Source organism: Canis lupus, chromosome 9 (genome assembly GCF_011100685.1).
Source record: "Canis lupus familiaris isolate Mischka breed German Shepherd chromosome 9, alternate assembly UU_Cfam_GSD_1.0, whole genome shotgun sequence".
Taxonomy (NCBI): Eukaryota; Metazoa; Chordata; class Mammalia; order Carnivora; family Canidae; genus Canis; species Canis lupus.
Window position 1 is genome coordinate 8,297,929 of NC_049230.1, and position 282,422 is coordinate 8,580,350.

The following is a 282,422-nucleotide window of genomic DNA, read 5'->3' on the forward strand; positions in this document are numbered from 1 at the left end:
CTTTGCTTCCGATGAAGAATCTGAGGAGCTGCCATGCTCTTGATCAGACTTCAGTTTCTGCAGCCTCGCAGGTCACACGCTTCCTTGAAGGTCACACGGGCGGCTCATGGCAGGCTGGGACTGCAACCTAGCTCGGTTTGTCTGACTCCAGGCTTGTCATCGCGGGAGGCGTTTAGGGGGCTTGAGGTCCCCCACCTTGTGCATCAAGGACCAGCCTAGATCTAACGGAGTTGACAGCGAGGCGGGAATCCCAGCCTTCCCTGCGAAGGGAGGGCGCAAGGGGGCACCGCTGTTGAGGGCGAGCGGCAACCATGCCGACAGCTGTTGTGCATTAGCTGGGATGGGGTGGAGGGAACTACAGTTCCCAGGAAGCAGTGCGGCTCCCTGGCTGCCCCGCTCAGGCCACGCCCAGACCACGCCCCCACCCGCCTCGGCCACGCCCCGGCCACGCCCCCGGGCCGGCTGGTATATAAGGGCCGAATGGCCCGGCGGCGGGCAGAGCGCGGAGGCGGCGCGGGCGCGCGCGGGGCTGCCGGGGCCGGAGGAGGCTGCTGCTCGCCCGCTCGCCCGCTCGCCCGCCCGCCGCTCCGCGCTTCTCCCTCCGCCTCCCCGGCCCCGCGCACCTACGAGCTCCGGGCCGCGGGCCGAGCTGCCCCGGGCGCTGTCCGGGCCTGCAGAGGGGATGCCGGCGGGGACCTCGGGCTCGCGCCGGCGTTGCGCAGCAAAGAAAGGCGAGGCGCGGCGTCGGGGCTGCGCGCCCTGGAGCTCCGGGACGCGGCACTTGGGAACCCCCGCGGCGAGCTCCCGCCATCTCCGCGCGGCCGGAGCGCGCAGCCCGGGGCTGGCCTCGGGTGGAAAGTGCGGGGAATGGGGCGAGGGGCTCCGGACCCCCCACCGTGGATTACTTGGTGTGCATCAGCCGGGCTCAGACGACCCCCACCCCCGCGACCTCGTCTGCGTCCTGGGCTTGCTTCCTTCCACCTGGCAGTCGGGGCGCATACCTGGCAGGTAAGTGTTCCCTGCGTTTCGAGGGAGGGGGTTTGGTGCGCTCCTCTCTCCCCGCCCCCCCCCTCCCCCCCGCGCCGCTTTCTGGAGCTCTTGGGGTTTGCACGGAAATTTCTGCTCTCGCACTGACATCTCCGCAGAGACATCCCCTCGGCCCCCCTCCGGGCGGCCCCCCGCGGGACAGACCCTCCGCCGGGGTGGGGGTGGGGGTGGGGGGCCCGTCGCCCTAACCTCCGCCCTCGTGGCCGCCCCGGGGCCCGTTACCCCGGGAGGGAGCGCTGCCGCCTCGCCGACCCAGACTGCGGCGGGCTGCGTGGGGGCTGCGGCGTCTCCCCAGGTCCCTGTGGCCGGGCCTTGGGTGAGCGGCTTAACTGCAGGGCCACCCACCCAGGGTGCTGTGGGCAAGGCTTCCCGAAGGATGGGAGACGGCAGGATCCCGGGGCACCGCGTCCACCGTCCGCCGTGCATGCACCGGGTTCCAGGTCAGCGTGGGGAGGGGGCTTAGTCTTGAACCCTGAGCTAAAAGCAAACCAGTTTTAATCTATAGCCGCATCCTCTCCTTGTCCTTTTGTGTCGGCCGCCCAGGCCACGGTTTGGGGCAGCTCCCGTGCCTGTCACTGAGTGGGCGACCCAATAGATGTTTGTTGAATGAATGACTGAGCTAGTCCGTCTTGATGTGCAGAGAAGCGGGGGTCTCCTTTACCTTCTCCCTCCTTGCCACTAGGGCTCAACTCCAGGACACCCCCCCCCCCAACCCGGAAGATGGGCTTCCTGGTGATGCTTTCCCAGATGTGGGATTCACTCCCCCCCCCCCCCCACCTTGGCAGCCTGTCCCTGATGATCCATTTCCAGCCCAGAAGTCCCTCCTGCAAAGACAACTTCTGGAAGCTGTCAAGGGGGCCTCCCTGGGGGTGTTCTCAGGTGCTGTGCCTCCAGTGAGCACCTGCTGGGGGTGGGGGGAAGGAGGGAGGGCCAGGCACCGCAGGAGGAGAAGAGGTGGTCTGTGTTAGTACTGTCCCCTCCCCCCTGGAGCCTGTGCCTCTGGCTGCACCCAGGTCCCTGGAAATGCTCAGGTTGACGCAGCACCTTTTCCTGTGGCCTTTATACCCACCCTCTCCCCCTGGCAGCCTCCTGCCGCCCCCAGAGAGGAAATATTAAACTGTCCCACCATTCACGCACAGCTCCACCTCTGCACCTCACTCGATTTTAAAAGTATTCCGTGTTCTCTCTCTTCTTTGGAGGGCTTGGGTGGCTCCGTCGCTGAAGGGTCTGCCTTCAGCTCAGGTCATGATCTCGGGGTCCTGGGATCGAGCCCCACATCGGGCTCCCTGCTCAGTGTGGGGTCTGCTTCTCCCTATTCCTCTGCCTCTCCCCCTGCTGGGGCTCTGTCTGCCTTTCTCTCTCTCTCTCTCTCAAGTGAATAAATTAAAAAAAGTCTTTAAAATGTAAAAGAAAACCACAAAAAAAGTGTAAAAAGCAGGAAAAAAATACTCAGTTCCAGTAGTGCTGGCAGTTTGATGCATTTCCTCATTGCTGAAGCCCTGCAATGTATACACTTTGTTTACTGCTTTTTTCCTCTCGATTTTGCTTGAACAGTTCCCCAGGTAATGGCTGTATTCCTCTGCCGGCATCAAATCCTAATCTGACAATTCCCCTCTTGTTGGACACGAAGGTATTTCTAGATGTTTACCCTTAGAAGTAGAGCCTCGGTGAGCATCTTTTCTACACAAAGCTTTGTCCACCCTTTGGATTATTTCCTTTGGAAAATTACCAGAAATCACTGTCTTTGCTTTAAGTCAGAGTCATGTCTGAAGCTGGAGAAATGCCCCTCTGGGTGGACATTTCGGAGCTGGGCTTGGAGGAAGAGATCCCCACTTAATCCGTCACACACCTTCTGGCACCTGGGAGCCAGAAGACAGTGGGCGCTGGGAAGACACTTGCTGAGTAAATGCAGTGTTTCGTTCATTTCGGTTTTCCTGAGGCCAGCATTGGCATGAGAGTAACTTATGCTTTGCGTCCACGACTACCTTGTAAATTATTTTAGCAAGGCCACAGGTGAAGATTTAGTAGGCGGCTGGATTAAAACTGCTGTCCTTTTTTTTTTTTTTTTTAAAGAATTCACTTTTGATTTTGATAGAGATCTAGATTTACAGGAAAGTCACAAAAATAGTACACGGAGTTCCCCTATACTCTTTACCCAGCTTCCCTGAATGTTAACATTTTTCATACCCACAGCGAGGTGGTCAGAGCCAGGGGATTAACATTCACAGACTACTTTGAACTCCTCTTTGGGCCTTATTCCGATTTCTCCTAAGGTCCTGCTGATGTCCTTTACCGGGCTCAGGAGCCAATTCAGAATCTTGCATTGCAGAAAATTCTGACGTAACAAAAAAAAGCGGGAGTTGAGAGGGATTCAGGAGATGCTCTTCTTCCTCTTTGTTTTTTTTTCCTAAACCATTTTATTGAGGTGTGATTGACATACACAAAGCTGTGCGAATTTAACGTATACAACTTGATGAGCTCGGTAATGAGTGTACACCGTGAGACCCTGACCACAGCCTAGGCCATAAACCTGCGTGGCCTCCAAAAGTTCCCTCCCACCCTCTTTATTATCATTATTATTTTGTTGATAAGAGCACTTACCAGAAGATCTTCCCTCTTAGCAAATGTTTAAGTGTACAATGCAGTATTGTTAACTGTGGACGCTGCGCTGTACAGGAGAACACTAGGCCTTATTCAGCTCAGCAGAGCGTCTTTATTCTGGAGAAGGTTTTTGAGTCGAGACTTCTTCCACTTTCTTGCCCAGGTTGACTTGCCCCTCGTCCCTCCCTATTTATGGCCAGCGGAGCCGCTGAGACCCGACGGGGCCCAGAGGAAAGGGGAGCCCCCGCCGGGAATGGCAGGAAACTTCTCTGTGTACCCCTCCTTCCTTCCCCCGACACCTCCACTGGGAGTGAGTCGTTGAGTAAAAATTGGGTTATAGCCTGATCTGTCCGGACACGTCTTCCAAGGGGTAGGTGGATGGATGACATCCGGTGTGCGTGAGAGCGAGCCGCCAAGCACCGAATCCGCTGCTGACAAGTCCGGCGTGCAATGCCTGTGTGGGTGACTCACGCCGGCCCGAGTAGCAGGTGTGCCGGGCTGCTAAGTGTGCAGACCCAGCAGAGGCCGTGTTTCCTGGTTATCTTGGCAGGTTTGAAGGAACAATGGGTTCTACTCTTACCTCGGACTGGATTTTGGGGATTGCCCAGCCCCAAGGGCCAGGGAGTGATCCCCCTTTTCTTTAGGGGGCTTCTTTCACCCAAGAGGGCTGCGGAGAGCCAGCCCGAAGGGGTTTTGGAAGTGGTTGATGTGGATGGAGGCCCGAGTGTCCTTGCATGAGAGAAGGAAGACCTGCGTTCAGTGAGGAAGCCCACGGCAGAGGCCCTTCTGCGCCTCCAGCAGAGACCACGTTAGCCTCAGTGTCGTCAACAGCCTACGTATGCTCGAGTTAGGGCCGTCCCCTCCTGCTGGGGGCGGCTGCCCAGAGCGAGTGGAGGTGATGTTTGTTCGGGATCAGGAAGTTTTGAGTTACTTGAGTCTCCACACAACAGACTTCAGTTGTCCAGAGAGAGTTTTGGGGGTGTTGTTGGGGGTCTGGTCGCCTAGCGTGGATGTTTCTCCTCCTCTTTGAAGCCCTTCCCGCCTTCCTATTAGACCTCCTGAGCTCTGGAGGATACTCATCCTCTCCTTCCCCGTCCCCCCCACCCCCACCATCCCCGGTGCGCACACACGGGCCCAGACGGTTTCCGTAACCCGGCAGCTCGGCGAGGAGCATAACAGGAAGTCTTGGTGGGAGACGGGCTGGGGATGTTGCCTCTACTTCTGGAACAGCTTCTTCTGTCTACACCTGCCTTGTCCCTCACCTCAGTGACTCCTTGTGGGCCCTCCCTTCTCAGGAGCCTCTGCTGTCCCCTAGCTGGACGTGGGCCCGGTCCAGACTGTTCGCTGGGCCGCTCCCCCAGTCTCCCCAAGTTGTGGTTTGCACGAGGACGGATTGCCTGGGGAACTTGAGAAGAAGGAGTACTCTTCATGAGCACTCAGCAGCCATCCTGCCCTCCCCTGCCTTAGAGGCTCTGTTTGGGTATGTGTGGGGGCTGGGGGTCTGCATTTTTGACAGGCTCCCCAGGCCATTCCAGTACAGATGGACACTTTAAGGATCAGGGTGTTGACTGATTTCTTGGCCAGCAAAACCCTGCATTGAGACTTTCCCCCCCGCTGAAGCTTACCCAGCCACAAAACGATCTTTTCTCTCTTCCAGGAAGCCTTCCAGGCCTACCTCCACCAGGCCGGGGCCCCCACGTGCACTTATTTGGTTTGTAGGTACATCTTTTGAAATCTGAGTCTTGGCAATCAGGTATCCTTTGTGCTTGGTTAGGACAGGAATGGCTGTGTTTGGATGATAAAGGTTGGGCAGTTGTGGGTTTTGGGGACGACTTAGATCTGCAGGCTCTACCCCTGGGTTTGCGAGTTCCCGGGGAGCTTGGAAGAAGAGGCCCCGCGATAGGCAGCTTCCCGCTGCTTCTGTTAGTCGGGCCCACGCAGACCACTGCTCCTCCTGTTTCTGGACGTTGTCGTCTTAGGCAATGTCCACCGTCCCCACGGAGCTGGTCGGGGTCCTCCGCGGCCAGGTAGCCCCCGTTCTTCATGTGGCACATGCTCCCAGCTCACTTTCCACGAGCAAGACAAAGGTCCTGGACGAATGTGCTCACTTTGATCCATGTCGTTGGCTAGAGACGCCCTGTTCAGAATCGCGTGCTTTGCGGACTAGGTTTGCACCTGGAGAAAGGTCTGTACGGAACCAATCATGGTCGGTCACGTGACGTGCGAAAGGCCTGGAGGAAGCATCCAAGCGCAGGAATGCTGAAAAGGCTGGTTTCTGTCTAAGCATTCTGTTTGTGATGTGAATCATCGCCTCCTCCCGCATTTGGTTTGTTGGTACAGGTTTTCACATAGAAATCTTGAAACCAGGTGTTTTTTTTGCAGTTGGTTGAGACAGAAGTGGCTGCGTTGGGACGGATGATAACGTTCTGGGTCCGTAGAGATGAGTCAGACCTTCAGTCTCCCCCTGGGGTCTGTGAGCTTCCCCCCCCCCCAACCCTCCTGGCCCACCGCCTCGCCAGGCCCCACCGTCGTTTGGGAAATGGCCCTTACGGGGAGCTGGTGGTGTGGTCTCCAGCCCCCTTGCATGTCCTGCAGGGTGACCTTGTCCCACTTTAGAGTGGTCTGTGCTTTCCTTGGGCTGGCCGGGAAGCCTGAGAGGAACGGGGCAGGACGGAGCGTCTCCGCCGGCCCGAGATCCCCCGTGTCAGCCCGCGCCCGGCTGGAGCCACCGAGGGACCGTCCTGTCCCGTTACCCTCACCGTCGGCGCGTGGCCCGTCATTCGCCAGCACACGCCCTGCCTCCCTCCCAACTTCTGCAGGTGCTGAGTGCCTGCTGGACGCCTCCTTGGACACTGCCGCAGCCCCTTGCCGCCTTCTCCCGTGGCCTTCGGGTTGGCGGGAAGCGTTTGATTTCGCTGACTTTGCGGAGGAAGGTTCTGCGGCGCTTTGGGCGTGGAAGGGAGGGTCTCCGAGAGCCTGGCCTTCGGGGGCCCAACCTTCAGCGTGTGGGTGAAGGCCTCGGGAGCTCCCGGGACCATGACTGTTTCGGCTGTCCTCCCTTCCTGTCTTAGCTCATTTTTTTTTTTTTAAAGATTTTATGTATTTATTCATGAGAGAGGCAGAGACAGAGGCAGAGGGAGAAGCAGGATCCCTGCAAGGAGCCCGATGCGGGACTCGATCCCGCGACCCCGGGATCACGCCCTGGGCCGAAGGCAGACACTCAACCACTGAGCCACCCAGGCGTCCCCCTCCCTTAGCTAATTTAAACATTTTTCACCTTTTGTTTGTTATGGTGGCAGATTTTACCAGGGTAACCATTTCTTACGGGTGCGATTAACGGCGCTCACGCTGCCTCTCCGTCCTGCCACCATCCATCCGTCTCCAGAGCTTGGTGAGCAGCCCCGACCCCGACCGAGACTCTCTGCCCTCCCAACACCAACTCCCTGTCCCCCTGTCTCACACCCCAGCGGCCACCATTCTGGTGTCTCCATCGATAGGGACCTTGCGGAAGTGCGGGGACCGAGCATTTGTCCTTCCCGTGTCTGCCTTACGTCACTGAGCATCACGTCCCCCAGGTTGGCCCATGTTGTAACAGGTGTCCCAATTCTTTCCCATTTTAAAGCTTAAAACCTTCCCACCGTGCGGAGACCGCATTTTGTTTATCCACCCGTCCATCGATGGGCACTTGGATTTGCTTCCGCCTCGTGGCCACTGTGACCACTGCCGCCCTGACCATGGGTGTGCAAATAACCTGTTGGTGTCCCCGCTTTCAGGTCTTCTGTGCCTATGCCCAGAAGTGGGGTTGCTGGACTCTAGGGTCATTTCATGTGTGATTTTTTTCTTTTACTTTTTTTTTCTTTTTTTTTTTTTTTGAGAAACCATCGGATTGTTTTCCAAAGCAGCTGCAGAATTTCACATTCCACCAGCAGTGAGGCAGAAAAGTTTGGATTTCCCCACTCACTCCCTGGCTTTTGTTTTTGATCACAGCCATCCCACCGAGTGTGAAGTGGCACTTTAATTATAAAGGCAGGTCGACCCCCACGGTGAGAATGTTTCCCACCCTGGTTTTACACTCGGGGATGCCTGTGGATCTCCTTTTCTCTCCCAGGGAGAATCTTCCCTGGGAGCTAAGCACCCCGGGGAAATGAGGAGCAGTGGGGTTTACGTGGGCAGCGCTCGGCCCAAGTCGGCTTTGTGCATTAAAAGGATTGATGATCTAGTGAGTTCTTTCCATCCTGATTATTTGCCATGGGAGTTTTTACAAGTGGTTTTGTGTCCCTATCGCGTCTGGTACCACCCCCAACCCGGCGAAACAGCCAGGTGTCCTCCCCATTTTACGGAAGAGGTTATCAAGGCACAGGTGAGGGAAGGATGTGCCGGAGGTGGACACTGACCCAGAGGAGCCAGCTCCTGACTCCTCACCTGGCACACACCGTGCACAGGGAGGATTTTGGAAGTGTTGGTACAATGGGGGTGGGGGTGGGTGCTGGGAAGATGGAGATTGGTGTCTCCATTGGAGGGAACTCCAGGGGGAGCCTTCTTTAGGTGGCCAGATTTCATATATGAAGTTTGCTGGCCGTGGTTTTTTGTTTTGTTTTGTTTTTGGGAAAAAAAAATTAACTTTTCTATGAAACTCTTCTGCACAGCCACATGGGTTAAGAAACATCTTTTGGAGCACCGTGGTGCCGTGATAGATCTCCGTCTCGGCTCCCGTGGAGAGCCCTGGTTCGAGGCTGGGTCAGAATGCCCAGCTGCCCAGCTCCCTCTTCAGGTTTTTTTTTCCTGAAACTGTGTGTGATCCCCCAAAGCTCACTCTTTTCCGGCTGGTTATTGGACATCCCCAGCGTGCATCCAGCCTCAGCGGGGGTTAGGTGTTTGCAGGAAGTGGTCTTAGTGGCCTGGGGACCGATTGTGTCTGCAGACAGAAAGCGACCTCGTGTCCCTGGAAGCATCATGAATGTGGTTCTAGTTCATTTCAATTTTTTTTTTCCATTCTGATGTTTCTTTTTATTTTTTAAAACGAAGCAACAAGAACCAAAGTTCTTACTCCTGTGGATGGGGTGAAAGAACAGGGTGCTCCCAAGCTCGAGGAGGAGGCTTTCTTCTCTCTCGGAGGGGAAGGGAGGAGGTGCCTGCCTATGGCATCGCCCCACCCCGGCCCCGGCCTGTGACCCCTTCCTCCTCTGACTTCACACAGGACACGTCTAGTGGCCCCAGGGTCACCCTGGCGGAGGCTTCTCTGAATCTGAGGGCATCCGTGGCCCCTGGCAAGCCAGCTGGGAAATTTAGATGTTTGGGTTTTTAATTAAATTTCTTAAGTAGAAACCAGGAATGTGGTTAACCAAAGAGCTGAGATGGTCCCAGTTTCTAATTCCACCCTGGCCACTGGGCTTTTCCGCCTTTCCCGGAATTGTTTTCTGGTCACTTTCCACTGACCTGTTTGTATCCTGTCCTCCTCCTCCACCCGCCTCATGTTGTACTTGAATTAAAGCCTTTCCTCGTTTCCAGATTCTTTCTCTCTGTCCTGGTCATCCTGGCATCTGTCTGTAGGGGAAGATGACTTGGGGAAGATGCCTGTGTGGCTGCCTTCATGGGTGGTGGTCAGAATGGCCATTTGATATCACCTGTGCCCTAAAGCAGGCCCTTGCCCTGTTCCTTCTGCCTCCCTGGATGAGGGTTCAACAAATACAGCCGCCAACCCGTGCCGGCTGCCAGAGCAGCAGTGTTACGTCGGGAAGGAGAGAGAAGCCCGCCTTCTGCAGGCTGGGAGCAGATGGCTCCAGCGTCTCTTTCTTCATCCTCATAGGCCTGCTTGTGGGTGGGCATCATCATCTCTGACATCAGAGGTTTAAAAGGTTTAGAGACTTGAAGCAATGTCCTTAAGACGCCAGAGCTTTGCAGGATGGAGCCGTGGTTCAGACTCGGGTCTTAACACGTGCCCAACCCTGGGGTCCCATCCTGGCCCGGTCACCAACATCTTTGTGACATTGTATGAGTCACCGGGCCCCTCTGGGCTCTATTCCTCATTCATTAAAAAACGAATCTATTTTTAGGTTGAGTGATTTTGGTTGCAAATTGCAGAGAAACCAATTCTAATGGGCTTAAATAATCAAGTTTTGGGTTGTTAATTTGACTGGAGAGTCTATGCATTATGCTTTTGGGTGATTTGGGGGGTGATTGGGCTCTCTGGTTTTTTTTTTTTCCAATTCTTTTTTTTTCCTTTTTTATCTGTTTTCAAGATTTTATGTATTTATTCATGAGAGACACACAGAGAGAGGCAGAGACACAGGCAGAGGGAGAAGCAGGATCCCTGCAAGGAGCCTGATGCAGGACTCGATCCCAGGACCCTGGGATCACGACCTGAGCCAAAGGCAGACGCTCAGCCACTGGGCCACCTAGGTGCTCTTCTCCAATTCGTTTCATTCTTGTGTTTTACTTTCCCAGTAGAAGCAGAACGGCAGGAGTATTTGCAGACCCCTGCCTCCACAGACCCAGAGTAAGAGAATGCCTTGATCGCAGCTTTCCAGAGGGCTGACCCTGTGGGAGCTCACCCCTGGGAGGTGATCCATCCGTGTGCCAAGAGGTGGGATGCCCTGATTAGCTGTCCTTGGTCACATGCCTCACAGCTGATCTGTGGGTCGAGGCAGCTTCCCTCCCCAGAGCCACTGGGATGTGCAGACGGAAATTAGGGCCTTAGGAGCAGGGCGGGATACAGAGAAATATCAGATTTGCTACGAATGAATTGGACCAGTGGATAATCCACCAGAATGAATGGTGGGCAGGGAATTGATTGTGTTTCCCACTGTCTAGCTAGGGACCTAGGAGGGTGGAAAGGTATGGTAATGCTCAGTGACAGGTGGCAAATGGATGAACCTTACCAGTTCTTCCCTCCTCTGAGTCTCTGAACCCGAGAGTCTGTTTTTTTTCAGGGGACATCATCTTGCTCCATCAGGGAGCTAGGGCTTTGGCTCTGGGATCTCCAAGACCAGCCTTGCAGGGGATCACTCACGGCTGGGTTTTCATTTACCTGCATGAAAGGGCTGTTACCTGCATAGCCAGTTGATGCTTGGAATGGCAGCTCTTGCCTGAGATTCCTTTAAAACGAAGGAAAACACCTTCCCCCATTCTGAGCACCTCCAGACTAGGGATGTTGCTCCTGGCCTACCTGGCAGAGGCAAATCCTGTCCTATTCCTGGTGTGAAAAGCCCAGTGATGGGAACAGGGGCTAGTGGGTTTGTACAGGCTTCTCGCTGAGCTCCTGGGGAGGAGACTGAGCACCCAGTCAGACCAGACAGAGGGCTCGACCTGGAGCAGCCACACACGTGGACTGATGTAGATGGCTCCAATGTGTTCACAGGTACAGGTGCCAGCTTGTGGCCCAGCTTCTGGGGGCTCCGTGTTAGAGGGATGGCTTTGCTCTCCAGGCTGTTGAGCTCCAGGTGGGGGCCCTCCTTGCTTGCTTTGTCCGCACATTACACAGGTAGGCTTTGTCTGGGGAGCAGTGACTCATGCTCATGGGTCGTGTGAGCCTCCTTAAAGGCAGCCATGCTGTCCTGGCAGGTGCTCCCAGCTGGCCTCATTTGTTATTGCGAGGAAAAAGGTTCATTATCATGGCGATAAATTATTTCTGCTCTGAAGCTGGAATGTGAATAGCCTCTTTAGGAAGGGTGGTGCAGTGGAGGAGAGGGGTGATTGTCGTGTCTTCAAGTGATGCATGTCCTAGGACGTGTGCTAGCTGCTTCGTTCAGTATTGCCCCCATTTAATCGATGGGCAAGCTGAGACTCCCAAGAGTTAAGTCACTTGTCCGAAGTCACCCTGCCCTCCTGGAGCCCAACCTTGATCTGCTTCCAGGTTGGCACATGACGGCATCCACCTGGCTTCTGGCTGCCAGCTTGCGTCCCAGCTTCTTTTGGAAAATGCCAAAAGTCACACATGGACTTGATAACATCTCGATAGCGATGATTCATCCTTCCCCTCTTCCTCCTTACCACGGACAAGTTTAAAACAGCGTTTCCTTCTCCCTTCTCAGTGAAGTCAAGAGTTAAAACAAATTTACACCAAATTAATGGAAAGGTTCATCTAGAGTTACCCCGAGGAAAACACGATCACTAACTGCTCCCCGGGTTCCAGGTCTTTCCTCGCCTTCCCCCTCCTGTCTTGCCGTCCTCCCGTTGCTCCCTGCAGGTGTAAAATCCCGCTGGAAGAGCTACAAGTCATTGCGCACCAGCTCCCAACTAGCAAGGGTGGAGTCGGGATCCGGACGCAGGTCTATTTCGTTTTTAAACCACTGCATTTCCTTCCAGTATTGTCCTGAGTCTGTGCACTTAGGAGATGCCCGTGTCCCGGGCGTGCGTCGACGTCATCAGTCCCCGTGTTGTTGAAATCCCGGGAGGGATGCTCAGGCCTCGGCCCGCCCAGGTGGAGTCCTGTCGCATTTTCCATCTCCTGCGATCGTTGGCATTTAGAGCGGTGATTCAGGGGTGGTCTAGCATCCTCGCTAGAGGAACCTTATGAGGTTGGGTGCACACGTGTGAGCGGGACAGGGAGGCAGACTGGCCCACGATGGAGGCCTCCGATGGAAATGCTGTGTTGAAGGGTTGTGACGCTTCATCCCCCGGATGGTGTTCTGTGCGCTTTACTCCTTGAGCTCAAAGCTGAGCTGAGCTTTCACACCACACCTGCGGCTCGGCCTGCCCTTCTGATGTTGTGCTTGGAAACTGGACAGAGTCGTCCAGGGCTGGGCCAGCATCACCTCCGCCCGGGTTTAAGGGCAGGTGAGAGATCCTTGCCCATCTGGGCCGCGCTCCCGTTAGCCACCACGTGCTCTGTCCTTTGCTCACAGGATGTCATTGGGAAAGTGGAGAATGGAGCCTGTGTGGCCTTGGGGTTGGGGAGGGGTGGCAGTCGAGGTGTGTCTAGTTTGCGGATCGCGTGGACTGAATCTTGGATTCTTCCTCCCACTTCTTTGCTTGCCTCTTCTTGGCTTAAAACCTGTGTGAAAAAAAAAACAAAAAACAAAACAAAACCTGTGTAAACAGGGGCAGCCAGGGTGGCTCAGCGGTTTAGCACTGCCTTCGGCCCGGGGCCTGATCCTGGAGACCCTGAATCGAGTCCCATGTCGGGCTCCCTGCATGGAGCCTGCTCCTCCCTCTGCCTGTGTCTCTGCCTCTCTCTCTCTCTCTCTCTGTCTCTCATGAATAAATAAATAAATTCTTAAAAAAAAATAAAACTGTGCAAGCATTACAGAAATGGAGAGCATGTTCATGGCTCTATGTGCTTCGGCTGCCATTGTCTCTCTGCTCCAATGTCGCTGGATATAACTTGGGAGAAAAAAAATTCCACTTTCTAGTCCAGAGCTCCAGTCCACTTTGGGTTTTCTTCTCGGAAGCCCAGAGCTTGGGCTGCAGAGGGTAGGATTTGGGAAGCGCAAGATTGGGCTTCCATTGGCTTAAGTGCGGTGACTATGTGAAGGTGGCCTGTGTCCTCGGACGTGCAGGCAAGTGTAACCAGCCCCCCGAGCTCTGTTGGCCTGAGTGGACAGACAGCACTGGGGTGCAGTGAGGTGCCCCCGATGGTCCTCCTTCCTGGGGTCTGCAGTGGGCTCGTCTCACTCAGCCCTCACTCTTCCCTGCAACCTGCTAGTCACTACCTTCCCGAGGGGCTGTGTCCCTCTCCCTGTACTTAGTGACACTCACGGGGAGGGGGGGCAAGAACCCTAGAATCCAATATTGCTGTCCAGTCATTCCTCGGGTTAAACTCACTCTCTGTTTTTGCTTTTACCCAATCTTTCCCTTCCCCTCATGTCTGCATGACTGACAATGTAACATGTACCGGTGATTGGTTCACATACGTGGATTTTTCTCCTTCGGCACAGTCAGAAGCGTCCATTCACGGCACCTGGCCTGAGGCCGACTCTGGTATAAGCAGTTTATATCTTGGGGAGGTGACAGGTCAGAGGCCCACGCCACTCTGCCCTTTGTGTGTGGCCCTGGGTGCTGCACCCATGGACTGGCAAGGCCCCCCAGACACGTTGCGTTGGGAAGATGGGTACGCATCTTGGTTTGGGGAGGGGTTACAGGTCTCTGCTCCAAGTGGCCCTGGCCGTTGCACGCTTCCGTCCCTTGTGCCTAGAATTGGTGGCTTCGGCAAGGGGGCTGGTTTTACTAATTTGCCTTGTGGCTTTGGACGGGTTTTACCACATCTTGGGGCCTCAGCCTCCTGCCTGTGTACCTTCGAGTGTACACTCGGTTCCTTGATTAATCCCGGCATAGAAGGCGTCTCCTTGTCTCCCCTGCTGCCTTCGGCAGATGCGCGGGAGCAAGGTGGGCAAGAAGAAACGCCCGATTGTTCTTGGCGGACGCGTCGCTCCAGCTCTTTCTGCCGTACGGACCGCACAGCTTCCTGGACAAGGGCTCCGTGAAACTATAAGCGAAATAACACGCAGCCGTCTCGTGGGCCCTTCTTTATAAAACATCACTTGTGATGATAGTTTGGGATGTCTTCAGACGTAAGCTAGGGTGACCTTGGGCCATAATAAACAACGAGGGATGAGCACTGGGTGTTATTCTGTATGTTGGCAAATTGAATACCAATAAAAAATAAATTTATTATTAAAAAAAAAACCAACAACAACGGGGGGAGTAAATTACCCCCCTCGCCCTGGGGCCGGAGAGAATTTTATTTATTGAAGGGCCTGGGGGTGTCCTGCCTCCCCGCTTTCCACAGCCAACATTTGGACTCAAACTGCCTTCGAGGGATTGATCCTCTTAGTATGACGACGGAATGGAGGCCCTTCGTTTCGGTAAAAGTAAGATTTCTGGGACGCTGGGGTGGCCTAGTGGTTGAGCATCTGCTTGCAGCTCTGGGTGTGATCCTGGGGTCCTGAGATCGAGTCCTGCATTGGGCTCCCTGCATGGAGCCTGCTTCTCCCTCTGCCTGTGTCTCTGCCTCTCTCTCTGTGTCTCTCATGAGTAAATATAATCTTAAGAAAAAACATGAGATTCCTGTTTGCTGGGGGTTCCCGACCTGGCTTTGGGAGGCCGACCCCGCTGCAGGGCTCACAGCCCCCCCGCCACCAGAATCCTGCTCTGCAGCGGTTGCTCCCCCTGCTTGCATTTCTGTTGTCCTGGAGGCAGAGCTGCCTGGTAATAACCTGAATTGCTCTGGGAGGGAGAAGTCCTCGCCACACCCCCTCTTCCTTCCCGCCCTCCTCACCCTCCCCTCCTCCTAGGAGGGGAGGAAAAAAAAATAAAAAAAATCATTCTTCCTTTCTGCATCTGTGTCTTTAAGAATTCCCTGCATTGTAGCCCCGGGACAGAGACCCTTCTGTGAGAGTCTGCTGGAGGCCTGTCCTCCGTGACACCCCGCCCCCCATATTAAAAGACCATCGGAACAAGCTCCCCATTCTCCTCTGGAGAGGGTCCCTCTGTCCCAAGCCAAGCAACTCTTAAGGGAGCGTTTATCCTGGGACACTCAGCTTACAAAGCCCGCTGCAGCGTCAGATAAACTCACTCAGACCCGCGGGGAGAAGGACAAAACCCCCTTTATTTTCACCCCTGCGGGGAGACCAATAAGGACTTTGTGCTGAGAGCAGGGGTCTGAGCAAACAGAGGAGGGGTCTGTGGTGGGGCTGGGCTGGGGGGAGTGGAGAGCCTCCAGGGCCATTATCTTATCAGCTTATCTTTAGGGGGACTCTCAGCAGGGGACAGTGGGCTGTGACTCTGCTGGAACCACCTTGGCTGTCCCCTGCAGCGCCCCGAGAAACCCTTGGGCGGATTCGCCTTGGTTGTGCCAAGAGGAATCCCTGGTTTCTTTCTTCAGCCTATTTGGATAGGGCAACGCTTGTGCACTTGGTGGGCCAGGCCCCAGTTGTGTGCATGCGCCTGCACATCTGGGCGAGGTTGCGTGCATGCACCCCATCTGGGGGTCTGCGGGCACCCCCGGCCCCTCACGTGTGGCCGTTGCCATAACTCGGGCATAGCCTTTGTTGTGCGTGGCGAGATGTTTTCACTCAGTCATGTAAGCCAGACGTTTCCGTGATTGGTTGTTGGAATTGGAGTCTTGTTAGTTGAACAGCTACTGAGTGCTCTGCAGACCTGGGACGTAGGCCGAGAGGACAGCGCCGGGCCTCCCATCACCAAGGGAGTGTCTGCGCCTCGAGCCTCTGCCCGCTGCCCAGCAGGAGGACCCCGCACAGCTCAAGGGGGTGCAGGGGAGGAGCTGAGGGCGCCGGGGTCACAGCAGCATGAGGGTGCTGGTGCTGCCGGGCCCTCGCCTCCTGGCCTGGCTTTGGTTTGGGTTTTGCTGTTCCTCGCTCCCTTTACGTGGCTCCGGCTGGAAAGCTGCTCCTGAAGCGCTGCAAAGCGAAGCTGTGCGTTAGAGCCTCTCGCACCCCTTGTACCCCGTGCCCTCGGAGTGCTTGTCTCGCACGGGTGCCCCCTCCTAGCGGGGAGACAGCAGAGAGGCTGGAGCCTCTGCTGCCCACCTGGCTGCTGCAGCAAACAAGCTGAGTTAAGGGCCCTTGCTGGAGGGAGCTGTGGTCGAGAAGGAACCTTCCCCACGAATGTCTTGAGAGAGAGGATCCCTGACCCCGTTCCCAGCGCCCCCCTGAACCCTAAATCTGTGACTGTCTCCCCATTTTCTTTCCTCGGGGTGGTGGACCCTGGTGGTGGGGGTTGGCGGGGTGAGAGGAGGGGAGGGCAGGAGGGTCGGCTCCTGAAATTCCCAGGTGGCCTGTGTCTCATGTCTGCCCGCCCCAGGAGTGGGTGCCTGCGGGAGGCCGGGTGGGGGTGCAGCGGCAGCCGGAGAGGCCTTTCCAGCAGGGCTTCGTGGCCCAGGTGAGGTCCCTGTTCACAAATCACGGCTGCCAGGGCAATCAGGGGACCCGCATCCCAGGGCCGGAGGCTCCTGGGCCTTCCCCTCGTGGCAGAGCCTGCCTTGCCCACGGGCCATTGGTTCCCCGCTGAGGCTGCCTACAGTGTGAACCAGGAGGGCAACAGTTGCCCCGGATCGCTGGGACTAAAGTGATGGAGGGGCCACCTTGGTGAGAACCTGACCTTCTGCGGACAGACAGCAGGAGCTCCGGGCTCTGCAGGTGGACTTCCTGCAAGAGGAGGCTGGGTGGGTCTCAGAAGCAGGCGCTGGGCACGGGTGGGGTGGGGAAGAAGGGGAAGCAACAGCCCCATCTCGGACAGTCGGAGGGTGGGCCTCTGCATCCCTGGTGTGTTCCTGGACCAGGCTCCCAGGACTGGATGGAGAAAATGAGCATCACCGGCCTGAAGTCGCCACCAGCCATGGGATCCAGAATAATCTCCAGGGAACATTCACACCACAGTGACAACTAGCACCGATGGGGCTGGGGGATCGGGGTCACTCCGGGCAGGGCAGCGGCGCTGGTGGGTGTGCCCTGGTTATTTCTTTACCTTTGCCTCAACGCGAGCCCTCATCTCCTACAGGTGAGTGTTTTGGAACTACTTACTGCAGGACGTAGAGCACAGAGGTTTCGGTGCCACCGTCTACGGATGGGCCATCTAAAGGAGGGCGCACGTTGTCTTGGGTCCAGGGTCTCTGTATCAGCTTGCCGCCTCCCAGGAGGGAGATCTTGGAGAGCTTGCCGTGCCTCTCTAAGCCTTGGCTTGTGTTGTAGGCAGAGAACCAGGACGTGTCCCAGAGTCCATCCTGCTCTAGAAATAACGCAACCACGTGTTTTACGATGGGCATACCCGCGGCCCTGTGTGCCTGGGTGTGCACACGGACTCTCCTGTCTCTTGGTTCTTTGTGCACATTTCCCCATGACCCAGGTCACCCTTGCCCTGGTAGGATGTCATCCCACCTCTCGACCCCTGCCCAGAGGAGGGTGGGACCTTTGCCACCAGTGGAAATGCGAGAACCCATTGGCCCCAGGCAGCCAGGCCAACGGCAGGGAAGGGTAGGGAGTCAGAAGTCAAGATGCCGGTCTCCTGGGTGGCTGAGCTCTTGTGTCGGCCCTGCTGGGTGCTTGGTCAACGAGGCAGCACCGAGCATGAGGTCCGGGCTCAGAGCACGTGGTTGAGGGCATAGGGTGGTGGGGCTGCTGTCCCCTTCCGGCTTCTTTCACACCCAAGGAAGGCTGGAGGCTCTGGGGATTGTTTTGGAGGCTTGGAACAACGCACGTGCGGGTCTATGTTCAAGCAGGATGATGTGTGTCTGTCACTGGCTCATTGCTCTTGCACACTTGACGCAGCCCACACTCAAGCAGCTCAGAAGCCTTTTTTTTTTTTTTTTTTTTTAACCGGTGATCAACCTTCCTTGGGCGCCCACATAGCCTCCCAGAGCATGCCTGGTCGACCTCAACAATTTGACCAGGAAAAAAGTCGGCCTGTGCTCGGTTTAATCCCTCCTGGCATTGACTTTTTCAGCGGGCGAGGGAGCCTTCTGGGTGACGAGAGGTGCATTTTGGAAAATGGACCGCGCATCCTCCTGTTTTATCATCCGCACCGTTAAGGGCCATGTCTGTGTGTTCCCGTTGGTTCTCGGCCTGAACCGGAGGACGGGGGGCTGAGTTTTGGAGCTGCCCGCCCCCGTGGCCTCTCCCTGGACTGCACCTTTCACGGCACGACACGCGGCTGGGGAGGTGCCCTTAGTCCGGGCAGGTTTCGCTCTCCCCTGGACATAAGCCTCCTGTTCTTGCATCGGGGTGGGAGGGGGGGCGGCGGGGAGGGCCACACGTAGTACAAGGCAGGCTTCACCGGGCAAAGGGGGAGCTGGGCGGGCTGGTGGGGTAAGTGGCAGGGGGTGGGGGAGTGTTGTCATTTATTAGGTCCCTGAAAACAATACGGGGTTTGTCTCCAGGGGACGGTGGTGCCTGGGGAGGCAAGCCAAGATGGGCCCAAGCAGAAAGAAAACAAGCACAGGTCTGACGAAAATGTGGTGACCCCGAGGAGCAGGGGAAAAAAGCACCTTTGTTTAGGAAGGTCAGGGCGAGCGAGGGACGGGGAGGCAGGGAGAGGGCGTGCGAGGAGGACTCCCGCGCCGGACGGATTGCAGCCTCTGTGTCGGGGTCCTGGGCCCCTGCGAGGACGGCCAGCTGCGTGGGAGTTGGCGGGGTGGCTGGCCTGATGGTTTGCATTCTGGGCCAGATTTGGGGGAATCGGTCCCTCATCTGCTCTGCTCCGTGAGGGTGGCCCGAGAGAAGATCCCGCATGAGAGTCTCCCTGGGGTTTGGGAGGGAGGATGGAGAGAGGGCTCTGTCTTCCTTTGGGGGCTCCTGGTGGGCTGCGGTTCTGCTTCCTTCACTGAGCCTAATGGGGGGGGGTCTGACCGAGCAGAGAAGCCCTCCCAGTGGAGGCAGGCCCTGGGGGACGTGGGGACAAGGGGTGGGGCGCCCTTCACCTGTCCTCACTATAGTGCCGGAGACCTCGGGTGTCTGGGGGCGGCAGGGGGCCGTGCAGAGACCTTCCTGCTCCAGTGCTTTCCGCCTCGGACCCTCCACGGCCAGCCCTGTGCACTTGCCCAGCTGCGTCTTTTCTGCAGACGCCCTGCTGTCCTCTGTGGACGGGTCTTCCCAAACCCAGTGACTCACTTTGGTTTCTAACTAATGCCTTCTTGCTTTTGGGGGTTGTTTTTTTTTTCTTTTTGATTTATTTATTCATGAGAGACACAGAGACACACAGAGAGAGGCAGAGACACAGGCAGAGGGAGAAGCAGGCTCCATGCAGGGAGCCTGATGTGGGACTCGATCCCTAGACCCCAGGATCACGCCCTGAGCCAAAGGCAGATGCTCAAGCACTGAGCCACCCAGGCACCCCGACCTCTTGGTTTTTAGCCACAGGGGCTTGTAGACCCCCAACTGGTTGTAGACCTCAGCTCGTGGGGCCCACAGGTGCAGCAGTCCCGGGGAGAGGGAGAGTGGCACAGCCCCTTCTCTGCTGAGGGGTCTTGTTCCCAGGACGGCAGCCCTCACAGCCCCCCAGGAGCCCGGAGCTGGGTCACCTGGACTGCCAGCCACCTGCCCGCGGGAGCCGTGATGGAGAATCCTGGTGGCAGGTGTGGACACTCGGCTCTGAGCCACTCCTCGCAGGGGGCACGTCGGGGGGCAGGCAGGGGGTCAGCATCGCACCAGGGCCCGTTCACCCCGTTCTGAGAGAGGAGTTTCTGCGCCGTCGGTTCTCTGTGCTGACACTCTTGGGTGGTCGGGGCACTTGCTAACACACTAGCTCGTTCCGTGTTCAGGCGCCTCTCGCGGTGAGGTGCGCGGGCACCCATGCCCAGATCGGCCCCCGTGGAAGCTTGCTCAGACACGTGGCTGCACAGACATGCACGCTCACGGTCCTCACGGTGGCCCTTGGGAAGGCATAGCCATCATCTGGGTTTTACCAAGGAGCAAGGTCAGATGCAGAGAGGGGCCCCAGACGAGCTCTTGGGCTCAGCCGTCGTGCTCCAAGCACCAGGCTGCGTAGCCTTGCAAGGGCTTTGTTTGTCCTCAGTTTGCAGCAGCAGAGCCCAAGGCTCAGCAAGGTCTAGTGACTTGCTCAGGGTCACCCGGTGGCCCGTGGGGCCCCGTTGACCCTACAGGCGGGTGCTCCCTCGCAGACACTCGGTGTGGTTCCCGCCACCTGTCAGCAGATCACCTTGCGGGAGAGTTTGCATCATTAAATCAGTATGTTTTGTGTTTGACAGAGGGCCTGGAGAAGCCAGCGTGTCCCTGCCCGTGTCACCGAGAGGCCGGCGTGGTGCGAGGAGGACGGGGTTCGCTCGGGGGGGCTCTCCCCTGCTCTTCTCCCGGCCCAGCCCCCACGGGCCCCGCAGGCCCCAAGCCCTGGGCCTGGCACGCTGCCCCCACCCTGGGGGGCCGCCCTCAGTTTTCATCATTGCTGACGACGCATCCGCCTCATGAAGCGGCTGAGACGGTGCCGAGGGGGACCCGTTGTGCCTTGAAGGAAATTGTCTTGTCTTCCCTATCTTTTGGAGTCTGCCCCACTTAGGGGGGGCCTCCTTCACTGTTTTAAGGGGGGGGTATCCGAAGAACGAGGAAGAAAGAAAAAAGTGAGCAGACAGCCGAGAGGAAAGCCAACGAAGAGAAAAATAAACGAAAAACCAAGACAGAAGCCTCCCTTCCCTCCCTCCCCCTCCTCCTCCCTCCCTCCTCCCCCTCATCCTCCCTCCTTCTTCTCCCTCCCCTTTCTTGTCCTCCCTCTCCCTCCTTCCTCCTCCTCCCCCCTGCCTCCTTGACCCTCGCATGCTGCCTCTCCTTAAAGGCACAGATGCCAGATGGTAACTGCGCACCTACTGCGTGTCGGGCTCTGCCCGTGCAGCGTCACTGCTCCTGACATCAACGTTGGGAGGGATTCCACTCTGCAGCTGGTTTTACTGATGTGGCTTGAGATGTTCAGTGTTGTCCTGCCCACCGTCACGGCTGGTGAGGGGCAGAGCGGGGATTTTAAACCAGGACTGGAAGGCCGTGTGCTTCCCTGAGGCTCCGGCCTCTGTTCAGAGCCGGCTCGGCCCCCAGCTCCCCTGAGAGCCTCTCCTGGGGACCCGTCTCCTCCAGGCCGTGGCTCGACCTTTGGATTTTTCAGCCCTGACTCCTTAGACCTTGGTTACGAGGTTTTATTCTCAGCTACCTTGAGTTGCCTTTTGAGTGCATCTACAAGGCGGCAAACTTGAAAATCCAGAGCACGTTCTCTAACAGGACTGTCGCCCGGAGCATCAGACACAGGGCCAGGCACACCGCAGAGATCTCTTTAAGTACCTGCTAACTTGGAAGGAAAAGCACTGAAGTGGCACTTGCGTGTGTATGACATGCCACCTTCTGGTGACATTACACCTGCAGGTGACTATTATTAGCCTCACTTTACAGCTGAGAAAACCCAGAAGCGCACCCAAGGTCAGACAGCTGACCTGGGAGCCTGCGGTCTGTGCAGCCCACGACCGTCAGCGGGGGACTTGGGCACCTGGGGGGCAGGTGGTGGCTCCGAACATGAAGCTTCATTCTTTCCTATGAGCCGCCTACGTGGACACCAACCTTTAAACAAAAGAACAGCTTTATTGAGAAATAACTTAAATCCAGTAAAATTCATCCTCTGTAAAGGTCTGACTCCGTGAACTTCAGTCGATAGGTAGAGTCGTGTGACCATCACCACAGTGCAGTTTCGAGACATTTCTGTCTCCCTCCTCACACGGGCCCAGATTTCCTGCTGCCTGGCCAGCCCTGGGTCATCTGCTCTGCAAATTTGCCCTATGGGGGCATCTTGTGTCCACGCAGTCATAGGACATCTGGCTTCCTTCACTCGGGGGTTCTGAGAAGTGGCCAAGGGGCCACCACTGACTTTTCGTTGAGTCGTGTGTGTGTGTGTGTGTGTGTGTGTGTGTGTGTGTGTCCCCAGACTTAACTGCGGGCCCCAATACGGGTTGATCAGAAGCATGCACCTGGTTGGGGGGTGTGCTGGGAGGGACGGGGGCCCCACCTGGGGGTCTGAGCCCTGTCTTCTGTGCCTCCCGCCGGGGGCTCCCAAGCTGTACACCCCACCTTGCCAGCCAGCTTTAATGGACCTGGCTTCCTCCTTCCGGGCGGTTTCGGCTTAATTAAGTCATAATGACAGACGGAGAAGCTCTGTTTCCTGGCAATTAAAGCAAGTGGAAGATTGGAACTTGTGCCAACCCTCCTCCCAGCCAGGAAGGACTTGACCCTCCCATGGCCTCGCTCCTGCTCCCCAGAGAGCATCTGGGAGGATGTTGGCAAATTCCCTCCTCTCTCCGACGCTCCCCATGGCTGCAGCTGATTTTTCTCTTCCCTGGCTGATTCTCAGGGCTGTTCTATGCAAAGGTAAAAAAATAAAAAATAAAAAATAAAAAATAAAAATAAAATAAAATAAAGAAATAATACAATAATAAAATAAAATAAAATAATAAAATAATAGGGATCCCTGGGTGGCGCAGCGGTTCGGCGCCTGCCTTTGGCCCAGGGCGCGATCCTGGAGACCCGGGATCGAATCCCACATCGGGCTCCCGGCGCATGGAGCCTGCTTCTCCCTCTGCCTGTGTCTCTGCCTCTCTCTCTCTCTCTGTAACTATCATAAATAAAAAATAAAAATTAAAAAAAAAATAATAAAATAATAAAATAAAATAAATAAAATAAAATAATAAAATAAATTTTTTTAATTTTAGATGTATTTTCTAAATTTCCCATTTAGATGTATTTTCAGGGTTTTCCCTCCCTCCCTCCCTCCCCAGCCCCAATCCAAGGAGGCAGGGAGACAGAGAGGAGCCATTTATTCATTCAGCCAGCACATTCTGGGGTGTCTGGTTCTCGGAGGCTCCCCAAGGGGCAGGGAAGGGAATATACAAGGTGGACAGCTTGAGGCTGGGTGGACGGTAGCACCCGCTCCAGATAGGGGAGCAACCGGGGTGCTGCTGCTCGGAACGGCCAGGAGGAAGTGGATGCAGAAGCCAGGGCATGGGGGTGCGGGCTGGCCGGAGGGGGAGAGGGGGCAAAGCCACAGTGTGGCCAGAGCAGGTGACCAAGCCCTTGCTCCGAGGCCGGTGGCCCACAGATGTGCCACAGGGAGGCCGCAGGGCTGTGGCTGCTGCCATCGGGGGGAGAAGGCAGGGGGGTAGATGCCTGGTGGCAACCTCGAGGTGGGTGTGGGCTGTTGGGGAAGCCCCCCACCTCCACCCCAAGCACCCCTGGCCACACAGTCCATGCTTTTCCCAGCTGCCATCCCTCGGGGGTGCTCCGGTGGGTTTCCTTCTGTTCTCCAGCACCGTTCCAAGCACTCGCTGCTCCGAATCCCCTGGCACTTGGCAGCCCTCTCTGCAGCATCCTGCCTCCTTGCCATCAGCTTGCACTTTCCGGCCCCTGTTCCAGGCCCACGTTACATCCTGGAGAGTCCTGATCTCACAGCAGGTGGTTTGATCCTCCTTCCAGCGTAGCCTCTCGTGTTCCTTTTCTCTCTCCTGTTCCGACATCTCTCGTCTTGTTCTGTTTCCTCGCCCGAATAATACCTGCAAAAAAACCCCAGGATCACGGTTTGCTGAATGGCAGTACCCAGCAGACGACCACCGGCTTTGGCTTCGTCTCATATAGACGAGGCCTGTAAACCGCCTTTTCTCCATTTTACCTTTCGGTCAGACTGGGCATTTCAGTCGTAAGATGCAAAGTGCAGGTGCATTCCTGGCCTCCGCTTTCCACTTTTTTTTTTTCTCCTCTCGAGCTGCACATCCTGGAGATACCTGGAGACTCTTCAGTTATGTTCTTGGGCCTGCCTGGCACCCAGCTGCCACCGAAGGACCATTGGTCCCCATAAGTGGATTTCCAGGTTCAAGGTGGGGTGTGGAAATCTTCACAGTTGGAGGAGAAACTGGAGTCTCAGCCTTGCTCCGCGTCGCCGGGGGGATCCCTCTGTCCATGTTCCCATGTTGGCTGCACCCCTCTCTCCCCCTCTCCTCCTGCCTTCCCATCCTCCAAGGACCACTGGGCACGTGTGGGAGGGGATGGAAAACAGGGATTCCTTCTGGGCATCGAAGAGTCTTCCTCTGTTTGTAGCCCTGCCCTGCCCTGCAGCTCTGAGCCTTGAGCAAACAGCCCTTGAAAGGGGAGAGCTGCTGTGTGCTCCCAGCACTGATGGCCTGGCCCCAAGTGCCACCAACTGCCCTGACTTGAGAGTTGCTAAGTGGCCCTGCAGGATGCAAGTGCGTGTGCGCACGTGTGTGCATGTGCGTGTGTGTGTGTATGTGCACGTGGATACACACGAACACGTTTGTGGTAGGGGTGGCCGAGCTTCTCTTCCAGGAAAGCTCTTCCAAATCCTGTCCCGAAAGGAGGGGAGGTGATGGGAAACGTCACGGAGGTAAATGTGACAGCGAGGAGCACGGAGGCTGTTACTGTTCATTTTCACGCAAGGGACACGTTGAAACGGTGTCAGAAAATTCGAGCCCTTGGCAGTGGCCTGGGGATGAAATATGTCTGAGGTCCCCTTGCCGCGCTCGACCGGATATCCGTATCACAGCAATGTGACAGAGCCACAGTAGCGGGTCCCTTCCATTCTTCCGTCACTTTTACACGACAGGAGACGTACCCACGTCACAGTGTACCTTGTTCACGATCCTTCGTGGCACGAGGACCACTGACTCAGTGGACCATTGTTGCCTCAGCATGTCCCCAGTGCTGGGTCTTTGGGTTTCCATTTCTCACCCCAAGGCTGTCATGAACATCTTTGTACTTTTGTGCATTTTTTTTTTTTTAAATAACGAGCATCTGCAGTGACTTGAGTCTCCTGACTTGACAATTCGAGATCCCTTGTCCCCGTTGCTTTGAAACTGTGGTGAGTTTGGGAAGAGGAGCAGAGCTGTGGCCCCTGCTCCCTCGCCGTTGGGAGGTGGGGCGGCGGTGGGACCTGGTCAACGGGAAGCGGCCTTCGCGGTGGCCGGAGAGGCCTGGGGGGCTGTCCGTCGCGGGGCCGTGCCCTCTCCCTCTCTTCACCCTCCTTCACTTGCGGGGAAAGCTCTCGCAGTGTTCAAAGCGTGGAGCCTCGTTGCTGCCCTTGCTCCCCCAGCACTGCACACTGAGCCCCAGGAGGGCCGGGTCCTCCGCTTGCCCATCCCCTGGTCTCCCTCAGCTCCTGGGGAGGCCGTCCCCTTCCTTCGGCTCCCTCCTGCCTCCCCCTTCCTGAGTCTGCCTCTCCCAGGACCCAAGGCTGGTCCTCCCTGGCCTCATGGAGGAGGGGGAACAGGAAGCCCAGGCCCCAGCGTTTGCCAGAGGGTCAGTAAGATGGGTTGATGGCCAAGACCCTGGAGACCCCGCTTGCCATGCTGCTTCTAGAATCCTCTGATGTCAGTGCTGAATCAGCCCTGGACTCCTGGGCCCCGGAGAATGGAGCAGAGGGGAGGATCCTGCGGTGCATGTACGTGCGTCTGATTTTGTGCATGCCGCCGTCCTGGGGCTGACAGGACCTGTGTCCCTGTCCCTATGTCCCAAGCTGAGGGCTTGCCAGTGGGCTTGGACGGTGTCCGTCACGGAGGGTTTCGCTTTCCCATCTGAGTGCTCTCCTGCCTACAAAGGGGAGGGAAAAAAATAAAATAAAAGGAAGGGAACAGTAGAATGTTCCTCAGCCCTACAAAGAGTGAAGTCCTGACATGCTACAGGGTAGTTGAGTCTTGAAAACATTATGCCCGTGAAAGGAGCTGGAAACAAAAGGATCACGTATTGTATGATTCTGCGGCTATGAAGGGGACAGGAAACGGGGTAAGGATCGCCAGGGCCTGGAATAGGGTGGGGGTGAGGGCGCCACTGCTTCATGGGGGCGGGGTTTCCTTTCAGTGGGGTGAGAATGTTCTAGAACAGAGAGTGGGGAGGGCAGCACCACAGTGTGGCCAGGCTCGGTGCCGCTGAATCCTAGAGAGTTTTGTTAGGTGAATATTATCATAAGAAAGACGGAAAGGAGGGTACGCCTGGAGCTTGGCCATAGGATTTGTCTCAGGGAAAGGCTCAGAGTTTCATCTACCCGGCTTTCTGCACCTGGCCGGCCCTCTGTGCCTCGTAGGAAAGCGTTTGGGACCCAGAATTGGAGGAGGAGGCCCTTTGCAAAGTTCCCCCAATTTTTCAAGAGTCTCTTGGCAAAGGGAAACTACGTGAGCTATGTAGAACCCACGTCCTGGGGTGGTGGGTGCAGAAGCTCGACCCTCAGGGCGGAGAAGGGGCTCCCACGGAGAGGGGGGCTTCCTGGGGCCCACTTGCAGGGGTGCCTAAGGGATCCTGCTCGGGGACACAGGTCCCTTCCTCCGGGGCTGCTCCCGGCCTCATGCAGACTGTCCGAGGTGCTTTGGCCTTCATGGGCCTCTTCCTTCCTAAAAAAAACAAAACAAAGCAAGCAAGCAAACAAACAAACAAACAAACAAAAAACTGTATAACAGAACCAAAAGCTGTGTTGGTTTCCATACAACCACATTGACATTATATAGTAAGACATTTCCTTCAGCCTAGAAATTCGTGTTCTTTTTTATCTCTTCTGATTTTAAAATAAATTAAAACATTTTCATGGCCCTTAAAAATACCATGGGGCCTGCCTCTGTGCCCCCGGCCTCAGTTACCATGACCAGGCCTCTTGCCCCGAGATGAAGGTCCCCCAAGGAGTGGTTACAGCTCCCCCCGGGGGCTCAGCCACGGAGCCTGCCCCCCCTCCAGTTCTCGTCCTCGGGGAGGGACAACCGAGGGGGGAAAACCGAGGGTGGTGGCTGGGAAGGGATGCTCATACGGCTCCACGCACGAGCCCTGCTGAGCCATGGCTCACTCACTGGGTGGATGTTCTCCTGGGGCAGAGAATATAGTTATGTACGCAAAGCAAAGCTTATTTCCAGATCCCTTTCTCCCAGCATTTGGATTCACACACCACGGGGGACACAGGGAGAGGCAGGGCTGCCGCCTTGCAGGGACGATGGTGTGTCCTCGCCGACGGAGCTGGAATCTGAAGGCAGCGTGCGCTGCGGGCCGCCCGTGTGGACCAGGCAGGAATTCACAGACACCCGGGGCTGGAACGGAGGCAGCTTTCGTGATGAAGGGGGGACGTATCCTTGGGGTCGTACATAGGTTTCAACAGACTCCCCCTTCTTGTGGATGTAGGAAAGGCTCACATTGTCATTGTCTGCCCAGAAACCCTGTTGGGGATTGCTTTTGACATAAAATATTTATTAGGACAGGACAGAAAGGGGGTAAGTACAGAGAAAAATTGGGGCTGGTGTATTTAGCCCATGTTTTTGATCCTGATGCGAAGTGGCTGTGCAAGTTGGCGGCTGTTCCTTGTTGGGCCATTTGTGTGAGGGCAGTTCTGGCCTGGAGGGACCGCTGTCAGGGGTGCCGGGGGTGTCGGGCTGGGTGGCAGGGAGGCCACGCTCTACCGTCGGCCTTGGGGCAGGAACACCACCCGGAGGGGCCGCTTGTCCTCTGGGCGGGGAGGCCTCTGGGGATTTGGGGCAGGTGCCTTGTCTCTTTCTTGTATTTTCCAAACTCCTCTGGGGCAGGACCCTGCTGGGTGATGCCGGGATGGGAGGGGGGTGCAGGCAGGTCCCTCGGGGCCCACCGGCAACATGCTCTGAGGCCCACACCCATTCCTACCTCACTTGGTAATAGGGTGAGATACAGCAGCAGTTGTAACATAATGTGGAGCATAACCTGATGAGGTTCTTAACAGCGGAGGGAAGTCTCAAGGCAGAGAAAGGGGCTGCAGACCTCCCAGCCGTGACTCCCCCCACCGCTGTGTGCAATGGGCCAGGGCTCCTGGGGATGCGCCCTGGGCTCCGTCAGCCACACTCACCCCAGGTTTATCCCAGCTCCGGGTCACTGAGGCCGGCGCTCCTGAGAACAGGCTCATGTTTGCCTTTGGGGAGGTGCTGTGCTAACATGAAAACCACCCTGGCCGGGTGACACCTCCCCAGGCTCGGCCAGCAATGGGCCCAGACATCAGGTCGTGCAAGTCACTTTGCACTTTGGGGATTTACACTCCTCATCTGCAAGTGGGGTGATGGAACTAGCCATCCAGGGGGCTGGGGCTGCTGTCACGAGGTGGTGAGCACCTGTGCATGTCTGCGTGTGGGGGGAGAATGTTCTGTAAAGTGATGTGATCTCAGATGTTCAGCGGTACCGTCTTTTTTTATCCTCATAGCACTCGGCAAGCGTGGGCATCTCTACAAATGCAGAGCGAGTGGCCCGGGTTTGCAGCTCCTGGTGTCCCCAGGTCCCTGCTTACTGAGCCAGGCTGAGAGGGGCCTGCATCTCGCAGCATCTTGCAGCTCAGATGGTTCTGGGGTCTGGAGTGGGTCTTTTTCTTACCGCTTTTTCGGCCCCTGGAGCCTGCCCAGGGCCTGGTGACGGCCAGCCCGACTCTAGGGCAAGGGTGCCCTCTAGTGCGTAGACGAGGGTATCGAGAGTATCGCAGGCGCTTCTCCACATTGTACCAACTGGAGGCTGGGGCTGAAGACCTGAAAATCCAAACTGCGTTTTCTCCCCCGGCTTGGACGGTGCTTTAAAGACGTTGTGGGTCTTTGCAGAATGTTCAACAGGCTTAGTACGCTTGGCCTTGTCGCCAAATGAACGTAAGGCAGTTTGCTTGCAACCTTATTTTTATAAGTAAGGCAAATAAAGGTAGAAAAAAATAAGATGAAACCACGAACAAAGCTAGGATAAAACGGTCTGCTATAATCCTTAAATGTGGCATGGATATGGTCTAGGGTGGTCTAGAGCTTTCTAGATCAGTCAATTCTCGGTAGATGACATTGTCTACGTGCTTTGGTAGAGATGCCCCAGCCCTCTGGGCTCCCCCCACCCCCCAAAACACCATATTCTTACAGAGACTTTGGAACTTCAAGGTACGTCTGGGTTCATCTCCTGTCACATCTCTCCACGGAGGTGTAAGCATCAGAGAGCAGGTCTGTGACTCGGAGGAAGGCGGGACGGTGCAGGGCCAACCCGGTGTAACCAAGGATGCTCTTGAATATCCAGAGTGGTGGTTCTCCAGCCTAAGTGCATCTGGGCCACGTGAGCGCTGTTAGAACACAGATCCCTCTTCTGCCCCCAGAGTTTCTGATGCGGTAGTTCTTGGGTGGGGCCCGGGGATCTGCATTTCTAATAAGCTCCTGCGATGCTCATGCTGCCCGTCTAGGGATCCCACTGGGAACAGGTCAATCCACATCTTTCCATGAATGCTTGCAGGCAGCAGAGCTTTTTGGTGACTATTCGCTGGCACAAGCTTTTAAAGCTCTGTGCTGTCAGGCCCAGGAGGGTGGCTCTTCCATGCGGGTGTTAAAGCGGAGGGCCCTGCTGAGATGGGGCTGCCACCTTCATGTGAAGATGGAGGGACTCACGAGAATGGGAGGCCTTGTCTCTGCTGTGCTGCAGCTTGACGGTCACCAGAAAGCTGTTGTACACACGAGTAACAGGAGTTACAAGCTCGAGGGCCAAGGTTTGGCTACAGGCTGTCGTATTTTAGCCTAGAAAAAAAAATTTTATTTCATTTAATTAATTTATTTTTTAAAAAGCCTTATTTATTTGAGAAAGAGCAAGGGGAGGGGGAGAGGGAGAGGGAGAAGCAGACTCCCCACTGAGCAGGGAGCCCGATGCAGGGCTCGATCCCAGGCCCTGGGATCGTGACCCGAGCTGAAGGCGGATGCCCAACCTACTGAGCCACCCCAGTGCCCCCAGAGCCTAGAAAAAGCTTTAAAGCTGTTGTTCCTAAACATTCACCTTGACCTTTTCAGAAACGGAAATGAAACCCCACATCTCAGTAAAGCAAGTTTGCCATGCAGACTCCTGGTGTCTTCCTCACGATGCAGGCTGCCCAATGACCTCCCTGCATAAGGGGATGGTCCGCCATGTGAGTTCTTTGAAACTGGTTAGAGGTCAAGATAATCTCCCACAAACAGAGTCCTCAGTTCTTGGAACTGGATACACACCAGGGCAGGTGTCCATTAGGGCTCCTTCCATGGTTACCACAGTAAGATCATATCCTCTCCATATAACGGAATAGGGGTTGGGGGTTCAGGGGGGTGGGTAGGCATACCCCGTCGAGAGGGAGAAACCACCACCAAAAATTGGCAGACATTTCTGAAGCACTGGTTTAAATGACTTTCACCTGTTAACTTATTTTTTTAAAAGATTTATTTATCTGGGAGAGAGAGACAGCACACAAGCAGGAGGGGCAGAGTGAGAGGGAGAGAAATCCCAAACAGACTCTCCACTGAGCACAGAACCCAACATGGGGCTCGATCTCACGACCCTGAGGTCATGACCTGAGCCGAAGCCAAGAGTCAGATGCTTCCCCGACTGCACCACCCAGGCTCCCCACACCTGTTAACTTACTTAATAGTTGCTGTGCATCACTAGATCCAGGAGCTGGATGAGGAAGGCCAGGCCCTCTGCTAAGCCAGGGACCCCGGGGTCATGCATATAGGGAGTGGCCGAGCTGAGGTTCAAGCCCAGGCTGTCGGGTTGTCTGTCTGGAGCTCTGAGGTTTTTTTGTTTGGTTGTTTTTTGTTTTTTTTGTTTGTTTGTTTGCTTTTGGAGCTCTGAGGTTTAAAAGATGGGGGCCAGGAGCTCTGCTCCCCACAGTGGGGATGGTTAGCACGCTTGTCGAGATGAGCTCTGCTAGCCCTGGCTCTGAAGGGTGAGTACAGGTCATCTCAGGGGTGAGGGGGGTGCACTGAGTGGCCTATAAGAAGCTTGGCTCTTGGGAAGTCTCAGGCAAAGAAGAGAGTCCGAGCTAGGGGTGGCCTCTGTCCTCACCTGTGCACCTCTCCTTGACATGGGTGGGGTCTGTCGCCACCTAGTGGTCCTGCGCTGTATCGGCTCTTGAAATAACCGGGATGTTTGGGACAGGGAGGAACTTGTCTGACTGGGACCCCTTGTGGGGGGGGGGGGGCTCATCTCTTACAAGAGGACCCCGAGGGCTCTGATAGGGCAAGGGGGCGGTCTTCTATGGTTCCGGTCTTGAAAGGGGCCAGGAGGCTCATGGAAGACAGCCGGTGCTTCAGGGCCAGCCCTGGATCCGAGGCACCCCTGAGCGCCCTGTGACCTGGAGGTCAGGTTCCTTAACTTTCCCCCACCGCCTGGTTCCCATTTATAGGCAAACTGGTGCTCGACGTGGTTTGGGAATTAGAGGAAATAAACTGCCTGGCACACAGTAGCTGTTCAACTGCCTTTCGTGATGGCCCGTGGACCTGGGGCCAGTGAAGCTGTGCGTATACAGCTTGCTGACCCCATCCTACTGTATCATTCCTGGGGTGGGGAGTAGGGTGGATAATGGTTTGGGCCAGTTATCCACCTGTCGGATCAAGTAGAGTGTTTAAAATAAAGTTTTTAATCGTCCTGTAATGATTCTGGGTTTCCCGGGGAATTTGAAAAGTTAGTACAGAGAGTTCTCGTAACATCTTCCGTAACCCTGGGGTAGTCCTCAAACTAAGAGACTAACATCCGTGCAGTGCCAGCACCTGAACTACAGACTTGATCTGCATTTCCTTCGTTTCTTCACCGATAATCCTTTTCTTTTCTTTCTTTCTTTTTTTTTTTTAAAGATTTTATTTATTTATTCATGAGAGACACAGACAGAGGGAGAAGCAGGCTCCATGCAGGGAGCCCGACGTGGGACTCGATCCCGGGTCTCCAGGATCAGGCCCTGGGCTACAGGCAACACCAAACCGCTGAGCACCCAGGCTGCCCCAATAACCCTTTTCTGGGGGAGGATCCAGTCTGGAATCCCACACTGCATTTAGCCTTCTCCGGTCTGGGCAGTTTCGAATGACCTTGACGATTCTGGACAGTGCCGGTCATGCGTTTTGAAGAATCTCCTTCAATTTTGGCTCAACCGTTTTTTTTTTCTTTTTTTTTTTTTAAACAATAGACTGGTCTGGGACAGAGTAGCACAGAGGTGCAGTGTTCTCCTTGCCTCCCATCAGGGGTACGTGATATCAGTGTGATTTCTCCCTGGAGACACTGACGTTCATCACTCGATAAGGCGGCTCGGCCAGGTGCCTCCACTGCACTTTTGCTCTTTTTCCCTCCCACACTCTGTCCATGAGAGGAGAGTCCCCACATTCAGCCCACGCTCCGCAGGAGGGGAAGCCAGCTCGTTTCCTGGAGGGGGAAGTACCTGCATATATTGTTTGGAAATCTTCTCTAAGAGAATTTTGTCCTCCCCCTCCCATTATTATATCTGTTGGGTTGTTTATTTTTAGACCAGTATGGGCTCATGAATGCCTCTTGAAACGCATTTTTCCTTGTCTTGATCATGGATTAACTCTTTCCAAGCTTAGAGAGTAACCCCAGCTCTGGTTTTAGGATTTTGGGTGAATACGCTTTAGCATTTCTTTTAGTGCCGTATTTTTAAAAAACTCACGATAATGTATATGGATAATTGCCACCTGGATTTGGACTTGTGGGGTTGTTTGGTAAAATGAGAAATAGGTTTTGTATGGGGGTCTGTTGGTGGCAGGCGACGCGGGGCCCCTGCAGTGGTTGAGGGCTTTGGCCATGTCATTTGGGGGAGGCTGCAGGGCATGGGCCCTGCTCCTGCACAGAAATCCTGGTGCTGCTCCGACCGAGTGTACCTCTAGGTGGGTGACCGCCCTGCTGCAGCTCTGTCACCCGCAAAGGCAGAGGGCCAATAGGTCAGACTGCTCGGGGGCCCCTGCACCGTCACAGTCGAACCGCGGTAGGACTGGATCTGGACCGTCACTCATTTATCACATTTCAGCCTGAACAGTTTCCATGGTACCCACAGTGGCAACTTGCGGGGGCTGCTGACCTCGGATAAGTGTGGGCCACCTCTCCCCCTTCCCCTTGTCCTTCTCCCTGACCCTCTGTCCAGGAGTCCGCCTCATTGTTATTGGGTGGAGCTGGCCAGGCACTGCCTCAGTCAACTCTTTGAACCAGGGGTGAGTGTGCGTAAGGGTGGGGATGTGTGCACAGAGCAGCTGTGTGTGTGTGTGTGTGTGTGTGTGTATGTAGAGCACGAGTACACGTGTGCACAGGTGTGTTTTTGTGATTGCATGTGTGCAGGGGATGTACAGGCATACGCATTGAAGTGTGTACATGGGTGTGTCCCTGTATATGTGGCATGAGTATATGTGCATGAGTGCAGGTATAGGAGTGTGTGCGTGCACATGTGCGAATGTGTAGGCATGTGCTTTGAGTATGAGTGCTTGAGCGTGCAGGTGTGCACACGTGCGCCAGCCTGCATGCATGTGGGGCGTGTTCACAAGTATGGGGACGGGTGCATGCATGTGTGAGTTTGTATGGGTGCAGGTATATGTGTGTGCATACTTGCGGCTGTGTAGACGTGTGCATGTGTGGGCTGTGTGCATATATGTGTGATTGCGTGTGTCTGATTTGTGGTCTGAAGGCCACCGCTTCCACGTGGTGCCTTCTTTAGATGCATCCGTGTGACCCCCCCAGGTGTCGTAATCCCACTCATCGAGAGGACTGTCTTTTCTCTTCATCTGCTGATTTAATGAGTTTGACTTCACCAGAAACATTTCTTCTTGATTGTTTTCAAGGTTCTTGGGAGGTACCTCCTGTGACCATCCCTTGGGTCACTTACACAGAGGTGTTTCCCCCTGCCCCGAGCCCTGTTATTTTCCTGTAGCTAAAATCTCCCTTCTACTAAACACACATGGGCATATGCTAATGTCCTTCTTGATTGGCTCATAAGTTGTGGGAAAGAGACAGCATGGGGCCTGTGTGCATAGGTGTGCATGTGTGTGCGTGTGCACCCCCACATGTGCAGGTGAGTGTGAAAGGAGGAAATGCTGTTAGGTGGATCTGAGGGGGTGAGGGAAGAACTGGATGAGGCAGGGGCTTTAGGAGTTGGAAAGGGATTCCAAGCTCCCCAGGAGCTTATGGGATGGTTGGTCTAAAGCCGACATAGTCACAGACATGTCATGTAAAACGCACTAGGAATTTGCTGGAGAGAAGGGGCTGACCTCTCTCAGTGGGGAGATGAAGGAGGAGCCAATAGGTATGGAGCTTCTATGGGGTTGATGGGAGGGGAAATCAAGTCACAGCCTGCTGGTGTATTTCAACGGGGACCTTTGCGTGTGCAGTGGGGTTAGGGACATGGATGTTAGGGATGGTCCTCTAGGCATCCCCCAAGACTACTTATCTAGGGGCGACACTGGAGGCCTAGGGTTGAGGTGATCGGGAAGGTGTTTAGGGCAAGCAGTGTAAGGGAAGGTCCTGCTAGGGTTTGGCTAACAGTGGAAGGGCCAGTACTGACCAAGGTGATGTGGTGTTGCCTCTCAGGCCTCACCAAGAAATTTGTTCTTCCAGCAGGAAAGACTTAAATGAGGAGGTGGAGAGCAGTTTAGAGGGTGTCCTGGCTAGGGGCCCATAAAAATATGTTCATTTAGGCCATTCTGAGCAAGGGAGCCAGATTGCAAAGAGCAGAGGGACGATCACTAGCTGGGGGGAGTGTCAGGCGCAGCTGCCCTGCTTAACTTTATGGACCGAAAGGTGAGGGTCAGTGTGGGAGTGGGGGTGGGAGTGAGCTTGCCAGCCCAAGGAAAAGAGTCAGATTTCCATGGTTAAGTGGGCTCCGTGAGTATATAGTAGACTTATAACTTATTCAATTGTATACAGTAGGTTGTGGCAGAAGAATTGGTGCACAATGTAGAATTTTACGCTTTAGACACTGCTGGGCAGTGCGGGGAGGAGGGCGGTGAGGGCAGCATTGGGAGGGGCTTCCTTGCTGAGTGACAGTTTTGCCTTGATGATGCTGGTATTGGGAGGCACCGGGAAGGCTTTGGACAAGAGGTTTTGGGGAAGATAAACCAGCACCCGGTCTGTGAGGGTGGGTTGGGGATGAGGAGAGGTGAGGGAATTGGGCAGATGCTGCTGTCGCCACACAGCAGTGTGAAACCGTAACCAGGACAGTAGCAACCGGGCAGGCTGGCCGTCATGTTGGGGGTTGTCCAGATCTGGTGCAGAGTTCCGTATTTCTACAATTGTTAACCACCTTCCTCTAAAAGAGAGTCGAGGTCATAAGTCATCACCTTCGCATCTAATTTTCTTTCTCTTTACTCACTCAGCAAATATCCAAGTGGCTCATATGTGCCAGGCACTGTTCACAGTACTTACTTATATTCGTAACCTCACGGCTGAGTAACAAGTCACCCCAGACTTTGCAGCTCGAAACAACACGTGTCCTCTCAGGTGTCTATGGGGCAGGAATCTGGGTGTGGTGCAGCTGTGTCCTCTGACCCAGGGTGACTCCGGAGGTTGCAGTCAGGGTAGTGACCGGGGCTGCAGCCATCCGAAGGCTCAAGTGGGGCGGGATCTACTCCCCAGCTCACTCGAAGGTTGTCGGCCAGATTTGGTTCATTATGAGCTGTTAGAGGGAGGGCCCTGGGTCCTTGTCACACGGGCCTCTGAATAGGTCTGGTCACACTGTGGCAGCTGGCTAAGGGAGCAGGAGAGAGCGTGAGAGAAGGAGCAGCACCATGGAAGCCACAGCCTCGGGGCTGCGTTCTTGGCACCTGCGTTCACGGAATCCCGCACAGCTAGTAGACAGTAAATGCTCTCCTTTTGCATGCTTTAAAATAAGAGTAATTAGCGTTTGCCACGTAATAAACGTATTTTGGACAGGATGTACTGAGAGACCTCGGGTGTAAAATAGACTGCCGTGTGTGTCTTGGAGAGAAATGATAGGCATTTTGGCTGATGGCACCGTAATGCTAAAAACTTTTCTGTTCACTTATCACATCTTCACGTAGAAAGGTAATTAGAGAGCATTTATAATCAATACGTAGTAAATATTTCATTTCCTTCCTGAATGGTGGGCTGGGCCTTGGGAAGCAGAGATGAATAAAAGTGGAATCGTGTCTCATGCTCAGCTCGTGCTGGTGGGGGAGGCAGATATTTAATTGGATTATTGCACCCGATGGTGTGCGTTGCGGTTCCGCTCTGCATCAGCCCTGGGGAGCGCACAGAGGCAGGAGGGACCGACTGGTTTTGCAGACCGGCACGGAAACGCCATCCTCGTGAAAAACCCAAATGTGAGGAGTCCACCTGCAGGCTTCAGGGATGGGGGGATGTGACCCCCCGCTGCCTCACCTGAGTGTATTGGCCTGAAGGACTGGGTCGTGGCCTCACGGGGCTCCTGTATGACTCACAGGACGTCGGTAGGATTGTGACTTCCCGTGTGGTGGGAAAGCAAGAGGACGCAGGTTGAAATACGTACATTTTTCCATCTGTAAAAACCTGACTCACAGATGACAACCTGAGGGTCCCCCACCCGGGAAGGGCCTTACCTGGGCAGGCCAGTGCATCCCGTAGGTGCAGGAGGCCTGGTGCTCAGGGCTCATGATACTTTACAAGGGCCACAAAAATATTTCAGTTTCTTTCAAAATCAGAGGAAAAGTGAATATAGCACATTATATGTAGTAATGCAGCCAACCTGGATTACCTTTATGTAACCAACACAGTGATAAGATACAATTAAAATGTTTTTTTAAAATAATTTTTTTAAATGACAGAGATGGCCCTGAGAGCCAGAAGTGTGTGTACCAGCGTCAGAATGCAGCCCCGTAAGTGCATGCTAGCCTTTGAGGTGGCCCCGGCCCTGAAAGTCTAGAACTGTCAAATTCGAGAATACCCAGAGAAGGTACACATGGCCTTAGGGTTGGTCCTCGCGGAGGAACTCGTGGAAGGTCCCTATGACGCAGCAACTCTATTACTACATCGTAGAAGATAAGGCAATTTTAAGAGCTGAACACCGTATCAGCCAGTTGTCTGTTTTTTGATGAAGGAAGGGACTCGTGTGCTTGGCGTTTAGGAGGTACTGAGTGAGTGAGTGTTGCAAGTGACTTTGCCACGACCGTTGAATTATGCTCTGTGTTTCACGTTGCACACACTTGTAGGCTGCTTGGACTCTGGACACGCAAGGAAAACTATCTAAATCTGCAGTGACCAAGGAAGAGAGAAGGATTCTTGCCTATTCACTTAAAAGGGGGAGACTCCCTTGTACAGATTCTCCCCCAAAGTCAGGGTCCCTGGGACGCTGCACTGGGGGTTGGATGGTTGCCTGGTGAACATGGTACCCGGACATTGGCAGGGGAGCTGAGTCCAGGACCCCTAGACCACCTCTGGTTTCCCCTTCCCTTCCCCCTTCCCTTCCCCCTTCCCTTCCCTTCCCCCTTCCCTTCCCCCTTCCCTTCCCCTTCCCTTCTCCCTTCCCTTCCCCTTCCCTTCTCCCTTCCCTTCTCCCTTCCCTTCTTCCCTTCTCCCTTCCCTTCTCCCTTCCCTTCCCTTCCTTTCTCCCTTCCCTTCCCCTTCCCTTCTCCCTTCCCTTCTCCCTTCCCTTCCCTTCTCCCTTCCCTTCCCTCTTCCCTTCCCCCTTCCCTTCCTTTCCCCCTTCCCTTCCCTTCTCCCTTCCCTTCTCCCTTCCCTTCCCTTCCCTCTCCCTCTCCCTCTCCCTCTCCCTCTCCCTCTCCCTCTCCCTTTCCCTTCCCTTTCCCTTGTCTGTCTTTCTTTCTTTCTTTCTTTCTTTCTTTCTTTCTTTCTTTCTTTCTTTTCCTTCCTTCCTTCCTTCCTTCCTTCCTTCCTTCCTTCCTTCCTTCCTTCCTTCCTTCTTTTTTTTTTTAAGATTTTATTTGAGAGACAGAGACAGAGCAAGCAGGAACATGAGTTGAGGGAGAGGGAGAAGCAGGCTCCCCACTGAGCAGGAAGCCCAATGCAGGGCTCGATTCCAGGACCCTGGGATCATGCCCTGAGCTGCAGGCAGCCGCTTAACCGACTGAGCCACCCGGGCACCCCTCACCCCCTTCCCAGTGGTTCACTGGAACTCGCAGGACTCACCATAGAGCTGCACTCACAGCTACGCATGATTTCAGTGAAAGGAGAAAAAGCAAAACCAGCCAAGGGAAACGGGTGTGTGTGCAGTCTGGGGGAGACCAGGCACAGGCTACCAGCATCCTTTCCCAGGGTAGCCACCCGGAGCACGCAGCCCAGGGCAGCAGGCAGGAGCTGCACATGCAAATCGAGAGGTGGTCTCAGTGCAAAAATGCACGCTGGATTTCAGAGTCACATGAAAAAAAGAGCATCGTAGCCCATGAATATTTTTTAAAATACTGATTTCATATTGAGGTGATAAGATGTGAGATACCATTATATCTGGGTTAAATGAACATTATTAAAATTAACCTTGGCTGCTGCTTTTGAGCTTTTTCTTTTTTATTTTGAGGCTTTATTTATTTATTTGAGAGAGAGGGAGTGGGCGAGAGAGAGTGAGCGAGCACGAATTGGGGGGAAAGGAGCAGAGAGAGATGGAGAAACAGGCTCCCCGCCGAGCAGGGAGCCCTACACCGGGTCCATCCCAGGACGTGGTCATGACCTGAGCCAAAGGCAGACACTCAACTGACTGAGCCACCCAGGCCGTCCCTCTTTTGAGCCCTTTAAAGTGGCTGCTAGAACATTTTAAATGACGTGTGGGGCTCATGGTCTGCTGTTCCTGTTCACTGCTGGCCTATGTGAGGTCTTCCTACGCCAGTTTATCCCCCACCCCTACTCTGAGGGGGACCCACCCTTATCCCATGATACAGATGACAGAGCGGAGGCACTGAGAGGTGCTGTAATTTGTCCCCAGGGTGTCTGGTTCCAGAACTCACCCTTCTGACCACTGCATTCTCTTGCCTTTCAAGATCTCACTGCTCTCAGCTCACCGTGTAGCCCGGGAAGCAGGAAATAAATACTAATGTTGTAGGTTTCGAATAGTGCTGTGATTGGGGCATGCGCAGGATACAGAGGGAGTTGGTCTAGTTTTTTGAGGAGGCATCCTGGAGGGCTTCCAGGAGGCAGTGACATTTGCACCGGGCTCCGACGGTAGTTGGCAGAGAAAAGGGGTGAGCCTTCCAGGCGGTGGAATCGAGTGTGCACAGGCACAGAGCGGAGAGGCACATGGTGCCATGTTTGGGAAATGCAGACAGTTTGGGATGTCTGAGGGAATCGTCGCCGTGCAGGGGGCCTTGGGGGGCAATGAGGCAGGCACAGGGACGACAGGAGTCCGATAATCCTGGGCTTTGTGGCTGGGTTGGCCCTTACCCTGGTGGAGGAGGGAAGACAGTGCATCTCACTCAAGTAGAGAAACAGCATGATCTGAAATGTGTTTGAGGAAGCTCGCCCTCCTGGGGAGGCAGGTGGGTTGGGGGCGGCGCAGAGGGGGGTGCCGCGGGAATGCGGATCACGTAGGAGGCTGTGCAGAGGTCTGGGCAAGACCAGGAGGACCTGGGCACCCACCAGAGAGGAGGGCGCGACTGATGGGGGACATCTTCGGACGGTTGGTGAATGCCAGGGACATTGTGGGTGCAGTGGAAGGTGGGTCCAGGATGGAGCCTGGACTTCTTGTCTCCACGCAGTGACACCTGTGCCATTCAGAAATCTGCAGGGGGAGGCCACAGGCTTGAGGGCGGTGGCGCGAGCACTCGCAGCAAGACGAGGTGCTCAGGGGGAGCATGGACGAGGCGACTCTGCAGGCCCTGGAACTGGTCATCTAGCTCCTTGGACAGAGAGAGGGACTGGCCCTCGGGGTGACACTGGCTCTCAGTGACCATGGAGCCCGGCCATCCTACTAAGCACTCTGCATATATGATGTCATCTGATCTTTTAAATAACTTACGGTGTTTCATCCCAATTATACAGAACAGAAAATGGGCTCAGAGAGGGTGACCGACTTGCTGATGGCCACACAGCTCCTACGTGGGGACGAGGGGGTCAAAGCCTCCTGGGTCTGGCTCTCTCAGAGCTTGTGCTCTTTCCTCTGTCAGGCTCACCTGGTGTGGAAGGAGCAGGTGACAGGAGCTCCACCAGGGAGGAACGTAGAGAAACAGTGGGCGACGTTGAGAGGGAAACCAGAATGTAGTGTCCAGGATGCTGGAGGAGAAGGGGGTGTGTAGGAGGGGAAAGGCCAGGGGTACAGTTCTTCCAGGGGGAGGGGCGGCAGAGCACTCCTCGACTTGGCAGTTGGGGTGTCATTGGCCACCTCCAGTCAAAGTGCTTTGAGGGACAGGTGGGGCGTGGCGGTGGATCGCAGAAGCCAGAGCAGTGGCCGGGAGGCGGGGATGCAGAGTTGCAGGGGAGGTGGGGGGAGCAGAGGGGGACCTACCCTGGAGGTGGTGAAGCAGCAGCCCCTCACCTGCTTGGGCCCTCTACGCCCTGCACCGAACTATGTGTCTCTCGTCTCATGTGTATTTTAAACCTCATTATTTCTCTTAAAGGCACTGCCCCGCCCTCCAGAACACGGTACAAGCTTCAGGTCCCACAAAACCTGAATCCACCCCTGGGAGACGGGGGCTGGGTGGAAAGAGGGGGTTCAGGAGGCAATAAGCAAGGGAGTGGGGGGCTCCGGCCTTTGAGATCCAGGCGAGCGAGGCTTTGCCACTCACCCGCCGCAGACCTTGGGCAAGTCATTGAACCTCTGCGTGCTTCCTTTTCTGTAAAACAAAAATCACGAACGTGCTCATCCCCTCGGGTGGTTTGCAAGGTTTAATAAGATAATGTGTATAACGGAATTAGCGCCATCATTCGCACATAGCAAACACTCCGTGCCTTTGCTCTGATTTCCTGTTATAGAATATTCTTGTTAAAATGTATTTCCTGGGGGATCCCTGGGTGGCTCAGCGGTTTAGCGACTGCCTTTGGCCCAGGGTGTGATCCTGGAGTCCCGGGATCGAGTCCTGAGTCGGGCTCCCAGCATACAGCTTACTTCTCCCTCCGCCTGTGTCTCTGCCTCTTTCTCTCTCTCTCTCTCTCTCATCAATCAATCAATCAATCTTTTTTTTTAAAAAAAAAATGTGTTTCCCTGGTTGGTGTTCTCAGGATTTGTAATTTTCCTGTGTTGGGGTCCTGCTGTGGTCCGTGGATGGAGGGCCTCTTGTGTTCCCCCATGATTTGTTTGGGAGCGTCAGATCCTGTCCTGGGAGGCACACACTGTTTCGCAGGAGACATGTGGCCCTTGCAGGGTGGTGGGCGACCACCCAAGCCCACTTCTGGGATCACATGTACCAAGTGGCCCGTCGCACAGGCCCGAGGCCACGTCCCTCCTCACTGCGGTTGTGTGCCTCTGCGCCACCCCCAGGGGTGTGACCGGCAGCCCTGCTGCCCATCAGATCTCCCCCTTTCCTCTGGCCCCGCCGCTCTGGGGGAAACAATCCTTTGTCACTTGGAGCCAGTTTCTGGAGGAGAGGGTAGGTCTGCGATTGCAGACGCAGCCCCCGAGCATCCTCAGGGCAGCCGGTTCCTGGCCGGCCCCGGGTGTGGAGCGCACCCCGACAGCTGGTGTCCGTCTGCGGGCTCCTGCCTGCGGGGCCTGGAGTGACAGCTTGGCAGGCCCGGGCCACCGCGCTCCAGACCCTCCCCCAGGGCCCGTCGGGGACCTCTTTCCGGGCCCCCGTGTGGCCATTCCCCGGGAGGCCGCTTGATGGAGCTGTGGCTCCACCGGGCGGCGGGCGGCGGGGCCGGTGGCTCTGCGGGCTCCCGGCGTGGACCCGGGCCTGGCCCAGCACCACCCGCTCCCGCCCCGCGAGGCAAGAAGCCCCGGCCTCGGTGCCCTGGCCCAGGCCCCGGCCTGGCAGAGACGATCCAGCTCACCCCGGACTTTTTATTCTCCTTAAACCATGTTTCATTTTTTTTCTTGTTTTGTTTACCTGCCTCCTTGCACCACGTTTCTGCGGTCTCACTAATAGCTCTTCACCGGGTCCCTTGCCCCAAGCCCCGGGGCCTGCTCAAGAACTATAATTTCATTTAATCTCTGCTCTGATTTGGGGTGGAGGAATGGAAGGAAGAAATGGCCGGGCTGGCCTATTTCCTCTTTTCAAGCTTTTCTGTGGCTCTGATTTTGCTCCAAGGAAGGAGAAAAAAAAAAAAAAAAAGTCCTTCTTAGGGCTGGTGCTTGGGAGAGAAAGGTGTTTGAATATAAAGTTCAAGCGAGCTGTCTAGCGTGGAATGCAAAGCGAAAAAATTAAGAAGAAAGGAAGCTTTTTAAAAGAGGACTTTTTATCTGACTCCAAACATGCTGCAGTGGCGCTTTTATAAAATCGTGAAAAACACGGAGGAAGAAATAGAAAGCTTTCATGATTTTTCACCCCGAACGGACTTCTATTTCAGTATCTTATTCTCAGCTATATTGTCAATCGCACGGATCTGCCTTCCCTAATCCCCCAAATTGGATCCATTGATTCCCGGGTTTGGTTGTCTGCTTTTTAATGTAATACATCAAGTACATTTTTTAATTTTTTTTAATTATTTTTTTTTATTTCCCCCCTTGGCAAGCTGGCTTTTTTTGAAAGCTGAACTCAAGCAGGTCGACTTTTGAAGCTTTTCTGTGCAGACGGCTCTCAGCTAGGTGTCTGTGCGAGAAGATCTCCCTGAAGCCGTGATTCAGACGGTTGGAAGAGGGTGATGGAAGTGTGGCTTCCGGGGGGCAGAGCTGGGGAGATGTGGCACGTGGTGAAGGCCCGACTTGCCCCGTTTCGACTTGCAAAGCGAGCTGCCCCCACTTAACTCAGCAGCTCTTAGAGCCCCCGGAGCGGGGTGACCAGGCCTCCGGGCTTTGAGCTTGCCTCGCAGAACCTCCGGGGTCTGGTGTGTAGCCACAGCTTCTCCAGGCTGCCCGGGTCTGGGGACTGAGGGGCGGGGCTCAGGGGTCACGGATTCAGGCCCTTGTCCCTTTGGAAGATCCTGGGCAGAGGCAGGAGGCCCATGTGTGCGTGCCTGTGCATGCATGCGTGCGTGTGTGTGTGTGTGTGTGTGTGTGTCGCAGGGGGTGTCGGGCTGCTTGTCCCAGGTCGGGCTTCCTCTCCCAGGCGGGGGCAGCAGCAAGGCTGCCCGAGCTGACCGGCCTGTGTGCCCCACCTAGAGCAGCAGCAAAGCGCAGGGGCAGGAAAAGGCTGGAGCTGGCACCCCTTGGTTCCCTGCTTTGAGGGCAGCGGGGCACTTAGCTCCAGGAGAAGTGAAATTTCATTTTGTCTTCTCTCTCTCTCTTTTCTTTTTCTTTCTTTCTTTTTGTTTTCCCCCTGCTCCTACTCCTCTATGCCACCCTGCCTGGCTGCCCCTGGAGGCACGATGGGTCCTGTGGTTTCTCAGGACGCAGGGAAGAAACCGCAGGGGACAGGGATAGAGGAAACAGAGCACTGTGGTCATCAGAGCTGTGATAGCCCGGATGACACTGAGGTCCTCTGTGCCTGCAGTGGCCCTGGAGCAGGACAGGGTGATGGGGGTGGTGGGGGCACAGCATCCCGTAGCCACACTGACCAGAACTCACACCCCAGCTTGGCCCATCTCTAGCTTTGTGTTCCGGGGGCAGGGAGAAATCCCACAACCCTCTTGGCTTTGGTTTTCTTATCTAGAAAGTCCAGAAACATCGACCAATCCATAGGTTTGATGTGAGGACAGCTGAAGTAATGGAGAGCGCTTTCTTTTTTTTTTTTTCAAAGATTTTATTTATTTATGCATGAGAGACCCAGAGAGAGAGGCAGAGACACAGGCAGAGGGAGATGCAGGCTCCATGCAGGGAGCCCGATGCAGGACTCGATCCCAGGACCCTGGGATCATATCCTGAGCTGAAGGCAGACGCTCAACCACTGAGCCACCTGGGCGCCCCTGGAGAATCCCTTCTTAAAAGCTGGTAGTTAAAAAAAAAAAAAAAAAAAAAAAGCTGGTAGTTACCAGATGCTTCCCATGAGCCACATGCTATGTTAATCCTCACAAGACCCCAACAACGTACATGTTATCATGGTCCCTGTGGTGGGGACCTGACACCCAGACAGGCCATTGTCGCTGTGCCCACAGTCCCCCAGATGCCAGGCCCTGGAGCCTCCGAGCTCGACCCTGACACCTTTTGCCTGGTGGCTGTGCCCCCCCTCCTGCCGCCTCCCCAACACCACTCTCCTCTAATGCCCCTTCCCCGTGTGCTCCGGCGTGGCAGGCAGCCAGTCAGATGGCGGCTCATCCCACCCCTTGCCAAGGACCTCGGGTTTGGAGCTTTGCGGGTTTCTTCCTCCAGAAGTCATGGGATCCACTTCCTGTTTCTGAAACTCCACAAGAAACCACCCTGGAGCTTTGAATAAAGAAAGGAGCAGCGTATTCGGTAGTGGATATGCACGTTTGTGGTCATAAGACATGAAAAACGTCTCCGCCGTATCTCGTTTCCACTAAGGAAGAGCAAACCTTTGAGGATGCGTGTGTGTGTGTGTGTGTGTGTGTGTGTGAACATGCACTTGAGTAGGTGGGGAATCCTCAGCCCTGCAGGTGGAAAGAGCACCGGAGCCAGATGGTGTGACCCAAGGCATCAGGTAGGGGCGATGCTGGGAGACGGAGCATCACTCCAGAAGGCAGGCAGGGGTGGGGTGGGGGAGCGCAGGGGGCAGGTGGGGAGAAGCAGGGCGGCAGAGCAAGCCTTCCAGGGCAGGATGAAAGGCCTGGGGTGCCTTCTGGGGCTCCCCTGCCTACGTGCCTCTTGTGTCCTTGCTGCTGTGGTTTTCTTATCCAGTAAGTCCAGAAACATCGACCCTTCAGACCCTTCAAAGAAGAAAAGGTCCTTTCATTTGACTCTCAGGGGCTGGCCCCCCAGGGCAGTGCCTGCGGTGACACCTGAGTGCCAGTGGGTATCACTTGAAGCAGTGTCTCTGGTGGAGGGAGCATGCGTGCCTTCAGGCCCAGCCGTGGCAAGGATGACGGTGGCGATGAAGGGCTGCTGCCCGCTGGAAGGCAAGAGAGAAGGCAGGCACATGGCAAACGTGGGGACCCGACTCGGCCAGGGTGACGTTATTTACTTTCTGCTGGGCCAGGTGTCTTTGGGGAGGGACTTTCTGATAGACCCGGTGAGAGAGCTGTTTCCTTTCTAGAGCTGGCCACCGGACTGTGCTTTTCTCCCTAGGACTTGCTGTCTGAGGGGTCTCTCCATCCTGTGTGACAAAGCGTGGGAGAGAGCTCAGTTTTAGGGCACACGCACGTGTGCACACACACACCCACACGGGTTGTTAACACAATTCATCTCCAGTTGAGATGGGAGGCGGCCACAGCCTGTGAGAGCCACAGGTGGCAGATGGAGATGGCCCCTTGCATACCCCCAGGTCCCACCCTGAAAACCCACGTCGGGGTTGGAGGGGGTCCCCACATTCCCCTGATGTTCCCACAGGTGACTCTGCTCAGTGGGGACCATCACCTCTTTCATCCTTACGATGCTGGTGGCTGGCCTGAGGACTTACCGCCAGGTTGGAGTTCCTGGCCTTTCTTTTAGCTCTAAAAATGACCCCCCCACCGGTGCTAATTTGGGGAGGCATGAGGGAAGTGGTCCTGGGGGGATGTTGGCATTTCCTATCGCTCTTGGGTGGTGAGGCTGAGGCTGCTGTTGTGTCAGCAGGAGCCTCTCGCGGGCCTTTCCCGGAGACCCCTGGGCACCCCTGACACACACATCAGCAGGTGTGTGTCAGTGATGCAGGGTATTCCAGTAATGCTGCGTGTGATGCCCAGAACGGTACTTCATAGAAACAGTGAGAGGCTGCCCTCCTGGGGCTTAGAGTCAAACACTCATGTAAATCCCATAAGCAATAGCTTGTGTTTATTGCCCGTGTGCTGTGCCCAGATGGTGTTTTGCATGGGTTCTCCTGAGACCTTTCACAATTCCGGGCGGATGGCTAGGTATCATTGACATGGTGGGAATGCAGAAGCATATTCAGAGAAGTTAAGCAACTGGCCTGAGGTCACACAGCTTGTTTCGGGCAGAACTGAGAACCTGATTCTCATCTATCTGTCTGCCTCTCCAGAGAGAAAGTGCCCTTCCTGCTCAGCGCCAGGTGACACTGGGGGCCAGAGCCAGGGGTCTACCCCCCCCCCCCACCGGAAGGGCTCATATGCTCAACTTGACCCCCTTGAGAGCCTGCTGCAGCTAGAAATGCCCCGTGGGACTGACACCGCAGCCCACTGCCCTGCTCCCCGGGGATGCTGAGGTAGGGGGAAGTGTCAGCTAGCCCTCTGGGCAATGATGACAGAGGAGCATGTGGTTGTCTTCTGAGATCTGATCTTTGCTGTCTGGCAGTTGTTCAGAAACCAGCCGGACAGCTACGTGCTGTGGTCAGACCCCTCTGGGGTTTCTGCTTCCCCATGGGATCTGCAAGCCGGAAGGTGTCTAAGACACAACCCACTGACCTGCCTCGTGGTGACAGCCATGTGCACATACCTGAGTCCATTCATCCCTGGATGTCGCAAGCAGGAAGAGTTCGCTGCCTTCCTCCCCGCCTGCTGCCTCGGGTCCCGGGGGCTGACTTCACCTGCCCGGGGTTCTCCTGCTTGTGGAGCCTCTCTTCTCCTCGGAGCGAGGGACGGAGAAGCCAAGATGACCTTGCTTGGGCTTCGGACTCAAGCCTCGGGTGAATACACGTGGGCCTGCACCCCGGCCTGCCTCTCCCCGAGCTCCTTCAGCCTTCACGTAGTAGAGGTCACCTTCTGCAGACTGCAAGTAAGCGCGAGTGGAAGGCAGAGCAGTTGTTTGCGGGGCGAGCTAGCTTGTCAGCGGAGCCTCTGCTTGAGCAACTCGTGGCCCAGCACCACCCCGCAGACTGCCCCGGGGCGGGGGTGCAGGTCTGACACTTGTAAACATCCGCACCTGGAATGAGTTTGGATACCTGTTTTGTGTTTGAGAAAGAAAACCTCTTATCCGCAGATCTCCACGAGAGGAATTTATTCATTTGTTAATTTATTCAACAAATATTTGTTGGGCCTGCACTATCGGCCTGGCAGGTGCTGTGTGCCCGGGCTACAAAGATGCATGCAGATACGTGCCCTCCAGGGCAGGGCTCAGATAGTCGGTAGGCAGACCTGTGGGCCAGAAAGTGGTGTGTGGTCAGTGGCTGGGGAGGGAAGTGTGGGGCTCCTGGGGGTCCGCCCGGCCATGTGGGACGCGGTCAGCGGGAAGACGCGGCCAGGGAGTTTCGTTCAATGGGCTCTAAAGGACGAGAGTGTTCCACGAGTGTTGGATGGAGGAACTGAGTAGGGGAAGGGCATTCCAGGCAGAGGGAACAGCGTGTGCAGAGGCCCCGGGGCTTAGAAGAGAGGTTAAGGGATAGTGAGTGGAATAATAGGAACGCCCGAGCTTCAGCTTTGGGGACGAGAACACGCAATAGTGCAGGTAAAGTGCAGAGCGCAGTCCTAGGAAGTAATGCTCTAAAGAAAGGTCTGCTTTTACCATCTTTCTGCTATTAAAATAACATCATCCCTTCCCTCTTCACCACTTGTCTGAGGTTTTTTTTTTTTTTTTTTTGAAGATTTTTAATTTATTTATTCATGAGAGGCACACAGAGAGAGGCAGAGACATAGGCAGAGGGAGAAGCAGGCTCCTCGAAGGGAACCCAACGCGGGACTCGATCCCAGGACCCTGGGATCATGACCTGAGCCAAAGGCAGACGCTCAGCCACTGAGCCATCCCGTCAGAGTTTTTCTTCCTTCGTTTTGGACCCCTAACGTACTTTTTTGTGATAACACGAGAAACGTTATGATGACCGTTGTCAAAGGAGAACCTGACATCAGTACTGTTTTCGTGACACTTCGGATGTATTTTGAACATGTTCACGGAGTGTGTTGTTTTGGACGGACGTGACAGGTCCCCTTTCGAGAGCGATGGTGATAAAGTGTGGCTGGGATCCGAGTTTTGGAGACGTGGCATTATTACGGATGACCGGCGGGCTTGGACGCAAGAAAGAAATGTGTTTTTAAATTGCTTCTCACGCCTTCTGTGCTCTCACGCACACTGAGTTAGGCTAATAACCTCTCAGAAAGCGTTCCTACGTATCTCAGGGTTGGGAGGGCGGTGGGGGGGGCTTTATCTGGGGGGTGCTGAGGTCGAGGGACAGGCCAGAGTGGGTGGATCCGACGGGAGCTTGAAATTGAGACACACAGCCAAGGTACAGAAGACCATCTCTTCCTTTAAATGATTTTCAATTTTTTTTTTTTTTTGATTTTCAAATTTTAACATCGAAAGCCTCCTGGGAGATTTTTAGACACGGACAGGCAGGGATCGTCTCAGGATGTCTAGCGACTTGGCCCGGACATTTCTTTGCAGCCTTGGCTGTTTCTTTGCAGCCTTGGCTATTTCTTGGAAGTCACCTTTATTGATTCTCAGAATTCCTGGGAATTCTGCAACCTATTCCCCCGTGAAATGTCACATTTCACAGTATACCCATTGTGTGTTTCCAGTGCCCTCTTGTCCCAAACCCCAGCCCCGCCTGAGAAGTTGCAAAGGGCGCTTCCTTCCTGACCTCCCCTCTCTATTAAATTAATTAATTAAAAGGCAGGGACCCTCGTAGCCAGAGAACATTCTCCTTTTCTTTCAGCTGACTCCTGCCACTCAACAAAAATCTTCCCACCGTTTGGGTGACTTATGGGCCGCAACCGGCAACATTGTTTCGGGCTTCGTTCTTAACATCTTGGGGCTCCAGATTAGCTCCAGCAAAGAGACTTTGTCTGTCTGTCTGTCTGTCTGTTTGTTCATAAAGTGCCTGCGTGGGTGGAAGGGAGAGGACCTCCCTTTTCTCTTGAAAGGAGCGAGATGGAAATGCAAGGAACAGGATGGCCAGGGAGTCCACCTCCTGCAAGATAATCAAAATGAAAGAAAGAAACAAATGCATTGACAGAGAATTACTTTGAAGCATCAGGATTTGGGCCAATGGGGGAGTCGTGTTTTCCAGTACAAAGAATAACCTCATGTGCGTCCTCCCTCCGCTTGGTGTATCTCTTCTGCTGCCTCTTGGTCCACAGCAGAAAAAAAAATATTAGGGAATATTTTCTCTGTCCCCCAGCCCCCCTGTGAGATGATCTAAACACCGAGTCTCACTGGGTCCCTCGGTGGGCCGTGCAGACCCAGCATTTCCCAAATAGCAGAGGGACAAGAGACGAGGGGCGGGAGGTTCGTCCTGCCAGGGTCGGGCAGCTTCGGGCATGTTTCAGAGGCCACCTGTTACTCTCTTCACTGTCCTTCCATTTTCCAAATTATCAGGTTAAGTAAGAGCAAAGCGAAAGATGCCTGGGTGGCTCAGCGGTTGAGCATCTGCCTTTGGCCCAGGGTGTGATCCCGGAGTCCCGGGATCAAGTCCCGCATCGGGATCCTCGCAGGGAGCCTGCATCTCCCTCTGCCCGAGTCTCTGCCTCTCTCTCTCTCTGTGTCTCTCATGAATAAATAAATAAAATCTTAATAATAAAAAAGAGCAAAGGAGGAAGCACGCTGGAGTGTGTGCACATCCACTACCGTGGGTGGCTCTGAGAGTTGATGAAGTTGACTCGGTATTTATTTTAAGATTGTTTCTAGAATGGAAAGTGCGCGGGTTGATAGCTTCTTGTTTTGCAGAAACCATGAATGGACTTATCTTTAACGGTGCCTATCTACACACGAATCTTGCTGCTCCTGGTGTGTGTGTGTGTACACCTGAGCCCATGCTTCCTGGCTGGCATATCTGTGTGCAAACATGTGTGAGACTATAAATAAAAGCCAAATGAATGCCTTTGACTAAAACGTGAGGGCTACTCTTTCTATTTTATGCAGTAAATGAGGCTCGCAAATCCCCTTAGGAGACCAAGCCTGGGGGGAACAGCAGCTCTGGGAAGGGGCTGGCAGAGGGTGCGGGGGGTCCCAGGGCCTCTGTTTACCTGTGGGTGTCTTTTCCTTGTATGGACTTGAAGGATGACTCCTCCTTTGATGCTCCAAGGTAACAGGGTATGAGCCTCAAACACAGACTGGTCGTTCTGCCATGCATCTTCCTAGGGATGACACCTGTAGGTTTCTTTCTTTCTTTCTTTTTTTTTTTTTATTCATTCGTGTGTGTGTGTGTGAGAGAGAGAGAGAGAGAGAGAGAAAGAGAGAGAGAGAGAGGCAGAGACACAGGCAGAGGGAGAAGCAGGCTCCACGCAGGGAACCCGACGTGGGACTCAATCCCGGGTCTTCAGGATCAGACTCTGGGCCGAAGGTGGTGCTAAACCACTCAGCCAACTGGACTGCCCCACCTGTAGGTTTCTGAGGCCACCAGAAGGGTTGGAGGGGCTGCGCTGTTGGAGGGGCTGCGCTGGGGACTGGCCTTTGTGAGCAGCTGTAGTAATTAGAGTGAGCATTGTTTGAGCACCTATGGTGTACTGAGCCCTGGGCTCAGAAGCGTTATCTCACTGAGCACCCAGAGGACCCTGGGAGGTAGGTCAGATTGTCCCCAGTTTACAAGCAGAGACAGGCCCTCCAGGAGGGCCACCACGTGGAAGCAGCATCCCCCAGATGGAAGCAAGGCCGGGATAATAGTCCGGGGTGGCACAGTGCAAAGCCTGCATGCATCTGGAGTCTTTTCCCTTCCTTCAGAAACGTCAATGCCCATTGAATGAATGAAATATTACGTAAGTCAGAGAAGTCGAAACACTCTCTCCAAGTGTACAATCTAGACATTAGCTGTGCACCTTTAGGCAAGGTATTTAGCTTCTCTGTCTCTGTCTCTTCACTTGTACGATGGGCAGATTATAGTTAGCACACACACTTATGAGGATTAATGGGGTAATGATCACGAAGCACTTGGGACAGGGGTGCTGGGTGGGGTGCTGTTAGGGGGATGATGGCCACGGTTACCAGGAGGTGCGGTGGGTGACGAGCTGAGGATGGCATGCGGGAGGTGAGAGCAGACAGGAGCACCAGCTGATGGGTGGCTGGTGTGCACCAGGTCGGGCTTCCAAGAAGGGAGGATGACACAGGTGAGCCACAGGGGCAGGGACAACACGTGGGGGGTGACAGGACGGAGATGGGCCCTGCCAGAGAGATCCAGGCCGCGCATGACCTCTAAGAGAGTTGTTACACCAGAGATGGGATGAACCCAAGAGGGACGCTGCTTCCCTAGCTGTCTGGGAGAATGCCAGGCAAAGAGAGTGCATGATACTTTGCTGGGGCGGGAGGGCTGTGGGGTGGGGGTGGGGAGGCAGGGGTGGGGTGGGAGGGGGAAGAGGCTCCAGATCAGTGGCTCTGAGCTGAAGACACATCAAATAAATGGAAGCTATTGGGTTTGTGAGGGAGCGGCCTGGGAGTTGAGACCGCGGAGGGAAAGGTGAGGCGAGCTCTGCAGGATCTCAGATCCAGGACCCCTGGGCAGCGCAGTACTGTGTTTCCTTTCTGTGGGTGCAGGTGTGTTCTATAGGTGGGTATGGAGTTGAGGGGGACAAGGAGTGGGGGACACTTCCCAGGTTAGGTAGATGGACTGCAAGGGCTACTTAGAAGCAAGATGACATCGGGAAAGTGGGCAAAGGTAGTTGGTGGAGTGCCGGGCGTGAGAGGGGGGCCTGTGAGTTCAGGCAAGATGAAAGGTGATCACAGAGGGAGCTGGGCATGAGATGGATCCGTCTCAGGGAGACCTCTGTGTCTACACCCCAGAGCCAGCCTTCTGGCTTCCTTTGACTCAAGTCGTGGTCCTGGGGTCCTGGGATCGAGTCCCGCATCGGGCTCCCCATCTTCCCAGGGCCCATCCCTTTCTGCGGAGATGCTTATGGAGCCAACTCTGAACCCCAGCCCTGGAGCCGGACTCTGGGTCTGAATCAGACACGTGCTTGTACTGAGCCAAGCGCTGAGCGTGACCCACACCAGGATGGTCACTACATAAAATGAAAGCATTCCATTTCCCGGAAGGAACGTTAGCAAGACCACCGGGCACACAGAAGAGGAACGTACATGAGACCAAGACAACAGTTTCCTGGTTGTGTGGCGGGGGGATGAGTGGTGGTGATGGAGGTGGAGAAAGGGAGTCTGGAACCTTGCTCACACTTCCGACGGTTGTACGGGGCTGAGAAATGCGGCAGGCAGCCAAGTGTCCTGATTTCAGGAAATACGATGGTTCTTTTTGGTGTGCTTCTGGATGGTAAGAAGCCTCAGGTGCATTTGCATCCCCAGTTGTGCAGATGGGTGAACTAGTTTTCCACCATGTGGGCATCTGCAGTAGCTGCTGGCGTGTTGCTTGGGTGAAGGCTGGAGCTTTCCTTTTTTTGGGGGAGGGGTTGGTAAGGCTGGAGCTTTCATAGACAAAGATGGCCCCAGGCTAAGAGTACAGCTGTCACACCAGAGTTTGGGTTCAAAAATGGCCCACAAAGGGTAGAAACCATGGGCTGAAACCAACAAAGACGCAACTCCGCAATGTTAGGTCCTACACAATTGTATAAGGGAGAAGGAGTGATTCTTTGGAAGTCAGTCATATGATTAATATATCAAGCTGATATTTTTATCAAGCATCAAGAGAGTCAACAGTGTCCAGATAATGAAAAGTGTAGTCAAACAATTCTGGGCCACACAGAGCTCTAAGGGTAGTTGGTTATTTCGGGGTCCTATAAATTGGAGTGTGTATTAGGAGGAGGGTGGCCAGCTCAGGGAGGGGGGGGCGTGATAAATCATACTGCGAAAGAAAGAGTTGTCATATCGCGGTCATCTGATATATCTTATGTGTTGAATGAGTGAATCATCTAAATGAGACAATACGTATGGATTTTGCTACCTGAAAGGTTGCCATGTTGGGAAGAGAATGTGTATGCCACGTCCTCCTATGACGCAAGAAGAGAACCACCTTTGTTACAGTTCTTGAGTGACAGATTTCAGCACGAATTAGGGGAGAGTTTGGTGAGAATCTCTAGTTCCTTTTGTCATGTGCTTCCATCTACTGCCTTGCAAAACCCATCCAAACAGGAAATAAGCTGCTTGACTACGGTCTCGATTAACTTTCCTTCGTCCAGGTGACCTGTTGGTAGAGCCAGCTTGGATAACAGGAGTGTGGGGCTCAGGGGAGGGGAGGTAGGAGCTTGGGAGAATGCATTAACTGTTGATTGGAACCTTTTCTAACAAACGGCTTGGCTCTCGTTGGGCGTGAAATAAACCTGTGGGGCTTACAAAAAAAATCTGTGTATGTGGAAAAAAAAAAGAAATAAAAAATCTCTGTGCGTAGACCTTTTATTAAAGAATACCGCGTATAAAATAAACAAATATGAAATGTAGAGCTTAATGAGTTTTTACATACGCATGCCTCCGCGTAACGACCATCCAAATCAAGATACAGACTATTTCCAGCAATCTGGAAGGTGCTGTCTTGCCAATCCCTCCCCACTTCCCACAGATAAACATTTCGTGGTTAATTGTAGTGTTCTGTTGTGGAAAGGAAGGCTCTCACGCTCACAGCTAGATGGTCAGCAGATGAGCCCGGCCAACAAAGAGAGAAGCATTGGCTTCTTGTGGAGATGTGTCTAAAAGGAAATTAAAATGGAGCTACATTTTGAGGTCGCATGAATCTTGGTGGATCCCAGGACCTTTCTTTGGCTGAGATATTTAGACACTGTTTTAAGAAAACTGTTTTGCTCGTGTGTAGACTTTTATCTGGCTGGGTTTCTATCCGGATGGTTTTCCTTTCTACTTATCTGACAAACTATAAATTTTATTTCCTTTAAGGGCAAAACCAACCCTTGCGTGCGTTCATGGCCCAGGTTTTAAGAGCCGGCCGCCCTTCCGATCCTGTATCTCTGGTTAAACACATTTTTCTTTTGCTTGGATCCACTTGGCAGACCATGGGGGCCGACGATCTGTAGTCCTCTGTGGAGAACTCCTGCCCACCCTGTGGGACAAGAGGAAGCCCCATTCCAGCTCATTCCACTCTGGTTGCCACGTCTCTCCGGCTGGAAGCCTTCCTCCTGGACACCGGAGTGCTTTACCTGACCTCTGTCGCTTGTCCTCGCTTGTTTTGTTCTCCTTTCTTGGTTTTTAATTGATTTTCCTCTGGCTCCTTTAAAGAGCGGCAGGTAGTTGGACTTGGGACCATTCATGTGCCACCATCGCTGTTGAGCTTCATGGGTCCGTTTGTGTCCAGCTCTGCAGCCTGCTTTCTGGTGAGCTGCAGGTGATCGGTTGACGAAATGAGAGAAGTGTCAGGATGCCGGGAGGGGGTTAGTGCCCCGCGTGTTATCTCCTTGTCTCGTGTTTGTGATGTTAGAGACGCGGGGGGTATAAGCACCAAGACTTGGAATTGGCGTCTTTTGAAGGACTTTCCTGCTTCTTGCCCTATCGGGAATAAGGTGGTTGAAAAATGTAGCTTTCTCTTTGAGCTTAGAGGATTCTTTCTTTCACTATTTATTTACCTAGAGTTGTGGTAACATACTTAATATAAAATGAACCATTTTAACCCTTTTTATGTGTACCATTTGGTGTCATTAAGGACGTTCACGTTGTTGTGCAAACATCACCACCATCCCCCCACAAAACTTTTACCATCTTGCAAAACTGAAACTCTGTCCCTGTTAAAGAGTAGCTCTCCATTCCCAGTGCCCCGTCAACCACCATTCCACTGTGTTTTCTCTATGATTTGACTATTCTAAGTGCCTCATTTAAATGGAATCAGACAATATTTGCCCTTTTGTGACTAACTTATTTCCCCGAGCGTAACGTCCTCAGGGTTTACCCACATTGCAGCATGTGTTAGAATTCCCTTCCTTTTCAGGGCTGAATAATGTTCCCTTATGGACATTTATGTATTTATTTATTTAAGATTTATTTATTTATTCATGAGAAACACAGAGAGGAGAGAGAGGCAGAGACACAGGCAGAGGGAGAAGCAGGCTCCATGCAGGGAGCCCGACCTGGGACTCGACCCCGGGTCTCCAGGATCACATCCTGGGCCGAAGGCGGCGCTAAACTGCTGAGCCACCCAGGCTGCCCGCGACAGACCATATTTAGAACCTAGTTTTTAATGCAAGGACATCACAGACCCAGTCTTCTTATTCTCACATGTCTGGAGCACCTACTGCATTCTTGACTACACGCCTGTTACCTTGTTGGGGGGCTTCCAGGTGTGGCTTCTGTGTTTCAGATGGAGAAGCAGAAGCATGTATGGGTGAAGCTGAGCTCTTTGGGGGGAAACAACCCCTCAAACTCCTCATTTCCCACGTTTGTTGCACAGAATGCTTTGAGGTATGGTCTAATACTTCTCTTCTTTTGGCAAGCCACCTTTCCTAGATTTATAGAAATATGACTAGGATTGTTTTCGTGGGCTTCAAAGCACAAACAATGATGTGTCTTAGGTGTAGGCTATTGGCAAGGCTGGTGGCATGTGGGGTCATTGTCCCCTAAATAAATATTGTCTGGAGACTTTTAATGTGATGTTTAAGATATATATCCATATATAGATATAGATAGATTTTTTTTTTTTAGAGAGAGACTAAAGCACTATTTTAAGGGAATTGAAAATACAAAAGAAAGAAAGTGAACAAGCCAAAAGCCAGGCCCAGTTCTTCTGTTAATTCATTTTAAGACTCTAGAGAGGCTCTTCATTGTACTCCCTAGTTTTCTCCTTGGTCACATGGGAAGAATATTCCTACCCTCCTCCCACGTCATAGAGGTCTTCATAGGGAAGGATGGTTCAAAGCCCGTAAACCCTTTTTTTCCCCCAAAGATTTTATTTACTTACTTGAGAGAGAGTGAGAGAGCAAGCAGGAGCCCGACATGTGGCTTGATCCCAGGACCCTGAGATCATGACTTGAGCCCAGGGCAGATGCTTAACGGACTGAGCCACCCAGTTGTCCCTGAGCCCAGAAACCTTTTAAACAGGATTTCCTGTCAGTTCAAATGGAACTCCCAGCCCATCTTCAGCCCCTTGATCTGTACAAGGAAATGCGTGCTCGGGTCACGTGCACTAATCCACCTCCTGGTCTTCCCTGAAAGGCTTACCTTCCAAATCCATTCCTCTCTTCATCAAATAATCATCAATGGGTTCCTTTTTCTAGGCAATGCATTAGCATCCCAGTGAGAGAGAGGTGAACAAAATTTCAGATTAAGTGTATGTTGATCAAACTTTTCTGGGGAAAAAAGAGGATTCTGTGAAATCATACCTCCAGATTATTTTCATGCTCAGAGGCCAATTTGCACTATGCAGCCTCCCCTTCTCTCCCTTTCCCTCCACCAAAAAGCAAGAAAGAAAGAAGCTGTTTTGACTCTTAGCACCTCTTTGTCCTCTCCCTTTTTGAGAAAAAATATATTTTGAAGATTTTGTTTATTTATTCATGAGAGACACAGGCAGAGGGAGAAGCAGGCTCCCTGCAGGGAGCCTGATGTGGGATTTGATCCCGGGACTTCAGGATCACACCCTGGGCTGAAGGCAGGCTCCAAACTGCTGAGCCCCCCGGGGATCCCTAAAAAAAAAAAAAATTATTGATTGATGCGTGAGAGACAGAGAGAGAGAGAGAGGTGGAGACATAGGCAGAGGGAGAAGCAGGGTCCCCGTGGGGACCCTGATGTGGGACTCGATCCCAGGACCTCGGCATCATGACCTGAGCTGAAAGCAGACACTCAACCACTGAGCCACCAGGTGTCCCTCTTTGTCTCTTTTGGATGAGTGTCCAGTGCAATCTTGATGCTCACAGATATTATCACTTCAAGACCTGGATGCAAACAATCTTTCTGTGCTTCTGTAGTTTTCTCTATCAAAGGAGAATATCAACAGGTTATAGATACTCAGGGCTTGGTGGTTGATCAACAGGTTATAGATACTTGGGTGGGGGCAGGGGGGACACCGGTGACATGGGGCAGATGGCTTTTGGTAGATCTTTGGTGCAGGGGTCCCTGCTCTCTGACAAAAAGAGACTATCTGAACCCAGACATTCCAAGTTCTTTTGGCAAATGGCACCTTCCCCTTGGGACTAAAGCGGTGACAGCCACAGCTAGTTCCCAGACCACCCGTCCCAGACTAGGTAAAGCTCACATGATCAATAGGTAGAGGGAGTCTTAAAGGTGCACTTTTCTGAATAGGGATACTGATTGCACCCTGAAAATAAGAGTTGGGGCAGAGATTCATGTGAAGGAACCCTTTTGTGGGACGATTTCTTGGCCCATAAGAGACAAACCGCATTGAGGTGCTGCTCAAAGTCATGCAACAAGGCAAAATGAGTGACGGATAACCTGGAAAGTGCTGGATGCACCTTGGGAAGACCTGCCTCTCCATCCTGGGGCCTCTGTTTCCCCATTGATGAAATGCAAGAGGTTGACCAGATGCCCCTATGGTTCTTTGGTGTCTGATCCCCGCACCATGGTTCTGGCAGTGTTTTCCAGCTCAACTCTTGGCCATACCACCTCCAGCCTGTAGCACGGTCTCTGGTACACGCCTTTGGGACCTGTTTGAAAGAGAGTGTTGAATACACAACCCTGAAGACTCTAACGAACCCTTCTAGGTAACACTTACTTCATTGCACTTTTAAAAATGAAAAAGAAAGAACACACTGCTTAGCAGACTCATGGTAATCAGGGCTGACAGATGTCACTCCGAATTTTATTATTTAAAGCCACAATGATTTTCCAAATAACCTGAAAATATATAATCCAACCTCAAAATAGTGTCCTGTAACACAGGCCAGGGAACCCTGTAGGAAATGAAGTCAGAATTTTGGCACCCATGATGTGGTGGTTCAGTGGCTTTGAACACTTTCACGTCCTCCCAGGAACAGAGCACATGGAGTCCTATCAAGTTGCTCGGCGTGGATGCCAAGCGCTCAGAGCGCGGAGAGTGTCTTAGGTGTCTCACTCTGGTACCTAAGCCAAGGTGACACCTCTTCTAGTGCCCATGAGGAGCTTTCTCCCCATTCTATGAGAATAGGGGTGAATATAGAACAACCTTAACATGTTTAAAAAAAAAATAAGCACCTTTTAGCCTGTTAGTTATTCTACTGTATTTGGCATCTGGGCAGGTGGGTGGTACCGGCAGTTGTAACAGGGAACTAAAATGTATGGAGTAGGGGCCCCTGGGTGGCTCAGTGGCTGAGTGTCTGCCTTTGGATCAGGGCGTGATCCTGGAGACCTGGGATCGAGTCCCACGTCGGGCTCCCTGCAGGGAGCCTGCTTCTCCCTCTGCCTCTGTCTCTGCCTCTCTCTCTACGTCTCTTACGAATCAATAAATAAAATCTTTAAAAAAAAATGTATCAAGTACCTACTGTGATCTCGGCAGTGTGCTTCATGTAACCCTTGTGTTGTTTATTGATTCCTCGTAGTTATTTAATGATGTATTAAACATTACTAATATTTGCATTAACTACATTAACACAGGATTGATGATAAAGTAATGCATTCGTTACATGGCTTTGTGGGAAACTACTGTCCCATTCGACAGATGAGGAAATCGAGGCCCAGGGAGGTTAGGGAACTTACCCCATGGATTACAGCGAGGAGATAAGGAGGCGCAGGGGCCTTTGAAGGCTGGGGGGGGGAGGGCGGGCGGTATTTGGGGTTTGGGAGCCGGCCTGAGTTTCAGTGCTGGCTGGGGCCCTGGGACAGTGGGTGGGACCAGGGAGCTGTCTTTCGAGGACCAGGAGACTGCAGAACTGGTCTGGTTTGAAGTGGGAGGGAGGACAGGCATCTGGGCCCCGTCGCCTGCGCCCCGCCCTTCCCACGGAGGCGTCAGAAGCCGGGCCCTCTGCCCCCGGTGGCAGCCCCTGCAGCACATCCCGCTGGATGCTATCTCTCCAGATTGATCTCCAGGAAGCATCTCCCGTGGCTTCCGAGCTGGGGCGGGGGGAGGCCCAGCATCTGACTGGCCGTTATTTGGTTTTCTCTGACTAGATCTTTGTTTCACTGAAGCCCTTGGTTGCTGAGGCTCCCGTGCCTCGGCTTAATCGCTGCCGCATGGAGCGCTAGCCTGGTTAAGTAAACACCGTTGGAATATTACCTGTCTGTTAACCTGTCAAAATTGCTTTACAGCCCCCTTTTATCTCCCCCCCCTGGAATTTCCCCTGGAGTGGCCTGCTTGCTCTCTGGCTCCTTTGCTCGCTGCCCCTCCACCCTGCAAAGCCTCCCCACCCCCCCGAAGTCATTAAATATTGTCGGAGTTCCGCCACTTACCGCTGCCCGGTTTGCCCGGTGCGGGTAGATTGCTGTTGACTCTGTGATGCAGACCGAGGACACCGGGCCCCCAGCCCCGAGCAGGGAGCCAGGATGCCCGCCGGGTGGGCCCCAGCCTGGGGGAGACTGCCTGGTCCCCCACGTTGCCTCCCAGCCGAGCCAGCCCTCTGCTTGGCGGCCTGACACCCCTCCTCCTCCGCTCTCCGTCCGCCCCAGCCTCTCCTTGAGCCCCGAGTTTATACCTTTGAGGGGCTTCGGGGAACATCCAGGTCTGAGTCTCCTCCAGGCCAATCCCTGGCCCCCATGGTTTGGTCTCCCGCTGTGGTGAATAAATTCAAGGATCCTTTGGAGTCACTTGTTGTTGATGATGATGTTACGGGAAAATACGTAGAACGTGAAATGTATCGTTGTAGTCATTTTGAAGCGCACAGCTCAGTGGCATCAGGTGCATTTGCTCACAGAGTTGTGCAACCCTCACCACCATCTAGTTCCAGAACTTGTGGAACCCACCCCACCCCTTTCCCCAGAAGGAAACCCCGTACCCGTTAGGTAGTCATTCTCCACGCCTCCCTCCCACCAGGAGCCCCTGGCTACTGCTCATCTCCTTTCCCGTTGCTGTTGCAGGTTTCGTGGAAAGAGGGTCACACAATCCGTGGCCTTTTGTGGTTGGCTCTTTCCCCTAGCCTGAGGTTCTCGAGGTCCTGGAGATTGACTTTTGTCTTCTGCTCAGGGTGGGAGGACTGCCTCAAGGGACAGTGGGACAGTTGCTGGGAAACCTCTGGGTCCTGTTCGTGGCCGCCTCGAGCCTCTGATCTCTCCATTCCGGGGCCTTCCCACCAGAGCTGTTCGCTGTCTACTTGGGGGGGCCGTTGGGACTTTTAGTGAGGCCACGGGGCCTTCCCTCCCTGTGTGGCTGGGCCGAGGCGAGTCCGGAGCTCACCCAGGGCATGGAGAAGACCGTGCAAACGGGGACCTCTCTCGAGCAGCCTCCATCCTCGCGATCCCAGCCAAGTGCTACTCTCTTTTCATCCTTTGGATCAGGAATCTGATGGGTCCTGGGACCAGTTCCCTCTCGGGGCAGTGAGCGCAGGACGTTGCACGGAAGAGCCCCAGCTTTTTCATCAGTCAGGGGAACGACGTTAGGGGTGTGGGCTTCAGCGTCAGCCGGGCATGTGCGTCTTCCCTATGTCATCTCTTAGCCGCATGAGCTCAGTTTTTCCACCTGTAAAATAGGGATGACAATGCCTTTCCTTTGGGGCTATGATGATTACATGGTGATTGCATGCGGCACTGGCCATAAATCACTTTACACCGAGTGTAGTGCTTGACATTTAGGACATGTACAGTAATTGGTTATTGTTAATAAAATCCAGGATAAATTAATCAGTACCCCACCCCACATCAACCTCTGCCATTCTAGACTTCTGGCGGCTTCTAGAAAGTGCACAGGGCTTTGGGGCAGCACTTAATTGGGTGCGTTTGTCGGTTTTCAGGATTCTGAAAAGCTCTAAACCCGGGTCATGGCTTGGCCTGTGACAAGGAGAAAACCTTGCTCCTATTCAAGTCAGCAACAAAACAAAATGTCCCCATTTTTTTTTTCTCTCGCTTCACCGTTTTTGGAATTCCTCCATTCTAAGGCCATTCCCGACTCATTCGTGTTTCCATTCCAGTAGGCTGACCCCTGGGACGTTGGTGACATGGCGCTCATTAATCACACGTGACACGGAGGGCCTGCGGAAAGTGTGGGAGAGTCGAGATGCTGCCCGAGCGCCCGGTCCCTCACATGGCAGCCTGACACGGGGCCAGTGGAATCCTGTGAAGTTTCTTGAACACCTACTAGGTGACTGTGCGAGGCAGGCTGCGGGGATGTCGGCGGGCGCATTGGTGGTTCTGTTTCTTGGCTGTTGTGAAACCTCTTGGTTTGGTCCCACGTCTGTGAATCATTTGCCCTCAGCCTGTGTGTGTGTCTTGTGATAGGAGCAGAGGGCGTGGATGCTCCTTGCACGGCACCTGATTCTTGGCTGGCGCTCCGTGGGCCTTTCAGGAGACCTGAGCAGAAATAGGTCAGGGTTCTAGCTGCAGGCTCCTCAGAAGGCCTTCTTGGGAGCTTTTGATTTTTCATTCACATTTCAATCAAGCAAAGAGGTGCTTGATTTCCTTCTTATTTTCTCCCTAATTGTATGTGTATGTGTGTTCATTTTTTTCTCTGGGAAGGATGAACCTGTAGACCTTTTGTTTTCTTTTTTTTTATTTTATTATTTAGTTAGTTATTATTTATTTATTTATTCTGTAGACCTTTTCTAAACTCAGGTTTATATCAATAAACTCAGATTTATTGAGATCTAATTGACGTCACCTCTCTTTGCTGTTCAGTGGATTTTCTATTTTTTTTTAATCTTTTACTTTATTTATTCATGAGAGACACAAAGAGAGCCAGAAACATAGGCAGAAGGAGAAGCAGGTACCATGCAAGGAGCCCAATGCGGGACTCGATCCCAGGACCCTGGGATCACACCTTGAGCCAAAGGCAGACGCTCAACTACTGAGCCACCCAGGTGCCCCTGGATTTTCATTTTTTAAAAATTTTTATTTATTTATGATAGTCACACAGAGAGAGAGAGAGAGAGAGAGAAGCAGAGACACAGGCAGAGGGAGAAGCAGGCTCCATGCACCGGGAGCCCGACCTGGGATTCGATCCCGGGTCTCCAGGATCGCGCCCTGGGCCAAAGGCAGGCGCTAAACCGCTGTGCCACCCAGGGATCCCTGGATTTTCATTTTTAATGCAAATCGCCTTTCCTAAAATATCCCTGAGATCTGGTTGGGAGCACCGTGACTCGTGTACGCATGCAGATTTGCACAACTGGGAGGGTAGTGCTTGATGCCCAGCCCGTGGGATGAAATTATTTCAGATCTAATTAGAGAGTGGTCCTGGGGAGACCGATAAAGACCGGCGAAGGGAATTTCTGTCTTGGGGGAGAAATGAGCTACAATTGCTGGGCGTTTGCCCTGGCATCTTAAGGAAGATAGTAAGCGGAGAGCTGAGCTGGAGGACGTAACGTGTATGTCAGCAGGTTGGGTCCAGGTAGACTTGCCACGGCTTCCTGAGGCTGACCCTGGCTGTGAGTGCTTACCTGGAGGCCCCGAAACTACTCACATCAGGGATCCATGAAATGGGAAGGACAGGCCTGGGGCTCAGGCCATCACAACATCTTGCCTTCGAGAGACTGGACCTCATTTTCTTCATTAGCTCTAAAAGGAGCTTCCTGGGCCGTTGGGTTCTGGGCAGAGGCTGTGTCTTCTTCTCCCCGTGTCTGAGCCCTCTAGGCGCTGTGCTGTGGGGGTGTGAGCCCCAGTGACCCCCAGTGCCTTCCAGTTCACCGGCTCGGTGATAACGTTCCAGTGGATTTCGTGTTGTGTTGCTTGGAAACGGGTGGAAAGAGGCCAGTCGCCATCTGAGCGGGGCTCCTGAACTTTCTGGGGCCACCTTTGTGCTAGGCTCCCTACCCTCGCTTTGCTGGTTCCTTCCCCGGCCCTGCCTCTTGAGGAGAAAACAAGCAGAACTCCATCCACGCTCAGATGAGCTGCCTTAAACAAGAGGGGCCCAGAAGCGGAGACCCCCGTCTGCCTTTCCCAGCGGCTGCCTGCCTTCCCTTCTGGGGCCGAGGCAGGCGATTGTCTTGCCTTCAAGCCATCAAGAGACCACAGCCAGCCTTTGAATGTCCACTTGGGGAGCGTGGCTGGGGCTGCAATATGCCTGTCAAACTGAAGGGAGGGTGCTTTAGAAGGCTCCAGAGAATGGCTTTGTCTCCTCGCAGCAGCTCGTGGGCTTGCAGCCATATCCTGGCTGAGCGATAGTGGCTCCAGCTTCTCCGGGGCCAGGGCTGAGTCACCATGAATCCCCCACAGCGTTGGCAGTGGCTGCTTAAAGAGACCCCGCCTAGAGTAGCAGCAGCACTCTGGGGTTTCTCTGGAATCAAGCAGGATGAGGGAAGGGAGAGGGTCCGAGTGTATCAGAATCTTCCAGCATAAATGAATGATCCCGGAGCCCCCGCAGTCAGCCTTTCTGCCATGTGGTGGACCCCAGCTCCTGCCTAGGCTGGGCACAGGTGGAGTCAGGCCCTCTGAGCATGGGTGGCCCAGTTCACCTCTGTCTTGAGACAGGCGTGGGGGGCTTAGCTGTGATCTTCGCACCAGCTCTTTGCTGTAGCCCAGAGGCTCGGGTGGCCAATCCAGGGGTGCCGTGCCTTTCCCTTCTGTCTCCCTCACTGCCCACCTCTGGGTAGGCCCAGTGAGGAGGGCTGATGAGAGGGACCCCAGAGTTAGATCACTCCTCTTGTCTTCTGGAAGGGTCGAGAGGCAGGGACAGACTGAGAGTCAGCCTTGGGATTAGGACCCCTGCCCCCAACTTCACTTTCTTCCTTGTTCCCCTCCGCCTGGATGCGGGGAGCACTGAACACTGCTGCCACTTGATGGCTTCTGGCTGCCCCTGTATTTCCTCTCCTGAAGGGGCCTGTGTTCCACATTGCCATCTGATCTTTCTGCGCTGGCATATGGGAAGTGGCGCATCTTCCTCGAGGCCAGGCAGGGCGAGGGTGGTGGGGAGCAGTGGAACCTGAGAGTAGGTGAAGGGAGACAGGGGTGGGTGTTCTGGAAGCCCGTGTCCATATATATAACTCCACACATTCCTGTGATTGATCTGGCTTGGAAAGTCAACCGTACACTGGATGGAACAACCAGACCAAGTTCTGAGGTCCTGAAGACGTTCTAGAGTCCCTACAGACGTTTGCTTTAAAGGCAAGGGCATACAGACTTGGAGGGATTATAGGTGATATGAAAGCAACTTTAAAGCATCTTTAAAGGAGGAAGGGCCCTGCTGACCTTGGATTACACCCCCCCCCCCCCCCCCCAGCCGGCTTCTCTGACCTGGTGACTTGGGGCAGGAGGGGACCTCTGAGGTCCTCCACCCCCTTCCTTCCAGCCGGCACTCCCTGGCCAACTCTGTGGGCTTCAGCATGCCACCTACTGAGGCTGGAATCAAAACCCTGAGAGAAGGAGTCATGTGGTTTTGTTTATCCTGTGACACAGCCCCCGGGGTGGCATTCTGAATCCAGGCTGCCCGAGCTGGAGTCCTGGCTAAAGCCTCTGTAATCCAGTCTCTAGAGGGACTTAGAGTGAGTTCTCTGCTCTCCCCCATTCCCTCCCGCTCCCGCCCTCCGCAACCCCCGCTCCCCCCAATGCCACACCAGAGCTGACTTTGAGTCACCTCTGTAGGAGGTTTGTCTTTTATGCTGGAGTTGTATGTAGCACAGTAACACCCTGGTTATTCCTAAATGTCAGGCCTAATTTGCTGCAAGTTTTATTTGATTCCAGCAGCATGTTTTATTTACAGTACGAAGGTCTGTCCATGGATCCTCCCTCTTTACAGTTTGTGCTTGCAGAGCATGCATAACTCTTTACAATTAAAAGAAAACAAACACACACAACACTGAGGGGTATTGCTTACAGCTCAGGGCCCTGGTTAATGTGCGGTCACTTCACAAACTCCAGCTCCGTGATAAGGCACACGTACGTACACCCAGGCAGTTAGAAATCCAAGGTCTGATCTTGTCGTGGCTTGGGTTTTAATGTAAGGTTGATAGGTTGAGTCACCTAATGTCAGAGATTTCCAAATTGGCCGGACAAGTCTCCCTTAGCAGTAACGTGCTGGCTTCATTTGCCCTGGAAGACACACTCTGGATAATGGGGCCTTGGCTTTGAAGGCTTAGGTCTCTGTGCGCTTCCCTGCTCCTATTGAATTACTATAGTATTTTATCAGCTAACAAGGGAAAGTGTCCTCTTCATCTTAAAGCCGGTTTTTTTTTTTTTTTTTTTCTCCTTCCTTGCAACCAGATCCCACCTCACCTCCCTAACAGCCAGGGGACCCTGTACAGAAAGGGTGGGTGGGAGGGGGTGGTTTCTTCTGGGCAGCTCCTACATCCCTTTAACCAATTAGATTTTTTTCTTCCCTGGGAAGATCCTTCTGTAGTTTCTGGGCAGAATTCAAAAGCGAAATGGGTTTTAGCAGCCACACAACCAGACCACAGAGGCCCCAGGGAGCTGACAAGCGGGAGACCTTGGGCATTGTTCTCGGGGAAATGAACTGGCATCCTTTGCCGCAAAGACTTGATCCCTCCTGACCTGAAGGTGTGGCCTTGAGCAGAGCGACAAGATTGCAAACATTGGGGGGAAGAAAGTATCTCATGTTGCAGCCCCTTTTCCTCCCAGAATATTCTGAACTTCCTGTCGTTTAGAATCAGTTGCGTTGAGGCGAAGAAGCTCTGAGTTGAAAGCAGCGTTTCCCCCTTTAAGAGGTTGTGTTGTGTATTAATTCAAGCTGAGCTTGGCATGGAAGAGCATTCCCTCTGACCAGTAGCTTGTTTTTTCTTTTTCTTTCTTTCTTTTTTTTTTTTCTTTTTTTGCAGGCCAGGATGGCACTTAAGAATTCCCCAGCATGGGGTCTGGCTCCGTTTCTCTAAACCTTCCCTGCCACCCTCTTTTCCAGGCTTCTCAAATATATAACATTTTACAGTGCAAAGCATGAGGACAAAGTGTTTTTGCATCAAAGAACAGGAGTCTCAAAATAAAATATGGGCTTCTTTTGGAAAGGGAGACGATGGCTCCAGTTAGCATGCTGGGCAGGTTCCTGGTCCGGCTCACTGAGAGCCCAGCCAGCGCTAGATATGCAGGCCATTTTGCAATCTCCACCCCTCCCCCTATTTCTTGCACCATTAAAAAAATAAAAATAAAAATAAAATACAAGGCATACAGCTTTGCTGACTACCAAATCCTTTTGTCCTTCCTGTTGCATGCATTACTACCCAGGCCTGCTCAGGCTTTGCTTCAGGAGCTCCTGTAGACACTACAGAGAGATGAGAAGGAAATTAAACCCAGTGGGGGTTGCTCCTGCACCCCAAAAGCAATTCCATGATTGAAATGCCAAAGATCCCAAGATCCCTCTCTCTGTCAGACCCGGAGAGGGGAGAGTGGGAGTAGCTTGAGCCAAAGGGAATGAAGGTTTAATTTCTGAGTGGCTCTTTGAAATGATGAGTCTGGTTTTCGGTGTGAGGGGGGAATGCCTATCCCGAGGGTCCATTAACTCTTTCCAGTCCCATGGTTTTCTCTGTAAGGTGTAGAAGAATCTTTTATTGTCCAAATGAATTTAAAGTGACAAGGTGATAAGGCATATGGGCTCAGGCTTTCTGCAGGAGAGTGTGGCGACATGGATGAAACACCTTGAAGGACACACTCCTTGACACCCTCTCTGTGCACCTCTAGAAATTTATTCTGAGGCCATCATCAGACATGCCCAGCATGGGTTTGCGCTTTCGCATTTATGGAACAGCAGGAAACCAAAAGCAAATGGGAGTAGCCTTTGAGGGGAGGGGGGATCGGCCCTCCGTTGAGTGGAATATGTGCTAGGAAGCTACTGAAAATAATGCTATAGATTTCTCTTTGTTGACTTCGAAATACGTCATGATGCGTGCTGTTCAGTGAAAAAAATCTGTTTGCAAACTCTGAGCTCTATAGCATGGTACACCAGACTAGGTCCTGAAACAGAACAAAGACAGTTGAAAAACTGGGATAACCGACATGAAAGCCATAGTTCACAGTATTATGTCCATGTGAATTTCTTAGTTTTTTTTTTTAATTTCTTAGTTTTGACATAAGTGCCGTAGTTACATAAAATACCCATGACGTTTGCTCTTCCCTGCGTGAAGGGCCTACAGGTACTCTGTACTATCTTTGCAACTTGTCTGTGAATCTAGTATTACTCCAAATGAAAGGTTGTTTTTGTTTGTTTTTTAAAGCGTAAGAGCACACTTAAAATTTTTGGAAGGATTTTTAACACAAGATGAACAGATTACCTCTGAGTGCTGTGATTATAGGTGATTTTAATTTTCTACTTTGTGATGAGAATTATTTTATGTCAAAAAAAATCAGGGAAGCCTATTCCCTTTGGGGAAAGAAAGTAGAACACAATATAATTTTGTTGTTATTGTTTTGGCATTATTGCCTCTCTCTCTCTCTCTCTCTCTCCATTAGACTTTGGGGTAAGGGTTTTAGTTCACTCTTTTTTTTTAAGATTTATTTATTATTTTAGAGAGAGAAAGAGGGAGAGAGAGAGAGAGAGAGAGAGCGCACGCACATGCACTCATGTGGGGCCAGGGAGGGACAGAGGGAGAGGGAGTGAATCTCAAGCAGACTCCCCGCCCGATGCTGGACTCCATCTCATGACTTTGAGATCACGACCTGAGCCAAAACCGAGACTCAGACGCCCAACCAACTAAGGCCACCCAGGTGCCCCTAGTTCACTCTTCTGGGCACAGCCAGGCAGGCAAGATATGTCATGACCCGGAGCACAGCCTTTGCTCTTTTTTGAAAAAATGTTTTCTTAAATCTAGAAAATGGGGTTAATAACTCTGTTCTCTTAAGGCCATGGGCAAAAGCTAACCAAGTCCATACAGTGTTACTAACAGTGGAGGCCACAGTCCCCTAGGGGACCCTGCCCCTGACGGCTGATGGTGTTGGCTGTTTTTTACTCTAATCTATCCCTTCTGAAAGATTATATGCTAATCGTTACCACTTCTGTGATAGACGAGTGTGCGTTATATTTATTTGTTAATTCGCTTAGTAAGAATTTATGGGCTGTTACTCAAACATTAAGTATTTGAGGACCATGATTATGCTTCCCATCCCACTGTCCCGTGCTCTGTGCCCAAATAATCTTTGTGGGTTGTGTTTGTATATGTTGTGTCTAAATTAGGCCAGTTGAGAAAAATCCTTCAGAGGTGTGATTTTGTTTTCCTGAGCCCCGACTCTCTCATAAAGGTTCATTGACTTCCCATGTCCTCACCCTACCTTACCTCTAAGCACTAGTGGAGTGTCTGCGTGTCTCCGGGGAGATGGCCATTGCCATCATTCCTAGCGGAGACCGATTCCTATAAACTCACATGTCCAGGAAGGGTGGCCCCAGGATCGTCAGCTCAGAGCCAGAGCTGGCGATTCCCTGCGGAGACTAGAACGCTCTGCACATGGCCCCAGAAGCCAGGCCACCACCGGCGTCCACCACGCCGGGTCACTGCTTACCTCTCGAGCCGGGTCCCCAGAGCCCGTCGGAGCTGCGGTCTCCTCCGCAATAGCATCCTGGCCACTCAGGCTTCCTGGGTCTAATGTTCCATGATTCTAGAACATTTGGCAAGAGAGCAGCACCATCCTCCCTCGGCCCCCACAACACAAAACAAAAAACATCCCAAACCAACATCAGAGGCTTGAGCGCTTTGAACATACCATTTCAAAAATGTTTATTTAATACTGGATAAAAATATACCGCCTTACCTTTGAAAAAAATAACTAAATAACCAGGAGGGCTTCAAAGCATTTCCTTTCCCCTCTGCTTTCCAGGAGGAGAAATATTTTTCACAGTCGTTTGCATATTAAAGGGGGGGAGGCCCCCAGAAGCCCTTGGTGTACCGGACTGCGATCAGCCAATCAATCAAGTATTTCTCCTGAACGGTGGTTTTGTGCACGGGTGGAAACAGAGACCCCGCTCCCTTTCTATTTTGTTCTTGAAGCCCCTATGTGTGCTGAGAAACTTAATCCACTTGTTTCTGATTCATTTTACACGTAACTCACCCTAACGCTATTTAGGGTGAGGAATTCCAAGTCCAAGAGGTGCTTCATCCCGAGGAACAGGAAATTGCACCTTGCACGGGGTGACTGCAGACCCAGGCCGCCGTGACTGGTCCTGACCCGGACTGTGTAGAGTGAAGCTCTGCCTTGGGAGGCCCTGGGTCCAGCCCTGAGCCCTCAGAAGCTTTCTGCTCCCCTCCTCTCTCTCCGGAGCCTCCTGAATCTGTAAGGGTCTGTGCCCGCAGCTCTGAAAACCCACCAGGTCCGCTTGCTGGTCACATGGAGCAGTTTCGGGGTGGCCTTCCAGTTTTACCCCCCCACACGCCCCCTATTTTATTGTGGAAATTTATAGACGTACATAAAAATCGAAAGCATTTTGCAGCGAGCGCCCACACACCCGCCACCCCGATTCCGTGATTGACCTCTGCCGGACTCAGTTTATCACACAGCCAGCCTGATGTCCACGCGTTTCTCTGTCCCCTTTGCTTTGATCCATTCAGAGTAAGCTGCAGACGTCAGTTCCCTCCCAGAGCACAGCTTGCGTATCTTGAACTAGAAGCCAGTAATTGGTTGCGGGCCTTCTGCTTCCTCGAAGGCACCATCGGCGTGTACGGTGCTGCACACACCTCGAGGGTCCCCAGGGTGTGGATGCTCCCGGCGCCCAGCGCGTTCCCACGTGGCCTTTGCCAAAGTCCGTCCCCACCCCCATAGATAGAGCCATAATAGTGGCACTAATCAGTTCTTCTGATTTTATTTTTCTGTCTGGATTAGTTTTGCCAGAGTCAGGCCCTATATAGGTATTCCATCGTGTGACGACTCTTGGACTCCGCATGACGTCTCTGAGATTCGTCCCATTGTTGCGCACCTAGGCTTGGTGGCTCTGCTGCTGCACATGGCTCTGCTGACTGACTAACCCATGGTTTATCCACTGTCCTATCCATGGGCACCTGCCTCGATTCCAGTTTCCGGCTGCACTGAATTAAGTTGCTGTGGACTTTCTTGAACACGGCTTCTCGTGGACACACGTCTTCCTCTTGGGGAAGTCACTAGGAGTAGAATTGAGGGGTCATAGCATAGCTACCAGTTTGGTTCTGTAAGAAACCATCAGCCCTCTTCCCTACGCACCCGCACGCTTTTGCACTCCCAGCGACTGCCTACAAATGTTCCAGTGGCTTCTCCCCTCTTTTGCATGCAGAGCGGTCACTCTTGAGCGGGTTAGCCATATTGGTGGGTGGGAGGGTGGACCTTGTGTCCTCACTGTGTGTTAGGGGTGTCACCTCTGCTTGGACACAGAGCAGGTTGTCATGGTGGGAAGAGGGAGCTTTCCGCGAAGAAGCACGACGAGCCAGCTTACCTCTGGTTTGACCTCTGGGGACCTCAGGAGCCTTCCTTTCTCTTAGCAAATTAGAGCTTTCTGATTATATCCTGTCTCTCTCGTAGATCCGTTCTCTCCCCTACCCTCACGGTAGGGCATGTGTCCCTACCAGATTCCCAGTGCTGGGAAGCCCAGTAGGCCCCCCTTGGGGATTTGTGCAGGCACAGCTTGTTCCTGAGGCTCTAGCAGCACCCTTGTCACCGGACCGAGCCCAAGACCTGAGCATTCTCAGCTCAGCTGGATCCCCATGTACAGCCAAGGGAGAGACACATAGTAGATGCTCAATAAATATCTGAATAAAGGGATAGAGTAGCTTTTCCCTCTTACAAGTTTTTCTTTTTTTTTAAGATTTTATTTATTCATGAGAGAGACAGAGAGAGAAGCACAGACATAAGCTCCTGTGGGGAGCCTGATGTGGGACTCGATCCCAGGACCCTGGGATCACGACCTGAGGCAAAGGTAGATGCTCAACCACTGAGCCACCCAGGTGCCACCCCCGCCTTGCAAGTTTTTATCCATGTATTCAGCAAACACGGTCTCAGGATCTCCTGTTCCCGGTGCTAACCTAGAGGCCGAGGGTGGTGTGGAGGCATGTAAGGCCTGCTGCCTATTCCTCTGGAGCTCTGTCTGGGAGCGCCTTGACTTCCGGTGCTGTGAGAGGTCACGGGAAGGAAGCGCCTTCAGCCGCACACTGTCACCTGCCACCCCTGTGACCCTGCATGTGGGCTGAGCCTCAGAGCCTCCATGTGCTCCCCTGTGCAATGGGATAGTAGGGGTTTCCACCTCACAAGGCGGTTGTGGGGCCCAGAACCCCTGCCTAGAAGGCCCTCAGCATGTGCCCGGTGCAGAATGCCACGCCGGGAGGGCCTGCTCGTAGTCTCCTTATGTTCACAGGTGCACCTCGGAAGCGACAAGAGCCACCGCGCTCTGGTGGGTCACTGGGCTCTCCCCCTAGCAAAAGGCAGACACACCTTAAAAGCTGGGATCGCCCTGTCTGATTTTTCTGGGCTCTCCTCTGTGTTCGGCATAGAGTCTACGAGTGCAGACCAAACGAACACGCCAAATGAACACATGGTAAATGGAGATTCATGTGTAAGGGATTTTTTTTTCCCCTTTTTTCATTTTGAAAAGGCAGCCTGGATCCCACAATGGGAGTGGCGTTGGCTCTGCCCGCAGACCTGGGTCGTGTCAGACGGGCTCCTCAAACCAGGGCTTTTTCAATTGCGTTACAACAACGGATGCTTCATGAGGATTTGCTGATATTCTTGGACGTGGGACCTAGACTTCTCTTCCTGCCGAGCCGCAGGCTATTGGGCTCACCCGGCTGAGTCTCGTCTCTTCTGAGTAGCGACGATTGTAAATAATCGCAGTGAAATGCCTACAGGCGATTAGCCTGTGCACAGGCTACAGTCCCAGCCCTGATTCTAAGAACACGAGTGAGGAGGGACATGGTGAGTGGCTGTGACCCGGAGAGGTCACCCCGGAGGCCGCCCCTTCCCCCAGGACGGGACCGTCCCCGCTGGCTCCCCCAGATCTGGGTCGCCCTCTGCAGTGTTCTTCACCCACTTTGCCAAGCCGGTCCCGGCTCCCCTTCTGGGTCACATATCCACAGCGCGCTTCCAACAGCTGGGCCTGATGTCAGAGGCACAGAACTGTCTGGATTCCCGTTCCCGGCCTCCCTCCCCACCGCCCTTTTGATCCAAGATTGAGTAAGAGACGTTGGCAAGAACCAGGAGAGACAACTCAATTGTTTCAACTTGCAGAGAGGGGGAGATGGGTTCTCATCTGCAAGATGACTCATGCCCCCCCCTCCGGCCCCCCTCCCGCTCCTCCCGCCCCGCCCTGCCATTAGAAAGTTCAAAACCGAATACAAAACCAGCAACAAACCACAAGCAAGTTGCCCCCTTGTCTGTGCACACACTTGGGAGTTCAGAGAGCCCTTGGGGAGGGAGAGGCTGGCCTGGATGAGCTCCTCAAGGGCTTTGTATTGCCAGCTCCGTTCTGTGGGGTCCGTTCCCTGCTTTGGGGGTCTGCAGTTTGGAGGCAGGGCCACCCTGGTCAAAGCCAGGTTAATGGGACTGGCTCTCATGCAGCTCGCTCCCCCTGCTGACTTGCACACCCCCACCCTCCTGACCCCCCTCCCCTCCAGGTCCCTTCCCAGCGGAGCTCCGAGAACAGCTTTTTCTCTGTTTCCTGGACTCTGAATGCGGTAGCTGTAGTCCTTGGGCCTGCAGCGCGGGCATATCATGTAACTCCTCCAGGCTTCATTCCTATGCAGGACAGGTAGGCTGCAGGCTCTAACACGCCGCCAGCCAGGCTCCACTGAGGCCTCGGCACCAGTGGAAATTTAAAAAATAAAAAAAATAAAAATAAAAAAAAAGAGGGAGCAGGAGGGAGTGAGAGGGATTATTTTGTTTCAACGTGTTTGAAAGCGGGATCTGTGGCCAGTTGGGGTTTTTTTTTCCCCTCCCTCCCCACCCCCCCCTTATTTACACAGTCTGTTCGGAGGCACACTAGGGCCTGTTTGGATTGGGAGTTTGCTTCGGAGCCAGGCCAAGGATTTCAGCAGTGCGCGTTGGCACTGCCACCTCGGCGGCACCAGGAGGCCCAGTCGGTCACAAGACCTCACGGGGCCTCCTCGCTCTCTGCTTATCCTCCTTTTACCTCCTCTTCCTTCCCTGCAGCGGGACCCCAGCAGCCCTGGGGGCAGCGGGGGAGTGAGCTCCCTGACAAGTGGACCTCACCTGCAGAAGGAGGGCTCTCCGCGAGGCCTGGGCAGGGGTGTGATGTGTGTGGACAGACAGGGAGGAGGGCTGCTGGGGTGCAGACCCTGGGGCAGATGCCTCTCTAGAAAGTCTGGATCCCCCCCCCCCCCTTAACCCCAGGGGCTGTGGTGAAACTTGCAGGGGGTGGACCAGTTCCACGTGTGGGATTTGGGGAGACACACGGTGGCCGGGCCCTCTCGAAATCTGCCATCAGGAGTGTCCTCATGGGGCGGACGAGCTGGATGGAGTAAGGCTTGTCTGTGGAGGCAGCGCAGAGCAGAGCCAGCCAGCGTCCTGTTCCAGGTCTTGTTCGGGGCAAGTGTGATTCAGCCTCAGCATCAGCTGGGAGCTTGCTGGAAATGCAGACTCTCGGGCCCCACCCAGACCTGGTGAATGAGAACCTGCCTTTTATCAGGGTCTCCAGGTGCTTCCCCTGCATGCTACACTCTGAAAAGCACCGTTCTGGGCCCACGGTCCCCAAAGGGGGGGAGGCGGTGTCCCTGGCATCCTCATCCTACCTCGAGATGCTCTTGGACAAAGGGATTCTGTGGTCGATGCGTCTGGAGAGTGTCGCAACAGGCGCCTTCCACCCTTGGATATTAATGTGCTCACGGTTGCCGGGGAAGCTCTACAGGAAGAAATCTCTTTAGTTTGCTTTTAACTCAGGATTTACCACATTGGATTCAGATCATCTCCTACCATTCCTCTCGCGAGGAACACGTGTTGATATTCTTGAGCGCTAGTGGTGTGTGACTTCTCCTTGGAGGAGACATAGCTCCCAGTTGATCAAACATTTTTTTACCCTTGGTTTTTTTTTTTTTTTTTTTTTTCAAGGAGCTTACTTTTGCTGTAGATCAGAGGACTGGAGCATGGTGGTTACGATGTAGACTTGAGTTAAGGACTTGGGTTCTAATCCTGGCTCAGCCCCTTTGCTAAGAGAGTGGCTTTTGCCGTGTTACACAGCTGCTCCAAGCCTTCGTTTTACCTTCTGTAAAATGGGAAGAATGATAGTACTTCCTAGATAGACTTGTGGTGGGGTTTGGATCATTTGGTGTCAACTTAAATCAGAACAGTCCCTGGGGTGGGGGGACACCTGGGTGGCTCAGCGGCTGGGTGTCGGCCTTTGGCTCAGGTCATGATCCTCAGGGGATTGAGTCCCACATCAGGCTCCCCACAGGGAGCCTGCTTCTTCTTTTTTTATTTTTTTATTTTTTTTATTTTATTTTTTTTTAAGGGAGCCTGCTTCTGCCTCTGCCTGCGTCTCTGCCTCTCTCTCTGTGTCTCTCATGAATAAATAAAAATCTTAAAAAAAAAAAGGAAAAAAAGAACAGTGCCTGGAACATAGAAGCCCCCTAATAAGTATTGGCTAGCAAATCATTTTGTGTCTTACTTTCTGGGGGTCGCCGCCTCACAAGTAGTCTGGATGAATAATCCCCAACTCAGTTTGGCATCAGAATCTCCCATGGAGTTTCCGGAGCCCCGTGCCAGAGTCCCTTAGTCAGTCTCTAGCGGGAAAGCCTGGGGATCTGCATTTCATAAGCTCTGGGTCTGATTCCAATGCATCAGGGTTTTCCTTAGGTGGCCAGGAAGTACCTGCTTCCAGACCAGTGTTCTGTGGCGAGGAAAGGCCTGCCCTGATGGCTCACACTGGTTTCCAGCTAACACTTCCCTGGGGAACGTGCAGTCTGGACTGGGGGCCTCAAGTTGCTGATAGAAATAGAACCTTCTCTCTGTACTTCATTCTCCTCCTCTACCACACGAGAGGGCCATGCAAAGTGTGGCCCTTGGATTGCCAGCGGTGGTATCTAGTTGGGACTTGCTAAAAATGCAGACTCTCAGGCCCCAGCCCAGACCTCCTGAAGCAGAAACTGCACTTCCACAAGATCCCCAGGATCTTTCTTGTTAAACAGTGCCGCCCCAGAAAGGGTTCAGAAAATCAGTTTGCGGAAGTCAAAATGCAGTTAGCCTTCTTTCCTGATGAAAAGAGAACTCGGTTAAGCCGAGGACGGGGCCACGTCGGTGGACGTGGGGACAGTGACCAGCTGTTATCCATCCAAATGGGTAAGAGGAAACAGGCTTCAGGAGCCTCGGGGATGACAGGCGGATGGATTGGCGAGAACATTTCCTGATGTTGCAGGCTACAAGTTCCTAGGAAGGTTTGCAGGAATAAGTAAGCTTTGGACCCGCTTCTCTAGCATCTATTAAAATCGGACTGATTGCTATGCATCCATTTTACAAATGCGTACACAGGTGCCAAGTATATGCAAAGCCTGGGCACCAGTAGTTTGTAGATGGCTGTGATTCCGTGTCGCTGTTTAGGTTCACGCTTCGCATCACTCACGGTAAGCATGCACCTTAAGCATGCACCACGGAGCTTCGCGTGCACCAGCGGGGCACTCTGGTGTGGCTATCTATTGCCGCATAACAAACCACCCCAAACCTTAGTGACTTAAAGCAGCAACAGCGACTCTTTTATTTGTTAATGATTCTGGAATCTGAGCTGGGCTTGGCCCGGCAGTTCTTCGGCTTGTCTGGTCGGTGGTGGTTACTCAGGAAGCTTCATTCAGCTGGAGAGTGGGCCGGGGCTGAGCTCAGGTGGGGACCCCGGGATCCTGGGACACTGGGCCTTTCTCTGTTTCTTTATCATTTCAGGGCTTCTCTTTCTCCGCGTGGTCTCTCCACATAATCCCTCCAGTAGGGTAACGGATCTTCTTAAGACTTCGGCCTGGAACCAGCACAACATTACTTCTGACACATTATGTTGGTTAAAGCAAGTCTCAGGGCCAGCCTAAATTCAGGGCTAGGGGCCTCAACAGGAGCATAGTGTTAAGGTTCAAGCCCCCAACCTCACGGTTAGCATGGAAGTCGCGGACGCTGGTCTCCCGAAAGCCATCTGATGGGAAAGCTCTCATTTTGTATCTGAGAATGACAATCAGAGGTTCAGCGGTGACTCTCCAATTAGCTTTTACTGTTCCCTTGACATTTCTTTTATTTTTTTAATTTTTATTTATTTATGATAGTCACACAGAGAGAAAGAGAGAGGCAGAGACACAGGCAGAGGGAGAAGCAGGCTCCATGCACCAGGAGCCGGACGTGGGATTCGATCCTGGGTCTCCAGGATCGCACCCTGGGCCAAAGGCAGGCGCTAAACCGCTGCGCCACCCAGGGATCCTGTCCCTTGACATTTCTACCTGGAAGATACGATAGCTAAACTCCCCTTCCTCAATGTGTTTTTTGTTGGTTTTTGTTTTTAATTAGCAGTCGTGCCATCATTCTTCTGGTTATGGGATTATAAAATAAGAAGTGGGGGGCGCCTGGGTGGCTCAGTCCGTTAAATGTCTGCCTTTGGCTGGGGTCACGATCTCAGGGTCCTGGGGTCGAGCCCTACATCTGCCCAGCATGGAGTCTGCTGCTCCCTCTCCCTCTGTCTACTTGTGCTCTCTCTCTCTCTCTCTGTCAAGTAAATAAAATCTTTTTAAAAAATAAAATAAAAAGTGAAATTCAACCCTTTCTTTTCTCTCAGCCTCCCGACATGGTTTCCTGTCCAACTGAGCACAGAAAGGGTACCCAGGAGGAGTTGGTAGGGCTCGTCGGCTGATTTCTGTTGGTACCACCTACAGAGGCTCTTGGTCCTGGTGGGTTTATTGGGAGGACTTCTAACTGACCCCTCGCCTCACCTGCTCTTGTCCAGTGTGTCCTCTACTGAAATGACCACTTTCATCTCTCCTGCACTCGGCCTCTGGTGGCTCCTATGTCCTACAAGACTGATTTGGAATTCCTTGGGTATAGTTGAAATCTTCCCCCAATCCCATGCAAACCTACCTTTTTCGGTCCCCTGCCCCTTTCTGCTCTGAATAAATGAATCCTACGATTCATCCAGCGTGCTCTCCTGTGTGCCCGTCATCCTGGCACGCTGATTCTCACTTCTGCACCCTTGCCTTTGTTCTGCTCTTTCTCTTTCCTCCTTTTGTGCTGATTGGAATCAGTTCCACCTCTGAAGCCTGATTGAAGTCCTGCTTTCTTTGTGACGCCTTCTCCGAACGCTTGAGTCACAAAGAGTCTCTCAGGGCATTCCGATCTCGGAACATATGTGATCGCTAACCGTTGTTTGGTGTTACTCATGGTCTGCTTCATATTCTCTTACTCCTCTCTCTTCTATGACACTGCAGCCTTTGCAGCAATGCCTTGATCTTAAAAAAAAAAAAAATAATAATAATAGTAAAATAAAGCACTTCCCCATAGCACTACCTTCTGAGCTATAGCCCCCGTACGGAATACGTCTTGAATATCTTTTCTCTGTTGGAGAGATGCACTTTTCCTCCTAGATCAAGATCTGTTCTCTACATGCTGAAGTTACCATAACATGTTGGCCACGGGGCCACCAGTCATTGCAGGGGGAAGTAGGCCACGTGGCTTAAAGAACGTCTTTGAAGCTGCAGAATGAAGTAGTGAGATCAGCAGGGGCTCTCGAGGTCGACTTGCCCCAGTTCAGATACTGGCTCTGCCTTTGCTAAAAAACAAAACAAAACAAAAAAACCCAACAGTGTTTCTCGCCTGAGAAGTGCTGTTAGCATTCAGGTGGGGAAGTCCTGCTGGATGCAGAAATTCAGCATCCCTGCCACCTGCCTACCATGAATTGTGACAACCCGAGATGTCCCCACACCGTGTTTCACCAGATTTCCCTGCTTAAGAACCTCTGAGACTAACTCAATTGATTTCCTTGGGCAAGCTCTTCACCTTCCTAGGGCTCTTCAGTCGAGCCTTATAGGGCTGCTGGAGGAATTCCCTTACCTCATGATGTAAAGGGTCTGGTACATCGTTAATGTTTATTGAGCACTTAGGTTATTAGCTTATTGGATAATCATCAGAGCCACTCGGGAAGTAGGGTTTTGGAGGCTTACGATCTGGAACAGGCCCTGCCTCTCGCCTCTCCACCTGCCTGCTGCCCAGGTACCTCTGTTCCCTTGTCTGGGGACACCTGTCTCAGCCTGCCTATGGGGTGTGGTGAGATTATGCATCCTTGGAAGGTGCTCGTGTCATTCCACAGCAGCTGTTTGCACACGTGAGACTCTGCCACTTATACGGGACGTTCGACGGGTATATATTGAGCACCGACAGTGTGCCTGCCTGACGAAGATCTAGAAGGTGGGTGCTGAGGCCAGGAGAGAGTAAACAGGCAGATTTATTCCCACGTTTGTTGCTAGATCGTTTCCACCTGTTCACTCTTAGAATTGGTGAACGGATGTGTGTGCAAGAGATGCATTTAATGAGGGCCGTCAGGGAAAGGGAAGGAGGGCAGAGGCAGGGAGATGGTGTCGGTGCTCAGGTGCTCCACGGTCAGGAGGGGTAGGGGAGAGATAGAAAAGAAGAGGTCAGTGACCTGCTTCCTAAACACTGTCGTTGGCAGCTTGGGGCTTGGGGGAACTCACCCAAGTGTTGAGGTTGAGGTTGTGCTAAGGAGCAAGTAGGTCTGATATGCAGAAAGTGCGCATGTCTTCTCATCAGTGACTCCTGGCGTGGATGAACTGTTTGTCGGGTTGTGCTTAACTTCACCAGATGTAGTCAATTCAGATGGATCCTGCCAAGTGCAATGAGGCCCGGGGGCAGAGCCGGCGACCTGCAGTAATTACACGACACCTCGCTGCCAGATGTAGAGGGGAGAGCACAGAGAGCTCACGGCCTTCAGGTGGGAGGCACCTTGTGCGAGGTGTTCATGACGGTCGGGGTTTTAGGTTTAATGTGGCCTTAATCAGGGCAACAGAAAGGGTCGTGGATAAGGGGGGAGCCCGTCCACAGAAGAGAGAAGGAATTTGGTGCTTCTCTGTGCCTCTCTGGAGAGCCGTTATGGTCCGTTATTTCCATTCGGGTCACTCTGTGCTGCCCCTTGAAGGTCACTCCTTGTGAACGTGCTGTGCTGAGTCCACCTAAGTCAGAGATGGTCCCATCCAGAGCTGGTTCTCGGCCCAGATCGGATTGTTAGATGTGTCTTGTTGGGCTGATGGTGTTCAGGGCTGCTTTGTGTGTACGTGTGTGTTTTTAAAGTTAGTTACCAACATTACAAATTGCAGTGTCTCCTAAAAAAAAAAAAAAAAAAAATCCAGTTTTCCAGCTTCCCTTGAAAATCTGGCAGCAGTGGGGTCTTCTTTCCCATATGGCAGAAATCAGCACGCTGAGTAATAAATGTTCCTTTAAGACTGGACATTCGCTCTCAATTTATTCAAATCCCTGCCACTCCTGACCCGATCCCACCATGCCTGGCCCTCGTGGCCTGATTGAAGTTCCTGCTGGCCCCGTAGGCGTTGAGGCCCGGAATCGCAGGCCAAATGCAAGCCATCTCCTCTCAGATGCAGGGGGAAGTGGTGATACCAGTCGGCTGCAGGTTTCCTGGGGCCAGTGGTGCTGGCAGGAATGCGAGTCTGCGCTGCTGGGTCAAAAGGCCGTGAGTTCAGAAGTCTTGTTCCAGCTGTGCCCTTGACTTTCACGATGACCTGTCAGCGGTCACTTAACCCAGGTCAAGCCGAGTGGCAGCGTGCTAAATACCAAGACTTTACTCCTACGTCTGCAGAGGAATCATTCAGGAAGAGGGAAATGTTACTGTACGATTTTTTTTTTCCTACATCATTCTTACTCATCTCATTCTTCCCCAGTGTCTTATATCTTGGGGGCAAAAATTGTTCTGGAAGTTTAATTAAAAATCATTCTAGGGGCGCCCAGGTGGCTCAGTTGGTTAAGCAGCTGCCTTTGGCTCAGGCCATGATTCTGGGGTCCTGGAATCGAGTCCCGAATTGGGCTCCATGCTCAGTGGGGAGCCTGCTTCTACCTCTCCCTCTGCCACTTTAGAAAACTACTTGACAGCGTTCACCAAAGTGGAACACACTCACACACACACACGTATATGTGTGTATACACACTTTATATACATTGATCTTTAATTCAGTAAAAATATGTTCACATTTTCTGTGAAAAGATATGTACTAGAATGTTCATAGCAGCCTTGTCTGAAATAGCCCCAAATTACAAAGCACCCAAATGTCTGTCAGGAGTAGAATGCATAGGGATGCCTGGGTGGCTCAGCGGTTGAGCGCCTTCCTTCGGCCCAGGGCGTGATCCTGGGGTCCTGGGATCCAGTCCCACATCAGGCTTCCTGCATGGAGCCTGCTTCTCCCTCTGCCTGTGTCTCTGCCTTTCTCTCTCTCTCCCTGTGTGTCTCTCATGAATAAATAAATAAAATCTTAAGAAAAAAAGTAGAATAGGTAAATAGACTGCGGTATAGTCGTTCAGTGGAATAGTATACAGCAGTGAAAATGAATGAGCTGCAGCTACACACGACAGGAAAGATGCATCTCCTAAGTGAAATGCTGAGTGAGAGGTTAAGACTACACACACCGTATTACTTCATTGGCATAAAGTTCAAACAAGGGCAATCTGCGGTGGCAGCAGTCAGGGTAGTGATTGTCCTTGTTTGGTTGTGATGACAACAGGAAGGCGGGCCCCCGGGGAGTGCTGGTGGCGATCGTGGTTTCTCCGCGTGAGTACTGGTTACATGGGTGTGTTTACTTTGCGAAAATTCAGTGAGCTGTACTCTCAGGAAATGTACATTTTTTTCTATTGCATTTTTTTATTGCAATGAAAAGTTAAAATTAATAAAAGCAAGACACAAAAAGAGGAAAAAGCCCAGTTTAAGAGACACGGTGTTGTCGCTTCCAAGTACCAATGCTAGGATGCTTGCACAGAACCCTGTCTCCATCACAGTTCTTGCTTGCAAGCAACAGAGATGACCTCTGGCTAAGTTAAGCCGAAACGAGCATTTATGAAAAGCAGATTGCATTAGCTCAGCACCTCCGTGAAGGGAGAGAACCCAGGTTTGGAGGCTCTGTATCCAGGAACAGGTCTCAGATGCTGCACGGCTGGTCTGATGAGTGTCCCTTCTACCACTGGGCATGTCCATCACAGGCTACGACACTGACGCCAGGCACAGGAGGCTGACCCTCCGCACTGGACTGGGTCTCTCAGGACTTCCACTGCTTTGTGTTACTGATTCATGCTCAAGGTCAGGCCGTGGGTGTGAGTGATGAGGGGAGCCTACACCTGTTGCTCTTGCCCTGGATGCAAGAGAGACCGGGAAGAGAAGGACCCACGTCCTCGGCTCAGTAGCAGCATCGAGCTCTCTGCTTCATGAAGTGGGGCATCCCCCAAACCCGGGAGGTTGATGCATGTCCACCAGCATGACGATCTGCCTGCTAATGTCCAGCTGGATCTCTTGACACCTGCTTCATGAAGCCTTCCGCCCACTGCAGGAATTTTCTGTGTTTATCTGATCACATTTCATGGTGCCCAAGCCTTTCTATTGTTTTAAAAATAAATCAATGTATCCCCAAACTTATCCGCAGAGGAAACAGTATTTTTTCAGCGGTCATAGCTGAGCTCCTCTATATTTAAAATACGTGTGCTGGGGAGGGGGGGGCAGTGGGTGCCTGGGTGGCATGTTCCAACTCTTGCTTTGAGCTCAGGTCGTGATCTCAAGGTCGTGAGATCGAGCCCCGCGTTGGGCTCCACACTCAGCACGGAGTCTGCTTGAGATTCTCTCCTACCCCCTCTGTTTCTCCTGCTTGTGGTCTCTCTCTCTCTCTCAAAATAAATCCTTAAAAAGGAATGCTCAGGATTGTTAAAGGTTAATGTGGTTTCTTCTTTGTACTTGTGTTTTTTGTTACGGATTCACTGGAAGGGGGGGAAAACCTGGTCTTCCTCACAAGCATGAGGATGATAAGATCGTGGAGAGGAGGAGCAGTGAGGAAGCTGTTCAGATCGGCGGTAATAATGAATGAGTTAGTGATCCAGACCCTGGAGGGTTCGGAGATAAAATGAGATAATGCATTAGAGCACTTAGTGGGGGTATGGTTTGTAGTAAACACTCAATAAATTATAGTAACAATAGCGATGACTTACAGATGCAGAAGGCCTGCTCTGAGCTCAGCCACCAGGTTAGAGGCGGGATGGAGGGCCTGAGGAACTGGGAGAGGCCTCCATCCTGCGCACCCTCTCACCCGACAGTTCTGTTATACAGATGAGGAAACTGCGCGGTTCCTCTTTAGCTCCCTAGGAACTGTCCTAAAAGCCCTGGCGGGGAGCAAAGTAGCTCAAAGATGGGACGCAGGACCGATGAGCCCGCTGAGCCACGTGGCACGGGCCGGCCAAGCCCAACCCAGACCTCTGGTCATGGCAAAGTGTGGGTTCCTGGGACGGTCACTCCATCCGTCCCATCTAAGCAGAGCAACAGAAGTGTCATTTCAGGAAATCCCTTTCGCCATATGCTAATTTTAAGTGGCGCTTCCATAAGTTAGGGTTCCAGAGTATGGAAACTGCCCCGGTTTCCTCATTAGCTCTCTAGTAACTGTCCTGACTCTTGCATTTTGGGCAAAGCTGGGAGATGCAGATGCAGAGCCAGGGCTGCTGGCCGGAGGGGGATGTGCAGCGGGCACCGGAGGATCACTGACCAGCCTGCTGTGCAGCGGCCCGGGGATCTTAGGGCCACAGGATAAACAGGATGGAAAGGACGCAGGGTGTAGGGGAGCACCACATGTTGCCAGTCTTCCTCTCCGTCCCCTCCCTCGGTCGCCTCCCGTCCCTCTGCTCCCGCCACACCCCGAGCAGCCTGTCTCCGGGGACAGGACGGGCTCCGGGGCAGGAAGATGCCTCGCTGGAAGCCAGGCCTCTGCCAGCAAGTCCTGTACACCTGAGCCGGGCCCAGCAGGGAAAGCTCTGTGACTACAAGAGGTTAAAACTTGCCCCTGTGTTTACTTTTGTTGGCTGCCACACGGCATAATAATCTGTCAGCACGTCAGGTGCGGATTTATTTGTGCATTAAAAATTGCCTCGAGCGGACGGATGCAGACGCTCTACAGCACGCTGGAAAATGTGCCTCCAGCACAAAAACAGCCTCTCCAAATATTTCACCCTTTTAATAAGTGCATTTAATTAAAGTCATATAACTTTTTTTTTTATTATATTAAAAAAAATCCTTTCGCTTGCTGAAGCTGAAAGTAAACTTTCGAACACAAAGAACGGGTGTGCTTCTCGGGTCCCTATTCTTTACAATGGAAAACTCATCAACCGGTGTGTTCACTCTTGCCTTTTCCAGGCTCATGGGAAGAGGGTTTCGCGCTGGCTTGGGGGGGGGGGGGGGTGGCCGTGGTGGCCCAGGGGACTGTCCCCAGTTGGCCTGGAGACAGTTACAGTGTTTTGCTGTGTGTTTCGTGTTGCTTGTCAAGCGCAGGGGTATGAGCTTGACTCCGCATTCATGCCCCAAGTACGTGTATAAAAGGGGGTTGGCCGTGGCCTCAGCCTTTTAGAGACAGACGGCGATTTTGCACGTTTCTTTTGAGGACGGCCCTGCCCCAAGGCAGGAGGGAGAAATAAAGGACCTCTTAAGACCTTCCCTTCTCCCGTGATGGGGTCGTGATTTTTGCAGGGGCTGGGGGTGGGAGCAGAAAGAGGGAATGAGCTGGAGAGGACGGAATCCAGATGAGAGATCGGCAGGAGGTGCCGCACTCGCCTTCTCCTTATTCCCACCGTCGCTTTGAAAAGTCTCTAAATGGGTTGAGACTAAGTTTGGCTCCGAGGTGGTGACAGCAGGGCTTTGTAGACTCGCTCTGCGTTTGCCAGCGGATTAGGGAACGTGTCGGTGTGAGGGTGGCGGTGGCGGCTCTGGGGCTGCCGTGCGGGGACCCACAGTTGGCGAGGTGGGGCCCCCCCGGGGGGGGGGCGACACGAAGGGTGGGGATGTGTGCGGCGTGGCGACAGGAGTGGCGCCGGTAGGAGGGGGCTCCGGGGCTGCAGTTTGGGGTGGCGGCCCAAGGCCCGCTAATTATGCAGCCCGAGGAGCCACGTGGACCTGCCCGAGGAGCCCGGAGAGGTGTCATCCAGGACCGCAGAAGGGGTCTGTGTGCCTTGGGTCTGGACCAGGGATGAGCCCCGGGGGCAGGGGGGGGGGTGGGAGGGCGCTGGGCCTGCGGGAAGCGGGGCTGGATGCCCTGGCTGCTTGCAAGTCCACAGCAGCGCTTTCCCAAAAGGGGCTTCTGGAGGTTCTCCACGGAGGAGACTCGGTAGCTGGAGAGGCCCCTGGAGCTTCGGAATTCCAGGATGCCCGTTCCAGAAATTCTTCAGAACCAACCACCTTGGCCTTTCGCATGCTGCTTCTCACTGCTCCCCTGGGAATGCTCATTAGCTTCTTGCCGCGGCCACAGAAACACCAATGTCCCCGAGCTGGTTGCTCAAAAAAGGCCACCCAGGGAGAGCCAGGTGACCAAAGACCAGGCAGGTCTCTTTTTAAAGTTATTCTCCCAGCGTCTTCTAATGATACGGGAGCGGTGGCTATTTGGGATTATTTTCCCTGTCGGCAGAGGGTAAACAAATTCAGCCTTTGGCTCTCCACCTTCTTTTTGAAGTAGAAACCCCCACGCCCAGCCTGGGTTCACGGTGTTAGGACTTTGCTACTTTTTTCCTGTGGCTCTAAAACAACAACAACAAAAAAACCCCATTTTCGTCGAAACGATCTGATATTGCTATTACCGGTTTTTGTGAACTGGGTCGCTCCCCCCTCGTCCCAGAAGAAAATAAATTTTGTTTTAGGAACCGTTACTCTGGACCTAAGCCCGAGGTAGGCTCCAGATATTGTTCTTTGCATTTTGGAGACAGTATCGCACACACGAGCTGGAGTAAAGCTCCGTGTGATATGCACTGCGTAGTCACAGAAAATTAGAAGTAGAGGAAGAACCGAGAGAAGAAAATAAAATCGCTGGTATTTGCCATTGTCTTTGGTAATCTATTTTATTTTTCCCTCCTCCTCATTGCAATCATGCAATCATATTCATCGACAGCTGCGGTCCTCCCATTTTTAGTCTCCGGACTCCCTGTTTGCTAGACTTTTGAGAGCCCAAAGAACTTTCCTATGTTGGTTTGTGCTTGTTGGTATTTACTGTATTTGAAATGAAAGCTGAGGCACTTTTAAAAGTTGTTTATTCATTGAAAAATGACAGTACAGGCATTGCATTCCAAACTTAAAATATTTTTATGAAAGATAACTGCGTTTTCCAAAGCAAAAAATGGGAAGAGTGGCATTTTTTCCTGCATCTGCTAAGCTCTGCCTTGCCTGGCTGGATTGTTAGCTTTTTCTGCAGTCAGCCTGGAGGCACACGTGTTGCTGTGGCGTTCGTGTAGAAAATCCAGCTGCACTCAGATATATTCATAGCCTTTTTAGATAATTGTAGATATTCTTCTTTGATACTTCACCAAAACTTGACAAGTGGTTGGTTTTCTTCCTTTTCTTTTCTTTCTTTTTTCTTTTCTTTTTTAAATTTAGTTGCAGTGTAAATCTGCAACCATTTTAATCAGCTTTCTTATTCTGTCACATTGAGGTCTTCTCTGTCCTTTGATGGTAGAGTTCCTTTCCTAACATGGTCCTTGGGCCAGAGGAACAAAATAGGGGATGGGCCATTTTTGACGGAAAGCTTAAGTGAAAGAGCCCCATCTTTTTTTTTTTTTTTTTTAAGATTTTGTTTATTTATTCATAAGAGACTCAGAGAGAGAGGCAGGGACGTAGGCAGAGGGAGAAGCAGGCTCCCAGCAGGGACCCTGATGTGGGACTTGATCCCGGGACTCCAGGATCGCGCCCTGAGCCAAGGCAGACGCTCAACCGCTGAGCCACCCAGGTGTCCCAAGAGCCACTATCCTAACTGGTCTTGCAAGCATCCCACAGGAATGCAGATGAATGTACTAATAATATTTTTGGCTTTGTTTGGAAGGACAATTTTTTTTTAAATTTTCAAATTCCCCTGTTGTTCCAGTTTTTATTTTTTCCTTCCTGTTAATACCCCCCTGCATCAAAACCCTGATGACTTCTGTTTACTTACTATCCTGCCCTGAAAAAAACTCCATGATGTTACTAGCAGAACGAATGTCTCGAAAAAAAGTGAATAGGGAGGGCCTCATTGATACCTTACAGAGAGACCAGAGCTTTCCAGTTATTAAAGATCCTCTTCACTCATCTGGGCTAAATTAGAACTACAGCTACCTGTTGAGCAATGCTGTAGTTTGTTTACACGGAGGATCCTTGGATCTTAGAGTTCCTAAAGCAGAGGTCCAGCTGGATCTTCTCTGTGTGATTTCAGTGTCATGAATGTCCTCAGGTGTGCCAGGCACATGGCAAGCCTTGGTGGCAACCACCTACTTGGAGCCACTGACTACCCAGGGGAGCACTGGCCTTCCAGTCAGCATGACCTCTGTGTATTGAGGCATCCCACATCATCACTCCCTGTGCATCGCAACTTGTATGTCTTGAAGAAAATGCTAGCAGTGGGGGATGCAAAAAACAAAGCATGGTCACTCATTAAAAATTTAGGGGCATTTTAGGCGATGTGCTTTAGCCAACAGGAGCATAGGAATTTCCCTTCGGAGAAAAATCCCATTTTTTTCCAAAGCCAAATCATGATGGATTTCTAACTCATGGAACCAGTGTGATATGTGTAAAAGTCCACAGTAGCCCGAAGGGAGGGTACAGGAGGCCTTTCTGTTTGCCAACAGTGCTCTGGAATTAAAATATTGTAGAACATTCTAAACTTTCTCTGCTTTTGAAGATAAGGACTATGGCATTATTCATCCCACCCACAAGTTTTAAGAACCTACGTGCTAGGGATCCCTGGGTGGCACAGCGGTTTAGCGCCTGCCTTTGTCCCAGGGCGCGATCCTGGAGACCCGGGATCGAATCCCACGTTGGGCTCCCGGTGCATGGAGCCTGCTTCTCCCTCTGCCTATGTCTCTGCTTCTCTCTCTCTCTCTCTCTCTCTCTGTGACTCTCATAAATAAATAAAAATTGAAAAAAAAATTAAAAAAAAAAAGAACCTACGTGCTAGGCATTCTCCTTGCTGGAGTCTTAATGGTAAATAAGTAGAACGATCATCTGCCCTTAGGAAGCATATATTCAAATGGGGCAGACAGATGATATCCAAGTAGATAAATGAATCTATAAGGATATCAGTTGGATGATATCCAAGTAGATAAATGAATCGATAATGAAAAGTAAGGGATGTAGAGAAAAAGAAAGCAGGGCAAGAAGTGAGAGAGGGATACGTGGAAGGTTCAGGAAGGACCATTTTCGTGGCGTTGTTCTGGAAACCCCCAGGAGGTGGCATTGGGGCAGAGTGCATGTCTAATAAAAGTGCGAATGACTGAACTCACAACTCAACCCAGAGTGCCACGTTTTGTGCTAAATAAGCCATATGCGTGGGCAACGTGGTTGACGAGAGGTGGGGTTGGTTATATGATCATTTCCTAGGGCTGCTAGGACAAATTGCCACCAACTGGACAAAACAGCAGGAATTTATTCTTCCACGGTTCTGAGGCCAGAAGTCCAAAAGCAGGGTGTCAGCAAGGCCATGCCCCGCCTGAAGGCTCTAGGGAAGCATCTTCCGTTGCCTCTTGCAGCATTAGCTGGCCACAGGCTTTCCTTGGCTTGGGACAGCACTGCTCCAATCTCTGCCTCCATCTCCACATGTTCTTCTCTTCAGCATGTCTCTTTTCCTCTTCTTTTCTCTTGTAAGGACACCTGTCATTGCATTTAATGCCTACCGGGATAATCCAATGAAGAGGTCTGTAACATAATTCCATCTGTGAAGACCTTTTCCCCACATAAGGACATACACATAGATTCTGAGGGTGAAGATGTGGGCAGATCTTTTGGGGGCCATCATTCAACCCAGTAAAGTGTGCAATCTGGGAAAATCCCTCCAACAGAAGCTTTTAAATCAAAATCAAACATAGCCCCTGACTGGAGTCCTGGTGCTTCTTGCCAGCAAGCTGCGTGGTTGCAATGCAGCTGCGTTTCAGTGGTGATGGGGAGGAAGCAGCTCGGGGCACTGGAGACACGCACAATGCAACAGTGTCTGGCTACTACAATTGCCGTGATGTGGAGCCTCCGGGAGGCCTAGTGAGTCTACCATGCTCAGTGGGCATCTAGTTAGATTTTACTATCCAGGGGGCAATCGCAGCACGCAGCAGTAAGACACGGGGCTGTGGGTCTTCATGGGAGTACCTTGTAGAACAAATAACAGTTCTTCCAGGATGGAGATACTACTGTCAGGCCCAGAGGAACAGAGCAGAGTAGTAGTTAGAGCAGAGGCTGGGAGGGAGGCAGTAGCATTCTGTGCAGACATTTCTCAAGCATAGAGGTGAACAATACTCATGGAGGCAGGAGACTGGGTAAGTTGCAGCAGTCAGCAGCTTGGGAAGCTGGGACCTCAGCCTAGGAGGAGATTTTACTGCATTGAGCAACCGACTCTTCCGGGAATGTCCATGCTGAGGTGTGCAGGTGTGCCAGAGGCGGCTGTGGCATCGAACCCACCTCCAGAGGGCGGCCACTCTGCTCGAAGACTATCGCTTGGTCTTTTCTCAGTCCCATCTTTTGCCAGAGGAAGGCAGGGAGGAGCAAGTCGATAATGCCCAGAGTCTGCCTGAGTTGGGGATGAGGTTTGCTCAATTCTCTGCAAGCCCAGCTGTTGCTCCAGGTGCTAAGTTAGAACCTCGGTAATTAGCGGAGCTAATTTATTTAATCATGTTTGTACTGTTTTTCTTCTCCCAGTTGTTCTTCTTGCCCTGATCCTTCAGGTTTTCCTGGATCTACTCCCAGGTGTGTTTGTTGGAAGGTGGTGTTGAGGGAGGATGGATGCTCGCTGATGCCAGAGATCAGAGCAAGCTCTGGCTTGGCGATGGTAGTGGGGAATGCTGGCCTCCTCCATATTCTAGATCAGTGTCTCAGCCTCAACACGGTTGACATTTTGGGCCAGATAATTCTCTTCTGTGTCCTAGGATGGTTAGCAGCATCCCTTGGCCTGTGCCCACCAGGCACCGGCAGTGTCCCCCTCCCCAGTTATGACAATCAAGGGTGACTCCAGACAGTGCCACATGCCTCCTCGAGGGGTCAGAATTGCTCCCGGTGAGAACCCCTGTATGAGTGATGGTACTGATCACTGGTCTATTTCACTTAGACTTTCTTGGTGAAAGTTAGCCTCCAGAGTCCATGCAATAGGTTGGGATGCCGAATGCCCTCCCTCAGCCAGGGAAAGGGGACAGCCCAATGCCCTCAAACACAGCTTCTTTTCTCCAAGATGCACAATCTCTGTGTCAGAATGAGGAAGGGAAAAAGAAGGCTGTGGTATAGAGAGAGAGACGACTGGTGGCAGGGTTGGTGTCAGCAGGGAGAGAAAAGAACCAGAAAAGCCACTTGTGTGTTGAAGGTGAAAACTAAGCTTCACCAGCTGCCCACATGGAACCGATCCAGCATGGCGGCCAAGCCTAGAAGGGAAGGGCGTTTGCAGTTTCTGTCTTGGTGGGTTCCCAGAGCTGGCTGTCTCGACCTCACTTCTTAAAGGGCTAAGCCAGGCCCTTCAGAGCCTTGGCCTCCTCTCCAAGAGTCTGATTCATTTTGGGGTCCCCCACACATCCCAACTTAGTGCTTTACATGCAGAAGACATCTTGAATGTCTTTGGCAAATGAATTAAGATTGATAGACTCTTTAAAAGGATCCAGATAATCTGAGGCAGCTCTGCGAGGAAGGGAAGGGGGTAGGGTAGGAGTGAGAGAGACGGGAAACTGAGAACCATTAGCCTAGAGCAGCATTGTCCTGTAGAAGTAAAACCCAAGCTGCGTATGTAATCTTAAACTTTCTAGTAACCACTTTTAAAAGAGGACAAGGAAACAGAAGAAGTTGATTTTGATCATCTATTTTCTATAACCCAGTATATCCCCAGTTTTATCATTTCAGTATGCAATTGATATACAAGAAATCTATTAGTGAGATATTCTACTGTATTTTATTTTGGGTTGTGTTTTGGCTTTTTTTTTTTTTTTTTTTGGTTTTTACTACCTTCTTTATTTCTTTCATGCAAAGTCTAGGAAATCTGGTGTGTATTTTACCCTGCGGCACATTTCAGTCTGGACTTGTCACGTTTCCAGTGCCCATCGACTGGTGGCGCCTGTCCTGGACAATGCAGGTCTGGAGAGGAAGTTTAAGTGGTTAAATTTGGGAAATAAACCATTCTCCGTAAACAGGAATAAAAAAAAAAAATGAATTTAAAGACATGTGTGGACAGATTTTATCCACAGACCCTCCTGCCTGCCTTGGTAAGCGCCGGTCCCTGTAGCGCCTCCGTCTCCTGCAAACAAGGTCCGCTCACAGGAATCCACTGGTTGTCACTCTCCCCCTGACCTCTTTGTAGCCAACTCTGTTCCCTTTTGTTTCAAACGAACGAGCACACAAAAAAGGGCCCCGCATTGTGCAGGGCCGTCTAATTCACGCATGGCACGACTGGGTCTTCTCAGTGAGCCGGGAGCCTGCCCACCCACCCCCACCCCCCTCCCCGCCCAGCCCTTCCCTTTCTTCTCCTGTCTTCTCTGAATATTTATCAGGATCCTAGCTGGGCTCCAGCTTCCAGGATCATTTCAGGGGCCAAACAGACACCTGCCCAGGTAAATAAAAGCCAGCCTAGGCCTTTCTAGATGTCTCTTCTCTCCTATACAAATGGGAAAAGGGGAGGGAATGATGGTGGACAAGTCATCTCCTTTATGAGGTGAGGATTTTATAAGGGGCCCTTGGCTTCTTGGAAAGGTCTCCTCTCAGCCCTCAGTCCAGTGTCTCATCCCTCTGCCCCAGACGAAGATGGAGCGCTCTGGGAAGTCCATTTTGCCCTAGCTTTTTCTTCTGATGTGGATGTGGAAGGCCATTTCATCCTCTTTGCTGGTACCACCTTGAGGTTTCTAAAATGCCCTTTAGTCAGATTTTTATAGGTAAGCCTGATTGGGCAGCTGCCCAGGTGGTATGATCTAATGGGGCCCCTGGTCCCCCTTGCCACCACCATTATGTCAGTGGTCTCAATCAGAGGCCATCTGCCCCCCCCCCGGGATTTTTTAAAAGATTTTATTTATTTATTCATGAGAGACACACACAGAGAGAGAGAGGCAGAGACCTAGGTAGAGGGAGAAGCAGGCTCCCTGTGGGGAGTCCCATATGGGACTCGATCCCAGGACCCCAGGATCATGACCTGACCCAAAGGCAGATGCTCAACCACTGAGCTACCCAGGTGCCCCTCCCACAGGGGATCTTGGCAACGTTCGGAGACATTAGAGGCGAGGGGGTACTCCCTGGCATCTAGTGGGTCGGGGCCAGGGATGTTGCTCAACACCCCACAGTGTACAATGAAGAATTATCCAACCTAAAATGGCAGTCAGTAGTGCCGAGGTTGGGAGACCCTATGTCAAAATATCTTTCCTTAAATTGTAAAGACTGCTGTCCTCAAAATAACCTTTTAACCTGCAAAAGCCCCTGGGAGGAGCTGGCTACACTTAGGCATATAAGTGACTGAATTACTACCTTGCTGATCAGCTGACACCTTCTAGGACGTCGAGGGCAGCCAGCTGACAATAAGATCTGGGTCCAGACAATAAGACCTGGATGCCTGAGGGAAGGGTGGATGGCCCTGATAGACAGAGGAGGTGGGGAATGGGAGCTGTCACCCCAACCAAGTGTCACAACTTTAAGGGAGGGGATTATGCTTTCTCAGTAAGGGTCTCTTTCATTCTGCCCCAGGCCTTTCTCTGCATGTGAGCAAAGCCCTCGTGAAATCCAGCTCAGAACCCGTCTCTACTGCCAGGATCATGACCCAGACTCCCCTGATGTTACAGGGAAGGTGCCTATGTGGATCAGGCAAGGCAAGCACTCCGTTCTTCCCACTGCTCTTAGCAGGGTCAGAGCCAGCCAGCAACATAGACTTGGAGGTCCCTGTGGAGAAAGGGGAAAAGCAAGAAAGAAAAAAAAGAACAAAGATCAACCTCCTGGTCTACCAAGCCTGAGGTGTGGGCCGGCCAGCCGTGCTGTGTTCTCAGGGTGGGTGGAGCCTTTGTGTCAGGCACCTGGTCTGGAATTCATCTTCCTCCAAACCATCACTGGTTCCGTGAGATTGTCACAGCTGCCGTAGGCGTGGGCCCTTCAGAAACATGCATTCCATTTCCGGGCCACTTGGTCAAGTGTCTTCCGTGTCTGTCACCAGGGTATGTCCTGGGTCCAGGTGTGGAAACACCAGGACTCTGTCCGTGGAGACACATCTTGCTGAGCATCTGGGGGGATCTGGACCCTGAAGACCACTGTGCCACCGGGACTTCATGTTGGCCCCACCCGGAGAAAACCCCTCCCACAGGAGCCATTTGGTCAACCTGGCCGCTGGGGAGTTTATGCAGAGGGTTACCCACCGAGTCCCGGGAAATCTGGAGTTTGTCACGCCTGACATTCTCCTGCCCACCTCTCCCCTCCTTGTGTGGCTGTTGGGAAGATGGAAAAGTGTTCAGGGCCTGCAGGGAAGGGAAAGGATGTAAATCTGTGATGCTGGGATCCTGTTGTTGAAAAGAAAAAATATGACTTAGCCAGATACCTGGCTTCTGTCCCAGTGGTCATCAGAGTTGGGCTTTGCAAAAATCGATTTGACCTGTAGATTTTTAATTTTAATTGTGAATATTTGCTTTTTTTTTTCCTTCCCCCCCCCCCCCCCCGCCCCCAGACAACTTTTGGTGGGTGTACTTATGGAGGAAAACTTCCAGACTTGGGCTGAGAGGATCTGATACTAGCTAGCTGTGTGATCTGGGGCAAGGCATCTGGCCTCTCTGGGCCTCAGTTCCTGCTTCAGCAAGTGGAGTCCTGCAAGGATCAAATGAACCAATGTCAGTGAAGGAACTTTGTGACGTATAACAGACAAGGGTCTAATTACCTGGACTGGGAGATTTTTTTGCTCTCCCCCAGTGGAGACCTTCTCAGGGTCTCAGGCAGGGGCCTTTATTGGCAGATGTGTAACTCCTAAGACCTCCCTTCCCTTTGTCACCTCTGGCCTCCTGGGTTCAGGGCAGTCGCTTTATTTATTTATTTATTTATTTATTTATTTATTTATTTATTGAATTTAATTTTTATTTTTTTTTATTGGAGTTCGATTTGCCAACATATAGCATAACACCCAGTGCTCATCCCGTCAAGTGCCCCCCTCGGTGCCGGTCACCCAGTCACCCCCACCCCCCGCCCACCTCCCCTTCCACCACCCCTTGTTCATTTCCCAGAGTTAGGAGTCTCTCATGTTCTGTCTCCCTCACTGGTATTTTCACTCGTTTTCTCTCCTTTCCCCTTTATTCCCTTTCACTATTTTTTAATATTCCCCAAATGAATGAGACCATATAATGTTTGTCCTTCTCCGATTGACTTACTTCACTCAGCATAACACCCTCCAGTTCCATCCACGTCGAAGCAAATGGTGGGTATTTGTCATTTCTAATGGCTGAGGAATATTCCGTTGTATACATAGACCACAGCTTCTTCATCCATTCATCTTTCGATGGACACCGAGGCTCCTTCCACAGTTTGGCTACTGTGGACATTGCTGCTATAAACATTGGGATGCAGGTGTCCTGCCGTTTCACTGCATCTATATCTTTGGGGTAAATCCCCAGCAGTGCAATTGCTGGGTCCTAGGGCAGGTCTGTTTTTAACTCTTTGAGGAACCTCCACACAGTTTTCCAGAGTGGCTGCACCAGTTCCCATTCCCACCAACAGTGCAGGAGGGTTCCCTTTTCTCCACATCCTCTCCAACATTTGTAGTTTCCTGTCTTGTTAATTTTCCCCATTCTCACTGGCATGAGGTGGGATCTCATTGTGGTTTTGATTTGTATTTCCCTGAGGCAAGTGATGCGGAGCATTTTCTCATGTGCGTGTTGGCCATGTCTGTGTCTTCCTCTGTGAGATTTCTGTTCATGCCTTTTGCCCATTTCATGATTGGATTGTTTCTTTGCTGTTGAGTTTAATAAGTTCTTTATAGATCTTGGGATACTGGACCTTTATCTGATATGTCATTTGCAAATAAATTCTCCCATTCTGTAGGTTGTCTTTTAGTTTTGTTGACTGTTTCTTTTGCTGTGCAGAAGCTTTTTATCTCAAGTCCCAATAATTCATTTTTGCTTTTGTTTACCTTGCCTTCATGGATGTATCTTACAAGAGGTTGCTGTGGCTGAGTTCAAAAAGGGTGTTGCCTGTGTTCTCCTCTAGGATTTTGATGGAATCTTGTCTCACATTTAGATCTTTCATCCATTTTGAGTTTATCTTTGTGTCTGGTGTAAGAGAGTGGTCTAGTTTCATTCTTCTGCATGTGGATGTCCAATTTTCCCAGCACCATTTACTGAAGAGACTGTCTTTTTTCCAGTGGATAGTGTTTCCTGCTTTGTCGAATATTAGTTGACCATAGAGTTGAGGGGCCATTTCTGGGTTCTCTGTTCTGTTCCATTGATCTATGTGTCTGTTTTTGTGCCAGTACCACACTGTCTTGATGACCACAGCTTTGTAGTACAACCTGAAATATGGCATTGTGATGCCCCCAGCTCTGGTTTTCTTTTTTAATATTCCCCTGGCTATTCGGGGTCTTTTCTGATTCCACACAAATCTTAAGATTATTTGTTCCAACTCTCTTTTTAGAAAAGATGAGGATCGGGCAGCAGCAAGCCAGGGGAGGAATTTGAAGTCATCACAATGGTAGTGTGATTACAGATCCTGGTCCCCATCAGTCCTGGAGCTGTGTGTGCAAGGAGCAGAAATATTTGTGTCTCCCTTAACGGGGATCAATGCACCCCCTCCCCCATTCCCCCCCTCCCCACTGTCTGCTACATGCCAATTTTTCACTAAATGCAGGATTATTCACTTTAATAAGTTCTTTCCCCCATAAAAGCCAGGTGGGAGCCTAGGAAAACCCACATCTGCAAGGCCAGCCTCTTTCAGGCTGCGGCCGCCTCCTTTCCTGCCCACTCAGCCTGTCCCTTTTGTTCTTTTTATTTTATTTTTTTAAAGATTTTATTTATTTATTCATTAATTCATGAGAGACACAGAGAGGGGCAGAGACATAGGCAGAGGGAGAAGCAGGCTTCCTGCGGGGAGCCTGATACGGGACTCGATCCCAGGACCCTGGGATCACAACCTGAGTGGAAGGCAGACGCTCAACCACGGAGCCACCCAGACATCCCCCTTTTGTTCTTGGACCGTTTTGTTGGGCCAGTAGCACTTGGCCACCCTGACACCCCGACTGTCCCCTGGAGGAGGAGAGAGCAGAGGCGGGAGAGGGTGAGCGCACACGGAGGGGAAGAGATTAGAAGGCAGGGGAGGCATGACAAGCCATTAAAGAGAAATAAATTCTGCAGAGGGGAAGTGAAGGTCCCTCTCTGTGTCTCTGTAAATCACCTTGTTTTATGGACGGGATGCAGAGGAAAGTGGGGGATGCCCTGGCTCTGATAGCCAGGGGTCGTCTCTCCCGCTTATGTCTGTCAGAATTTTAGGATGTTCCATCCGAGAACCACCTCGAGCTGCAAGCCACTGGGGCTCCTCTCCTTAATTTATTGCTGCATTATTACTCCAAAATCAGAACTGCAGTTACTTTAGGGGAACATTTTAAGAGCTTTATTAGAAAAACATGGCTGGTTTGTTTCTACTGTCTGTTTTCTCCAGAAGCCTGATATCCCCAGCCGCTGTGCGGGCATCATGGACACAAGAATGGGATTTTGAAATTTCTTCACTTTTCGAAGTTATATTTCATACTAAATGTTTTACTTTCAGACCCAAAGTTTGTTATGACCTCAGGGTCTCAGACCTTGCTTCCCTTCATCATGCTAACGAGTCTTTCCACCTGGAGGGTGTTCTTAAGAGTCAGAATGCACCAACCTCGATCTATGGCCCCAGAAACCCGGGTATGGGTGTGGTTGTTTTTTATTTTTTTCTACCTTGTTGCTACAAAGGTTTGAGGTAGTTGCCGATACTTAAGTTGTGGGTATTATTCCATGTGACATTTTGGATCTCTGGCTTTCCTAGGATAAGTGAGGCATTTGAGGACGGAGCCAGTATTCTCCTTTGGCTGCAGACTCTGGGAGCTGCAAAGTGCCACCACCTACCTGGGGCCATCACAGCTCCTCCAACCTCCTATTCATTCGTGATGCTCAGCCAGCTTGACTCATTTCTGTGTTGCACCTGCTCCTGAGTTTGAGATTCCCTCTTACTGGAAGCCTTGAGTTACCCACTGGAGGAAATGAAGTGGATGATGGAAACCGTGGATGCAGTTGGGGTGGCCGTTGGCATGCTGCAAGGACCCTCTCAAATGTGGACTTAACTTGGCAGCAGTTGGAGGTGTGTTGGCCAATGTGGAGGCAGATCTACCCTCCCCTCACCAGCAGCTGTGTATCCTTGGGCAAGTCAACTCCCTTCTCTAGGCCTCACTCTTCTCTTATGTAAGGTGAACTGTCTGAAGTATAGTAGTAGTTCTTTTGGGGAAAAAAGAATGTAGCCACTTATCCCTTTGTGCAAACAAAATCTTGCATAAAAGTCAAATATATGGAATTGTCGACTGTGGCAGCTGAAGGGGACCAGGGGCTTGGGAAAGACAGATATGGGTTTTCCGTCCTTCCCCAGGCTCTTATGGCAGATCGTTCAGAGGTGTGATATCTACTTGCCATAAGCATATGTGAAACTCACTGCCTGCCAGGTGGTCACCTGTAAGGTGCTCAGAGCCTAGTCTAGCGGTTGCCACATGAGAAAAAGAAAAACATATTTATATATCCTCATAAACATTTATGCTCACAATATATGAGTGGCTGCTGTGGTCCAAGTGTTTCTTCTAGGCCCAGATATGTAAGATCTGGTTCCCATCTTCACGGGGCCAGCAGACCAGTATAAACGCATGGCGGACCATGTGCACAGTAGATTAGTAATAGCAATCCAAGTGACCTCAGTGGAAGACCAAGGTAGGCAGGAGGGTCTAAGAGAGGTCTAGAAAGTTGTCAGAGAAGAATAAAAGCTCTGAGGAGGCTGCGGAGGATCGCTGGCTTGTACAGCAGAGCTGGAGTGGGGATGGCAGAGATGACTGTTTCAGGTGGAAATGGGGCCAGGTGGGTCTGGCCAGGGCTTCCCAGTAGTTGGGTGAGGCTGGAGGAATTGAGTAGAGGAGATGGGGTCAAAACGTAGGAGGATCTCAACAGCAAGGGCTGGAGGTTTGCAGAACCAGGAGGGCTTTTGAGCTGGAGATTGACCTAACCTGCCCCCTGGCAGCAGGATGAGGGGAGGGATGATCGTTGAGCAAAGAGCTGTCCACTGGACTGTGGAACTAGGCACAGAGCGTCAGCAGCGGTGGAGAAAGGAGGCCATGGAGCAGGCGACCTTGGCGATGGGTGGTATCGACAACGTGGGGACTGAAGGGTTGTGGGGGAGACAGGGATGCATCCAAGACGATGTCAAAAATATAAGCCCAACCCTAATCTAATGGGTTTATTTCCCAAGTTATTGAATTTGCATTTATTGGGTGTCTCCCGTGTGCTCAGATCTGGGTGTAACAAGGAAGCCGAGATAGAGAACACAGGAGGGGTTACAATGAGTTTCTGGAACTGCCTGCATGTTGTACGTGGGAAGGTGTCTACTTGGCCAGTGGAGATGGGAATTCAGAGTTAGGAAGAGAGGCCCTAGGTAGCACTTTATTTATTTAAACATTTGCTGGGTTCCTTCTCTGTATCAGATAATGGCAGGAATAAATGCACGTGTGGAGTGTCATTACTTTTGGAGCCTAGCAAATGACCCATGGCAGCAGCTAAGCGCATGGACAGAGAAATTTTGAAGGGAGTAGAGCAGAGGGTGCAGTGGGGCCCAGGGATACTGGGGAGACTGGTGGCACGCATCTCCGCCCAGGAAAGATGTTGTCTGGGGCAGGCCCATGGTGGGAGCACAGGGAGATGATTGAGAGGACAGGTGAGGGTGGGATCCTGGAGGACCTGCTGGCCATAGAGGTGGATGGAGGCTGGGGACACAGGAGAAAGCCAAGAGCGTGCAGGGTGGCCGAGGAAGAACAGGGCTTCCTAGTCGGGATGAGGACCGGTAATAATAACACATACTTGCAATCCTTGGTGGTGTGTGAACTCTGGGCCACCTGCGCTTCCAAATGCATTACGTGCATTTAGTTCATGAAACCACGCAGGGCCCCGTTTCTACCCCATTTTACAGATTGAGGCCCAAAGAGCAAGTAGAAGTAGCCAACGCCCGAGATGACCGTTGCTTGTATTTTGGGTGCTCATAGCCCTGAGAGTCACTTTCGGATCTGAGCAGGGGCCCTCAGTGCTCCCCGAAAAAGAGCTAACCCCAGCTGATGCCTCTTCTTGAACTCAGCTGCACCTCGCCCGTTCCCACCTGGCCTGCCCTGACCTTGCCACACAAAAGCTAATGTGCCAGCGTAGGCCTGGGGAGGGGGGGTGGGGAGTGCTCTGTTAAAAATGTCCCGTCTGTTTGGCCAGAGGACTCTGGCTGTTCAAACAAGCCCTCTGAGCCCTGGTGTTTCTCTCCACGGGGAAAGGGGACTTAGTGTCACCGCGTCGGGCCTGGGCGGGACGAGGCAGGGAGGTAGGGCCCGCAGGTGTGGTTGCTGGCCCGGGGTTTGATATGTTTCCCTGCACAGTTCACGGCTAATGACAGGGCACCGGCAGGTAGGAACATGATTGAGCCCTTCGGCTTGCACATGTGTGGTTGAGCAAAAGACAATCGCAGATGTTCCTGGAATTCCCAAACCGGATACAAAATTGCTAGCAGGATGCAGAGAAAGAGGAAGGAGCCAAGCGTTTTACATAATGAGCCGCCTGCCTCCCGCCCCGCTGGCCTGTTGGAGCGCCCGGGCGGGTCGGGCCTCCTTTCTCCCGGAGTCCTGGGGATTAGCGAACCCGGGTGCGTGTCTACAGGGCCGAGCTCTGCTCCAGCAGCCCGCTGGTCTCTGGCTTTGGGTCGGTTTCTATGCAGGATCCGCGGCTTCCCACCGGGTGTGGTGGGATCGCAGGCAGCCAGGGAGGGAGTGTGCTCTTGCACCCAGATGTGCCTCTGTGCCTGGGGTTGGAGAAGTCGGGCAATGGCCCTGAGAGGACCCGAGAGCCGCCACCCAGCTCTCTTCCCTGCTCCCACCCCCTTTGGAAGGGAACTCTGTCTGGGTGGCAGCAGGGGGGAGGCTCAGCGCGGAGGCTGTGCTGCAGCCAGTTTAGAAGGTGGAGGCTGGCACGAACAGGGAATGCTTGGGAGCCCGGAGTGTGTGCAAGGCGGAGGCCTCTTGTGGGGAATTGCGTGTGGGCAAAGCCTACTTCTGGGGATCCCGGGGTAGGAGCGCAGGAGCCAGTGAGCCAGTGCAGCCCGCGGAGCTGAACGTGATGAGCTGAGATCGGCTCCTGTCCTTGCAGTTTGCCCTTCACTGTACTCCTTTCTATGGCCCAGCGGACAAGGGGGCACTAAGTTCGTAAAATGCACCACCCATATCCCTCGCCTCGGTGCTGGCTGATTCTCAGAGTCCCTTCCAGCTCTGTTTCCCTTGGGAGAATGTTTGAGAGGGAACTGGTGCAGGAAGGAGATGGTTGTCTCCCCCCACCAGTGGTGGCTTTGATGGGAGGCTTTTCTGAACTAGCCCTACAAAGCCCCAGGCAGCTGGCATCTCACCACGTCCTCCTTAATATATTCTGTCGTTTAAGGACACCGAACGAGCACCTCCTCATCTCTGTCTGGAGTCAGATTTCATAGGTGAACATCCTTGCTACATGAACTTGGCCTGCTCCTTGTCTTCTTGTAAGACTTAGGTTCCCAATCCACCCAACCCTACCTACTTGGGGTGCTAATACCAGCCAGAATAAAAAGCACCTTTCTTTGTTGGGTCCTTCTGTTTAATCAGCACTTAATAAATGTTCACAGTTACTATCATTATTATTATATTTGTTTTCCAAAGAAAGAATTCACGGAGGGTTTCCTCTTGCATGGGCCCAGACCAACCTGCCACCTGTTTATGTGCACGTCATGAGCTAAGACTCAAACACGTAAAAATGACACAAATATAAATCTCAGTGTGGAGAGCATATAGCCCACAATGGGAAATATTTACTGTCTGTCCCTTTGCAGAAAATTTGCCAACCCTTGTTCTAGATTCCTGATTATTTAAACAGGGCGGGTAGGTGTAGGCACTCAGAGCAACAATTAGAGGGCTGCATGCACTTTGGAGGAAAGCCCACTAATAATCAGAAAAGTTGATAAATGCTTTGCTACGTTATACTTAAGGGAAGAGGAAACGGGGTTGGTGTTTTGGAAATCCTACAGTGATGTTTAGGACATAGTTTCAGAAATAACCTCTGAGTTGCAGGATCGTGGGCTGCCAGTGTTTGCAGAGCCATGTGTTCTAAAGTCCCCTTAAAGGTAGAAAATCCCAGGTTGTTGAGTGGGACGGTTCCAGTGGGGGAGGGATGGGACAGAGAGCACCACCCTTTCTTACAAGTGGGGTCCACTTGTGAAAACAGAACGTGGCTTGGGGGAGCTCGTTTTATTCTACGTGTCGTGCATATCTGTGTGTTTATCGTCTGCTTCCTCCTACCTTGTTCCTGAGAGGATTTATGGCAGCTGGGACCCTCCAATGTACAAAATGACAAATCCCAGAAGAGGCAAAGCTTAGAGTCTGTGGTTGAAAAGAGTAAGCTGAGTAGAGTGTCATTGGTGATTTTAAAAAGGTGACCTTGCAGCTGAGCTTCGAATTTTTCAACTGAGGGAGCGTTGTTTTCATGCCTTTCTCTCTGTGTCCACCGTGACCCCTATCCCCACTCCTCACAGGACCAGTTATGTGTGCTTGGGTCTTGTCGGCCGAGAAAAAGAGGCAGAACTGAAATAAAACAGAAGCACTTATTTGGGTTCTTAGAATTGCAGTTTAGAGGGTACAGATTCAGGAGGGAACCCAACCCTTGAGGAGGACACAAGGGGCCAAGGGTCTTTATGGGCACATTGGGAGAAGCATCAGGAAACTCACACAAGTTGTTTCTAAACATTATGATTAAAATATACAATTACATCTTACATTTCATTGGTTTTCTGAGTGCATTATGAGAGTCCTTAGAAGAATATATTTTGCAGTTTTTATCAAGAAACCAGGTGCAAAAGCATCTGGGTGGCTCAGTGGTTCAGCATCTGCCTTTGACTCAGGTCATGGTCCCAGGTTTCTGAAATAGAGTCCCTCATAGGGCTCCCTGCGGAGAGCCTGCTTCTCCCTCTGCCTGTGTCTCTGCCTCTCTCTCTGTGTCTCTCATGAATGGATAAATAAAATCTTTTTTAAAAAAAGAAGAATGCAGGTACAGCAGCCCTCTGTTCAGTCTTACTCCTTGCCCCAATTTAATAGCTAAGCGTGGTGACTGTTAAAAAAAAAAAAAAAAAAAAAAAAAAGCCAAGATCAAGTTGTAATTCCCAAATACCAAATAGTCTGTGGTGTGGAGGAGAAGTTGCACACAGGTTCCCTGGGGGATCCCAGTCTGATAGAGGAGAGAAGGCAGGGATGGAGCAGAGGCTGCCCCAGGCGGATGGATGCCCCCCCACCCCCGCCCGGCACCATGGTTGGGCAGGAGCAGCCCCTGGCAGCCGTGACCCCGGCCACGGGGATGGGCTCCAGGGGAAGCTGAGTAATGGAAGCTGCAGATCCATGAGCGGGTGAGCGGGCTGAGAGCTCAGCTTATGAATCACCCCAGCGGTGGCTCTCTGCTCGCCTATTCCCAAGGGAGCCAGTGTCTGGGAGACGTGATGTCGTCACTGGGAGGGCAGTTTCAGCCACGTGTGGCCTCAGAGAACTTGTTCCCATGAGTAACACCCAGATCCTCAGCCTGAAGACTCCCAGGCCAAAGAGATGGGGCTCTGCACTGCCTTGTGTATGTGTGTGTGCGTGTGTGTGCGTGTTTTAAAGGACAAGTCTTGTCCGTTCTGGGACCTCGTTATTAGCTTTCAACTCTGTGGCCGTCGAGCGTGGTGAGAACCCTCATCTGCGCAATCACGGGGGAGGTGGCTCTGATGGATAGCCCGCCCGCCTGTAGCCATCCCAGCATTTTTCTCCTAGACTTTCCCTCCCCCAAACCATGCTCGAGACCCATGATTTGCACGAAACATTCCCTGTTCGACCATGATGTCTCCTGATTTGGCATGCACACTCCACTCGTGTGGTTAGAGGGATTGGCCACCTTTAATTGATTTCAGAAAGGCAAGGCCAGCCCTGTGCAGGCTGCTTATTTTCTCCCAGCCTGAGAGCTCCGCAATTTTTTCCATAGGAATTGGCTCATCAGGCCTCCTTACTGCGCTGATGGTTGATAGAGAAGGAATAGAGCTCACAGCAGCCTCACACCACTGTACTTTGTCTTGCGAACCTGATACGCACCCGGAGCAAACCAAACTATGAGATGCCATATATATAGCCTGTCCCTTTGCACTGTGACCCATCCTTGCTTATATATAAAACCATTCTTTTATATTTTTTAAAGATTTTATTTATTTATTTGAGAGACAGACAGAGGTAGAGAGAGAGAGAGCACGGGCAGGGAGGAGAGGGAGAAGCAGACTGCCCGCTGAGTGGGGATCCCGATGGGGGACCCGATCCCAGGACCCCAGGATCATGACCCGAGCCAAAGGCAGGTGCTTAACCACCTGAGCCACCCAGGTGCTCCCACTCTTTTATATTTTTGCAGAACCTTCATTCTCCTCACCTACGATGCTCTCCTACTGAAAAGCCCTTGGCTTGTTCCTGCCTTCTTGGGTAGCAAAAACATAAAAACCTTTAAAATAGAGGGTCTCATAGATAACAGAGCCATGAAGAGGACAAGTCTAGTGTATGCCTTCTTAACAAATAAATGAAAAACCAGAGGGCGTTGAGATGGGGTTCCGATGACGGTCGCTGGCGTGGCGTGTGAATCGGGGATGTGATTTGCCCGGGGAAGCCCACCGGTCCCCATACTGCATGCCGTGTAGCTGGTCTGCAGCACACCCTAGCATAGGATTCTTACTGGAAACAAAACAAAATTCCCTTAAAAATAATAAGCAGCAGTTTCCAGTCCATATTTATGGGCTCATTATTTCACGACTCTGTGTGCTGGCCCCTGCGGGTACCTATGGGGGTGCATCCTAGCACAGACAGTGACAGGTTCTAGTGAATTCCTAACTTCCTGGTGTTCTTGGTGAGTGGGTGTCGCTTGAGTGGCTTCCCAGTTCTTCAGAAGCAGAGAGGACGTTTGTGGATGCAAAGCTAATACCCAGGAACCGGGTTGGGGTTTGTTCGCCCCACCCACTGCCGGTAGGGGTGCAGATAGAATGGCCACGCCATGGGCACAGCAAATATAGACGCGACCGGCGCTGTGTGCACCTGCGGCCCACGGGCCGTGGCTCTCCTTGCATCCTGGAGCGTTGTTATCTGAATCATATTTGAAAACCACTTTCCCTTTCCTCTAATCATAGACTTTGCTTTCTCTTTCCTTCCTGCACATGACACCGTGCGTCAGGCAAACCTGGCGACGAGGTGATTTGCAGAGCCTCTGGGGATGCCGGACGGGACAGCGCTTCCTTCGTGGAGGGCTGCCTGTCGGCCCCCGCTCAGCTGTTCCCTAGTTCATTCTGTCTTGTGACAGGTACGAAACACCGGTCAGTTTTGTCATTTCCTGAGGCTGGTTGCTTCCTGACACTCGGTGCGATTAGAGTTGAACAGGTGGGTTTCTTCCCCCCTCCTGTCGCTGTCATTGTCACCTGGACATTACCATGGCGATAATCCTCCTTAAAACAAAAATAAGGGACCGAACCGGTTGGACAGAAAGTATGACCGCAGACTCTTCCCCTGAGACCCAGCAGGGAGGGACCTGGAGGCTGCCCGAGGCTCCCCCAGGTCATGTCCAGGGGACAGGGAGGTAGGAAAACGAGGGGGCCCGGTGCCCGGGGAAGCGCCACGGGCTGAAGTTCCATCAGACTACACTGCAGGTGAAAGCTTCATCTGGGTTCGTCCGTGGATTAGGTGGGATAGTTTTCCTCCTGCCACCGCAGGCCTGTCTGGTCTCCCTCTGCCCTTGGGAGAAACAGAACAGTAGATCCATAATCTGTCAGTGGAGATTAGCTGGGCCATGAGTCACAAGGCGGGGAGGGAGGCCGGGGATTATAATCTGCTCTGCAGAGTCTTCCAGGCTGTGCGATGGTGGAGGTTTTGGCTTCCTGAGAAGCCTCGAGGTTTTAGGAAGGCAGGTTTCACTATGTCAGCACCGAGAAACCGGTTTGGGGTTTAGGAAGTGAGGACCCACGGTAGGTGGGTGAAGAGAGGTGGATTTTATTCTCGGCTGAAACAAATATATTTGCTCTGTCTCCAGAAGAGCCGTGAGGCTGGCTTCTGGTGGCTGCAAGGATGAGCCATCCCAAATTGCTTTCTTTGCCCTGCTCGCTCTTAGAGCCCTCTGTGGAATGTTCTGAAGGGTTTGGCAGGTTCTAAGAGAAAATGCTGTTGGCTTACGGGATCTTCTCAGCGGTGGCACAGAGCAGTGACCTGGGATTGCTACCAACCAGCATTTCACTGTCTGGTTTCTCTGGAAATTCTTGAAAGAGCGGAAAAAAAAAAAACAACCAGAGATCTGTGCAAGGTGGTTTAGCATGCAGCCTCCCTCGGGGCAGGGAGGTGGTCTGGTAACCTGGCTGACCTCTGAGTCGTCCCCGATCCTAAAGTATGAGACACATGCAGTGTTGGGTGACCTGGGCTGACGGATGGGGCAGCTGCTCTTTCATTCATCCAACAGATAGTCACTGAGCGCCTACTATGTGCCAGGCGCCAGGCACAAAAAAAAAAAAAAGAAAAGAAAAGAAAAAAATCTTGGCATCATTGGAGGGAAAACAGGATTACTAACAGATCAGCCAATAGACCCAGAAGTGATAAATGCTATGAAAAAAAGTAAGAGAGGGATAAAGGGATAGAGCGATGGTGGGTATTGGCGAGTGTGGCCAGGAAAGCCTTAGGAGATAACCTTTGAACAGAGACCAGGCAGGTATCTGGGGGGCGGAGAATGTTCTAGGCCAGTGGTCAGCAGATGATGGCCCTCAGGCCAAAACTCACAGCCACTTGTTTTTGTAAATAGGGTTTTATTGGGACTCAGCCACTCTCATGTGTTTATGTATTATCTGTGGCTGCTTCCTCCGCTGCAGCAGGGTTAAGTAGTTGTGGCAGAGATGGCCTGGCGGGCGTCTGGCCTTTGACAGTTTGCCAACTCCTGATCTAGGCAGGGGCAAAGTGCAAGGTGCATGCACCACTCTGTGTGTCTACTCTTAGGCGATGGGCGCCTAAGCTGTCCCCAACTCTTCGGCACAAGACCCAGCTCTTCAATAGCCTCCTTCCCATGTCACTGGGTTTACCTGCATGAGATTCCAGGGATGGAGATGCTTTTCTTTCTTTCTTTCTTTTTTTTTTATTAGGATGAACAAGGGAACATAAAACTGCGGACAGGAGATTTTAATCATGTTATAAAACCTGCCTCATCCTGCCATACGTCCTGCCACCAGGGCTGTTGATTCTCTTGGGGGCAAATGTGGCTTCTTTGGGCTTTATCTGGGGAGATAATAAACCGCTGGTTCATTCGGAGGGATTTGTGGACATTATCAAAAGGGACCGTGTGCGTGCAAACACTTGGGAGAGCCAGGAAGGGCTAATGCATGTTGGGGGTGGGAGACAGTGATCTTCTTAACCTCAGACCTATGACTTATCCATGGTACAGGCTTTAAAAATCTCTTTATTTCTCACCTTCCCTCCACATCTCCCTCCCAATCCGGACCGAAAGCTTCCTGAGAGTGGGATCCATTCTTTCTATCCCCAGGGCCTTGCAAAGCACTGGCACTTAGTAGGGGCACAAGAGGTGCTTTTTGAATGAAGATATGACATTTCCTCTTACCCTCTTCTAAGCAAAGTAGAAATGCAGCGCTTAAAAAAAAAATCATTTAAATCATTTACATTCTAAAGCTGAAGAGAAACGAGTTCAGGTACCATTTTTTTTTTCTTTTCTTCTTGGAGAGGATGTATCGTGCTTAAGAGACCACGGAGAGCTTTCTGGATGCAGCTGATGGCGTCAAGCTGAGCAGCTTCATGGCGCGGTTGCAGAAAACACGGACAAAGGCCCAGAATTACGTGTTCTTACCTAGTGGCCTTTGCCGACGCCCGTCCTCCTGCCAGCAATGCTTGGCCTCGGTCCTCTCTGCAGGTCTGTGCTTTGCTTACCATTCCAGACCCAGTTCTTCCTCGGTCCCCAGAGACTCTCCTCTTGACTTCACTGCATTTAGTGACCGTGCCGTTCCTTTGGCAACAGATCCCACATCGCCCTGTGGCACCCCAGTAAGTGGATGCTGCGATGCAAGCGTCTCAGGGATCAGACCAGGCCTGTGTGTCCAGCTGGTCCTTGGAGCGCTGGCTCCTGGCTCTCAGGCTGCATGAATATTGATTTATGGATCGATAGGCTAGCCCATTGACAGTATGACCATTGCAAGTTGCCACATTAATATCTGTCACTGGCCTCCATTGATTTGGTTCTCTGAATCACCAAGTAGATAATGTGGATGCGTGGCCTTCGGGTTCCTCCCCTGAACAACGGGAAGAAGAAAAGCTGCTTCTCCAGGCTGGCCTCGGGAATGCACAGAGCATAGTCCCCAAGGGGCTCCTTCCAGTAGGCTGCAGGTGAAGCCCGGCGAGACCAGGCTCACGTGCTGGGAGAGCCTGCTGTCCACGTTTCCCTCGGGTCCTTTCCGCCGATGGTTCACAGAAGCTCCTTTTGTGAGCTGTGACTTTGTTTTCGGTGCCTGGTGCCGACAACCTCTGAGACAGAGAAGTATTTCGGGAGAGCTGACACCAGATTTTCGCCATTAGGTTTTTTTTTTTTTTTTTTTTCCTGCTCTCTGTGCAACTGACAGCCTTAACTTTGCATGAACCAGGAAGTTTGGCCATTTAACTTCCTTGTGATCTCGGGAGAAGGAGGTGAGGAATGCAAATGCCACAGAGGAGAGAGAGACATGGAAGGAAAACGTCCCGGGGAAAGCCAGGAGATGGCCACGCCAGGGAACCCAGTGGGTGCCGGGGCCATGGGTGGTGAGGCCAGCAGCTTTCCTCGTGCCTGTTGGGTGGCCGCCAGGGCAGGGTTTTTAATTATTTTATTTATATAAGCTTCACTGCTGCTGATCTTTTTCAACATTGAAAGCAGCCCATTTATTTATAAGCCCTTTGCCTCATATCGTGAGTATGAGGGCGGTGATGTTTTCTTTCGCCCTGCGTATCGCCGTGCACGGTGCGGTGCTGGGGAGAGTGAACAGTGCAGGACGCCTTGCACCTAGGCCTGTGTCATTACTCACTGAATCTGTCCTGGGACACCTCGCAGAGCCTTTCGTCCCAGGTTGCAGCTTCTCCATTGAAAGAAAGCACGAGGGGATCTCCTAAGGCCCTTCTGGGGCCTCCGAGCCTCCTGGATGGGCTCCACCCATGTTTCCCAATGACTGCCCCGATCCTGTCCTTTCTCTGGCTTCTAGGCGGTTAGGCCAGTCACGACAGGCAGGTGTCCACTGAGTTCTGGAGATCTGATAACCGGGACATGACCCCTCGGAAAGTCCTGGAATGAAGATGGTTTCTAAACATTCCTGTTTGTGACTTCCAGAAGCGGTTGAAACTCCTGCCCATCAGTCAGCTGCTTCTCTGTGACAGGGTTTCCTACACTGTGGCAACGTTAGCTCAGTCTTCGACTAATTAAATCTGTTGGGTTTGTTTTATTTTTTTATTTTTTTCAGTGAATCGAACTAAAAACTGTGATTCTCAATGGGGTGGAGTGGGCGGGGGGAGGCACATTGGATAATGTCTGGGGATAGTTTTGGTCGCCCGCACTGGGGCAGAGCGATGCTACTGGCGTCTAGTGGGTAGATGAGGCCGGGAGTGCTGGTAAGCGTCCTGTGATGTGCACAGCAGCCCCCACGGCAAAGAATTATCCAGCCCGACGGTGCCAGTGGCCGAGTTTGACAAACTCTGGGTTAAAGAAACACTATTTTAAGATGAAATGTAGTGAACCCACGACGACTTCCTGTACGGAGTAAATATAAAAATAACGAGCACCGTGAAATCAAAACCCGGTGTGTAAATTCCAGGGGGTGGCCTTGTCCACCACGCGTCTGGCCTTGAGGTTATCTTTCTCTTTAGGATGAAGGGACGTGAGCACGTGGAGAGATGTCACAGACCTGGCTGCCTGGAACTGACCCTGTCTCCTTAAGTGCCAGCAGCAGGATTCAAAGAGAAAGTAAAGGGAGTTGCTTCCTTCCTCTGCAGTCGGGTGCTGGGTTGTGCTGTCTGCCCCACACCCCCCATGGTGTTCCCCATCCCAGACTTTGGGAACTGCTGCCTCGGTGCCCCAGACCTGAGTATAAGCTGCCCAGAGTACTTGCCCACAAGGATCTGCTCCCTGCATTTCTGGCTCCATGGGTACTAGGAGCTGATCATTAGACCTAGATTCCCATTCTTTTTTCCACAGGTAGTTATAATAATAATAGCCCCCTTTAGGCACGGGCTTTTTCATCTTCAAAGCGCTTTATAAACATGAGCTAATCTCCCTGTTCCCCAGTGAGGTCAGGAGCCCCACGTTTTTACTGGATGCTGCCACCAGGGCAGGAGAGATGAAGTGAGTCACCGGCTGTCCGGGCTGGGAGTTAGGCGAGGTTAGAGCTGGGATTCAAGTTCACGGTTGCTGGCCTCCTGGACATGTCCTTCAGCGAGCCACACCTCTCTCTTGGCCAGGCCCCGTCCTCATGTTGGAGCCAAACCTCAAATTCAGGCGGGTCTGGAGAGAGAGAGAGAGAGAGAGAGAGAGAGAGAGAGAGAGATTTCTTTTCCCGACTCTCAGTAAGCTGCTCTTACAGGGGCAGCTAAATGTTTTTCTTTAATAATAATAATAATAATAATAATAATAATAATAATAATAAAATAACTCCCCTATGGCAGGTAAACCCCCTCCAAAACCAGGGAGTTACTTTAAGAAAATATTTTCCTTGCGGACCCTGTCTCCCAGGATGGTGGTAGGGGTGGAGCCGAAGCAATGCTTCTTTTCAAAGCCTGTGTTTGAAGACGGCTGTGGTCGGCGGGGCCCGAGCCGTAAGGACCGAGGGTGTCTGGCCGCGGGCCGTGACCGCTCCGACAGGGACCACCATGGTGCACGCAGCCTCTGGGTGCCTGTGGGCGCTGGGGTATTTCCTTTGCGCTCATCCCAGACACTCCTGGACCTGGCCAGGAGGGGACCCAAGGTGAGGTGTCAGGGAGAGGCAGTAAGGCCAGCTTGAGAGGCAGGCTACAGGGCAAGGGCAACCATTTCATATTATTTCCTAAGGGCTAAAAAAAAAAAAAAAAAAAAAAAAAAAGTAAAAATCTAGAGTATTCAGGAGGTATTTAAGGGCACCTGGGTGGCTCAGTGGTTGAGCATCCATCCGCTTTTGACTCAGGGCATGATCCTGGGGTCCTGGGATCGAGTCCCACATCGGGCTCCCTGCATGGGGCATGCTTCTCCCTCTGCCTGTGTCTCTGCCTCTCTCTGTCTTTCATGAAGAAATAAGTAAAATCTTAAAAAAAAAAAAAAAAAAAAGAAGTATTTAATCCTGTCCATGGATCACCAGGGATTTCCGGGTCTCCTGGGGAGATGATCCACTCGGAGGTGCCAGGGTCCCCTGCACAGGGCAAAATAAATCCAGAAAATGTATATGGAGTCAGAGCTGGAGGGTGGGATCGACCTTGTTTATGTTGGACATGCCACCAGCTTCGGGCTGAGTGTACTTTTTGTGGCACAGACGCTCTCGTGTGGCTGGCATCAGGCTTCCGACGTGATGGGCTGTGTCACATCGTGTGGGCGGAAGAGTGGATACCCCCCCAGCCCTCGGCTCACAGTTGTGTGTTCGTCTTAAAACCTTTACTTTTTGTCATAGTCAGCTCCAGCTGCTATGACAAAACCTCCATAGACTGGCGGCTTAAACGACACTCATTTCTCAGGGTTCCAGAGGCTGGGCAGTCCAAGATCAGGGCACCGGCGTCGTCAGGTTCTTGGTGAAGGCTCTCTTCATGGCTTATAGGTGGCTGCTTCGTTCTCCCATCATGAGGGGGGTTCGGGGTGAAGAAAGCAAGCTCTTTCACGTCTCCTCTCATAAGGGCTCCAATGCCATCATGGGGCCTGCACCCCGTCCTCAAATCCCATGACACTGGGGCTTCGGGTTTCAGCATACGAATATTGGGGGGGTACAATATTCAATCTGTAGCACCTTGTTCTGTGATTTTGGGGCCTCGAAGCACTGAGTAGAGGTGGGGATAAGGATGCAGAGCAGGGAGCTACTCGCTAAGACCCCAGAGCAGCAGCAGACTCTCAACCAGGTTTCTCCTACATCCTTTGATGAAGTGGATCGCTCATGACTTGTAGGATGCGAAGGAGGACCGTGCATGAGAGCAGGGCTGCGGTGACCCTGGGAGCCCGAGAGTGAGCCAGGAAAGGAGTCTCCTAGCCTCAGAGTCCCCAGAGCTGGGCTGTTACTGGGAACCTGGGCTTTGGCTGTGCCTGGTCCACCTGCTGCGATCGGCTTGTCTGTCCCGTAAAGGTCAGATCCGCTGTGGGACAGTCAGCAGCAGCCTGCTTGACATCTCACTCTTTGTTGCTAAAAGGATACAGTTCCCCCAGAAAACAGAAGTATGGCCCCACGAGGCACGATGTCCTCCTAGCATTTCAGTCATTTCTTCATGCTTCCTGTTGCCATGGTTTCTAACTAAACGGGGTAAATGATACACAGGTAGAATGGGAGGAAGACAAGGGAGGGGACTCCCAATGGGATTTAAAAAAAAATACCCCTATCAGGCAGGGCCCATCGCCTGGTCTCCTCATGTCCTCTCCACTATACACAGGCTCTTCCTGCCTCTCTCTCCCCTCCCCACTTCTCTGCTCCTTTCCCCTTGTCCTGCTTAACCCCTTCCTCCCCCAGATTGCAAATACGGACGAGAGAGCTCAGAAGCACTGCTTCTCAGGTGTGTCCAGGCCACCTCCTCACCTTGACCCTTTCCAGCCCATTCATTCTGCCTCCCACCAGCTCCGCCAACATGTCCCCTTTCTGAGCTGAAAGGTGTTCTTGGACATAGCCACTTACTTCTTCCCTCTCCTTTTTCTTTTTTTCTAATATTTTATTTATTCATGAGAGACACAGAGAGGCAGAGACATAGGCAGAGGGAGGAGCAGGCTCCCTGCGGGGAGCCCTATGCGGGACTCCATCCTGGGACCCTGGGATCATGCCCTGAGCCAAAGGCAGACAGACGCTCAACCCCTGAGCCACCCAGGTGCCCCTTTTCTCCCCCGCAGTATGCAGAGAGGTAAAGATGTCTGGGAGGCCCATATGCGATTGCAACACCTCACCCATCCCTTCCTCTTGGAAATCCCACTCCGGCTTTTCCCACTCTTTGGGTGATCCCCTCCAAACCACTTCAGACCCAGTGGCCTTTTTCTCAGTTCTTCCTGTGTGCGCTCTGGCCTGTTCCACGCTGACCACCCACAGGTTCCCCCCATCCCTCCTCTGCTCTCAGGGGTTGAGCGTCAGCCCCAGGTTTCTATTCTAGAGTCCAATCCGCTGCCAGGGTTGTGGTCACACCCCTCAAAAAAAAAAAAAAAAAAAAAAAAAAAAAAAAAAAAAAAAAAAAAAAAAAAAAAACACCAGCTCTGAAACTTGCATCTGTAGCCTGGATTTTTCTTCAAATGTCCACTCTGTGTATCTCTTTTTATACCTACCTCCTCAAGTGCGTTACTTTTGATGTCCGAGGTGTCCTTGCCCCCAGGCTGGCCTCTGCCTTGGGTTTCTTTCTCGTTGGGGTAAAATAATTTGTCTGGACCTCCACATTAAGTTTTATTATCTTTTTTGCCTTTTGGCTGGCATTCCGCTGGTCACTACCGTTTTAATATATACCTGCGACGTTGGCTCTGTAAAAACAAGGGTTTATTATGGCTTCTTCCTCTCTGCACTTCCTGGGAGTGCGTTCCACGCTGCCGTCTTTAACAAATGTGTTATAATTAAGCACAGGGTTATTGTTCCCCAAACTTGTACAGCCCTTTTGATCCACCCTTCCTCTTTTCCCTGACCCCCCCCACCACCACCCTGCCCCATCCTCCGAGGACCCGCCCTGGATGGGAGCTTGACACCTTATCCCCAGAGCTCCTCACCCTCTCCACTGTGAAGACCCGCATTACTATTAGGTATTTTCAGACTCTTGTTGGCCAAGTAATGAGTCAATATCTTATCTACTAAGTATTCGAAAAACACAGCCTGTTTGTGTGAGGCCTGATGTTGTCAATCTTTTAACAATGCGTCCTGTGCCTTCATCTTGTGGGACGCTGACCTTAATTTTATGGCCATGAGGTGACCACCAACCTCTTTGACTTTGACAGTGGCCCCCACCTGGTTTTCCTGGTGCCCGTCTCTCCAGTCTGTCCTGCTCACCAGTAGGTTATGCACCTTTTTGCATATGCCACCCCCTGCCCCCACCCTACTCTTGATCCTGAAGGTGAGCTCCTTAAGCTGCCATTTGGTCTTCCATTGGCTCACAGTCTTTCCAGCATTAGAGCCCATTTTGGGAAATATTCCTTCCCACCCCAGGCAGACACTTAGGTTCCAGTCGCTAGATCTTGGCGCCTACTGTTAACCTTTGTCTGGAAAGCCCCACCTTTTGAACTCCGAGAGCTACCTGTCTGTAAGAACCACATTAAACCTTCCCGACTTTGCCAGTTGGTGTTCACTCCTCTGCTCTGCGTGGCTTGTCCCACAGATTTGAACTTAAAGTATGCTTGCATGCTGTCTTGTTTTTATACGCATACCCATGCACGTGCTTAACATAATTCTAAACTTTGAATGTGGAAAAAATTCAAACGTTCTAAAAATAGGATGAGGCACTCCTACGCCCTTTACCCAGACTCACCTGTTTTTAACATTTTACCCTATTTGCTTTATCATTTGCTCTATCTCTCTCTGTATTTTTTTCCCCCTAAAGCACCTGATGGTAAGTTATATACATCCTGGGCCTTTACTTCTAAATACACGGATGTGCGTTTCCTAAGGAGAGGGATATCCTCGTACATAGCCATGTTTTAGAGACCACCTTCAAAAACGTATACTGTTGTGGTACTTTTGTGTACTCTCCACCCATGTCCTGGTTTTATCAATTGTTCTGATCATAGATAACCATTTCCCTCTGGTGCAGAATGCAGTCTAGAGTCAGTTACTACATGGAGGTGTCATGTGTCCTCAGCTCCCTTTATTCTGGAACATTCCCACAGCCGTTGTTTTTTATGAGATGGGCATTTTTGAAGAGTACAGCCCCCCCTTCCCCATTTCGTTAATGGAAAATTCATTTTGTACATGAAGTTTCCTTGTGGTTAGACTGAGGTTGTATGTTGTGGGACTACTGGATAGGTAGTATGGTGTCTTTCATAGCGTGACACGTCTAGAGGTACCCAATGTCCATCTGTCTGGGACTGGTGATGTTAATTTTGACCGCCCATGTAAGGTGTCGTCCTGATTTTGCCAGTGTATATCATTACTGTGTTTTTATTCTTCCTTGCAACTAATAAACAGTCTGTTGGGGAGATACTTTAAAGCCCTGCAGAGATCCTCATCTACATTTCCTCCTAAAATTAGCATCCAGTGATGATTCTTGCTTCATCCAGTCTTTACCATGATGGTTGCAAATAATTTTCCACCTCCAATGCTCCCTCAACATTTATCATTTGGTTCTTGGCATTGTACTATTAGCAAGAGTCCACCCCGCTTCCCTACTTATTTATATAATAAACAAATGAGTCTGTTCACTCTCGGCATGGACTCATGAATACCTAGCTCTGCAGTGGGTTTTTTTTTTTTCATTTTGTTTTAAAGATTTTATTTATTTATTCATGAGAGACACACACACAGAGAGGCAGAGACACAGGCAGAGGGAGAAGCAGGCTCCATGCAGGGAGCCTGATGTGGGACTCGATCCTGGGACTCCAGGATCATGCCCTGGGCCGAAGGCAGGCGCCAAACCGCCGAGCCAGCAAGGGATCCCCCTCTTGAGTGGTTTATAATTCACTACTTCACTTAATTATTTGGTGCTCAAAATGTCCCAGATTTGGCCAGTGGGAGCTCCTTCCCATTGGTTCCTGGGTCCTTATACGAACACATTTATTGTATTGTAGCCCCCTGAAGAGATTGTGCCCCCTTGAAACACATTAATACTGTGATCCACCCATGGCAAATGTCAGGGAGAGAGAGAGACAGGGGTGACTTGTGTCTGTTGGATGCTTTCTTGGGTCCTTTCATGCTGCAGTTAAGTAGCATCTATAATGCACAAAGACACACCTGCTCAAAGCACTTCATGGTTAGAGACCTTGAAGTATCATAGCACTGAAAGTTCTACTGGCTTGCACCAAGAAATCCAAGAGGGCCAGTCATTGATCTTCTCTTATCTTTGATCCCCTTTATACTACACTATGTTATTTCTACGTAGGTAGGAGGGCTGAGTGGATCAAAATCCATCCTTGACAGTGCCATGAAAGAGATCAAGAGAAGTGTCTAGTGGAGATGCTTTTTGACCAGGGATTATAAATTCAAATGCCTACAGGGACCACAGAGGTAACCCAAGTGAGTGAAAAAGGCCGGTGCTTTGGCCTAGTATAGATTACAGTATGCTGGCGGGCACACACCCAGCTGCTTCTCAGGTGGCTACTGTTCCCGTGTAGGAATACACGTATGGGGCTGCGGATCTTCTCATTTTTCGAAACTATCCAGAAATCTGGATTCTTAGGTACAACCTAAAGATCTCCCATCTTTATATCTCAACACGTAGTTCCAAAAGAATGTCAGGGCACACTTCAGGGCTGTACACTGAGCCAACTAGCTTGCTGCATGCATTGTGCCCCCCTCCCACCCCCGACATAGAAGTACAGAGGCAGAGAATTCATGGTTGACCTTTCGTGAATCTTCCTGAGGATGTAATTCAATGATTCTGTGATTTCTTATCCAAGGACTAGATTTTTCAGGTTCGTCTTCAAGAACAAAACAAGATATAAACTCCAGATAGGTACAACCCAAACCACGCAAGTGCCACGCGTGGAGCTAATGACCTCCCCCAGAGCAACCATTCTCACTGGCTTACTGGATCCAGTTTTCATGCAGATGTTGGTCCGTTACTCGATGTTTGGAGATGAATTATTAGCCTCTTCCCTGGAACTGAACAAAGGTGGATTGTAGTGACCGCTGCCCCCTCGTTAGTCCACATGCCCAGCCTGTCACCTCGCCAAGCCATTTCCAGGGGGAACATCTTCAGTATGTGCAGTTGGTCACGACTTCACAAATATTTCCACTGAATTGTTACCAAGAAAACCTTTGCCTTATGAATTTTTGTTTTATTACTTTGCTAAAACAAATACACTCCAAAAAGACATGCGGTATTCCACTTCAGCCAAATGCTCTGCCTAGCACTCTGTCTCCCCCCCTCCCTTTTTTCTCCTCTAACGAAAAAGCAGAAGAAATGCCAACTTAGAACACATTGCGTTTTTCAGAGGTGCGTGTTACTTTCTCTCTGCTTCTCACTAGGGATGGGTGAGCTGACCTTCTGATTTAAAGGCTCCCTAGCCCCACTACTATTCTTGACTCGCAAACTCAAATAAAACCTATTGGTTCATGGTTGGAATAGACAGACCTATCCGCTTACGCTTGACCCCTTTGCCTCTTTTCTGAACACCTCCGTGTGTCTTCTTTCTGGATAAATGATACCAGCAAAGTAGATCGCATGATAGGGATTTTTAGAATTCTTGCCAATCTGAAGCCTTTCCCCCACCCACCAGGTTTGCGTCCTACTTGGAGTTGGAGAACACAGCTGTGACCACCCGCCCCCCCCCCGCCCCGCCGGCCCCGGGCCAGCGGTGCAGGGGCCGGATTGTGAGTGACTCTGGATAAGGGGCCAAATCCCTGCATTCCAGTCCTTGCCCTCACATTTCCCGATGACCTTGGCATCCCCCTCCTGCCCAGAATAGCATCCCTACCTTTAGGAAAGCTACCTATCTCCTGGTGTCTCGTTGAAAAGGGCACACGAGTCTCTCCAGGCCCCGGTTCTGCAGACTCAGCCTCGCAGGGCACAAACCTGAAATGCAGTTGTTCATGCCCTGTGTTTACTTTTATTTCCAGCCACATCTGGAGGCCAAAATTCATAAACGTATCGCCAAGCCTGACAACAGTTTACTGAGTTCGTACGCTAAGAGCAGGGGGGAATAAAAGATCTCCTGACTTGTCGGGTAGGAGATGGATGGAGAAATCGATGGGCAGACCATAAACCTCAACCGTGTTTATTAGCATCTGCGGGCTGCCTGCAGACGGGGCAGGCGTGAGCGGGCCGTGTTTGTCTTAGGGGTTTAGCCCGCAGAGCTCCACGGGGCACTCCTCGTCTCCATACAGCCAGGCGTCTCTAACCCACCAGAGACCGAGGGAGGGAAACAAGGGCTGTCCAGAGGTGGGGGACCACAGATCCGATAGGGGGGGAGGCAGGCAGCGGGCAGCGGGCCCTGTTTACAGTTGGGGCAGTACAGTGGGTGGGCCAATTCTTGTGACGTACTTGAGGCTTTAAAAAATGATCATAAATCTGATGTCTGTCAAACAGGGCTGGCATTTTCGTTTCCTTTCACAACTGGGTTTTGTGTGACCAAAAAAAAAAAAATTTTTTTTCTTTTTAAAGAAGACATCCACTCAGCTCCCGTGAAGAGTGTCCCTCCATCCCACCGTTAGGGTGGAAACCCCCTTTCCCCCGCACTCCTTCGCCAGGAGCACATTGGAATGTTCTGGTGGGAGGCTCACAGGGGAGAAGGGTGTCACCGTTACTTTTTAAAAAAATTTTATTTATTTATTCATGGGAGACACACAGAGAGAGGCAGAGACACAGGCAGAGGGAGAAGCAGGCTCCATGCAGGGAGTCTGATGAGGGGCTCGACCCCAGGACCCCGGGATCACCTGAGCCAAAGGCAGACGCTCAACCCCTGAGCCACCCAGGGGCCCTGTTGCCATTACTTTTTACATTTTTTTCCAGGAACACTGGGGTGGGTGCAGCAGCACGAGTGAGCCGAGGCTTTGGCTGTCCACAGAGGTTTGCCCACTTGCTCTGGGTCAGCCTGGAGCTCCCCAGAGCTCCTTCGGGCAACTACCCTTTGGCCGTCAATAGAGCAGGAAGTGAGGGAGCCGCTCTGGGGGGGCCCGGGGTGGGGAGCCACAGGGTGGGGGACCGGGCCCAGGGTTGGGAGGGAGCATGGGCTGTCTATGGCCACCGGCCACCGACCCTCTGACTAGAAAGAAATGTGCTGGGGATGTCCTTTTAGCAGGCGGCTTGGCTCTCCAGCACCTCACGTCTGAGGTAAGGCCGCCAAAGAAAAGGGCACTTTTTGTGGTCAGAGCCTGGGGCTTGGACGAAACCCTCGGACGGAGGGAGTCTGTGCCTGGGAGGGCGGGGCCCGCCGAGGAGAAAAGCCCCCCTGTCTGTGAGGAGGGCGGCTGCCAGGCCTCTGCGCTCAGGGAACAGTGAGCGACTGTTGGAGAGCTTGGCCTGCCCCGGCGGCCAGGTGTGCCCCGGCCAGTCAGGTGTGTCATCTCATGAAAAGCAGCACGGAGGTCCTAGTGTCCACCCGTGTGTCCCCCCACAACACACCTCTGCCTTCCCATGTTCTAGAGCTTTCCATTCACTCAGAACGCGCCCCCTTCGCCATCACCGTGTGTCCCGTGGCGCTGGACCCCCTCTGCTCTCAGGCAGGCCCCCCTCCTCTCGTCACCCCACCAGATCTTCACGTTCGTTGGTTTTCCACACGGGGAGGCGTCCCAGCCAAGCTGCGGAGCCGTCGGATCTGAAGAGCTCACTGCTTTTCAAGGCATTTTTCCTGGCCCCCGGCCACACTCGACTGCTTGGTTATTTGGGCAGGGTTGTTCCAGGCCAGGGAGGGAGGCTGGGGCTCAACCCAGTGTGGTGGGATTTCCCTGTAGGGTAGGGCCTTGGGGGTGGGGAGGAGGCATAGACGTGTCTCCAGTAGGGACCCCTGGAAGAAACCCAGCCGGTGAGACGCTAGTACTTTTCCATGGGCGGGTGGGGTCGGGAAGAGGAGAACTTTGAGCCCCAGTGACCCAGCAGCCTAGGGATTTTCCAGGCTTGCCTTGGGGGTTATCCCAACGAGAGATGAGGAATCAGGAAGCTTTTCCTTTCTTTTCATTTCATTTTACCTAGCTTCCCGCAGGATGATACAAAATGTTGAGTGGCCGTGCTGGAGGCCCTCATCAATGCCTTCCCAGAACCCAGGGGACCCGAGGGGTAAGAATCTCCGGATCCTGCTCAGTTCCTTTAAAACATGTTGGTCGTGCTACTCGGTTCAGTGGTAGGTGCTAGAATGAGGCACCGCTCTCAAGGACTCTCTGAGCCTCTTACCTTACCTTGAGGTCATGTCTGCACTTTGCAAACGAGTGTTCCCCTGACCTGTAGCCTCACTTGTGTTCTCTCAAGTCTAGTTATTTTTTTTGCTTTAACTGTTCCAGAGTTTCCGCGCTCTGCAGAAACCACTGGGAGAGGGGTACAGCCACAGGCGGCGGCCCCCCGTGTTAGCTCCCATGACTAACTTAGTCTCATCTTTCAGGTGTCATGTCAGTCCCCGAGAGGGGCCTTTGGCGTCACCGTACCTTGCTTCCCACCCCCCGTCATTCTGTTCTTTTTCACAGAAGCTTCATGATTTGTAATTGAGTGCTCGTGTTTCCTGCTCGTGACCGGTGTCCCTGCCTGGGATATAGGCAGGGGACATGGGCCGAGGCTGTGTCAGCTCTTTGAGGGACGAAGCCCCAGTTCCCAGCAGAGCATCTGATGCACCGTCGAGGCCCAATCACTCTCGGGGCTGATACCTCCAGGGTGGAAGCTGGTGGAATGATGTGCACGGCTGCATCTGGGCAGTTGTGCTTTCTGGCTTCCTACGCTTCTGTTGGCTCTGCTTTATACTTGGCTACCCCCAGAAAAGGGAGAAGAAAGGATTGCTATTTTATTTTCAGAACTCCTTATCCATCTCTCAAACTACAGATGAGATCAGAGATATGGGATGATGGTATATTTATTTTAGATGGGAAAAAAATGCAAGCAGGGTCATGAGTTCTGTGTTTTTGTTGTTGCTGTTGTATGTTGCAGAGGTGAATACGTATAGGGGCATTTTTCTGAACCAAAAAGATGGAGATTTAGTCTCCTGGCCACTTGGCAGGTATCTACAAGTCCCAGGTATCTAAAGATTGAGATTTTGTGGCTTTCCCAAGTCTCTGTGCCTGAGAATTCTGGTTTGGTGTTAGTTAAAAGGTGAATCTCTAGTTCCTTCCGCTGTTGGCTCATGAGAGGTGGCCCTAGTCGCCTACAAGGCCGCTCATTATGTGAACGTGGTGGGTTGGCGCTTCCTGCAGAAGGGCTCAAGATGCTCTGTGCACTTTGTCACTCACTGGAGCATCCTTTTGAGTTGAAAGTCTGCTTTTGGTCCTGGATTCTCAAATGCCTGCATATTGAAACTTTGGAACCTGCTCTAAGCACGCAGAGGTAGCCAGAGCCTTCTGGTTGAAAGGCCCAGTTGGTATGGATGTTTGCACAGGAGGCCAGGACATATTTTTAGGGGGAACAGTGCAAATCCTACAGGTTCTGAGGTCTAGGTGATAACACCTGTGTTCAGCAACCTGCGTTGTTGGCCCTGCCTTGCCTCCACCCTGGGGCCTCCCTCTGTGCAGAAGCTGGGCACCCACATTTCACAGCTGGAGACTGACCTTGTAGACAACAGAGAAGAGTACACAATGAGAAAATAGCGAATTTAGACAGTTTGTGGAGATGTACGTGTAGAGCAGGTGTATAAAGATGTATATAAACACTGATGGTGTGTGGGGGGTTGTTTTGTTCTTATGGCTTGCCTTTGCCATCCGTGACCCTCCCTGAATGAACATAAATTCTTCAGTAAGGGTGTCTGCATCACATTTCCTACCCTGCAAGGAGATTCAGGAGTGCAAAATACAGTCACCAATAGGTATTAACTCTTCTTTAAATGTCCAGTAGACTCCTAACGCTGGGAAACGAACAAGAGGTGGTAGAAAGGGAGGTGGGCGGGGGGGGGGGTGGGGGTGACTGGGTGACGGGCACTGAGGGGGGCACTTGATGGGATGAGCACTGGGTGTTATGCTATATTTGGCAAATTGAACTCCAATAAAAAATAAATAAATTTAAAAAAATACAGTCACCAAAGTAGCAAATTAATTCATGAGGATGTGTGAGTTCACTAGGGCCAATATAACAAAAAGTGCTGCAAATAAAGTGGCTTACACATCAGGGATTTATTGTGTCATGGCTCTGGATACTAGAAGATTGGTTCTTCCTGAGGGCTTTGAATGAAATCTGTTCCATGACTCTCTCTGGCCTTCTGGGGGTTTGCTGGAATCTTGGGTGTCCCTTAGTGTGTTGAAGTGTCACCCCATCTCTGCCTTGACCTTTGCATGCTGTTCACCCTGTGTGTTTGTCTGTATTCAGATTTCCCCTTTTTATAAAGACACCAGTCATACCGTGTTGGGGACCCGCCTTACTTCAGTATGACGTCATCTTTTTTTTTTTTAAGATTTATTTATTTATGATAGACATAGAGAGAGAGAGAGAGAGAGAGAGAGAGAGGCAGAGACACAGGAGGAGGGAGAAGCAGGCTCCATGCACCAGGAGCCCGATGTGGGATTCGATCCCGGGTCTCCAGGATCGCGCCCTGGGCCAAAGGCAGGCGCCAAACCGCTGAGCCACCCAGGGATCCCCCCTTAATATTTTTCTACGTGGTTTCATAGTTTATTTAAGTAAACATGCATTAAGGGGAAAATCTGTGTCACTATCGTAAATGGAATTAGGAGGCCAACTGGACGGAAATAGAAAATACAGTGAAATCATGAAAGATTGAGATTTTGTGGCTTTCCCGAGTCTCTGTACCTGAGAGTTGCTCTCTCCTCTTATAGTCAGGGTTGCAGAGGTATATTGCTTAAAGCGCCAAATAGGGACACTTCTCCTGTTGTGTCAGTAAGGAAAGAGACCAAAAAAGGGAAGAGCACTTCTGCGTGACTCAGCGCTGTTTGATGCCATGTCTGAGTGTGGCCAATGGTTAACTCAGGTACCACGAGGAGGTGCCTCCTAGCGTGGGAAACACTGGTAGAGTCCAGTGTCCTCTTCTTGTGGATGAGAACTTGAAGGAACAGAGACCCCTGCATAGCCTTCAGATCCCTTTGCTGACTTGTAGCCAATCTGACTGGAGTCCAGTGGTTCTCCACCAGGGGCGATTCTGCATCGGCTTCCCCCGCTGGGGGGCACCGGGCAGTGGTCTGGAGACAGTTGGTTTTCACAACGGGAGGTGGCGGGTTGCTACTGGCATCTCGTGGGTGAGGTCAGGGAAGCTGCTCAACATCCCGTATCCTATAGTGCACAGGACAGTCTCCACCACCAAGAATGATCCAGCCCTAGACGTCTCTAGTGCTGAGGTTGAGAAACCTGCTCTGGGGGAAGCCTTCTTGCCTCTCCTCTTCTGTTTCCCCCTTGCTCCCTGCTGCCTCTTCCACTTGACCCCAAATGTCATCTGTTTTCAAAACTAACCAGCGGCTCTTGTACCCGATCAAAGAAGGGTTGGAAGACGTTATCTTCTCTTAACTTACGAGGCTTCTAAGCTACTTGGTGGTACAAGTTACAACCTCCGGTTCTCCAACCATCTCTTGACCACGTAGTGTTAAATTTTGCCTGTTATTCGTTGGAAATAGCCTGAACTCAGATTGTGGCAGAACTGGACTCCCCTACATCTTCCTACACGCAGAACAGTAGAGTGATCTCCATTCCGACCCTCAATGGTGGAAGTTAGGGGAAGGGGGGTGGCTTAAGGTGGAACTCTGAAGGGTTTACATTAACCCAACGGTGCAGAAAGATAAGTTGGCTTACAGACTGTGCCTTCGAGGGGCATCCGTCCTGGTAAGACAGCTCCACTAAATCCTTATAATACAGACCCAGCTAGAAATTTTCAGGAGCCATGAGAGAGTTGAGGGGCACAGCTAGGTAGGAGGAGATGAATGTCCACCAAGCAATACTAGAAGCCACTGGTGCTAAAGCCTGTATTGATGCCCGTGCAAATGTTATTCTATCTAGTTCTTTCTGAAACATCTAAGGCCGTGGACATACCCAGTCTCTCCCCAGTTATGTGCTTGACCCTTCACCTCCATAAGTTTCTCGTGTCCTGGTGTAATGCATGGTTCGACAGCCTGTATCCATATGCATTGTGTGTCCTGTAGAGTTGGCTTTTGTCGAGTTTCTGCATCAGACTCTGAGCCGTTGCCTGCAAGACGTGTTTATTCTGTGCTCCTTTGTACACATACCATCATGCGCGAATCACTGCTGCCCAGTAGGCTCTTTGGCTTTGTGCTTGCGGGTTTCTGAGCCTTTTGGCAGGAGATCGGACCTCTCCCAGTTTACCCTCCATCTCTCCCCAGCCCACCGTCCCCGCCCCTCCAGCCTTCCTCCAGGGTTAATCGTGTCTGTCGATGGGCTAGCAGGTTCAGCCGAGTCCCGACAGGTCCTGGGTCTCATTGGAAGCCTTGAATGACCTCTGCCTCTCAGTTTTAGTAACTGTCTCTGAAGATCGTACTCCAGACAGAAGCCAGTGGTGTCCACATGGTATGAGAAGCCAGGCCGGGTCCCTAGGCTGCCTCCTCCTGAGGGGGTTGGTTGCCATGGGACCGGGGAGCCAAGTTCAACAGCCTTGTGATCCATCCAGTCCCTGGTTACAGCTCAAGGCTTTAAACTCCACCAAGCTTGGAAAAGGAGGCGTCATGTTGAGGGGGTTTAGGAATTCTGTTTAGCATTTTAAAATATCTGCACATTCTTTCCTGGTCTCGGTTAAGTAACCTCTTTTCTGTTAGGATTTCCTGATAAACCCGAAGAAACCACAACCATTGCCCACACATGGCTTCCACGAGTAAAATAATCATCCTTTCAGCTCCTGGCTTGCCTTTCTTCTGAAATCACAGATCTCTTACCCCACTCTCTGCCCCAGCTTGGGTCTCATGTGTCCCCAGACATCCCCGGGAGACAGGAAGGAGGAGGAAGGATGGCCCAGATTTTGCCGATGGGGATGATAAAACGGCATAAACGCGGGGTCGGGGCTGTGCTGCCACCGGGCTCCCACGAGGGCCTCTCGCTTGCTCGTCTGACTTTGGACACAGCCAAGTACCTCCCGACGGCCTCATTCGCACACCACCTTTGCCAAGCTTTCTTGCTTTCTCTCCCTTGGCATTTAATTGATCATCTACTGCCTGCCTGCCCGCCTGCCTGCCTGCGTCAGGGTGTCTGTGCATTACGTGCTTTTTACTGATGCTCAAAAAAGTGTCACAAACCCTGGCGCCCAAGATGGTACAGGTAGAAAGTGCCAGACTTACAATTCCTACGTAAAAATGTCTACCACCCTCCTTTCCACTTAACCAAGTTAACCCTCCAGCAAATGACCCCATAGCCATTTCCCTGCTCCTCGGCCCAGATGCCCCTATCCTGCCAACCCCAGGAGGTGGGAGCCACCTTGTCCCCCAGCTCCTCGCCACTGTGTGTATACGCATGTACATACGTACGAATGACGTGCATGTTATAATATATAATAGACACACACAGAATACAGATCACACACATCCGTTGTTTTGGAAATCCTCTTTCCCACTAGCTCCTCTGCTCTGGGGAGCCTGGCATCTGCCTCCTCTGCCTCACCTTCCTGGTGCCTATAGTAGTAATGCCTGGCATGTAGTAGGTGCTCCACTGACGTGGAAATGCCTGAGTGGCGTGCAGTGATTTTAGAGAAGGTCCGCACCTGCCCGTGTCCTGTGTTTTGTTGTTCTGGGGCGGCTAGAAGGCTTTTCCTTAAGAAACCCCCCCCTTGCTTCAGGGTGACAGCTGCTGTCTGTGTCCATCAGGCGGGCAGGTCATGCTGGGGTCCCGAGGAAGGGCTGGGTGGTGAGCGTGCACCTCCACATGAACCTCATGCCTCTCACCCCAGCTTGGCCATGTGTCGCCTTCCTGCCCTTGGACATGGGGGCGCCCGAAGAGGGAGCCTGCGGTGCTCCGGACAGACTCCCGGGAAAGCTTATTTGTCTTTCCATAAGAGACTCTGGCGTGGGCAGGCTTACGGTGTCAGATGGAAAGTGGAGTGCCTCCCGTTCCCAGAAGGAGCAGCGGCTGTCACACTTGGTGCCTGGGAGCCTGCTGGGCCCTGGAGGGGCCTCGGTGGTCCCCCCAGGAACAGGAAACTGGGGTGTGTGGGGTGGGGGAATGGGCAAGCCCAGCCCTCGGTGCTCCTGTCAGCCAGGGCAACCTCAACTCTGTTGTCGGCAGAAATGCTGGGGCCCTTACCCGGGTGTGTTCGGGAGGAGGGAAGGCTTTTATTTTTTATTATTATTATTTTTTAATAAATTTATTTTTTATTGGTGTTCAATTTGTCAACATACAGAATAACACCCAGTGCTCATCCCGTCAAGTGCCCACCTCAGTGCCCACCACCCAGTCACCCGCACCCCCCGCCCACCTCCCCTTCCACCACCCCTAGTTCGTTTCCCAGAGTTAGGAGTCTCTCATGTTCTGTCTCCCTTTCTGATAGGCTTTTAAACATAGAGCATTTACCCAGATGCTGCTGTAAGTGCTTTACCTATCAATTTTGTTTTTAAAGATGTGTTTATTGTAGAGACAGAGCGAGCTCAAGTGGGGGAGGGATGCGGGGGGTGGGGGGAGAGAGAATCTCAAGCAGACTCCCCCCCCCCCCCCCCCGGTGAGCGCAGAGCCTGATGCAGGGCTCGATCCCACTTCCCTGAGATCAGGACCCGAACTAAAACCAAGAGACGGGCGCTTAACCTACTGAGCCACCCAGGCGCCCCGCTCTACTAATACTTATATAACCTTCTACACAACCTTATAGGTGGGTGTTACACTTATTACACCAGTCGCTGACGGATGAGAACCTAAGGCACAGAGGTGCCCAAGACTTAGTAAACGGTGGAGGTGGGCCTCAAAGTCATGTGGTCCAACCGGATTCTCAACCTGTCTTGAGAAAGAAGTTTGAGGTTTAAGAGCCTGGTCCCCACTGCCCCCTGACTCCTAAGTTTGCTGAAATAGGCGCCCCCCACCCCCACCAATGGATATTTGTATAGGAAGTACCCCTTCTCCGGTAGAGAGGGGGCACATGGATGGGGTGGTGTGCAGCTGGGTGCAGACTTTGGGAGGTCCCACAGTTTGGCCCAGGGGAAGCCGGTTGCCGGGTGTTGGGAGAGGGGAGGAGGATGGAAGAAGCCGTGGCAATGTCCGGGGGCGCTTCCCTCTTCACCAGCCCAGACACCAGCCCAGGGAGGTGGGAGACTCTTTCTCCCCCAGCCTCCCTGTACAGCTATTAAGTGTGTGGGGGGGGGATTTGCCAATCAATAAATCAAGGCACCTGAAAACTGAACCGGGGAACCACACCGGCTCTTTCCCTCTTCTTGATTAAAACAAACAACATTATGAAATGTCAACCTGTCAGTCGTTTGGAAAGTTTGTGGCATGGAAAGGCGATTACCCAAATGACTTTTTAAAAGTATGAGAATTTGCCTGGCTGAACGTTTTTTAATTAATGCCCCGAGTTAATGTTAATAACTATTCATAGCTCAGTGAGCTGGGCTCGGGGTGGGTTTAGGAAACATTTGGTATCTCTGGCAGAGGCTCAGTGTTGACCCGGCTGGCAAGGGGGCCGTCGGCAGCTTTCGCAAACCTAAGGGACCTGGGAGTCCACTTGGGCCTCAGAGGGGAGGAGGCTGTTTGCCATGAGGGTGACGTGGGTTCAGGTCGTATCGTGGCCTTTCAGGGCACCATGAGCGTTGCTGCTGCCCAGGTGGCCTCTAGGGTCTCCCCTAGGTAGGAACCCCCACCCCCAAATCTGCTGAACAAGCCTCTCAGGGGATTCTTTGAAAAAAAAAATGTGGCTTGGGGGTTACACCATTTAAACTTACCTCCCTGATTTTCTGTGATCTCATTTTCCCTTAAAATATCATTGGAAAAGTGTTTTTGAGTTGAGCATTTTATTTTCCATTAAACACGGTGAAACCGACGCAAATGGAGGCCAAGGCTTGGCGGGAGGGTGAGGGCCCGGGGGCCGCACACCTCTGCGGGTCAGCCCTTGGCAGGCACTTAGCCACGGGGCCGTGTGAGCCCTGCTGGCGAGGGATGCTCCACCTTGGTGCTCGGCTCGGGAGGGGGTACTGACACCTTTGGCAGAAGGTGGCCCCCGGGGGCAAGCATGTGGTTTCAAAAGAGAAAAACCTCATGGGTTTGTAAACTTTTCTTTTCTGTTTTCTTTTCTTTTCTTTTTCGTTTCTTTTCGGGAGTTAGGTGCGTGTAGCAGGGGTGGGTGGAGGGGAGGTGGGGGGAGGAGGGGGGAGAGGGGAGGGGAGATTGGGAGTGGTTATGGGTGCGGGAGGGGGGCGGTAGGGAGGGATGGAGGGTAGGGTTGTCTTTTGTGTGTGGAATGTGAATTTCCTTTTTCTTTTCTTCCTTCCCTTCCCTTTCCTTTCCCTTCCCTTCCCCTCCCCTTTTCCTTTCCTTTTCTTTCTTTCTTTTTTTTTTCTTCTTTCCTCTTCTTTCCTTCTTTCAAGCACACTGGGTTGGGCTCTGTCTTTAGGCTCCTGTTACAGAAGGGAAGACCCAGGAGAGTGGTCAGAGTAGCACCAATGTTAGCAGCTCCAGGTGGAGGTGGGTTGTTTTTTGAGAAAGACCTGAGGAGTCAGGAGCCTCCAAGAGCAGCAGCTACAACTGCTCTGGCTTGGCAGTCGGGAGAGAGCTTTGCCATTGTCACGGCCAGCTACCTACCCCTGGAGCACCGTGGGCTGGAGGGTGGCTCATGGCAGCAGGGCTCCTCTCATTAGGGTTTCGTGCGCTTTCCTGGGCTCTCGGGATCCAAACACAGGAGGCATATTGCCCATCCTAGAGGAATTGAAGATCTCAACCTCTCCCCTCCGTTGTCATGTTTGGTGCACATGCATGTGTCTGTGTGTTGGGGGAAGGTGGGCAGTAATATCATGGCTCAAGTGCCAGCCACTAGTGAGAGCTGGAAAGTCAGGTGGCTTCTCGGAGGAGGTGGTACCTGGGCTGGGCCTAAAGGGAAGGTGTTAGGGAGAGGCAGAGTGAAGGAGGCCTTGCAGGTGTGGGGAGCAAAGATTAGGTAACAGTAGGGAAGTCCTACAAACAAGGCCGGGGAGAGAGGAGGAGGATGGAGCGTAGGTGGCCTCTGATTTCAGCTGGGTGGGTTTGGTCTGTGCGGAGAAGGCAGTAGGGAGCCGCTGACGGCTGCTGAGCAGAATTTGGCAGACGTGATCGATATTTCAGAATCATAACCTGGGAGAGGGAGACAGAAGGGGCCGGATCAGGCAAGCTGAAAGGCAGGAGGCCCGGGTAGGGGGTTTGCAGCAGCAGCAGAAGGCAGGCAGCTTTACCCCTAGAGCCAGAGGAGCTTGGTACAAATGTGGACTCAACTATTTACTAGCCTTGGGACCTTGAGCTACTTTTAAATCCTTCCGTACGTCAGTGATCTCATCTTCCGCACAGGGATGCTAATGTTCACTCATTTATTTAACCGAAAGAGGGCCGCATCCTACCATGGATGCCGATCATACGGTGGAGAACCAGATACGCTCTCTGAGCACAGAGACACAAGCTGAAAATAAATAAACACATGCAATCATTTCAGATGAGGTTAAGTGCTGTGAAGAGCACAGTGGCGTGTACTGCTTGGGTGGCCCGCGTCACAGGGTCATCATGGACAGCCTCTCCAAGAAGGGTGCAGTCTGAGGCGAGGCCCTGGAAGTTAAAGTGTTCCAGGCTGAGGAAATAGTGAGTGCAAAGGCCCTGAGGCACCAAAAGAGCTTGGAGCTTTTTAGTGCGCGGAGGGGTAATAACAGGGTGAGATGTCGCACAAGGTGAAGGAATGAAGTACGGGAACACACATAAAGGGCTGGGACACAGTAAACACTTAACAAGTGACTTTTCCTTATGTCATGAGGACGTTCTGGACCTGAGGTTAACGGGACCCAGGAGGAGGAGGAGGGGAGGAGGGAGCTCCTGAGCCTGGGCACCCGAACGAGGCCCATGAGGATCCTGGTTCTCAGGCTCGGATCCACCCTCTCCATTCCATGCTGTCACGGAGCAGCAGGCCCCTGAGTGCTGGCGTGGCCTCGGCTGTCTCCATGGAGCTTGGCCTCTGTTTCCAGCCAGGGGTTATGTAACAGGCTCCAGGAAGTGCACGGGGCCGCAGGTCCTGAACCAAAACGGCTGGTGTCATCAGAGCCCTCTGTCTGTAATGGCACAGGTATTTGGACAATGCCACGGAGCAGGTCTGTGAACCGTCTGGCCTGCGGCGTGTCAGCTGGGCTAGGATTCGTGGTCAAGTGTACAGTTCAAGCCTGTGGTGACTGTACGCTTCTGTGCAAGCGCTGCTCTCCCGTCAGTGATGTCCACGGCGGAGGCCTCCGAAATCACCTGCACTTGCCACCTGGATGCAACTCACCCCGGGTCTGCGGATCACACAGAAGGCAGGAGGCCCCCCCAGCGCACCCCTGCGAGATCTCACCTCGAACCCCAACTTTGGGGCAAGCCTGCAATATCTATTTCTGATTTCACAAGCAATTCTGCAACTTGTATTTTGACTGGTTTTTAAATTGCATTTATAGGTTTACTTCTCACTTAAGATGATGAATGTCCGTTTCATTTGTATTTTTTTTTTTTAATACCAAGGGGGATTTTTTTCCCCTCATGGAACAATGCCTTTTCACGTTAGACATGTAGAAATAAAACAAATTGCCCATAAACTCACTACGCAGAAATGACAATGGTTAACCTTTTGCTGACTCCTTCCAAGTTCATTTTTGTAAACTATGCAATCCTGTAATCCATTTATTTTTACACAACTAGCAGTTAACACAGTTACTTACCACTGACCAGGAAATATGCTATGCAGTTGAACGCGTGGTTTAATTTACCACCAGTTAACCAATGTGTGAAACACAGACAAGCATAATCCTAGTTTATAACCTCCCCTAGAAATAATAGGAATGAGGGGCGCCGGGGTGGCTCAATCGGTTAAGTGTCTGCCTTCGGCTCAGGTCGTGATCCCTGGGTCCTGGGATCAAGCCCTGCGTTGGGCTCCCTGCTCAGTGGGGGAACCTGCTTCTCCCTCTTCCCCTGCTTGTGCTCGCTCTCTTTCTCTTTGTCAAATAAAAAAATAAATAAATAAAATATTTAAAAAAAGATTTTATTTTTTATTTAAAAAATAAAATCTTAAAAATCTTTAAAAAAAAGATTTATTTTTTATTTAAAAAATAAAATCTTAAAAAAAAAGAAGAAGAAGAAGAACAGGAGCGATCATGGCTATCAGATGTGGAAGGCTTTCTAGTGACACAAAATGGTCACGATTGCTGCTCCCATTTTGCTGATGAGAAAGTGGACACCCAGGAAGGGGTCCAGGATGGCACAGGGAGTTGATGTTGCGGCAAGCTAGAATTTTAGTCTTAGACTCCCTGACCCCAGGACCTGTAAGCATGTGACACAGACTCTCTGTCGTCCATCTGCAGCCCTTTGCTCGCTACTTGACATCCTCTCATCCATCCTCTGTGCTCACTGCCCACTCCCGGGATGGGCACTTCTGCAGGATGAAGCCCGGGTCAGCATAGTCACTGTTCCGGAGGAGGGACGCTTAGCCGTGTCCTCCCTTCTTCCAAGTCTCCTTAATAGAGTCGGCTCCCAATGGATGTTTAACCTTTAACAACCTTCAACCTTTTGGAAATCGGAATCTGAGACTCAGCTAGAAGTCTTTACAACGACTGTAAGCCAGCTGACGATCAATTTGCACATCCCGGGGCCCCTTCCCTCTACTCCTAACTGGGGTCACCTGGAACCCTGATGGATTCGTTGCAAGAAAGCAACATTTGTGCTGTTTGAAGTCAAAGGCTGCTGTTTAGAACTGGTTTGTTTTCCCATAAAGTCATTTTGTCCTGGAGTGTACACACACATACATACGTGGCTACGCGTGCACACACACACTCACCTGTATATATATTTTTGGGGTTGTCCATATATAGTACTTCCCCATGCCACTTTGATCAAAGAGCAAAAGGACCATAGGCTCCACATGTAAGCCTAGAAAAGCCGGGTCAGGGGCGCCCGAGTGGCTCAGTGGTTGAGCATCTATCTACCTTTGGCTCCGGTCGTGATCCTGGAGTCCTGGGATCGAGTCCCTCATCAGACCCCCACAGAGAGCCTGCTTCTCCCTCTGCCTGTGTCTCTGCCTCTCTCTCTGTGTCTCTCATGATTAAATAAATAAAATCTTTTTTAAAAAGAAGAAGATGAGAAGAAAGGAAGAGTAGGCACATTGAAACAACCTCCTGGGCAGATCACGCTGGCATGAAGTGCCTCTCAGCCTGCGTACTCATCGCGGTCTCATTTCTCAGACAGACCCGGCCTTGCAGTAACCATGAAGGTGTGAGCTCTAAATATGCCTGTACTGACCAGAGCTTCTTTTTTTGCTTGTGGGGTTGACTTAGGAGTGGATAGGGCATTTTTTCCCCTAGGGGAAACCCCCAGAAAGGTACATGAGGAAAGAGAGGGAGCGAAAAGCCCGCTGCCCTGCCACCAGTGCTTATTTTGGTTAGATGAAGGATAATCCTCACTTGGTGTCAACTTGTCCTGACATTCCAGTAACAGCTTTGGTGATCTAGCTGTTTATGAGCTAAGGAGATGGGCACCAACTCCTGTTAATAGGCATCTCATCCAAAGAGACTCCTTGGAGGAGAGGTGGGAGGAAGATGGAGAGAGAGAGTGAGTGTGTGTGTGTATTTAGGGAAATGTGCATATCTGAGCGTTCTCCAAGTACACATTTCACAGTTGGGCCAGAATAATTAGGAGGTAAATTGCCATCTGGGCATGTCAGTTCTTTTGTTTACTTGTACTGAGTTGTGCCAACTAATAAAGCCCTTGATTTGGGTTTGGGATGTCCCAACTTCTCTTTTGTGAGAAATTAACTGCCTGCCTATCTATCTATCCATCCATCCATCCATCCATCCATCCACTTCTTCTAGTTGGTGTCTTAATTTGATTTTAGCCGGAGTGAGTTCATTTGTGGGAGAGACCACTGGGCAGCTCACTTGTCTGAGAGCCAAAGTGGGATGGGGCGGGGAGGAGTCGGGGTGGGCAGCAGAGAACGCCTTTCCGCCCTTCCTCAGCAAGAAAATTAAATAAGATAAATAAACCCTAATCCTGACCTGGGGGCAAATCCCAATAAAGATCCAGGTTAATTTTTCCTGACGATACAACCCTTGAATTCATTGTACGAATTAGACGGTTCTATGGGCCTAATTTGCCAGATCAGATTGTGTAATTATCTTTTATAGGGCTGGGTGTGATGTATGCTCGGTGTTTATGCTGCAGGGGGCTGAGTGTGTGTGTTTGGACTTCAGAGGTCCTGCTCTACCTGCCAGGCTGAACTGCTTCCACACAGCGGGGGTGGGACCTGCTGGAGTGCCGGCCTGGTCAGGAGCAGGCCCGGCGCACCTGCATGGAACAGACGGACTAAGGACCGAGTCCTTGGGACAGAGCTGGGAGGGGCTTGGGGGCAAGGCCTTTGGGCTGGGGCACGGGTCTCCGGGAAAGAGCAGTGGCATTGAGCATCGCCAAGGGCATTCGACAAAGGGGGTCCGCGTAAAGGGTGGCGAGTTTGGAGATTGGAAGGAAGTCCAACTCCGACCTGGGTTAGATGCTGGTGACCTTAGGCATTTTGCCTTCACGAGCCCCTTCCAACATTAAAACCAAAACCAAAACAAAAGCTGAAAAATGACGATTCATGATGGCAGTGGTGTAAGGATGAACAACAAAGGCTGGATCCGTTGTTATGTAGGCATTAACGTTATACTTATTTTATTTCTTCTAATTTCGTAAGAAATTAGAATGTGTTTTCTGGATCGGGGTCCTGGGCACTGCCTTCTGTGGGTGTCAGCCTTGGGTGCGTTCCTGGCAAAGGGACCCAGCGGGTAGGCCTCCTGACAGCTACTTGACCTGCTTGATGGAAGTCATCCCCCACCCCGTCCCCACAACATGGGACTCATTCAGAAGGTCCAAGAATTCTCCCAAACTGCAACCCTTCCTTTGGCCAAAGACTTATAAAGTGTTAAAAGCCCACATTTGAGCTCACCTATATTTCCTGCCCTACCCTGGCCAACCCTGGCCGATCATACCCGCTGCTGTGATGCATGACCTTCTGTTGCCTGCATGAGTGACAGCGTAGGTGGTGCACTTGCTGGAGAGGCAGTGGGTGGGTTGGTGTGGGACTGGACGTGTTCCAGCCTGATGTCTTCTTGTGGCCTCACCTGCTGGGCCTTATGATCCCCAGTTGAAGGTATCCGGGAGCACCAGCCCCTTCCATCTTGGCTGGAGGTGGTTGGGCCAGGAGCCACTAGGTGGTGTTTGGCTCAAGGCGTCCGTGGAGACATCTGGAAGGACCTAGCTGGTGTGGGAGGTACAGATGGAAGGGAGGAACCTTTGGGAGCAGGCTGTGGGTAGCCCGTTGCAAGATCTGGCCTCCCTCAGAGGTTTGGTGCCAGGCATGGCATGTTGCCATTGGCCTGCTTCCGAGGGAGTGCCATCCACTCCTCGGCCTGCTGTGGTCCACACCGAGGATGGAAGGGCAGTGGGGAGGTGGGTGTGCGGCCGCGACAGGGCCCTGCATGGCAGATGTTGAGTGAGCGTTCCGTGGGCAGGGAGAGGCTGCATCCGTGGTCCCCGGACCGTCTCGGAGGCCTGCAGCTTGCCTGCCCTGGATGGGCATGTGGACACAAAAAGCAAAGGGGAAGAAGCCCCGCTCGTGTTAAGGAACAGAGCAGAAACATACCGTTTCTTAGAGTATGTTTCAGGCTGGGGGCTGGATTGCCCAGAAGTGGATTGAGGGAGGCAGCTGTCTCTTGGGATGTGAGTGATGTCTCTGACCATCTGGCATCCAGAGTCAGCTGGGCAGGTCCCCTACTGGAGAGGCAGTGGGGAGGGGAGGTGTGTGGGGCGGGGTCAGTTGGCCTGAGGTTTCTGGGGATGGGGACCTAAGGCGGGTATTTGAGGGCATCCCTGCTAAGACCTGGCTACTCAGAGTGTGTTCTGTGGACCACCAGCATTGGGCTGACCCAGGAGCTTATTAGAAATACAGAATCTCAGGCTGACACTGAATTTGAATATTAAGAGAATCTCCAGATGATCCTTAAATTTTGATGCATATTAGACTTACCGGGGATGGGGAGTGGGGGGAATTGAAAAAAAAAATTGTTTTAACCCAGACCTGAGTTTATGCAAATCAGAATTGCTAGGAGTGGGACCCAGGCTTTAGTACGGTTTTCTAGCTGCCCAGGGGTAGGGGGACAGTGATTTCAGTAGGTAGCTTGGTCTGGGCACCTAGACTGTGAGAGTCCTTGCTCCGTTTCAGATCTCGTCCCCTTAAACCATAGGGTTTAAGTCTCATACTCCCCAAGGTCTGTTACTGCATTGGTTGGATTGGAATGTCTTGAGAGCGGGGTGGGTTTAGGTTTACTTGTATTAAATTTCCTATCTCCTCCTGGAAGGGTCGGGCTGGAATCACTTCCACTCACGTAGGCCTCAGCTTGCACGGGGTTACCGGATGCGCTCCACCTAACAAACTGAACGTGGGTGGGGCATGGGGAGCGGCTTTACATAGAGCAATAACAGGAGCGGGAATCCATCCTGCTGCCCGACTTGTTGGAGGGTATGTTGTGCTTTGGCTTGCTTCTTTTTGATGAGTTTTCCAGCATGAGCGAGGCATCTAGTTAGGTCTCAAGTGTTGCATGGTTCATGGGAGCTAAAATTGTTGAGTTCCTGGCCCTGTAGTCAAGAGCCCTACGTTGCATTCGAGGTTGGTCTTGGGATCAGTTTGTGGACGTGGTAAAATAAAGCTGGCCCAACAGATGTGTGTCCTCAGGATGAGGGGACGGGGTGCTGGGGCTCAGAGGATGCTGATCTGGTGGTAGGCATCGGTTGATGGGCTTGGCCACGGAGTACCAGCCTGGACCCTGTCCTCCGTAAACTCTAGAAACCCCGGGAGCAATCCAAGCGCCGAGATGATGTATGTGCGCATCCAGCGAAAGAACAAAACGCCACCCAAACAATCCTCTCCCTTGTGAGTGAAGGTTACAAGTTTTCTGTTTCAAATCTGATGGTATTATCTTTCCCCTTTTTTTCTTTCTTCTCTCTGTTTTCGTTTGCCATGAGCTTAATGATGGGGAAGCTTCGAATGGGGCTATTATCTTAAACACCTTTTGAAATACTACTCTTCCTGGTGTCTGAATCAGGCTGGACAGAGGTCGGATTTAAAGATTAAATATCTATTTTAGCAGCAGCAGCAGCAGCAGCGACTATGTTGGTAACCGCGCACATTTGCTCGGGAATTGGACGGATGGCACGTAATAGCCTCGCTCTCTGGGAACTCATAAAGAAATAAATGTTTGTTATTAATGGTGACTTTTGACTTGTCAAAGCCTGATGAAACTGGAGTAAAAAAAAAAAAAAAAAGAAATAAATGAAACTGTAGCTAATAACGGTGGGGGCCGGGCCCAGAGCTAGATGTTCCTCATGTGCTATCCCATGTCAGGAATTCAGACATGCCACAAGGTCAGAACATAAAAAAATGCAGAAATAGAGTCATAGGAGTCTTTGAGTAAAGGGCACCCCCCCAAAAAAAAAAAGAACAGCTCAGCACCGTGGCAATAGATTATTATTTTTTGTAGCCAAAATCCACCATAAATTTAAGTTTTAACTTGCAAAAAAAAAAAAAAAATCACGATCCAATGTGATACTCACTTCATTTTATTGTTAGGTCTAGTCCATTAGGATGATAACCTGTATTTTTTTGACAATACGCTTCTAGTTTGCTATGTCTGTGACGGATTTTTGCTTCATTCAGAATGAAGGTAGTTTTATTCTATGTTAAAGAATCAACAATTATGATTGTCCTTGGGGGGCTGTCTGGCACTCAGAGACATCTCCCTCTGGATTTGAGGAGAAGTTTTACTCTCCTGTTTCCTGATGTCACTCTCCCTTCTTTTTCTAGGTGAAATCGGAGGCTTGAGGCTGGCCTGGGGATGTGCTCCCCGAACCAAGAAAGAAGGACAAGAAAAAAAGAAAGGTGAGCGGGTGGCGGGGCGGTAAGCAGAGCGGAGCCACACCCCTGCTCCTCGGCTCGCTCTGGGGCTTTTTCTTCCTTTCGGCGGCAAACCTCCTTTTCCCAGGCATCCCTAGTGCACCTGCACCCGCGTGCCAGCCCAGAGGGGTGATTGGCAGGCAGGAGCCTTGCTGTCAGCTGTCAGAGAAGGTCCAGAGACACAGGTTAATAAATGCTAACAGTCATTGCAATTAATTCCAGGCAGACTGTGTTCCCACAGCTTCTACCTGGGTGAACTCACTCTCACCTCTCGCCACGCCAGCAGGTGAGCATGTCACACATGCCCAAGCTACAGATGAGAAAGCAGAGGAATGCTTCCTCGCCCTGGGTCGCCTTCTCTCACGGCCTCCTTCCCTAGGCTGCAGACCTGCACTTCCCTAGCCCTCAGTTTTTCCTTCTGTGAAATGGGGACAATGAAGGAGCCATCCCCACCGTGTTGTGGCATGAGATGAGAAGATACGGAGTGGATTAAGCCCACAGTTAAATGTCAATGGTTGTTTTTTTGTTTTTAACCTCACCATCCCTGGATAGGATCTTGGGTGATTTATTAAGCCTCCGTTTCCTCGCCTAGAAGATGCTGGTGCTGATACCTTGTCCTCATGGGAGGTCATGAGTTAAATGAGATAATACGACTAATACCAATACAAGGCTAGACCATGACAGATGCCCTGTGTCTTCCCTTCCTTGTGTGTCTTACTCCACATGGATCAAGTAGAGGTGTTAATGCCTCCGTCCCTTAGAACACTAAACCCTGGCAATTGTGATTTTTGGATCTGATCCTTCCCCCCTCCACCCCCGCTTCTCGCAGCCACCCTGTTGATCTTGACACAAGCTGGGGGTCCTCATCAGGGTCTCCAACCTTTGGATTTCCAGTCTTTCTTTCCCGAAGTTATCTTACCTGTGTCTTCTCTAAACGTCTTTCTCACACCCAGGTTTCATCGTGCCACTTTCTGATCTAAAAAACAAAACAAAACAAAAACAAAAACAAAAACAAAAAAAAAAAACAAAGCCGGAAAGCAGCCCTGTCATGGTTCCCTGTTGGTTATCCCAGCAACTGGATCTCACTGGACCCTTAATCTAATTATTCCCACCCAAATTTGGATCCTTACAGCCAGACTTCCCTGCTTTGATCCCACCCCCAGACTTGGAATATTGTCCACACCCTGCCTCCGTGCTCGCCCCCGACTCCCCACCACGTCTCCATCTGTGTGCTTCCCTCCTCAAAACCCCAGGACCACAGGGGCCCAGGGCACTGGTTGCTCCTTCAGCTAGAACATCAGCTCACCTTCGCCTCCCCGCACTGCTGCCTTGACAGTGGTGGGGGGTGGAGTGGGGCTCGTCTTCTGTTAGTTGGGTGTTTCTTCCACATCGGCCCTCTCTCCCTGCATGTTTTCTGTCCAGATGATGGTGTGGACCAAGGGCGGGAGGGTGGGTCTGGGGAGGAGTCAGGTGTTCTGTAGCTGCTGGGGGTGCTTGGGTGACTGGAGAGCTGTGAGTTAGGGCCAGGGTGTGACCGTGTGGCTCCAGGGGAATTTCCAAGCCAGTTGTGGGCACTGCCTTTGTGAGCACAGCACCCTCCACCTCAGCCCTCCCTCCCCCCTCCATCCCCAGGTAACCTCAGCCTAAATGGCTGTTCATTCCCTAAGATACACGGCCCCCCTGTGCCCTTGGGAACGGCCTGTTATTGGGTCCCCACTATGCGCCAGGACGGTTCCAGGCAGAGAAGCCCATCCTGCCACCGTGGAACCGGCCTGCTGGTGCAGGGAGGGTAGGTGATAAATGGCAACATGGTAAATAGGTTAATTATCTAGTACGTAAGCATGTGATAGCATTGTGCAAAACCGCGGGAATGTGGGCAGGAAAGGCAGGCCGAGCGCAGGGCGGGGAGGGGAGGGCAGCTTGCAGTGTTGAAGGGGGCAGGCGCCTCACTGAGGAGGTGACGTCTGAGCGCAGGCTTGAAGGGGCAGCCCTTGAGCACGTTCCCTGCGGAGGGGACAGTGACATTAGGCTGAGGGCAGGAGCACCGGCGGGGCCGGGGTGAGGCTCGGCCCGGGGAGAGCTTTCCCACCGAGGGTACCTGGGAGCCACAGCAGGGTCTTGAGACGAGTGTGCTGTGGTCACACTTACGGGCAGCTGGTATAGAAACCGAGAGGAGCAGAGCAGCTGGGGTCCATGGAAGTGCCTGTTCTGTCCCGCTCAACCCCGTGTATGTGACAACAGAATGGCATTTACGGGGGGGGACGAGCTGAGAAGCTTCCAGGACATTTCTCAGGGGCTCTGATCGCCTAATTTGGGATAGCGTCTTGCACCGGGGCCGTGGCTTCCCACGAGGGTCTGCCCCCAGTCCCCCCCTCCTGCCTGCGGAGCCACCAGGCATCAGACGGGCCCTCTGTAGGGTCAGCAGCAAGGAAGAGGAGTGAAGAAGGAGCAAGCGGGAGCGAATGAGCGGAGAGAACGATGGGGGAGGGAGACCAGATGCCCTGGTTTTGCTGTTCCAGTTGTAGGCAGGGCCGTGGCGGGGAGCGGGCTGCCCTCAGGGACCCCCAGGAGGCTCCTAGCTCAAGGCCCTCCCTCGTGGTCTCCCCTCAGCCCTCTGGGGGGGGCTCCTCCTGCTGCCCTGCAGTCTTCCCATCATCTTCCTCCTCCCTTTGACTATAGGGAACTCCACAGTTGCAGGGGAAAGTCCTCATTCGCCGTTTGTCCTTCCCGTCCTGCGGTCACAGTGACCCTCCAGGTGGGACGGGCTCAGGGTGCTCCAGCGCTCACCCTGAAACAGCGTGTCTTTCTTAGCACGCGTCCCTGAGGACCCGGTCTTGGTGCTTGGTAGTGAACGCCCTGTGATTTTAAGTGCGCTGAAAACTTCACACCTCGCCCCCGTCTCGGGGGACTCCTCTGTCACCGGTGCCTGGGGCAGAAGAACTAGCCAAGGATCGAAGCCCGGACCTCCTTCTACCCAATAGAGCCTTAGAAATGTGCACATGCCCTGTCGTACGCGCTTGGAGGAAGGAAAAGGCAACGAGCCGGGTGACGTCTTTACCTGCATCTTTGTCCCAAACCCAAGCGCATTTCCAGTCGACTCTGCTGGGGACACTTTCCTACCCGTGGCCGTGTCTACTTGCAGACCGATGGCCTGGGGACACGCAGTAGGGTGGTGGCCTGGCGGCTGGGTCCCCGCAGCGTCCTCGTAAGCGGTACCAGTGCGGCATTGACTCGGGGTCCTTCCTTTCACGGGGCTGTCACAGCCACTGCCTTTAGGCCCCAGAGGCTCCTGTGTGAGATCATCGGGAGGAAGAACTTTTTTTTCCCCTATAGATGAGAAAGCCTGACACCCCCCTCCCCCCCGGGGAGGATGCGCTCTGTCCCCAGCTCCGTCTGTCCCCAGCTCCGTCCGTCCCGTTCTGTGCGACCGGCAGGCAGAGGGTGGCCGACCCGGGGATGTCAGCCGTAACCATAAGTGACAGCAAGGAGCCAGGGCTCTGGGAGCAAGAAGCAAGTCCTGGTGGTGAGCAGCAGCGGGGATGACCTCACCCGGGGGACAAGAGCCATCCAAAGGACTCCCAGATGGAACTTCCCCTCGGGGCCCAAATGTGAGTCACCGAGGCTAGCGTCTGTGCAGCGGGCTCCGTCCCCGGGCCTCCCACGTCACCCTGGGACATCGTGGTCACTGCCGGGGCCTGATGACTCACCCGGGCTCCCAGGCCAGCCCTGGGGGCGGGGGGAGGGGGCTGGGGGTGGAGCCTTTCTCCCCTCTGGCATCTGTCCCCTCGGCAGGCGCTGTGACCGCAGCGTGGCCGGCTGCGTCCCGGGACACGGTGTGCGAGACGTGTGGAGCCCAGAAAGCCCCCTGTGTCCTGCAAGGCTGCGCCAAAGCCCATCGCAAAGTGCGGTCTGGAAAGTCCGGGGGGCTCCGTGGAGCTCGGGGGGCCGCAGCCGTGCCCCCTGAGCCACGTGGACGAGTTGCATTCTGCGACCTGAGAGGTGGGGGGCACGCACCCGCCCGCCTGTCCCCCAAGGGGCGCCCCGTCGCCCCATCCCCAGCGAGACAAGCAGAGTTCACCCAAAAGGCCAGCGCGGGCTGGCGGGGTGTCAGGTTTCCCGCCACACCGGGCCTTTCTCCCCCTCCGCTCCCATCTTCTGAGGATAGAAATAGTGTCATCTTCCCAACCTGTCACTCTCACACCTGCCGGGAGCCCCCGGCGGTGAGACGCCTGGCGCTGTCCAACCTAATGGCATCTGTGTGTATCGTCTGTTTTAGAAACCAGGTAGCAAGAGGGACTTTCTGAGGATTTAAAAAAAAAAAAAAAGTAAATCTCCCAACTATTTCAGTGAAGTTTTTGGTTGCTTTTTTTTTTTTTTTTTGCCTCCTGTTTTTTTTTCTTTTTAATTTTTCCATATGTTTTTCCCTCCTTCTCTATTTTGAATTAAAAACATTTTTTTTTTGTAGGAAAATACCATACAAGAGAGTGGGGAAAGGGAGGGCTCCCTGAAGGTTTGTTCCCCCAGGTGAGGTTGATCTAATATGTGTCTCCAGAGCACAGAGGAAGCCGGTCCTGCCAGGCCAGGCCCGTGTCCCGTCTTGACACAGCGCGTAGAGAGCAGGTGGACGGTCATGGGACTCAGTTTACCACCCCACAGCCTCTGTCCTTCCCCGGAGCGATGGAGCTAACGTGGCTTCACAGTTTTGTCTCATTGTCTAGGACTTTCCACGTCCGGTCTTCTTTGTTTGCAAGTGGAGGAAGGGGTAGGAAGGTATGAGAGCGGTCTTTAGGGTAAAGGTCAAAGGCAACAGGGCCTAACCCAGCACCAGGCCTAGGGGACCACCTGTCAGGCACTCCTTGGGCCTGGGATCGCTGTCCCTGTTGAGGGAGTGGGCGGGGAGGGGCCGGGGCAGAGGCAGGGTCACGGGGACACTGTTTGGCCTAGGCCACGAGGGTCAGCTTCACAAGGCCCCGCTGGCTGGAGATGAGGCGGTCGGAGGTATGGGCACGAATGTTACTTGGCCCAGGTGTGAGAACTTGTGCGGAAGGCTCGGCCTCCGGGTGACTCAGTCTGCTAGCAAAACTATAAAAGGGAAGTGACTCACTGTCAGCCCTGAACAAGAACTCCTAAGGCCAGGCCGCCAGCACCTGTCTGGGACGTGGTTAGTTATTAACGCTGCCAGTAAGAGTGTCATGGGAACCAGACGCCGGCCTGGATTGCTGGAGGCAGCTGGGCTTTCCACAGCCTGCACACCATCCACTCACCTCCTCGGGGCTCCTCTCCAGCCTGAACCGAAAGGCAGAGGAGCCCACGGAGCTCCTGAGTGTACCGTGTCTCCCAAGGTGCTTTGAGGATGACACAAACTCCACCCAAGACAAGGAAGGGAACCGGGAAATGGTTTGGTAAGGAGAAGCCTTAGCTAGAAGGTGAGGTCCAAGGAGCCAGCCTGAACCTGGCCCTTCCAGGAGGTGTGGGCTGTGGATGGGGCTGGCCCGGCCTGCCCTGCCCTGCAGGTGTCACCTGCACGTTTCTGGTTCCTGGGCCTCAATCAGCTCTGCAGTGAAGGCCTCTGGGGTGGTGTGGGCTAATCATTCCAGAGGCCCCAGCAAAGGAACCCTGCCTCCTCCCCTGGAGGCCTGACCTGAGGGTCATTAGGTCCTGCCCTATTGACCTGAGGCCCCAGAACAGGGTAGTGTCCTTGCTCTGTTCTGCTCTGAAGTCACCCAAAACCACTTTGTGAGGCTGCTTGAGACAGCTAGGTGGAACAGAGGGCCGGCTTTGAGGACCTCGGTGGGGCAGGTTGGCAAAGCCGAAGCTCAAGAGCTGAGGTAGGCATTCAGGTCAGCTCTGCTTTTCCTTTCTCATTCTCTAGGCCTGAAAAAATACACATGTACACAAATACACAAAAGCTCCTCCTTCCGGATCCCAAAAGGCATGCCTCACTGCTCTTGGGAGAGGCTCAGGCTAGACACAAGCCGTGCCGGTCCCTGCCAGCCCCTGCCCTTCCACTGCCAGCTCTCAAGCAGGAGGAGGAAGATTGAACAGGAAGAGATGGGAATATTAGGAAGCCATGCTCTCTAGTGTCCCCCAAAACAAAGCCCAGCAGCCAGAGGGAAGAGCCATTCCCCGATATTTGTTTCCCCTGTAAAGCCCTAAAATACCTGTGGGCAGCAGAGGGGCTGCCCTACGGGCGATGGAGATGGAAGGAGCACTGAGCTATTGCCTGGGACACATACTCCCTGGGTGGCCCCCGGGAAAGTCATCGAATGCTCAAGCGGTTTCCCCATCTGCAAAGTGGGAATAAGAACAACACTTAGGTCCTGCTTACTTGACAGGGTCTGTGTGAGGCCAGCTGAGCTCACCGAGCAACGTGGCAAGGCTTCGGGAGTGGCAAAGGGCCACCCAGATCGAGGGCGCGGCACCGTGGTGCTTATGGTGATTAGCAGCAAAGCGGGTCCTGAGGTCTGCGCTCCCCCTGGGAGGGTGGCTTTACAGGCACCCACCTGTGGCTTAAGATCTTCTTGGGCCTCCCACGGCTGATAAATCACCGCCTGGTAGGTGTGCTTTGTCTGGGCTGCAGCAGGAACAGACAGCCTGACCTTGGTTGCTGCGGGGGAGAATGCTCCACTGCCTTCTGCGCCTCCTCTGCCTTCCTCAATGGGCCGAGAAGAAGCAAGCGCCTTATCTATTGGGCTTTCCTGAGGAACCTGCCACCTACCATATGGACACTGGTGATGCCGAGTCTCTTTCTCAGTCCACACAATCATTGGGGTGCTGATTTAGGTGTCTCCAGCCATGTGGTTTGTCACTGTCTTGCCACAAATGGAGATGCCCAGAGGAACGTCAGATTGTATCTCGTGGCGCGGTTTACCAGGAGGCGCTCAACAGTCGTTGAATATACAAACTGTCTAATTCTTTGTTTTGTTCCAAAATGTCCCACATATCCGTTGAAAGGAGGCACCTTGAGATTTGAGGGGACCTCTCTGGTGGGGTGGTACACATCTGGTGAGTGCTTTCTCCTTGGCCAGCGCTGTGCTAAGTGGATTGTGTATAGTCCTTGCTCTCGTAAAGCCAGCCTCTCCCTGGCCATCGAATTCTATCTCCTGTCTGGACCAGGATCTCCTCTGAGTCTTTCCGGATGGGTATTCTCTGCCGGGACACTCGCGGAGAATGTCGTTTCTCCTGAGGCCACCTGCCCTAGTCATTTCAGGAGACTCCATCTGCCTCCGGGTCCTTCCAGAAGGGATTGACGGCTGGAACGGGGAAGAATCCAAGAAGGCCTTGTGGAGCTGCTGTGACTCTGAGTAAAGAAGGCTGGAGGAGAGAGAGGAGAGAGCTGCAGGCCATCGGCAGTGCATCAAAGAGCGTCGTCCCCCAGAACCTCAGATGTGACCGTGTTTGCAAATAGGGTCTCTGCAGATGTGATGAGTGAAGCACCCGATGACAAGTCCTGAGAGGAGAGAGGGGGAACAGAGACACAGAGAGGATGGGGATCTCCAGAGGGGAACAGAAATCGAAGGAAAGTGTCCACAGGCCAAGGGTGGCTAGAGGCCAACAGCAGCCGGGAGACACGCCTGGAACAGGTTCCCCCTCTCAGCCTCTGGAAGGCACAACCCCTGCCCACACCCTGATTTTGGACTTCTGTCCTCCTGAACTATGAGAAGTGTCTTGCTTTTTTGCCACCAGGTTGTGGTCATTTGTTATGGCAGCCTCAGCGTAAGAGTGTGAGGCAGACGTGAACGTGCTCTGTGGCGGGTTACGGGAACAGGCTCGAAGTGAGGGGTCTAGGGGACCAGACTGCCTGTAAGGAGACAGGACTGCTTCATAAGTTTGGGAGTGGGGTCTGCAGGCCTGTTAGCCCATGGGCCTAGGGCCCTGGTGCCAGGCTGAGGTGTACGTGGAGCAGAGCCCTTCTGCCGGGAGACCGTGTTCACAGTCCAGAAAAGTACCGCCCCTGGATGCTCAGACTCAAGTCTGTCAAATCGTGACTTATGTGATGACAGAGGTAGTTATGAGGTGCTTACCGTTGGAAAAGTTTATGAAAGGCAGAGAAAATATTCGGGATCCATACTCAATTATGTATCCATTCTTTATTTTAAAAAAATAATATTTTGGTGCTTTTATGGTTGTATCGTATTTCATTGTAGGACCCATGGCATAGTTATTTTTAAACAGTTAGTTCTTTAATGTTTCCCACATTTTTTTCTCTTTTGCTGCAAAAGGCTCTGAAGACCATCCTGGTAGCAAGAACTTGATTCATATCCATCCTAGTTTCCGGGGGCTGCTGTAACAAGTCACCACCAGCTTGGTGGTTTAAAACAACACGAATGTAAGGCGCCTGGGGGGCCTCAGTCAGTTAAGCATCCGACTCTTGATTTTGGCTCAGGTCATGATCTCAGGGTCATTCAGGCTCCTTGTTGGGCTCATGTGCTGGGTGTAGACCCTGTTTAAAATTCTCTCTCTCTCCCTCTCCCTTTACCCCTCCCTCCACACCATCCTTGCACTGTCCCGCTGGCACACACATACATTCTCTCTCTTTTTTAAGATTTTAAAATTTATTTATTCATGAGAGACACAGAGAAAGAGAGAGAGAGAGACACAGGCAGAGGGAGAAGCAGGATCCCTATGGGAAGCCCGATGCGGGACTCGATCCCAGGACCCCAAGATCATGACCTGAGCCAAAGGCATTCAACCACTGAGCCACCCAGCACTCCTTGCTCACTCTCTGTCTAGAAAAAAATAACAAAAAACAAACCAAAAAACATCACCACCACAAATGTACTCTCTTACAATCCTGGCAGCCAGAAGTCTGAAATGGGTCTCATGGGACTAAAACCAAGTTGTGGGCAGGGCCGGTTCCTTCTGGAGGCTCCAGGGGAGAGTCGTTCCAGGCCTCTGGACGCTGCCACATTCCTTGGCTTGTGGCCACATCGCACCACTCTCTACCTCTGTGTTCACGTCCGTTCTTCTCTGCGCTCAGGCCTCCGTCCGCCTCCCTCTGATAAGGACCTCTGTGATGGCATTCAGGGCCCATCTGGATAATCCAGGATCCCCTCCCCGTTTTAGGACCCTTACCTTAATCCCACCTGCCAAGTCCCTACATAAGGTGACATGTACACCTTCCAGGGATTAGAACATGACTCTCATTCTTGGGAGTGGGGTGTCGTTCAATGAGCCTATCCCCATGTCCATGACTGTTGTTCCTCACAGTAAATTCCTGCCAGTGGAAACACGGGGTGCGAGGGTCGCCCTAACGTACCGTGAAGCGCCTGGAGAAGCCAGTATTGTGTCCATTGAGTGGCATGGTATTTGCTACTATGGCTTTAAGGCCCTTCTTTGGCCTCCTAGGAGGCAGATCCCGTAGGGAGGCCGGGGCGGGGAGGGGGGGTACTGAACTCCCCATTACAGGAATCGTTTAGAGTCGGCCTCTGGGAGGCTCGGGGCTAATGAGATAATTCCCATTAGGGGAGGAAGGAAGTGAAGGTGGCCTGACATCCTTTCTGTCTCTAATTTATATGATTCACTGAAACCTCCCCCTCTTCCCCCGTGGGCCCCCCGCCCCTCCTCCGGCTGCCCCTTTGAATTCTGGTTCCACTGTCCACCCTCTTTCTGCCAGCCGGGGCTCTGGTTTCCAGCAAGTCCCAGCATGCCGAGGAGCCTGGGAAGGCTGCCTTCCGCCCAGATGAGGCACTCGGGCTCTCTCCTCCGCAGCCCTGCCAGGGAATCCGTGCTTCCCCCCTTTCTTCCCTTTTCCCGGAGCCTCACCCAGCTCTCCTCCACCCCCACCCCTGCCCCTGACCGGTGACCAACCAACGGGTGTCCGTGGGGACCAAAGTAAAGAGAACAGCTTTCAGCGGAACACAGGCAGGCTCCAGGGGACCTAGGGGCTCAGGCTGCCAAGATTTTGTTTGTCCCCCATCCCCCCCCCTTGCAATCTCCCCCCTCGGCCGCCCCTGTACTTTCAGAGGCAAGGGAGAGAGAACAAGAGAGATAGTTCTCTTCCTGTTTTGCTCCGCTGCCTACACTTTTGGTCAAAGCTGTCTCTGCAAACATGAAAATCCAGTTTGGGTCTTTAATTAGAAAAGTGTGAAGTAACCCAAGGTTCAGGCTGTTTGAAGTTCAGATCCAGCCCCGGGAGCCTGTCTGGGGGCTGCAGACAGAGGAAGACCCCGTCTCCTCGTGGGCACGCTGCTGGCCTGGCGGGGTTGTCCGTGTCATGTAGTGACCCCCGCCTGCTTGCTGCTGGGGACCATGCCAGCCTCTCCTCCCCCTAGGCCAGGAAGGGTCGCTGGCGCCCAGAGGGAGGTGCGGCTCCTTCTTGCCCCTGGTTTATTCTTTTCCTCCTCTCATCCTCCCCGAGGGAGGCCATATGGTGGAGTGTTCCGAGTCAGGGCCAAAGGCCGGAGCCGCGCTGGCCCTGGGGACAGTCCGGCGGCCCTGATGTGCCGTGTGGGTGGCCTGTCCTGTGAACTTGCTGCCTGACCTCCCTCGGCCTCCGAGAGCCCAGCTGCAGCCTTGGGTAACAGCCTGGCCCCGTCGTGCCGGGCGGGTGCCGAGGCCCCGCGTCCCCCCTGCCCTGTCCCCTTGGCATCCTTGCCACCGCCGTCCAGGCGGTGCTGGGCCCGAGCCGGGCAGACCGGAAGGAGGTCCTGGAGGCCCCCTTTCCCATCAGGGTGGCCTGAGCCAGCTCTTCGGGCTGTCGTGTCTGCAGTGAGAGGGGGACGGAGCAGGTGGCCCAGAGGTTCAAGGAGGACTGGACACAGGTTAGAAGGAGGAAAGAAGCTAAGGGCAGGACCCAGGAGCCGGGGGCGGAGGACGTCCGTGCGCTCCCAAAGTTGAACAGCAGCCAAAGCCAGGGTCCCAATGCCTCTTCCGCAGTGGGGGCTTCTTAAGGAGGAGCCCCTGTCACCTGCTCCTATAAGGGGGCGCACCTTCCCACCGTGTTTTAGGGATGGAGCATGGAAGGAGTCCAGGTAACTATTAATCTAAATGCTACGGGCAACGTGATTGATCACAAAAGAAATTAAAAAGTCACGACCGATGGGTCTGGAGTTTCTGTACACCTCTTAGGTATGGTCTATACCGGGGAAATAACCAGGCAGTGGCTCATTGTCCTTCCTTTCTTCCATGTGGGTTCCCGTGTTTTTTAGTACAGACAGAGATGGATACGATGATCATGGCAGATATCCTTGCTGAGCCTTTGGTGTTTGACTCAGTCCTCACGACGACCTGACGATGGAGTAGGTATGGCTCTTAGTCCCGTGGGTCCGAGAGAATCGAGGCAACTTGCGGGAGATCTGAGACTTGATCCTTGACTTGACTCCATTTCTGAAGGCTGAGGTGTCGTCTCCAGTGACGTGTGCCACCTGCCTGGTTTCCTGTCCGTAGGAAGGAGTGTCCATGGCCCCGCGTCCCTCCCACACCCATGAGATAACTCGCCTGTGTTGTTAGTTTTCACGTGTTTGGTCATTCATTCATTCATTCATTCATTCATCGGCTTCTCCGGGGCCAGATGGTAGGCCAGGAACTCCGGATACCAGGAGGTGAAGCACGGTTGCCACAGTGAGCCTCTAGCTGCCCGGAGTCAGACCTGCGAGGTGCTGAGGAGGAGCGCTCGGGGGTCCCGGTGCCCCCCAGCACCGCAGTCCTTGACTGCTCATGCTTTCTCTCCTGTGAGGTTGACGGTCCTTGATGTTCTGGATCCAGACAAGTGAGAGTCCCACTGTGTCCTCACTGCGGGCTGGCTATGGCCCCTCAAAGTCTGGGTGGACAGTAGAGTCCAGCATGGGACTTCGGGGACCAGGTGAGGGGACCCGTCGGTGTATCCCTCCTGAGGAAAGAGGGTGGCACCTGTCGTCCTCTGGAGCCCCGTCCCTGGCGTGATTCACAGAGGACGGGGTAGCTCCTGCGTGCCCTCCAAGTAGATGTCTCTCCGTCCCCGTGGTCCCCATTGTTGCAGCAGAGCCGGACACCGTCTGGCCTAGTCCCCTCTTAGCTATGATTAAATGGGCCATCCGAAGAAAGAGAAGAGAAGGGCCTTGCTATTGGCCATTGGGTAGCCCCTGAGGGACATGCTGCATGATAAGGAGAGGACAGAGGGAGTGTGGGACTAGGGTCCCTATTATCTTTAAAGTCCCTCTTTAGAAACAATCTCCCGCGGATAAACAGGTGATCCAGGTTGGCAGGTTCGGAAGGGTCTTTGATCCACCTAGAAGTTAATGCTTTTCAGTGGAGAGCCAACCACAAAGCAGCCCCACCCAGGGCCACAGAGATAACAGGCTGGTGCAATCACAAACCACCAGCCTTTTGATAATGCCCGATTTTATTGAGGTCTGGTTTTTACCCAATGGGAACACATCCGGCCAGCATCAAAGGAAGCAGGCGTCACCTTGTACAAAGAATCCTCTGCCCTCAGGTGCGTATGTGCTGGGAAGGGTGCGTGTGGGGCCGTGTGTGCACAAGGCGGCCCACTGGCAATTTCCTTTCTATAGATCAGAGGCCACCAGCCCCAAGGGGCCTTGACCAGCCATGAACACCATTCCCCGGTTCCAGGCGGTCCAGCTCCTCAGATGTCCCTGCAGGTGGCGATTTCACCTCTTACGTGTGAGGGGCGTGTGTCATTTCGTGCTTGACCCTGTGTCAGAGGCAGTTGGTATATAACAAGGGTGTTAGGGGAGCAATGAGGTGGGTGCTCTGAGGACACAAAGCCTGAAGGCGTATTGTTCAGGATTCTCGGGCTTGGTCTCTTGGGGTCTTTTGGAGGTTTCTGCACTACACAGAACAAACAAACCCCAGGGACGTATGTCTCACCTATGAGAGCGGAAGGAACGGGACATAGTGGGCGGTGGAAGTATGCGGAGGGAAGCACAGGGTCACATCTTTGCAGGGGGAGCATCGACAGATGAAATGGTTGAGTGTGGTCCTGGGGGGACGGGGCATCCTCCCCCCTCCCCCAGGCGGTGCCTCCTGGCCGCCTCATATTTCATCTGGGCAGTCAGGATGCTGGACATCATGCGTTGGCCTCTGGAGACAGGAGCAGAGAAACAGCACCGCACAAACAGAACATCTGGAAGCTTTTTAAAGTTTATTTTTTAACACATTTGCAAGAGTCAGGACGTTTGCACACGAGGTTTACGGGCTGGAGGGAACCAGGGGTTTGGTCCAGCGGGAGATAAATTTCGACTCTGGAGAAGGGTGGGAGTACAGGGAAGGGGATGGGGGAGCGCTGGGAATGGCCGGTGTACGCAGCGAAGTCCCAAACGCTTTGGAACCTGGTCGAAAGGCCTCTCAGAACAGAGGAGGGGGGGCCCAGGTTCCCTCCTTGCCTGTCCCGGGGCCGCCGATACAGAGCAACCGGAGTTCTTGTACCTTGTTCTAATCCGACACATGACCTGGTCTCCAAGAGCAGAAGGCAGGACCTCTGAGAAAGGATGGGAACGTGCTGGTGGGCTCCGTCCCGCTGAGCCTTGGCCTCGTAGAGACGCACTGGCCGCGGGCTGGGCCTTTCCTCTGAGGGTTCCGGACTCCTACCCGTTCCTCTTCTTTGCATCTGGGCTAGCAGGGGGGGCTGACATAGGTTGGGGGGGGGCAGAGAGGCCAGCTCATCCCCGTCCCCGTACTGCCATGAAGGGCTGCCTAGGAATGTCAGAGCCATGTGAGCTTCTCTCTCCATCCTCCTCCTCCTCTTCCTCTTTCATGCCCCCCCCCCCCCCCCCCCCCCCCCCCCGCTCTCCTCTCTTCCTTCCTCCTCTTCCTCCTCCTTTTCTCCATCCCCCCCACCCCCCCCAGTGACATCCTGGACTTAATGGTTTGGGCCAAGGGAAACAAGGAAGAGCTTGGCTCAGCATTTCAGGCAGGCCAGGCAGGGAGTAAAATAATGGAGGAAAAGACAGTCCCAGCAGGGGAGACAATTTACACATGACTTCATCTTTCTTTTCAAGGAGCCAGAGCATCAACCTGTTCCCCTCTCCCTTTCTTCACCGCTGGTTTCTCATTGAATTCTTCCCTTCCTTTCTGCCCCAACCCAGTGTGGAGCCCCGGCCAAGCTGATCTTTCAGGGCTTCGTCAAATGTCAAATACGTGGGAAATCTCTCCCTGCTCCCAGCGCATCCTCGCCGGAGGAGTGTGGTTTCAGTGCCCCGGGAGTTTACCAGTTGGAAGGAGAATTATTGCTCCCCGTTTCTAAATGGGCTCCACTGCCTCGCCGCTGTCTTTATGAAGACGGTTCTTTTTGTTGAATGAGCTCATGTTTATAGCTCATGGGAGCTGGTTCATTGTGTGCTGTTTATTAGGGGAGGGACTGAGGCTCCGTGTGGTTATTCATGGGAGACACCAAAAGGTGTCCACCCTGTTCTGATGGGAAATGAGGTGATGCAGGCCTCAGGAATTCCACGCCATCTAAGTCACCCCATCTGGCGACTAGGATGCCCGTTCCCAGGTCGGCAGCAGTGATGCTTTTACAGCGTCTGCTTGGGAGCATCTTGTGTGCTTCCCATGGTCAAGGTCGTGGTGTGTCACCTTCCCCAGCTCAGAGCCGTCTCTCCTACCGGCCCGCTGGCCCCCTGCGGGGTGTCTCAGCATCGGGCTGCGCACTGGAATCACCTGGAGGGCTTTAACGGCCGCCTCGTCGTGCCCTAGTAGATACAGATTCAACCTGGCTGGGGGCGAAAATTCCAAGTGTTGCTAACATGCAGCCAAGGTCAAGAATGGACCACCACCAAGAGACAGCATTTCTTAACTGGGAGTGATTTTGTTGACCATCACCCTCCCCCCCCCCCCCACCGCCCTTACTTACTTAACGTGTCTGAGACACTTCCGATGGTCACACGGAGAGGAGGGCACTACTGGCATCTAGTGGGTAGAGGTCAAGGATGCTGCTAGTAAGCATCCTACAGCACACAGGACAGCCCCCGCCCCCCATGATGAAGAGTTTTCCAGCCCCAAACGTCATTCCTTCCAGAGTTGAGAAGCTTTGCTCTAGAATGGTGGTTCTCACGCTGGAGTGTACCAGAGTCACCTGGAGACCTGGTTAAAACAGACTCCTGGGCTCCACTCCCAGAGGTTTTGATTCAGTAAGTCTGGGGTGGGGCCCGAGAATTGGCATTTCTCACAGGTTCCCAGGTGCTTGCTCAAGCTGTCGGTCCAGGGCTACGCTTTGAGAAGCACTGCTCTAGACAGACTCGGAATCCTGTGTTTCTAGATCCGTGATAGATTGCGTCCGTTGTGGTTACTAGAAAACCCTAAAATGGCAGTAACTTAATAACTAAGAAGAACATTCTCTCCCACGTAACAGAAATTCAGAGAAAGGCCATCTGAGGCTAGTGTGCTGGTTCTGGGGTTTATCAGGGACCCAAGATCCCGTGTTCTTGTTAGATCATCTTAGTGGATGACTCCCATCTTCATGTCCCTCGTGGTCCAGAATGGCTGCTGGAGCACCTGCCATCCTGTCCCTGTTGAAAGCGGAAGGTAGTAAAGGCAGACAGGTGAAAACAGTGGCGTCCTCCCAACACCCTTGGGACATACTTCCCAGAGATCCCACAGCGCTCTTGCTTACGCCTCTTTGGCCCGATCTCAGTCACTTGGCCATAGCCAGCTACAAGAAAGGCTGAGAAACGTAATCTTTTTACTTTGGGCCACAATGTGCCAGCCAAAACTCAGAGTTATGTTACCAAGTAGAAAAGGGAGGGTACACGGTAGAGTCATCAGCTAACAGCCTCTGCCCATGTGTGCACGCCTAATCCGTCCTAACAGTTACCACTTGTACCTGCGTATTTGGCACCTGCCATGTGCTGTGTGCCTTTCTTGCAGTGTATCACTTAATCCTAAAAGCTCTGCAAGGCAGACACAATATTATCTCTGTTTTTTTGGATGAAAGAGCTGAGACTTTCGCAGATTAAGCAAGCCACCAGCCCAAGTGACGATCACAGATGGTATGATTTGAGAGCCTGCTTCAAAGCCTGGGCTGCCTCTTGCCTCAGTTGCTCTCAGGGACCTGACTTTTTGCTTCTGAGCCTGCGAGGGTGTCTGTTAGACATTTCTAAGCCAAATGTGGGGCCCCGTCCCCTCTGACCAGCAGCATTCGTGCCAGTGTCACCTGCATCCCCACCGGGACCCCCGCTTGTGCAGACCTGCCTGGAAACAGGTGTGGTATGCCCGATTGACAAGATTCGCCCGCCTCCCCCCGCCCCTGCGCCCCATGGATGCTATACAACCACCACAAACTTAGTGGCTTAAGACAACACACATTTGTTCTCAGGGGCTCTGGACGCTCATGCCACTGGGCTGAAGTCAAAGTACCCGCAGGGCTGGGTTCCCTCCGGGAGTGCTCGAGACGAATCCATTCATTTCCTTGCCTCTCCCAGCTTGCCCCTGTGTCTCCGATTCCTCCCTCCTGAATCACTCCAGACTCCTGCTTTCATTTTCACATTGCACTCCGTCCCTCTCCTGGGTCCTCTCTCCCCCGCCCCAATCCCGGCCTCCCTCTTGGAGAGACCCTCATGGTGACCCTTGGGGCCCACCTGGGTCTTCCAGGAGCAGCTCTACACATGGGATCCCTTCTGCCCCCAGAGGGGTCACAGGTTGCCCTGGGACGGGGTCAGGGTGTGGGTGTCCCTGGGGGCTCACGTTCAGCCAGCCACAGGGGCTCTCCGGCTCCCATGCTTCCCTTCCTTGTTCCCGACACGCACAGGCTCTGCATACACACATCTCACTTGGGCCCCAGGAGCTTGAAGCGAGGCCAGAAACAGGTTCTGAAGGGCAAGGCGGTGTGGTCAGAGGTTTCTCTAATCAGCCCCAGTGGCCATGACAACGGGCCCGAAAAACATCCAAGTGGACCAGGGACTGTGGGGAGGGGAGCCTGCCCTGGAAGTGACAAAGTGACTTCACCTGGGCATCATGCACACCGGACAAGCGTAAACGGCAGATCCGGTCGTCCGTCCAGTGACGAGCTGCATGTTTCTGGGTAACTTTGCAGATCTCTAGGCACCTGTGAATCTGTGAGCCCCCTCGCCTCTCTCTGGGCTCATGGGGGCGGGTCCTGGGCCAAATACATAATGCTACACCTAGCTGAGTTTACTGCAGGAGGGAGGGTGGGAGTGTTCGGCTGTGTCGGGCTGCTTCTGTCCTCACCTCATTTTCCTCCCCTGCAGTGATTCCCTGTCTCCCTCCCCAGCCATCCACCCACCCCGGTCTGAACCTCCCCACCCCGCCCCAGACCTCTGCCCCACTCCGCACCCCACCTGCCTTGGCTGGGTCTGCCTGCCAGGACCGGGATGAGTCTGGGGTGTAGTATGTTTTGCTTTTTTATTTTTATTTTATTTTGCGAATGCCTCCCAACATTCCCCTCTGTGTTTAATGTCCTGCTGCCAAGGGCATGTGGTTGCCCGGGCGACAAGAAGGAAGTCCCTGTGTGATTCACCCGCCGCTGCCAATTAATTTGCTAGCTGCGTGCGTCTCCCTGGGGAAAGGCTCCTGCTGGCCCTCTGTCTGTGCGGCTGCTGCCCCGCAGGGAAAGGCAACCAGAGGAAAGTTAGCAGAACTTCGGGGCTGCGCAGGGTGTGTGCGGGTCCAAAGGAGAGAGTGTCTGGAGAGCCCAGGTGACACCTGGGTGAGACTCGTGGTTTCCTCTTGGCCACCAATCAGAGAGCCTCTCGGGGCTCCAGAGCCCCCCTGTCTGGGCATGCTGGCTGGCTTTTTGTGGGTCGGTGGCTCTCCCACGCAGGCCCCCCTCTGGCAGCTGTCCCTGGAGCGATGTCTCCCCCCACCCTGGCTGCGACCTCCTCCCGCCTCCGACAGCGGGTGCCTCGTCTCTGGATGTCACGGCAGCCGCACACATCCCTGCTGGGGGATGTAGCCAAAGCCTGCAGGAAGGAGAACACCCCTGCACCCTCATGGGTCTGCAGAGGGGTGGGCAGGGGTTGGCCTAGAGTCTCCAGGGCAGGTCCCTCAGATACCGACCCGCTCCTGGCCCGGCCTTGGTCCGTGTGCCCTGCCTCCCACGGCCTACGAGGATGGGGCTCGGCTGTCTGCTTTAGGTCCGTGTCCACAGCATCTCGCCGGGGCTGGTCCTTGGGGATCCGTGGATTTGCAGTTGTCCACGTTACTCCTCAGGGGCTGATGGTGATCACCCCCATCCTGAGGCCTGGGGCATCCGAGCCTGCGAGCGGGCCCCTTGCTGGCCTCGCTGGGCCTCGTCGAATTCACAACGGGGCATTTGGTGGTGCTCACCATGTTTGCCGCTCAGAAATGGGGGTCCTCGGCGGTGGTGGGGGGGGGGTGGAGAGAGTATATGGAGCTAAGTCCACCTTGGTTTATTTGCCGTCAGCTTTAGGAAAGCACGTGTGTTAAGCCGCGTCTTCTCATTTCCTCCAGGAGACCCCATCCGTGCTGGGTAATCTAACTAGTCGTTAGGGGACTTGTGGGAACACACAGTAGCCCCCAGCTAACGTGAACATTAGGATAGGGAGCAGGCCCTTGCCGTCCTGAGAACCCCGGCACCCTCCCTCTGTGCCTCAGTTTCTCCAGTCTAGAAGGTGGGTGACCTAACCCTCCCCCTGCTCCCTGCACTGAATCTCATGGACTGTGTAGCGACACGCTGAAATGCAGAGGCTTCCCCTTCCATCGGGCCAGCTATATTCAGCGTTTTGGGGTTTTTTTTGTTTGTTTGTTTAAATCAGCTATGGGTATAGCAGTGAGATCTGTGCGGTGGGGGTTCCTGGTGATAACTCAGCGTGGGGGTTGGGGGGAGTTTCTTGAGTGATATAAATAGGCCTTCCTTTGTTTTTGTTTTTTGTTTTTTTTTTTTGTCTTAGGTCAAACAGTGCTTTTCGCACCGTGGGTTCTGCTCCCCGGCTAGAACGTCATGGACTGAAGACAGGAGAGTCAAGCTCACCGTTGAAGGAGCAGAAGCAGAATCTAACTCTGATGCTCTGTTTCGGTCCGGTCCGCAGACCAGAAAAGGAGGGCCCGGGGCTGCCCTTCCTCGCTCCCTCTTGCCACCAGGAAGCTGGGGGGCGGGAGGGCGACGTATGCCATCGGGACCTCGCAAAGGACCCAGCTAAGATGGGACCATCTCTTAAGAGGCGAGGGCTCTGGATCTGATTAAGAATTCTTATTTTGGAGAAGGAAGAAATGTCTGGATTTGAGAAGACACTGGAGGAGGAAGCAGAGACCCTTGCACCGAGGAACAGTCTACGTATGGACCTGCCTGAACTGAAGGCGACCCACAGCATCGTCACAGACCCCGTCCTTCCTTATGGCAAACACTTCCTCAGCTGCTGCCTGCCCTTAAGACACCCCCACCCCCAAAGCCCAGGAACCAAAGGGCTTTCTTTCTACCACACCCTCTCTTGCCCCCCAGCTCCCCCATCTGCTGTGCCTTTGGCCTCCTCAATTCTTGTTTGCTCCATTATCTTCCAGCCGGATACAGAGTGAATTGTTAACCACACTTAGGTCAAATGGGATTTTAATTTTTGTTCCTGTTCCTTCTAAAGAGGCCAGCGTTTGTGTTGCTATGTGAGCAGCATTGGAAGAGAACGTCCCCTCGCGTACTGGGGATCTGTCTGGCCCCTCAGGTCCCAGAGCGACACAGGGCGGTGCAGAAGTTCCTCGGGATCTCAGGGGTCAGGGACATAGGAGGGGGCTCCTGTAGGGGAGCTGGGGCCCTCCGTGTCAGGCTCTCTTTTGCTAGGATCACCCATAAGAGCAAAACCCGAAAGCTGCGTGGTCATCCCAGCTGTCTTCTGTTTTGGGAAAACAACAACAACAACATCTTTTTGATGCATTATTGACACAGTATTATATTCGTTTCCCAGCTGTCTTCTGCTGACACGGAGGCACAGCCAGCTGTGAGGACCCCCGTCTCTCAGGTGGCAGTGGGGGTCCCCGCCAGAAGGTGCGGACTACGTGACTACCAGAGTTGGTGTAGCCACGTTGAAGACTCTCTTGGCCTCGGTTGCTGATGACGCTCCTGACAGCAGATCGGGTCCCTCGAAACACGAGTCCTGTTGGTTCTTCCACTCTGACGCCACCGCGCACGTGGGCTGAAAACACTTGTAGTTTCGACCTTGCTCCAAATTGCGGAGCCAAAGATGTCCGTACGGTTCTGCTTCTAAAACAAATGGATGGTGTTTGCTTTTGTAGAAAGAATTAAAGCCATGCACACACACACATATATATCTTCTCCTTGTTGTAGGTGATGTTTTTCTGTGACTTCAGTGTCTGCTAATGGGGCCCTTCTGGCCTCTCAGATTCCCCACAAAATGAGTGAGGAGAACCTCTTGAGGATGTGTCGTGCTGTTGAAATGTGAGGCTTGTTTCTGGGCCTTTGCCTTCCTTCCTTGACATGCACACAGACTCGTCATGCTGGTTAGATTCCTTCAGGTTTCAAGGAACAGAGACCCACTTGTAGCACCTCCACCAACGTGAACGTATTCCAAGTTGCTCTGGAAGTAAGGTAGACAGGAAACAGCCTGCTCAGCAGCTGCCAGGCAAGGCCTTTCTAGAAGCCCAACATCATCCAAAACATCCATTCGGCTAGGTAGTTTCCAGGAACGCCAAGAATCTGACGCCATTGGTCATTTTGATCCTCTGCTCAGCACCCGGACCCACTGCTCCTGATTCTAGAATTGTACTGTGATGATGAGCTGACGGAGGTAGCTGCCCCTATTTGCCCAGGGCTGAGAGGTGTCCCAGGACACATGACGTTCAGTGATAAACCTGGGACAGTCCTGGGCAAACCAGAACAATCGGCCACCCTACTGGGTGGCTTGATGACATCGCCTCTACCGCCACCTTACCTGCTGCTCCTAATTAGCCTGGCCAGCTGCCATTCGGAATCCCTGCGTCTGACCACATCATGGACCGCTGGGCAGGCTGCGGATGGATGGCAGTGGGTTGTGGCCGGTCTTGACCACCTCAGGTGTTTCCCGGGTAGTAGGGTTGTGTGATATCGAATAAAAACCTGGGTATAACAAACCAGCTGAGACTACTGCCTTCAGAAGAAGTGCTGTGGGTAGTGGAGACGGGAGCCATACCGGGTATCAGGGACTCCTCTCCGATACAGTCCTACTTAAAAAAAAGTGAAGCCGACTTCTCTTATTAAGGACAAACTAATTCACGAGGAACCAAAAACTAACAGCCACTGGGAACCGGGAACGGCCTAGGCTGCGTGTGCATGTGCGTATGTGAGAGACACGTGTGTACCACGTAGAATAAGCCAAGAAGAAAATTCTGCGTCTTTGCCAGAGTCGGAGAGCACGAGCTAGAAATCAGTGGGATGGTGCTGTCTACAGAGCAACAGAGCTGGCTGGAGGATTTCCTGAAATTCCTTTGAACTCTAGGATTCTTTGAAATATCAAGGGCCTGTAAATTGGGCCTAAGTGTGTACTTGCCCTCCAAAGTCTCCTAGATAACCTACGAGTTCGACTCCGATCGTGTTGAATGGGACCTCCCAGCTCACTCTTACCTTTCCAGACACTGACTTTACCTGGGATAAAGGAGCGGAACGTGGTGGTGGTCGTGGGCGGCGGAGGACGGGACGGGCAGGCTGTACCTGCCCAATTCTTGGTGTTCTCGACAAGTAAGAACGATCTGAAGGCAAATTACAGGTTCTTTTCAGGTGAGTGGAAGCCAGGCTTCCAGGATTACATGCCGTCCTGAAGTTGTTGCTTCTTGTCAGGGGATCAGGTCTCCATCTTTCCTGTTGAAAGACGGGCATGAGCGTCTGCCTTCCAGTGCCGAAGGCGCTGGAACTGGAGCCTTCAGCTCATCCCACTCCTCCTGCATGCTGCGGCCACACGGTGACCTGCTGCGGTGGAGATGAGCCTGTGCACATCTAGAAACCAGCCCAGCTCCTTGGGTGCTGCTTTCCTTTTTTAAAAAAAAAAAAAAAAAAAAATGAACTCATTTCTGACGTTCCCTTCATTGTGGAGCCACGTACAGGCTTTGGTTCCAGAAGAAGTCTCACTGTTGTGCCAAAAGCAACGATCTCCTCTTTCCCTCTCTCTCTTATCATCTCATCCACACAGAATCACGGAATCCGAGCGTTCAAAGTGGTCTAATAGCATCACCTTTATCTAGATTTACCTGTGACTGAGGCAGGAATCCCCTTTCCGACATCTGATGAGGGGACGGGTCACCTAGACCGGGGAAGGCAGGCTTTTTGGCAGAGCCAGAGAAGGCGGACGGTGAGAGAGGGGTGAGCGATACTCAGCCCGGTAGGGGAAGCAGTAGGATTGTGAAGAGCAGTTCCTTGGCTGCCAAGAGACCATGGATGTCAACTTCTTAATGAGATTTTGGGCCAGATGCGCTTTGCCTCTGCCCCAGCATGTATGAGTCTCTTACTTCTGCATCCAGCGTGTCTTCTGCCGATAAAAAGCATAGAGTGGAGAGACAAGGACACCTGAGGTTTTGTCTCCAAAATCCCATCATCTTCGTTCTTTCCCTGTAAAACAGAGGCGTCGGGCCACATGATCCCAGAAGCCTCTTCTGTCTCTGACATTGCGATGCTGCCCTATTTAACCGAGTCCACGACTTGAAGATTTGTTTTTTGCTCCGTGAGGGACGAGTAAATCAGATATTGCCCAAGGTATGGTGGAAAGGCCTCTCATCCATGTGCTGAACATACTCATCTTGCTGCAATTCATTATGAACATAACCTCAAATTAGCGCCCTGCCCCAAGATTTTGTTCAGGCTTCCCTGTGAGATTTTCCCATGGCATCGAAACTTGGCCTGCAGGGACCTTTTTATCCTCTTCTAACCCTGGTGTTGATGGAGAGATGGGAGATTCCAGTGGTGAGGTACAGCCCTCTGCTCGGAGGAGTATGGTTTAAAGGGCATAGGGGTGACCTTGGGAGTGACCACTGACCTTGAACCAGACTCTCATGCCAGGCTGGTGGGAAACAGGGCTGGCTCCCCCTACCTCTGCTTCAGGGCCAGACCTTCCGTGCCCAGATTGACAAGAGCCCTGAACTGCGGCAAGTCTGCAAATCTGTACTCTAGTCCTACCTTAGCTAGAGCCCCAAGGTCCTTTTCTGTGGGTTTCAGTTTTCTCATCCACAAAGCGAGAGAGAGGGAAGGGGAAGTGGGGGGCTGTGGGTGATCCTCCAAGGTCCTCCCCAGGTGTCAAGTTCTTAGCCTTGCCCGACCCAGCGGTGATGCCCGCCTGTTCTCGGACGAGTGGCTCCTCTCCTTTTGCCTTCGGCTGCACAAGCCAAAAACAGGGCCGTCCCGGGAAGTCCATTACCAAAGAATACTTCAAAGCTGTTTGCACTCGTTGTCAGTTGCAGTGAACTTGAGTTTGTTGAGGGAGAAGGCAAATAGACATATAGATTGATGACAGGCACGGGGAAGGGGGACTGCTATTTGCCCGGGGTGACAAGGAGGGGGAGGAAAAAAAAAAAAAAACCCTGCTTCTAGTTTTGACCAATAAATAAAAACTGGGAGCTCTGCGTGGCCACAACTGGAGGGGATTTATTAGTTTGCTTAGTGAAAGACAAATATTAAGTCTTAAGTTGACCCGTCCTGGGACCTGCCTTTTGGCTTTTGTAGGCCATCCGGCCCCGATCACTGTGTACCTCGGGTTATCAAGTTCTGTCAAAGGTTTTTTTTTTTTTTTTTTTAAAATTGTTTTCCATCTCCTTCCCTTTCTTCACTCCTTTACCTGCCTTCCCCCACTGCAATCGTAACTCAGGGCTGGGTTTTAAAGAGGTGGTTGGAAGACACGTTGTCATGGTGTCCTGTTCACGAAGCTGGCTGTGTTCTAGGCTCTCGCTGGCCTAGGAACCAAACAGCTGCTGGTGCGGAGGCTCAGGGAGGGTCCTGAGCCTACCAGGTGGTCCTTGTGGGTCCCCACCCATCCCTGGTCCTGAGCGTAAGTATGGGCATCAGAAAAAAGAGGCACATCCCCTATTTCTGTATGTTGTAACCTTTCCTTCCTGTGTGATTCTTCTTGCTGAGCAGTGACCGGTGATTTCAGCCAGAGGCATTGAAAGGTGAGCTGCTGAAGGTAGCGCCGTGAATGCTAATTGGGGTCAGACCAGGGCTTGTCACCATCCAGGGAGTGAAATGTCCAGCCCAGAGGGGCTGGACAGGCCCTCCGTCTATCCAGTTTCCAAGGATGAGCTGCAATGAAGCTAAACCACATGGAACGTTCTTTACCCTTGGCCTCAAACATCCTCAGTGCAAAGCCAGTCTACTCAGGCATTGAGGTTCTCGGGTCCGCAGGCCTCATGGGTGCTGCTTGCTAGCACCCACCACTCTGGGGTGCAACCCACCAGAGCACCCTGCTCCATGTCAGCCCCTAAGTTCCCTGGCTGGCCACCCTGGCATCTCAAGGGCCAGTTCAGGATATAATGGTTACACCACCACTACTCCGGTAGCCAAGAGTTGGGAATGTTCTGGAATTGCTTAATTAAGAAAGTTCCTTTCACATTCCAGTGGTGATTTTTGATTGAACTCAGCAGGATTTTTAATCCTCTGGCAATTCTTCCTGGATGAGTCTATTTTTAAAAAAGGTCACTGTTGGGTACCCAGGCTACTGAAGTCCTACTAGTCCTTCAAGGCACAGCTCCAAGTCTCCCTTCTCTGGGATGCCTTCCTGAATTCCTTCTTCCCTCTCGACCAGGCACATGTTCTTTTAAAGCATCTGGCACTGGATAGGGCCTCAAAAAAATGCTGACCCCTCCTTCCCGGACCACAGTACTTTTTCATTTGTTATTTACTGTGCTGACACTGAACTTGTTTTAACTACCCCCCTTCTCCCCAACCCTCCCTCCCCTGGGAACTGGGTCACTCCTTATGCATTGAAATTTATCCCTGAGATGCCCACTCATGTTCACGATCACATGGCAGGCACTGTGATTTGACATTTAATCCCCAGAAAACAGAATCCCATGGATCAATCACTTGGACCCAGTCTTGTGTGTGAGGGATCAAAACCAAGGTCATTACGGGGCCTCAACTTCAGAGCTCTTCAGTTGTGGCACGGCCGTTTGAACACGGTAGATGTGCAAGAAGGATGTTGGGTTGACTTTTTCCTACTAATGACCTGTGGCTGGGTGTCCCACCAATTTTGCCGGTTTCTTGTTCGCCCACTATCCATCAGTGACATGTTTTCTGAACAGTGAAGATGTGCTTGTTGCGTGATGGGTTGATTTCTCTGCAGAAACTTTTCTTGAAATAGAACGTGTCTGGTTTTCGCTGATTATTTGAGAGCTAGGTTCATTTTTAAGATAGGAATGAGGAATGAGAAATTGAAACGCAAAAGTTTAGGTCAAAATTTCTGAAGAACTTCACGGTGTCTGATAGGAGAAACGCAGAAGGAAAAGTACTCACATGTGAGATGCTCCCTGCCTTCGGGATCTTACTTACAGACTTAATCACATTTGCCAGATGAACTCTGTGAGGATTCCTGGAGAATCTGGGTGGATAATGCAAACTTCCCCAGTAAGTCCCGGGCAGAGACGTTGGGTGATGATGGGCAGATCCCCTGCTACAGGGGATGGGCCTGGGTTCAAGGACTGACCACCTGGGGACAGAAGGCAAAGACAGAAGAGGTGTCCCTCAAAAGCAAGCAGGCTCAGGGAGAGAAGGGCCTGTTCCCATTAGCTCTCTGATTAACTACCTCTCCCAAGGGGAAGAGCAAAGGAAGGAAAAGGGAGCGGCAGAGATTTATGTGGGAGGTCCACCTTCTTTAGGAAGAGAAGAACTCAAAGTCCGCCCCCTCATCTTCTCACTTAGTACAAACCAGTAGAATTAGGGTTTGGGACAAAGGGGATGCCATCTGTAGCCTGCGGTCACCTGGCATCCGTTTCAGACATTTGAGAGATGATAGGACGTTTGGCTGAGAAAAATCAGGCAAGTCAGGAAGCAATCTGTACGTCCGGTGTTCTAGAGTGCTTTACGATTCAAACTTTCTCATCTGAATCTCACTTTGCGAGAGGTATTGAGACCTCGTTGTTACAGGGGGGGATGCAAAGCTGAGGGGGTCAGTGACTCGCCGTGGAGCACACCCCATAAGGACCCTGCCCTCCACGCCCTGTTGCACTTTCTCGGGAGGGACGGAAAATGCAAGCCGCATCGGTCCCAGTTGGCTGCTGTAACAAAACAGCCCAGATCTCCAAGTTTTTCCCATTTACACCTCGGTGGTATATGAGGAGGCAGTGGTGGGGGCAGAAGGCTCTTTTTCGTGCAGAAATTCAGGGAGTCTGGTGCCTACTTTAGGACCCAGGCACCCTAAAGAGAGGCTAGATGGAACCACCTCTGGCTCAGACCAGCTGGGCCCGAACCATCCCGCCCACTCTAGCCGTGAGACCTCCAGGGGGTAGCGTAGCCTCCCTGGGCCTCAGTTTCCTTATCTTTAAACTGCTCCATGAGGTGGTAGCAAGGCATACGTGAGTTATCACGGGCACGGCACTTCGAACAGTGCCAGGAACTCAGCGTTCAGGCAGCGAGCACTCTGTACTCCAGACATGGAGCCGAGTGCCCGCCTGCCATGACTCTTGGCCCAGACGATCTCTGTGCCTGGATGGGAAGAGAAACTTCATATAACCCCACCACCGAGTCTGCATTTTCCTGATGTGGCAGGGCGTCGCTGATTCTCCCTGGCCGTGAGCATGCTCTTTGTTTGGCCTGTTTGGTTTGGTCCTGGGGGTAATGCTGGGCTGCGGGCCAGGAGTGTTGATGTGGATGACGTCTGGACCCCGAATCTAGGAAAAGTGGTTCTCCTTCCTGGGCACGCTCAACACCACAGTCCCTTCAACCGAGTCGAATACCAGTCATGCTGTGTCTCCCAAAGGCCACGTTCTCTCCATGCTCTGCCCGTGGCCTCTACTGACCCCAGGGCCTCTACCGAATACTCCATTAGACACACACGTTGGGCACCTGAGGTCCCCCCTGTTGCCTCCCACACGAGGAGCGGAGAAAAGAGCCCCCCTCACCAGCTGGACGGGTTTCCACACCTAGACTTCAAATCACACCCTTCTTCCCTGCGGACCAGCAAGCTCCTCTCTCGGACCCCCGACTGGGCGTGGGTTCCTGCAACTGGGAGACCTCGGCGGCCCAGAATTCTGGCAGCAGCTCAGCCTGTTCCGTCCTTGGCTCCCCTGGCACCTCTGGAGAATGGAAAAGCCGGTCTGTTTACAGGACACGGGGCCAGAACAGCATTAAAAACTAAGGAGCAAATAAAATGTTGTAAACAAATTTCCTTTCCAGTAAGGATCACTTCTCTCGCCCCCGGTCCTCCAACACGAACCATTTTTCTCATGTGTTTGGATAAACTTTCATCCTGTGCAATTACCATTCCCAGGGAGGGGCCGCCTATTTCCGTTGGCTATTTATTTTTATTTTGACCCTGCCTCTGCCTCTTGAGCATCACACACCTAATAGTAAAGAAAATAAGCTCCCTATCGGGGCCCTGGGAGCAGCTCTCCCCTCGGCCCGCCGGAGTGCTCCTCTTCCCTCCCAGCACAGCCTCACCCCGCGACCTCACCTCGGCGGTGGGCGCCGGCTGGACGGCTGGACGCCCTGCTCCTCCAGGAGAGCCGGTGGCATTGGCTAAGCGCGGAGGAAGGAGGCGAGGAGGTGAAGCAGAGGAGCGGGAGGGGTCCACACGCAGGCTGGAACAGCTGCACAGCGGCTGGGTGTGGGTGACCGTCGCGCCGCAGAAGCTCTTCTGCACGAATCCCCCTCCTGAGTTTTTGTGTGAGCAGAAAGCCACTGATCTCAGGTTTCCTGACCCCAGCAGGTAGCTTATTGTAAAACGGTTCATCCGGAGGGGGAGAAAATACCTTGTCGCAGCATTTCGATTTTTTTTTTCTTGGACTGAACAAGATTTGTGACAAAGGAAATAGAGAAGAATAGCTTTTTTCTTTCTTGATATGAGGGATGGGGAGGGAGGGGAGGGTGGAGTGGAGGGTGGATGTAGGGAGGTAGGAGGAGGCGTAAGGGAGGGTGAGGGAGGGGCGGGGGAGGAGGAGGCCGGATGGAATGGGAAGGAGGGAAAAGGAAGAAAAGAAAAGACAAGGAAAGGGAGGGAAGGGGAGGGGGAGGGAAGGAAGGAAGGAAGGAGGGAAGGAAGGAGAGGAAGGAAAGGAAGGGAAAGAAGGGAAAAGGCAAGGAAAGAACAAGAAGGAAAGGAAAGGAAAGAGAAGGAAGGGAAAAGAAAGGAAAGGAAAAGGAAAGAGAAGGAAGGGAAAGGAAGGGAGAGAAAAGCAAAGAAAAGAAAAGAAAGGAAAGGAAAGGAAAGGAAAGGAAAGGAAGGAAAGGAAAGGAACGGAAAGGAAAGGAAAGGAAAGGAAAAGGAAGGAAGGAAGGAAGGAAGGGAAGGAAGGAAGGAAGGAAGGAAGGAAGGGAGAGGGAGGGAGGGAGGGAGGGAGGGAGGGAGGGAGGAGGGAAGGAAAGGAAGGGAACGAAGGGAAAAGGAAAGGAAAGAAAGGAAAGGAAAGGAAAAGGAAGGAAGGACGGAAGGAAGGAAGGAAGGAAGGAAGGAAGGAAGAGAGGGAGGGAGGGGAGGAGGGAGGGAGGGAGGGAGGGGAGGAGGAGGAGGGAGGGAAGGAAAGGAAGGGAAAGAAGGGAAAAGGAAAGGAAAGAAAAGAAAGGAAAGGAAAAGGAGGGAGAAGGAAGGAAGAAAAGGAGGAGTGGAAGGAAGGAAGGAAAGGAGGGGAAAAGAAAGAAAAGGAAAGAAAGGGGAGGGAGGGAGGGAGGGAGGGAGGGAGGGAGGGAGGGAGGGAGGGAGAGGGAGGGAGGGAGGAGGAGGGAAGAAGGAAGGAAGAGAGGGAGGGGGGGAGGGAAGGAAGGGAAGGAGGGGAAAGGAAAGAAAGAGAAAAAAAGAAGGAAGAAGGAAGGAAGGAAGGAAGGAAGGAAGGAAGGAAGGAAGGAAGGAAGGGAAGGGAGGAGGAAGGGAGGGGGGAGGGAGGGGGGAGAGGAAGGAAGGACGGAAGGAAGAAGGAAGGTAAGGAAGTAAGTCACGGCGAGGAAGGAAGGCAAGGGAAGTCCCTTCCCTTCCCTTCCCCTTTCTTCCTTCCTTCCTTCCTTCCTTCCTTCCTTCCTTCCTTCCTTCCTTCCTTCCCTTCTTCCTTTCTTCCTCTTTTTCCCCCTAGCTCTGAACTACACAAGATTGGAGAAAAAAACAAAACCAAAAAATTTCTCCCCACACAAACAGTTTTGAACAACGATGACTCTTGTTTGTAACCGTGCTGCGTTATTAAGGACCCCCGTCTGCATATTTCAAACCATCCCTCTGTTCTCCTCATTCCCCTCCGCCCTCCGCCGTCCTGTGCTGGAGCGGAGGAGATACACCCCACGCTGTCAGCGATGCGTGTTGGTAATCCCCAGTTCCTGTTCAAGTTCACTTTCTACATTCCTTGCCTCCGCCTGGTTGGATGAGTTGATGTTCTTGGAGGTGCCGAGTTCAGAGAGGCCGCGAAGAACGGAGTGGCGTGACTCACGGACAAGTCATGGCATTGATTCGACTTCAAATTCCTTAAGATCCAACTCAGTGGAGGCACCAGGAAAGGGTCTGGGGTGGAGGGCGGGGTCTGCTACACCCCCACAGCTTCCCCATGGGCCCCCCGCCCGGCCTCCTCTGTTCTTCTTGACTGCCACCACCACACCCTTCTTCCAAAGACATCCTAGAGCTGGCCCAGGGTCCCCAGACCCAGGCTTGGTACCTGGGTTATGAGTTGGTGGCATGATGTAGGGGGAAGCTGGACACTCCCCTTTGGAATATGCAGGCCTTCTTCACAGCCGTGTCTTCTGAGGGGCTGAACGGTGTGATTCTTCTTCCAGAGAGTGTGAGAATCTCATTAATAAAACCTGGTTGACATTGGAATGATGCTGGGGTGTGCGTGTGAAAGAGTGACATGCACAGAACCGTGTGCTATACCCAGATCCACAAATGTGCCCCTGCTACCATGCTGGGTCGGCAGGAGCTTTGGGTAGACTTTTCCAGAATGGAGGAGGAAATGTCTCAGGATCCACCCCCAGTCTGGTGCCCAGGCCCCCTTGAGAGCAACAGTTGACTCTTTACACAAATTGGCATTCTACAATCTAAGGTGGTAGGAGAGAGACTGTTGTCATCATTCTCAGCCCTCGGTTTGGGGGAACGCCCAGGTTCAGGTGGGTCAGTGGAGCCCCCCAACCTCACTCCGCAAGCTACCAGTGAGCATTGATGGGAACCCTCTGAACCCCTGCCTGGAAGAGGGTCCCCCAGGTGCCTCCCAAGGTAAATGCAGGGAGAGGAGGCTGAAGAAAGCATCCGAGATGCCTGGGAGGGAGGAGGGGTCCAGCCCAGCAAAGTGCTACAGAGGCAAAATCCATTTGTGGTGCTTCGCGCCTGCCGTCAGGCTTGGCCGCTCCCGGGTCAAGATTGCTTTGAATAAGAGGCACTGGGGGGCAGACCAGCCCTCTGTGGGGGGACGCCGGGCTCTCTGGGGAGGGGAAGACTTCATCCGGGCTGCGGCCCCGTTCTCAGTTCCGCTCTATTTAGAACTTTTTTTTTTTTTTTTTTTTTTTTTTTGTGGAAAGCAGATTGCTGAGGAGGGAAGCAGCAGGCCAGTGGGGAAGATGATTCTGCGGTGCTTCCAGAATAGGGGGTGAGGCGGGGGAGGCAGAGAGAAAGGCCAGGACTTAGCTCCTGTGGACTGGCTCCGTGGGCTTCTCCCCTTCCTCCATCTCGGCCCATCACCCTCTCCTCCAGCCAGCACCCCGAGTCCAGGCAGACCTCGGAGGCCAAGCAGAAGCATCCGAAACTCTTTCTACTTGTACAGGTGAGACAGGCAAGCACTGTTTTTAATTCCATGCGTACATGCAACAGAAAACCCCGCTGCAGTAGACGTCCCCTTCTGTAGTGTGTATTGTGGAGTGGGACTCATGACACAGCAGGCCAGGCTGCCCGGGTGCAGAATGACGTGTGATGCGATTCCCTTCTAGAAACGTGGGCTGCCTGGGTTCAAGGTGATCCCAGAGCAACGTGGAGGAGCTCGCCAGCCAAGATGGCAGGTGAGGTGGTTGACGTTTTGCTTACGGGCCTTAGCTAACCTCCTCTTCCCACCCCCCCACCCCCCAACAAAGGGACAGGTGCATTGACTACAGATTAGGTCATTGGAGACTCTGTAGACCAAATGTGGTGGGTGGCCAAGGGGTTCTCTGAAAACGGTGTCTTTAAAAACCATTCCCCGGGACGCCCGGGTGGCTCAGCGGTTGAGCATCTGCCTTGGGCTTAGGGCATGATCCTGGGGTCCTGGGATCGAGTCCCACATGGGGCTCCCCACAGGGAGCCTGCTTCTCCCTCTGCCTGAGTCTCTGCCTCTCTCTCTGTGTCTCTCATGAATAAATAAATAAAATCTTTAAAAATAATAATAATAAAAACCATCCCCCAATCCCCTGCCTTCTCCCTGGCCTTTGCCTTGCAAGAGAAACTTGGTGTCTCAGTAGTGACTCTCACGGGTCCTACACATGGCTCACTTTGGAGCCCAGTGAGACAGGTTGCTCGACCCCCTGGACATCCAGATGTCCCTTATCTGGAGAATTCTTCCTTGAAGTGGGTCATAGTCACTCACCTTCCCAGTCAAGGCAACTTTGAGACCAATGACAACTCTACAGAGCTTTGGGAGCAGTGTGGCTCTGTACCTGCTTGTCAACAGACTTCATTCTTAGGGCTTCCTAACCGACAAGATCCTGGTCATGTTGGCCTGGGTACCAATGGGTGGCTTCCAGCTGAGGTCCTGGTAGGGCACAGCCATTAACCACCAGCACATTCAAATGCATGGGATGCTACGTTCCTTTCCAGCTGGCCCGCTGTCTGGCCCTCTGAGGCCCTACAGCGAGCTCATATGTGACTTTCAAACTCAGCCGTGCTCCTGATTTTAACCAGCGGTCCTTGACCAGGAGTGACATTGCCCTCGATCCCCAGCCCTGGGGCCATGTGCAATGTCCAGAGACACTTTTGGTTTCATCGCCCGAGGGGAGGGTGCTATTGGCATTTAGTGGGTAGAAGCTGGCGGAGGCTACTAAAGATCTCTCAATGAACAGGACAGCCCCACCCCCTACAAAGTATTATCCAGCCCCAAATGTCAGTAGCGTTGGGCTTGAGAATCTGTGTTTTAAATCTGCTGCAGGGTTGAACCGTGCGCCAACCCCGGTCCCTTGCACCCCCACCCCACCCTCTCCGCATCGCTTTATTTACCAAAGGGGGAAAAAAACTCTGTTATTTTTTCCGAGTGCATTTCCACCTGTATCTTATCAAGAACCACCAAGTTCAGCACACCCTTGATTAGTCACTTCCATTAACAGTGTTGATTTTGGGGTTTGTGTTTATTTTTGAAACGTAGGCTCCTTCTCCCTGCCCTCTTCCTTACCCACCAGTGGTGTGCAGCCAGCTTCCCAGCACGGTCTTGTCCACACTTTCCTGGGCCATCCATAAGTGTCCTTGGCCAACTCCTGAGGATAGTGGCTCCTCCCCCTCCCTTCCTGGGGGTTAGGGGCAGTGGGGGGAAGGTTCTGCAACTCTCAGAGTTTCCCTTAAAGCGACAGTTGCCTCCCCTGCGACTTATTTCCCAGATACGCTTGAAACTCCTTTTCATTAGTGACTCCGTTGACCAACCGACCCGTGACAAAGCTGAGACTTTATTCAAACTAGCTGTCCACATTCCGTGAAACCAAAGACTCGCGGTGGTTTTTGTGCCTTGAGTCAGAGGCAAGGAGGTTTTTACTTTGCAGGGTCCATCCTGTCTCCCTGCACGCCTCCCCTCCTCTCTGCAGGCTGGTCTCTGGGCTATTATTTAAGTGTTTCTGGGTCATAGAGAACCGGTCCCTGTTCCTCCCCACTCGCCCACCCATTGACTCTTGGCACCTAGCACTCCATCCCCAGTTGGAGGGATTTCCAGGCCTATGGGCGAGTACCGAGGAGCTCAGAGATAACTCCATACAGGCTTCGGAGTGGTCCCTCTTTGACCGAGCACTGCCCAATGCCCCTCTCTCCTCTTTCCTGAGCTCCAGGAGCCAGAACCTTCCCGGAGGTGACTTACAGAACCTCTTAGCCCATGGAGACCCTCTCCATTCTGGTGGGTCTCATTGCTAGTCTTGTACAGATATTTGCAAAGAAACACTGACCCAAGGAAGCTTCGAGGCAGGCACCTGGTAGAGAAGGCCCAGAGTACCCTTCCTCCTTCCCCCACCCTCCTTCCTGGGACATTTATTTGAATACCACCACCAGGGAGAGGGCCACTTTGGGGTATTTATTTGTTTAAGCATGGGTGGTTCCTACAGAGGAGGGTGTCGGGTTTCAAGGTTGGAGGACCAATACAAACAGAGAATGGGTGGTCTGGAAAAAGAAGTGGGCAAGGGGCAGGGGGTGAGAGAACCCATTCGCCCTTTCAAGTTTGTAGGTGGAAATGCTGAATGAAGTGTGACCTTCTATGTGACCCAGTTATCTCTAAGACAGAGCAACTTGCCAGGGTGGGGGTGGGTGGGTGGGTGGGGGAGTGTGTGTTCAGACTCTGGGAGACCCTTTCCGTAGATTGTTGAAGAGTATTTGGAAATGGTCAGGCAATTACTTACATTCGCCAGGTCACTGTCAAAAACAAAACAAAATCAAAGACAAGATGAAGGAAAATCCGAAGGGGAGGTGACGTCGCAGCTCTCTGGTCCCCAATATTCTGAAACCCAGCAGCAAGGAGCAATGGCAACCTAGCATGTGGCCTACCGTTCCAAAGTTCTCGACGACAGAATTGGAAGTTTGTAATGGCAGGCTCACCGTTAGACCTCACGGGTGGGATGCTGAAGAACTGGAGGGCTTGCCAGGAGGGAGCACACCAGGGGAGGTTTTGGGGCCATGGCGTTGTCCAGTTAATGTGACTGTTAAATATAGGAGAGGCAGGAAGACAGTAGTGAGTGGCCACCATCTCCATGTCCTACCAGGGGAAAGACCAGGTACCTGGAGCAATGTGGAATGAGGTCAAACGCCAGAAATCCTCTCCTAATCCTGAGAGTGACAGCTCCAGAGAGCCCCTGGCATCACTTGTTTAAGAGTTGGACGGAGAGGACAGCTTTTTACCAAATCAAATCTTAAGGACTGTTTCCTCTGGATAAAAAAAAAAAAAAAAAAAAAAAAAAAAAAAAGACTCTCACTAGAGCTGCACCAATCGGAGACCTTGTTAAAAATTAATGATGTGAGTACTCAGGTGTTTAGGGATGAAGGGTCTGGATGTCTGCAACTTACTCTGACATGCATTTAAAAAGCGAGATGGGTTGATGGATAGATCCGTGCATAGGTACGTGATGAAGCGAAACAGAGCAAAATCTTGACAATCTAAGTGGTGGGTGCGTGGGCCCAACATTTCTATACGTTTGAACATTTTCAAATAAAATATTGGAACAAAATACCAGTCCCTGGGCCACCCATGGTGATTTTTTGCTTCAGTGAGATGGTGATGAGATCTAGGGATTTTTTTAAGCATTGCAGGGGATTCTGATGAAGAGCCAAGTCTGGTCAGGCATCTGTGGGGTAGATTGCTATTCCTCCAATTGCTTGTGCACAGGAATCCCCTCGAGATCCTGTGGAAGCAGAGTCCGATCCAGCAGGTCCGGGGTGGGACCCGAGAGTCTGCATTTCTCACAAGCTCCCAGGTGAGGCTGATGCTGCCGGTGCACAGACCCCACCTTGGGTGGAAGAAAGAAGTGAGAGGACTCTCTGTGCTGCTTCCCATCCTCCACATGGACTTCACGGAGGAATCATCCGGGGAGCCTCAAAATCAATGCATGAGAGTCTCGCCCCCAGAGAGACCCCTCTGGTTTAAGAGATCTAAAAGCTCCTCAGGTGATTCTAAGGTGCAACTGCTGACTTAATGTCATGAGATGAATCCAGGGAATATTCAATTTTAGCAAATGGATTTTTTGCACGGTAAGACACTGAGGACCCTCATCACCAGGTGCACAGAGGCTCATCCCACAGCAATGGAAGACTCCAGATCACCCCCAACCCGGGATTCTTCTTAATTCCCCTCACGATGAGAACTGTTAGTGGCTGGCATTTATTGAGTGTCAGATGCTTTACATGGTTAGCCTCCATCATCCATGTACCACGGTGAGGCAGGCATTATTACTCATTAAATGTGGGGACATTGCGCTTGATTTGAGTTGAGTGGCTGGCCCAAGGTGACCCAGCCAATAAGTCAACGTGTTGGAAAACTATAGCCTGTGGTGCAAATCTGGCCAGCTGCCTGTTTTTATAAATAAAATCTCTCTCTCTCTCTCTCTCTCTCTCTCTAAGATCTGATTTTTAAGCAATCTCTACACCCAACATGGGGCTTGAACTCCCTGCCCGGAGATCAAGAGTCGCACGCTCCACCGACAGAGCCAGTTGGGCGCCCCTATAAATAGTTTTACCGGAACGCAGCCATGCCCGTTCATTTACGTATTGTGTCAGTTTTCATGCTACAGTGACAGAGTTAAGCATTTGCAACAGAGACCCCTCCACCCCCACCCCACCCCGTAGCCCCAGAGCCGAAAATATTTACTATCTGGCCTTTTTACAGTAGAAGTTGGCCGACTCTTGATGGATGGGTGAGTTAGCCAACCGGAGCCAGGGTGCAATCCTTGGCCGTGCTTTCGAGCAAGAGTAGCCCATGGAGGGTGAACCTGAACTCATGATCACTGCAGCTCGGGTTTCTGCTCAGACTTTCCACTTCGGTCCCGTGGCCTGCGTTTCGCTCCAAGGGTTCCTTGCTTCCTCTCAACATATTTTGATGCCAAAATTTCTGATCTGTTTTCTTAAGAGCAGGAGGTCTTGATCCCCAAGCCGGGGCCATCACACAGCTCTCTGCGGACCTGGGGTGAGGGAGGCCAGCTGCTGGCCACCTTCCACTCCCACACTGTGGGGGGCCTGCGTGGAAAAGCTCTGAGCCCCGCTGCTCCTGGGAGGTGGCAGCAGCAAGAGGCTTCCGTCCCATCCCATCAACCGTCCACCGTCCACCGGGAAGCCCTACCCAGAGGTCAGGAGGGAGGAGGGAGGGGAGGAAATGCCAATCAGTCCATCAAAGCCCCACCCTCCTGCGGCTTCTAGCCCTGTGAGGGAGGGGGCCGGAGTACCCTTGGCCCACCCCCAGGGGCCGAGGGCAGGGCAAACAGGGGAAGTGCATTTGGTAATGATTCTAGATTTCCTGTTTGGTTTCTGTCCAGGGGGCTTTGGGATATGCTAACTTGTATTATGTGTGTACACATGCACATTATGTTCCTCTTCTCTCAGGGTTTTTTTTTTTTCTCTTTGCTACTTCTTTCCTCTAGGGCTTGTTTGCATTTTTTTTTCTTTTTATTATTGTTAAATGGTGTGAGGCACTGCAATGGGCCAGTCCCCAGCCTCCTTTGGAGGGAAATTTGTGGAAAAGGAGAGGGGAGAGGTCAGGAGAGGCCAGGATAACCTGCCTGGATTCCTGGGGATTTGGCTTGGGTGCCATATAGATCCTGTGCCCCTTGGGCACACATGGTAGTAAAGAATTCATTTCGGTAAACATTTATTTAGTGCTTCCTGTGTGCATGGGATACGAAGATGCTGCAGACAGCCCAGTTTTGTCTTGTAAGAGGTCAAAGGCAAGGGGGGCTGGAGAGAGAAAGAGAGACAGAAACAGAGACAGACTGACTTTAAAGTAGTATAATAGGGATCCCTGGGTGGCGCTGCGGTTTAGCTCCTGCCTTTGGCCCAGGGCGCGATCCTGGAGACCTGGGATCGAATCCCACGTCAGGCTCCCGGTGCATGGAGCCTGCTTCTCCCTCTGCCTGTGTCTCTGCCTCTCTCTCTTTCTCTGTGTGACTATCATAAATAAGTAAAAATTACAAAAAGAATAAAGTAGTATAATAAATGTAAGTAGCAGAAACAGGCAGGGGCAGAGATTGGGGTTGGGGGCAGGTGGGTATGTCAGGATCGTTTTGCTCAGCTTTCTCTTCCTAGCAGGACTGTGCCCTAGTCTTGAAGATAGTGAGGCACCACCTCTCACCAAACAACCCACAAAGAAGTAATAAGGCCCGGCATCACCAGCCAGCTCCTTGCAGCGAGGCTGTATCCCAGTGTCTCCAAGTAAGGCCGACAGGCTCAGTGGTCACCATTTGCTCCCTGGGATGTCAGCCTCTGCCCCTGCAGGGCTGGGGGGCTGGGGGGCTGGGAGCCTGGGGCTCCTGGGAGGAAGAGCCTGTACTTCCTTGGGGGCACAGAGGTGACCTGCCTCCTTTTCATTAAGTGAGGACTTTGATCCCTCCAACGGGGAGGAAAAGAGAGGGCTCCTTTTCAACACCTTCCAATATCCTCCCCCTTGCTGTGCCTGGCCCCACTGTCACCTCACCTTGAAGGAGACAGGATGTGTTTCCAGCTGGGCCCTTTCTCTTCACGATTTAGACTGGGAGCCAGTGAAGTTTATTATACTGATGTGGCTGATGCCAGGTGGCTCAGGTTGTCCCTGAAAGCAGCAGGTGGAGGGGGTGCGGGCAGAGACATTGCCTCCCAAAACCCCTCCCTGGGCCACAGTACCTGTGTCACTCAGCCACGTTTCTGGGTTTCTGAGCTGGCAGGGAGAGGGGATCATGACCTCATTGTCATCTCCCTTCCTTCCCTTCTGTCCCTTTTCACCTGTTGTCTACATGCTAAATGGTAAAAAATAAAAAGAAAATAAAAAATAAATTTAAAAAAAAATCCCGGGCAGGATGTTATGATACGTGAGTGTTTTCGATTGTGTGGGAACTCGCCACCTGAAGTCGTTTCAGAGCTGGAGAAGCCTGAGCCTGAGCTGGTCCGGGAACCCTGAGCCTAGGGAGGGCAGGAAAATACAGAGAAGAGCAACTGGGAATGCCCATCCCATCCCATAGGGCTGGAGCGCACTGGGAGCCTTTGCAAACCAGCCCCCACAGCACATCCGTAGACAACTAGCTCTGGGGTCTCCTGGGGATGCGCAGTGGGGCCAGTGTGGCTGTGCTCTGCTTCCGTTTCCCACTAGAAAGAGCTCAGCAAAACTGGTGCAAGAATCTTCTAGAAGTTCAGGGGTTTCCCCGGAAATGAGAGGATCACAGAACCACGCGGATTTCCTGGTGCTTTCCCATCTGTGAACTCAGACTCTCTGAATGTGCCTTCCACACAGAGTCCCAGTCCCTAACCCTAACCCTAACCTTGTAGAGCGGAACGTCACATTTGGTCGTTTTGCCAAGTGAGGATTCATTTTTTTTTTATTTTATTTATTTATTCATGAGAGACACACATAGAGAGAGGCAGAGACACAGGCAGAGGGAGAAGCAGGCTCCATGCAGGGAGCCCGACGTGGGACTCGATCCCGGGTCTCCAGGATCAGGCCCTGGGCTGAAGGCGGTGCTAAAGCACAGGGTAACCCGGGCCGCCCCCCCCAAATGAGGATTCTTGCTGAAATGTGAATAATTACCTCCCAATTTACCTCTTTGGAAACTTCATATGTACACACACGTGCGTATATATGTGCACATTTATATATATACACACACCTTTTGTGTACATCTATGATGTATAAAGAATTTTACAGAGGAGTGAAGCCCTCTATATACAGTAATAACTAGACCCCCAAGAAGCACAGGCTGTGCCAGGAAGGGTGACTAACTTGTCCCAACTTGCTGGGGAATGCCCCTATTTTAAAACTGGAAGTCCGGGGCACCTGGGTGACTCAGTGGGTTAAGCATCTGCCTTCGGCTCAGGTCATGATCCCAGGGTGCTGAGATAGAGCCCCACGTTGGGCTCCCTGCTCCGCGGGGAGTCTGCTTCTCCCTCTCCCTCTGCCTGCCGCTCTCCCTGCTTATGCTTGCTCTCTCTCTCTCTCTCTCTCTGTCAAGTAAATAAGTAAAATATTTAATAAATAGCTAAATAAAACTGGCAGTCTTACATCCTGAGATGATGCTGCACGTTAGATGGGTTTGTACGGAGGAGGAACCTGAGACAGACACGTGGAGCTGACCTTTGCCCAAGGCCACATGCAAAATCGGGCTGAGGCCAGGCTTACACTTAAGCCTAATTCTACAATGAGTATGTTTTTTTTTTTATAGGGACACCTCAGGCCTTGCAACTATAAACAGGGAAACTCTGTTGAAGATCCAGAATGAAGGGCAGTGGCTCTGGGGGTTGGAAATTTGGAAATGATGAGCTTTCAAAAGGGAGAGCAAAGCCAGGAAGAGGAGGAGGAGGAGGATCGAGAGGGTCAAGGATCTCCAGCCTGGGGGTGTGAGGAGGATCAAGGACTTGTCTGGGGTCCAGTTAACCTTCTGGATGGAAGGCCGCCCTCATGGACGCCCTCTTGTCCAGCCCCTGAGCCCACTAAGGTGGCAGCAGAGGAGGCCGGATTGGAGAAGGGAGAATTTGCTGAGAGCATCTTCCTCCCTCTCCTCTTCCACCCCCAGTCCCCTCCCAGCCCTTCCCCTTCTGCTCCCCGAGGGGCTTCCAAAACAGGTTCTCCTTGCCTGTTGGCCGGCTCAAGGAGGGGCATGAGGAGGGGGGGCGGTGGGGAGGCAGAGCAGAGGGATGGAGAGCTAATTACTGTTTTTTCTTTTCAGTCCCTGTAGCTCTGCCAAACGAGGATCCCCATTCTGGAGGGACCCTAATCCTCTGCTGGTGCCTGGAGGTGTCCCAGGCAGCTTTCCATCTCGCTCATTATCATGGGCCCGCTTCCAGAACACGTCCACTCCTGGTTTCTACGACTCCGCCTTGCACACCTGTACCTCCCGTCCAGGGGAAGGACGGCTGGCTCTCGGGGGCTCAGCCAGAGGGGAGCTGACCGGAGACCAGGCCAGGCCGTCCCACCTACACGCCAGTAAGAGCAGGGGACCCCGTGGGAGTTTCCTTGTTTGAACAGATTGGGATGGAAGAGGCCTGGGGTGTGAACCTCCTGGAGAACAGAGGTCCCCAGGATAAGCAATAGTTCTAGAGAATTCGAATGCCAGCAGGAGTCGGCCTGGGGAGAATTTCCTGGGGCTGCTGCATCCCCGTTCTGGGGGAAAAAGCATAGCTCTTGCCCTGCAGCTGGGTACGGTTCCCCGGCACCCCCTGTCCCAGCCCATCTGCCCCCATCCCGTTCCCATTGAAATAATCACAGGGTAGGCCCGGCCTGGCAGCGTCGTCATGACAACTGCTCTAATTTCTTTTAATCCCAGTGTTCCTTCCTAAAGGGACCTCCTCCAGCCCCCGCTCCCCCCTGCAACGTGTTTTAATTGTAATAACTCCTGGGTTTTCGGGAGGTAATGACCGTGTGTGGGGAGCCGCGTTGGCCTGGCTCCATCCCTAGAGCTGCCCGCCCAGCGGCGCCAGGCAGCCCTCCGCCGCCCAGCGGGGGTCCTGGAGGAGCCCAGGGCAGGCTGGGCAGGGTCTGCCAAGGGGGGCTGCGGCCTCGGCGCTAATGAACACAGGCCGGGGGTCGGGGAGCCTCGGCCCTGCGGGGTTGTGTCCCAAGGACATTTTATGGCCCGCCGCCCCTCATCCCCCCCTGCATGCTCTCCCCCACCCCTGCACACACCTTGCAGGGGATCCACGGGCCATTACTCTGCTCCAGGCCCCAGCCACGGTGCTGCTGCTGTTGCTGCTGCTGCTGCGGGGATGAACTCAAATCACCCCAAGGAGGGGGAGGCTTGTTAGGAAGGCATTTCCAAGTCTCGGGGAGGCCCAGGATCCTGCATTTCTCACCATGTCCCCAAGGCCTTGCATTTCTCACCACCTCCCTGGGGTGGGGGAGGGGGGTAGGAGGGGGCACGCCCAGGCTGCCTCGCCTCAGACCCCGGTTGCAATAGGAAGCATCTGGAGCGACCCTGTCCAACAGATGGAGATGGAGATGCCCCGTATTTACACTATATTGACCTGGCGTTCACCCGCATGAGCCCGTTGAGCAGTCGCGCAGTGGCCAGCTCCACGGAAGAAGGCAACCGTCCAGTGGATCGCACGTGTGCATCCGTTTGGATGTAAATAGCCGCACGGAGGCCGGTGGTTACCCTTTGGGAGAGCCCAGAAGTTCTAATGCTCAGCGCAGGTACGACCTCGCTTCGGCTGTCTCTGCAAAGGCCACCACCGGATGCAGCCACCTGGCCAGCGTGCAGCCTGCGACCGCCGCCCGGGCCCTCGCGGCCCCCCTCCCCTGCACCGAGGACACCCCGCTGCAGGCCACGCTCCCCTCCAGTCTCGCTGAGAAGGGACCGCAGAGAAGCGGGCGGAAGGTCTGATGGCCTGGCTTGGAAGCCAGACCTGAAGTCTGATCAAAGCCTGCAGGGCCCTGCCGCTTGCCCGCTCTTCTGGGAAGTGGGCTATTTCCAAAGCCGCGCTGAGGCGCCCCGGCCACCGGCCACCGTGGGCCCTCGGACTCTGCTTGTGACGCTCTTTCACTGCTAATAACCTAAGGGACAGTTGTGGGGTTGAGGCAGTAATGCGGCAGGAGCACTTGGCCCACTTCGGCTTCCACCAGAGCCTTCCCATTCGCACGCTGAAATATTAGATGTTCAGTTGGGAGTCCAAGAGCAAAATATTTCTGAAATTGTGTGTGTGTGTTTTTCTTCTAATTTAATGTGCCAGACAAGCCTCCCTGTAATTAAAACCAGAAACAAGGACCAGACTTAGACAGAGATTTGAAGGCTGTAAAATTCTAGGACAGGTTTATGTAAAGCAATTAAAAAGGGAGTTAAAAATTGTTAAAAAATTAAACACTAATTACTTTTTTTTCTCCTCTCATTTCTGCTGAGCTGTGTTGGCCGTGGAGCTCGAAGAACGATATAAAAAGGAGAAAGTTTTGCCTCGTTGCTGTAAATCATGTTCAACAAATGCTTCTCTGCATTTTGCAGCCGAACCCATCTGCTGTCAATTAGCCTAAATCATGCCTTTTCAATTAAACGGGCTTAGGGAAGTCTGGTAGCGAAACGGGTGTGTGTGCATGCGTGCATGTGTGTATGTGTGTGTGCACGTGTGTGTGAGTGTGTGTGGAGGGGGCTGGGGCGGTGGTTGCGGAGGGTGGGAGAAAGGTGAAGTCTGTGAGGTGGAAATATCCTTTAAAAGGTGTGATCCTATTTTAGCGTTTTCCATATAAAGTGGGGTATTATTTGCTGTGCTGCGGGGAGCAGTGAAGGCTGGAAACTCCGTGAAGGAGGTGAGCCTTGAGCACCGGGAGTAGATGAATTCTGGTGAGCTCTAGGGCAAGCGGCCGAGCTGCTGGTGCTCCCTGGTCCCCATGGGGCAGGGGACTTGGGGCCACTGTGTTAGGGGTGCCTAAGAGGGGCAGAAGCAACAGCTGCAAGCAGAGGGCCTTGCAGCTCAGAGACAGAGGGTCCTTGGAGGGACAGCCCTAAAGGGACACTTTAGGGCTACTAAAGTGGAGGAGCCGGTGGCCTGCAGAAACACACTGGGGCACACACCAGTGAGCAAGGAGGGAGGGGAAGGGGCCATTGTTTTACAAAATAAAGTGGGCTTCCCATCCCAGTAGATGGTCTGGACTCAGTCCTGGAAGGCCCCGTCTCTAGGGCCTTCATGGGGGTCGCTACCCCACTCTGTTCCTTCTGGAGTCCCCAGGCCACGTGGCTCTGTGTCCAGTGTCCTGGGGTGGGGGAGGTCAAGTTGGGTTGTGGCTCCCCCAGAGTTTAGGAGCAGCTGGGCCGGAGTGTGTGTGTCTTGGCACGTGGGACCCCTCGGTGTGCTCATGTACCCCCTCCCCACCCCCGCTCCAGGTTGCCAGCCCGTGATGGTCCCAAACCCTCCCAGCCCCTGGCTCCTTCCCAGCTCCAGAGCGGTCACGTGAGGCTGTACCTGAGACGAGGTGACCGACATTCGGGTGGTAGTTTGTGGCACTTGCCTTCGAATTCCTGTGGCCTCGTCTCCCTTGATGAAGAAATACATTTGCCTTGACTCAACGTGGATGGGGAAATTTGCATTCTCTCCTCCCATCCGCCGAGGGAGGGAGGGAGGGGGTGCGGGAGGTGAAGTGTGTGGTCTGCTGATGATGAGTGTTTATTTTTAGTTACCCAGCCTCCTCCTCCGGGCTGGTCTCAGCCCCCACCGAGGGACCGCCCCGAGCCATCAGCAACCTGCCCAGGGAAACCTGCGACTCATTCAGGGTTTAGAGGGGGGATTTGGTAAAGGCAGGTCTGGTGATGGGAGCTGGGTCTTTGAGACTCAGGTTGGTGTAGACATTGACAGTAGTACGGGGCGCTTACAGGGTTCAAGCACCGGCCTAAACGTTTTACCCCAAATCCCTCATTTCTTCCCCACAGTCAGGCTCCGGGGATAGACCGCCCACAGCTCTGTTTTTCGTTTAAGAGGACGCTACGCCACAGAGAAGTTAAGACATTGGCCCAAAGCCACGCAGCTTCTAAGTGCAGAGCCGGGGTTCGACCGCCCCCTGCGCGCTCCTGGCCCTGACGCTCCGCGGCCTCTTAGAATCAGGGTGCAGGGTGGCCTCTGAGACTTTCCACGAAGTCTGCTGCTGTGCTCCCCCCCCCAGGAGGGGGCGGGTGGCAGTGACCGGAGGTGGTCTTGGGGATGATGGATGGAGTTCTGACTTTGGAGTTAGGAACACCTAGATTGGCATCCTAGCTGGGCCACCTGCTGCTCCTGTAACCGCCACCAAATCACTTATTGCCTTGGCCCGCCCGTGAAATGGGGCACAGCCTGACCTCCCTGGAACGGTGAGGTTTCAGCAGCGTTGAGTGTGCCCGGCATGGAGAAGACACTCCATAAACAGTGGGCTCTTTGCCTTCCTTCCTGGTGGCCTGATTCCATGAAGCTTGACCTGGTTTCTTTCTGGCTCTTGGCCTGTGATTTCCTGTAGGATACGGTTTCAGGTCTCTTTCCAAGTGATTCACTCTAAACAAGCCCCGGGTGGGACACCGTCCATGGAGCAGCAGCCCCACACCCCTCCACTGGTAATCTGACCACGGAGAGCTTTCCTTTCCCCAGGAAAGGCCACCTCCAGACCCCAGGGGCTCTGCCCTTTGTGGCAGCTGGAAGGAAAAGGTGAGGCCACGTCACCCTCTGTTCTCTGTCCACAGCTTCTCCGGGCTGCCTGGCATCCCACTGGCTGGGCCGAGGAGGGAAGGGCCGCCTGGCCTCGCTCCAGAGCAGCCCAGCAGGCCCAGCCATGCAGGCTGCCCTCGTCCTGAGCCCCTTTAATCCGATAGCTGAGTGCAGTGATCCGTGCCTAGGGCTTCCAGGAGCCTCCCTGAGCCAGGCACCAGTGTTCCCAGCCACCTCCGAGGGTGGCGGAGAGGTTGCTGCCTGGCTCCACGGAGCTGGCAGGATGTGGGAGAAAGAACCAGGGGCCAGAGGCTTCACTTGGAGGCACAGAGGTGCCTGGTCCCCCGGGAGGGCCTCTCTGGGTCACGGGAAGGAGGGCGGGAGCTGACGGTGGGAGGACGGATGAGCCTGGGGTGCCCACTCTGCAGGTGCTGTGCTGCTTCCTTCCATGTCACGGGCTCACCATCATCATCCTCCCCCCAAGCGTGGCACATGACGTTCCCGGGGTGGAGCCGGAAGGCCTGCATCGTTGAGCTTTGCCCCAGCTCTTGGGCGCCCACTTCCTGTCCTCCTCTTCCCTGATGTCAGGACAATTTGAAAGGCGACCTCTTGAGCAGGGGCGCTGGTGTCGCAAGAACCAGGTTGTGACCTCAGTGCTGTCACTTGGGCTGGTTGACCTTAGGCGAGTTTCCTGGCCTCTATGAGCCTCCGTTAACGGAGGACAGGTCACGCTTTTCAGCATGGCTCAGATGCTCTGCAATCGTGCCTCCAAAGGCCCCAGCACAGCGCCTGGCACAGCACGAGCAGGGTTCTACGTCCTCTCTCCTCCCCCAAAGTCGCCGTGTACTTTGCACACCCAGGTGCTCCCCAGCCGTGTGGTTATGTCCGACCTTCCTCCTGTCAAAGCCTGGTGGCCAAGCTGCGTCTGCCTCTCCTTTGGGAGGAGCCAGGCGGGGCCAACGTGCTCCTGGGCCTGTAGTCAGTCACAGGATGGGGTTGAAACCAAACTCAGAGCTGCTTGTCCCACACTCCTGGTGGCCAGCTGGGAGGCGGCCCTCTTTGCTGTGTGCAGACACGGTCTCTGGGCACGGCCAGGCCTCACCGTGACTATAGGGAGAGGCTCGGCGTCTGGAATAACACCACCGGCCTTGAGGTTTATGCAGCGTCTCCTCATCTGGGAAGGTAGCCAAGCCAAATCGGCATCCCGCTCTCCAGGGGCCTGGAGAGCCAAACTGGTGGTTTCTCCGCGGGTCCCATGCCCTCGCTCCCTGGAGGCACCAGTCCCGAGGAGCCCATTGCTGAGGTTCTTCCTTCCAGCCAGCACACCGCCGTCAGGACAGCTGTCATCAGAGCCCTCCCTGCTGCCTCAGCTTCCTGGTTCTAGGGAAACCCTGATGCTATAACCCTGGGGAAAGGGCAGACCGGCTACCGGGCAGGGGCGGGGTCCCTGGAGACCCTGGTAATAATCCCAAGAGACCACACCTACTGGCATGGGCTTGAGTGTCTGCCCACTTGGGCTGGCCCACGCAGAGCCAGCAGAGAGGCCTGATAGGAAACAGAATTTGATCCGGGTGTTGAGATTCCACTCCAGCATCACCTCCTCCAGGGAGCCTTCCCTGGGCTACATGTGCTTAAATTTTTCCCCCCTGGGTTATATAGTTGGCCCTATGCTTCCCCCATCATACGAACCCATTTGAATTGGAATTGTTCCCTGGTCCATTTCACCCCCTAGGTCGTGAGCTCCTTGAAGGCACAGACTGTATCCTAGGTGCCCACCAGTCCTTGGCTGTCAGGGAGAGCTAATAAAACGCCTGCTGAATGGACTCATGGGAGGGGGAGCGAGGAGGTCATCACATCACAGTGGACATGACAAGGGTTTTAAAGATGAGCCGAGTACCCCAAATGGGCTCAAGGGCTCACCTCCTTGCAGGCGGTCTTGGGTTTGGTCACATGGGTCTCAGGCGTCTGGGAGACTTACCTGTGTGGGCATCGTGAAGTGGGCAGAGGGCACAGCAGTCACGAGAAGCTGCTAGCTGCCCTGACACGAGGAGCTGACGAAGGGCTGGATGCCACATGGCAGGACAAACACCCTGTTTTCTTTCTTTTCTTTTCTTTTCTTTTCTTTTCTTTTCTTTTCTTTTCTTTTCTTTTCTTTTCTTTTCTTTTTTTCTTTTCTTTTCTTTTCAAGATTTATTTATTAATGAGAGACACACACAGAGAGGGAGAGACACAGGTAGAGGGAGAAGCAAGCTCCCTGCGGGATCACGACCTGAACCTAAGGCAGATGCTTAACCACTGAGCCACCCGGGTGCCCGACACCCTGTTTCTAAAGTGGGGAGAGAATGGGGCTTCGTCTGGCCCAAAAGCCACTCTGCCCACTAGCTCAGGAGCCCGGCAAGGCCGTGGCGGGGAGGAGTGAAGGCTGGGTGCTGTGGTCTCACCTTCCAGCACAGCTAGCATGAGTCAGGCTCCTGGGCTCCTTTAAAGGGGAAAAATGAGAAGCATAGTTCAAGTTACCAGGTCTTAGACACACAAACACTATTTTGGAGTCAAGCGCTTGGGTAATTTGAGGCCCTCTGCCAGCAGGCCTGGGTCTCTGGGGTTTTTTGTAGCCCGGAGTGGAGGATTTGAGCTGGTGACTCTCTTGGGAGGCTCAGACCGCAGCGTGGGAGAGCCACCGGCAGCCGTCACAGAAGGGCTGTCCTTGGGTCGGAGGCCCTGGGCTAGTGCAGGCCTTGCCCCTGCATCACTGCGTGGTTTTGGGGGTAGTCCCCTAACCACCAGAGTACTCGGAGTACTCGGCCTCACGGAGGTTCCATGCTCTGCGTGACAGTTACATCAGATGATACGTGCTCACACGTATCTTCCAAAAAAACCACTCTAAAAATATCAGGTGCCATTGTTAATGGTTTCGAGAGGCAGTTTGCAGGGCTCATGTGAGCCCAGCCCTGATCCCCACCTGCACCCCATCCCCAACCCTCAATCTCCTTTAGCTGGGCTCTCTGGAACTTTCTCGAAATCAAGAAGTGGGTTTTGCCTTATTTGTTTTGGCTTCTGACAGAGACGAAAGCCTCATGAGAGGCGGAGAGCCTCCTGACAGCCAGGCCAATGCCCGGGATGCCAGGCCTGGATACCACCTCCGGGAAATCGGGGCTCTTGTGACTGGGGGCGCCACATGTGATCTCTCTGCGGAAAGTAGGTGGACGTGAGTTTGGCAAGCTTGCTGCGCCATCAACCCTTTGGCTCCTCCTGGAAAAGGCCTGGCCCGTGCCCCTAGGGAAGCAATGGTCCCTTTGAGCTAAGCCAAATCTGTGTTGAAACTGTTCCTGGGTCGTCCTGCCCTGTTCCTGCCCAGTTGTCGTGAAACACCACTTAAGCCAATGGTACTATCTCCCCAGGGCGTCTGACTTAGCCCAAGCCCTTCGTTTTAGAGTATTGGCAACTATTTATGAAGAAATAGCATTTTATACATTCAACTTGAGTGGACCCTACAAGCCAACATAGAGAAGTTGATGAGTAAATTGGTGCAAAATGTGCAAAGAACAATAAGCTTACGCTTCATCTCAAGGATGGAAAACCATGAATTTAGACACAAAATGTAGTGTAGCAGAGGGATTACAAGGCGAGACTCAAATCCACAGATGTTTTCGGATCTCAGCAGCCCCTAAGCTGCTTATTTTTGGAGGCCCCACCCCTCATCTTATCGAAAGTCCTAACATATCCCTACACCCCGCATTAAACATAGTTTTATGGTGGGGGAGAAGAATGGGACAACATTTATTTATTTATTTATTTATTTATTTATTTATTTATTTATTTATTTATTTTTGAGATTTCAGAATAAAGGTCTATTCTCGTGATTTAAACTTGATTATGTTCATTAATAACTATTTGAGAATTGAGTTAAATTACCATTGGCCAGTTAGCAAGGTTATTTTAAAGATACTTAGCTAAACATTTGGTGAAAATAGGTTTTGTAGTCCTCTATATTATGGAGCCAATATTTTTTGCTCTGTTTGTAGGGTCTGAATGTTTTGTCATGGGCGCATGAAAAGCCTGTGGGCTTAAGTCCCTGTGCCTGTATCTCCCAGAAAAAGGAAAGTCTTGCTGAAGTCGAAGGCCTGAGTTTGATTCCTGGCTTTGTAGAAATGAAGTGTTACTCACTCCGTGATCCGTCTCAGCCTCCCTGACTCCATCTGTAAATGGGACTGATTTTCTCCTGTCGTGAGGATTAACAGAATAAGTGAAAGCACACAGCCCAGTGTCTGACTCCTACATAGAAAGCTCTTCAGTTAAATATGTCAGCATTAAAAACCCTATGTTAATAAAAGAGGGGGGAGGGCACCTGGCTGGCTGGCTCAGTCAGAAGAGCATTCTACTCTTGACCTCAGGCTTGTGAGCATGGGTATGGAGATGGGCGTAGAGATGACTTAAATAAATTTTAAAAAGAACAAACCTATAAACAAAAGGCATATGGTTCGAAAAAGAATAATTTGGACAATTTCCTCCCATTTTCTAGTAAGATCCTGATTTTTTATTTATTTTTTCTCTTTTTTAAATTGGAGTTCAATTTGCCAACATATAGCATAACACCCAGTGCTCATCCCATCAAGTGCCCCCCTCAGTGCCCATCACCCAGTCACCCCCACCCACCTCTCTTTCCACCACCCCTTGTTCGTTTCCCAGAGTTAGGAGTCTCTCATGTTCTGTCTCCCTTTCTGATATTTCCCACTCATTTTTTTTCTCCTTTCCCCTTTATTCCCTTTCACTAAAAATATATATTTTTTAATCTGCGTGTGTGTGTCTACACACACACACACACACACACTGTAATTATCAGATTTCATTCATTAAGAATTCAGAATAAATTTCACCATGTTTTAGGTTCGCTTCTAGATTTTCTATGATAAACAGTGTAGCCCAGGGAGTTAATGACAGAAATAGTATTTGGTGGAGAGAGGGAGGGTTTGGGTCTACTTGAGGGAACAAGCTTCTCAAGCCCTTAGAAACATCTACTTGGAAACAATTAGTGTGTTAATTAGGGAGGATTCTTATCAGATCTCAAGGAACGTCTCCTTGGCCACACCCTCTCAGGTGAGGTATGAGGTACTTCGCCGTTGGAAGTCATACAAGCATCCGTCTTCGGCAGCTTTTGGTACCCGGGGGTTTTCATTAATTCAGATCAGCCTTCCTCCCTGAGTTTGACCTTGGGAGCCGTGTGGAGGTGGACCTTCACTGGCCGTGTCATAAGAGTCCCCAGGAGGCCTTCCCTAAACACATGATGAACACGCACGTGACATGAGTCACACCTGAAAGACTCCAGGTAGTTTACTCAACATGATATTTGGCAGGCACATTTCTTGTCTTTCTAATTGGAAGGGCAGAAAGGAGGGCTGATGGATGGGAGGCTGTAAGGTGGAAAACATGTGGGCATTTCGGAGGAGGTACTAACGGCTACGTGGCACCATTTCGATCGGGTCGGTTTCTGTGGCAAGGCCGTGTGCCTTGGTTGTCTCAGTGTATTCTTGATGGTGTGGGATTCAGGACCGAAATTCCACTGGGATTCTGTTAATAATATACCGTGTGGCTTCAGATAAGAAACTATGACCATGGATTGGTTAGAGTTTATAGCATACTGAATTCAATAGGGATGATATATTGGGGTAAATTAGATGCTCTCAAAAGCAAGCTCGAGACGAATGAGGTTGCAGTTGACTTTATCATCTGGTTAGAAGAGTAGAATGTGAGCTGGATAACAGTTCCGTTCAGCAGATCCCCAGATAGTTAAACAACCATACCCATAAAGTATCAAAGGCTCGTTTCAAACATAGTTGTGCTTTAGGCTTCCGTTGGCCTCTGAACTTGTATCAGTGACCTGAACAAAGATCAAGAAATTCTAAAGATGACCGTAGGCTAGAAGCGAAGCCCAGATGATGGATGCAAGCATTAGCATCCCTGATAATCTCCGTAGACCCCAATGCTCAGCCAAACCCAACAAGATGGAAGACTTTCAACTACTGCTGTTCGATTTCATGTGGTTTCAAATTCAGAAGCACAAGAAGTAGATTAGAGAGCCCTCCGTTGGCAGCAGTTCACATGAAAGAGATCTGGGGGTTTTAGTTGACCACAAGCCTAATATGATCCAACAGTGTGACTATTGCTAAAAAATGCTGAAATCTTTGGTAGGCAGCTTTAATGGACATATGGTGTCCAGATCCAGAGAGGTGATGCTACAGGGTCTCCTGGACTGGGCCAGGCCACGTCCAGAGGAGTATGTTTAATCCCGGGCATCACATGTGAAGAGAGACAGTGACTGTTGGAGGCACGCAGCGGAGTTATAGCTGAAGATATGAAAGTGGATTAACCGATACGGGAGAGAGCCCTAGATGCTCTCCGTCCCCATGTTCTCTTCTGGGTCACGCTGAAAGTCAACATTTACTGGCCACCCTCCTCCTGCCGTAGTTAATTTGGGCCTATAGTCAGCTCGTTTCTGGATTATAGAATATGGAATATGGTGAGCTGCGATGCAGTCCTTTGGCACCACTCCGTGGAACGATGCTACTTCTGTGCCCGCTCTTTCCCTTACTGGTCCTAAGAGTGTGATGAAACAAGATCAAAGGAGCTGGGCGCCCCAAATCCGCTGAAATCCCACGTGGAAGGCTCCCTCTCAAACACACCCGTTTGGTCTGTGACAAGAATGAAACATAAACGTTTCCAGGGTTAAGCCGCTGAGATCCGGGGAGTGTTTTGTTACAGCAGCTCGCACGAGTTGCCCTGATTACGCTACTACAGCTGTGGGAAAGAAAACCCAAGGGAGACGTGATGGCTTTGTACTGACAATGTGGGTAGCGGCGTAATCTCTTTGGATACTGCCTTGTTCTCCCAACTACAGGGCGCTTAAAAACATGAGAAGGTGATTTTATCCTCCTGGAAATATTCCTGGGAAATGGCCCGTGTGTGACCCTCCCTCCCCATGACAGATTCTTTCTAATCCTATTCCCCCCACATGCCAGTTATGTGGCCTCCAGCAATCTGTGCCTCCGTTTCTTAATCCATAAAATGGGCACAACACAGTGCCATCTCACTGGGGTTGTCAAGAAGGTTGAGTGTGTTGTTTGAAATGGTAGCTACTGTGATCTCTCAAAGTATGTGATCCTATAAAAGGCCTCAAAACACAGGTCAGACTTGGAGATTTTTAAAGCAAAAGAAGGAAGCAGAATTACAGATGCTTTAGCTCGGGCAAGTCGTCCGAAGGAGCTCCAGTTTGAAACTCTCTCTGCAGGGACCCGTAGGTCATGATCCCTGGGTTCTGGGATCGAGTCCCACGTCGGGCTCCCTGCATGGAGACTGCTTCTCCCTCTACCTATGTCTCTGCCTGTCTCTCTCTGTGTCTAAATAAACAAAATCTTAAAAAAAAATAAAAATAAAGGTTGACTGTGTTAATCCTACTACACTCAATAGTCTCTACCTGTGTTTTGTTTTTGTTTTTTTGTTTTTTTTGTTTTTTTTTAAAAAACGTTTTTTCAGGGGCTGTCCTCAAGAAACTCCTCACTCAGGTCTTTAGAAAGTTAGGCAGAGACAGGTTTCAGTTTTTTTCCATGGGTGATGGAGTGAAGGCCTGGCTGGTCCTTCAGTGCCCTGGATAGGGGAGAGAGGTGACTGCAGGGGTTCCTGCAGGAGAGGGGTGGTGGTGGGGAACCAGGGCCTGGATGCTCAAGCTCAGTGGGGGGAGTCCCTGTTCCGGGGAAGGAGGGAGGCCCCGCCAGTAGGGGAAGCAGCATCTGACAGCATCAGCCACCCCTGAACCCAGTGCTGTGCCCCTGAATGATGGAGGCCACTATTTGGAACACAGGGGCCCCCTCCTCCCCTCTGTTCCAGGAGCCACATGAGCCCTGGGGTTTGGAGAGAATGTCTGTGTGAAGGCTGCTAGCAGCCAAGGGTGGGGATTATCCACCTCTGGGATGGATCAGTGTGCAAGAGCCTCATGCCACCCCTGCCCTTGGCCCCCATGACCCTGCCTTATAATTGCTGCGTGTCCTTGGAAAAACCACCTCACCTCTGTAAGATGGGGCTCACAGTACTGCTCTGTCATCTGCAAGAGGAGGTGAAGTTGAGTAAGACCGTGGATACGGAAGACTTGCAAACTCACTCGTCAGTGACAGAGGGCTCCTCCCCAGGCAGGTGTCTGTCCTCCTGTTCCAGCTGCAAGGAGCTTCCTAACCTCCTCTGGGGACTCGAGATGTTTTCCCAGGCGATTTTGTGCACCCGGGAACTGGCAGTGAGCAGAGGCCACGGATGCAGGCGACGCTGGGGTCGGGCAGGAGCGCTGGGGGAACCAGCCATCCTCCGGGCTGTCTCTTCTTGGGGGATATTTCCAGGGCAGGAGCCCTTACGGAGGCTGCTGCCTTGGGACCGGGTCCCAGCCCTGTTTTGCCAACACCGCGCTGCACTGCACCTCTTGGGCCTTCTCAGCCCTCACCCATGCACCTCTCAACCTGCAGGGTGGGAGGGCGGTGGTGGTGGTGGTGGTGGTGGGCGGGAGGGGCTGCTGTGAGGAGGGGGAGAGCCCAGGCGCCTGAGCATCTCACGTCATAATTCAGGACTGCCTACAGCCCAGGGAGCTGTTCCGCGCTCTGCAGAGGCAGATAATGAAGCATTCTTCCAAAATCAGAGAATGCGCCTTTTCTTGCCTCCCCCCCGCACCTTGCTCAATAAAATAATTAAACAGGGATTTCTGGAGGCCTGACACCTCACTGCCCTCCTGGTTTCTGGCAGTTTCCGCGCGGAGGGAGGGGAGAGGGCCGAGCTTCAGTGGGAAGGGGCCTGCTGGTGACAAAGAAAGCAGGCCTACCAGAAGGGTGTGGGGTGTCAGAGCGCGCAGGGGAGGGGCCCGCCGATTTCTCACCACCCCAGATGACATATGACTTAGCATGTCCCCAGGTCTCCAGGGTTGCAGCCTGCTGTGTACTTTCAACATGTGTTTGGTATTATCAGTGTTTTTATAATAATAACTGTGGTCTTGAAAGGGACTAAAATTAATTAAAATGCAGCACTCTGCCACATTCTGCATTATTATCATAGGAAAGCTTGCCTGGAAAGGACCTCCCTTGGGCGGGGGGGCGGGGGGCGGTCATCCCGCCCAATCCTCTCCCTCCGGCCGGGTCTGCACCCCACTTGGCCCTACCGGCCAGCCTGGAAGACCGCCAGTGCGGGAGAGACTGCCATCTTAAAGGTTAGGCTCTCTCTTTGAAGGAAATCTTTTCTTGGTATTTTAACTACAGTAAAAAGACAGCGCAAGCGTTCAGACCTGGTGCTTTGCAATCGCAGGATTAGACGGCAGGATGCCCGCTGGTTGTGTTCATCAACCGCTGCGGCCAGCTCTCCGCCGAAGGCACCTGCCTGAGATGGTCCTGTGGTTCCCAGGTGCCCACTGGGATCACTGCATAGAAGGAAATAGTTGAGGAAGAAAATTCAGGAAATCTGGGGGTGGGCTCCCCACCGACCCAGGCTGGGGATTTGCTTTTTTTTTTTTCTTAAGATTTTATTTATTTGTTCATGAGATACAGAGAGAGAGAGAGAGGCAGAGACACAGGCAGAGGGAGAAGCAGGCTCCATGCAGGGAGCCCGATGCGGAACTCGATCCCGGGTCTCCAGGATCATGCCCTGGGCCAAAAGCAGATACTCAACCGCTGAGCCACCCAGGCGCCCCTTTCTAACGCGTTCCCCGGTAAAGGTGGAACTGCTGGGCTGGGAAGCACAGCTGGACAAGCCCTGCTCCCAGGCGGACTTCCTCCCAGACCCCGGCACTACCGACCTGGGGGGCCACCGTCCTGGGTAGCGGAGGCTGGCCTGCGCTCTGCAGGATGTTTGGCCTCGACCCATCAGATGCCGCTAGCACTCCCCCTCACTCGTAGGAACCAGCCATGTCCCCAGACGTGGCCAAATGTTCCCAGGGGCACAAAATCACCTCTCTTTGGAGATTCCCACCGATTTCAGGGAAAGGCTCTCTGCCAAGACCCAGGGGTCCCGGAGGAGGGAGGCACTGTTCGTTGTTCCAGAAAATCCTGCCCCGCGACCCCACCTCCAGGGAAGCAGCTCTAATCCAGGGAGAAGTGACATGCGAGTGTGTCACCGTCACTCATGAGGAGGGGAACGGATGAGTGGCTATGAATAACATCCTGAGGTCTGCGAGTGATTCACTTTCGAAAACAAATTAGAGCAGGTACTGACATAGCAACACGGCTTGCAGCCTCTCGAATTCCAGCATGGTTTTCCAAGTGGCCACAGTTGGCCACTGCTCCAGGCCTGTCTCACTCAGGGCGCAGCCCAGATGGCGGGGGCAGCTTTGGGTAACATGCCCCGAGTAGTGTTGCAATGACAAGTTACTGCCATGTTCCACGGTTTCATCACATTTGGGTTTGTCCAGGGGACCACGCTGCACCCAGGGCAGGGCGGCCAGCACCCAGTGCTACAGAGAAGGGAATTCTGGGCCCCTCGGTGGTGCTTGAGATGCCACGAGCCTCGCTGGCTCACGGCCTGTGGCTCTCCCGTCACCTGGCTGCTGTGCCCCAGCCACGATCGCCGCTCTCGGCCACCGAGGCGCTTCTTCCTCTCCGCACCACCTGGAACCCTCTCCCTGGTCCTCGGGGCACCGCTGACTCCCTCTCCTCCTTCCAACTCCGCTCCAATGTCACCTGCTCAGAGAAGGTGGGGGCACTTGACATCTAGCTGACGTTGTCCTCTTTGGCCAAACCAGCTGTGCTCATCATATCGCCCTCGCCTCTTTCCGGAGCAGCTGTTCGTCTCTGTGCTTTGTGGATAGGGTGCTCCGGAGATGCTGAGATGGAGTCAGGGTTTCCTGGGGAGGAACACCCATAAAAGCAAAAGGTGGGAAGAGCAGGCTTGGGCAGGAGGGGCCCTGAGAATGTGAAGACCTGAAAAGTCTCACGAGGAGCCTCCGGAGCAGAGACTGCCCCGTTGGAGAAATCCCCCGTGGGTGGAAATGGCTTGGCTCTTGGCCCGCCGCCTTGGTTAGGCATGGGCCAGGGGCTTCCCCAAGAAGAGCGTGACCTCAGCTGGGAAGCCGGAGGGGACCTTGGAGATACCAGTGGCCGGGGAGGGGGGCCGCGAGCCAGTCGAGCTCCTCGGCCAAGGCAACGCGCCCTTTCTTGAAGGGGAATCCGAGTGGCGCGTCTCCATGCCCGCCCTGCCTGGCCAGAATGTACGTTCTCCAAGAGCAGGGATCTTGTAGACCTTTCCTTATTTTTTAAAAAATATTTTATTTATTTATTCATGAGAGACAGAGAGAGAGAGAGAGAGGCAGAGACACAGGCAGAGGGAGGAGCGGGCTCCATGCAGGGAGCCCGATGCAGGACTCGATCCCGGGACCCCAGGATTAGGCCCTGAGCCGAAGGCCGGCGCTCAACCGCGGAGCCACCCAGGGATCCCCTCGTAGATCTTTCTTGTGGCTGCTCCCCACCCCCCAGAACAGAGCCTGGTGCCCGACAGGTGCTCACACGGGACTGGGGAAAGACAGATGCTCATGTCTGGGGTGGGCCGAGAACTAGCGCTCCGAGGTATGTCGGGCTCTTTCTCACCCTGCAAGGCTTCTAAGGTCTAGAAAAGCCTAAAACAACTTTCCTGATGTTGGGGCGTCCTGCCGCTTGCCTCTTGTAGGGTGGCCTCTTGCAGGGCGGGGTGACATCTCCTGAGCCTGCGTTGGAAGTCAGGGGTGAGGAGGGGCAGGGAACAGCAGCCCAGGGATCCCAGGGGAGAAGGAAAACAGAACTATGGGGTGGCCCAGAGGCACATACCAGGGGGCCCTGGGTGCCTGTCAAACCGGAACGGTTATCTGGTCTGGCAGGGGCTGGCACCTTGGGTGGCCAAACAAACCTGAGATACGGTGTTCCCGAGACTGCGGGGCACGGGGTGGGGGTGGGGGGTGGAGATTGTCCTTTTCTTGTTCAGCTTTTCTCCTTCCTCAATATTTTCCCCTGCCCGTGGATGGGGTTGGGATGGACTTGTCACCAGCATTGCTGTCCTTGGCCGGAGGCGGTGAGGGGGGGACACCTCCAAGCCCAAAGTCCAGGTCCCAGTGTGCAGCACCCTACACGAATGTGGTGCAGTGTGACACTCAGGAATCTTCCTGGGTGGCAGAGGTGCCCGTGGGGCAGGTTCTCTGGGGCCTTGGGGTAGGAAGCAGAGGGTAGAAACTCAGTTCAGGGTGAGGAGGGGTGACGAGGGGCACGGGGGTCTGTCCTGGAGAGATGCCTGGCTCGGGGAACAGATGCGAGCCTCTGTTTACACAGTCACAACTGCAAGAACTAGGGGCGCCTGGGTGGCTCAGGGGTTGAGCGTCTGCCTTCAGCTCAGGGCGTGACCCTGGAGTCCTGGGATCGAGTCCCACGTCGGGCTCCCTGCATGGAACCTGCTTCTCCCTCTGCCTGTCTCTGCCTCTCTCTCTCTCTCTCTGTGTGTGTGTCTCTCATGAATTAAATAAATAAAATCTTAAAAAAAAAAAAGGAAATGCAAGGACTACAACTTGACTCTCTTACAACTGCATTTTACCAGGACGTGTCAGCACCACCACTGCCCCGTTTTCCATGGGGCGGCATCGACTTTAGGGCATGGGGGCGTTAACAGAGCATGGTGGCATGAGGGGCGCTCGGCAACAGGCTGTGTCTGCGTCATCGTCCACACTGGCCTCCTCCGACACCTCCATCAGCTAGTCACGAGGTCCCTGGCCATCAGTCCACACCAGTCACCTCTGAGTCACCTCTTGTTCCCCACCAGAGACCCTCCAGGGCCACTTGCTTCCAGCTACTACTTCAAGAAGCCTTGGAAGCACCCCTGACCCTGTTCCCAGATTGTCCAACCCCCACCCCCACCCCCACCCCGCAACATGGGGACTCTCTCTCTTAGTTTCTATCAGTGAGCTTCTTGGCTCTTCCCCATCCTGGGTTCTCCCAAATGTGTGGTGTTTGCCATACATTTCCTTTTTTTTTTTTTTTAAGATTTTATTTATTTATTCGTGATAGACATAGAGAGAGAGAAAGAGAGAGAAAGAGAGAGAGAGAGAGGCAGAGACACAGGCAGAGGGAGAAGCAGGCTCCATGCACCGTCTATTGAAGCCAAAAGTCTGCAGGAAGGGTGGTGGGACTCGATCCCAGGTCTCCAGGATCACACCTTGGGCCAAAGGAAGGCACTAAACCGCTGAGCCACCCAGGGATCCCCATGCCATACATTTCCAAAGCCACCTTCGAAACTCAAGCTGGAATGGATTACTTTGATTTTTGCTGTGCTGTCCCTCCCCCGATGCAGCCGACTCAGTAGGGCCTCCCCCGCGGGCCCAGGAGAGGCCCAGGAGCGCGAGGCCACGCTGGATGGAGAAGTGGGAGCACGAGCGTCAGTTAAGACTTCTAGAACATTATGCCAGCTACCTGCTTTGGGGAGCTTGTCCAGCTCAGAGCCCGGTTGCTCTCCAGCCTCACCTGAAGCTCCCCGCCTCCCCATTCTGCTCAGTTCAGGCCGGCCCAGCCCGGAGAGCTGAGCATTTGGTGTCACCTCTCAGCAGCTCTCCATGCCTCCCATTAGCGAGTCTTTCCTTTGCAGTGGCCAGACCCCCTGGTGCCGGGCAGCGTGGACAATGGACAACATGGTATGGCCCATGGAGCAGAAGTAAACCACGTGACACCATCTTGGGACCTCAAAAGCCGTGAGATCCGGATTTCGTTCCCCCAAATCCACATGTAGGTAGCCTGCTGAGGTGGATGGGGCCAGGGCTCCAATGTGAGAGGGACTCAGGTTTGGATAGTGGCCTCGCCAGTTAGCGGCGATCCTGGGGAAATCGATTTCCCTTCCCAGTGAATGTCTCCACGTCCCCATCTTTAAATGGGCATAACAATTGTGAAGATAAGATGCAATGATGGGGCAGCCCGGGTGGCTCAGCGGTTGAGCATCTGCCTTCGGCCCAGGGCATGACCCTGGAGTCCCGGGATCGAGTCTCATGTCGGGCTCCCTGCATGGAGCCTGCTTCTCCTTCTGCCTCTCTCTCTCTCTCTCTCTCTCTGTGTCTATGAATAAATAAATAAAATCTTTTTAAAAAAAGATGCAATGATGTTTATGAAGCCCTTGGGCCAGTCTATTCGTGACCGATACGGCCCGTTCCCTTCTCTTTCTCCTAGGACGTCCGCAGACGAGAGGACAGCTCTCATCTCTGTGATCCTGAGCGTTGAATGCTGAGACCTCACGGGGGCACCCGGATAACCCCTGAAAACGAAAATCAACCAAATGCCGAGAAAGAATTACTCAGACCTTTCTCTCTTTTCTTTCTTAGCTCGAATACCTGGGAAGACGGGTAACTGAGTATCTCATCTTGGCACAGGCCCTGGCATGGTGTGACTCAATCCCTTGCAATGCCCTGCATTGCTGGGGACTTATTTCATAAGCTGAGAGTCTCTTGCTCGAAAGGCAAGTTTCCTCGTTCAGTATCAATCTCTTCAGCTGATGGGCACCCTCCCATCTCTCCTTGTTACGGGTGCCCATCTAACAGAAGTACAGCTATGACAGTGGAGAAGGAAATGCACAGTAAAATCCTTGCCTTTCAGTGAACTCACCGTCTATTGAAGCCAAAAGTCTGCAGGAAGGGTGGTGGGAGCGAGGTTTTTTTATTTTTTTATTTTTGTTTAAGTCATGGAGGAAGCATTTGTGATCACCGCTGCAGCTTCTTCGAGGCATGAAGCTGGGTCCTGTACACTTCTGAAGTCAGCTGACTTCTCAGCTTTTGTGTGTTCTTGGTTCAAGGTCACTGCTGAGAGCCCTTACGCTCTAGAGAGGTAAAGAAGTACCTGGATTTCAAAAGAATGGCTCCTTGCTTGAGGGAGGAGAGGGGCAGGGCCAAACCACAATGGGGTCACCTGGGTACTAGACCATCCTTCTGTTTGGGTTGTGAGGGGTCCAAATAAAAAGGTGTACCATGCATCACATTCCTCAGATGTGAGTCTTTGGTTGAGGAACGAGGGTTCTTGGCAACGTCCCTCGGGAATTGAACTATCTTTATTCTGACTCAGCGGGTGGGGGTTGAGCAGTCCATAGAGGAGAAAAGTGGCCCTGGAGTGGGTGAAAATCTGTTACCTGTTTTTAGCTTTACCCGATCACCTGCCCCTTGTCTGAGCGTGGTGAAGCCGTAAGCCTGCCCGTGGGCTCGCTAGTGTGGGCTCCACTTACTGTCCTGGAGCGCAGACAGGCCGTGGGTGTGCAAATATCCCTACAGACTCCCGGCCTGCCACAGTCCTCCAGAGCTGGCCGCTTCCCCGCTGCCAACGAGGTGACAGTTGTCACCAGTACTTACCGGCCATGGAAAGGGCTCAGGGCCCAGGCAAAACTATAGACTCACGGTCATGGAAGTTAGAGCTGGAAGGCACCTAGGAAATAATTAGATCCACTCAACACCCTCATCTTACGGATTAAGAAATGAGGGGCGCTCGGCGGGACTGGGGTAGGAGGGCGCCCAAGGGCACATCACCAGTTAGTGGCAGCGAGTCTCGCATGTCCAAGCGGTCTTGTGATGCCGGAGCTCAAAGTCCAGTGGTGACCGTGCGCATCTTCCGCATCTGAGTGGACAACTGTGCGTGTGGATTTCCCTCGTTTGTCCCTCTCCACCCGGCGTCCCCCGCTCTGGGCCCCAGGAGACTAACCCTCATGAGCTGCATCCAAAGGCTCCCGGACATCGGCTCTGGTCCACGGTGAGTTCTGGAGGAAGATGGGAGAGAGGGAGGACGGTGAAGCCGGGGTGCTCACCACCCCATTCTATCCCCCCGGGAGGTGTGTGCTCACTGGGCATCAGCTGAGCTGCTACGGATGGTACCGCCCCTCGTGATTTCTCTACACCTGCCTGCACCCTATAAAACAACCTTCCTCCTAACTCACCTCCAATGACCTCATCTGAGTGTGTCATCATTTCCTGCCGAGCCCCTGACCGATGCCATAACTGGAAGTTTGAGGGAAGAGTTTAGAAATTGCAGTGGCATTTACGGATCCCTTTTGCTTTCACATTCCTTGAGAGTAAGCTAAGCCTCAGAGAGCCTCGCCCAGGAGAGTCTGGGGAGCAGGGAGGGTGGACAACAGGGAGACAATCACAGTGATTAGCAAAAGGCTAATGACTCTCTTCTGGTTTTGCCTTTTATTAATACTGTTGTTGCTATTCTTACTGTCATTGAAATTATACAGGCCGTGTGGGACTGCATTCTGGTTGTGAACAAATAAAACGATACAAGTGCGTGTAGGGAGAATAATTCAGTACCCTCTTGTGCCATCACCCCCTTCCTCCATCCCAATGCACTTTGCCTAGTCTCTCTTTTTTTTCAATTCTTTTTAATTTATTTTTTAATAATAAATTTATTTTTTATTGGTGTTCAATTTGCCAACATACAGCATAACACCCAGTGCTCATCCCGTCAAGTGCCCCCCTCAGTGCCCGTCACCCATTCACCCCCACCCCCCGCCCTCCTCCCCTTCCACCACCCCTAGTTCGTTTCCCAGATAATTTTGTATGCACACACATACACACACACGTGCAAATACAGAGCTTGTAAAATAGAACTTTGGCTCATGCCGTAGGCATCGTGCCGCCGTTCTCCCTATCAATGTATATGGCCCCCCGTTCTTTAACTGCTGCGTAAAATTCCATCACCTGGGTATATGATAATTTATTTAGCCATTTTGTGGATGTATAAGCTTTTTGTGGTTTCTCTGGTAGCCACAATAGATTGCAGTAAGCATTCTAACACAGAGGCCCCCAAAGGTGGGTATTCCCTAGGGATAGATAATTATACATAGAATTAGGTTGAAGAATATAAGTCAGACTTGGTAGATCTGCCCAACCGACCTCCAAGAAAAAGCCGCATCGACAGTGCGAGAGGACCTCTTCCTCACAGTACTTTTTGAGGTGATCATCTCTGTGATTCCTGGGAGACAGAGCATCCTTTCCTGCGTTTTGGCATTTGGATTCCCCCTGCAGGTCTCCCGTTCCCTTCACCCCAGTCTTGTCTTTCTCCAGGGTGGCTCTTCCACTTTATTATCTTCAGATATGGAGACAAGTATATACAGTCTTCAGACTGTTCTCAGTAGCAATTGCCAAATTCAAAGCATATGGTTTTGCCAGAGGTTTTCAGCAAGTGTCCAAAGAGAACCACGATTAAGAAATGAAAGAGGAAAACCCAGATCTTAAAACACATGGATCACATATCCCCTCATGTTGGGTTATATAATTTTATATTCTATTTGATATATTTAATTACAGATTTTTATCTACCTATCACTTTCTTTTTTTCTTTCTTTTTTCTTTCTTTCTTTTTTCTTTCTTTCTTTTTCTTTCTCTTTCTTTCTTTCTTTCTTTCTTTCTTTCTTTCTTCCTTCTTCTTTCTTTCTTTCTTTTCCTTTTTCTTTCTCCTTCCTTCCTTCCTTCCTTCCTTCCTTCCTTCCTTCCTTCCCTTCCTTTCTTCTTTCTTTCTTTCTTTCTTTCTTTCTTTCTTTCTTTCTTTCTTTCTTTCTTTCTTTCTTTTCCTACTTTCTGAATTTGCTCAGATGTTCTTTGCCATGTTCTTGGGGTACAATTGCCCCTGAGAACATTAGGCATATATATGTATATAAAGACACACACACAAGCATACATATATATGTACATATCCCATTATTGCTTCTGTTTCTCTGAAGAACTCTCACTGCTCAGAGCATTACTCCCTTGCCTGCCTTTGCATTTTTTAAAAAGATTTTATTTATTTATTTATTCATGAGAGACACAGATTGAGAGGCAGAGACCTAGGCAGGGGGTGGGTGATGCAGGATCCCTGCAGAGAGCCCCATGTAGGACTCGATCCCAGGATCCCGAGATCATGACCTGAGCCAAAGGCAGACACTCAACCCCTGAACCACTCAGGTGCCCCCAGCCTTTGCATTTTAAGAACAGGAGCCTGGAAGACCCAGAGGCTTCTGAGGCTATAGAATAAAAATTCCTGAGGCCGGTCTGGACCACATCTCACCTGCGGCTTCCAGACACACGTCCCCAATCCCGTTCCTATCTATGCCCAGCCATATTCCGCCCCTGGGTTTCCTAGCTGGCTGGTCCCTGGTCCTCCTCCGTCAGCAAGAGAGCTCTTCTCCAGTCCTTTTTGGGATTGATGAAGACCATCCCTGAGACAAGTCAGTTTGGCCATTTTGCAATCCCTGTTGTCTTCAGGGAAACATGCTTCAACAGCCTGCCACCTCTGACCTCTTCCAAGTCACTAGCCCCAGGAGCATGCCTAGCTGTCTTGATGGGTCAACTGCTGGCCTTCCCCCCACCCGCCAGTGGCAGCTTCTCCCTCCAGGTGTTTATACCAGGTGGAATCTGCAGAGGTCACGAGTCAGGTAAGAGGGAAAGGGGACCAGCATCTGCCACCCACTCATGTCCCCCCGGAGCCATCAGAACAGACGTGGCTCCCTCTCGCTGCAGCAAAATGACACCAAAAAAAAAAAAAAAAAAAGTGTATCAGAAGAGATTTGCCCCATTAAACAAACAAAAAAAAAGCAATAAAAGGAAAGCCTCTTAGGCCATGTCACTTTGGGGTAAGCAAGAGGTGGGGATCTCGCCAGAGTAGGCCTCCAAAGCTTCCTGTTTGCAGGCAAGCGGGAAGCGTAGTGCAAACATCCTTCTTCATTTACAGTCTTTGTTCTTGCTCAGCCAGTGTACTGTTCAACAGGGTGGCCTATGGGATGCATGCTCCCGTCTGCGTTATCTGCTTCAGATCAAAAGAGAAAATGCATGAGAATGTGCTCAGGAGGCCTGGTTACCACACACATGCCAGTTAGAATCATAATCATAAAGGCTGGGGCTGGGACCTCTCGGGGAATCTGGGACTGTGTCTCTCCTTGAGATTGGTCTCTTCCCTGGAGCTGGGGCCAGCCAACGCCGACGGCCTGTTCATGTGCCAGGTGCTCAGCTGTGCATGGCAGGGGGGAGGGGGCAGCTGGGGGGGTGGTGGTGGAGGCATCCCTCCCGGGTGGGACTGAAACCCACTTAGAGGATGAACATTTCCATTTCTCCCAGTTCCTGCCACAGTGACAGAGGGATTGGCTCCTGCTAGCCCTTTGGGCACCCAGTTTTCAGAGCTCACCTGGCTTCTCCCTTCTCCCCCCAGGATCTAGAAAACGTGAGACCACACCTCCCAATTGGCCCAAGACAGTCCCCCAATTTACACGGGTTTTCCCAATGTGCTTATTAATAGTCCACCTCTGCTCTCAGGAGAGTTCCAGTTTGGGTGAACAGGTCCGTGGGCTCACCGTCCGCAACCCCTCTGGGAAGCCACAAGCAAGTCAAGGACTTTTCCCAGGAGCCAGCACAGGGCTTGGCACCGGGAAGGACCCTCAGCAACGCTGATTGTCAAGCCCATTTGGCTGCTGGGTTGTCTTGGTGGGTTCGAGGCCGGGGGGTTGGGGGGGAGGTCTGGGAAGGATCGTCTGGGTTTCCTGGAGTGGTTAAAGGTGCACGGAGAGGCGGTGGCCAGAGGAGGGGGTGGGGGGGGGGGGTGACGTTTGTGTGACACCCTTACACTGTGAAAAATGAGCCCCAGCTTGTAAACCCCGTCAGCGAGGTGCCTGAGACCAAGTCAAAGTCTTTGTGGAAGAGATGGGGCTTGAAGAAAACGTCAGAGTTGGTGAAAACACAGGCGGTCTCTGAGCCTGTTTGTGGCAAAGCGTCGCCACACGTCCCGCGGTCTGGATAGGTAGGAATATGTGTCATTTGTTTAGAACTTGGCACAGAAGGAAGCGTGTTTGCATATAGTCTTGCTCCAGGCTGACAACACTCAGAGGTAGGGAAGATCAGTGTTCTCATCCCCACATTTTTTTTTTTTTTTAGTTGTTTGTTTTGAGACAAGGACTCTTGTGCAATTGCGCAGCTGAAGGGTAGTAGAGTCCAGAGTCTTGATGAGCGCGCTGCTCCAAGCCCAGTGCTCGCTCCGGTCACTGTCGTCGAAGGGGCTCCCGAGAGCTGGCACTTGGCCTTCTGAGGGGCGCTTGGACGGTCTCCGCAGGGAGGACTTGCTCGTGGCGTGGGGCTGGGGTTCTGTTCTGACAGCTCAGGGGGTGGCTGGACAGATCGGGGGGTTGTGGGGGGTGGGGAGTCACGCCAGCTGATTCCCCTGCACGGCCTCCCTCCTGCCCAGCCCCGCGTGTGAGCCGGGAGCAGAGGACAGACGTCGCCGCGTGTGCCACGCTGGCGCTCCCACTACGTGATTGGGAACATGTGAGGGCAGGGCGCGTGAACTGCGGGTGACCCCGCCGAGCAGGGAGGCTAATTAAAGCTTCTCTTCCCCGCACTTCAGTCACAAGCCCCCCTGCCCTTCCTCCTGATGGTGCGGCTGATAAGGAGGGATTGAATTTATGAAAAGCGATGAAGATGTTTGGATAAGCCACAGCGCCAAGGCAAGCCGGCCCGACGAGTTAGGGCCTGACAAGGCAGCAGGGGTGCCTGAGAGCTTCCGAAGGGACAGGCGAGGGCCAGGCCCCGAGGAGGGGGGAGAGGGAAGGTGGTTGAACTGAACGTGACACCGTGGGGGCGTGGCCTTGGGGAGGGCCCACCTGGGCTCACCTGGGCAGGTCAGGTGGAGGTGGGCTTGCTGAGCGCTGGCTCTGCAGGGAGATGGTCTGGCTTGGCCCAAAGCTTCCAGACTTGCCCCTCCGCGGCCCGCGTTCCCAGGGGAGCCCCGTGTGAAGCTGATGAGTAAGGAAGGGGTGATGGAGGAGGAAAGAGCACCTCCCTGCCAGAGGTGAAGGGGTTAGACCGCCCCGGGGGAGGGAGAAGCAGGAAGATGAGAAAAGCCACGGGTTTTGAGCATCCTCCGTGTGCCAGGCACTGTGCAGCGGGCTTTACACGAAGTATCTCACTTAATCCTTCGCTACGAGTGTTTGGTTGTACTGATGTGGGAAATGTACCTCAGAGAGGGCAGGTAGCTTGCTCAAGGCCACACAGCTAGATCAGATCCAAGAATCAAAACCAACTAGTGAATGATTTAAAAAAAAAAAGAAAGAAAAAAAAAAAGAAAAAGTGAGACTCTGGAGGCTTTGTCGTGATTTAGCACGCTCCTAGCCCAGCCACCGTGCCACACGGCAGGGCCGGGACAGGTAGGTCCACCAGGATTGGAGGGTGTGCTCCATCTTCTGTCCTAGGATGCCTCCACTCACTCCCTAGCTGGGCTCCCTAACTGTCGTGCCCCCCTGGTCCCCCTAGTCTTCCTCAGGGAGTAGATGCTATCTGCCTACCCGGAACATTCCCCAAACCCTCAATCCTGGCTTGTGGCAGCACCAGCTTCGAAGGTCTTTGGAATGAAATGCCCCGATCGCTGCCCAACCCCAAAGACCCCAGCCCTCCTGTCACAGGGGAGCCTCAGGATCCCGTGGCCAGGTGGCCTCCTGGGCTGGCCCACGCATGCCCCCCTCGGGGCCGCCAGAGGACCAGGGCTGTCTGTAGCCTGTGTTTCTCCCAGATGCCGCCCACCCACGTGGAGTCTGTGGGTCGCGGGCAGATGATGCAGGCGGAGTGACTGTTTTGGGCTGTGTCCCTGAGGCCAGGGGCGGGACCAGGAGGAAGGCAAGCTGCCCGGCGGGCGTGCAGTGTTCTGTGGGATGAATGCACCACTTATTTCTAAATTAAGGGAGACCACCAAGCCCAGCATGCTTGGGAAGAGGTAAGGACAGCAGGGGGGCAGGCCTCTCATCCTTGGCAGGGTTTCTGCTGCTCGGTCCTCCTCTGGATCCTGACTTTCTCTTGCCTCTCAGAGGCCATCCTGGAGGAGGTGAGAACCGTGAGCAACCTCTGCTGAGTTGGATCCTCCCCTCCGGAGAGCCCTCCTAACACTGAGTACCCTCCTTTTTTGATTTTTAAATTTTTTAAAAAGATTTTATTTATTTATTCATGAGAGAGAGAGAGAGAGAGAGAGAGGCAGAGGGAGAAGCAGACTCCATGCAGGGAGCCTGACATGGGACTCGATCCCGGGTATCCAGGATCATGCCCTGGGCTGAAGGCGGCGCTAACCCGCTGAGCCACCCAGGCTGCCCTCCCCTTTTGTTTTTTTAACCAAAGCCAGGACATTTGAATGAGTCCACCCTATAGCGTGCTCTTCACAGCTGATTCCGAAGTCACATGTGGTACATTATTTTCGACCCCAGATTTTCCATGAAATATCCCCCTTTGCTGGCAATCCCTTTTTTACCAAGGAAGCAGAACTAGGATTCCAGCAATGAAGTCTGGGACCGTCTGCTGCGGTCTGGTCTGATCCAGTTGGCGCTGGGATATAATCAGAAAGAATAAAACCAGGGTGGAAGAAATGTCTGTGCATTTTGTTATAAAAAAACCCTCCATTCTGGTTAAATGCAAGGCACGATGTATCAATCAGCCTGGGTCACTTAAGTTAACAGTGCAGACTTGGTTTTAATATTGGTCATGGTGCCTGAGAGTCATTTCATTAGTGTCAGTTTAACAGTTGGATACATGGGCCAGGGGTAATATTAATGATTACTCGTTAGTTAAGTGGACACGGAGCTCTTGCATAAAATGCCAGCGGCGCAGATCCATTCCCAGGGGCTGTTTCCGGCAGGCGCTACCCTCTGCGAGCTGCGGTGGGCCGAGTGGGGCCGTGGGTCTGGGTGAGCTGGAGCTACCAGGAGGACGGCTTACGAAGGATCCCCTAAACCCCAGCAGGCCTGGCTGGGCCTCACCTGGAGCTCGGCCCAGAAGGCCCCTGGAAAGGTGAGCTGCCGCCCCTTTGGGGCTGAGTCATTGTCTGAGCAAGAGCTCTCTCCCCGGAGCCAGAGAACAGCTCAGGAGGCAGCTCCCTGGGGTCCAGGAGAAATGCAGGGAGTGGCCCCCGGGCCTCTCTCTTGGGGAAGAAGCCACTTTTGCAGCCTGGGATGGGTTTCCTGTGCCAAGATGGGAATGCTCAGCAGTGATTTATGCAGACATTTATAGAAAGCATACAGGTTTGTTCATTCATAAAATAGAAGAACAGCATGTTTTTGCTCTGGCAGGGCTCTGGGGCAGTTCTCGGGGTAGTGTGGTTGATTGTAATCATTTCTGGAAATGCCCTGATTAGCCGTGGTGGGAAGGCCAAGGTTGCATGTGAAAAGGCCACAAAAGGAGCCTCAGTACAGGTCACCTGCCTCCCGGAACACAGCTGATCTGAACTGGTGGTAAGAATTGCTTCCCTCCCCTGCTGCCCTGGGCCCTCCCCTTCCCTCGTGCCTCCTCCAGACACTCTTCTACCTTCCAGAGCTCCCTGGCTGGTAGGGGGCTGCGGCCAGGGCCGTGGGACAGGAGCACGAGAGGGCCGCCTTGTCGGAAGGGCATTCTCTCTGGCTTTGTCTCATCAGTCGGGCCAGGGGGTCCTAGGGAGCCTGACCTGACTGTGGACGCCGGCCCAGTGGGGCTTCAGGCCTGGGCCTCCCTGAGCAGCCAGCGTGCTCGGTTGAGCCGACTGGTGACTCACCACACCGGTGTCTTCACCACGCAGTCTCGCCCGCGGGCCTCGTGGGTGGGTGGGCAGCAGAGAACCAGTTTTGTCAGAAGTCAGAGACCAATAAATAGTGATTTTATTCCAGTGTTGCTCTGGCCTCCCAGCTCCGAATGCCAAGTACTGTGCAATGGGTTTTGGTGGTATATGTGCCACGTGACAAGCGTGGCAGGCGGCAGACCTGGATTTTTTAAGTGAAAAACAGAATCCGGGCTAAAGGCAAAGTCCTATCTTTTGTGTGTCTTTCGCCATCTACTCTTGAGCCAAAGGCTCAGAACCTGGAGGTGTGGCCCAGATGAGACCTCGGAGCCTTTTGTCCCTTGAAGGGTAGGACCAGCCATACGTCAGCCACAAGACTCTCCAGAAAGACCATGAGAGCCATGAGTAGGGCAAGGGGAACGCAGGCAAAGAGAAGGAGAAGTGAGAAGGGAAAGACAGGCAGGAGCACCATAGCCTGAGCAGCTCAAACAACACACACTCACCTGCTGGAGCTCCAGGGTCAAGGTGGCGGCAGGGCTGCTTTCCTCTGAGGCCTCTCTCCTTGGATTGCAAACGGCTGTCTTCTCTCTGTGTCCGCTCAGTGCACACATGTCCCTATCCTACCCTCCTCTTCTTACAAGGCCACTAGTCAAGATTAGACGAGGATCCACCCATATAATCTCATTTTACCTTCATTACTTTGTTAGAGGCCTTGCCTCCAAATCCAGCTCTGATTCCCGCAGACCGGGGGATTTCTCTGGGCTCGACTGAGCAAAGCACCCCTTGGGAAATACATTGTCTAATTTAACCATAACACAGCCCTGAGGTGGAGGTATCCTTAGGCCCATGTAGAGAGGAAATCAGCTTGGGGGACCTCAGGTTGCAATAAATTGTTCTCGTTGCCTGACTTCCAAGCTCCATCTCTTAAGCGAATGAAAAATAAAAGGCCATGGGAGGGAAAGAATAAAAAGAATAAATAAAGTTTACATGGGGCTGGCATCAGAAATCCCCCTGCAGGCTCCCTGTGGGTCTTCAGTGTCTTCGTTTTACTGAGGTGGGGGGAATCCGAAAGTCAGGGTAACTCGCTGGTCCCTGCAGTCCTGTGATGGGGACCAACATCCAGCCAGTGCTGCTGAGCTGATTAGGAGCTCTTAGTCTCCTAATCTGAAGGCATTGTCTTCATTCTGACCCCAGAGAGAGGGATACGTGGTGTCACCTGAATGGGTTCCCTTCAGCTGGGACACCTGGAGGCCTCACTCGCCATGCTTCGGGTATCATTCCTGGACAGCTTCCCTGGTCTCATCCTGAGGTTGCTGCATTAGGGCTCTGGCTTTATGATTATTTTTTAAAATTTGTATTTATTTGAGAGAATGAGCAGTGGGTACATCCCACTGTTTGCTTTTGGACATAGCCATATATACCCTGCCTCATACCGGGGCCTGGACTGGCCTGAGACCCTCAGAAGGCTACACTTTTGTGAGTGTGAGGTGAGTGGGGGTGAAGAAGAGCCCAGAAGTACATGCTTGTTTTGGTTTCCTTCCCATCTACAGATATCAGCCAAGTCATAGAGTGGTCAGGGAGCTGGTGTCCAAATGCCCAGTTGTGTGACCTCAGACAAATCTCTTGATGTCTTGGAACCTCAGTGCCATCATCTGTAAAATGGGAGTAAGAAACCCTTATCCAGATGTGTTCTATTAGAAGATCGTGTTGGGAGGGGAAGGGTAATAGTACAAAGAATTAGCTCCGTTGCCAAAAATGGGGGTGGTAATAGGGACTCTTGTATCCAGCCTGCTAAAAACTCACAGAACTCCACAAAAATTCCAAGAATGTGGCATTTTGAGCTATAACGGTGCAAAGAAACAGTACCTTCCCACCTCTGCCCTGTGCCTCCGAACCCTTTAGCCTCGGCTCCAAAAAGTGTCTCTGAAAGGGAACAGCAAAGGAGCATTTTCTGTAGTCATTTCTTTGACTGTTTCTTAGGCTCTTGTTACAGTTTGTGTTAAGAGGGGCTCGTCATTTCTCCACAAAGCAGATTCCTCTCCCCAGAACATTGGAAAGCCAAGAGGGGGCTTCCTCTTGCTTCCCCAAAACTCTCCTGCCATCCCCAAGTCTTCAGCCGCCTCGTGATCACAATGGAACATCCAAGCGAATGAGGTCATTTTGGTACCTATTTAAAAAATGATATATATTTTAAAAAGGATGGGGGCAGTCACGAAGACACAGAAATCAACTTAAAGGAGCACTCCCCTTGGCCACACCTGGCACAAATTTGACCCCCCACCCCCACCCCCATGATTTAGTATGGGAAGGAATGATTATCTTAGCTCCAGCTGCTCTAACAAAAACACCAGAGACTGGTGGCTTCCACAAACAACCTTGATTCCTCACAGTTCTGGAAGCTGGGAAGGCCAAAGTCCAGGCACCAGTAGATTCAGTGTCTGGTGAGGACCTGCTTCCTGGTTCAGAGATGGCCATCTCCTTGCTGCGTCCTCAGGTGTGGAAAGAAATGGAGGGCTCTCTGGAGCCTCCTTTTATAAAGACACAGATCCCATCCATGGGGCTCCACCCTCGTGACCTAATCCCCCCCTCAAAGGCCTCTCCTCCTAACACCATCTCACTGGGGGTTAGGATTTCAACATACGAATTTTGGACGCGAGGGGACACAAGGACTCAGTCCATAAAAATTATAAGCCATTAAAAAATAGGAATTTGTGAGTCCATGCTAATAATATCGATAGATGAATGACAGATAATGGATAAATTGCTAATAGCATTCTGAAGGCCAGAGGGTAAATGTGGGGGGAGGCGGTAAAGCCCGAAAACCACCATTTTGAAACCATTTGTTATTTTAACCATGGAGACTTACGGGTTATTGGTTATCTTAGCAGAACCAACCCATCCTGTCTTATCCTTATACACTATGTCTTTGCAACTGTGGTTCCCTCTACTTAGAATATTCCCCTTCCGGGGTACCTGGGTGGTTCAGTGGTTGAGCCTTTGGCTCAGGTCATGATCCCAGGGTCCTGGGCTCCCCACAGGGAGTCTACTTCTCCCTCTGCCTATGTCTCTGCTTCTCTCTGTGGGTGTCTCATAAAAATCTTAAAAAAAAATATTCCCCCTCTTTCTACCTGGCAAATTTTTATTTTTCTTCCATTGCCCTGTCGGGTATCAGCTCCTTGCTAATGTCCTCCAAAGATAGAATGATGTGTTCCAGGCCCTGCTTCCCTTTGGCCATGCAGCAAGAATTTATTGAGCACCTGCTATATACCAGACACCACACGGAGCATACACCGTCAGCACAACCGAGTCCCTGTCTTCCTGAGGTTTTCAAAGGAGGTCATTGTGCACACAGCCTCAGTGTCCTTTCCTTGGCAGAAATGCCATGAGGGTAGAACTCAGACTTAGCCTTACTTCTATTTCGACATCTGTCTACGGAGTAGGTGATCAGTAAGTATTTGCTACAATAGGGATGTTCACGCCCTCTCTCGCGGGTCTCCAGCCCTGATTCGTAATGCTCATGTGTACAATTTGCACATACTTTCATGGCCCCTGTTTTGTCTCCTTTCCTGGAGGAGGGCCCCTCGGGAGCCTGGCTGTGGCTTCTGGTTCTGTGCGCATTGGGCCTGGTGGTCAAGGGGGAGCTGGATGCGAGGTAGATGTCTGTGGGGTCACTCTCACTCACACCTCGTTGGAACGGGGCTGGAGATCATCATCTCAGTCCAGTACCTGTAATTACTTATGCAGAAGATGGTAAGCAGGTGACCCTGAAATTGAAGGCTTTCCATCTTGCAGGGCCACCATTGCGTCACGGGCTTGTCTCGAAGAATGAACAGTGGGCAGAGCTCTGGGGCCAACTCTCGATCTACTGGTGCATCTGTTCGTCATTTGGCTGGTCCCTCCCTTGTCTGGCCTTGATGCCCGGATCTACAAAATGGGGTGTTGGACATGGATCTTGGCTTCTTTGTGTCCTGAAAGGTGACATCGGTGGGTCCAGGTCGGACAACTCCAGAAAGACTTCGGAAAGACCACCGTGGGGGAACCTACACGTCTTGCACCATTCGAAGGCAAGAGGCAAGGGCCTCCCTGGCCTGATCTGAGCCCTTGGACACACCGTCCTATGGCCTGTACTCCTGGGAACATTTTTTTTAATTTTAATTTTTTTTTTTTTTTTTTGTGAAATAGCACTGCTTCCCAATCCCAAGAGAAAGATCTGGCAAAAGAGAGCCATGCACACTCACCCTCCCCTCTGCGTGGGGGTAACACATCAGTAGGCGCTCTAACGAGCCAGCACCCCTCCCTAAAGCCATGGCTTGTTTGCTTCTCCTAGGAGCCTGGCACCGAGCCCGAGATACTGTCATTGTCTTGGGGACAGACGCCCCTCCCCCAGCACCTTAAGTGGCCCCGGCTGCCAGGTTGGGCGTCTTCTCCCCCAAAGCAGGCTCCCACCCTGGGAGCACCTAGAGCCTTTCCTCCATCCCTGTGGCTGCAGAGGGCCGCATAAATGTGCTCAGCTGGCTCTGTGTGAGTGTGTGCGTCTTTCGGTTTCAGAAAGTTCTCAGGCTGGGTTGGTGGGGGATGATCTGCAGACACTTCATTCACAACTTGTTGTTGGTTGGTTTTTCTCTTGCAAGGGAGGCGGGGGTGTGGCTGCAAAATAAATCTCAGGGTTTTTTCTTCTCCCCAAAGAAATCATTGTGTTGTAATGCAGGGAGAGCCCAAGCTGATGACATTTTTATGGGGCTGCCTCCAGTGAAGACTGTAGTGTCTGCTAGGGCCATCCGGAAAGCCGGTAGATCTCTCTCTCTCTCTCTCTCCCCCCTTTGCCATCGCCCGCCCTCTTTCTCTCACAGCAATACAACTTGAGCTCAATACTTGTCTAGAATTCTCAGTGGGGCTACCTAGGCCAAAAGGGGGTGGGGGTGGGGGAGATGACATCATATCCTCACCAGCCGATTGGCTGCTCTCAGTCTTCAGGAATGATATCATCTCTGCTTCTGCCTCCCCATCCCCCTTTACTTCCAGTCCTTTCCTGGCCAGGCAAGCCCCCCTCCCCAGCACCCCACCCCAGGACACCCCGTTGCCTTGGAGACCACGAGTTTTCAACCTCGTTGTCTGAAGGAATGGTAATTCATTATATGTCTGACATGGGGGTGAAGGGTACAGGGAGGGAGACCCGGGCTGGACGGTTGTGAGGGGAGGTTGTGGACAAAAAAAAAAAAAAATAATGAACAAAAATATGTTTCACGCATGAGAAACTGTCAAAGATGGTGGAGAGGGAAAGGTCATTGCAAACAGCGTTTGTGAAATCAAAAAATGGAGACAGAAATCTAAAAAAAAACAAGTAGTGGCTGAAATATGGTTGAAAATACACCCCCCCCAGATCCCCCCACCCCAGACAGCTCATTAGGAAAGTTTTGGAGAGGGAATCACAGGCGGTCTGGGGCTGTTGTGTTATCTTTGGTGGAAAGGCCATCCCCTCGTTACCCCCTCCCTAGGTGTATAATACACTAAGACAGCGCTCTCCTCCCACAAGCTTTGCTCAGGGAGCAAGCCGTTTCTTGCAAAAAAAAAAAGAAAGAAAGAAAGAAAAGGACCAGATAAGGATCCACCCACAGCCTTACAGCCTTGGTGTTTTGGGGTATCTCCAAGAATGGAGCACCAGTGCCTTGGTTTGAATCCCCAGGAAACCAAGGCAGGAGTGAAGAATCCCCTGTTGAGATTGCTTGCTTATGTGTGTGTGAATTATCCGTAGATTCCCTGTCTACATGGGTCATATTCACTAGGGGATAATTCAATCTCTGATTTCCCTGGGGCAGTTTAAAGGCAACGTACAAATTCCCTTTGGTCCTACCCAGTCTCATCTCGTGTCTTCTTCACTCCCTTTCCTCCGCAAGGCTACTTCTTCTCTCCAGGTGCTGCTAATGTCTATTTGTGGTTTCCCCTATGTTTGTTCAGCATTTGTTTTCTTGTCCAGAACCTTCTTTCGAGCCAGGAATTCCAGATGTGCGGTTTAGAATATTGACGGGGCACCTGCTTCCTTTGATCCCTACTCTTCACTCCTAAGCCTCAACTGCTGCCCCTTCTTTGGTTTTCTCGGTCCCTTACAGGGAATTTTGAATTGATAGTGGTCTGGCTCAAAGGAATAAAGCAAATGATGAAGACAGGCATTAAAGACGTAGTTGCCGAGCAGTAAGGGGAGAGGTCTATAGGTTCGTTTTAGGAATAGACACCTCTAGATGTGCTCGCGTGCGGAGATTGATGACTTTTTTCCTCTATGCCTAGAACATACGGACAACTCGATAAAAGTTGGGTACCATTATCTTCTTAGTTTTTTCATACAGATTTTTTCAGCTAAAAAGGTATTTTAAAATACCAGGTAGAAATGGACAAAAACTATATCTATATAAATATACATACACATAGGAATGTGTACATGTGCACATACGTATGCAGGTCTGTTGCGTGTGTGCGCAGATATGTGATTGCATTTCCTTATTTCTGTTTTTGAAGTTTCCAAATGTTTTGCAGTGAGTAGGTATTACAAATATAATTGGGGGGGGAAGCTATTTAAAGAAATCAGTCATTGGGCAGGATGTTCCAAAGGGCAGATGAATATAACTCCCAAGATGAAGTAACCGGATGTCTGTCAACTTGGAGTAGCAGAGAAAACAAGGTATGCGTTTGTCCCCACTGGGGTGGTGACGTGCGCATCACTGGAGTCCTGTGGCTTCTCTTCCATTTTGCCATGGCCTAATTTCTCAGCCTCAGAGGGAAAGCAAAGTCACTGAGTACTAGGATGGAGGTGATCTTGGGCAGCCTTCTGATCCTCCCCCCTCCCATCTAAATTGGACATTTAATGGCTCGTGAAAAGTGAGTATTAATCTGAGATTTACACAAGCTGTGGCCTCGGAATCCACATGGCCAAAACCAAAGTCATAATTTCCCCAAACTGCCTCCTACCACCCCTTAAAGTTCCCTTGTCTGCCCCCAGAACCACTATTTTTGTCCAAGCTAGAGAATTTGGAGTCACTTTTGATTAATCCCTAAATGTCAGTCTCCGAGAGATCTGTCAAGAACAGTTTGTTTTTCCTTCCAAGCCTGTCATTACTTTCATCCTTTCCAACTTCCCGCTGTGCTAATCCAATCCATCCTTCAACCTCCAGCTAAAATGCCATCTCCTCCATGAAGACTTCCTTGATCATTCTCGCTTTTGCGGATAAACATCTGACCTGAATTCCAACAGGATGAACACACTTTACTTGTACCGTCCACCCTGGATCATGCAGCCTTACTTTGTGTGACGGATTTGACATGGTTTCCTACCTAGACCATATGTCTTTAGAGAGCAGAGATTTAATAAAGTTGTATTATAGGAGCTTGATACAATTTATTGATGAAACAAGAGGAAACCTCTCTTGACAAATCATGCTGATGTTTTACCTTCCTCCCTTTATAGATATTTTGCCAAACACCTGATCCGAATGGTTACCTAATTGGTTACTTTTTAACATAAGCAAACTTTTCTGTCTTGCATTTCCATTCAGTCTGATTTCTTATATATTCATTCTTACTGCAATTTCTTATATGTTCTATTGAAAATTAATTAAAATTAAATCAACCAAAATCTACCTCTAGATTTTAAGTATTCTCCTAATAAACAGTTCCAGATTCTCTCAATTGATTTAAAAAGCAGGATAGTCTAATGTTTAAGGCTGTGGATTCTGGAGCCAGACTGCTTAGATCTGGGGAGTCCAGGATGGCAGCCTCTAGCCACGTGTGACTACTTGGATTTAAATACATTAAAATTAAGTAAAATTAAGGGTTCAGTTCTTTAGTCACACTACCCTCAAGGGGCTCAATAGCCACATGTAGCTTCCATATTGGAAAGCACTGATGTGGGACATATCTACCCTTGCAGAAAGTCCCGTTGGATAGCTCAGACCGGATCCACATGCCAGCCCTGCCGCTCACCATTTGCATGAGCTTAAGCAGCACGTTTGGCTTTCTAGGCCAATTTCCTCACTGTGCCTACCTCCTTGAGTTATTTGAGCCTCCTATGAGTTAATGCATGTAGAGCACTTATGTCCAGAGCCTAATGTCCATGATGGTTAGCCATGGATCAATCATAGTTAACCATGATGGTCTGTACCAGTCTCCTTTTCCAGCTGTTGACTCATCTCCATGACTTGAACTCTAGTCCATGGGTCCATATCACATTTTTCATAACCACATTCTCACTACCTCCTGCCAAGAATTTCTCTCTGATCTTCCTTAAAAACACAGCATCATCTGTCCAGAAACTCTTCAAGAAGACCACCTTCTTACTCACTTACATTTCAATTACTCTATAAAATCACAGGCAACCCCGGGAAGTGAGAATCGCTTTATGTTGGACCCTCATGGCCTTCAGGCTAAGCTCCTGGTCTTGGTTACAACTCACCCAGCTCTCCCTCTCCCTTGGATCTAGGGCAACGAGTAGAGACGCTCGAGTGTCGCTGAACTAGGCTGAGCATTCTTCACTGGTGACTTAATGAGCCGGCATGACTAAATGACCATTAGCTGGATGTTTGTGTGAACTGCAATAGAAAAGTTCCTCTAAACTTCCTGAAAAGGAAGATAATCTATCTAAATAGCTTCCTGTCTCTCTGCTGCCAAACAGCAGCAGAAGCAAAATAGACTCTCCAGCAGTGAAATATTTAGCACGTGGGGTGCACTCGGCCCCTCCCTGTTGGAAGAGGGAACCAAGCAGTGAAACCAGTGAGCCTCCAGGTACTCCCACATGCCTGAGACGTTTGGCAAGTTGCCTCTGGACGGGATATTGGAAGACGTTGGGGGGTGTATGGAAGGTAGGGAGGGACATGGGAGAGATGGGGTGCCTTTGAGGCTCCTATTGCTCACCTTGACACGGTGTCATCAGGGCCTGGAGCGATCTTTGCTTTGGTTCTTAGAAACCTCAGTTCATGTCTTAGCAGGACGGTGAAGAACAGATTGCTTCCTGCCTCCTGGACGACAGCTTCCAAGCCTCTGTGCCTGTTGCTCTGGAAGACCTTCCCATTGCTATTGAAAACATGTTTGGGGGGCTTGACTTTAAATAGAAACTTACTTAACACAGCCAAACTACAACCCAGATGACAGAAAAGCCCCTCTTCCATTTGCCATGGTTGAGTGTGGGCACGTAGAGCTTTCTCAGAAGCCCACATCGTGTGCCCCTCCGATTCCTACTCCCTGAGATGTTTGCAGCGGGGAGAGGCAGGTGGTGGGAGAAAGACAAAGCGTGCCCTGTCCGTGCTGCCCCCCTGGCGGCATCCCTGGGGACTAGCTCGTGCCATCTGCCCAGCTCCATGGGCTCAACTCTGTTGGAAATGGCCCAGATGGGAGCTCTGGGTTCCTCTCTCAGCACCCCTCCCCAAGCACCCTCTCTCTCCTCTCTCAGCACTCCTCCCCAAGTACCCTCTCTCCCTTTCTCTGACGGTGGCTGCACCAAGCCCCATCAGTGGCTGTTCTTGAGATCTAGACCAGAGGTTCGTAAACTTTTTCTTAAAAGGCCAGAAAGTGACTATTTTAGGCCTTGCAAGTCAAGAGGCAAAGTCAGAGTTCTATTACACAGGTACTTATACAACCATTTAAAATCTAACACTTTAAACATTATGAAAAAAAAAAATCCCCCCCTCCCAAACCAAAAAATAAAAACTTTCTTAGCTTGAGGGTCAACTGAAAGCAGGTGGTGGACTGGACTTGGCCTGTGGGCTATGGTTTGCTGACCTCTGATGCAAGGGGGAAATGGTGATGGATAATTGTGGCTTCCTAGATGACTCATATTAACTGAGAATTTATTGTGTGTTAGATATCATTCTGGATATTGGGGACACCTCTGAAAAGCAAAACAAAGTCAAACACGGGCTATGTCCTCAGGGTTCACTCTGTAACAGGGATGATAGGAGACAAATGCAGAGGAGCAGACGGGCACAGAGACAAGGTTGTGGAAGGATCTCCAGCCCAGTTCTGGGGAGGGGGAGGGGTGTGGTGTATGTAAAGGTGTGTGTGTGTGTGTGAGAGAGAGAGAGAGAGAGAGAGAGACAGAGAGAGAGAGAGAGAGTAAGGGGCTCTAGAGAGGAAAAGAAACAGCATCTCAGTTTAGGGGATTCTCAAGCTGAGTCTTTCGGACTTCTTAGATTAGAGGCCGAGGCAGAAGAGCAGGGAGGCAGGGTGTTTCCGGCAGAGGGGAATGCACAGAGGTGGGAAACAGCACAGGATTCTGGGAGCAAGAAAAGCAAGAGCGACACTGCAGAGTGGGCCACGCCAGCTGTGAGCGTTGTGCTCTGGTGGAAGGGGTCACTGGGGGCCTCACCTATGTGCTGGGGACTTGTCCTCCATCATCAGGGCCTCAGACACAACCCTGAGGTGTGCTTGTGGGATTGCCTAGAGCAGTACAGAGGAGTTAAGTGATGCACAAAACCCTACAGAGGGAAGATGGGGATGCATTTGGATGGAAGCCTGTGTGATCCTTATGCTAAACCACCCTCTGTCCCCTACGACCATCACAGAGCCACCAGACTCTATGGCTGTCCCTTCAGTGGCCCTGCCAAGCACAACTCACAGGGGTTTTGTCAGGAGCCCTGGAGCTCTAACTCATGAGCCATGAGTGGCTAGCGGCTGCCATATTGGACCGTGTAGACCATTCTACAGGATGGCACTGGTCTACAGGACCTGAACTGTGTTTCTAGCTTGGCTTTGGGGAGCAGTTTGATAACAAGAGAAAGAAGAAAGAAAGAAAAAAAGAGAAAGAAAGAAGAAAGAAAGAAAGAAAGAAAGAAAGAAAGAAAGAAAGAAAGAAGGAAGGAAGGAAGGAAGGAAGGAAGGAAGGAAGGAAGGAAGGGAAAGAAATAGAAAGAAAGGAAGAAGGAAAGAAAAAGAGAAAGAAGAAAAGAAAAGCCAGCTCTTCTTTACAAAACGGGCAGTCCCTCGTGATGTGGGAATGTCAGGGCCTCTCAGTGAAGTGAGCAAGACAGAAGAGAAACAAATGGAACTGAGGTGAGGACTTGGTGTTTTCCCCAATATTACTAAGCAACCGTGTCCTAAAATCTGCAGAGCCAGCGACAGCATTTTGTTTACCAGGAAGAAAACACTTGAAAAGGAGAATATTTGGCGGAAATGCACTTGGGATTAGCAGGGTTTTTTTTTTTTTTTTCTCTTTCTTTCTTTCTTTCTTTTTTTTTCTTTTAATGCTGTTTTGTCTTTCTTCTGGGTTGTTCAAGGTACTGACCTAGTGCTTAGCCCCCTTTGCCAAGAAACTCCTTCCCGGCCTAATTAGCCTGCGGTATTGTGTGCAGGGCTGGGGAGGAGGGAGGGCCCCTCAGCCAATGGGGGCTGCAGTTGGCCCCGGGGAGGTGGGGGAGTGGGGTGCCGGGCTGGCCATTAGATGCCGAGGTCTTGAAAATCCCTCTGTAATTAATTTTCTCCTGCATTAATTAGAGAAATGTTGGAATGGGTAGGAGAGGGAGGGGTTTGTTGCCCATGGGCTTCTTTTCAGGGCGACTTTTGGGTAAGATGGTAATCTGCGGGGGAGTGGGAGATGTGGCCAGGGGTTTCAGGAGACCCCCCTGCCTGTAGGAGGGGGATCCAGTTTAAATCGGGGCTACCAGGAGACAGGTGCTGTATTTTACCTCGGGCTGGATGATGGTAGGCACCTTTTCCCAAGCCTGGAGTGTCTGTGGGCTCATGTGTGTACACACACACACACACACACACACACACACACACACACAGAGGGATCACTGCTTCTCCATCATCTGCCCACGCCCCCGGAATACACAAACATTCAGCCCAATTCTCTGCCAGGTGCCCCAGTGCCCCCTCTCCCTTGCCCCACCCCACAACTAGAGGCCCTCGGATGTAAATCAGAGCCCCACTCGCCTGTATCCCCCTGGAATGACTCCATCTGGGCCTGCACAGAAGCTGCGGGTCTTTGCCCTGTGCCCTTTTCTCCCCAATCTGTTTGAAAGAACCAACTATGATCACCCACCTGCAAGTGAGTTTCTAGCCCCATGGAGAAAGACAGCCCTGAGAAGATTCTAATAAAAGCTTCTGGAATCTTCCAGCCCACAGACTTTCTATCCCGAGTCCCAGTGTGTTGAAAATGACGTTCGGGGAGGCAGGAAGCCAGCACACTTCTAGAATTCGATGCCAACTCCCTGGTCCTGTTAGCCGCTTTTATGGAAATTTGAATTGAGCCCAGCTTTTTCTAGACTCCGGTCCCGTATGGATTTTATTAATTCCACCCATGGCTTAATAGTTGTGTTCGAGCTGGTGGGCCACGTCCAACGAGCAATAACCCTACGTCTTCAGGCCTGTCCCTGGGGCCAACACCATCGGCGACTAGGTCGATGGCATTCTCCCAGAGGGGGAGGGCCAGCTCCAGGCTGTTACTGTTTTCATAGTGGTCAAGCCAGGGCCTCCGACGGAGCCGTTCAAGCTCTGGACTCAAGGGCAGGAGGCTTCCTCATTGGTCACCACCTGAAAGGAATAGACCTTCAGTAGGGAGAGGTGTCCCAGGACGGACGGGCCCGTTGCTGGACTAGAAGGAGGTGGCGTGAGAGGAGGCGGTGGCCAGCTTACCTGGCTGAAGTCCTTTGACTCAGCTCTCTCTTCCGCTATGGGCCGGGCCCAAGCAACTGGACCGTGGCTCCCAGCCATTCCCTGTGCAATCATTATTGCCCACGGAGCGCACGGCTTCCTCAAACCCTCCAGGCTCCAGGTTTCTTTGTTTTAATCTTTTTTTATTTATTTTTATTTTATTTATTTATGATAGTCACACAGAGAGAGAGAGAGAGGCAGAGACACAGGCAGAGGGAGAAGCAGGCTCCATGCACCGGGAGCCCGACGTGGGATTCGATCCCAGGTCTCCAGGATCGCGCCCTGGGCCAAAGGCAGGCGCCAAACCGCTGCGCCACCCAGGGATCCCCTCCAGGTTTCTTTGGTAGGAGCTCAGCGTTACCTCCCCGGCTCCATTCCCGGCTCATCACCAACAGGCCACCCAGGGGTGGGAAGATCTTTGACCCTGTTCTGCTTGGCCCACGTGACCCATCCTTCCCTCCAGGGGAAGAGAGAGGGTAACAAAAGACACCAGGAGCTCGTGGGGCAAGTTCTCAGCTGGAAATGGGGCTGGGAAGTACAGGCCGATAAGAGCAAGATGGAATCTGCTGGAAGCTCTCTGCGCCTCTGGGAAGCTGTCCGTGCCCTCTCTCTCCCTGGGCCCATCCCCGCCGCATTCTTCACAGCAGCTGTTTCAACTCTTCTCCTCCGTCCTCAGGCCTCTGAATCCACCCCCATCATTCACAGCGGGTGACCTCACCTCCGGCTCCACGGAGATGATGAAGCCACCGGTCCATCCGGACTCCACATGGCCTGCGAGCCCGGCGGTGCAGTGGGGAGGACCTGGGCTTCAAGTGGGGCTCCACTGCCTTCACGTTTTGCTCGTGGGCAATTGACATCGCCTCCCTCAGCCTCAGTTTTCCTGCCTGTAAAATGGGTGGCGGCGAGGTTTCCGCTGATGCGTGCAACTTGCTCTTGCACGTAAGCGGGAAGTAGCAGTAGCTATTAAGTGTCGCCAATTGTGACAAACGGAGGCCACCTCCATCCCCACCATGCACTCCCTCAACTTAACAGCCACCTTTGAGTCACGGCCTCACTTCCTCGCACGCCCCCCCACTCTGGACCACGGGGAGTCCTGCCTCTGGTGATGGGAGGCCTCTCCCCTGAAGCAGGAGCCCTCTGCTCCCATGGTGTCCCTCCCCGTGAGCATCTCTGGCCTCCAACGCCCTTCCCCCCCCATGCCATCTGGTGGGTGCAGGCTTCACTTCACTCCCCGCAGTGCTCGCCTTCTCTTGATCATTCCCTCAAACCGCAGGCCCCTCTCTTTCCTTCCTTTCACTCACAGATCTGTCCAGAGAATCGTCTATGCTCGTTGACACCACTTCCTGGCCTCCCACTCGCCCCCACCCCGGGCCCACTGCAATCTGCCTCCTGCCCCCGCTGCTCTGGCGGCCTGGCTCTTTCCAAGGTCTCTCCGATGGCCCTCCTCCAGCCCCCTCGGTCCTCGGGGAGCAGCTGGCTCTGGCCATCCCAATGGTCATCCCCAAACTCTCTCCTCCCTGGCCGTCCCTGCGTCCACCTCTCCCTGGATCCTCATTTCTTTGGCTCGTGACTCATCAGCATCTGTCTGCGAGCCCCCCGAGTGTCATCTTGTTTGTCCTCTTCCTGGGTGGTCTCACACACTCCCTCTTCAGCCACGATTTTACCCAAGAGTCTATCAGGTCCACATCTCCAGCTCTGACCTCCCCGGCGCTCCAGATTCGCATTTCCAGCTCCTTGCTAGTTCTTCTCCATGGAGTGTGTTGCTCACCCCGTGGACCCAACTCATCTAATACTAAAATACCAGCCACGGCCCATGCTCCCTCCTTCCCTCATCTACCAACTACCAATGCACAGGAGTTGGCGAACCCGCTTCAGGCTGGGTCGTTGATCTGTTTCCTTCTGTTTCCATTGGTCCTCTGCCTTTGGAGACTCTAACTTCCTGCCCAGATACTCGAAGTGGCTTTTGAACGGATCTCTCTGGGGCTAGCCTCTTTCTGTCCTGGTTTCTTTCTCTCCGTTGACAGCAAGGTGAAAAATTAGGGTGGCTCATCATTCATTGTCCCGACACAAACACTTTGTGAGCCAAAGGGAGTTCTAGTAACAATGACACGGCCGGGCCACCCTGGGCAGGCAGCGATGTGGGTTCACCCCATTAACAGGACTTTCTGATGATGCCATTTCCTGGTTTTGAAATCTCACGCCACCCCCCCTCCGCAATAATAAGGTGTAGCCTCAGCACAGTGCTCGTGGGTCCCTTGTGAGCTGGGCTTCTCGGTGACTTTGGTCTCCCCTTCTTTCTGGGCCCTCGCTCACCTGACTGAGCAGCCCACCTGCATCATTGCCCGAAGTGCTTTGTCCCTCTCTGTCTCTAGTCTGTGTTCTGGCCATTCCCCGGACCAGAAGCCTCTCCTGCATCTCCAACCCTGTCCCTCAAGGCTCAACTGAAATGTCACATGTCCCCTCCCTCCCCTCCGCCCCAGAAGCCTTCACGAATACTACTGGCTTTATTGAATCTCTCCCTCTTCTCTGTTCTGACAGCACATGACACAACCATTTTGCGCATAAATCTTGCTCCCTAAATATCCAACGCTTGGGGATGGCTGGGGATGGGGGGGCAGGACCAGGTGCCTTTCCTCCCTGCATCTCTCGGAGGTATTAGCACCATTCCTTGCTTAAAGAACTGAAAAGGGAATAAGATGTTCCATCCTACACTGTGTTGGGCGTTCACATGTGGTCCCTTGTTCCGACTTTACAACTCTGTGTGACGGATCTCATTGTGCCTCCCACCCCCACATAGTTCTTTTTCTTCTTCCCATGGAAGAAAGATAAGGCTGGGGAGATTAAGTAATTCACACAGCTGGGAAGTCATGGAACTGCATTGCTACAGAAAACCATGTCTTCTGTAGCAAAAATGCCTAAGAAGCAGGCTGCATGAATCACTTCTAATCCTGCGGCCTTTCAATACACCATGGTACTCCCAATATTTGTTTATTGAACAAGATTTAATAAAAAAAAAAAAAGAGGGCCTGCTGTGCAACAGGGCAGGTCACAATGGGCCAATTCCATTCCCTTGTTCTGATGAAACAGTAATCAAATGCCTCTATCCAGGGCAAATCGAAATAGGACCTACATTATGGTCTTTAACAGGAAAACATGTCATAGATGGGCAGCCTAGTGGACAGGTAGGTAGAGGAGAGGGTTTGGTGTAAGTATTTTCTGTGTTAGTGATGATGTCAGAGACATTTTATGAGCAAAACAAGCTACTGGGGCTTTTAATTTTTTTTCTTTAAGATTTTATTTATTGGGCAGCCTGGGTGGCTCAGGGGTTTAGCGCCTGCCTTTGGCCTAGGGTGTGATCCTAGAGACCTAGGATTGAGTCCCACATCGGGATCCCTGCATGGAGCCTGCTTCTCCCTCTGCCCGTGTCTCTGCCTCTCTCTCTCTCTCTCTCTCTCTCTGTATCTCTCATGAATAAATAAATAAAATCTTAAAAAATAATAAAAAAATTTAAAAAAGATTTTATTTATCGATGTGACAGAGAAAGAGAGAGAGAACACAAGCAGAGAGAGCTACAGAGGGAGAGGGAGAAGCAGACTCCATGGTGAGCAGGGAGCCCAAAGTGGGGCTCAACCCCAGGACCCGGATATCATGACCTGAGCCGAAGGCAGATGCCTCACCACCTGAGCCACACACGCACCCCTAATTTTTTTAATTAGGTGCCCCCTAATTTTTTTTAAATGCAAAATCTCTTTGTTCTCTCTTCCTTTATTACTGTCTACTTGTCCGGATGGCAGAGTCTCTGTGGAAACCCGGCTGACACCAGTGCCTGTCTCCTGGACTCACAGCCTGGACTCAGAGTTAAGAGAAAATATGGCAGTCAGACTGAGCCAAGGCAGGGGAATCAAAACCAAGAGCCAGAAAGAGGACTTTGGGAGAAGCCCCAGATTATGGTTTTTTTCTTTCCACTTGGGCCGTTTTTACTTGGTGGTTCACAACTTGACATTTGATTTGGTGACATTTGATTAGGGAAACGTGACAAGGTAATAAAGAGCCCTGGAATGTCATGTTCATCTTACAACCTCCTGTCACGTCATCGGGTCTGATATGCAGGCTGCTCTGAGATGCCGTTCCTGCCTCCTGGACAAGTGTCCAGTGTCTACAATGGTTTAGATAAGGTGTCTCCATTGGAAACACACACCAGGAGTTGGGGCAAAGAAAGACAGGTGGGAGTGAGGAGAAAGACTGTTAATACCGTGATGGCCTGTGTCTCTGCCAAGGTGAGTGTGAAGGATTCCAAACCCAAAAAGGGAAATTGCAGAGCTTCGTATTATACATATGTGTACATACAGGTGCATCATGTGCTCTCATCAAGGGTTCAGTTTGTCTGTCTACAAAATCAAGCACCCCACCACCACCACCACCAAAAACATCTCTTTGCACCCCCTTTGAACATTGCTTGGGAAGCAGCTGATGTATTGTCAACCTCCCAACCCAGGGACCAAAGGAATACATAACAATAGACCTAGGACTCTGGAAGGTTCTACAGCTACATGGATGGCAGAGAGTGGAAATCTCAAACCAGCTATCAGCTGTGCCAAGTCTGCAGCCCCTCTGCTGTCAGCACTTAGACTTCTGGCTTTCTTCACTCCCCACTCCACCATCTGCATGAAGGGCTGAAGTGGGTGGTGCCGAGCAGCCTCCCTGGAAGGTGGTGCTGATGATGGGGTAGAGGGAACGTCTTGCAGTGGTGAATAGGCAAGGCCCATGAAGAGTGCCCTTCGCTGACGGCTTCTGAATCAAGGTTTCAGATTGACTGACTCATCAGGAGAATACAGAAGAACGATGCCTCAACCAGTTCTTCTAGAAGTCTCTCCAGGTATATTTGTTTGAAACTATAGATTTTTTTTCTGAGGCTGGGAGAAATTCACATCGTCTAGGCCAGGGGTCTGCAACCAAAGCTATAGGCTAGAGTGAACTCGCTGCCTAATTTTGTAAGTAAAGTTTTATTAGAACACAACCACGCCCACTTGTTGACGGATTGTCTATGGATGCTTTTTGCCATACAACAGCAGAGTCGAGTTAGGGGCAACAGAGATTGTATGATTCCCCAGAGCTTGATACATTGGCTATCTGGCTCTTTCCAGAAAAACTCCGCAACCCTTGATCGTCCATTGTTTCGGTTCTGGACAATGTGCTATGGCAGGACAGCAACCATGCTAAGCCACCTGGAAACATATATAAGGCCACATAGCTCTTTTTTTTTTTTTTTTTTTTTAAGGCCACATAGCTCTTAAACAATTTCTTTTACCTATAAAATTATGAAGAAGAAAATAAAAAGTCACCCGCAATTCTATCACTGTCTAATAAGAACTGTTACTATTTTGCTGTGTTTGCATCTAGCCTTTCCCTGTGCACATATAAAAGTATAAATCTATGTAATTATGCAATTAAAATCCTACTGCGTTGTTTTGTGTCCTGTTGTGTGTGCTTGTGTTTCCCAGTTTATGGTGACCACTCTGCAAGTCCTTGAATATGCCTTGTTAACATGACTTTTAATAACTTGTTAATATGTGCCACGGCATCCCTGAACTTCTGGGTGGTTTTACTTATTCACAAATCAAAATACCGTGTGCTAGAACAAATCCCACGGAGCAGAAATCTTTGTCCGATTCTTTGATTATTTCCTTGAGATAGATTCCCAGAAGTGAAATTACTGGGTAAAAGGGTAAGGACAATTTTCAGGGTCTTGATAACATATTGCCAAATTGCTTTCCAGAAAGACTGTACCAATTTATGTTCCCACCAGCAATGTACGAAATTGCCGCCTTACCCTACTCTCACCAGCATGGAGTACTATCATTTTAAAAAGTTACCAAATTGATAGGCAAAGATTGCATTTTGTTGTTTTGATTTGGATTTCTTTGATTACCAGTGAGGTTAAACATTTTTTTCATCTGTTAAACACTTCTTCATATGTTTATGGCCAAAGGGAATCTTAATAATGGTCTTCAAGTGTGCAAAGGGGTTATTTAGTAGATTGGGACCAGCTGTTCTGGAGGAGAAACTGGAAATGTTGAAACTTGAGCAAGAAAGCAATCGGCTGAAGGTCCTTCAGTGAAGGATGATCCCGAGAGTGGTCAAATTCTAATGGAAGTCACCATGCTGCTCAGAGCCTCTTTTCTGCAGGTACAAGGGAGAGGACAACAAGTAGCTACAAATCATAGGGTGCTTACAAGTGCTGGGAGCACTGCTAACATTTACGTATATTTGCATTTTAATGCTCACAACAGCCCTAGGAGAAGTAGGAGACTTGGGCATAATTTATTATTAAGTATCCGAAGCAGGACTGAAATCCTCACCCCAAACCCTCGTTCCATAACCTTTCCTGCACTGCCTCTGAGAGAATCGATTAAACGAACATTTCCGGCTGAAGAGTTTTGCAAATTCTTCATAAACAAAATGAAGGAAGCGTGAACCAAATGTCCCATTAAGACCTCAGCAAGAACTCTCCTCTCGCACACAAATGGCGACATAGTTGTTTGCTACCAAGAACTCATTCTCTACTCTGAGGTTTGTGCTTTTTAATTTTTGCTGAATGCCTGAGCTTGCATTGCTGGGCTTGGTTCTTTCTTTTCTCATCTTTGTCTTCTGTCCCCACCCTGCTCCAGAGGAGCCACAAATAGCAGGTGTGTGCCTCACCATGAACTGTCATCCTCAGCAGCACATTGGCCAGTCAGGCTATGCTTTTCTCCTTCTGCGTCCTCCCCTGGCCATGGGGATGGTGATCAGGGTAATGAAAACCCTCCATGGGCTCTCCTCCTCTCCACCACTCAATGGGAGCTTTGTCTTTGCAAAGAACAAACCTGAAACCCATCCGGCCATGGCAATTGTTGTCTGTGGACTCCTGTGCCATTTGGATTCTGACTCTGTTAGAGATCTTGTAATTTAAACTTCTACTTGCTTATTAGAAATTCAAGGAAATCATCTAATAATATTTTAAATCTAAGGAAAAGCAGGCAAAGCCTCTCCTCCCCCCACCCCTTCTTTTGCCCATCCCTCCCCTTTCCTTTTACAGGTGATCTGAGATCCGGATTCTATACACGGTGATGGGAAGTTACTCATCTTCAACAAATATGGTGAATTGCTCAGGTGAGCAATGTCCAGGGTCACAAGGACAGCATGGATGGCCAGAGTTCTTTTATTTCGGGGGAGGAGCTGAGGACATCAAATCTAAGCCCTTGGTTTTTCAACTGAGAATTTTAGTAGCCTCATCTTCTAGAAGCTTGGAGTTCTTTATCCTGTGTGGTCCAACATAAATTATTGCTCTGAGAAACAATGATCCTTCATCTTCCTTACTTGCCCATTTCTCAACCTCTATCTCTGGACTGCTGGCCTTCGTGAACCCGTGTGTGTGTGTGTGTGTGTGTGTGTGTGTGTGTGTAGGGCATGTATGGAGGGAGGAGCTATGTTTTATTCACTTCCTGTTGAGATGACAATTCAAGCATCGTCGTTTCAGTAATGGGCTTGCTTCTGCCCTCCTCACCTCTGAGCACAGAAGTAGCCTGTGCTGCCTTCATCAAGGAAGAGTAGCTCTACTACTATAGGAAGAGCCAGAAGATCTAGGTCACTGTGGCTCTGCCCTGGTTTGCTGTGGGAGTTGCTTCCACCCACTGGGTTCACTTGCTTCCCTTTTACAATGAAGGGGTTTTGGCCACCATAGTCCATTTCACCTCCCAATGCCTGTATTTTTGCTGTAGGGAGCCATTTCCAGAGTGGCAGGTGACTTGTGTGTCCACTGTTAAAGTGCCAGACTCCTTGGCACTCCTCCCTTAAACTCGACCTTTCCCAGCTCTTTCATCTAGCCTTGTCTTCCATCTGAATGGTGAAAGCAAGTCCTAGTGATGGCTTGGGTGCATTGGTTGCATGAAGGATAATCCTCTAGGGGGTGGCTCTTCAAGCCTTGTCCAGGACCAATAGCATCTCATCACTTGGGAACTTGTTAGAAAGTTCTACTGAACCCAGACCTACTGAATAAGACACTGTGGGGATTGGTCCTAGCAGTCTGAGTTTTAACATCTAGGGAATTTGAATGCATGCTCAAGTCCCACACCCACTGCTCTGGGCTAAATCTGCAGAGGTCAGCAGGAGAATCCAGACACATCCCAGGTCCTCTCTGTCCCACCAAACACTAGAAAAGAAGAGGGACAGGATCTTCTGTCTTCCAGTGCTTGGGAGGAGAACCAGATCCTGTTGGAGAGATCTGGTATTTTCTAAATGAGCTCAGGCTCTTTAACACTACTTCCCGCCCCCCCACCCCGCCCCGGAAAAATGGGCTTCTCCTCACTCTGGGGTGTGGCAGCAAGAGTGTTTGGATTTGGGAAAACAGCTGCCTAGGGAATGAGGATACAGTAATCAAATGGAGACAATATGGTTTTCAGTTGGCCACACAATTTAATATTAACTGATGGGTTAGCAGTTAATCATGATTAATATTCCTTTAACATGTATTATCTCAGAAACCTCAAGGCATGGCTGAGTTGAAAGGAATTGAGGTGCAGAAGTAGACACAGCGTATGACCCCATAAGCAGATTTGATGTTGAGGCATCCTGACTCCTTGTTCTGGCAATGAAGGTGGTCATGCCAGGGATGTCCTTTTCTTTTGCTGCAATTAAAGTTGCTCTCACAGGAAATGAGTCTACAAGCTGCTGACTGTTAGATCCTTAATACATAAAATGTTATTTATCAAATGTTTGTCCGTGGATGTCTCAGTACAGAGCACTGCTAAAAACAACCAACCAGACAAACCAACAAAACTTCCCAAATAAACAAAGAAGGTCTTACAAAGCTAAACATGGTTTTACCATGCAACCCAGCAATCGTGTTCCTGGATATTTACCTAGCTGATTTGGAAGCTTATACCCTGCACACACATATTTGTAACGGCTTTATTCCCAATCATCAAAAACTGGAAACAACTGTCATGTCCTCCAGTGGGTGAAATGGATCAAGAGACCTCGGTGGGTACATATAATGATCAGTGGGATACTATTCAGTGGCAAAAAGGAATGAACTATCTCAGGCTACACAAAATTATTGGTGGATCTCACATGCGAATCGCCAAGTGAAAGGAACCAGTCTGAAAAGGCTACATACATACTGTGTAATCCCATTTTTATGATATTCTGGAAAAGGCAAAAATATGGATAGCAGAAACAGAGAAAAAAAATTGGTGATTGCCAGAGGTTCAGGAGGGAAATAGAGTTAAATAGGCCAAGCACAGGGGAATTTTTAGGGCGATGGAACAATTGTGTTCGATTCAGCAATTGTGACAGTGTGCATTTGTCAAAACCCATCGAATTTTACAGCCCAGAAAGCAAACCTTAATGTATGCAATTGAAAAAAGTTATTTTGGGGGACTTTGCCTAGGTGGCTTGGTCGGTTGAATGTCTAACTTGTGATTTTGGCTCAGGTCATAGTCTCATGGGCTGTGGGATCGAGCTCTATGTCGGGCTCCATGCTCAGTGGGGAGTCTCCTTGAGGTTCTCTTCCTCTGTTCCTCCCTCATTGTACTCTCCCTAAAATAAGTAAGTAAGTAGGTGAGTAAGTAAGTAAGTAAATAAATAAATAAACAAATAAATAAATAAATAAATTTTTAAAAAATAGAAAGAGGGCAGCTCGGGTGGCTCAGTGGTTTAGCGCAAACTTCAGCCCAGGGCCTGATCCTGGAGACCCAGGATCGAGTCCCACGTCAGGCTCCCTGCATGGAGCCTGCTTCTCCCTCTGCCTGTGCCTCTGCCTCTCTCTCTCTCTATGTCTCTCATGAATAAATAAATAAAATCTTTAAAAAAAATAGAAAGAAAAATTTAGGAGGTTGGAGGATTCTAAGATGGATTGTGGTAGAAGAATCTAACCATGATGGAAACATATGCAACCATCTCATGGAAGCGTGAGGGAGGGAAAGGTATGGACCTACCTGACTTTGGAAATGTCTCTGTAAAACTAAGGGCAAAAGGAATGGCCCATTATGGTACCATGATTCACAAAATTGGTTCCCACGGAGGCATGGGTTAATAGTTCTCATACTGCTACACATGTTTGCTGGAACTGAGCATGTAGGTAAATGGACAGCAGATGGTGGGAGCCCAGGTTCTCACTGTTGGAGCGGACTTCTCATTTAAGCAAAGGGAGGAGGCTAGAATGACCCATGTGGTAAAGGATTAGAGTTGGAAATATCAGTATGAACTCATGTTTAGCTTAATAGAGATACAGATGTTTATATACGGAAACATTTATAAATGTGTGTGTGTGCAAATGTGGATTGGTACATGTTTCCTGCTCTGTCTGTTGAGAGGATTCAGAATTAACATCACCACACTACCAATGAGCACACCGAATCCCCTTTGTTTCTGGTCCTACTCTTCAGGAAGAAGAACCCGGGCTCCTTCGAGAAATGGCTGATTCCAGGGCTGAGGCAGGAAATATCCAAGATGAGCCTGGAGCATCTGTAGTGCCAGAAAGTAAGGGAATGCCTAAACTCCAAACAAATAAAACAAAACAAAAACCAAAACACACATACACACAATGATGAGGGTATGTCAAAGGAACACGGGAACCAAAATGAAAGAGCTCTCAATGGCCAAAGCTGAAACAATTTGGGCAAAAAAATAAATAATGTGGTATTGGATTATAAACCAAGGGATAAAAGAAATATCCATGAGTACACACTGATGTAAATAAATGACTGAATAAATAAATACATGGGAAAGACTGTTCTCTGTGTAGAAGAATTTCAAATAATTTATGTAGATACTGTACCATCAAGGAGATGGGACCTAGTGACATTCCCCCCGAAAGAGCACGGTCAGGAAAGGAGGGGAGGGAGGGGACTTCACAGTGGACAAACCTGATGAAGGCTACCCCAGCCAGGAGGCCCAGGTCACTACTGACAATAATAAAACATGTCAAGAGCGTAGGCTTGAGATGATAGGATGAGGATGGTACTTTACCTCCATGGTTTTCTTTCCCCAAACTTGTAACTCCAGTCTTACCATGAGGAAAACATCAGACAAATAAAACCGGAGGGAGATTCTGCAAAATATCTGACTGGTACTCCTCAGAACTGCTAAGGTCATGAAAAAAACAAAAAACAAAAAACTGAAACTTGAAAACCTTCATGGCCACGGAGCACATGAAGAGACGCGGTGACTACATGTGATGCATGTGGCAGCAAAGGGACATTGGGAAGAACTAAAGAAATCTGAAAAATGTAAGGGTTTCATTTAACAGTAATGCATCGATATTGGCGCATTAACGTACCGTAGTAACAGAAGATGCTCATAATAGGGGAGACGGGGTGGGATTGTATGGGAGCTTGCTGTACCAACCCCACAGTGCTTCTGTGGATTGAAAATGATCGGGATCCCTGGGTGGCGCAGCAGTTTGGCGCCTGCCTTTGGCCCAGGGCCTGATCCTGAAGACCCGAGATCGAATCCCACGTCGGGCTCCCGGTGCATGGAGCCTGCTTCTCTCTCTGCCTGTGTCTCTGCCTCTCTCTCTCTCTCTGTGACTATCATAAATAAATAAAAATTTATAAAAAAAAAAAGAAAAAAGAAAAAAGAAAATGATCTTGGAATTAAACTTTCACTGGAAAAGACCCGAGGAGATTCTGGTCTTTGAGATTCAAGTCAAGGTCACGGACTACTGATGGGGAGTCATCATAGAATACTGAGAACAGATTTGATATTGAACTGTGAACAAAATGAGGGAATGAAGTGAATACAGCCGATGTCCAAGTAAATATGTCAGCTCGCATAAGGTCCATGACAGCAACAGCTCATCAGTCTCTAGCTGCCGCGACCCCAGTAGGCGAGGGCATGGGTTGCTTGCGTGTGTGTCCCGGGGGAGTTGCCAGTTGAAATACGGTGGTCAGAGAAGGTGGTGCTGAGCAGATGACATTCAAGTAACCCACCTGAAGGATGGAATAAGCCAGGTACCTTTGGTGGGATGGCATGGAAGGGTCCTGAGCTTCATGCCATAGAGATAATATTTTCATTCATCTAATCATGCCAGGATTTCTTTTTCTTTTTTTTTTTTTTTAAGGCAAACTGGAATTAAACAATGAATAAGTGTTCTGCCTTCTGGAAATGATCATACCTGTAATAGAATTTAATGAAGGGAGAAGTAGTTGGAGGTTGGAGAAATTCAACAAAGCTTTGAAGACAGCTGAATCCTGGGAAGGAAGGAATGGGAAGAGAGTGGGGGAGAAAGACGCACGCTGCATGGGAGGATGTGGCAAGAATGCACAAAGCAAGAGGGCAACAGGATAGGCCCGGGGGCCTTGGGAAGGAAGGCTGCCAGTTTGGGAAGGTGAAAGATGACAAAGGGGAGTTGGAAGTCAGTGAAAGTTCTTGATTTTGGTGTATGGAGCATCAACGTGGTGTCCGGGGAAATGTTGTCTTGACAGGAGGAGATGGAAGGATTGGAGGGATATGGGAGGACCAGGGTCTTTCTCGAGAAGCTGCTAAGGTGTGTGGATGAAGGATGCAGGACGCTTCGCCTTGGGGGGTGGCGGTGAGCTTGGAGAGGGAATGGCAAGTGGGGGACTAACTACTGAACAGGGCCAGGGAGCATCAGAGAGCTGCTGGAGACCGAGGGGTCAGAGGTGAGGCCAGGGCTTCTGCAAAGGGCTCTTAGAATTGGCAAGAGGAGGAGGCATCTGGTCAGCTCAGTCGGTAGCACGTGTGACTCTTGATCTCAGGGTTGTGAGTTCAAGCCCCATGTTGAGCGTGGATCCTACCTAAAAAATAAAAGGAAAAAATTTTAAAAACCTGGCAAGAGGAAGACAATGGCAATAAATATGCTCTGTCTTTGGAATCAATAAGAAAGCCTGTGGGCTGCTCACGTAATGCAGGCGCTACCAGAGGTCAGTGGGTCAATCTTATCGTCTGATCCAATTGATTGGTTGCTGTCACTGAGTAGAATCAGAAGAAAGCTGAGTGTCTTCACCGTAAAACCTATAATTCCTTCTCTCCTTATCACAAACCTCATGCTGCTCTGAGTCTTCTATATCAGTGGTTTTCAACTGCAGGTGATTTTGCCCCCACCCCCACCCCGGGGAACATGTGGCAATGTCCCCGAGACATTTTTGATTGTCAGAACTGGGGGGAGGGGTGCTCCTGGCACGTAGTGGGTAGAAGCCACGGATGCACCTAAACACCCAGCGCGCAGGACAGACCCCATGATTAATACTCATCTAGTCCAAAAAGCCGATGGTGCCACGGTTGAGAAAACTTGCTCTCTGTATATGGAAAATCTCTAGGCTCTCATGACCTAAACAAGAGGATAGTCCCTTTCTCATTCTAGAGGCAAAGCTTAGGAGAATCAGAGTGACCCAGTGACTTTCTACTATGTAGGGCACTGTCCCCTAAGGGATATTTGGAATGTGTGGGATGATCTGAGGGGTCCACTGGCGGGGTGTTGCTTGCAAGGAGTGGGCAGGTCCTGGGGATGCTGAACGTCCTGTGATGCATGGACATTCCTGTCAATACCCTCCTCATGGAGAGAGCTCTGGAATCCATGTGCCCAAGGTCAGATGGCTGTTTGGTAGGCGTGGTGGGGGGCAGAGCCAGGCTTGGAACTTCAGCCTCTTCCTCCTCTGGGATGTGTTTCCTTGGATCAGGAGAACTCACAGCTCCATGGGCACCATCCTCACCAACTAGGAGCAGAGCTCTTCTCAGGAGGACTCTTCTTTGGCCAAGATGCTCCGGATTCCCCAGGCGTCTGTCATGAATATCATGCACGAACTAATGTCCTTGTTTCCTCGCCTGTAAAACGGAGGAACCAGTAGCATGGAGATGAAATGAAACCATCCCAGGCCTGGGACGAAGGGAGCAGTGACAGTCTGGGAGGCGGGCGTGTTCACAGTCCTCATGGGAAAACCAGGAGCAGAGAGCCCAGCACCTTTCAAAACTGTACAGGAGTTGGCCCCAGCTTCAGTTCCATGAGCATCTTCTGCAGGGCATCGGGGTGGGGGGTGGGGGGGAGGCAGGGAAACATACTAATGGTTAGAGACCTGCTGTGGAGTGTCACCTGTTGGCGGGGAGTATATCTGTTTCTGGGGCTACCGTGACAAACCCCGGATCGGGTGGCTTAGGCAGCAGAAACGTAATGTCTCACAGCCCTGGAGGCTGTCAGCGGGGTTGGTTCCTTCTGAGGGTGATGGGAACCTTCTATCAGAAATCACTGCCCTCCTTAGACCAGGCAATTCCCCTTCTACCTTGCTGAGACACACGGCGAGGGGCCAGCGGTGAAGGAAGCCTAGAACCTGGGCCCTCCACGGCCAAGGGCAGCCCCAGAGCAAAGCCAACAGCGCTGGCTGTTGTCCTGGCAGCAGAGCTCTTCCAGAAGACGGACCCAGAGGGGAGAAACCAGAACGGTGGGAACCATTTACCGCCACCCCTGAACCTCGCCTCACACACAGGGGAGCTCGTGCATGTGGCAAGAAGCCGATCCGGCATTTTTTTTTTTGCCTTTGAATCACATGTCCCCCTGTGGTGTTGGGGGGCGGGGGGTTGCTGTACAGGGTGGCTGGATGCAAATAGTTTTGCATTGGGCGTTGCTCGCGGGGACGTGGAGAATCACATTTGGCTAAGTGCAGTCTGCACCCTGATTCATCCCAGCTCCCTTTCTGCTTTAACACGTTACCCCTAACCCTTATCATTTCCTGCTCTGGGATGCCGTCGCTCCCACGTCTCCGGGTTTCTGCTGTTCCTTGGATTGAACTGCTGACTGCCGTTATCTCATGCAAATAAGCAGGGGCAGGTGGGAGGAAAGGTGGTGGGAGGCACCTCCGGCCCACTTCCCTGTTCCCCGATCTCTGTGCTCAGCAGCTAATGTGCAGGTCGTGCAGGTCGCAAAGGGAAGAAAGAGGGGAGCCGAAGGCCAGGGCAGCGGGGGCGGTTTCGGGGCGACTGGTGGAAGTCAGGAGCTGCTGGACGGGAGAGCTGCTTCGGTGTCCAGCCGGAGCCATCCCTTTCGAGGTTCCCGGGGGTGCAGCTCCCCTGCCACTTCCCGCCTCGCAGCAGGACAGTCCCACGTCTCGGCCCTGGCTGCCTCCCGACCTCATGCCCGCCCTTCCCCTCCCTGGGCTTGAGCCATTTGCCCACATAGTCCTGCTGCCCTGAGCGCTGTTCCCTTGCGGGGCCCAGGGCCGGGTGCTGTCTGTTGGAATGTTCTCTGCCCAGGGAGGCCTTCCCCGTCGACTCTGTGCACGGTGGCATCTCACTGGCTCACCATCACTTGCCCTGGCCTGTTCTGCTTTTCCTCCTGGCCCTTTGTGCCACTCACTTTATTTCTGTCTGCGTTGTCTGCTGGCAGCACGTCCCAGACGTCTCTCTGGGCTCCACCCGGACTCCGAGCCAGTCTGGCCCCAAGGAGGCCCGCGGTGCGGATTTGAAGAAGGGAACAACCAGAGCGTGCGCTCCCATTTATGAGGCTCTTCTTTCTTCCTTTCTTTCAAGATTTTATTTATTTATTTGGGAGAAAGGGAGAGAGAGCAGGGGAGGAGCAGAGGCCAAGGGAGAGGGAGAAGCAGGCTCCCCGCTGAGCAGGGAGCCCGATGCAGGGCTCCATCCCAGGACCCCAGGATCATGACTGAGCCAAAGGCAGATGCTTAACCAACTGAGCCACCCAGGCACCCCTAAGAGACACTGTCACATGGGACATGCCATTTGTCCCTCATTTGTGCCCTGTGAGGTGTACAGGGTAGGAAGGGTCAGGGCCACTGTGTAGACAAGGAGGAGGTGGGTAGAGGGTCTCTCGGTCTGAAGGGTCCTTCGGGTTTGAATCCCAGGGCGGTGCAGTCGTAGAGTAATTATGTAACGTACCTGGAAGGCAGGGATGAGTCCACTTTTGGTCTCATAAATTGTTGGCAGGTTAGCTGAGATCTTGAATGTGAGATGCTTAGTGTCTCGCCGACCCAGGGAACCCTCCAAATGTGGTTTATTATTATTATTATTGCTGCCGTGATGGATATTTGTGCTCTCCTGACCCTTGTCCTGCAGCTGTCGAGGCGGAGCGGAGGTGAGACGTTAGTTCCCGTGACTCTGCCTCGGACACCAGGTCCACCGGCCCACAGAGGGATCTCCGCGAGGGCGGCTGGAGTGGACTGGGCTCAGAGCAAGCGGGGGACTCGGGGGTCTCACCTGACATGTCCTACCCAGCTTCCCGGCATCCCCTTTCCTATCAGAGTCAGTAAATACGCGTCTGTCTTATTCTATTCTTTCTAGGCTTTTCCACCATAAGTCTCCTTTATTTCCCCACTTCCTGCTGCATTTCGAATTCAGCACTCTTTCCTTTTCTGCTCTGATCAGAGTAAGCCGGTTACATCAACTTCGTAACAAATTTTTAAAAGCCAGCCACTGCGCCCAAGTGTCCTGAACCGAGCACCGGGCAATCCAAAAGAGATGCTCGTGCTGCAGTAGACAGCTGGGGGCGGGCTCATTCCGGGTGCTGGGGGTCACAGGCTGGTGGTGAGGCTTTCTCTAAGCTTTGCAGCTTTGGTGCCCGCAGAGAAATGTGCTCTCGTTGAGTTCATTTTGTATTTCTTAGTTCTTGGGGGTAAGTTTTGGAATTTGTATTTTAAACTGTGTCCCTCCATGGCCGGAGGCCCTATGGTCAGTCTTAGCAACTGCTTTGGGGAGTAAAGGTGGGGGGACCGTTAGAAGATCCTCCCATTCCTACTCCCACTTCCGTGGCTGATCCTCACGTTGTTTTGTCACACTGCTGGGCATTGACCTGTGAGTTCTCTGCAACCCTGTAGCTAATATTTTAGAAAAACACCATGTAGGGATGCCCGGGTGGCTCGGCGGTTGAGGGTCTGCTTTTGGCTCAGGGTGTGATCCAAGGTCCAGGGATCGAGTCCCACGTCAGGCTCCCTGCATGGGACCCGCTTCTCCCTCTGCCTGTGTCTCTACTTCTCTCTCTCTGTGTGTCTCTCATGAATAAATAAATAAAATCTTTCTAAAAATTTAAAAAAATAAATAGATTTGTTTATCTGTTACCTTTACAGACTGCACTCCTAGAGAGGAAAGAAGGGAACATGGCTTCTTTGTTCCGCATTTTTTTTTTTTAAGAAAATGTCTTTTTTTTTTTTTTTAAACCACTGAACCACCCAGGCGTCCCTTCGTTTTGTGTTTTTGGTGTCTGGGGACAGAGGGAGGGCTCAGTAGATATACGCTAAGGAGAATTTTTTGCTTCAGTGTTAGAATCCAAGTGCGGGTGACTTCTCCCCCTGGTCTGTCTCCTCTTGGCCCATGAGCTCGGAGGAGGCGAGCAGCGGCCACCGACAGCAGAATCCAGAATGTCTTGAGGGTGCGGCCTCTACGGCAGATTCTCGTATCACCGCTGCCCATTCTTCACCATCCTGTCCTCGAAATGGGCAATAAACGCAGACAGCCCCCCGAGGTTCCTAACACGCCAGGCGGACTCGGGTCGGAGAATGCTGCGGGTCTGGGGGGGGAGAATAGCAATGACAGTCCAGCAGTTTTTATTTCTTCTCTTTCAATGATTTTACTTATTTATTTGACAGAGAGAGAGAGACAGCAGGGGGACCAGAGGCAGAGGGAGAAGCAGACTCTCTGCCAAGCAGGGAGCCTGATGTGGGACTTGATCCCAGGACCCGGGATCACAACCTGAGCCGATGGCAGATGCTTCACGGACTGAGCCCCCCAGGGGCCCCTCTTTCCAGCAGTTTTTGAAGGACTTGGACTGAGGTTGTCTAATGGGATCCCAACTGCATTGGAGGTGGGAGGTGGGGGATGAATGGGGTTGAAGGAATGACCCTTGCACGAGGGCTGCTGCTTGCACGAATCCACGAGAACAACTGAGAGGTCCCAGCCAGCCCTGAGCATTTCACTTCTCGGATCCTTGGAGGACCTTCCAAAGCTGGCTCGGGTAGGGTGCGCGAGCGGTCATGTATTTCCCGGGTGGCGCAGGGCGGAGGTGGGATGCGCCAGGGGGAGCGGTGGTGGATGCATTTCTCTCCCGACTGACTCCGAGAGCCAGTCAGTCTCAGCCTCTGACCAGAAACTGAGATTTATTTCTCACTGGCCAGAAGAGAGTCATTTCAAAATCTTCTCCTTCCATTACGAAACGCCCCCTGGGAGCGTGGTGGGCTAAACACGGCCACGATCCGGGTTGCTCGGTCTTCAATGCATCTAGAGTTACAAGCTGCAAATGAGAGCTTGGGTTCCGGAGGGGCAGGCTCAGGGTCCCCAGCGGTTCCTGAAGCTGTCAGCCGGCCGCCCTAGAAACGGGGGGGAGTCCCCCCTCCTTGGCCCCCCGCTTCTGCTGCATCCTGGAGGCCCCACCTTCTTGTTGCTCCTGTGGGTAAATACTCCCTCTTGGCAGAGAAGCCAGCAAAAACAAACCTCCCGCAAAAGTATGGGGGTTTTGTGTTTGTTTTTACATCACTACTTTATTTTGTTTTGTTTTTTTGTTTTGCTTCGCATAGCTTTCTCGATGGAAGGCTCCGCTTTCAACCACACATCACTATGTTCGGGTCCCAGGAAGTCGGGGGGTGTTGGAGCGAGGATCGCTGAGCCATCCATGTTGGGGAGGCAGCCGTCCACCGCCCCCGTTTCTGAATTACCACCAGCGTTCGAACCCGTGTCAGCCTGATGTCTGGCCCTGCTGACCGTCCTTTGTAGCTTTTATAGCCAGCTGAAGGTACAGCGTATTTACTCGGTTGGTTGTGTTTGCTCCCGGACCCGTCCCATCCCCAGGAGAACGTACGTTCCACGAGGACCAGGAGTTTATTCTGTTTGATGCTTTTATTTCCAGTACCCAGATCAGAACCTGTGCAGAGCGGGGTCTCACTGAACATTTTGTGGAAGGACAAACAGATGAGTGGTTTCCTGGCAGCCAAGCCCTCAACTGAGCACTTAGAGGTCTCGTCTCACATTTTCTTTGTTTTCCCTCTTCAAACTCTATCAAGTAGGCATGGTTAGTATCCCAAGTTTGGGGATGAGGAAATAGTCTTAGGGAAGCGACAGCTCCTGCCTGGATGCAGGGGGTAGGTGAGTAGCTGGGGGGGGGGATCCTGAAGGCTGGCAGGGGACCCTGAGGGCGAGCACCTCGGGCATCTCACTCCCTCCACCCTGGTCCAGACCCTGAGCTCTTCCTCATGGACTAGAACCATCTCTCATGTAGGGGTTACTCAGACGCACTCACTCAATTATGTGCACTCACCCCCGTACCCCCGTGCTCACACAGATTCACAAGTACGCAGTTGCACACTAACATGTTTGCACTCACACCCCCACGTCGCAACCAACATGTCCACACCCACTTGCACATCATGTTCACCCTCACAAACCACTTGCACACCAACATGTTCACACCCACTTGCACACTAGCATGTTCACTCTCATGGCCCACTTGCACACTAACATGTCCACACCTATACAAACCATTTTGCACCAAACACGTTCACACTTACACACCAACATGTTTGTACTCAAACATGGGCACATGCACACACTACCGTGTTCATAGTCACACATGTCTGCCCCCACACTCTCTCACCCACAGTCTCATATTCATGCAGGCCCACACACGCACATATGTACACACACGCACACCACTGTAGAGTGATCACAGCCTTCTGCTCTGACTTCTCCTTACTGGGACCCAACAAATGGACCCGGATCAGCTACCTTCCCAATTCATATCATAAACAGGAAAAATGACTCCTTTGGACCTACTGGCTTTAGAAGAGCACCTTCAACCTAGTTGAAATGGAATTTTCTCCAGCTAAGCCTCAGACCTCTACTGAGGGTTTCCGGAGTCTGGCAGCTTCGACAACTACCTGGATGCTCATTAATCAAAACTCTTCCCAGGTCCCAGCCTCACAGAGTTGGACTCATAGTTCTGGGTGGGATCCAGAATCTGGATTCCTAATAGCTCCCCCGAGTGACTCTGAGTCTACCAGTCTGTGGGCCAGCCAGCGTTGGGAAGTCACTGGAGCAAACTGAAGATGTCTCCTTAAGGATAGAGCAGACCTCTGGCGTCCAGGGGATAAAACATGCTGAGTGTCACTGCATAACGAACCATGCACCCCTGTCACTTACTGCGTAACGAACCGTGCACCCCTAGAAGACAGGCATGGCTGAGTCGCCTTTTAGTGCTAGTATCTTACTCGTACTAGAAGATCCTCCATAAGTGTTTGTTGGAGCCATTTGCCATCAGAGGAGGGAGCACCAGCCAATTCCAAATCATTGCCAACTCCGCAACTACACAGGGTTTCTCACAACTTTGTCTAGACCTTAGCAGCATAAAAATTGATCTGTGCCCGAGGCTACTGCTACCCTCATTCTGACTTCATTGATTTGGGCCCACATCAGGAATTTTTGCAGCTTCCCAGGTGATTCTAATACATTGCTAAGGTCATCACTGTTCCAGATCAGAGGCTGGCAAACATTTCCTGGAAAGGGCCAGGTTCTGAGGGTCACAGGATCTCTGTTCTGCCCTTGTATTGCAAAAGTAGCCATGAACAATGTATAAACAAGTGGGGGTGGCTGGGTGTCAATAAAACTTTATTTATAAAAACAGACAGTGGGCCACATTCAGCCCGCAGGCTGCAGTTTGCCAATCCCTCTTCTAGGCTACCCTAGCTTCCTAAAATATGTGGTCAGAATCATCAGAAGGATGTTTTAAAACATCTGGCCCCTTTTATGGTCTTCTCCTAAGTCTGGGTGCAGGCCTAGAAATCAGTATTGATCAGAAGCATCCCAGAATTGGGAACCCTCCTGATATCGAGAGCCAGTGACCCGCATGTAGAAATACCCGACCCCACCAAGGCACTAATCTCTCTCCACGCTCTCACCCGGCCAGGTCCTCTACTCCAGGGGTGTGTCAGACGACTCGGTCTGTGTTGCCTTACTTCTCTCTTCCCTTTATATTCTTTGTGCTTTTGTGTTTCAAGCTATTCTCAGACATCAGTTACTGAGTCACACCAGTGCGAGGGGAGAAGTAGTGCCAGGCCTCTCGGCCCTAAAGGGTGGGAAGGAGGTGGAGAGGCAGACGGGCCCTCCTGCTGCCTCTGGGGACCACAGGAGGGTGGTCAGTTCGAGGCTGCCGCGGAGGACACTGTTCATACCCCGCCCCTACTACCATCCACAGGCATGACTCTGGCTCTTTCTGGGCCCAAACTCTGGGCCTCTCTGCCCTGCTGGTTAAGGCTGGCTTATTTTCACAGGTGAGGTGACAGGAGCCTCTTCCAACTTTCTGTTTCATGATAAGATACTTATCTCCCTGGCCTTCTCCAAGCTCCAGGGTGATGGCTCCGTGGAGGCCTCAGCCTCTGCTCGGTTGTTCTTAATTAAATCTGAAATGGACTTGAACAAGAGAGCTTTGGGAGCTTGGTGGGCTGTGGGCCAAGGACCCAAGAACTGCCACAGAATAGCACCACCTCCCACAGTCCTGATCCCTGGGACATGTGTACAGATTATGGAGAAATCCTCCTGCAATGAACTTATGTTAACTCTTTCGCCTGGGTGCTGGATTTCAAAAGCAACCACAGATCAAGGGTGGAGGATCTGGCTTGGCTTGCCAAATACATGGAGGGTGTTCTGGGGCCTCATGGGTCAGGATCCCCCAGATGTCCCAGTGGGATGGCCAGGGGTCCTCAAGTTCTGAGAACGATTCACCCTCCCAACTGTATCCGCCTAACCTTTACTAGAGGGTTTTTCCCTTTAAGTGATGCAAGGAATTGGTATATTCAGAACAGAATATCTGAGGCTTGGGGTACTTGGGAGGCTCAGTCACTGAAGCGTCTGCCTTCGGCTCAGGTCATGATCTCAGGGTCCTGGGATCGAGCCCCATATTGGGAATCCCTGCTCAGTGGGGAGTCTGCTTCCCCCTCTCCCTCTCCCTTTGCCTCTCCCCCTGCTCCTGCCCTCTCTCTCTCTCTTTCTCTCAAACAAATAAATACAATCTTAAAAAAAAAAAAAAAAACAGAATATTTGGGCTTAAAGGAAGAGAATGGGATGGGATGGTACCTGGCTTCTAGGGACAGGGACGAGAAGTCTGGGGCTGATTTGGGGTCAGCACTCAGGGCTGAGCATTTCCTAGCACCTCCATATGGACAGAACAACGACAGGTGATAAGGAACACCGGGCACCCATCGTACACACAGAAAAGCAGTAAGTGTCGAGCATTGCAGGCAGAGCAGCAGGTAATCCCCAGTCCTCACTCCACACACACACACACACACACACACACACACACGTTTTACATACACTCTTTATTGAATCATTACAATAACACAGAGGGTCACCATTATCTCCACCAGGAAGTGAAGAAACCAAGGCACAGAGAGGTGGAATAATTTGCTCCAGGCCAAACAGGTGGTAAGTGACGGAACTGGTATTAGACCTTGGGTTAGCCTGTCACCAAAAGAACTGAAAAATGTATTAAAGGTGACAGGATACGCCCCCTGCTCACAACTGGAGGGCATTTTTAAGGCAGCCTAGGAGCAAATGCAACGTCGCACGTTGGGCTTTGGAGGGAGCTCAGCGTGGGAGCAGGTTATTAGGGCGATTGAGGACGTGGAGAAGGAGAGTTAGCGTGGACCTCCAAACGCTGTCCCCTCCCTATAATTGCAGAGCACCAGTGTGCCTGTATCACCCGAGGGGCACATGCGGAGCGACATAGTGGCCCACGGAGCAGGTAAGGACCAGCGGGTGCTGAGACCAACCCTGGGCCGTGTTGCAAGCGTGTGTCCCTCTCTCTTCCTCCCCTGGGGCTGCCAATCCCATCTTTTAGGGTTTGTTTCTGACCATCAGCCTTTCTTTCTCCTCAAGTCTCTCTTTGTTTTGCTTCTGTCCCAAAAGAAGGGGATTAGTTAATATGGGGAGTTACTTACACTGTGTCCCCCCCTCCCTCAACATTCACATGTTGGAGTCCTAACTGCCCTCCCCATAGTCCCCCAGAAGGTGACTATATTTGGAGATGGGGTCTTGATGGAGGTGATCAAGTCAAGGTGAGATCCTTATAGGGTGGGGCCCAACCCAATATGACTGGTGTCCTTATAAAAAGGAAATCTGGACATAGGGGTGCATAGAGAAGAAAGATGACGTGAAGAGCCATGGGGACCAGACGGCCGTCTGCAAGCCGAGGAGTGAGCCCTGGATGGATCCCTCCCTCGGGGGCCCTCAGAAGGAGCCAGCCCTGTCGACCCCTCAATTTCAGACTTCCAGCTTCCAGACTATAAGATGACACGCTTGGTGAAGCCACCTAGTCCGTGATACTTTGTTATTGCGGCCTTAGCAAACTCATGCAGTGATTCCTCCCCTAGTGTTGGTCAGGGTTCCAACAATTTCAGGAGCATTTTAAGTTTCAAAGAAATGCATCGGAGAGGAGGGCATCTGGGGCCCTCTGAGCCGTGATGGGGCAAATGTTAGGGGTGGGGGCTGCAGATCTCTGCAGGCCTTGGGCCCCATTTCGCTCACTGCCTTAGTCCCTTCTGAGAACTTGGTGTCTGTTTAGCTGCTGTAGTTTTCGTATCCTGGAAACTGAGCAATGCTAGCGCCACCACCCCGAGCGAGCAGGGCTCCCTAGAGCTGTGACTTCTGGAAACAGAATGTTCCTGGTTTCCAGAAGGTTAAAAAGTTCCCTGCAGTCACTTTCTCTGAGCAGCCGAGGAGTGAGTGTCCAAGCTCCGTTTGGGCTTTATTATGCATTTCTGCAGCCTGGAGTGTTAAGCACGCGGCCTGCACGGAAAACTGCGCCTTTATTTATTTATTATTTTATGTAATTTTTTAAAAAAGATTTTATTTATTTATTCATGAGAGATACAGAGAGAGAGGCAGAGGCACAGGCAGAGGGAGAAGCAGGCTCCCTGCAGGAAACCTGATGAGGGGCTCGATCCCAGGACCCCGGGACAATGACCTGAGTTCAAGGCAGATGCTCAATCACTGAGCCACCCAGGCACCCAGAGCTGCACCTTTAAATGCAGCAGTGAATGAATAATTTGGGTGAGGTTTGGGAAATCTTTGCCAGGGTCTTTATCTGGGTCTTCTCCGGGGCAAGCCCAATTTATCTGTGTAGCCATGTACCGAGGAGAGAGCCACGAACGAGTGTGACGCTCTTGGCATCCATCTAGGGGGGAAAGGCCACAGTGAAAGCGGATTTTTCAGATCTAATGATCTTTGGGAAAGGGCAAGTGTTGATTTCCTGCCCCCTGCTTGTCACCTGATGTCTGTGGTCCTCCGTGAGTCTGTTCCCATCAATCTTAGATTGTCCATGGGGAGGGCACAGTCATGCTGCCTGCATACTTCTTCCCAGAGGCTTTTGTCCTCCTAGCGCCGAGGAGGTGGTTTTTACCAAACTTGAGCTCTCATGAGCATGTGGGGATGTTGTGAAAATGCAGATTTCCTGGCCCTGGCTCTAGAGGACCTGAATTCTTGGATTAGGGGGAGGGCCCAAGGATGTGCATTTTTCACAAGCACACCTCCCAACAGCCCCACTCCCATGGGTTGAAACGTGTGCACTGCAGTTGGGGAACATTCTCTTAGGATCAGGGGCCACTTGCTATATTTTTCTTTGCATTTTCACAAAATAAAACAGAAGACCAAGGGTTGTGAAAAAGTGAAACTGGCAAATGTCAGGGAGGAAAAAATATCTTTTGCTGAAACTAGCAAGTCAATTAAATGTTGGTTGGATTGAATTGGAAATTGGATCCCAGCCACTATAGGAATTTTTCTTTTTTATTTTTTTTTTGAGATTTTTTTTTTTTTAGAGCAGTTTTAGGTTCGCAACAAAACAGAGAGGAAGGTACAAAGATTCCCCATATACCCCTGCCCCTCGCATGTACAGCCTCCCCCACTGTCCACACCCCCCACCAGAGCAGGGCATTTATTATATAATCCATGAGCCTCCACGGACGGGTCATTATTCCCCAGAGTGCATGGCCTATGTGAGAATTTACTTGTTGTCTCGCACATTCTATGGGTTTGGACGAAGGTATGAGGACATGTATCCACCATGACAGTGTCATGCAGAATAGTCTCATTGCCTCCCCCAAACCCTCTGTGCTCCACCTCCTCATTCCTCCCTTCCCTTAACCCCTGGCAACCCCTCATCCTCTTACTTTCTCCATAATTTTTCTCCTTCTCAGAATGTCACAGAATTGGAATTTTACCATATTTGTCCTTTTCAGATTGGCTTGTTTCACTGAGTGATATGCATGGAAGGACCCTCTGCGTCTTTTCACGGCTTGATAGCTCATTTCTTTTTGGTACCGAATAATATTCTGTTGTCTGGATGGACCACAGATTATTTATTCTGTCGTTTGTTTTTTAAAAGACACCAAGGTAGATGGTACGTTTACATTGGCCATGGATCCCTTTCTTTCCTTCTTAATAATAAAGAACTGTAAGAGTCTCAAGCTTTATGATGTTTGATTGATGAACCTTCCATCATGGATACATGTTTAGTCACATGGATTCTTTTGCTTTTCTTAAGATTGGGAGGGAGCTTGTTAATCACAGATCCTGGACTCTAACCTAGACTGAGATACCAGGGTAGGTGGACGAGGTCACCTATGTGGCCATCCTGAAGCCTGCAGGTGACAAAGTGGTGGGGAGCTGTGTGGAGGTCAGTGTCCCCAAGGAGACACAGATGTGGGGTTCATGCACCAGCTCTTCTGCATTGTCCTTGCACATTGTATTGTCCCAAGGGGCCAAAAAAACAATGAAGTCTTGCCAGCCAGCTGAGTTGCTGTGTCTTAGGTAACCTCCTTGCTGTCTCTAAGCTTTGGCTTGCTTCTCTGCAAAACGGCGGTACCTGAGAACTGCTCTAAGTTGGACATTATATGGCGTGACCACATCAAAACCAGGTCAGCACTGTGACCTCACTGTTCCCATCCAACCTGCCCCGGACCATTTATCAGCCTAGGTCGAGAACAGCGTGAGACGCAGAGTAGGAGCTCAGTATATATCTATAGATGGCTCCTTGGTTCCTAGACCTGACCACTCTTGACCTGGCGTATTTCTGAAATACCGAAGTAGGTTAGAAAGGAAGGAACTGGAGACAATGATTTTTCTTCCTTAGGGGTCCCTCTCCTTTTTCGTCAGCCCCATCCAGCTGTGGGTACCCTGGACCCCCCGAACCTGGAGCCAATTTCTCTCCCACTTCTTCTGACTCATATCTTTCATCATGTCTCAGGAGAACAGTCTGTCACTCGCTCCTTCTCCTGGTGAACAGGAGGGCCTGGGGCAGAGAGAGCTGGAACTCAGTGCAGCCGGGACCGGGCCTAATCCTGGAGCAATTAGCAAAGCTGGGAGGTCGGCTTCTAGCTCGGGCCCTGTGCACACATTTGGGTGAAGGAAGTTTCCTGCTTTCCTAACCACCTTGTCCTCTTCCCCGTGAAACATTAATTAGGAAGAAGGAAACATCCTCGCCCCTCTTCCCTCTCCTCCTTGAGCTGCGACTCTGAAGGACACGACAGATGACTTGCTTTGCTGTGGAGGCTTCTGCATTTTTAACAGGCAGTGCACAGCAGCGAGGGGCACACTCAGGGCGAGTGTGGATGTTTGGACCACTGGAGTCTCACCTCCCCCCACACCTCCAAACCTCCTTTCCTTGAGATTTCCAGACCCGATCTTTGCTGAAAACCCAACGAGAACCCTTGCCAATGTGTTCAGGAGAAGAAAGCTTACTGTAGATGGGCTTTCCAGTGCATTCCTATAATTACAGCTTGATTCTAAAGCACTAAATGGTTATTATTATAAAACCAGTGTGTTTGCTGCCAAGGCGATAGGAAAGACACCCCACAAGCCACACCAACATGAGGGTCAGGGAAATCAAGCCTTTTTATTGGATTTGAGAGTAAGGCATAACAGTGAGAACAGAAGGCGGGAATCTTTAGCCATGCATGCAGACTCACAGGTTCTTAGGGGGACACAAGAGAAAGAAGGAAAGAAATGGAGGAGAAAAACACCCTGGGACTGGCTACAGAGAGGAGTGACTTGGAGCGCACAGACGCGAATCCAAATGACCATTCGCCAGGGTTCTGGAATATAGAGACAGCTGTGATGTTGAAATGTAGATTTCCCCAAACTCGTACTCATTTCAAAGTGTTTATATAGCTCACTATGTGCCAGGCATTGTCCCTAACCCTCTACATATACTAACTCATTTAATTAAATTTCCGTTGAGTTTCACAGTTTCTGGATTTATCGAATTTTCACCGGGAGACTGTTGGTGAAATCTGTGATCACTCCTCACCCAAAGAAGCTCTTGGAACGGTGACAGATCATTCTAGATTCCAGCCCACAGCTTCCCTGTTAGCACCTGCACCTCTGTTGCCTGACCTTTCTAGTTCTGAGAATGTTTAACCCTTTGTCTACAGGACAGAATAGGAGGGGGGAGGGAGGAGAGCCCGGAGGGTAGAGGAGGAGAGAGGATGGCAGTGGGTTGGGGGAAGGCTCCAGACCTGAAACAAGCTCAGAGGAATGTGGCAGCCTAATCAGTTGAGACTCTTTTTCCAAAGACCTACCATCTAAGCAGCAGGAGAGAGGTCTGTTGGAACCAACCAGGCAGCTGAGAAGCTGCTGAATTTGCCACGCCTCCTCCTTAGCTCCCTTCCTGAAAGTTCCTTTCACGGCAGCAACAAGCAAGGAAGTTCTGATGAGCTAATGCTCAGAGGAACTCAGTAGGAGGGGATCATCTTTCTTGCCAGGGCATTTTCCTACTCTTTGAAGGAAAAAGTTTTAAAGAAGGACCAAACTCAGGCTTGATGCAACATAAACAGGGCACATGGTGGCATTGCTTTGACACTTGGACAGGTCTCTATCTAGATCCAAGGCCCCTTCTGGCCTTCCCTCCGTTCCTGGCACCATCAGTGCCTTGGACCCATCCAGGGGCTGACTGCAGGGAGGTGAAATTTCTTCCAGGAGCTCTTTGCTGTGGTCCCTTTGCTTGAGTGAGGGGCTGGTTTTGAAGGACCTCAGAACAGGGTGGTAGAAACACGAATCAGAAGTCCTATTAAGAGTCAGAGGTCAAATTCTGGGAGGTCCCCCTCAGGGGGCCAGAGGTAGGATACTTTGGAAGAGTTCCGAGCCCAGTCGTGCTTGAGAGGGCACCCAGTTTGGGATGAAGCAGAAAGCACCCAAGGCAGCCTCCGGGAAATGTCGAGGAGGTGTGATCTTCCCTTCAGTGTTGGGGGGATGGGGTTCAGAGGCAGGCAGGCAGGTGTTCCTAGAGTGAAGCAAAAAAGTCTCTGGTCACTGTTAAATGACCTAGTTCGTGACAAATGCCTAACAGAGTGCCAGATATAAAGGTTCATTAGGTTGGTTTCTAGGATTCTATTTTGTTAACCAAAGTCTTTAGAGGTCATAATAAAATTCACTTCTGTTTGGCCCACTTGCCAACAAATCCACGGTGACATTTGCTTGAGGTAGCAGGAAATAGCTGGGTATGTTTTCTTCATCCTGGCCTGATGGTCTTGGAGTCCTGGACCAGTGGTGGGTCTGTGCTCGTTTGCATGGCCCAGAAGCACAGGCTGTCGAGTTTGGGGAACCATCGAAAGATCTAGTTTCGGGTTTGGTGATTCGAAAGAAGAGTCACCTAGAAGGTGGCACTTGTCTTTGGCTGTTCTCCAGGAGTAGTTTGACAATGACTTGGAGAGGGAATGGGAGACGCTTGGTTTATATATGTTTGAACTCGACGTTCCTTTGGTGTGTCTAAGGGGTGGGTTGGGGTAGCAGAGTGGGTGAAGACCCAGGAGATGGAGAGTAGGGGGCTTCTCCCTAGGAAGTCATCCAAAGCAGTATTCTCTAACTGCAAGTGCACCCCAAACTATATTAAATGGTCTAAAAAATTTTGGAATTCTTTGCTCTATAATAAGTGATGACATGATAAATTCTTTTTTTTTTTTTTTCTCTTGAAGCCATTTCTCTCATGCTACCTCCTTTGACATGGCTCTGTTCCCAGGAGACTTGCTTGTCCAGAGGTTTGAAAAAAAAAGAAAATATCTTAGAAGCTGAAACACCGGATTGGAATCGGGGTGCGCCCCTTCCTGGTCGGCTCCCCCTGCACACTCTCGTTCCCCCAGCCCAGGCTTGGGTTGTTGCTAAGTCATATAGCCAAGAATCTGCAGGCAGTGGTCACCTGGCCCCGTCTCCCATCTCTGCGGGACTGAGACAGCCGCCGATTCCTGCCATGACCAACAGGAAGAATCAGTTTCAGGAAATTTGAAGTCATGGTAGAAAGGATCTGTGGGAGCAACAGCTTAGCACATGGGGGACTGTCTGTTCTCTGGGTGCAGACCAATCTGCTTCAGGAGCCACAGTCCAATGGGTGGCCAGATGCTCAAAGGCAAGACCTTTATTTTTGAGGTGGTGAGGAAATGGAGTCAGAGGCTCAAGGAGGCTTAGCACACAGTGAATACTCCGTGGATTTGGAGGATGATTTGACTTTAAATCCCATACTTCAAATAATAGGAACTCATGCATAATCAAGGGTCTTCTTATAGTAGTCCCATGCTAGTTATATGATCCAGTTTGCAAAAATCGTATTCTAGATAAAGACCTTCATATTTGAACCTGGCTACATTTGTTGCTGTGGTCCCCTTCTCCTTCCTTCTGCTGGCATATTTCTTCTCAGTTGTATATATTTGAGATCAAAGACTGGGAGGGGTGTTTCTTCTTTTATTTCATTTATTCATGTATTCACTTCACACAGTTTTATGGGATCACTATACCTGAGTCCAAGCCTTTGGAACATAAAGGTATAAGAATGTGACTCCTCCCTTGGAAGAAAGAAAGGAGTAGATAAACAACGCCAATGCCATGTGACTGAGCACCAGAATCTTCTGGAGAGACTTCTAGGAGATACTTCTCAAGAGATGAGATCCTAGAGTAGAGACCCGCACCCCTCCACCTCCAGTGGAGATCAGAAGGAGACAGGGTTAGAGATGAGCTATCTTAGACAGATGAAAAGCCAAATGTCAAGGTACTGAGGTAGTTAGAGCATGGAGTGGTGAGGAATTACTAATGCCTGGAGTATCACATGTGGGTGGGGTAGGGGGGCCATGGTGAGACAAAGCCAGACAGGAGTGAAGAGGTCAAGCTCACAGGAAGCCTAATGCCATGAAAAGGAGAGTACCCTTCATCCTGCTGTCAGTAAGGAGCCAGTAAAGAGCTTTACGTGCATGGGGATGAGAGGCTCATGTTTGCACTCTGGAAGGATGACTCTGGCATCATGCAGGATATAGAGTATAGGGAATTAGGCTGGAGGCAGGAAGACCAGATAAGGGCATTTTCCAAATTCCAAGCAAAGGAACCTGACAGTAATGGCATGCAGATGGTGGTGCAAAGGTGGGTAGTTGAGACATTTTGGGATCAACTAGATTTAATTTTCAATTACACGTGAGTAATCAAGGAAGCATGGGTCTTGGTTTTCTTACTCGGACAAACTGTGGTGGGTGGTTCTGTTCATGGAGGGAGACAGTGAGGAGATGAGGGGAGCCAGTGGTTAAGGGGGGGGTCTCTGAGGTCCTCCGGGGAGGTCTTGGTGTAGATATCCAGTGCACTGCTGGCTCTGGGGGTATGGGGTCCAGGGAAGGAATGTGTGTGGGTGGGGACTGTCATTTAGAAGTCATTAGCATGTGGGTGGTGGGTACGGTCTCAGCGTGGGTGAATTCCCCCTGGGACAAAAGGTAGTGGCAAGAGAACTAGGTCTTGGGAAACACTCACATTGATGAGATGGGGAGAGAAAGAGAAGTCCACATAGAGCTAAGGGGGTGCAATAAGAGTAGAAAGGAGCCGGTTAGGAGATAGTGGCCAGTGTCTGAAAAGGAAGTGAGGGGACATTCAAAGGAGGATGCGTGGGCACCTGGGTGGCTCAGTGGCTGAGCATCTGCCTTTGGCTCAGGTCGTGATCCTGGGTCCTGGGATCGAGTCCCGCATCAGGCTCCCTGCAAGGAGCCTGCTTCTTCCTCTGCCTGTGTCTCTGCCTCTCTCTGTGTGTCTCTCATGAATAAATAAATAAATAAAATGTTTCAAAAAAACAAAACAAAACAAAACAAAATCAAAACCAAAGAGGATGCGTGGTTAACATGGAAAACATAGCAAAAAGGGCAAACAAGGACACTGAAAATCACTTTAGTCTGGGAGTTAGAGGCTGAGTGGGATCTTAGAGAGAGTTGTTTCAGTGCAGAGAAGGAGGGGACACATCCAGTGAGCTGAGGGGCATTGACAGGTAAGAAGGTAGCTACCCTAAATGTAGGCATCACTGTCGAAAACCTGGTAGTGTGCATGCATCGAGACAGGCCAGCGGTTGATAGACGGATAGGTAGATGATAAGTAGACAAGGAACAGTATTTAGAAGGGATGCAAAATTAAAAGACTCTTTAAGATTGAAAACTCTTGAATATGTCAACAGACCGACAGGAAGAAGTCAATGGAGAGGGAGAGAAGGAAAAAATGCAGGGAAGTTTTATTGGAGAAATGGACACTATTTGTGGGTGCTTATTGGATGGAAGGTACAGGTTCCACTAGTATTAGAGATGCAGGAAGGAGGCACAGGGGCAGGGAGGGTTGGGTACCAAGGGAGGAAGTTCATGTCCACTTGCCTCTTTTTTTCTTTCCTTTTATGTTTCAGTAAAATAGGCGAGGTCCCCTCTACTAAGAAAGAAGGGGCTTCGATTCTGGCATCGCTGTGAGGAAAACAGGGTGTGAGGTTGATGGGTAACTTGCAGGAGGAGGGCTGGGCGCTAAGGAAGTCATCAGGGCTGGCTCCTGGCACGTCGTGGTCCTGCCCGTGGTGGGGGGGGTGGTCTGTGAGCAATTCTCACTGGGTCCCTGGCCACTGGGCTGGGGTACGGGGGGCAGAGCAGATCTGTGGTTGGCCTGGTGTGCGAGTGGGGCTGGAGGTGGAAAGACACTGGCATTGTTTTAGTCGTTGGCAAGAGTGTGGCCTTGGCCGAATGGGCTTACCTGGGAAGGAAAGGACAGGGGGGAGAAAGATGACAAAGTGAGAGAAAAGGGAGGAGTCTGGAGTCCAGAGAGCATGATGAGGTGAGAGATTGAGCAAGCGAAAGAGCTGGAAAGAGGGGACGTTGTGTCAGAGATCTCAGGTTTTAAATGTCAGAGGTGGGACTGTTTGGGATGACGTTAAGTCCAAGACATGGCCATAAAAGTGGGTCCATGAAGAGCAAAGACAGGGATGGGCATTGAAACTGGAGTCAAGGAACCAGAAAGCTGCCATGTCCCCTGGACTTCAGCCACTGTCCCTGTGGGACACTTGCAGGGACGGTCATGGGAAGAGGCCACAGGGCAGCACGCGTGACACTGCAGGACCCAGAGACGTCAGAGATGAGTCTCATTTTAGTGAGAAAGACGCAACAGTTGGAATTCTTGCTACACTTGGTCTCCTGAGCAGAACAGATGAGGGGTGGGTGGGCCCGTTCCAGCTGGTTCCGTCGCCCTGACCCCTTGGACCTCGGCTCACTGTAACAGTCGAGGGGCAAAGCTGGTTGTTTCCAGCCTACAGAGTAGTGGAAACTTCAACAAAGACGATCGGCGACTTTGCCTGAAATGACACCACCCTGAAGGGCTGACCTCCAGCTCTCTCGTCTCCCCGGCCTGGCTTCCCCTCTCACGCATGACCTGCTGCACCAGCGCTGGTCCCCACAGGCCTCCTCGATGCACACTCACCAGAGATTTGGTGTTGAGATTCGACACAGGGACCTGGAGGGGAATTTCCCCAGTTGGCAGAGAGGTGTGAAAATCAGGAGGGAATGTTTTTCCTGCTCGGCAACAAGAGGTATCAGATCATTGCTTCTTGTTTCTCCCTCCAGCTCTGTTGCTATTTATGTACATGTATCGGTTCCATGACAATACCTTTTGCTTGGAAAGGGCCTTCTCTTACTAAAAGTCAAAAAAAAAAAAAAAAAAGAACCCTATATTTTTTCATTCCAGAAGTAGACATGTTTGGCTCTCTTTCCACTTCCACTATCATATAAAAAAAAAAAAATCTCTATATGCCTTTACCTCCCACCAATCTGACCCCTGCATAGATGGGAGGTCCTTGAAGGTTGGGATCTACTGTCTCATTGATTGTAGGACCTTCTAAACTCTTCCAGGCCTTAGCAGAAGGGGAGCGTGTTTGGTGAATGAATAAGCCATGTTTACTGAACAAATGATGGTTTTGCCCATCGCTCCACGCAGATGCTTTGAGGCTTAAATAACTGTGAGAGGGTCTATCCTGCCCCGCTCCCATCTCTTACCCATTGTTCTCCATGGTAAAGGCCACATAGATGGCAAAGACAAAAAAGATCACGTCTCAAGATAGCTGGGTTTAATCTTGGCTTTACCACTGGCTGTGGAGCCTAAATCTTCGAATCTCTGAATCTAAGTTTGTTCAGGTGAAAACGAAAAGAAATAGCACCTCCTTCGTTTGATTATTAGGAGGCTTAAATTTGGTGACGTGTAGCCTGGTAACCAGAATCTAGGAACAATTAGGAAAAGATTCTTTCTTGACTCCCATCCATACAGAGATCCATCTACCTGTATTTTGGTCTCAAGGCAAGTCTCTCTGGGACATTGAACTGATTAAGAAGTGGTTCCTACAGCTGTGGAGAGCTTTATGCTCTGTATAGAATTAATCCGGGACTGATTTCATAGATCAGGACCTGGGACACACCATGTTCTGAGGATAGTAAGTAGCTCAGATGCCCTTGTAGGGGAATTGAGGCTGAGGATAGAAGGTTCCCTATAAATCACTGTCTCGCCTGTCACCAGGCTGTAGTTTGATTAAGAACCCAACAAGAGGAAACTCTTTCTTAAAAGGGAGGAGGACACATGCTCATGGTGGCCAGGACCCTCAACCATCAGGAGAAGAACACTAGAACTTACTTCTTGCGGGTATTCACCATGTCTCTGGCACTGTGCTACGTGCTATTTATGGCATCTTTTAATTATTTAACAACACTCCTTCAAGGAGGTGGGAAAGCTGGAATCCTGGAGGAAAGGAATTCCGGATATGTCAAGCTTTCAGACTACCTCTGAGTTTTAAAATATGTGAGTACGGATTGCATTGTGCAAAGCCGTTTTATGCAATCGGGATTGAAAAGCATCAGAATCACGGTAGTTGGGCATGTTCCAGGACATTCTCTGGACTAACCACAGACCGTAGGACACAAGAAGTCAGGGATCTCAATTGTTTGGCTCATCCTTATATACTGCTTAGCAGATGACAGCTGCTCAGTACAGATTTGATGTTTGGAGCTGCAGGGGCCATTTTGTGACCATGAGGAAAAGTGTGGAAAATTTCAGGGACTGTGACCCAGAGCCCAGACATATTCGAGCTGCCAAATTAACTCACCCTGGAACTGCCTACCTTCAGACCTCTTATTCTATGACATAATTAAATGTATTAGTTTTTAAGTCATTTTTCTCGGGTTATTTTTTTTTTTAAATCATGGCCAGAAACATCATAATTGATTCAATCTCTAAATACGAGCGTGGGCTGGTCATTTAACATTTCTGTGCTTCAGTTGGATGAGCACAATCATGCTCTTTAATGGAGCAACACCTGATGCGAATGATGGCAGGCACCTATTGCTCAAGGCTAAATTATAAAATTTGCTGAGACCCTTGGGCAGATCTCCCCTACTTTTAAGCAAACTCTCATTTCACCCAGAGTTGGATTCCCAGCAACACGGGTGGCAGAGAATGAGCCTGGCAGTTTCGTGTTTGGTTTGTCAGGGTGCCACATGGAGCCGGGTGCCAGGGCCATGTTATGTGATCTGGGCCATCTCTCTGACCCGCCTGTTGCCATGCCTCATGGCAGGCCGGCAGTTGAGAGAAAAGCATAGTTTACATTCTTCCCTCTCCTGGAGAATTCTATGAGGAAAGACACCTGAACTGGTCTAGTGGGCATTTCCCTCACCCTTTTCCTGTTGGATCTGGAGTCTCTCAAACCTTAACTGGGGTAGGAAGGGGCATCGGTGCGCTCCAAGGCATTACCAACCATTCATTGGAGAAGACGGTGATTTGAATAAGTGTTGGGGCAGATTTTTAGGAGTATTTGCAACTGTGGTGGGTGAGCATCTGTATTTCATGCAGAGGAAGAGATCTGACTTCTTTTCCTGAAATACCCTACCCTGACATACCACCAGCTGCCCAGGAAGAACCATCCCATCCTACTGGCCTTTGTAGTAAAGATAAAGAGATGACGCAAGGCCTGGAATGTATCTCAGGAACTGCTGCTAGAAGGTTTATGAGTATTGGACCAGTGGGGGGCTGTGTTTCTAGCGCCTTCTCTTGGAAGAAAGGAGCTCTTCCTGCTGAGCCTCTGTCATGGCTCCAGTGAGCTGTAGGCCACCAGGCTCCAGGAGAGGGTCCAGGTGGGACAGACACAAGCTGCACCTCTATAGCCGCAGCCAGGTTTCCGTGAAGCAGGCTGTAGGGCAGCGAAGAAGCAAAGCCTTCCCCAGGCCCCCACTGGTAAAGTCAAGGGTGTAGGAATGGTGTCCTGGAGCAGAAGAACCAGCACCAGGACAACTGTCTTAGCCTCACTGATTATGAATTATCACAAGCTCTTTGGGGAGGAGGAGCTACATGTACACAACTGCATCCTAAGAGAGCTAAGAGACAGCCATCCCAAACCTGACATTAGCACCTGAGGCCCATTCATGTGTCACCAACTGTTCCAATAATGGATCCAGTTATTGGGGTTGACATGACTTGTTGGGGCCTGTTGAACCATCACAGTTTCTTAATCTTTCCTTGACTTCCATGAGATTGGCCATTTTTTTTTAGAAATATGTATTTATTTATTTTTAGAGAGAAAGAGTGTGAGCAGGGGGAGGGGCAAAGGGAGAGAATCTCCAACAGATTCCACGCTGAGCCCTGAGCCCCCTGTGGGGCTTGATCTCACAACTCTGAGATCATGACCTGAGCTGAAATCAAGAGTCCGACACTTAACTGACTGAGCCACTCAGGCTCCCCCATGTCATTGGCAATTTTAAAGACTACAGGCCAGTAATTCTTAGAATTCTTAGAATGTCCTTTATTTTAGTTTGTGTAATCAATGATTCTTCTTGATTGCCTTTAGGTGGTGCATATTAGGCAGACACATCACAGTAGCGATGCTGTGTTCTTTTCTTTCTTTTTTTTTTTTTTAAGGATTTTATTTATTCATGAGAGACACAGAGAGAGAGGCAGAGACACAGGCAGAGGGAGAGGCAGGCTCCCCATAGGGAGCCCAATGCGGGACTCGATCCCAGGACCCTGGGATCACAACCTGAGCTGAAGGCAGACGCTCAACCACTGAGCCACGCAGGCGCCCCTGTGTTCTTTTCATTACATCCTGACACATGATACACAACACTGAACACTTGAAGAAGGCGGATCTGCTACTAGATCCTGCCATGAGAAAGTTACGACTCTTCCCTATGTAATTAGTAAATATTTTTCCTGTGCGGAGAGGCACTCTGAGACACTGCAAATAATTCTGTTTTTCATCAAAATGTCAATTTATTTCTATAAGTGTGGACTCATGAATTCTTATTTTCCTTAGTCATAAGCCCTTGCTTGGTCGATTTTGCTATTCAAATGATCCCAGACTTGGCAAGTGGGAGCTCCTTCAACCTGACTTTCGGGGCTTTTCAATGCTGGGCAGGCCTGAGGACTCAGAGGTGTGCTGCAGAGAAGCACAGGATAGCAATGTTTCCACCTCCGTTCCTCATCACATCCCTTCCCTGCCCCGAGATTCTTGAACTGTGTAAATCCTTCCCCAGAGAACAACAGTGGCATGGTCATAACTTGTTAAATACCGTAATTAAAATAGTTCTCTTATTAACTTCGTGATAACACTTTTTCCCCCCTCCTCCTCGAAATTACATGTTAGCATTTTGTTAATTAAATTTCTAGTTCTAACAGAACTTCTTGCTGCTGCCATGAGGTTTACAGGGGGCCCTCTTCCTGGAGGGTGGGAAGGTGGCCCAGCAGGTCAGACAGGCTCTCATCTTTTCTCCTGGAAGGTTGAGGGAGGGAAACAGAAGAGATTGTCAACAGTCTGTGCCTAAGTCAGGTGGCCAGATTTAACAAATACAAAGAAAGGGCACTCAGCTAAATTTGAATTTCAGATATACAATCACCAATTTTTGGAAATAAGTATGTCCCCAAAATTGCATGAGACATGCTTATGCCAAAAACTTTACTGTTATTTCTCTGAATTTCAAACTTAGTGGCATGTCCTATACTTTCTCTGGCAATCCTACACCTAACTAAACGTTGGCTCATGGCTCCAGCGAAGAGAGAGGTTTTCTACTCTTCTTTCAATGTATGCTGTTGGCTCTATAATTACTGAATTAGCATTGGAGGCTGTTTGCATTGTTTTGATCAGCTCCTTAACGCACACAATCTCAAAAAAGATTATGTAGCTACCTATCTTACTAATACTGGTAAGATGGTAGCTAATATGGATCCATCGATGTATTGATGATTTAGACAGTGTCTGTGGGGATCCCTGGGTGGCTCAGCAGTTTGGCGCCAGCCTTTGGCCCAGGGCGTGATCCTGGAGTCCTGGGATCAAGTCCCGCGTCGGGCTCCTGGCATGGAGCCTGCTTCTTCCTCCTCCTGTGTCTCTGCCTCTCTCTCTCTCTCTGTCTATCATAAATAAATAAATCTTTAAAAAAAATTTTAAAAAAATCAACAGTGTCTGTGATGCACCAGGTGCTGTGTGAGATGCTGCAAAGACAAAAGCCAGTAAGACACAGACCTTGACCCCAAGGAGCTCACTGCTCAGAGCAGAGGTCTAGGCCTGGCCAAATCTAGCCACCATCTAGTTTTATAAATAAAGCTTTATTGGCACACGGCCTCTCCCATTTGGGTACTACAGTTTATGGATGCTTTCACCTCCAGTGGCTGAGTCGAATAGTTGTAATACAGACCACGAGGCCCCCAAACCTAAACTATTTACTTTTAGCCCCTAAGAAAAAATGTGTGCTGGCCCCTGACATTGAGGAAGAACTAGTCAATGAATGACAGGAATAATAGGCTACGAGAGATGTAAGCGAAGCACATGGAAAGCACAGAGAACAGAGTGTCTAGGCCTGTTTCGGGGGGGGGGGGGGCTGTACCAGTTTGTCGGAGTGACATTGGGACTGAGTTTTAAAGGATTTGTCAAAGGGTGAGAAGGGAGGGGATTCTAAGTAGAAGGGGGGCTAAACTAGGATTCTAAGTAGAAGCAGCAGCATGGGGCAAAGGCACCAAAGCTAGTTCTGGGCCCCACCCTGGGGACAGGAAGGTGTATGGTGAGGGTTGGGAAAACATATCTTGAGGGTCTCAACACGTCAGGTATGTATGGGCGTTCATTTGCATAATGCACACAGTAGAGCTTGGAGGTAAAATTAGAATTACTATTTTACACATGAGTCACTGAAGGCTCAAAAGTGTTCATGAAGCTGTCCAAAGGCCCACAGAGGGAAGCAGGGGAGCCAGAACACTAACTCAGGGTGAACCCATCGAAAAGCTCATGTTCTCGGCATCTCCCTTGCTGCATTGCACAACGTGTGCCCATCACTTCTAACACAAACCACAGGCAGGCTCTCGGGGGCCAGGGAGCATATGTTACTCTAGAGCCGTGGTTCCCAACTGTGGATGATTTTGTCCCTTTGAGGGACATTTGGCAGTGCCTGGTGACATTCTTGGTTGTCACAACTTTGGGGGGAGTTGCTACTGGCACCTAGTGGGTAGAAGCCAGGGATGCTGCTAAACATCCTATAATCCATGGGATAGGCCCCTGCAACAAAGAATTACCTGCATATAATTTCAATAGGGCCACAGTTGAGAAGCCTTGCCCTGCATCCTTACGTCCAATACAGGGCTTGGCAAATAAAGGGATACTTGGTAATGTGTGTTGAACTGGAAAAATATTGGTGTGTTTAGGGAATGGGGGAAAGTCCACAGACCAGACATTAGTGAATAGACGACAGGGCAAGATTATAGATGAGAATGGGGCTGTCGCATGCAAGGATGGACATCAGCGAGGGTTAATTTCTTCTGGAAGCATGGTGACATCAGCGAGGCATTTTAGTTCAGGGGAGTGACATGATCAGATGGGTTTGTTGGAGAGTCACTGACTCTAGCGTGAAGGCGAGATTCAAGTAGGGAGGCCTGACGGCAGCCTTGACGAGGCAGTACCAGCGGGAAGACAGAGGCAGAAAGAATCCTGTGAGAGGTTGGAAAGTAGACTCAGCAGGATTTGGGGCGTGCGGGGCGAGGGGAAGGATCATGAAGACACTTGTTTGAACAATAACCAGACTGGCTGAGGTAAGGAATATAAAAGGGTAGACCAGGTGTGTGTGCAGGGGTGGAGGGTGCAGGTGGGGAGACTGGAGATTCTGGATTTGCCAATTCTGAGGTGGCCACAGGATTCCTGTGTTCCCATGTGGCAACTTTCAGGAAGCCACTGGGAATCTGAATCTGGAGCTTGGAAAATGAAGCTGGAAGGAGAGTATTGACCTACGTATTCATCCATGTATGCTTTCCGGTTGATGTCATTCTTTTTTAACATTGTTTTGCCCACTGTCCCTTCAGCAGACCATAAATCCTCAAGGTCAAGGATGATGCAGGGATTACGAGCTTAGACCGGATGGAGTTTGAACTCTGGCTCCACCATGTCCTAGCGACATCCATGAGGATGCTATTTTGCTTCTGTGAGCCGTCAAGTTTCCTTATCTGTAGGATGGGGGATACCTGTAAGGTTCTGGATGTAAAGCATGTAGAATGGTAACAACCTAGTATCTTACTCTCTGGTCCCGGGGTGCAATGTGCACACGTGGGCACATGCACTGCCTAGTACATCTTAGCAATGACCATGTGGTCTTGAGATTCTTGGCGGAGGTACTCATCTTTCCCAAAGACTCTTCCAGAAAGAGTGGTTACCTTTGTGTCCCCAGTACCTAGCACGGCTCCTGGATCACAGGCATGGAATCGAGAGGGCTCTATCTGAGGCTACACCACATGCCTAAGGTTACACAGCTTGTAACAGGCAGAGCTGAGGCTTGCCTTGGCGATATCGAGAGACGGAACTGTCTCCGGTCATTCTGACCAGCACAGAACCCAGAAGAACAACATGAGTTGTTAGCGTCGGAACACATGCACTTAACTTTGCAGGTGAACTCACACTCAGGACTGTATATTTTTCTTTGGGCTGGTGTGAGCATGAGTTTGCATTCCTGAAGTTTGGGTAGCTGGATGGTGACAGGTTAAGAGGCGAGTCTGAGATAGTAAACTCCTCCCAGGGGAGGTGAGAGTTAATTGGGTCTCACCTGGGCTCGGGGTTGGCCATTTCCCAGCCTGGCCCCTTGCAACTCTGGATCCTTGGAGCTCTGCAGCTGAGTCACCCTGGAGCACACACTGCCCCACCCAAACACGTCCGCTGCCTTCTGACTGGCACCATGTCTCCCCCGTAGAACAGGAACGAGCCTGCTTTCTATGGTTTGCTCAGCTGGGGATCCCTACCTGTCCACTTCTGGATACTTCTCGTGATCATCCCCATGGGGCCTCACACACAGATCATTTTCTTTTTTCAACCTGGTTAAAAACAATGAGCGAAGTAAATCTGATGCAACAGCTTTAAAAAGCACCATATTATAGATTTCAAAGTCAGTCCGAACTTATTTTTTGACTCACCCATCACCACAATTTATTTCCTCTTTGGTACGGCAAATAGTGCAAGCCAGAAGCGGGGGGGGGGGGGGGGGCAGACGTAGGTTCTCCTGGTTTAAATCAACACGCATTTAAGGAGCTTCTGCCATGTGCCAAGCACCATACTCGCTTTTTCCCTGGGGACTCTCAGCAAGTGGCAGCAACATCTGTCTTATCCTTGGTGCTTAAGTAGGACATCTCCTGGTGCCCTGGGAATGCCAAGCCGTGGGGTGTTTAGGTGTGTTCTGCACTCGTCCCCCAGGGAGCTCCTAAAGATCCTGAGTTAAAATCTGCCCCCTTCTAGACTTTTAGTAGGATCCAGCTTAGGACGCGGAGCACTGCAGAGTTTTAGGACTTCCTACCTCGGCGCCCTGCGGTGTCTCATCAAGCAAGGAGGCTCCCCCCCCTAAGCCTGCAGGCTCCTTGCTGTCTGACCCCAGCCATCTACCCTCGCTTCAAATTACAAGTAGGACTGGAAGCCAAGAGCCAGCCAAATGCATCATGGTTCCCACTAAGGAGACAAACCAAGCTGCCAGCCAGCAGGGCTGGGCTACAAAAGCCCAAGAAGCAGCGAGCTTATCCTGAGAAGGTGATTTTGTGTGTTTGTTTCTACATGTAGCATCTCTCTCTGTAGAGGCTACGCATTTCTTCAGCTTCCTTTCTATTTGTAGAGGAGCGGTGTCGTTGGGGTGCCATGGGGAGGGGGTTAATGCGGCATGCAACTGGCTAATTTAATTGGCTTCATTTAAGGTAAGGACACCACCATTGGTTTCGCCCCCTTTACGTTCTAATTAGCCCAGCCGTCATCTGGAGCCACAAAAGGCACTGCCGATCCAAGGTGGCACTTTATTCATTCATAAATGAGTAACCTCGGTCCGAAATGGGACCTCACACAAAAGGATGTGTGGGGATTACATTCTCAATCTACTCATGGCGTATGAGAGCAGCTTTCCTCCTCACCGCCCCCAAAACACACCCTGGAACTACAATTTGGTTTGTCAATCACTTGATATTCCCGCGATGGGCAGGGGGGCGACTCACTCAGGAGAACCCTGCGGGCCTGGGAGCAGACTGGCTCTGGGTTGTGAACTGGGTAGTTAGGGATGCAAGGTGTTTCCGACCAGTTATTTTTGTAGCTGTGAGTTGGCTTCGGAATCCAGAAACCCCGGAAAGACAGAGCTGCCCGTTCTCTGATCTTGCAGTCATTCACTGATTCATTCATTCATCAAATGCCCGTTGCCGCCCTCCGAGTGTGGGACGGACACGACACTTCCTATGAGAAGAATGTCGGTTTCCCAGACAGTCCTGGGCATGCCCTTGTCGCGTATGTTGAGAAGCCCTGGGTGGGAGTCAGGAGATCAAATCTGTGTTTGGACTTCTCTGGCCATTTTATTTAATTGATTGCCTTTCTGACCTGGACTTCCAGGTTGCATGCTTAAAACATCACGCTTACCTGCATTGGTCCAGTAAATACTGATAAAGGGTTTCTGGAGCTCATCTTCTAGAAATGGGTGGGCAGTCTTTAAGGAAGCAAGTGAGCGAGTCCCTCTCCATCCCAGATGGGGGGTGGCCTGCCCCCCTGAGGCTCTGTCAAGGAGGGAGGACCAGGAGGCCAGCGCCAGGGCCAGCCTCCCTTCGCCCTCTGCTCTGGGCAGAGATGAAGGCCGGGCCTGGCGGGGCCAGCCCCACGCTCCCTTCTGGCTTGTCCTGGGGCTCCTTCCGCGCCCCATCCTCTCTTCCCGTAGAGGTGGGGAGAGGATGAAAAGAAGAAGAGGGACACGGGGACAAACATGACACACAAAATACCTCGCGACTTCCTGTAGGGAGGTAGCAATCTCAAGTTTCAACCTGAGCAAAAACATGCCTTCCTGCTCCCCGGCTATTACCTGACGTTGGAGCCCAAATGGGTGTTCTGTCAAGTCAGCGATTGTGGTTCAGGGTGAAGACCGACTTCTATACACATCACCATGGCAACATTTAGGCAAACCCGCTCGGAGGCCTGAGGATGGATATTATGGGATAGCTTCCTTCCCTTTTTTTTTTTTTTTCCTTTCCTCTCTTAACAGTAGCCTTAGGTAAAGAACGGATGAATTGGATTGATTGACTTCATTTTAGACATTTCTTACCTCTGGATACATTTGCCTCTGAAATTGTTAGTGGGAATTCAGCTAAGGTGTCAGACCGAGGTGTTCTGGGGTCCTGGAGTTTTATTGATAAGTGGAGGGTGTGATTGATGAGTCAAGTTGAACATGATTGAGGATAATACTAGAGGGAGAAGCGGCCACACGTACAGATGTGTGCACGTGTGTATGTGTGTGGACCTGCACGTCTGTGTGTCACTGTGTGTATGCGTTCATGTGCGTGTATGCACGTGGATCTGCTTGTCTGTGTGTGCGTATTTGTGTGTTTGGCTCTATATGCATGTGTGTGTGTGTAACTGCATGTGGATGTGTGGATGTGGAATGCACATGAGTATATCTTTGTGTGTGTGTGTGTGTGTGTGTGTAACTGTGTGTGTATGTGTATGTGTGGATATGGATATGCACGTGTGTGTGTGTGTATTGGAGTGGGAATGGTGGCGTGACTTTAATTCAGATGCCTACATTCTCCATTCAGATGCCATCTGCTGGTCCTAGATTCCCTCCATAATGGTCATGGCCAGTGACCCCCATGTTATCTTTTGTCTGCTTAGCTGGAATTTGAGCCACAGTCCAGTGCCCCATGATCATACACTCGCAGGATCCTGCAACACCAAAATGAGCTTCCTCCAGAGGGGCCCAGAGGACATGCAGAGATAATCTGCTGCCCCTTACCCCCTCTGGGGGTTGACACTAGAGACCTCCAAAAACTTATATTTAAAGCAATGAATCTCTTGGACTTCTCTGGCCATTTTATTTAACTGATTGCTTTTCTGACCTGGACTTTAGGTTGCATGCTTAAAACATCACGCTTACTGCATGTGAAAAGATTGGTCCAATAAATACTGATAAAGGGTTGCTGGAGCTCATCTTCTAGAGATGGGTGGGCGGTCTTTAAGGAAGAACAGAGATCTCCTTTGCCAGGGTTCCATGAGCCCTACAGAGGTGGGTTTTGAGGAGGAAATGCACAGCTATAGCTGGTAGAATTTGGTGGAATCAGTTCTCCATTTTATACTCGCTCTCAATCTCCCCTATAACTAATTATAAATTTGTGAAGGGTAATTTTAATCATCTTATCAAATGGGAGAAAGAAAAAAAAAAGAGAAAGAAAATGGGATAAAAATAGGATTTTCTATTCCAAAGACAAAACGTCTGAAAAGTTACAACTTCTACAGATGTGTGCCTCGCATTTGCAAAAGACAGGTGCCTTGACAACCTTGTGGATATGGGAAACTTGAAGTGGGTGAGTTTTACACATATTTAAGGAAATTACCAGAGGAAATCTTTGGTGGTTTCTTTGTAAAATGCATGGTTTCTTTCAATATTCATTATCCAGACCTTCCTGCCTTAATTTGGATTGGAATAGAGTGTCCCAAAGCTTTGGTCAAACAAAAAAATAGGCTTGGTCTGGGTAAAAGTCAGAGTAAGCAGAAAGGTCTTTGGCACCTTCCTATCTCTCCTTTTGATACCCATTCAGCGTTTTGGGGATGCGTGGACAATTTTTCTACCAGTCTCTACAGTTCCTTAGGTCACATTTCTTCTTTATACATCAAATGCACTGGCCAAAAACTCTTTGATTATTTATTTATTTATTTATTTATTTATTTATTTATTTATTTATTTATGGTTTGTTTGTATTTTAGAAGCTTCTATGGCATGGAGACCCCTAAGAGACTGAGAGTTTCTAGAATCACCTATAATGTATGTTCTGCGTCAATGTATAAGCTACTCTTCTGAGAAACCTGATGTTTTTTTGCCATCTCTGATAATAAACCCCTTTTTGATATCCAGATTACTTAGTCAACAACTGCAGCAGGAAGAAGTAACAGGAACTAACCAGAAGCATCCTGCAGGGAGGTACTGGGCAGAGATGGAATAAGTCCATTTTAGATGGTGGTGTGCCTTCCAGCTCCAGGTTTGAATCAACATGGAGCTCCCAGAACTCTTCCAGCTTAAAGAACTAGTGGCTTCTCTCCTTTGGTCTTTCCTGGGCTCTGATTGATTTTAGTATAACTCTGTTCTTGGCAATGTAGACTTGGAAGCCAAAAGTGGACTCTTTATACTTTGATCCTTAAGGAAACTGGAACCAATGCAAGTTGTTTATAAAAAATAAAATTAAAAAAAAAAAAAAGCCAAGGGTGAGGTCCCCGGGGGTGTGGTATGAGGATTGTGCTAGAGAAGGGAGGCCATGGTCCAAGCAAACACTGCTGAGAAAAGTCTTCCAGCTGGACTGGGTTCCTAACAATTTCTCCGGGCAAAGGGGAGATCCACTCTCAGATAAAAACGCAGCTCATCACCCTCCGAGCAGCAGCTGGGCTGGCAGCCAGGCTAGGAGAACAATGATTTCCTAGCTTTTCAATTTGATTATTAGTTCATATTTATTGGAAGCCTGTGATACACTTAGCCTTGTAGCCAACATGCAAGAGGAGGCAGCCCTAATGGGATTCATTTTTTCCTATTAAGTTTTTCCATATTTCATCAACTGAGTCAGCATCTCACTAGTTAAGAGATGTTAAGCCAAATCTCATCTGATCGCCATACAGCTACTAAAATGACTCTTGCCCTCCTTGTCATCCCAGCCGTTGGTCAGACTGGCCTGTGCATGCCCCACCCCACCCCCTACCTCTGTCAACATCTGTATCAGGGGATCCCTGGGTGGCGCAGCGGTTTAGCGCCTGCCTTTGGCCCAGGGCGCGATCCTGGAGACCCGGGGTCGAATCCCACGTCGGGCTCCCGGTGCATGCAGCCTGCTTCTCCCTCTGCCTGTGTCTCTGCCTCTCTCTCTGTGACTATCATAAATAAATAAATAAAAGTTTAAAAAAAAAAAAACATCTGTATCAATGAGGTGAAATGGCCAATGTCATTGAAAATGCCTCTTCTATCAAGGATTTCCTATTATTGCCTAGAACAAACCTCTCCAGTGTTTAATGTGGTATTTTAACTAGCTTTAGGGATAGAAGAGGAAGGAAATGGGTCAGGATGGTGAGCGTTCTTTCCTGTTTGTTTCTAATATTTACTGAGGGCCACCGTCTGTCGGACTCAATGTTTTGTGAATTCTCTCACCCCTCCTCACAAACCTCCTTAGGAGACAGGCCATGTTCTTGGCCCCATTTTACAGCTGTGGAAACAGAGGCCAGGAAAGCTATAGGACATTTCAAGGCCTGGCAGCTAATGTTTGTCTTCCCACCAACAACCTGGGCTGACCCACTCTGGATACTGCCTCCTGTGGTTTTTGGTCAGAGCCCGGTGTCCTGAAAAGTCAAAAGCCGATGGAGAAATACCAAGTAGCATCTCCACTGTTCCTCTAGGAAAATAATTGGGGAAGTGCCTATAAAACTCAGGTCTGTAGAAATGTTGATGATTAGAGGTATGACTTGCAGGGCATCTTGAAACTTGAGGCATCCATTTAAGAATGCACGCTTATGCTTGAATTTGCTCCTGAGACCAAACTGTCGCTGTCTTATTTTAAAATTGGACTTTTTTTAGTAGGGCACTGAAAACCCAAGTTGCCATGGGATAAGCTCAGCTTAGATGCATCCAGGGGGAGAGCTGCTTGCACGCTTGTCAAACAAGCTGGTGGCTGTCTGACGGTTGAGCAATCTCACCCCGTGAGTCCAAATGGAGCATATGTTGGCGACCATCCCTGGGGATTACTGGTTCTGGTGCTACCTGAGGTTGACCTAATGAGGAGTTGTTTCAACTCCTGTGTTTGCCCATTAGATGAGCTCTGGATGAAACAATTTGGGTATGAGTAAGTGCTATAGGGGTTTGCATACGAGGCCAAGATTTTTGCAATACGTTGATGTTTATTCTTCTGGGGATACAGGGATTGTGGTTTATAGCCAGATACAGAGCCATCGTAGACTGCCAGCAGTAGTGGAAGCCAAGAGCAGAGGGAGCCGATGGCAAAAACGGTGTCCTCTGGGGTATTTTAAGGCATCCCCATGGATGTCCCTGAGAAAGTCAAAGTAAAACATTTAAGTCAAGTTTTTGTAAATGACTCTGGGTCCAGAAGAAATGTTTCTCATGACAGGAGATTAATGAAACACATCGTCAGGTCCTGAGTCAGCACTGTGTATTCAGTAGGATCTTGTTGGGGGAGCTAGTTGGACAGTAGTGGGGTGATATCCTGTTTTCAGAGAGGGTAGTAGATACCTGTGTAATCTGGCAGGAGTCCTGGAGCCCATGGGTCCTTTCTAGGTGATCATCTCCAAAATAAGAATTTAGTGCAAGACTCAGGCATCATTACACTGAAATGAGGGGTTTAAGGAAGGCAGACTCCAGATTCTAGCGGGCTAGCTAAACAAGCTCTTCCTCCCTGAGCATACAGGGCTCCATAGCCTCACTCAGCATGATGCCCCCGAATGGGACAGATGCAGTTTATGCCAGCAGCCACCCACCAGTCATGTTCCAGACTGCTCTGTGGACAATGCTGGGTATGTTATCCAGGTCTACCAGTGTCGAGCTCACAGGTACATGGAAGTGTTGGTTCTTATGGACTATACTTAGCTCTACATCTGCTTAGATGATGTCAAGACAGACCTGCAATTTCCACATATTTGTTTTTGCATTCTTATGTCTGGCCCAAATCCCCTCTTTATCCCATAAATATCTTAGGTGGTGATATTTCCTGTTAACTCCATCCCCTGGACCTAATACGAGAGGCTATGAAGAGTGGGTGTGTGACCAATTTTATTGGTGGCCTGAGATCTTTCCTCTAGATGTTCCATTTACCTGCTGCGTCCCCTTGTCATTGCCCCTGTACCTGGGAGGTGACATTCTAGGACTAGTAACCAGTAATTGTTTCCGTTCCTCGTAACTCAGGGAAAGTTTAAAAACTTCTTAAATCTCACTCTCCTCACTGGTGAAAAGAAAAGAAAAGAAAAGAAAAGGGTCATTGTCGGAATTAACATTTATCTCACGCTCACATGTGTGACCTCATTTAATCCCTATGATGACCCCATGAGACTGTGCTGGGTATTTTCAGTTTGTTCTCCAGATCCACCCTATTCTGTGCCCAAGAGGCTGAGCTGTAGGGACAATATCAATAGGTTGGCTTCCTATTGATCCAAGTATCAAGCCCTTGGCTTCCAGTTGGGTTCAGCTAAGGGGCAGGAGACAAAGGTGAGCCACTCCCTACCTTTCAGAGTCACCCTGTCCAGTTGCATCCTTCCATCAGAGTTCACAACTGCTCTTTGGGCATATCACTCTTCTTCTGCATTCTTGTCCTTCAGCCCTGAGAGTTGGCCTTGAGGTAGTGCTCTATCCCCCCTAGTTCCCTACACTTTGCTCACTCCTTTATAAGTATTTCCTTCATTAACCTGTCCCTAAATTACCTAATTTGAGTGTGTCATCTGTTCCTCCCAGGACGCTGACTAATATAGAAGTCATTGCTAATGTGATTCCCATTTTACAGGCAAGAAAACTGAGGACTGAGGAGAGCAAGCCACTAAGGCTAAGGGCTCCCACCTTATAAGAGGTGTGCAGGTCCGGGTGTATCTGAGTTGAGGCCAGTGATTGATGACTGTACCTCAGGACTTCTGTGCGGTTCCTTCCTGTGTTGGCAGCCCCTGATAATGACGTCAAAAACTCACCAGCTCCGAAGCTCTGCTCTCAAGGCCTACTCATCCCTCCCACCCCGTCCCCTGAAAGGGGAATCATGCAGATCCACCTGCTTTCTCATTCCTTCATACTCAGGATAAAAGACGTGAATCTGTGTGGCAGCAGATCTAGTCTGGGATGCAGATGACATCACAGTGCCAAGAAGCCCCTTGAGGAGTGGCCGAGAAAGGCTTCGTTGGCTCTGTGCCCCTTCATCTGAGGGACACAGCATGGAGGGAGTGCTCCATGAGGTGCAGAAATCGCTGAGCTGTTCACCTTGTGCTGGAGTCATTCTTCAGAGCATATATACACTTTCAGGGGACCCGCGAAGTTGGCTCAAACCCTGTCTCGAATTTCTTCAGATCTGGGTTGATAGAAAATGCAGGTGCACATGGTTGACAGGATTCCAAGCACTCTCCTCTCCTGCTTTTGTGCATCTTTATTACACTCTTTTCCACTGATGCTTTGATACCAGTGGGTGAAGTTTTGTTAATATGCTTGATATGCTGTAAGTTCTGGATATTGTTGAAAGAAAGAATGAATGGGATGAAAGATCCTGCTTAGATCCTACATGGAGAGTATGGAGAGGCACTGGAATCACTTCCCATCACTCTTTCAGGGCACAGATTAAGGTCAGGACCAAGAGAAAAGATTTGCTGGGAATTTAATAATGGCTGGGAATACTTTCCAGACAAATAGTAAATGATAATAGTCCCATTTTTGAGAGCGTCATACTTGCCAGGCATTGTGCTGAGGTTTAATAGGCAATACCTCATTTAATCTTTACAACTCGGTGAGATTGAGAAAATTATCCCATTTTACAGACGAAGAAGGTCAGGCACAGCGAAAAAATCTGCATTGCACCCAGATATGTATTTCTAAATGGCTGCATTAGCATGAAAAGCCAAATCTGTCTTCAGACCTCAGAACTTTGGCTAATTATTCAAAACTCTGGGTTGGATGCCTGGCATTTATGGTCTGTTAATCCGATCTTGTGGGTATGGTCTAGATGCCGCCCTAACGTCCCACCACACCTATAACCTCACCACCCAAGCAATTTCTCTCCCTACATGATTCCTTCTCACCCTGTCCCCTGTTTCTTGAGGCTTCTTTCTCTCCAGTTTCCTCTTCTCATTGTGAAATGGTTTTCTCTCTGTTGCTGCCTGTCCCAGCCCTTAGGCGAGAGGCACTGAAATTGATTCGCTAGCGTTTGCCCTGACCTGTCTGTCGCATCGCACAGCACACCGGGGGATGCTTTGCCTCTCCGCCTTATTAATCATTTCAATTTGACATTGTGTGTTTTATGGTCTTTACTTCCGCCCCCACTTTGCCCCCATTCAATTATGTTTACCTTTTAAAGCAGCACTGGAAGGGAAAAATCTATTTCTCCTGCCAAATGTTAAAAAAAAAAAAAGAAAGAAAAGAAAAGAAAAAAAAAGAAAAGAAAAGAAAAGAAAAGAAAAGAAAAGAAAAGAAAAACACTCGCTACACACACACACACACACACACACACACTCATTTCTGTCTTCAGTTTTCATCTTTAATGAATAGGAGACAAATAGAAGAGGTGAGTAAGCTCCACCTCCTTGTTTTTAATAACGAGTAACAAGGATGTTGTCCAGAGTATGAAGACCTCTAAAGCAATGTGTCTCACACTTGAACGTGTGTATAAAGCACCGAGGACATGATGTGAGAATTCAGATTCTGATCCCGTGGATCTTGGGTGGAATGTGAGAGATTTCTGCATTTCATGGCAGGGACAAGCCAGGTAAAACTCTAAGGGCGGCTCTCATGTTTCCCTCCACCCTGTTCTATGGGCCCCCAAAACCTGTGCCTTATGCTTCTCTGTTCCCCACCCCGCAGGGAAGCGTGTCCTTGCCCGTGGAGGCTCTCTCGGGCTCCCCAGAGAGGCCGCATCTCCCACAAATGCTGTTCCTAACTCAGTGGCATCGCCTTTTCGGGCTGAGGGCCTTTTATGGTTTAGGCTGGAGTCTCCCTACTAAGCCCTTCCGAGGATAACAGTGAGTTGTCACTGGCTGGGAGACAAAAGAAATGCATTTTGCTGGAGCCAGTTTTCCCCCAAACGCTAATGGTACCTTTATCTCCAGGTAATTAAAGCTCTGACTGATGAATACATAATTATGCATAAGCCGAACTGAAATGATCACCTTGGTCTTTCATCTTTTCGCTTACTTCATTTAGAGGTAACAGTCTCAGGCCTGCTTCAGAGAATAGCTGTTTCGAGGTGTCTGAGTTGGGTGGGGTCACTTGGGGGCCCAGCCGCCACCACAATTACTGCGCTGTGTGAAGGCCAGGGCTGTCTCGGTGTCCATGAGGTAGTGGCTTCTGGTGGCTGAAGGGGCCTTGGGGGAGGCATAAAATGTGTCAGGATTTGCCAGACTGTGTGGAAGTTCAAGCTGGGGCGTGTGGGTCTGGTCCAGTTCTGCCTCTGGATAAATGAGGTGACAGGGCTGGGCTCTGTCTCTGTTACTGGGGCCACTGGCCTCCCCTCTGCCCCTCCCTGTTTGGGAACAGGCTCGTCCTTCATTCCGGCTGCCCTCGAACATAGCTACCATCCCACCTCTCGTGGCTGGGCCAGGGCTGACTCCGGCCTTCTCTCCCTCTGGGCCTCCTCTCCTTCATGGGGCAGAGACAGCACTGAGTAAAGTTCCAGGTCTCCAAATATCTCATCAAAAAGAAACCAATAGAGCAACCACAGCACTCATGGGTTTTAGACACAAACTGAGCTCAAAACCCTCTTCCTCCTCACAGGAGCTCTGCACCAGCTTGTGGAAATGGAGAAGATTATCGTGCCAACCTCCTAAGGTGAATTAAGTGGAATAAAGTCTGCTTGGGTTTAGCACATGGCCTGGCTACCGTATGGGAGGGCCATCATATGCTCCTTGGGTGTGGAGAGCTACAGGAATGGTTCGAGTCTCCACTTCTGAGGGGTCCCTCCCCCACCACAGGGCTCCCAAAGCTGCTGGGAAATCCGAGGCCATGTGGGATCCAGGTCACAGTGCAATTGGGCTGTTGCCTTAAATGATTGGCATGGGTTTGCAGCTTATCCGATCTCCATAAGCACACAGACATCCGTGTGGGGGGCATGTAGCTAGATCTAAAATTGCATGATGAAATGGGGGAGTGAATCTGAAGCCATTGAGGAATATGTAGATATTTGTTGGGTAACTACTACCTGACCTGCTCCGTGCTATGTATTTTCACACATGTTAATTTATCTCCGCCATGATCCCACATGGTAGATAGTAATACTTTCATGGGACACATGAAGATACCAAGACTTGGGGGGGTGGCTCCTCCCCCTAACTAATCCATGTAGGGCTCCCCCATCCCAAGTAAGACTTTGACACCACTGTCCTCTTAGCCTCACTTTCTAGCTCCTTTTTTCTATTTTCAATTCATACACAGGTTTCTTAAATGTACCTCCCTTCACCTACTAGATAATGATTCTTCAATCCTCTTCAGGTAGGCTTCCATCCTCAGCCTTCTGGTGACACTGTCACTCAAAAGTCAACGATGACTTACCTCTTCCTTTGTCAGATTCAATCACCTTTTCTTTTTTATTCTTCCTTTCTGGCACATTCGACTGCGGATGGAAGATCTTTCCTTGGGCCTTAAGACGATGAATCATACCAATTTACCTTCTCCTTCTCTCTCTATACTCACCACTGCTTTTCCCCCTCTACTGTCTCTTTTTCCCTCCTCATACTCACGATTTTGGTCTGATTCTTCTAGCACATTCCTTAACAAACCCATCTAAGGTCATGATTTCAACTCTATCCTTTATGCTTACCTTTGCTCCAGCTTGTATTTTTCGACTTGTCCTCTATTGTGCTGCATGCATGGACACCCCAGTCGTCTTTTTGCTAGTATTGCCATGATCTCTAGCTTTGTAATTCCAAAACAGAGGTCCCTGTCTCTCTTTGATTTTTCATTCCCTTGCTGACTTCTCTGTTTTGGTCAAGGTACCATGGCCGTTCAAAGAGAAATCTCAGGCACCTTGGACTACTCTGTATCCTGACCCTCAATGTCAACTTAGTATCTGAATCCTATAGCTTCAGGTCCTGACTGCTCAGTCCTGTCCCCTTGGTGAGGCCCTGAACACCTCACACCTGGCTCATTGGCATGATTTCCCAAATGCCTTCACATCTTCCCTTAGTTCTTTAAACTGGGACACTATAAAACAGAGTGTGTATTCCTCTAGAAATGCCACTTTTTCTATACTTGCCTGCCCAGAAACCCAACAAAATCACTAACAGGTGCCTTAACATGAGTTGAGAAGTTCTTCACAATCTCCATTTTTTTTTTTTCTGACCCGCTCTCCCATGGATCATCTACAGGAACTCATCTCAAGTCAACTTAGACCACGTTCTAATTAGGATTAAGTTCAATTACCAGTAACACCATAGCCTAAAATAACCGTGACTTACACTACACAGAAGCTTGTTTCTCTCTCATTTCAAAGCCCAGGATGGGAATGATAGCTGTGCTTTATCGACTGCCCAGAGACCCTGGCTCCTTCCATCACGTTGCTCTACCTTGTGTGACCTCCATCCCCAAGCGCATCCTGGATAAAGAGTGGCCATGTCAGGTCCTGCTGTCAAATTCACAGTCCACCCAGAAGGAAGTAAGAAAAAGTGAAGAAGGTTACAGCCCTTCTGTATAAGGACATTTCCTGGAAATTGTATAGACAGCTTCCACTTAAGTCTTATTGGTCAGAATTTAGTCACTTGACCACAGCTGGGCACAAAGGAGGGGGGCTAGGAAGTGTATGCTTTACTACGGCGGGGCATTGTGCATGCCTGGCCAAGACTCAGGGCTTTATTACCAAAGCAAGAAGTGGCAACGGCTGTTGGGATCAACCAATAATCCCTAGCAGAGATAGAGCCAATCCTTTCATTTCCTCACAAAACACGGTATTTTGGTGACCATGCTGTGCTGCATCATGGTCTCCCCTGCCTGACACAGTCTCCTGTTTATCTAAGTCCTGCTTGTCAGGGAAACGCTCTGACTGAGGAGGATGAGCACTACTCCTGGAGTCACATAGAATGGGGTTTGCATCCTGATTTTTACCACTTTCTCTTGCCTTGAGACCTTGAACTCACTCAATGTCTCTGAGCCTCAGTCTTCACCTCTGTCAAATAGGATAACAAAACTCACATTGGTTATTATATGAGAATCTCATGAGGACAGTTTTGATTAAGCACATAACACCGGGGCTGGCACAGCCTGTGAGGTTGAGAAATGAAGGCAACTTGTCTCATCACCGATCATGAGATTTACTCTATTTTCTCAAAAGGCTCAACTCAAGTCCTTTTTCTTTTGCAGAGACTTTCCGATCTGTTTCAGATCAGGGCAGCATCCCTGCTGTCAGCTTTCTTATAATACAAATGCCATTTAAGACGCCCATGTGAAAATGAACATGGCCTGCTTGTAACTTATTTATTTATTACCCTTAGAAAAGTTGAAAGAATAGGGCTTTGACTTTTCTGGAATTGTTACCCTAAATTATTACTTCTTCGTGCACACATGCCCAGTTTTCTCAGTGAGATGAACTATCTCTTGAAGGTAATGCCCGTTTTAAACTGGACGTTTCCTTTGTTTTCCTTTTTTTTTTTTTTTTATCCTTTTCATACCCTCCAATGCTGCTTACCAAAAAATGTGCATTTCACTTCTTCCTGTCTCCTCCTGTCTTTGATGATTTCCACAGATGTCTGAACAGCTGAAGGCAACAGGAGTGTCCAGGATAAGATTTTGAGATTTGTTGAAATTGTCCGTTATTGCTTTCCGCCGGCAGATGTGTCCCTCTGTCGCTTCCCTGTACATATCATAACACCCCGTAGCATTCTTAAAACGAACAAACATCTGCAAAGTGAGTGAGCAAATGGTTAGAGACCTGGTGTATGGTGACTGGCAATAACTCCAATGGTCAGTGAGAGAGCACAGACTTGGCCATGCATGAGCCAAGGGTGCTAAACTACATCCTGCAACAGCAAGCTCACTTAGAGGCGGCAAATGGTCCTGAAGATGCTTTGGAGGCATCTCCCCATTTTCCTTAGGGAAAGACAAGCGAATTCCTATGCCAGTTCCCTCTTTTAAAAGAATTTTATGGTTAAGGGACCCTTGGGTGGCTCAGCAGTAGGGTGCCTCCTTTCGGCTCAGGGTGTGATCCTGGGGTCCTGGGATGGAGCCTGCTTCTCCCTCTGCCTCTGTCTCTGCCTCTCTCTCTCTCTCTCTGTGTCTCTCATGAATAAATGAATAAAATCTTAATAAAAAAAAAAGAATTGTATGGTTAAGATATAAGATATTCTCCAAACTCTCTGGGAGTTGATTGGCTATAATTGATTGTCTTTCTTTCATGGACACTGCAGGGGGTTAGGATGACCTCCCAAAGGCAGTCAGATAGCAGCAACCTCCCTCAGTAATTCACCCCCTTGCCATAGTTATTCTGCAGTAGGTGGGAAGGCAACTCCCCAGTTGCGCCCCTTGTAAATGGCAGATGCTAAAGCCATGTGCCCTGTGTTGAGTGCGTACATGACAAACCTTCCAAGGTCAGAATCATTATTCCATTTTGCAAATGAGTTTAACCAAGGAGCAAGGAGGATCATACAAGAATCACACAGCTCCCGGAGGGGGTGGTGCAGAGGCAAGATTTGAACCCAGGTTTGTTTAACCCCAGAGCTTTTTTTTTTTTAAATTCTACTTTAATTCTACCTCCATGAATATTTCGTTAACAGAGAACATGTTTCAGAAAACACCCACAGAAGCCAGTTTGCTCTAGCTGGTCTGCAGATAGGACGTTTCTCTTCAGTAATATGCGGGTCAATCTCTCACCCCACCACCCCACCCGCCCTCACTGCACTCCCAGAAAACTAAACATGACACTTAATGACCAGGAGAATCTTTTGGTTTGTTCTTAGCCCAGGCCCTTGGAAGCAAGAATTAACAGTCTTTGTTTATTATCTTATGTTTTAATTATTTCTACTTTATGACACGGCCTCTTCTCAAAAATCACTGCTGGGCTAGAGATGATCATCGCAGTTAGGGTGCCCGAAGGCGGGCTTGCCCAAGAGAAGGCAAACTCTCACTGAGTCAGAAGTATTTGCATTCTGTCCTCTTTCTGGCACGTAGTCTATATATTTTAGAGTCCGTAATATGCATGTACACCCATGACACACACACATAATAAACCGAGCAGATACAGTACATTATTATGCCTTGTCTAGATCACCAAATAACGTCCCGGCGGAACAAAGGCTTTTAGCAGAAAGATTGCAGAGTATGTTGTCCTTTGTCTTGCTTTTCTCTCCTCTTCTCCTTTTTGCCGTCCACCGCCCTCCACCTGCCCCTCCCTCCCTGGCTCAGAGCACTCCATGTCAGGGCTACAAAGCATCAAATTCCTCACCAGGTTTAATCTCTGCAACATTCCGGCCTTGGAGTTATTAAGAGGAGATTGTGCAGAGCCGTGATGACGGCTAGATGGAGACTTTTCCTGGATAAAAGGTCCTTGCCTGGGATTATCTTTACTTCATTTGTGGTAATCCCACCGCCCCTCAGCTGATTTTGCCATTTTGAGGGCCGGCTGGGGTGGAGGCAGGTGCAGAGACAGTGCTCAGCAGGGCTCAGGGAGTGGAAAGCCATTAGGGGAGTGGACTGGGGAGGGGTCTGAGACCTCTACTCTGGAAAGGTGGGGTCTGAGTGGGGGCCCCCCTGCAACAGCCTGGGTCAGGGGGGCATCTGTAACGCTTTTCTTCAAAATGCAAAACAAGGCCAAACCATTGGTTGGCTTTGAGGTTGATGTTAACAGCGGGGCCTAGGGCGCTGATGCGCAGCGCCTGGGTCTAATATAGACAGTTTCTCTTGTGTTGCATCCTCTTCCATGCTTTCTCCACTTGCTACCTCCAATTGTGTCTGACAGAGGCATGCCTTCCTTTCACGTCTCTCTCTCTCTCCCCAATGACTTGATTATTTCCACTCACTGTTCAAATAGGCAAAGGTGATGGGGTATATGCAAATTAAGATTTTAAAGGGCCCAAATGTAATTTGTCCTTCCTGCTGATGGAAGAGATGGGAAGTCACTTCCTGATAAGAACTTTAGATGTTGGTGGCAGATGATGGAGCAAATGAGCAAATGTCTGGCATATGGTAAGCAGGGAACAGGCGGGGGCCACTCATGGTTGATGAGGAGATTGAGACTGTGTCCCAGGAGATAGTGTGATCAAAGAGGCCACCATGCTTTGAACACCAACTGGGTGCAAAGGGTTTTTAATTGTGGCAGAGTATCAGTATTACCTGAGGAATGTATTAAATGTATAGCATCCCTGGGGGCACCTGGGTGGCTCAGTTGGTTGAGTGTCCAACTCTTGATTTTGGCTCAGATCATGATCTCTGGGTCCTGGGATTCAGCCCTATGTTGGGCTCCCCACTCAGCAAGGAGTCTGCTTGGGGATTTCTCTCTTTCCTTCCCCTTCTGCCCTCCCCCCTGCTGACTCGCTCCTCCTCTCTCTCTTAAATAAATTAATTAAAAAAATACATAGCATCCCGAGCATGCTTGTTTCAGTGTTGTTTTGTTTTAGTTTCAACAACTCGTGCTCCCAGCTGGTATGAGAACCCATAGGAAGATGAGAGGACCAGAGCAGGGAGTGAACAGTGGGCGGGAGTTACAAGACTGGTGGTCCAGCCACAGAGGGCAAGACCTCTTCTATGCGGGTAGCAATTACAAAGGGAAGGAAAAGATAGATACATGAGACATGTCAAGGAAGAAAGGGCACATTTTAGTGACTTATTGCCTGTGGGAAGTGGAGAGGAGAGACACAAAGTTCTGTGCCTTCAAAGTTGAGTGCCTGGGAGACTGGAAATGAGGGGATGGGGAATCATGGAAAAATGCTTGTATGGATGGAAACAGCGTTTGAGGGAAGATCATCCAGATATGTAAGGAGTCCCAGGGGAATGTGTGGAGACTAATGAAAACACCCAACAGGAAGCTTGGGTAGAAGTGTAGAACTTGACTCACAAACATGGGAGTCATCTGCACACAGGTCATAATCAAAGCTCTCGGAATGAATGAGCTCTCCGCGGGCTGGAAAGGAGAAAGATCACATTACTGAGCTAACACTCTACACGGAGGACTCATCACTAAAAGCAAGAGAGAGAACAAAACCCAACCCACGGAGAGCAATTATTGTGAGCGCCCAGTGAGCCCAGCGGTACCCAGCATGAGAATGCAAGGACAGTGTCTCTCATAAACGCTAGGGCTCTCCCATGGCCGTTGAGTCCTAGAAGGAACCCGGTGGCCTTGAATGTGGCTACCACGGCCTGTTTCCTCTCGATGCAGAGACCAGGTTTGAGTGTCCAACTTCCTCCTCCATGCAGGACATCTGGCTTATCAAATTTCCTCTTGATGTCTTTCCTGCAAATAAGCCACCTTGATTTCCGCCCCTTCTCTAAAACTTCTGCAGGAAGAGACCCTCACTTTGAAAGCACTTGCAGATGCCTTGAACTCGTGACCCTTGTATCTGGAACCATATTTTTCCTCCTCTAGGTTAAATATTAATTCAGTCATGTTGATGTTCTAAGGGAAGGGGCTTCAGAATAGAAGCGGTGCCTTGGTGATCTACGTTCAGAGACTAATCATGCAATTTCTCTGAGTCCCAGTTTCCCCATCTAGCTAGAAAGGAAGTGGAACTCAATCTTTTGAATCGATCCGTCACATTATCTCTCAACAGTGCTGTATTACATTATCTCACAACAGTGCTGTATTGTATTACCAAGTAATACAGATATGAATCAGATTCTTCATATCTGATTTATCTTTGCATCTCTCGTGCCCATTATCCATACTGAATTCTCAATAAATGTTTGTTGAATGAATAATCGAGGTATTGGGTTACAAAGGCCAAAGTCAAGTACGATATGGCTTACTCCTAAGCCCCTCCCCTACCTCCTTCCTTTTCTTTTGTCTCAGGGTTTCTCACACTCTGGTTCTCAAAATTCTCACTCTGTGGGATCAAATATCACTGTGACATTATCAAGTGGTGGAATGTGTTTGTATATGTAATTTCTTGTAGGGAAATGCTGTGTTATACTTCCTTTGCGGGTGGGTAATGTTGTGTTCAAAACAGCAGTGAGCAAGGCTTTCTTCCTGCAGGACTTCCCAGATCCTTTATCACACTAGTGTGTGTTGTGACTTTCTAGAACCAGTAGTGTACAAGCTGTGTTTCCCAATTACATTTGATTTGTAGAAATCACTCTCCACCCATTTTTTTAAGATTTTATTTATTTATTCATGAGAGGCACACAGAGAGAGGCAGAGACACAGGCAGAGGGAGAAGCAGGTTCCCTGTGGGGAGCCTGATGCGGGACTGAATCCCAGGACCCCGGGATCATGACCTGAACTAAAGGCAGATGCTCAACCACTGAGCCACCCAGGTGTCCCACTCTCCACCCATTTTTATTTTTATTTATTTTTATTTTTATTTTTTTCTCCACCCATTTTTAAAGAATATTTCAGGGAACTTACTTTCTGCGTATTCTACTTTGCCAATCACTCATTAGTTGTTAGGATATAGATTTTTAAGAAAAAAGTATATATACTAGAATTGTGCTAAAACAACTAGAGTCTTTTTTTCTTAGTTAAGATCTTTCAGAATCCCAAATTTCAGATGTTTCCCTTTCCCCAAAATGGAATCTGAGAGAAGCAGCAATGACATAAGTTCTTAGTGGGCCGCGGGATCAGGATATTTCAACTAAAGCCTTGACAATGTCCATGTAAATTTTTGAAGCATGTTTCATTCCATTCAAAATAGTGTTTGTACTGCAACTTTGAGGCTCCTGTAAAGAGAAGTGAAATCAAACCCCTGGCACACCCTGAGCCCTATAAAATTACTCAGGAGAAACTTGTTGTCAATTACCAGAGTAAAATAATAGGGCGTTTTTTTTTCTCTCTTTATTTAAAATACCACTTCTCAGCCAAGCAGTCATAAGAGTGCCGTCAAGGGCCGGATGTGTTGTTTCCCAGCAGGGTTGGACAGGTTGCTGGGGCTCACCCAATGGGTGGATTTATGGCTTAGCTGGCATTCTGGGTGACACAAGGCAGTCTCGTGAGGAGCTGCAGGAGGAGAGAGTCTTTACTTGTGACAGGACCCATTTTCCTTCCTAAGATGGTACCAACCTCCTGGCCCCACAGTGGCTGCCCATGCCCCGTGAAGATTTCAGTTCTGACGTTGAGAGGCTTTCTGGGAGCATGCTGACATGCCTTCCTCATGCTGCCTATTGCCACCTCCTCACCGTCAAGATGAATGAAGAACTCCCACAGCCCCTGGGAAGCTGCCATATTGGTCTCTGGGGGAAGTACTCATTCACTCCACTCTCCGGATTGATGGGAAGGCAACAAATGCTTGAGAAATTGAGTTGGGGTTTGCTCACGGCTCAATCCAGATGGCAAAAAAAGGAAAATCTCAATGAATGACCCTATTATAACATTTATAAACACCCTCAAGTCACTGGCTCTCAACTAGTAAGAAATACTAAGAGACCCAAGTTACGTTCTTGACTATTTTATTAACTTGTCGTTTGAACATTATTTCATCTCTTGAGTTTTGATGTTCTGAGCTAAAGAATATTGACATTGAAAGTATCTTCTACGAAGTATGTTCTGGCACTGACTACTTTTACTTGTAGTCTAAGAGTAAGAGTCAAGAGTCTGAAATCTGATGCCCAAGCAACCTGTCTAGTTCTGTCCCCTGGGAGAGTAGAGGCTGAGATACCTGCACCACAGAGCAAAGACGGAGGTGACAGGCACTCCTCTCTTTCTCTTTCTAGAAGTATGATGCTTACAACAATATTGTGTGTTGAGCACTATTGCTTATGTCATACACAGTAAAGAATGGGGCTCAGAGAGTTCGAGTAACCTCCCCAAGATCACACGGTGACTGAAAGGCAGATTGGGGAACCAACCCCAAATTTGGAGTCTCTGACTCCAAATTTTTCACTCTTCTTCATCATTATACTGAGGAAATTGAACTTGACAATTCAGCTTTTAACCTCATCTTACCGTCGGATTCAGTGCCTGCCTAGAGGCTGTCTCCTACACACAGCGGCCGTCCAGAATTCAAGAGAGCCATCATAGGTCATCTCTTAGAAGAGTTCCCCCTTCTAAGGTAGTCCTGAATCATTCGGTCTTGCTTTTAATTAGCCTCACTCTTAATGAGGCATCTTTCCTGGCATATCTCCTCTACTTTCTCCTGCTCCAGAGCTCGAGACAGTTTTAAATTTTCATTACTTTTTAGCCACTGGAGCTTAATTACACAGGTCATTAGTTCAGTAAATGCTATTTTTCATCAAAGACAGAACGCATAAACTTCAACAGCCAGTATCGAGTCTCCTCCCTTGATAAGACTTACTTTTCTCATGTGTGGTTTCTACCTGAATCTCTTGTCTACTCCCTCCTTTTGAAGACTTCTGATGTGCCCAGGTCAACCACCGATGTGGCCATGACACCCTACTGTTCGCTTAGTTGCACTGACCCCTTGAGATTCCTACCTTTACACTTTTTTTTTTCCTTTACACTTTCTGACTCTCTCTCCAGCTCTGTGAGTTATCTATCAACTCCTAATCTTCCATGTTGCCTCTACCACGTTACCCCTTCCTGTCTTGCTTTCAGTTCTCAAACCTACATGCTAAGGAGAAAGCGAAAGAGTCAAGAGTCTGAAATCTGATGCCCAAGCAACCTGTCTAATCCTGTCCCCTGGTAGAGTAGAGGCTGAGATACCTGCACCGTAGAGCAAAGGGGGGGGGCGGGTGACAGGCACTCCTCTCTTTCTCTTTCATTCTGACTGGTGCCTGTCAACACCCACAGGGATGCCATGAGGTCAAGAGGCCAAGGTAGTTCCAGATTGTTATCTCCCTTCGTATGGTTGGGGAAGGACACTTATTCTCCTTGGAAAAGAAATAGCCAAGATGGCATGAACTAAACAGAACTTTATGTTCTGGGAGGAGAGGAAGAATTTCAGTTTCAGAGACAGGACTACAATCCTGGACATATTGACATAAACGGAGGAAATATTAGGTCACCAGCACTACCTAACTGCAACTGTCATTGCCCTTTTCTTTTCTTTATTTTTTCGATTTTGTTTATTTATTTGTAACAGACAAAGAGAGAGAGTGAAGTAGAGACCTAGAGGGAGAAGCAGGGTCCCTGTGGGGAGCCTGATGTGGGACTCGATCCCAGGACCCCAGAATCACCACCTGAACCAAAAGCAGATGCTCAACCACTGAGCCACCCAGGTGCTCCCACCACCCAGCCCTGATATGTAAATGTCATGTACTCCTAATACATTCTCATTATATTAGTAAGTGATCCAACATTTTAATATAATTCCAGGATTATTATTTTCAAAAGAAAAACACCTAAGCCATGCTATTAGAAGGATGTATTTTCCTCATATAAGACCAGATGGCGGCATCCCTGAGAAAAATACAATGCTGTTGGCTTTAATGAGGAAGGCTTGCTTATTAGGTAACTTGGGAGTATATCAGCTGCAGCTTCCTATTAAAGAAGGTGTTACGTAAACTTGAACTCCCACCTTCTACCCAACTCTTGGGGCTCATTTACTTGAGTTTCCAAACACACGCAGATGAGATCCTCACTGGCATCCCATAGAATGCTATATTTGCTAGATCTAAGTAGGAAATGAGAAGGGTGGATTTCTTGAGGAAAGAGCATGGGGTGCATTCTGGAGGGTCCTATGAGAGGATAAAGAACATGTGGAAAGAGATGGGTCAGGAGAAGAGGAATCTCCATGTGGGAACTCTGCCTTCCTGAGTTCTGTAATACCTCTTCATCTTGGTACGGGACAAGGAAACAAGGAAGGTGAGGTCCCCAATATCGCTCCTTGAGATCTTCCCAACACTTCGGGGAAAAAATGTGAACATTTGAGCAGATGGATGGGGGAAGACCAGAAAGGCAGAGGGTCCCAGGGCAAGGAGAGATATCTGCTTCCCCTTACCTTGTGGATTGCTGGGGATGATAGACGACAGGAAGAGCACCAACCCTCACCTCCATCGATTACCAGCCACATCACCTCAGGGTAGCCACAGTGGTGGAGGGACCAGAAGATAAGCAGTGACTAAGGCAGTTCCCTGAATATAGGAAGGCATGAAAACTAATCCTAGGATGGTTCTTTCCTCTCATGGCTCAGAAAAGAAAGCACCTGGGAGGAAGAGCCAAGAGCCGTATACCATGCAATTCCTTCACGTGTGCCATCTCCATACTCCATGCTTCACATTCACTTCATATTCCCCATTCGTCATCTCCTTGTTTCCATTGTGCAGCTGATGCACAATAATGCAAGTGGGAGCCAAGTAATTCTAAGCAGGTAGGGAAGCCATTGCAAAATAAAGCATATTTCACTGATCTCAAAATTAAACATAAGTACCTCTTTATACACTCTGTGTTAGTTAAACTTTGTTCAGGTGGATAATCAAGAGGAGGCTTTAAATCTCCAAGTATGAAAATGAGATGTCTTTCTTGGTTTTGTTTGTTTGTTTGTTTCTATATGGTTCAGCCAAGATTTGCTAAGAAATCAGAGGCAACTGAGACCAACGCCCTATCTCTTTTCCATGGATCTCTGAGCCCTGCTGGAGTCCTTGGCTGGGCTTTTCCATGGATCTCTGGGCTCTGCTGGAGTCATTGGCTGGGCTTCAGTGGCTCATCCAGGGTTTCTTTCCTTCATCTTAGAGGATGGGACAGGTTGAGCTGGTTGTTGCCAGCTTCTTGAAAGCATTCCCAGATAGGAGTGAATGTCCCTGCCAGGTGGTTGGAACAGAAAGAATTTCTAGAGAGGAGTTCATGTTGGGTCTAGTTTTCATTACTAATTAAAATCTGTAGGTAATGGGTTACTAATTTGTTGGTTCCTTTTATCGTGCTACTGCTTTTTAAGGACTTGGGGGCTAAGAAGATTGCATTAATGTAGCCCTTGTCTGATTGGGGTAGAGGGGTCTGGCAATGGTCTCCAGAGCATCTGCCCTTGGTTCTCTTTCTCTGGCCTAGTGTTCTGGCTGACGGAATTCAGAAGGGCCTTTCATTCTGGGTCCCTAACCATGGGGAATCCAAGCCAAGCTGAACCAAGTTTCTCCTGTGCTTAAGCAAAAGAGAATCGCAGCTCATTGAGCAACACTCCTTTCCCAGAGGGAAATTCATAATCCATTACCATCAGCCCATTTGCCAATCAGCTTTGCAGGAAGTGGGACCAATGGTGACTCCTAGTTTTCTAGAACAGGCTAGAGTGGAAAGTCTGAGCACTGGGCCAAGCGTCAGAAGGTTTGAGTTTGAATCTGGACACTGTCACATAAATCTGGGAAAGTCATTTGAATTTTCTGAAACTTGATTTCCTTATCTGTGAAACCGGAGTACGAATCCCACTTTGGAGGGTTGTTGGAGGGAGGAATATGAAAATGAAACATTGTTTGTGAAAAGGCAATGGAAAGCATAAAGTGCAAAACATAGTGGGATGTGAAAATTGCCCAGGGAATGAGAAGTCAGAGCATGTTATAACTTATAATAAACGTAATCCAAATAAAAGACGCACCACCCCCGGCTCATTCCCTAATACAGCCTCTCATCTGTAGCAACCCTCGGAGGACTTTTGCTAGAAATGTTGAGTCTCGGGTCATGAGAATAACAGATTTGTTCTTGATTCAACAATTCTGCACCTCTCTGCCGTAGAAAGACAGCCTTGCGCACTCACAGACTACCTCCTGGTGGCCCTTGGGGTGGCCCTTCAGAAGGACTTGGACATTTCTAGAGGATGCCCATCTCATTATTGACTTCTTTGCTTTGTGAGCTTCATATGCTAGGTTTTACATAGGAGCGGCTTCCAATGGCGAGTTTTCCAGAAGCTTATGGCCCCTGCCGTGATTGCTGTGGAAATGCAAGCAGATCTCAACAGGCTGATGAGCAGGCAGGTCCAGCACCAGCCACAGGGAAGATCCTCAGGCCAGCTGCCAAGTTTCAGCCAGGAGGGAACATCTCTTCTGGAGTTTATAACCCTGCAAAGGAGGGAGTCAGTAATGAAAAAGCTACACCACGCCCTTAATACCACAACATTACTCATGAACACCTTGCTGTTAATTAACAGCGGTAAATACCACTGTTATTTCATTTTGCTTACCAGTCTCCCCAGGTAGCAGCAGGGACACCTGGCAGTGGGATGAGGGGTAGCTTGTCTTCACAAAGTTCCAGAGGTCCTGCTGACCCTGGCACCCCGACCATTCCACTGGGTCTCTCATCAAGGCACAGACTGAATCCTAGTCTAGCAGCCCACACTCTTGCACCAAATGTAGGGTATATGGCCATGACTTCTCCAGAAAGTTCAAGTTGGAACCTGCTGATGGTTGAATATTCCAGCAAGTGCTTATTTGATATAAACAAGTCTCCAATCGCCTATGAGCCTCCTTGCTCCCAGAGAGGGCCTCCGGAATGATGGGGTAGCTCTGGCCCAGCGTTGACATGGGGTCATCCCCACTGCCCATGACCTGGAAGGTCTGACTCAAGGAATGGTTTTCAACTCTCTGCAACAACTTGGTTTTCCCCCATGTAGACGTGTCTCCATAGGACATTCAAATTTGACAAGGCCCATAGTGGTTGTTTTTCCTTTTCTGTTAATAATTTATTTCTTTCAATCCGAGAGACATGCGTTGAGGATGACTTCATGCCAGATACTGGAGAGACAGAGGATGAGTAGGATAGGATCCTGGCCTCCAGGAACTCATGGCCGAGCAAGGTGTCTATCCATCTATCCGATGGGTAACAAGGTCAACCACATATAAACGACGATGGTAGAAGTTCAGGGTGTGATGGCAATCCCTGGGAAATGCGGTCATTTGGGGGGAAGGGGTGACACGAAAACTAAATTTCGAAGGCTGAATAGGAGTTTTCTAGAAAGATAAGTCTTGACATTGCAGAGAGAAAAAACTATGAGAAGGCGAAACACGTTCCCCACAGTGAGAACAAGCAGATGGTGATTGTTTATCCCCAGTGGAGCTTTTCTCACAAACTTGTCTGGTTTTCTGATTCCTGCTTCCCTATAGAACCTACACTAGACATGCAATGTACACATTACACCTCTGCTGGCGGGCCCACGCTAACATGCTCTGCGTCCGTAACACGTTCTCGTATCACCCTGCAACAATACTGAGCTTCTTTTATGCATTGTTTCTTCTTCTTCCTCGCCTCCAAATATGGGGCTCAATCCCCATTCATCCCAGATTTATTGCCTCTGAAGCTCAAATACTTCTCTTTCAAAATTCACTCGATGCCCCCTTTCATTTATTTTTTTTAAAGATTTTATTTATTTATTCATGAGACACACACAGAGAGGCAGAGACACAGGTAGAGGGAGAAGCAGGCTCCCTGCGGGGAGCCCGATGCAGGACTCAATCCCAGGACCCAGGATCACGCCCTGAGTCAAAGGCAGATGCTCAACCGCTGAGCCACCCAGGTGTCCCTCGATGCTCCCCTTTCTACCTGACGTGTAAGAGTGGGGTTTCAGGAGACAGTGTATGAGGCAGGTTGCTTTTTCTCCAGCTCCACCAGCCATTTCCTCCATTCATTCCTCATGGGACAACAGTCTAGGTCTTTCTGTGGCTGTTTCTCCCATCCTGTGAGTCTCCGATTACAAACTTGGCCTCATGTCTCACCTCCATGCCCCATGGACACAGTAAATGTCCTCTATGAGGTCAATGTGACACACGTGAGGGTGGAGAGGGTTCCAGGCACAAACCTCATAGGACTGCAAAGGTCCACAAAGTGCTTCTCTTTTTTTAAATTTTTATTTATTTATGATAGTCACACACAGAGAGAGAGAGAGAGAGAGAGGCAGAGACACAGGCAGAGGGAAAAGCAGGCTCCATGCAGGGAGCCTGACGTGGGACTCCATCCCGGGTCTCCAGGATCGCGCCCTGGGCCAAAGGCAGGCGCCAAACTGCTGCGTCACCCAGGGATCCCCACAAAGTGCTTCTGATTTATTTATTCACTCATTCCTTCTTTCACTCACCCGTTGGGTTCCAAAGAAACTGCTAGGTGCTCAGATGGCCATGGTGGACGATGATACCTGCTTCTGTGAAGCTTCTAGTCCCAGGATCCTGACTGGGAGCACTCCTGCTGTGGCCACCAGTCAGGCTCAGATACGGACTTTCTGGTCCCCAGCCACCTTCCCAGAAGGGCACTGCACACGCTGGAAACCCGCAAGTGCCTTTTGGGAGAGTTTGACAAGCCACCTTTGACCTGGAGGAGTCACAGCTTCCAGTGAGGGTCAAGGCAGCTTCCAAACTGGCCCATGGCATCTGAGGAGCAGGGCAGCTGATGAGAAGATGCTCTGGAGATTTTCTGGCTTCAAATGGTTTGAAGGTGAATATTTTACTTGGGCAAGAGATTCAGAGCTCCAACGAGCATCTGATTCATTCTTGGGGAAAACGCACTTCACGTGGTCTAAACTCAGACTCCTTCCCCTGGTGGCCTCGAAATCCTACACAGCTACATCCCAGTAGCAGTTTTTTGGAAAGGAGCATGTAAAATCAGGGTTACGGCAGGGTGGCGGGGACTCAGGGTTCCACGTGTGGGGCTGTACCTGCCACCGGCCTCTCTCCCATTCTTCTTAGGGTCCCTCTCCTGTACCCTCCACCTGGCCCAGGGCTTCTGACTGTCTCGCTCACTGCCACACCTCCAGTACCTACAACCGTGTCGGCAACGTAGCGAGTGCTCAGTAAAT

General features: G+C 51.3%; 1 protein-coding gene and 5 long non-coding RNA genes across 9 annotated transcripts; 2 read left to right on the forward strand and 4 right to left on the reverse strand.

Moving 5' to 3' along the window:
* The first annotated feature begins 340 nt into the window (after positions 1-340).
* LOC119873395 (translation initiation factor IF-2-like) lies at positions 341-176,820 on the forward strand. The gene is made up of 5 exons (XM_038549492.1): positions 341-1,008; positions 60,684-60,853; positions 134,953-135,027; positions 174,590-174,846; positions 175,817-176,820. Exons 1-4 carry the CDS (start codon positions 341-343, stop codon positions 174,808-174,810), a joined length of 1,134 nt encoding a protein of 377 aa, XP_038405420.1. The 3' UTR covers positions 174,811-174,846; positions 175,817-176,820.
* Positions 22,881-24,400, reverse strand: LOC119876626. Its single transcript, XR_005364231.1, has 2 exons — positions 23,746-24,400; positions 22,881-23,629 (listed from the first exon to the last, which is right to left on the reverse strand). It is a non-coding gene; the product is annotated as an uncharacterized LOC119876626 (long non-coding RNA).
* LOC111097305 lies at positions 75,268-76,873 on the reverse strand. Of its 2 annotated transcripts, none has more exons than XR_005364229.1 (2): positions 76,500-76,873; positions 75,268-75,741 (listed from the first exon to the last, which is right to left on the reverse strand). It is a non-coding gene; the product is annotated as an uncharacterized LOC111097305 (long non-coding RNA). The 2 variants fall into 2 exon arrangements; XR_005364228.1 differs by having other exon boundaries at positions 76,645-76,857.
* Positions 136,491-138,721, reverse strand: LOC119873233. Its single transcript, XR_005364230.1, has 3 exons — positions 138,592-138,721; positions 138,101-138,331; positions 136,491-136,552 (listed from the first exon to the last, which is right to left on the reverse strand). It is a non-coding gene; the product is annotated as an uncharacterized LOC119873233 (long non-coding RNA).
* Positions 176,821-193,091: 16,271 nt separating the features above from the next.
* LOC119873408 lies at positions 193,092-194,896 on the reverse strand. 3 transcript variants are annotated; one of them, XR_005363985.1, is made up of 7 exons: positions 194,850-194,896; positions 194,711-194,765; positions 194,539-194,626; positions 194,365-194,437; positions 193,989-194,123; positions 193,631-193,841; positions 193,092-193,283 (listed from the first exon to the last, which is right to left on the reverse strand). It is a non-coding gene; the product is annotated as an uncharacterized LOC119873408 (long non-coding RNA). The 3 variants fall into 3 exon arrangements; XR_005363986.1 differs by having other exon boundaries at positions 193,989-194,426; XR_005363984.1 differs by having other exon boundaries at positions 193,989-194,437.
* A 6,696-nt stretch (positions 194,897-201,592) lies between these two features.
* LOC102156472 lies at positions 201,593-220,632 on the forward strand. The gene is made up of 3 exons (XR_005364232.1): positions 201,593-201,798; positions 206,330-207,058; positions 218,965-220,632. It is a non-coding gene; the product is annotated as an uncharacterized LOC102156472 (long non-coding RNA).
* The last annotated feature ends 61,790 nt before the right edge of the window (positions 220,633-282,422 follow it).

Excerpts from the sequence above, each read along its gene's own strand:
- LOC119873395 (XM_038549492.1), top strand. The coding sequence starts at position 341 with ATGGGGTGGAGGGAACTACAGTTCCCAGGAAGCAGTGCGGCTCCCTGG. Across the intron at positions 60,854-134,952 it reads GTTTCTTGAACACCTACTAG|GTGAAATCGGAGGCTTGAGG; the intron begins GTGACTGTGCGA and ends TTCTTTTTCTAG. Across the intron at positions 135,028-174,589 it reads AGGACAAGAAAAAAAGAAAG|TCCCTGTAGCTCTGCCAAAC; the intron begins GTGAGCGGGTGG and ends TTTTCTTTTCAG.